The sequence below is a fragment of the Lycium barbarum genome, chromosome 3, assembly GCF_019175385.1.
Source record: "Lycium barbarum isolate Lr01 chromosome 3, ASM1917538v2, whole genome shotgun sequence".
NCBI classification, from domain to species: Eukaryota; Viridiplantae; Streptophyta; class Magnoliopsida; order Solanales; family Solanaceae; genus Lycium; species Lycium barbarum.
In genome coordinates this window covers 81,713,729-82,002,086 of record NC_083339.1, presented here as the reverse complement: position 1 = coordinate 82,002,086, position 288,358 = coordinate 81,713,729, and the positions used below count along the sequence as shown (strand labels likewise).

The window sequence follows — 288,358 nt, the reverse complement described above, 5'->3', positions numbered from 1 at the left end:
AATTCCTCCTTCTCCGTACTTTTATCTCAGTCATACTATTACTCCTTTTAACTGTGAACTCGTCATGACTTATCCCTGCTCATCAGTTCAGTCGATTCCTCAATATAACCTTCTGTTAAGATTTGCCACCTTTTCTAAACCATCCCTTAGTATCACAAGCCCTTCCAAATTGTCCTAGCATTTCATCAACAATATGTAGAACACATGATCCTAGACAGCCCACAAGTTTAAGTTTTCCTTCCACAAATTCTATCTCCAATTAGTTGATTACAAACTAATAAACTCAAAGAACACAAGAGCACTCCCACTCCAAGGTTACGTCACCATGAAGCGTCCTCCGAAACCACACAAGAAGAACTAGAATCCGTCAAGCACCGCGAGACTTCTATCGCTTAATTCACATAGTTTACCCTCAGAATTCCCTTTTTTTTTTGTCATGAACGAACTATTTAGTTTACAAAATACTTGCCGTATGCTTTGTACTCTTCCAATAAAGTGAAACTTAATTGTCTACGTTTTTACTCTTCAACATGAGCCTTTTTTAAGGTAAAATATGACTGGAAAGTATTCTAGTCCATTCAAATGAATTCCAAACTTTACTGCTCATATATGCTTCTTCGAAATAAAATTTCCCAAGTAAGAATGGTGCCTCTTACGGATCACACGGAGGGTATCTCGTAAAGCTTCAATCCAACATAATAAATTTACCCTATCGGTATCGACTTTCAAGACATATTATGAACCTATATCTCATTCTCTCTTTTCTATTTCTGGGAAAATTTGGGCAGAGTTCCCCCTGTACTTCTTACTATCCCAAAACCTGTATGCAGGAAATACCAACAATGCCTCATAGGGCCAACATATATACGTATATATCATATCATGTCATAGCCACAGAGGGCTCCCAATTTCAAGTAAAAAGTATAAAGGGGTCGAAACTTACCTCACATATCGCACCTCGAGACGTACCTGATCCTTTAACGATCCATCCTGTTATACCTTCCTATCTACCTCCCCTTTTATTCTTCAACTTTACATGTCAATCATATTTCAATAATCTTACCTTACCTGACATACCTCTTTCGCACCGTTACTTACCTGTGTACTTTGTAACTGCCAATATCATCAGTCGCTTTCTTCTATCAATGTCGTTCTTCAGCTGAAATCAAAGGTTAGTATAAGGAATTTCATTTCCTATGGCTGGGCTCTATCGCACGATCTTAGATATGAAAGAAAGGTAACATCCTAAATGTCATGCAGCTTCCTGTTTATAGATGTGGTGCACAACACACCGATAAACAAGACTCTACTAGACATGGTCTGTAGACACTCCGAGGACGAACTGCTCTGATACCACTTTTGTCACGACCCAACCCCGTGGGCCATGACTAGTGCCCGAGCTGGACACTCATATACGTACCTGTTAGATATAGTCAAACCGAATCTATGAAACAATATTGAAACTTGCATAAGAACTCCAAGGGTTCATAACGTCACCATATATATATACTCGGAGGACCTATCTCCTGAGGAGTCACAACTAATCAATACATATTATGATACGCAAGCCGACAAGGCTACCATTACATATCAATATCGTACGCAAGCCGACAAGGCTGCCACTACATATCAATATCTACAGCACATCGTATAGACACAGCTGAACAAACTTATACACTACCCACACATATGTCTACAAACCTCTAAGAGTATCGATAGCGAAATATGACGGGACAGGGCCCCGCCGTACCCCTTGATAAACATATACCTATACATCATAAGATCTGAACCAAGAGTCTAGACTCCGGAACAACGGAGCTCTCCAAGACAGCTGAGTAGAAGTCCTATGCTGAAGGGTCACCAAACCGACTATCTGTCCCTGCGGGCATGAAACGCAGCGCCCCGAAAAAGGGGGTCAGTACGGAATATGTACCGAGTATATAAAGCATGAAATACAATAAGAAGGATCATAACTGAAGTAGAGATTACCAGAAACAAGTATAATAATCAAGAAATCACTGTACCTGTGCCTTACGAAACAAAATCATGCATATCATTATCATATACCGTACCCAGCCCATTATGGGACTCAGTGCCATAATCATATCATCATATCATCGTATACATATACCGTACCCGACCCTCTAGTGAGGGACTCGGTGCCATAATCATATCATCGTATCATCACATCATCATATCATCATATCATCATAAAACGTACCCGGCCCTCTAGTGAGGGACTCGGTGAATAATGTAGTGAAACTGTGCACGATAACATACCCGGCCCGGGACTCGGTGAATGATACAATAACAGTAAGCACGAGTAGAATATCATGAGCAACCATATGCAACTACATCATCATCTGAGAGTCAATAGAATAAGTGGACTAACTAACACTCGAATGTCAAGACAATAGTCATGGTAAGTAATCTTTGAATGTCAATAAGAACTATATCAAATAGAGCCTCTGGAATCATGTGTCATGTATCAAGATAATGCGAAACAGCTATTAAAAGTCAAGGACAATAATCATTATATAGCCTTTAAGAATAGGAACTTTTACACATCAACAACTATCAAACGTATAGAGGACTCGAGGGAAACTCAACCACTTAAGAGTTCTAACATCAAGAAGTGAATAAGAATCATGGATCACACTCAAGACTTATGAATAGAATTACCCCAAAGTTCATATCAGTCATCACTTAAATCTAAGACATGCCAAAAGAAAGAAGGGACAACTTTACATACCTGTTAATATAAAAGTAACGCTATCGTTAGTAACTATACTTTCTAGTTCGTAAATCCGTAGCCCATCGCTTATCGGACTCATTCTTTAACTTGTACTTTCTCGATTAGGGTTTTCATTAGTTAAGGACTTAAAGGAAATCGGGCAGCATTTCCCCTATATATTTGCCTAACCTGAATTTCCAATTATCCTCCTGTTAACACAGAAATACTAACAATGACAACAATAGCAATATTCATATAGAATCCTTACAATTCAGCCCATAAACAATTCTAACAACCCAATAACCCTTTTTAATCCTTTTCATCCCACACTTTCGTATAACAACGATTTCATGCAATTTCTTACTTCCAATTTCATCCAATCCAATTTTAATCCTTCCATTACAACACCATTAATACAATTATACTACAAAACAAGAAAATCTTACCTAAATTTTCTCGGAGGAATTTTCTACACTTGACTGCTCCAATTCACAATTTCTTCTTCCTCAATTCAATAACCAATGTTTGTATCACCTCCTTGGACTTGAAAATCACCTTAGAGTTAAAACAATTTTTTTTATGTGAGGGCTGCCATGGCAGAAGTTAGACAGCCATGGCTAGGATTTTCTTTTAGTTCACAATTGTGTGAAATTTGCAAATGGAATGAATAGTCATTGTTAGTCATCAAGATGACGATATATCTATTGTCCATGCAAGGAACACGTGCCCCACTATAATGTCATCCATTAAATTTTATTTTGTCACCTTTTGTTTTGTACTCAAATTCGGTGGGGCCCACCTTGATGGTATAATTAATTAACTCCATTACTATTAATTAATAACTAATCCCCACTTAATAATCTAATCATATTTAATTAGTTCCTAATCTCCAATAATATTTCTACACTAAATAAAATTTTTGAACAATTCGTATACTAATTAAAATTGAAAATTAAAAGTTCCTATTTCATGTCTGAAAGTAATCCCGTCTTTAAATTGAGCCGATTTGCTTGCGAATAATTCGACGTATAAAAATACGGGATATAACATCTCTCTTCATGTCATCCCACCAATATATCAACTTGAGATCGTGATACATCTTTGTTGGACCTGGGTGAATAGAATACCGAGAATAATGGGCTTCTTTTAGAATTTTACGTCGCAATTCTGCAACATTCGGAACACATAGCCTGTGTTGGTATCTAAGAATTCCATCCATGGAAGCTTCAAATAGGGACTTCTCTTTTTCATGAGAGGTGTCTCTGTAATGGCACAAATGAGGATCTTCATACTGACGCTCTTTCACTTCCATATTCAGAGATGAAACTGTGGGGTCGTTAATATCAATCCCTGCACTACCCGAATCAATTACACGCACTCCAAGATTAGCTAGTTAGTGGAGCTCATGAATCAATTCTTTCTTTCCAGGAGGAACTTCACATAAGCTGCCCATTGATCGGCGGCTAAGCGCATCAGCTACTACATTTGCCTTTCCGGGGTGGTATAAAATGCTCACATCATAATCCTTCAATAACTCTAACCACCGCCTCTGCTGCATATTTAACTCCTTCTGCTTGAAAATGTATTAAAGACTCTTGTGATCTGTATAAATATCGACATGCACTCCGTACAAGTAATATCTCCACATCTTTAATGCATGAATGACTGCAGCCAATTCGAGATCATGAGTCGGATAGTTCTTTTCATGTTTCCGCAGCTGTCTCGAAGCATAAGCAATGACTCTACCATGATGCATTAGCACACATCCTAACCCAACGCCAGAAGCATCACAGTACACCACATAACCATCTGGCCTTTCTGGAAGTGTTAAGACTGGAGCTGAGGTTAATCTATCCTTCAACTCTTGGAAGCTGCGTTCACAAGCATCATTCCACTGAAATTTAACTAACTTCTGGGTTAGCCTCGTCAATGGGGCTGAAATAGAGGAAAATCCCTCTACGAACCTTCTATAGTAACCTGCCAATCCCAGAAAACTACGGACTACTGTAAGCGTCGTAGGCCTTGGCCAGGGTCTTCGCACCTTCGATTTTCTGAGTATCGACTCGAATGCCATCATCTGAAATAACATGCCCCAAAAATGTCACAGAATTCAACCAAAACTCGCACTTTTAAAATTTTGCATACAATTCTCGGGTTCGAAGAATCCCAAGAACAATACGTAAATGATCTGCATGTTTTGATTCTGTGCCAGAGTATACCAGAATATCATCAATGAATACTATCATGAATAAATCCAAGAGGGGCCTGATTACATTATTCATCAAATTCATAAACACTGCCGGAGCATTAGTAAACCCAAACGACATCACTTGGAACTCATAGTGACCATATCTCATTCTGAAAGTTGTTTTGGAAATATCTTCTTCTCTAACTCTCACTTGATGATAACCCGACCTCAAGTCTATTTTAGAAAATCACTTGGCACCCTGTAGTTGATCAAACAAATCATCAATCCTTGGGAGAGGATATTTGTTCTTTATCGTCACCTTGTTCAATTGCATATAATCGATGCACATTCGTAAGGAACCATCTTTCTTTCTGACGAACAAGACTGGTGCTCCCCACGGTGATGAACTGGGTCTAATAAACCCCTTCTCCAGCAAATCTTTCAACTGTGCCTTTAGCTCTTTCAATTCTACCGGAGCCATTCGATACGGAGGAATAGAAATAGGCTTGGTGTCCGGCAACACATCAATGGAGAAATCAATCTCTCTTTCTGGAGGAAGGCCTGGGAGTTCATCTGGAAATACATCCGGAAACTCATTCATTACCGGAACGGATTGGAAATATGGCGACTTTGCTTCGGTATCATGAACTCGGACTAAGTGATAAATATATCCCTTAGCTATCATCTTTCTTCCCTTAAGGTAGGAAATAAACCTACCTTTCGGAGATGCTGTATTACCCTTCCATTCAAGCACAGGCTCTTCCGGAAATTGAAATCGAACAACTTTCATTCGGCAATCAACACTAGCATAATACGAAGCCAACCAATCCATACCCATAATCACATCAAAATCTAACATTTCCAGCTCAATTAAATCGGCTTTGGTCTGGCGGTCACATATCACAATTACACAATTTTTATACACCTGTCTAGCTATCACGGGATCACCACCGGAGTAGATACCTCAAAAGGTTTTATTGGCTCAGGTTTCACCCCAATACGACCAGCAATATACGAAGTAATATAAGATAGAGTATAACCCGGATCTATCAATGCATACACATCATGGGAAAATATGGATAATGTACCTATAACCACATCCGGGGAGGACTCAAGATCCTGTCGTCCAGCTAAAGCATACACACGGGGCTGAGTGGCACCCGAAGTAGATGTTTCCCCTCTACCTCTACCTCGACCTGGTGACATCTGGGGAGTCTGCCCTATCGGGCGCACTGAAGATGAACCAGCCACTGATCCTGTGGGTTGAACCCCAACTCTACCACTCATCGACGGGCAATCTCGCATCATGTGCCCAACCTGGCCGCAAACATAGCAAGCATCTAAACCTTGGTGACACTTTCCGGAATGCAATGTACCGCACTGGCTGCATCGCGGTACTGGTGGTATCCTCTGACAATAATCTCCCCCAAACTGAGAATCTAAGGCCTTCGAACTCTGACCCTGTCTTGAACGAAAGGAGCGATCAAATCTCCTACCCGTAAATCGAGGAGGTGCACTAGTCACCGACTGACCTGAGTGCCTATAATGTGTCTGCCTTGATCCCCTTCTATAATCGCTTCCTGCCCCCATATATCTGGCCCTCTTGCTTTGCCTTCTATCGACATCACGATCACCCCTTTGCGGAGGTTGTTGTCCTTCTAAATTCTGGGCATGGGCTTGTATTCAGGAAATATCCATCCCATCTTGCAACGAAGCCGTTAAACAATCCTTGAATAAATGTGGCCCAAAGCCACTCACAAACCTGTGTACCCTATCTCCCATATCGGCCACCATAGTCTGGGCATATCTAGCCAATTAATTAAATTGAAGGATATACTCCCAGGCACTCATGTTTCCTTGCTTTAGATTTAAGAACCTATCCGCTCTAGCTCGGCTGTTATATCCCGTATTTTTGTACATTGTATTAGTCGTGAACTAATGGACATAAAATTCAAGGATGAGATTATTTTGGGATATGAGACAAGGACTTTCAATCCCCGATATTTAATAAGTGCACGACTTGTTAATTAATTGCAGTTAGTGTAGAAATATTGGTGGAGATTAGGGATTATTTAACCATGATTAGATTATTAAGTGGGGATTTTAATTAATTAAGTAGTGCACAAAGGGACCCCACTAGAACATGGCCAAATCTGATTGGTCCATGCCATAGTGGGGCACAAGACGACATTGGGGCAGCATATTATGTCTTAGTGGATGACTCACACCTCCACTACTTCATAAAAATCTGAATTAAGAGAGAGAGAGAGAGAGAGAGAGAGAGAGAGAGAGAGAGAGAGAGAGAGAGAGAGGCATTTCCTCTTCAACCACAAATCTGAAAATTAAGAGAGAGAATTCATTTTCATCTTCTCCACAAAGTGAACCAAAGAGAGAGAGAGGGCCACCGCCATACCCATGGCAGCAACCAAGTCACGGCCAGCCCTCACTTTTAACACCAAAAAATTTGCTAATCTCACCTTGGATAGAAGAAGGAAACGTGAATAACCATGGCTGCCAAGTTCACGTCCATGGCAGCCCTTAAACCAGTTCAAGTGTTGCAAGAAAAATTAAGTTGTTAAGGTGTTCTAGGCACTTAAAGGAGTAGCCAGGTTAGAGCTTAAGTTGAAGAAGATGAAGTGGTGCAAATGGTGCAAGTTATTGTAAGGTTGCCCTAATTTAATTGGAGGTGAGATTTCATTTTTTTGCCATGGAATGGGAGTTAATGATGTTGTAATGGAGAGATTAAGTTGTATTATGTGAAGTTGGAAGTAAGAATTATTTGATTAAAGTTGGCATTAAAAGTGGGTGGATTTGGAATTGTTTTAATTGGGTTGAGTTTGATTAGTGTTGTCATTATTATGGTATTGTAATGGTAGATAATTTGTTTATGTTGAAGGGCTGCAAACATGGATATAGACATGTATGAGGGTTGTTGTCTATGGTAATATTATATTCGTCTCCATGTGTTTGTGATTTTGTGGAATAAAGGTCGAAGATTGTATTTCAGTATTGTAGTTTTGAGGGACTGTTTTGGGTTTGCTATTGAAACGAAATTGAAGTAATTTCTTGTACATGGATGGTTTTTGTTATTAATATTATGGATTATGTGTTAAAGGAGAAAGGAAAGATTAAATCATGTTATAACTTGTTGTGATATTAGGGCAGTTTCCTTGCATATAATAGTCGATGTTGTTGTTGTTGTGGGCTGTTTTGATAAGTTTTTTTTTGTGGAAAATCTCATGTGATTATATGGCTATTTGTGGTTATCATTGTTATTGTTAAATTGTAGTTAAGGGGCTGTTTTGTAATAAATTTTGGGGCTTATTTGTAATAAATTTGTGGCTGTTTTGTGATAAATTTCGTGGCTGTTTGTTGTAAATTTCGTGGCTGTTTTACGGTGACATTTTGGGGGCTGTTTGGTAGGATTTTCATGGCGGCTCTTGTTGAGTCGAAATGCGGGGATTCTAGTTATGATTATGTACAATATATGTAATTGTTGTTGCTGGAGTATGGGCTGTTCATGATGGCTGGTCTAACATTGTTAAAGGGGCTAGATTAACATAAGGAATTAGTGTATTAATCACTTTTGTTGCTGTGGTTGATGTACTCCATGGATGTAAAGAGAAAGAATGATAGCAATGGTGTATATAGTGCATATGGGACTGATTTTGTTATGTCCTTGAGTTGTGTCTTGTTATTGATGTTATTGACCTTGTGTGTGAGTTGTGGATGTGTGCAAGTAGTGGAAGTGCTGCCCACTTGTTTTATATAAAAACAAGTTATCGTTTGAGATAGAATGCATACAAGTAACCACCAATTTGACGGACATGCTACCATTGTTATAGGTTGAAGTGCCAATCGGGATGAGTTTAATTTGTTGAGTTGGTACAGACGACAAGCGGTATGTAAAGCTATCCCTTATTTATTTTGGCATGTCTTAGATATAAGTGACATATGATATGAGCTTTGGGGTAGTTCTATTAATAAGTTTCGAGTGTGATTCATGATTCTTATTCACTTCTTGATGTTAGAATTCTTAAGGTATTGCCTCTCAAATCTTCTATACGTTGGATAGTAGTCGGTATGTACAAGCTCCTATTCTTAGAGACTCTACGATGACTAATGTCCTTGACTTCCATAAGCTATTTCATATTATCTTGATACATGTCTATGATTCCTGAGGCTCTATTTGATATAGTCCATAGTAACATTTAAAGGGTACTCAACATGACTATCGCCTTTGATACTCGAGTGTTAGTTATTCTACTTATTCTATTGAGTCTCAGATGATGATTTAGTTGCATATGACTACTCATGATATTCTACTCGTGCATACTGTTATTGTATTATTCACCGAGTCCCGGTCCGGGTATGTATTCGTGCATAGTCTCACTTTATTATTCACCGAGTCCCATAATGGGCCGGGTACGGTATATGTATATGATGATATGATTATGGCACCGAGTCCCATGATGGCCGGGTATGGTATACGTGTACACGACTTTATTCACCGAGTCCCATAATGGGGCGGGTACGGTATATGTATATGATGATATGATAATATGATGATATGATAATATGACTTTATTCACCGAGTCCCATAATGGGCCGGGTATGGTATAAGATAATGATATGCGTGATTTTATTTCGTAAGGCACAGGTGTAGTGATTTATTGATTATCATACTTGTCCCCTGGAATCTCTACTTCAATTATGATCTTCCTTATTGTATTTCATGCTTTATATACTCAGTACATAACTCGTACTGACCCCCTTTTCTTCGGGGGGCTGCGTTTCATGCCCGCAGGTGCAGATACTCGCTTTGGTGATCCTCCAGCTTAGGACTTCTACTTAGCTGTCTTGGAGTGCTTCATTGTTTCGGAGCCTTGACTTTTGGTACAGATCCTTTTGATGTATATATACGTTTATCCAGGGGTACGGCGGGGCCCTGTCCTGTCATATGTCACTGTTAATACTCTTAGAGGTCTGTAGACATATGTGTGGGTTGTATATAGATGTTGTTCGGCTGTGGTAGCATGACTTATATTTTGGGACGTTCCCATTCGTAGTGGCAGCCTTGTCGGCTTGCGTATGTATAGTTGGGACGTTCCCACACGTTATGATAGCCTTGTCAGCTTGTGTACTATGTTACCTTTCGATGGTTGTGCCTCCTTAGGAGACAGGTGGCCTTGATATACATATGTGACAGTTTCGAGACAACGTTTCATTTTTTATAAGTTCCGTATTATGTTTAGTTGCGGATTGATTATAGATAACAGGTGTGTACACGAGTGTCCAGTTCGGGCACTAGTCACGGCCTACGGGGTTGGGTCGTGACATCGGCGGACCTCGGGTGGCAAATAGTGGCAGATGAAAGCATCGACAAATTCTTGCCACACGGGAGGAGGCGCATTTTCTTTTCTTGATGCTAGCCAATTATTGTACCACAATACCGCCACATCTCGGAGTCTATATGATGCCAACTGCACAGATTCAATCTCGGAGGCATGAATAATCCTCAATGTTCTCAACGTCTCATCAATAAAACCTTGCGGGTCTTCATCCGGCTTTGACCCAAAACACTCCGGAGGATTCAAACTCATAAGATCACGGGCTCTGGTACTAGCTGTCCGATCACTTGAACTCACATTCTGCCACTGTGCCTGGGCGGCAACTAACTGTGTCAATAGATGGATAGCCTCGGTCACTTGTTGACCCGAAGCAACCGGTGGAAGAACTGGAGCTGAAGCTCCTCCTTGTTCTTCTACATTGGGCGGGTGGCGGAAGTATTAGATGGGGCCTCATTATGTGATTCGCCCTTTTTTACATTCATTGGCGGCTCTCTTTCTACCCGTTTTTTCATTGTAGTCTTGCCCTTCTGGGCGGCTGTAGCTTTTCCCTTTGGCGGCATTTCTAAAATCATAGCACAATATTAGGGAGGAGAAAATCTTATAATACAGCTCTATCGCACGATCTCTTTAAGATGAAAGATGGTCATTTTTCCTAAATGCCATGTAGCCTCCTGGTTATTAGTGTGGCGCGCAACACACCATAAACAAGACTCTACTAGACACGACTCATAGACACTTCCTAGGACTGAACTGCTCTGATACCACTTTTGTCACGAACCGACTAGGGGCCGTGACGGGTACCCGGGGCTAACCACCGAGCACCACTCATTCCCTTACTTATCATATTCATATCATAAGAAAGTCATTTTCTAATTTGCAAACATAATCACTTTACATATATATGTATATATACGTAAGCCCTTCGGCTATCAAAATAATATAAACATATACATTAGAAACATTGTGAGACCATACTACCCACAGCTACGAGCCTCTACTAGAGTGCTAGACATAGGGACGGGACAGGACCCCGTCGTGCCCAAAATATACATATATACACAAAAGAATGATCAAAGGCACCTCCGGAACAATGGAGTGCTCTCAAGTCAACTAACAGCTCCTACAAATCTGGATCAAGCTTACCTCCCTGCCTACCTGTGGGAAAGAACACAGCGTCCAAGGAATACGGACGTCAGTACGAACATTGTACTGAGTCTGAGAGACATAAATAATAATAATACGTCAATGAGAGAAAGGAAGCATCAAATGAGGGGCAACTGTAACTGACTGTCACTTATAAAAGGAAATAATGCATGCTGGCTTACTTCATAATCATCATCATATCATTTATGCATAAATGTATAGGCTTCCCGTCCATATAGGTACGGTGTGATAACCATTAGCCTGCGTCCAGGCCTCCCGCGTCCGGGGTACCATCTCATGCCGCCCACTAGTGGTGTCTGCCCATGCCATCTAGACATGGTGTATACGCTGCCCGCCTTAGCGGTGTCTGCCCGGCTATATAGGCGTGGTGTGATAGCATCAAGTACATATCATAGACTTATCATATTCTCATCATGCTATTACTATAATACATGACTGGAAACTTAAGACAATTATACTCTATCGGGGTGACATAAGGTCGTGAATCCCCGATTCCATTATGGAGCATTTATAAGCATTATGCCTCACCTTGAAGGAAATAGTATATAAGGTGAGTGTAAACAATAAATGACATCATTAACTTATAGGTACATCATTAACTTTATAGGAACATCATATCATGAACTCTAGAATCTTTAAGTTTAAGTTCATCATCATCATTATTAGGCTCATAATGTAACTCTTATCTCATATGGCTATTCATGAACATAGACTCTTAGCTTTCCGGGATGTAGAGTATTCATGGAAAAGAAGGAAAAATCATGCCATAGGATTCATGCCATAAAAAGAATGGACTAGCCTCACATACCTTTTTCGTGTAACTAATCTATCTCTTGCTTGTTCTTCTTCGATGCCCACATTTCTACCTTCAAGAAAATTCGCGTGAACTATAGCTAGTCGATTACTTAAATGTACTTACTAAAGGTAAAGAAAATTGGGCAGCACTTCCTTTGTTTATACAACTTTTCCCATATTTTATATCACCTCCCAAACATTCATAACAACATTCACAATATCGCAAACAACAATCATCATTCATCTACATTAACCACATTTCACAATTTCCCTCCAAATTCTCCATAATCATGGTCATAGTTCATTATTGCATTTTCTCACATATAATACGCATTCCATGTCCTAAATTTCATTCATAACACATTTACAATCACAACATATCGTTAATAATGACTCAATTCAAACCTTTACCCAACAATGGCTGGTCTAACATTGTTAAAGGGGCTGGATTAACATAAGGAATTAGTGTATTAATCACTTTTGTTGCTGGGGTTGATGTACTCCATGGATGTAAAGAGAAAGAATGATAGAAATGGTGTATATAGTGCATATGGGACTGATTTTGTTATGTCCTTGAGTTGTGTCTTGTTATTGATGTTATTGACCTTGTGTGTGAGTTGTGGATGTGTGCAAGTAGTGGAAGTGTTGCCCACTTGTTTTATATCAAAACGAGTTATCGTTTGAGATAGAATGCATACAAGTAACCACCAATTTGACGGACATGCTACCATTGTTATAGGTTGAAGTGCCAATCGGGACGTAAAGCTATCCCTTCTTTCTTTTGGCATGTCTTAGATATAAGTGACATATTATATGAGGTTTGGGGTAATTCTATTCATAAGTTTCGAGTGTGATTCATGATTCTTATTCACTTCTTGATGTTAGAACTCTTAAGGTATTGCCTCTCAAGTCTTCTATACGTTGGATAGTAGTCGGTATGTATAAGCTCCTATTCTTAGAGACTCTACGATGACTAATGTCCTTGACTTCCATAAGCTATTTCATATTATCTTGATACATGTCTATGATTCCTGAGGCTCTATTTGATATAGTCCATAGTGACATTTAAAGGGTACTCAACATTACTATCGCCTTTGATACTCGAGTGTTAGTTATTCTACTTATTCTATTGACTTTCAGATGATGATTTAGTTGCATATAACTACTCATGATATTCTACTTTTGCATACTGTTATTGTATTATTCACCAAGTCCCGGGCCGGGTATGTATTCATGCACAGTCTCACTGTATTATTCACCGAGTCCCATAATGGGTCGGGAACGGTATATGTATATGATAATATGATGATATAATTATGGCTCCGAGTCCCATGATGGGCCGGGTATGGTATACGTGTACACGACTTTATTCACCGAGTCCTATGATGATCCGGGTACGGTATATGTATATGAAGATATGATAATAAGATGATATGATGATATGATAATATGAATTTATTCACCGAGTCCCATAATGGGCCAGGTATGGTATATGATAATGATATGCGTGATTTTATTTCGTAAGGCACAGGTGCAGTGATTTATTGATTGTCTTACTTGTCCCCTGGAATCTCTACTTCAGTTATGATCTTCCTTTTTGTATTTCATGCTTTATATACTAAGTACATATCTCGTACTGACCCCCTTTTCTTCGGGGGCTACATTTCATGCCCGCAGGTGTAGATACTCGCTTTGGTGATCCTCCAGCTTAGGACTTCTACTCAGCTGTCTTGGAGTGCTCCATTGTTCCGGAGCCTAGACTTTTGGTACAAATACTTTTGATGTATATATACGTTTATCCAGGGGTACGGCGGGGCCCTGTCCCGTCATATGTCACATTTAATACTCTTAGAGGTCTGTCGACATATGTGTGGGTTGTATATAGATGTTGTTCGGCTGTGGTAGCATGAATTATATTTTGGGACGTTCCCATTCGTAGTGGCAGCCTTGTCGGCTTGCGTATGTATAGTTGGGACGTTCCCACACGTTATGACAGCCTTGTCGGCTTGTGTACTATGTTACCTTTCGATGGTTGTGACTCCTCAGGAGACAGGTGGCCTTGATATACATATGTGACAGTTTCGAGACAACATTTCGTTTTTATAAGTTCCATATTATATTTAGTTGCGGATTGATTATAGATAACAGGTGTGTACACGAGTGTCTAGTTCGGGCACTAGTCACGGCCTACGGGGTTGGGTCGTGACAAAAGTGGTATCAGAGCAGTTCATCCTCGGAGTGTCTACAGATCGTGTTTAGTAGAGTCTTGTTTATCGGTGTGTTGTGCACCACATCTATAAACAGGAAGCTACAGGACATTTAGGGTGTTACCTTTCTGTCATATCTAAGATCGTGCGATAGAGCGAAGCCATAGGAAATGAGATTCCTTATACTAACCCTTGATTTCAGCAGAAGAATGGCATCGACAGAAGAAAGCGACTGATGATATTGGAAGTTACTAAGTACACAGGTACGCAATGGTATGAAAGATGTATGTCGGGTAAGGTATTTGAAGTACGACTGAAATGTAAAGTTGAAGATTGAAAGGGAAAGTAAACAGGAAAGTGTAACAGGTGCAGTTTGAGTTTGACATACGAGGTAAGTTCATCATTTTCATACTGTTGTTAATATTGGGAGCCCTGTGTGGCTATGATATGATATGATATGATATATATATACATGTTGGCCCTGTGAGGCATTGTTGGTATTTCCTGCGTGCAGGTTTTGAGTTAGTAAGAAATACAGAGGATGAGATATAGGTTTGTAATATGTCTTGAAAAGTCGTGTCGATAGTAATGATAGGATCTGACTAAGTTGCGAGTACGGCTGACCTCGAGAAATAAGTTAACTGCTGAATTATAGCAATTAGGTGGTCGATATCGATATGAAAAAAAAAATTGAATTTGGAAAGGGCTTGTGATACTAAGAGATGATTTAGAAAAGGCTAGCAAATCTTGATAAAGTGTTATATTAAGGCACCGCCTGAATTGATAAGCAGGGATAAATTGTGACGAGTTTATAGTTAAAAGAAGTAATAGTATGATTAAGATATGAGTACAAAGGAAAAAGAATTGTGACGGATGTGAATGTATTGGTAAGACAGCTTGTGAGGTATTAAAGGATAAGATTGACCAGGAAGGGTAAAAGGTTAAGTATGCTTACCCCACAGGGTGTAATTAACCCATAATAAGAATCGTGAATATGGTTAAGAAGTGTTACACTATGGGATCGAATACAGACAGGATATAATGTAAATATAATGAAGATTGTTATGAAAATAAGTAAGACCTAGTGAGGAAGTGACTAAAAGATATGACGTGATCTATATGACTAAAGTATAAAAGCGAGCTATAAAACGAATAAGAAAGACTTATCAAGTTCTGTAGGGAAAGTTTAGAGTAATGGTTACATGATAACGAAAATGATAGCGAGTACAAGAAAAGGAGTAATTGAAAGAAGGAAATAAGAAGGAAGCGAGATAACAGTGTGGTAATAGGTCATGACATGTGTAGCCGAGGACACGAGTACTATAAGTGACGGAACTGTGAAAGACCAAGTTATAGAAAAATAAGCAACAATGTAGAATGAGTGCTAGGAAGTGACTGGGATGATAAGAACGAATAGGGATGAACAGAATACGTTTTGAGAATGAGAAAGGGATTATGCAGAAGTAGTGTTCTCCGAAGGATACAGAGATAGCATGAGATTTCTCGTGCACAGAATAAAAGATGGACATAGACTGAGAAATGGTAAGGGGATACTAAAGGAAGTACTCAAGGTAGACAAATTAATTGAGTACGAGTATAGAACGAAAGGGAAATATATAGCTATGAACTTAAAGATGTATTATGATGACAAAGTGATAAGATAAGACTGTTATTAAGAGGAACCCGATATGAATTTGAGTAAGTTAGAAGTCAGTACTGGGTACGCAACAAGGGCAAGATAGCATAAGGCATAAAGGAGTACTGCGTGTATGTGACTTCACCTCGAAAATAGTGGAATCCTTAAAGGACTAAGACGGTAGGCTTGAGGAGCAAATGACGTGTTGTAAATTTATTAAAAGAAACAGATGATACAGGTCAGGATAAAGATAGTGCTACAAGAGGACCTTGGACACTTATCGTCGGGATATAAGTGCCACCTAATTGAGATTGGAACGACTGCAAGTACTAATTAATTATTGATTGGAGTGAGTGGAATGTGGCCTTGGATGAGTTGTTACATTGGTCGCATTACTCGAGTACAAATTATCAGATGAGATTTTGTACTATTTGTAGAAAGGTTCTCGTCACTTCGTGATTTTGTTAAGGTTTCGTACGTGGATAATCAAAGTTATAAATTATAAAGAAAGACATGGATATGGTACAGTATTCCAAGAGAATTGGAAAAGGGATCAGATGAATTTGAGATTGGAAATAGGGACATAGAGCAAAATATAAACAGATAATGGTATAAATACACCCTTAAGGGGGGAAGCGAGTGAGAAAAGAAAGTGTAAAATGGAAACAATTGACACTGCAATATGTTTGATATGGATACTTAAACTTCAAGTGAGATCCCTTGCCGAAACAAGTTAATATGATCTGAAAGCCAACAATAAACGAATAGAAGTCAGGGTGATGTTTGAGACGGTGTTGAGAATCATTTGTAAAGGTCTTGAATTGTACGACATTAAAAGTGGGTGCTTATAAAAAGAAAGAATACGACAAAAGAATGGTAACGAGTAACTTAAGAGATATTATAAAGGATAGCAATGCTATACTAGATTAGAGGTTAAGATGTTGGGAATGGAATTGTTTGCTAATGATATTGTAACTTATAACTAGGAAAGGAGGGGGGACAGAAAATATCCTATAATAAGATATGAGAAAAATCAAAGGATGAATCAAGGGAAAGGAGTATGACAAGATAGGCTACGAGCGAGTTTTAGTATGGATGAGATATGTAAAGCAGAATGAACCAAGAGAAGGAAAGACTACGACTAAGGTTGGATATATTTTATACAAGTTGTACAAGAATATTGGTATGTTAAGAATGAGACCAAGTGAGTATTTGATAAGAAGAGTGAGGATTCAATAATAACAATGTGGATACAATATTTCGGGCGCATTAAGGAAGGATGTAAGGATGATTTAAGCCAAATTCCCAAGACAGAATCAATACTAAGGGCAAATAGGACATGGTCATGGCTGGGCCGAAGAATTATCCCGATACCGATTGTAAGATAAGAAGGGAGAAGGCAAGGTAAACCTGAAGACTACTGAGACAACGCTAAGAAGATATGTTACAGGCTTGTATTATTGACTTCAGAGGTAGCTGGTATGACCATTTTCCATTTATCGAGTTCATTTATAATAATAGCTACCATTCTAGTATCCACATGGCACCGTATGAGGCCTTATATGGGATGAAATGCAGGTCACCTATTGGTTGGTTCGATGTTGGTGAGACTAAATTAATAAGCCCAGACATGATTCAGCAAGCTGTTGGTAAGGTGAAGCTTATTCAGGAAAGGTTATTAGCAGCCTAGAGTCGACAGAAGTCATATGCAGATAATCGACGGCGACACTTACAATTTCAGATTGGTGATTGGGGGTTCTTGAAGGTGTCACCCATGAAGGGTGTAATGAGATTCGGCAAGAAAGGGAAGCCGAGCCTAAGATAAATGGGGCCTTCTCTGATTACTCGTAGGGTAGGCAAGGTTGCCTATGAGTTGGACCTACCATCTGATTTGGAAGCAATACATCTAGTCTTTCATGTGTCAATGCTTCGTAAATGTATTGGTGATCCTTCTAAAGTATTCCCCATAGACGATGTCCAGGTAACATAGGAGTTGTCTTATGAGGAGAGTCCTGTAGCTATACTTGATCGCCAAGTCAGAAATTTGTGTACTAAGGATGTGGTTTCCGTCCAAGTATTGTGGCGAAATAATGATAGAGAAGAGATGAACTGCGAAGCCGAAGATGAGATGAAGAATAAGTATCCTTACTTGTTCCCTACGCCTGCAAGTAAATTCAAATTCCTCACTTGATTATATTGATTGATAGATGAGGCTACATGTGATAGCAATAAGGGAGCCCCCCCCCCCCCCCCCGAAATTTTTGTAAGACCCTATGGGGTAGTTTAACATTCGAGGATGGATGTTCTAAAGGGGGGAAGGATGTTATATCCCGTATTTTTGTACATTGGATTAGTCCTAAACTAATGGACATAAAATTCAAGGATGGGATTATTTTGGGATATAAGACAAGGACTTTTAATCCCTGATTTTTAATAAGTGCATGACTTGTTAATTAATTGCAGTTAGTGTAGAAATATTGGTGGAGATTAGGGATTAATTAACCATGATTAGATTATTAAGTGGGGATTTTAATTAATTAAGTAGTGCACAAAAGGGACCCCACTACAACATGGCCAAATCTGATTGGTCCATGCCATAGTGGGGCACAAGACGACATTAGGGCATCATATTATGTCTTAGTGGATGACTCACACCTCCACTACTTTATAAATATCTGAATTAAGAGAGAGAGAGAGAGAGGCATTTCCTCTTCAACCACAAATTTGAAAATTAAGAGAGAGAATTCATTTTCATCTTCTCCACAAAGTGAACCAAAGAGAGAGAGAGGGCCACCGCCATAACCATGGCAGCAACCAAGTCACGGCCAGCCCTCACTTTTAACACCAAATAATTGCTAAATCTCACCTTGGATGGAAGAAGGAAACGTGAATAACCATGGCTGCCAAGTTCACGTCCATGGCAGCCCTTAAACCACTTCAAGTGTTGCCAGAAAAATTAATTTCTTAAGGTGTTCTAGGCACTTAAAGGAGCAGCAAGGTTAGAGCTTAAGTTGAAGAAGATGAAGTGGTGCAAATGGTGCAAGTTATTGTAAGGCTGCCCTAATTTAATTTGAGGTGAGATTTTATTTTTTTGCCATGGAATGGGAGTTAATGATGTTGTAATGGAGAGATTAAGTTTTATTATGTGAAGTTTGAAGTAAGAAAATTGTTTGATTAAAGTTGGCAGATTTGGAATTGTTTTAATTGGGTTGAGTTTGATTAGTGTTGTCATTATTATGGTATTGTAATTGTAGATAATTTTTTTATGTTGAAGGGCTGGAAACATGGATATAGAAATGTATGAGGGCTGTTGTCTATGGTAATATTATATTCGTCTCCATGTGTTTGTGATTTTGTGGAATAAAGATCCAAGATTGTATTTCGGTGTTGTAGTTTTGAGGGACTTTTTTGGGTTTTCTATTGAAACGAAATTGAAGTAATTTCTTGTACATGGATGGTTGTTGTTATTAATATTATGGATTATGTGTTAAAGGAGAAAGGAAAGATTAAATCATGTTAGAACTTGTTGTGACATTAGGGAAGTTTCCTTGCATATAATAGTCGATGTTGTTGTTGTTGTGGGCTGTTTTGATAAGGTTTTTGGTGGAAAATCTCATGTGATTATATGGCTATTTGAGGTTGTCATTGTTATGGTTAAATTGTAGTTAAGGGGCTGTTTTGTAACAAATTTCGCGGCTGTTTTGTAATAAATTTGCGGTTGTTTTGTGATAAACTTCGTGGCTGTTTTGGGGCTGTTTGTTGTAAATTTCGTGGCTGTTTTACGGTGACATTTTGGGGGCTGTTTGGTAGGATTTTCATGGATGCTCTTGTTGAGTCGAAATGCGGGGATTCTAGTTATGATTATGTACAATATGTAATTGTTGTTGCTAGAGTATGGGCTGTTCATGATGGCTGGTCTAACATTGTTAAAGGGGCTGGATTAACATAAGGAATTAGTGTATTAATCACTTTTGTTGCTGTGGTTGATGTACTCCATGGATGTAAAGAGAAAGAATGATAGCAATGGTGTATATAGTGCATATGGGACTGATTTTGTTATGTCCTTGAGTTGTGTCTTGTTATTGATGTTATTGACCTTGTGTGTGAGTTTTGGATGTGTGCAAGTAGTGGAAGTGCTGCCCACTTGTTTTATATAAAAACGAGTTATCGTTTGAGATAGATTGCATACTAGTAACCACCAATTTGACGGACATGCTACCATTGTTATAGGTTAAAGTGCCAATCGGGACGACTTTAATTTATTGAGTTGGTACAGACGACAAGCGGTATGTAAAGCTATCCCTTCTTTCTTTTGGAATGTCTTAGATATAAGTAACATATGATATGAGGTTTGGGGTAATTCTATTCATAAGTTTCGAGTGTGATTCATGATTCTTATTCACTTCTTGATGTTAGAACTCTTAAGGTATTGCCTCTCAAGTCTTCTATACGTTGGATAGTAGTCGGTATGTATAAGCTCCTATTCTTAGAGACTCTACGATGACTAATGTCCTTGACTTCCATAAGCTATTTCATATTATCTTGATACATGTCTATGATTCCTGAGGCTCTATTTGTGTCACGACCCAACCCCGTGGGCCGCGACTGGTGCCCTACTTAGGCACCCCAAACAAACTCACAACCAGATCGTCGTATTCAGACTCGTTCAAACTCAACATACGTTATCCAAACTGAAAATGAACAACAGACGCCAGACACAAACATTTATCGAACACTTATCTTAAGCGGTCGCCCGTTCAGGTTAGTCAAATAAAAATCAAATAGATGGCGGGATATACGTCGCCCAAATGCACACACACACATCAGAAAGGGGGCGGAATATACATCGCCCAAATGCACATACACACATACAAACTCAGAGGCCGTCTTGGCCACAGTAGCGTACGGGCCGCTTAAGAACGCAAAACAGGCTCACATACAAACACACCGGACCCACGACCCACAAATGTGACTACAGGCCTCTAGACAAAACAGAACAGATGAACATATGACGGGACAGGGCCCCGCCGTACCCACACACCCACAAATGTACCGAACACATACACAACAGAAGGTATGTACCAAAAGTAGGCTCCGGATCAAGGGGAGCTCTCCAACACAGCAGAATGAGTAGCCTAAACTGGAGGACCACCCAAACGAGCTTCTGTACCTGCGGGCATGAAACACAGCCCCCGAAGAAATGGGGGTCAGTACGGGAGAAGTACTGAGTATGTAAAGCAGAAGGTACAGAAATCACAACACAGCTGGAGTCAGAAAGAACAAACACAACGTCAACGTAACAAAGCAAACCTGTGCGGAAGGCAAACGTACAAATGCAAATCAAATCATGTATAGGGTTTAGGAACGTGGTCACCCCCGACGCTGGTGCCACAACACATCATAACTCCAGAAGTTTTCAAATCTCCGTACAGTCTCCAGACACATCATATCACACACACATCACATCATCAGAACATATCAAATGCCATATCACATCATAACTCCATGAACGGTAACCGGCCCTATGGCGAGGCCTCGGAAACCGTAACACATCATAACTCCCGAATATGTTATAGCGCGCACGATCACAAAGTCGGCCCGGGTACCGACGAACGAAATCATAGCAGACATCACGAACGGAGTAGTGCAGAAACCATATGCATATCAAAAATAATTTACCGAACTCAACATATAATTTACATATAGGTATATACCGACGCCAGAAGGCTCGGAGTAGGAATCAGATTGATCAAAATTTGTGTATAAAAGTTACGAAGTTCCAAACTACCAAATTTTTTTAGAAAAACGCTCCTAGGTCATTTTCCGAAAATTTCACATTACTCAAAGTGCAAAACGTTCACTAACGGCATAGGAAGTTTCAAACGCACCATTGAGTCATAAACAAACGATCGCTGATCATAGCGGACGCAAACGAACCAAACAAACCGAATAAGGGAAGCCTCAGGGCTTGCGGGCCCACCTCGGGTCAAATTGAGGCGGCGAACACGAATCACAGACTCTAGGCTCCCTAGAGCCATCTACGAAAGTTTCGGAGAGTTTCGGACACAACAGCAAAAGTTATGGAGGTTCGAACACTCTTCTAACCAAATACAACAAAAAGGGTTCAATTGCGCTGAATGAATAGTACTCCAACTTGAACCTAGATTTCCAAGAGCAGAGTTACCCCCGAGATTCCGATCTTAACCTAGTATGACTAGGACATGCCAAAAGAAGGATAGGTAGGCTTTACATACCTGGTTGGCGCCTTACGCTCGTCAAATCGCGATTTCCCGTTTCGTTCGAAAACTGCAAATGGTCACTTTTACCAGTTACTATTCATGAAAGTTAACATTTTTGACTTTGGGTTAAACTTGGCTACCGAAATTTCGGCAGCACTTCCCCTATAAATCTAACACCCCCGAGACTTAGCTCGGCTCAAAATACAACAACAACAACAACCCAAACATCATTACACAATACAAACCACAATCAAACCACACTAGCTTCAAAATTTCACCTTAATGCATAAGTTGGTAATCCTATATTCAAACTTCACAATTCCAACTCATATCCACATTATTGTATTCATTCATTCAAGATTATTCCACTACATAACAAACAAGTTCCAAACCATAAACAAAGTTTCCCAAAATCCATTACTTTCCCTATTTCATTCAAAACACCAAAAGTTACGGCGAACATTCTAACTTGCGTCGTTTCATCCCGAATTCATTAATATCAACTATAAGTCATATTTAAAGTCCTTAATATCATAAATATACTATGATATACACAAATATACCAAAGGTATACACTTTCCGATAACGTCCGAAGTCATTTTCTAACGCCAACTCAATTCTTTAATCAATCATTTACAACATAAAGATCACAACGACACAACTAACAAGCTTGAACGAAATCAATTCACATGTCCTTCCAACCCATATAGCTCACGGCCAAACACACCCTTTCTACACACACATGCCATGCACAAACACAACACCATTCCAAAATCATCATGCTAATCCAATCACTAACACATATATATCCATTTCATAACATAAAAACATAGATTTCTTACCTTGATCCTAATATTCCGATTCGCCGCAAACGTCGCCCTTTCGTCAAACTAATTGTACCACAACGAAGAGCACCTCGAACTCATCAATCATTCAAAAGAGACTAGGTGTGAGGATTAGAAACAAAAGCCAAGAATTTTTTTTTTCTTTCACTTCTCGGCCGAGAGCACCTAAGGGTGTTCTCCCAATTTTGTTTTGTGTTGTGAATGGTTTTCTTGATAATTTCCAAAGACCACCTAGTATATATCCATTAGAGGGAGTCATGTGCATAGCACATGACAAATTTAAAAATGGGTTTGGGCCTCCCTTGGGGCCGGCCACCCCCAAGGACTTGGGCCTAAATTCTAGTTCAACTTTCTTGGCCCAACTCATTAAAAGTCCCGTTTTGTAATTCCCGAAACTAATTTCCGAAATTCCAAATTTACCCTCGGCCTTCCCCGAGGTCTTGACTTTAATGATTCCCTAACCAACATAATCATAACAACTCGAATCAAAATATTTCCTCAACACACACAAGTCTTCTTTATTTCTCGATTTCCCGTTATACGAAAATACGGGACATAACAATTTGATATAGTCCATAGTGACATTTAAAGGGTACTCAACATGACTATCGCCTTTGATACTCGAGTGTTAGTTATTCTACTTATTCTATTGAGTCTCAGATGATGATTTAGTTGCATATGACTACTCATGATATTCTACTCGTGCATACTGTTATTGTATTATTCACCGAGTCCCGGGCCGGGTATGTATTCGTGCACTGTCTCACTTTATTAATCACCGAGTCCCATAATGGGCCGGGTACGGTATATGTATATGATGATATGATGATATGATTATGGCACCGAGTCCCATGATGGGCCGGGTATGGTATACGTGTACACGACTTTATTCACCGAGTCCCATAATGGGCCGGGTACGGTATATGTATATGATGATATGATAATATGATGATATGATGATATGATAATATGACTTTATTCACCGAGTCCCATAATGGGCCGGGTATGGTATATGATAATGATATGCGTGATTTTATTTCGTAAGGCACAGTTGCAGTGATTTATTGATTATCATACTTGTCCCCTGAAATCTCTACTTCAGTTATGATCTTTCTTATTGTATTTCATGCTTTATATACTCAGTATATATCTCGTACTGACCCCCTTATCTTCGGGGGGCTGCGTTTCATGCCCGCAGGTGCAGATACTCGCTTTGGTGATCCTCCAGCTTAGGACTTCTACTCAGCTGTCTTGGAGTGCTTCATTGTTCCGGAGCCTTGACTTTTGGTACAGATCCTTTTGATGTATATATACGTTTACCCAGGGGTACCGCGGGGCCCTATCCTGTCATATGTCACTGTTAATACTCTTAGAGGTCTGTAGACATATGTATGGGTTGTATATAGATGTTGTTCGGCTGTGGTAGCATGACTTGTATTTTGGGACGTTCCCATTCGTAGTGGCAACCTTGTCGGCTTGCGTATGTATAGTTGGGACGTTCCCACACGTTATGACAGCCTTGTCAGCTTGTGTACTGTGTTACCTTTCGATGGTTGTGCCTCCTCAGGAGACAGGGGGCCTTGATATACATATGTGACAGTTTCGAGACAACGTTTCATTTTTTATAAGTTCCATATTATGTTTAGTTTCGGATTGATTATATATAACAGGTGTGTACACGAGTGTCCAGTTCGGGCACTAGTCACGGCCTACGGGGTTGGGTCGTGACATCGGTGGACCTCGGGTGGAAAATAGTGGCGGATGAAAGCATCGACAAATTCTTGCAACACGAGAGGAGGCGCATTTGCTTTTCTTGATGCTAGCCAATTATTGTACCATAATACCGCCACATCTCGGAGTCTATAAGATGCCAACTGCACAGATTCAATCTCGGAGGCATGAATAATCCTCAATGTTCTCAACGTCTCATCAATAAAACCTTGCGGGTCTTCATCCGGCTTTGACCCAAAAAACTCCGGAGGATTCAAACTCATAAGATCACGGGCTCTGGTACTAGCTGCCCGATCACTAGAACTCACATTCTGCCACTGTGCCTGGGCAGCAACTAACTGTGTCAATAAATGGATAGCCTCGGTCACTTGTTGACCCGAAGCAACCGGTGGAGGAACTGGAGCTGAAGCTCCTCCTTGTTCTTCTACATTGGGCGGGTGGAGGAAGTATTAGATGGGGCCTCATTATGTGATTCACCCTCTTCTACATTCATTGGCGACTCTCTTTCTACCCGTTTTTTCTTGTAGTCTTGCCCTTCTAGGCGGCTGTAGCTTTTCCCTTTGGCGGCATTTCTGTCACGACCCGGCTAGGGGCCGCGACGGGTACCCGGGACTAACCACCGAGCACCGCTCGAACTATCATTTACCTAACCCATTTAACAATCATTCATCTATTTCCAGTTAACTTTAAAAAGAGGATTTGCTTTTCAGTACAAAAATATAACGCGTTAATACAAAAACATATTTCAATATACCTATACACATGCGTACTACCTACGTTGTGGAACCACACAACCCACATCGAGCATCTATGAGCCTCTATTGAGTGGCATACAAATATATACACAAAAGGAACAACCAATTAGCACCTCCGGAAGATAGAGTGCTATTCAGCTCGGCTAGTGACTCCTATCAGTCTGGACCACTTTCCCGTCTACCTGTGGGAATGAACACAACATCCAAAGAAAAGGATGTCAGTACGAGCATTGTACTGAGTATGTAAGTCATACATCAAGAAATAAAGTAAGAATAAGAAAGTAAAGTAAGTACAAGGGGATAATCGATAACTGCTTGCCTCTTAAGGCGGATCCATGCATGCATACTCATAAAGCATCATATAGTAAATTGCTGCGGAACGTGTAGCCAGATCCATATGTCATCATATGTTAGTGCCGAGGAACGTACGGCCCGATCCATAAATATAATAAGTTAGTGCCGAGGAACGTACGACCCGATCCATAACCCATATATCCCGCGTCCGGGCATCCCGCGTCCAGGATGAAATCATGATATGCCAGCTGACCAGGTGGCTATGCGTCTATAGCGCCTCACCTTTCCCCATTTCCCCTGAAAACATTTTCATATCACATATATACATACATAATATACATAGCATGCTTGAAAGCCCAAGGAAAAGTTGTAAGTACGTCGGAGTGACGTAAGGTCGAAAGCCTCCGATTATGTTATGGAGTAATCGGCGTCGCTTTGTCTCACCTTGAAGGAACAATTATTATAAGGCGAGACTATCAATGAAGAATAGCATTAAAAGAAAGCATAGAATAAAATCATGAACTTCATAAGGCATCCATTCATATACTTTGGAAGATTTAGAAATAAAGTCACCATCCATGAATAAATTGAGAAATCAGTAAATAGCTCGACGTTCTCATATAGTCCTTGAAATCGTAAACTTGAAACTTTTAAACATAAGACCGTTCTCATCATAGTCATCATAATGATATTCTCACTTTTGACATCATCGTTGTCATTGAAAAAAAATATCCTTCGTCGTTATCATAAGAACTCACATAATCACAACCTTTGGTTTTGGAAAATAGGAGTACTTGGAAAACATTTATGGAATATCAAGAAGGAAATCATGCTTCGGAATCTTAGACTTTTTAACCTTTGATAGCAAGGAAAAGATGGGAGCATTTATGAAATCGTAAGCTAGGGATCATGCCTTTGAAAGAAAGGGAATAGCCTCACATACCTTTGACGTTTACTATTCTTATCGCTTGCTCGTACTTCCTTTATTGCGCGTGCATATACCTTCAAGAGAATTCATGTCATCGTTAGCTAAGAAATTATAAGGACGGACTACTATTTCTAGGGAAAATTGGGCAGGACTACCTTTGTTTATACTGCGTTTCCCATATTCTATTTTAGCTCCCAAACATTCGCGACAATATCCACAATATAGAAATCAGCAATCATCATTTATGTACGTTTAGCAAAATCCACCAATTTCCTCCAATTTCTCCACATTTAGTGGTTTTAGCTAATCGTCACTTTTACTCATGCGTCGCACTTATTCCATGGTCAAAACGTCATTTATAATGGTCATAGCATATCAACTTCCATGATTCCATTCAACCATCACTCCACAGTGACACTATTCACTAAATAATGGTGCACTTCCTATGTCTTACTACAATTCAAGTGTCTTAGTCTTCTAATACTTTAAACCATATGCTAAAGTCATAAAACTCACCTTGGATGGTGGTGGAACAAGCTTAGAGTAGAATCCTTCCTTGTGCACCAAAACCCTCCTTTACCTCTTTTGTGATTTCTTGGAGAAGATGACTTCCAACTAGGTTGCATTCACTTGTTTCATAAGTTTAGTGTTGATGATCCTAGTTTCTTCCCTTGATTCCCTTGAATTTCTATGGATGAAGTATTGAGAGAGTTCTAGAGCTTTCTTGAGTTGTATAGATGAATAATGAAATAAAGTGAGGCTTTGGTCCCTTTTTAATAATCACATAACTTGATTTTTAATGAACAACCGTCGGGTGAACAGTGGTCGTAAACCACAATTTATGGACCGTATTGTGGTTTACGGTCCGTCCTCCATGATCGTTTTTAATCATCCCAGAAACAGAAAGGTTTGGCTGGAAATATGGCAGTTTACGACCGAGGTTTACGGTCCGTAAACCAGTTTACGGGCCGTCCTCCAAGTCATATTTGACCATTTCAACATTAACAGAAAGTTGAAGTTGGAAAGCTGGAGGACGATGGTGGTTTACGGGCCGTATACCATTTCACGACCACTGTGCTGAATAAAATTCCACAACTTTTTCATTTCCAAAAATTCACGAATCATCACCCCTTGCTTAGTAAAACACCCCTTGCTTAGTAAAACACCCCTCGCCCATATCCTTCGTTGGTCTATTCCTTGTACATGTACGGGGACTTTTCTGAGGTGTAACATTCTTCCCCCCTTTTGGAACATTCGTCCTCGAATGTTAAATCAGCGGGGATTCTAAGAAAATTTGCCGGAGTTTCCTTTGTAATTTGGACACTATCTTTCCATTACAACAACCCACAATATCTTCGCCTCACAGGGCCATATCACAATATTAACACATTTATGGCCACACACGACCAAAAACATAAAATTAAAACATACATACCATCATGAAATTTTCCTGGAAATTCGACTAGGTGCAGATACTTGGCTTCCGCATTCACTCTGGCTTCCCTAGTATTTCTTCCCGAGTATTTCTTTTGCCACCAAACTCTGATTTAAGCCATCTCCTTTTTCGAAGTCCTCGCACTTACCTATCTAATGTGGCAAAGGGTACTTTCTCATACATCAACTTTCTTGTCGTTTGAGCATCATTTTATTGACATGCTCCTAGTGGGAGTTCTAACATATTTATAAGCTACCTTGCTTGTTGCATATGATCTTATAGGATCTAATGCGTCGGAACCTAACTCCCCCTTTATTCCGTGATTCTGTCGCTCTCGTAGGTTGTCATATCCTCGGGCTTCTATGGTGAGTATGTAACCTGTACTTATACTATGCCCCAAGCAATTATTCCATTTGTCTCTCACAGCAATTCCAACTCGACATTTCAGTTTTGTTTACCATATACCCTTCTTCAACTCACCTCGGGCATCATGACTCTCTCACCCTTACTTTACCTCCTACTCCTCTCCTAAGTGTTCACTTGGTCTCATTGGCGACGCGTAAACATCTATGAATTACATACTCTTTTGCGCGATTCGCATTCGTATCCATCCATCCGTATACCTATATCCATGTCTGTCTTCGCATCCATAGTCATATTCATCGATATACCGTATCCATGGTCATATTCATCTAAGTGTCAATATCCTTCTCAATGACCTTTTCGCTAACGCCCTTACCTCGAGAACGGGGTAACTTTACAATAAGACCCATGTTAATATCATGAATTATTCTGTGTCTCAGGCCTGCATGCCTTCTTCTTGGGGCTACCATCACCCACTATATTCACAACATTCTCCGGGGTTATATTTTCATTTGGGCTAAAAGAGTATTCAATCCCGGAAGTCATTAAATCAATATAAGGACAGAGAAACGAGAGTTTCCTTTCTGCTGGAAGAGTAATAGTAACTAATCAGTACTCCCTAAACTGATTCCAACTCTTCTCAAACCATGTCACGCGATCGGAGTTTCGCAATTTTGTTTTCCTCGTTCTGCACCACTTGGGACCTTATGGGACACAACGTCTCACAGATCGGCCTTATACTTCGCTACAAATTCATTTGAGATTTATAATTTAGAGGGACGATAAGGTGGTATAATCTTAGAGAATTGTGGGTCCACCTCTGCCCGTCACCAGTGTTTTACTATATTTGCCGACTCACGGCTCTTCTTCTTCCCCCTTCTTCTCGCTTTTGCGTGTCCTTATTCTACCGCTTTTAGTCAATACACTCCCGTAGGGTTCATCATTTCAACCTTCACACTGGTGTCCTCTCTATTTGCTTCCCCCCTTTTAAGGGTTTTACTCGTACCTTTAAATCTCGAATCCACGTACTCCTGGCTACACTACACCTTACTAATTCCGTCCCCTACAGTCTATGGCTATAACAATTCATACGTGGAGTCGTGGAGTCTTAGCGTACTCGCCTTACAGTCTTATAACCAAGAAATGCACCCGATATAACACTCCGAGCAAAACGTACGTTACTTAGCTCATCCAGTAGTTATGTGTCTGTATCTGAATCTGCTCCGATTAACAACTTCCTGCCCCATAGGGATGCTTACATTAATAGTGGGTCTAGCTATCCATGCCACCCATCTAATGTCACTTGCCCTCTTCTTCGGCGCTCAAAATTTGCTTGTAATGCCATCTTCGTTTCCCTAGGGCGTAGGTCTCTCTTACGCCGCTAATGCGCCCCATGCCTCCTTATTCTCTTACTCTTGTTTGCGCTTGGAACTGATTTCATATCCGCATTGTACCACTATCATTGTTAGTTAAAACTCTACTTCATCGCTTCATCGTCGTACAGTAGACCCATAACTCATGATAATCTTTTCCTCTTCAACTCTGTACCTCATTCACTTCACTCGTTCTAACATGGTATGGGATATTTGTCGGAGATATGTGCTCCTTTAACTACCACGCCACTATTCTTTAGGCACTCGTACTTCGTACATTTCCTCTTTGCTATCTTATCTCCTCCCACTTAATAATCGATCCTTGAATCTTCGCATGAGGAACCATATTCTTAACTTAGTACCGCTTTGTTCTTTAGGATACACCACCTGTGTCAATCCGTCCCTTGCTGCCTAAAACTAATTCTATCCGTCCTGATCATCCCCCATCTCGCTCCTATCGCGTTGACCTTCCTCCTACTAATTATCCTACTTTCATTATTTATCTTTATCGTAGTCTCGGCCTTATACGCCCAACTAAAGATATCATCCATGCCCTTAGGCGTCTTCTCGCTATACTTTACATAACAATTCTTGTTACGGCTCATTGTACCCAGATCATAATCCACCCTATAGAGTGACACTTCTTGATCTCGTTTGCAAACCTGCTCGTAACATAGGGTAGCCTCATGAAGCAGGCATACTCAACCTGTTATCCTTTTTAGTCAGTTACATTACATTTACCATATGGATTACTTGCACACGTATTCGCATTAATCATAAAAGGGTGCTAGCAATATACCTAGAGTAATATCAGGGGAGGACTCAGGATCCCGTCGTTCAGCTAACGCCTGGGTATGATGCTGGGATCCGCTTGGACTAGGAGTTCTTCGATCTCTACCACTGCTTACTAGCCCCTGTGGCCCTGACCTTGGAGGGTGTGTCGATGATGAAGAGCCCGTTACCATTCCCGTAGTCCGAACCTCACTTTTACCACGTAGCGATGGACAATTTCGCTTTAAATGGCCTGGCCTAGCACAGGCATAACAAACATCCGAGCCCCGATGACACGGTCCCCAATGTAACCTGCGACACTGAATACATCGTGGTACTGGTGACCTCTTCTGACCGGAATCACTCTAAACCCGAGAACGAGAAACTCTAAGAGTATGTGATGACCTTGAATAAGCAGGTCCATCAAATCTGGGTCTGGGAAACTGTGGAGGTGCATCTCTAATCTCACGGTCAGACCCAAAGGAATTAACTCCCTTTCTCCAACTCCTGCCATCGTGACTCGCATTCTGCCGCTGAGTCTGAGCGGCTACCAATTGAGTCAGTAAAAGAATGGCCTATCTCATCTCTTGGCCCGCGGTATCTTACGAAGGAACGGAGGGTACTGGAGCTAAGATCGAGGCTTCCCTCTGATCCTTAAAAGTGGGCGAGGTATGGGAAAATTGAAGTGGGGCGTTATTCTAGGGTTCGCCCTCCTCCATATCCGTAGACGGCTCTGGATCAAGCCCTTCTGGGCCGTCGTAGCTTTTCCCTTCATCGGTTTTGCTAAAATGACAACACACCGTTAGGGGAGACATAGTCTTATAACACAGCTCTATCGCACGATCTATTAAGAAGAAAGATGGTCATGTTTCCTAAATGCCCGGTAGCCCCCTGTTTATAGATGTGGTGCACAACACACCGATAAACAAGACTCTACTAGACACGGCTCGTAGACACTTCCTAGGACGAACTGCTCTGATACCACTTCTGTCACGACCCGAAAAGGGGCCGCAACGGGTACCCGGGACTAACCACCGAGCACCGCTCGAACTATCATTTACCTAACCCATTTAAAAATCATTCATCTATTTTCGGTTAACTTTAAAAAGAGGATTTGCTTTTCATTACAAAAATATAACGCGTTAATACAAAAACATATTTCAATGTACCTATACACATGCGTACTACCTACGTTGTGGAACCACACAACCCACATCGAGCATCTATGAGCATCTATTGAGTGGCATACAAATATATACACAAACGGAACAACCAATTAGCACCTCCGGAAGATAGAGTGCTCTTCAACTCGGCTAGTGACTCCTATCAGTCTGGACCGCTTTCCAGTCTACCTGTGGGCATGAACACAACATCCAAAGAAAAGGATGTCAGTACGAGCATTGTACAGAGTATGTAAGACATACATCAAAAATAAAGTAAGAATAAGAAAGTAAAGTAAGTACAAGGGGATAATCGATAACTGCTTGCCTCTTAAGGCGAATCCATGCATGCATACTCATAAAGCATCATATAGTAAATTGTTGCGAAACGCGCAGCCCGATCCATATGTCATCATATGTTAGTGCCGAGGAACGTACGGCCCGATCCATAAATATAATAAGTTAGTGCCGAGGAACGTACGGCCCGATCCATAACCCATATATCCCGCGTCCAGGATGAAATCATGATATGCCAGCTGACCAGGTGGCTATGCGTCTATAGCGCCTCACCTTTCCCCATTTCCCCTGAAAACATTTTCATATCATATATATACATACATAATATACATAGCATGTTTGAGAGCCCAAGGAAAAGCTGTAAGTACGTCGGAGTTTCGTAAGGTCGAAAGCCTCCGATTATGTTATGGAGTAATCGTCATCGCTTTGTCGCACCTTGAAGGAACAATTATTATAAGGCGAGACTATCAATGAAGAATAGCATTAAAAGAAAGCATAGAATAAAATCATGAACTTCATAAGGCATCCATTCATATACTTTGGAAGATTTAGAAATAAAGTCACCATCCATGAATAAATTGAGAAATCAGTAAATAGCTCGACATTCTCATATAGTCCTTGAAATCGTAAACTTAAAACTTTTAAACATAAGACCGTTCTCATCATAGTCATCATAATGATATTCTCACTTTTGACATCATCGTTGTCATTGAAAAAAAAAATATCCTTCGTCGTTATCATAAGAACTCACATAATCACAACCTTTGGTTTTGGAAAATAGGAGTACTTGGAAAACATTTATGGAATATCAAGAAGGAAATCATGTTTCGGAATCTTAGACTTTTTAACCTTTGATAGCAAGGAAAAGATGGGAGCATTTATGAAATCGTAAGCTAGGGATCATGCCTTTGAAAGAAAGGGAATAGCCTCACATACCTTTGACGTTTACTATTCTTATCGCTTGCTCGTACTTCCTTTATTGCGCGTGCATATACCTTCAAGAGAATTCATGTCGTCGTTAGCTAAGAAATTATAAGGACTGACTACTATTTTTAGGGAAAATTGGGCAGCACTACCTTTGTTTATACTGCGTTTCCCATATTCTATTTTAGCTCCCAAACATTCGCGACAATATCCACAATATAGAAATCAGCAATCATCATTTATGTACGTTTAGCAAAATCCACCAATTTCCTCCAATTTCTCCACATTTAGTGGTTTTAGCTAATCGTCACTTTTACTCATGCGTCGCACTTATTCCATGGTCAAAACGTCATTTATAATGGTCATAGCATATCAACTTCCATGATTCCATTCAACCATCACTCCACAGTGACACTATTCACTAAATAATGGTACACTTCCTATGTCTTACTACAATTCAAGTGTCTTAGTCTTCTAATACTTTAAACCACATGCTAAAGTCATAAAACTCACCTTGGATGGTGGTGGAACAAGCTTAGAGTAGAATCCTTCCTTGTGCACCAAAACCCTCTTTTACCTCTTTTGTGATTTCTTGGAAAAGATGACTTCCAACTAGGTTTCATTCACTTGTTTCATAAGTTTAGTGTTGATGATCCTAGTTTCTTCCCTTGATTCCCTTGAATTTCTATGGATGAAGTATTGAGAGAGTTCTAGAGCTTTCTTGAGTTGTATAGATGAATAATGAAATAAAGTGAGGCTTTGGTCCCTTTTTAATAATCACATAACTTGATTTTTAATGAACAACCGTCGGGTGAACAGTGGTCGTAAACCACAATTTATGGACCGTATTGTGGTTTACGGTCCGTCCTCCATGATCGTTTTTAATCATCCCAGAAACAGAAAGGTTTGGCTGGAAATATGGCAGTTTACGACCGAGGTTTACGGTCCGTAAACTAGTTTACGGGTCGTCCTCCAAGTCGTATTTAACCATTTAAACATTAACAGAAAGTTGAAGTTGGAAAGCTGGAGGACGATGGTGGTTTACGGTCCGTAAATCACATTACGGGTCGTATACCACTTCACGACCACTGTGTTGAATAAAATTCCACAACTTTTTCATTTCCAAAAATTCACGAATCATCACCCCTTGCTTAGTAAAACACCCCTCGCCCATATCCTTCGTTGGTCTATTCCTTGTACATGTACGGGGACTTTTCCGAGGTGTAACAATTTCTGAAATCATAGCACACTATTCGGGAGGAGAAAATCTTATAATACAGCTCTATCGCACGATCTCTTTAAGATGAAAGATGGTCATTTTTCCTAAATGCCATGTAGCCTCCTATTTATTAGTGTGGCGCGCAACACACCATAAACAAGACTATACTAGACACGGCTCATAGACACTTCCTAGGACTGAACTGCTTTGATACCACTTTTGTCATGACTCGACTAGGGGCCGTGACGGGTACCCGAGGCTAACCACCGAGCACCACTCATTCCCTTACTTATCATATTCATATCATAAGAAAGTTATTTTCTAATTTGCAAACATAATCACTTTACATATATATGTATATATACGTAAGCCCTTCGGCTATCAAAATAATATAAACATATACATTAGAAACATTGTGAGACCATACTACCCACACCTACGAGCCTCTACTAGAGTGCTAGACATAGGGACGGGACAGGACCCCATCGTGTCCAAAATATACATATATACACAAAAGAATGATCAAAGGCACCTCCGGAACAATGGAGTGCTCTCAAGTCAGCTAACAGCTCCTACGAGTCTGGATCAAGCTCACCTCCCTGCCCACCTGTGGGCAAGAACACAGCGTCCAAGGAATACGGATGTCAGTACGAACATTGTACTGAGTATGAGAGACATAAATAATAATAATACGTCAATGAGAGAAAGGAAGCATCAAATGAGGGGCAACTGTAACTGACTGTCACTTATAAAAGGAAATAATGCATGCTGGCTTACTTCATAATCATCATCATATCATGTATGCATAAATGTATAGGCTGCCCGTCCATATAGGTACGGTGTTATAACCATTAGCCTGTGTCCAGGCCTCCCGCGTCCTGGGTACCATCTCATGCCGCCCACTAGTGATATCTGCCCATGCCATCTAGACATGGTGTATACGCTGCCCGCCTTAGCGGTGTCTGCCCGGCTATATATTCGTGGTGTGATAGCATCATGTACATATCATAGACTTATCATATTCTCATCATGCTATTACCATAATACATGACTGGAAACTTAAGACAATTATACTCTATCCGGGTGACATAAGGTCGTGAATCCCCGATTCCATTATGGAGCATTTATAAGCATTCTGCCTCACCTTGAAGGAAATAGTATATAAGGTGAGTGTATACAATAAACGACATCATTAACTTATAGGTACATCATTAACTTTATAGGAACATCATATCATGAACTCTAGAATGTTTAAGTTTAAGCTCATCATCATCATTATTAGGCTCATAATGTAACTCTTATCTCATATGGCTATTCATGAACATAGACTCTTACCTTTCTGGGATGTAGAGTATTCATGGAAAAGAAGGAAAAATCATGCCATAGGATTCTTGCCATAAAAATAAAGGACTAGCCTCACATACCTTTTTCGTGTAACTAATCTATCGCTTGGTTGTTCTTCTTCGATGCCCACATTTCTACCTTTAAGAGAATTCGCGTGAACTTTAGCTAATCGATTACTTAAACGTACTTACTAAAGCTAAAGAAAATTGGGCAGCACTTCCTTTGTTTATACTACTTTTCCCATATTCTATATCACCTCCCAAACATTCATAACAACATTCACAATATCACACACAACAATCATCATTAATCTACATTAACCACATTTCACCATTTCCCTCCAAATTCTCCATAATCATGGTCATAGTTCATTATTGCATTTTCTCACATATAGTACTCATTCCATGTCCTAAATTTCATTCATAACACATTTACAATCACAACATATCGTTAATCATGACTCAATTCAAACCTTTACCCAACAATGTCACTATTCCCACATTCATGACCCATTTCCTATATCTTTCTACAATCCAAGTGTTTTTAACCTTCAACACCTTAAAAAACAGGGAATGGTCATAAAAATCACCTTAGATGATGGATGATTAAGCCTTGAGTGGGAATTTTCTTCTTGCACAAAAACCTTAACTCACTTCCTTTGGGATTTCTTGGCTTGGATGAACTTTGATAGGTTTTCTACACTTGATTTTGTGGATTTGGTATAGTTGATCATGGTTTTCCCTTGGTTTATTGTGGATGGAGAGTGGAGAGAATTCTAGAGGTTTCTTGAAGTGAGGAGAGTGGAAATGAAATGAATTAATGAGAGAGAGAGGGGTCCTTATATCAACATAAAAAAATCAGTCCTGACCGAAACATTTGGACCAACATACGGTCCGTACATTTTATACGGGCCGTATGTTTGGTCCAGTGAGGACCCTTATTCTGGGCAAGACATACGGCCAGTATGTCTGGCTGTGTAATGCCCAGTTCTCCGAAACTCGTTCTCGTCGACTCGTTTGATCTCCAATCCTTATGGAACCTTCTTGACACTTGTTTAACACCTCAATACCAATATAAGGGACATTATCACTGTTCTCCAAGACATCGTTACACCATCATTAACTTGTCGCTCATAATCCTTACCCGACATGCAACATATCCCTTGCTTTCCTTGACAACCTTCTTCCCTTACGCCAATTGCCTTTGAATCTCGATTAGGATCATCAAATGATATTTCTTTCTTATCGCCACATCGTATACATCGTGCCCTTCTCTATCCTACTCACTGTACGTTAATGGGGAATTTTCCTAGGTGTAACATGAAATGACTTTAAAACCTTCTATACATTTTACCAAGGAAAATTCAATTCTTTTCATCTATAAATGAAGGGATTTTTGCCAAAGTATTTTATGATATGCCATGACAAGTTATACAAGTAATTAAGCTCTTTTAAAAAAATAATTACAATAATTACACATTAAAGTTCGAAGGTCAATCGTATTCTACTGATCCTTAATACTAGGGTGCTTAAAAACATCCCTAGGGGATAACCAGAACCATTACCTCAAACTCTGGTTTAAAAGAATTTATAAGTGTTTGAATAAACCCTTTAACTTGGTTTTCCTAATTTCCTTTAATAAATTTGGTGGCGACTCTAAAAATACAAAAATCCAATAGAGTCTACAACCCCGAAGTAGCTTTTATGCCTCGCCTAAAAAGTGAACCGTCACAGTAAGTTAAGTCGGCGTAAGCTCGGAGAGCGAGGTCATTTGTATGTTTGCAAATGTTAAGTCTAGTTAAGGTAAATGAGATTCATAAACGAATGAGACGTCAGACAAAGGTAGACGACCTACTAGCTTCACTTATGCGTTTCACCTACTTGCTTAGACGTCCTAAGTGCGAGCTGCTTGCTTACCCGTCCTACTTGTTAAGTAAGAACGACACACATGTTTAGAGGAAATCAACAACCTTTTTGTTTGAGTAAGTGTTAAGTAGGTGCATCACCAACTTAAAGTGTGTGGACCAAGTTAAAAAGGGAAAGAAAAATGATAGTGTTTGCATAAAGCCATGTGTGAAGTCTTGATGATTGAAAAAATGAAACGACAATAAAAAGAAACCAAGTCTTAATACATGTAAGAATTGACAAGGCAATTAGACAAAGCTAAACAGTTGGTTGAGATGAAGCAGAAGTTTCAGACAATGTAAAAGGCCTGAAAAAGCAAGCAACACAGGATCGTTAGAACATTTCCATAGAAATATTCCATTGTAATAAAGCTACATAAAACAACATACACATGAACCCAGACTGCAAGCATGTGTGCCAATACAAAGACAAGTGCAATAATCAGATCAGAGAGGGAATGAACCATCTACATACATGACCTATCTCAAAGACAAATGCAGAACAAAAGAGATGAAAATGACTCAGTCACAGAGTAGTTCATTGAAGAATAGAATAAGCCTAAAAACATATTTTATCACAAAGAGTCATCAGGATCAGTTGATGAATGAATCAGAAAAAAGGAGATCATGAGGTGAAATGGTGAAGATGACTCAGAAGTATTTTGTTCAAATAAAGAGAGTTGCAGACAAAACACATGAACCAGGTCTGCAAACATATTTCAACACAGAGTAAGAACATGGTTAGAGTCACAGAGGTAATACAAGGATGAAGACATAATTTTATTCTAGCAATGAATAATTCTAAACGAAGAGCATGATGCTATGAAATAGGTCTACCAACATGTTCCATCATCCACCCCAAAAGAAGGCTAAAGATGGAGTCACTGGATTGAACGAGAAGGGGATGATGAAATAGGTTCGTGAAAATGTTCCATCTCAGATAGTGCAGAGATTCAGAGGCAGACAAAGCATATGGATGAAACAGGTTCATGAACATGTTCCAGCGCGAGTCCTACGACGACTAGGATTTCTAGATTTATGGTAAAGACTTCGCGGTCAAGTTATAGGATTCCTTTCCATAATTAAACAAGGTTCTTTAGGCACCTACAAGGACAATTCAGTTGATTCAAAAGATAATAATCCCAATTCAACACAAACCCTAATATATCTCATTGCCTACTCGAAGAGGGTTTTGTGTTTGCTGACCTGCCGTGTACTCAATGCTATATATATCCAAGTTTTACCAAGAAGAAGGTTTTTGCACACACAAAAAGAGATTTTAGAATATTGAGTGATCAAAAAAGACATCAAGAATATTCAGAATCTAGGCGTGCATCCCTAGTACAAGAAGAAAGATTGAAGGATTTGTTCTACTTTATAATTTTTTCCAGTTCTTAAGCCTAGAATTTTGTATTAGGTTGGGCTATCGAGTTGTACTTTATTCGCTTTATTAGAAGCAGTGAATTAGGTACAAAAATGTTGTAAATTCAACTTCAAGTTGGGGATTGACTTGATGGTTCCTTACTAGTCTAGGGAGATTAGTGAGATAGGAATTAGAGGTTAGTTGCTAGGTCGCAGAGTCTGTAACTTTAATTTGCAGCAGTAGTGGAATTTGGGGTAAATGCTACAATAGTGTAGGCAGGGGTTTTTATAGCCCTTGTGAGCCAGGTGGTTTCCACGTAAAAATCATTGTGTTATTTACTTAACGACAATTTATATTCTATAAGACGCTAGCATAGAATAGTTAGAGTAATTTATTCCATCCTATAGTCGAAAATTGGATACTACATAGGATAGGAAGTAGGTCGTGCAACCCAACAGAAAGAGATAGGCAGTTTTGGGGCAACCCAAGCCCATTTATGTTACCCCTCGGAATATTTTCCGTTGATGCACAGTGAATAGACTAACGAAGTGCACGAAGTATACGATACTTCAATAAGTAAGAAACAATATTTAATGGTTCTAATTGAGATTTCAAAGACATTTGAGGTAAGAGAAGAAAGTTTGTCAAGAAAGGCGAGGTATACATTGTGTATCGGAAAGTATTCACAAAATACCAAGTCAATGATGGTTTGATGATGTCTTAGAAGAAGAGTTATAACGTCCCTTAGATTGCTAATGAGGTGTTAAACAAGTGTTAAGAAGGTTCCATAAGGATTGGAGATCAAACGAGTCGACGAGAACAAGTTTCGGAAAGCTGAGCATTTTATTGTCCAACATACGGACCGTATAAAATGTACTAGCCGTATATTAGGCCGTATAATCTGCTCAAAGTTGGAGCCTTCACTGGACCAAAGATACGGTCACACATACGGTCCATATAAATTATATGGACCGTATGTTTGTCCGTAAAACCAAAGCGGGACAAATTTTAAGTTAATTAAAGGGGACCCAAGTTCATTTAATCTCATTAAGCGTTCTTTTATCAAATTCATACTCAAATCATAGAAAAAGAATCATTTTTTTTAGAACATAAATACTTTTATATACATAAGCCTTTCGGCTAACAAAATAATATATATACATAATAGCATCCTTGTGAGACCATATAACCCACACTGCGTATCTACGAGCCTCTACTAGAGTGCTAGACATAGGGACGGGACAGGACCCCGTCGTGCCCAAAATATACAAATATACACAAAAGAATAATCAAGGCACCTCCGGAACAATGGAGTGCCCTCAAATCAGCTACTAGCCCCTACGAGTCTGGATCAACATCACCTCCCTGTCTACCTGTGGGCATGAACACAGCGTCCAAAGAAAACGGACGTCAGTACGAACATTGTACTGACTATGAGAGGCATAAGCAACGAAAATATGTCAATGAGATAAAGAAAGCATCAATAAGGAGCAACTGTATATAACTGTCTCTTATAAAAGAAATTACATATGCTGGCTTACTCATAATCATCATCATCATATCATATATGCATAAATGTATAAGTATAAATTGCCCGTCCATATAGGTACGGCGTGATAGTAATTAACCTGCGTCCAGGCCTGCCGCGTCCGGGGTATAAGCTGCCTACTATAGTGGTGTGTGTCTGCCCGTCCATATAGGCACGGTGTACTGTCATGAGCATATACTCATCATAATGCATGTATAATAACTCAAGGATAGCTATACTTTATCGGGGAGACCTAAGGTCGCGAACCCCCGATTCCATTATGGAACATTTTTAAGTATTCTACCTCACCTTGAAGAAATAGTATATAAGGTAAGTGGTTACTGTTACACCTCAGAAATTTCCCTATGAACGTACAACGAATAGACTAACAAAGAATACGAGTATATGATGTTCTAATAAGAAGGGGATGATGTTTGACGACCCTAAGTAAGATTTCAAAGGCAATTGCAATAAGAGATAGGTTATGCTCCACAACTACTACTTATGGGTCCTGAAAATGTGAAAACGTTGCAGATTCACACTTTGGCCCAGCCGATCGTAAAATGAAATACGGACCGTAAAGTGGTATACGACCCGTAAACTACCATGTCGTATTTCAATTTACAAAACTTCAAATTTCTGCCAAATGATCAAATGGTTAAATACGACTTGGAATACGTGATCGTAAATCACCATGACCTCTAACATACCTTTCTGGTTCTGTTATGCTTAAATACAACCACGAAATACGGCCCGTAAACTAGAATACGGACCGTAAACTGGGTTTACGACCACTGTGCACTTCAACTACCGTTCATTCCGGATTCGATTTTAAGTCATTAAAAGGAAACCCAAGCTCATTAAATTCATTTCATTTCCACGATGCTTCTCTCTAGAAACCTCTAGAATATTATCCACTCTTTGTCTACAAGAAAACAAAGGAAATCAAAGACCAATATCAACAATCCAAGTGAATCAAGTGTATGAAACTCATCAAGGTTCATCCAAGTTAAGAAATTTCAAGAGAAGCAAACTAGGGTTTTGGTGCAAGAAGAGTAGTGAGTAGTGCCCGAGCTGGACACCCATACACACCTACTTACCAAATAGACATATCCATAACTTATCCATATCCAACATATATTAGGTTATACAGATACTAAGAACAGACGTCGTCTTAAGCGGTCAACTGTAACATACATATCATACAGAAGCCACCAAGGCTGTCGTGGAACATATCATCTAAAACATATATATATATATATATATATATATATATATATATATATATATATATATATATATATATATATATACATACGTACAAGCCGTTAAGGCTATCACAGAAAATGGAACCGCTTAGACGCAAGCCACACAGACATATCTGAACCACAACGACCCATGACCCACATACATGTCTACAGGCCTCTAACAAAGACAACAGAATCATATGACGGGACAGGGCCCCGTCGTACCCCTGAACATATACATACATATAGACAGCAGAAGAGTCTGTACCAAAATGTAAGCTCCAGAACAAGGGAGCACTCCAAAGCAGCAGGATAGATGGCCTAAGCTGTCGGATCACTCACGTGAACGTCTGTACCTGCGGGCATGAAACGCAGCCCCCGAAGAAGAGGGGGTCAGTACGGAATATATACTGAGTATGTAAGGCATGAAATACAACTGGAAAGATCATCACTGAAATAGAGATTCCAAGAGTCAAGTATGATAATAAAGAAACCGTTGTACCTGTGCAGTACGAGACAGAATCAAACATTCTCATATCACATACCGTACCCGGCCCATTATGGGACTCGGTGAAAGAAATCATGTCATTATGTCATCATGAATACATGTATACATATACCGTACCCGGCCCTCTAGTGAGGGACTCGGTGAATAGAGTCATGCATGTCAACATCATATATCATATACATATATACCGTACCCGGCCCTCTAGTGAGGGACTCGGTGAATGAAATCATATCATCACATCAGTATGCCATCATATCATCATACATATACATATATACATACCCTACCCGGCCCTCTAGTGAGGGACTCGGTGAATCAGATTAGCATATGCCCTCCTGGCCACCGTAACATATCATCATCTCATCATGTCATCATATACATATACCGTACCCGGCCCTCTAATGAGGGACTCGGTGAACAATGCAGTGGAGTGCGCACGATAACATACCCGGCCCGGGACTCGGTGAAAGACATATTGAGGCGTGCACGAGCAGAGTAGTGAGAAACTATATGCATATAAATCAAGACTCGATAGATAAGTATACTTACTGATACCTGAAGGCTCAGAAACAAGTTTCGGATCAATCCGACTTAGTATACGAAAGTTATGGGCGTTTGAAGTAGAAAACCTTCTACAAGCGTTTCAGAAGCTATTTTTGGAAAATCAAAGCAACAATCATATCAAGTACCTTTCGGATATCGTTATGGATCAAATCGAATATAGCTTTTGGAGCCACATGTACATATCAAAATATATCAAAGATTCAATGGAATAATCGACGCGCTAGCATTTGAAGATCCAAAACTTTAGTCATATCAATTATCTTTCGAATGCCATTCGGAAACATATTAAATAGATCTTCGGACATCATAGATACGTATCAAAACCATATCAAACAACTTATGGAAGTCAAGAACGTTAGCCATCCTAGTGGCTCTAAGAATAGGAATTTCTTTGAAATCATACATATACGTCATTTGCTCGTTTCATAAGGATCATGCCAAAAGAAAGAAAGGGTAAGCCTTACATACCTTGCCCGCTTTCTACGGTAATCCGAACTTAAGTCTTTGGCTTCGCAAGATCTACAACAATATTCATACATACCAAACATTAGCCATAACACTTAAGAGTCCAATTCTAAGCCAACACTTTATTTAAAGAAATTTCGGCAGCATTTCCCCTGTAAATACACCATCCCTGAGAATCCAACTCGGCCAAATCATCAACAACAAATCCGAGAATTTAACTCGGCCAAATTATCAACGACAATACCAATAGTTATTCTAACAATATCCACAAGCCATTCAAAAAGCATACTAACGTTAACAACTTCTTTCTACAAACTTTGACGACTTTCCATTTACGTTTAATTCATAATTGCTTACATATTCAAGTTCTAATCCGCAACCATTCAAACAATATTCAATAATACTTCAAACAATCCATACAATATTCAAGAACACTTCAACAATCCGCTCTACATTCCAAACGGCCAAACCAACATACTACCCGAAACCTTCCAAACTCAACAAGAACAATAACAACACATTTCCTTCTTCCAAATTCATGAACTACACCAACAATTCACACTCTAACAACATTATTTGCCATAATTACAAGAAGACTATATTCAAATCACATTAGCTTTTAAACAACTTTCCAACACTTACAACTTCACTAGAATCATTAAACTTTCATTTTCCATCATAGATTTCATTACAACAACCAAAATACTTAAGAAAAATTGATTCATTCTCTTCCATACCATACAATAACCATACGGCCACAACACATATATCCATATTTTCATGAATTTCATCCATTTCTACATACTACAACATACACAACCATCCATAACATATAAAAGAAGATTAATTCTTACCTTTTCCTCTTAACTTCTCACTTGGTTATGATTATGAACTTGCAACAAACAGAGGTCTTCCTGCTCCAACAATTATACCATGTTAAAGAGGACCTTCAAATTAGTGGGAATACTAGAAGAAAATATTTTTTTTGGATCAAAATTGGAGGCTTCAATTTTCCTTGGTTATGGCCGAATAGGCCTTGTTGGTTTTTCTCCTCTCAAAGTTTTTTGAATCTTCTTATGTTGAAGATGAATTTGTCATCTTTTCTTTACATATATTAAACTCCCATATGGGCCTTGGCCCATTAAAGTGGACGGCCACATTTGGCCCTTGTGCCTCAAGCCCATTTTTTTTTTTTTGTGCTTTTGTAATTCATGAAAAATTATTCTCCAAATTTCAAATTTTCCCTTAGCCTTCCTTCGTATTTCTATGAGTCATCTTGCGAATTTCCCTTTTTACCCCTAGCCTTACTTAATATTTCCACATCAAAATTTTCTTAAGCAACTTGTGTGCTAAACAAAAATCAAAATATAACTTCGTCCTTAACTTCCTGCGATTATCTTGAATTATCCGAATGTACAAAATGCGGGATATAACATCCTCCCCCCCTTTAGAACATTCGTCCTCGAATGTTAAACTGGCCTCATGGCGTATTATAATATTTCGGGGAGGTCTCCTCTATAGTTGTCACATACGATCATTTAGCATATCCGTTTTAGAAGCTTAGATTGCCTGTGGCGTAAAAAACAATTAGGGATACTTCCTCTTCATTTTTTCTTTCGGCTTCCCAGATCGTCTCCTCTTTATTATTGTTTGGCCGCAATACTTTAATCGGAACCACGTCTTGGCATATAACTTTCTCACCTGACCATCCGTTATAGACATAGACTATTCCTTATATGGTAGCTTCTCTGTCACTTAGATATCATTTCTATGAAACACTTGGGAAGGGTCACCAACACATTTGCGAAGCATAGGCACGTGGAAGACTGGATGTACCGCTTCTAATTCGGTGATACCTCTAATTCATAGGTGACTTGCCGATACTACGGACAATTTGATAAAGTCTACTATATCTCAATTGAGCTTTCCCTTTTTAATTTTACATTCTAAGTATTTATCCAATCATGACTTTGTCGCTAACGAGCATAATGGTTATGTTCCTTTCCAAGGCCAGTTTATCAGTATCCAAAACGTATATACATGATATTTCTTTGCCATTGCTCATCCTTCGCAGCCCGACTATACTCATGACAACTTATGATTTGAGCTAAGTTAATTTCTTAATTCGCAACATCTTTGGGTTCTTGCTGCAATTTTCCTCGTTTCCTTTCCTCACATTCCTCGATGCCAATATACCTGTCTGTAACTTCCTTGGATTGGTAATCGTTCCATCAATCGTCATTCCTTGTTGGCTCTCCAGCGTGCACTCCTTATAATTATAATTGGGCATAGCTTCATATTAATTATTTTTAAAATTCCATAGTGTATACCCTCCTGTTCGGTATGACTAATGGTCCATGAATCATTCTCTAATACCCGGTAGCCTCTTTTATCTTCTATTCATATGAGCAGCGTGCTTCCTTTCTTCGAGAAGGTATTAACTACCAATCGTGGTTACTTCATTATAACAATTGTCATCCGAGGCGTCCTTTGGATTTGTTATCCTCTTCATTGTCCTTGTGGATTTAGCTTGTATACTTTTCTTACTCTCTTTATTACCCTTTTGGACACCTTTTACATATCTAGGTACTACGCAATTTCTACTCAGTACGGGGAATCAAAACCATGATCAAGGAATATCGAGGCTCGTGTCGGCATGAAGCATCCTCTCCACGTGTCTTCCATATTTTGTCCCTGTATTTACCTCATAGTACACTCGTTGTCAATTTATTTCTACGTCTCTTCGTAACCTTCACGATATGCCAACATACCCCGAACTCTGGCCCCGAGCTAATAAGTATCCTTTTCTGGGGCTTGAATTGTCATAGTTCATTTTAGGTCTAGTATGTTCTCCCCTCCTTTTTAAGAGGGTCTATATACGTCTATGCCCTTTAAATAACCATCGCTTTATGCGATCCTCTTACAATTGCAGTTCCTTCATCATGGAGTCTATCACATCTATCTCCTTGCTAACTATGTTCTCGTATTTAATCGGAATACTCATAAGGGTATCCATTTCTGACGCTTACTTCTCTTCTTCTCATTTTGACATACCTCTATCCTTTATGTCTAATAATGTCGTTAACTTTCTGATGTGTAACCGTTTCCAGTCATTTTCTTCCTAAATACTCCCCTTTTTCCTTCTATCAAGCCATCGGTATCTTTAATCCTTCTTAGGGCGTAACTTTCTTCTCTGGTTGTTTGCAGCATCGGCTCTAGAGTTCGCAAGATATTCTTTTATACGCGCGAATCGGTTCCATTCTTAAGTTACCCTCCAAAAAGACTTCTCTATGTTCAAAACAACTATACCAACATGGCTACGTAATTATCCTTTTGTAATTATATCCTTCCACAATAGAGGATTCGGTCAAACTGTCCTTTCCTTCATGCCCGTTCCTTATCTTTCATTCTATTTTCTCGACAATCGAATTTCTCAGTCCTCATATGAATCCTCATTCTATGTCATAGGTTTCCTTATCAATTACACCAAATCACTATCCTTGTCCTTCCCTTGGCAAGTAATCGATTTGCTATCACCAACTTATTAAAGTATTCTCCGTACTCTCATATGTTTGTCCTATTTTCACCGTTAACCTTCCTCAAGTTTGTTTCTCTTTTTTCCAATACTATCACATTCTAGTTCTTTTACAAACCTGTCCTTCAAATTCTACGCAAATAGTTTCATGCTTTGCCCGTCGGCTCTTTTGGAGGCTTTGCTCAATCATGTTTCTTACCTTTCACTTTTTCCGACATTTTGATCTCCTTACCTTCCATTCACTCACTCTCTTTCCTTTCCAAGTATCATTGTATTAGAATTTTTCCAATCTTACCTATAGTGAAATCAGTATCAGTTTATTTCAAAACATCTATACCATACCTTTCGCTTCGTCTCTTGAATTCCGTTCAGTTAATGTCTTCCATACATTGCAACACTGGTTGCTAGGGTCCACCTATCGATCGATATAGTCATAAATGGAATGTCATATGCATACATATACATTTCCCAAACGCTATTCAAACTTACTCTGATTCTAGAGCCGTATTGTTCATCCTTCCTCTTCACCAATTTAGTCTGCCTTAGCCTACGCGACCTCTTTAAGGTTTCTATCCACTCCGCATACTCGGATTTCCCTTAGGCTACCCTAATTTCCCATCTGTCTCTTATATCTACATTCATGGAAATTTTAGTACACTTCCCAGGGGGTCACCCATCCCAAAATTGCTCTGGCCCTAGCACGCTTAACCTCGAAACTTTAATGCATTTCGATGCGTTAATGCTGGTATAGTTATGTCCACTTCCCCGTACGACCTTTATCACGTAATCTAAGGCAAGTCGAGGTCTTAACAACTTCCAAAAGGTTCTCGTACAGGTCCCAGTCCGATCTAGAGACGATCCTTTTATTTTTCTAACCATACAATTACCGTTGTTGCCCCTTTGAATCCTCAATATTCACTTCCATCTATACATATGGTTACCTTTCATCCGAGGTTTCTAAATTCCCACTGGTGGCGGAGAAATCTCAGTTGCCATTACTTATAACCACTGGGTCATCGGCCCTTTTGATTTCCATTCGCCGTCATCAAATGATACTCTACAGAAGTAACGCATACATAGAAAATTCCAAAAAACTCATATACCGGTAGCCGATCGGTCTCGGGTCTGATCTGGGGAGCTGCCATGTGAAGTGTGCTCCTCATCATTGTCTGTCCGCCATCCGCTCGTCTGACTCCCGTCATTGCTCGCATCTGAATCGGAGGAGTATAGATAACCAGGCCATTCCAGGTTTACTGACGGCCAGGATAAGGGACTGGAGTAGTCCGTAACACTCACCGGGGAGGCCTGTCTAACGTAGTGCTCCACCACAGGAGCAACCGGCATGGCACCAGAAATCTCTTCCTCCGGTGTCCCAGAAGAATACTCTGATGGATCTGTATCATAACTATCCTCCTCCCTAGGGGTAAGAAACTCTGGAGGAATCGTCGCCGGATCCTCCGAGGGATCGGTATCGTAACTGCCCTCCGCGGGATCCTCTGCTCTAGGGGTCAGAAACTCTGGAGGAATTGTTGCTGGGTCCTCCGAAGGATCAGTCTCAATCGAATAACTGAGGCTCCACTTACTCGGTCCTGGAGATACCCTAGGGGCCTTTTTAGAACCCCCACTATCTGAAGTTGTCCTCTTCATCTTTCGTCAATCTACAATCACCTGCAGGAAGAGGATCAGAAGCAATTTCCAAAAATACTAACGCTATCGCTCTTTTTGGAGCCTCGCTGTAGACACGACAATTTGTCAGAAAGGAACCATCCTAACAATACAGCTCTATCGCACGATCTAAGATCAAAGGAAAGGTAACATCCTAAATGTCCTGTAGCCTCCTGTTTATAGATGAGGTGCACCACACACCGATAAACAAGACTCTACTAGACACGACCTGTAGACATTCCGAGGACAAACCGCTCTGATACCACTTTTGTCATGACCCAACCCCGTGGGCCGTGACTAGTGCCCGAGCTGGACACCCATACACACCTACTTACCAAATTGACATATCCATAACTTATCCATATCCAACATATATTAGGTTATATAGATACTAAGAACAGACGTCGTCTTAAGCGGTCACCTGTAAAATACATATCATACAGAAGCCACCAAGGCTGTCGTGGAACATATCATCTAAAACATATATATATATATATATATATATATATATATATATATATATATATATATATATATATATATATATATATATGTATACATACGTACAAGCCGTTAAGGCTATCATAGCAAATGGAAGCGCTTAGACGCAAGCCACACAGACATATCTGAACCACAATGACCCATGACCCACATACATGTCTATAGGCCTCTAACAAAGATAACAGAATCATATGACGGGACAGGGCCCCGCCGTACCCCTGAACATATATATACATATAGACAGTAGAAGAGTCTGTACCAAAATGTAGGCTCCAGAACAAGGGAGCACTCCAAAGAAGCATGATAGATGGCCTAAGCTGTCGGATCACTCATGTGAACGTCTGTACCTGCGGGTATGAAACGCAGCCCCCGAAGAAGAAAGGGTCAGTACGGAATATGTACTTAGTATGTAAGGCATAAAATACAACTGGAAATATCATCACTGAAATAGAGATTCCAGGAGTCAAGTATGATAATAAAGAAACCGCTGTACCTGTGCAGTACGAGACAGAATCAAACATTCTCATATCACATACCGTACCCGGCCCATTATGGGACTCGGTGAATGAAATCATGTCATTATGTCATCATGAATACATGTATACATATACCGTACCCAACCCCCTAGTGAGGGACTCGGTGAATAGAGTCATGCATATCAACATCATATATCATATACATATATACCATACCCGGCCCTCTAGTGAGGGACTCGGTGAATCAGATCACCATATCCCCTCCTTGCCACCGTAACATATCATAATCTCATCATGTCATCATATACATATACCGTACCCGGCCCTCTAATGAGACTCGGTGAACAATGCAGTGGAGTGCGCACAATAACATACCCGGCCCGGGACTCGGTGAAAGACATATTGAGGCGTGCACGAGCAGAGCAGTGAGAAACTATATGCATATAAATCAAGACTCGATAGATAAGTATACTTACCGATACCTGAATGCTCAGAAACAAGTTTCGGGTCAATCCGACTTACTATATGAAAGTTATGGGCGTTTGAAGTACAGAACCTTCTACAAGCGATTCAGAAGCTATTTTTGGAAAATCAAAGCAACAATCATATCAAGTACCTTTCGGATATCATTATGGATCAAATCGAATATAGCTTTTGGAGCCACATGTACATATCAAAATATATCAAAGATTCAATGGAATAATCGACGCGCTAGCATTTGAAGATCCAAAACTTTAGTCATATCAATTATCTTTCGAATGCCATTCGGAAACATATTAAATAGATCTTCGGACATCATAGATACGTATCAAAACCATATGAAACAGCTTATGGAAGTCAAGAACGTTAGCCATCCTAGTAGCTCTAAGAATAGGAATTTCTTTGAAATCATACATATACGTCATTTGCTCGTTTCATAAGGATCATGCCAAAAGAAAGAAAGGGTAAGTCTTACATACCTTGCCCGCTTTCTACGGTAATCCGAACTTAAGTCTTTGGCTTCGCAAGATCTACAACAATATTCATACATACCAAACAATAGCCATAACACTTAAGAGTCCAATTCTAAGCCAACACTTTATTTACAGAAATTTCGGCAGCATTTCCCTTGTAAATACACCATCTCCGAGAATTCAACTCGGCCAAATCATCAACAACAAATCCGAGAATTTAACTCAGCCAAATTATCAATGACAATACCAACAGTTATTCTAACAAATATCCACAAGCCATTCAAAAAGCATACTACCGTTAACAACTTCTTTCTACAAACTTTGACGACTTTCCATTTACGTTTAATTCATAATTGCTTACATATTCAAGTTCTAATCCGTAACCATTCAAACAATATTCAAGAATACTTCAAACAATCCATACAATATTCAAGAACACTTCAACAATCCGCTCTACATTCCAAACGGCCAAACTAACATACTACCCGAAACCTTCCAAACTCAACAGAACAATAACAACACATTTCCTTCTTCCAAATTCATGAACTACACCAACAATTCACACACTAACAACATTATTTGCCATAATTACAAGAAGACTATATTCAAATCACATTAGCTTTTAAACAACTTTGAAACACTTACAACTTCACTAGAATCATTAAACTTTCATTTTGCATCATAGATTTCATTACAACAACAATCAAAATACTTAAGAAAAATTGATTCATTCTCTTCCATACCATACAAAAACCATACGGCCACAACACATATATCCATATTTTCATGAATTTCATCCATTTCTACATGCTACAACATACACAACCATCCATAACATATAAAAGAAGATTAATTCTTACCTTTTTCCCTTAACTTCTCACTTGGCTATGATTATGAACTTGAAGGAGAACAAGTGAACGCTAGTCTAATTAAACGACAAAGGTATGTAAGGCTTATCCTGTCACACCCCGACTTCACTAGGGTGTGATGGGCACCCGACCTTACTTAGGGCCGAGCGAACCCTCAGACTCTTGGTGCACATAAAATCACGTCATAATTTATTTATTTTTTAAATAAAATAATAAAGTACATAGCAAAACTTTTCTTTCAGAAAAATTCTTTCTCGCGGTCCTCAGGCCGAACAAATTTGTGAACATACAAAATTCATTACATACACAGACCGACAACCAACACCCACAACACTGTCTACAAAGTCTCTAACCAGATTCCGAGAGCATAACATACAGACTCCGTCTCGGCAGCACTCCGGGAACAAATGGAGCTTGCCATCTGTGCTGGGATATCTTCCATCTGTCCTCACCTCAACTGGGAGTACCTGCGCGGCATGAAACGCAGCCCCCGAAGAACAGGGGGTCAGTACGGAAATGTACCGAGTATGTAAAGCGACCATGTAACAATATAATCAAAACCCGAGCCAGAAGTATAGAAGTACAACAGGTAGGATCGGACCCGAGTCCGAAACAAAAATACAGAGTGTGTGGGCAGGACCACGACATATATCATAAGCACGGGGTGTAGCCGTCTGAATCGTGATATGAAACAGAGGCACAGAGCTTAACTGACAGGATCATCGTGCGGATCGGGGCACAGAGTGCGACTGACATACCCGCAACCAAAGCTAGGGGTGCAGAACTATAGCCGACTGAATCATAGTCCGGCTCAGTCATACAGAAGCAACACCGACAGAATCATTCTCTGAATCAACTGTCTAGAAGTGTAACAGGCAGAGCCATGCATACAGAATCATAACTTACACAAGTACAGATAATATACATTTATATCAGGTTTCGGCTCTTTAATGAGGGGCGCAGTAGACAGTGCAACGGAGTGTGCACGAATAACCAGGATGCCACAATGTCACCTCTGACGTGCAAGTCACACACAAGAGGTTTCGGCTAACGAGTACGGCAATTAGAATGCCAAAATGCCTTACTTTCTTTTGGAAATCATTTTTTTGTTTCATGCATACAAAAGAATCAAACGCACACTTACCGCGGCCATAAGTCCAGCGGTCGCCATCACGCATACCGCGGCCAAGTACCCAGCGGTCATAATCCCACATACCGCGGCTAGGGGTCCAGCGGTCACAATCACACATACCGTGGTCAAGTATCCAGCGGTCACAATCATACATACCGTGGTCAAGTATCCAGCGGTCACTACCACAATTTCGACATACCGTGGTCAAGGGTCCAGCGGTCTATTTCGGGCATAATCACAAGTGCGGCAGACGCGGTCAAGGGTCCAGCAGTCAATGCCACACGTCCGGCATGACGCGGTCAAGGGTCCAGCAGTCAATGTCGGACACGCCGCGGTCGAGGGTCCCGCGGCCAATATCACATATGCGCATATTCACATAACCGGCCCGGGACTCGGTAAAATAGAAAATAACCATACAGGATACCAAATCACTACTTCCCAAACATAAATCACACGTGCCAGGATCATGCGTCACACAAGATTCAGGTATGCCAAAATCGTATATCAGAAAATACAGAAGATAAGTAGTTTATCCAAATTATCAGGTGTAAGATTTTCAAAATGGTTTAGATGTCAAAAATATTTTATAAGGCTCATAAAGGTGGTCATAGCACCTATCGTATAGTGAACAACATAATAACCAGGAGCCACCTCTGAGCTCCGGACAAAAGTGAGCTGGCTAAAGTCATTCCGAAGATATCAAGGTTTCTGTCTCCACAATCGTTTCAATAAACATTAAATCAAACTCAGAATAGTTAAAATAACTCCCGTTTAGTAGTCGGAACAATAACCATAAGTTCCCTTGACTTATCGTACAAGAATGAAACAAACAGGACCATAGAAGAGAAGTCGGGGATAGCGGGCCCACCTCGGGTCAAGTCGAGGTGGCAGACATGAATCACGCACATTATACTCTACGGAGTCACCCAGGAAAGTTTCAGAGCGATCGGATTACATTTGTGAAAGTTACGGATGCTTAACCATTTTTCTAACAAAATGCACCTTTTGTAGTTCAATTGCATTGAATGAATAGTACCAAAAAATCAATCTCAGATTTCTATGAGCAGAATTGCCCCCGAGGCTCAAATCTCAACCTAGTATGTCTAGGACATGCCAAAGAATGAAGGGGAAGGCTTTACATACCTTAGTTGCGCCTTACGCTCGTCCAGATTCGATTTCCGTTTCGCCCAAAATCTACAAATGGTCATGTTTACCAATTGTTAACCATAAGACTTTAAGACTTAAATCTTGAATCAACACTTTTCTACAGAAATTTGGGCAGCATTTCCCCTATACATATAGCATCCCCGAGAATTCAACTCGGCCAGAATAATCAACAACAACCCAAAAACAACACTAACAACAACAATAGCCACCATAATACACAATATAATGCAATTAGCCTTCTTTCCGACATAATGCAAAAACTTTTATTTCAACTTCAAATTTCCCAACAAATCTCAAGGATTTCACATTCGTCATTAATCAAGATCATCACAATATAGTTTGGAAGCACTTCATATCATTTGTACAAAATAATCACAAGATATACCAAATATACAAACTTTCCACCAAGCCATAATTCCTCCAACACTTCTATTCTTTAACAAACATTTTCATAACAAGTTTCTATCTTCCAACTTCATCAACAATGATCATAATTTGTACCTTAGCACTTTCATTTCCATATTTACATAAACTACAATAAAGTTGCATATTTCCCTACAACACCCTTACAACAAATTTTCAATATCAACTTGATTCATTAAACCCTTATTTACATCACAAACACCACAACAACACAACTAACAAACTAAACAAAACATAATCCACCATTCCGTATCCTCATGTCTCACGGCCACATACACTACACACACACACACACGGCTCCGCACACACACATCACAACTCCATAATTATCATCCAATTCCGATCATCATAACATGTATACTTATTCCATAACACAAAAGAATAGAAATCTTACCTTTTTCTTCAAACTTCCACTTGCCAACACAAGCACTTTCTTGCCTTAAAAATTATACCATGTTGAAGAGCATCCTTGAGTGAGTAATATTGCTAGAAAATCATGATTTTTGGATCATGATTCACGGACCTAAAAAAAATTTCTTTTTTCCTTTGAGGGGCCGAAACCCCTCCCTTTCTTTGCTCTTCCTCTTTTGTTCTTTCTCTCTAACTTTCTTGAAGGTTCAAAGGGATAAGTCCCCTAATATAATTGTCACATGGTTTTTTTTTTTTTCATTTACATGGGCTTGGACTATAATTTTTGCCCCTCATGGCCGTCCACCTTCATGGGTTGGGCCTTCTTTTCTTATTTTTTTTTTGAGCCCAATGACTTATAATTCTCGTTTTGTAATTCCCGAAACAAATTTCCAAAATTCCAATTTTTGCCCTTGGCCCTCCTCCGTGTTTCCACACCAATATTTCTCATGAACAACACACACATGTGTGAATTCAAATCAACATATAGCCTTATTCCTTTCAAATCAAAATTATTTCGAATTTTCCCGAACACGCGAAAGTACGGGATATAACATATCCCTTCCTTCAAAGGCATGAATCTTCCAAGTTTTTTCTCCATGATCCTTCTATATGATGGAGCTTATGAGTCCGTAAATATACTAAACTACATACGAGCATGATAGTGATGATGATTAGTTAAAGTATAGCGATTCGAGAGTTCATGATATTATTGCTCACACTCACCTTATGTATTATTTCCTTCAAGGCGAGGCAGGATACTCGTAAATGTTCATAATTAATCGGGGGTTCACGACCTTATGTAACCCCGATGTAGTTATGGTTGTCCTCAAAGTTTAATGTACTTTCCTAATGATAAATGTGAAATAATGCTAAGTCATGATATATCTATAAGATGATCAATGATGCTGGCTTATAATATGCCTATGTTATGTATGAAAATGCCAAGCTATGATAAGATTACGATATGTTCATGAGATGTGTAAAAATTATGGATTATGATTGACGATATGACGATATTATTTCACCGCGCCTAGATGGTCGGGCATGTCACCGCTAAGGCGGGCTGCATATGATTCAACCATGCCTCAATGGCCGGGCATGTCACCGCTAAGGCGGGAAGCTATGTTTTCACCGAGCCTAGAGGGCTGGGCATGATCACGACTAGTGGGCGGCATATGATAGTTACCCGGACGCGGGATAACAATGAGGATTGTGATGTGATGAGATATGTGATGTGATGACACATGTATTATGATTATGTAAAATATGATATATGTACGAAATGTATTTTCTTACGACACTCTTGCAGGTTATATCTTTCTCTTATGGCTCACGATCCTCCTATTATATTTATTTCATTCTTGTCTTACATACTCTGTACAATGTTCGTACTAACGTCCGTTTTCTTTGGACGCTGTGTTCATGCCCACAGGTAGACAGGGAGGCGAGCTTGAGCCAGACTCGTAGGAGCTATTAGCCTATTGAAAGCACTCCTTTGTTCCGGAGGTGCTTGATTATTCTTTTGTGTACATATGTATATGTGGGAACGACGTGGTCCTGTCCCGTGTACGTGTCTAGTACTCTAGTAGAGGCTCGTAGATACGCAGTGTGGGTTATGAGTAATAGAACGAGTGATGTTCGGTGGTTATCCCCGGGTACCCTTCGCGGCCCCTAGCTTGGTCGTGACAAAAGTGGTATCAGAGCGGTTCAGTCCTTGGAAGTGTCTATGAGCCGTGTCTAGTAGAGTCTTATTTATGGTGTGTTGTGCGCCACATCAATAAACAAGAGGCTACAGGGCATTTAGGAAAAATGACCATCTTTCTTTTTATGAGATCGTGCGATAGAGCCGTGTATAAGATTTTATCCTCCCTAATAGTGTGTTGTGATTTCAAAATGCCGCCAAAGGGAAAGGCTACAGCCGCCCAGAAAGGGAAGACTACAGTAAAGAGGTGGGTAGAAAGAGAGCCTCCGATGAATATTGAAGAGGGTGAGTCACATGATGAGGCCCCATCTAATACTTCTTTCACCCCGCCTAATATGGGAGAACAAGGAGGAGCTCCATCTCTAATTCCTCCCCCGGTTGCTTCGGGTCAACAAATGATCGAGGCCATACATCTATTGACGTAGTTGGTTGCCGCACAAGCACAGCGGCAGAATGCGGGCCCAAGTGATCGGTCAGCTAGTACTAGAGCCCGTGACTTCATGACTTTGAATCCTCCGAAGTTCTTCGGGTCAAAGCCGGATGAAGATCCGTAAGGTTTTATTGATAAGATGTTGAGAACACTGAAAACAATTATTCATGCCTCCGAGACTGAATCTGTGGAGTTGGCCTCATATAGACTTCGAGATGTGGCGGTATTGTGGTTTAATAATTGGATAGCTTCGAGACAAGAGAATACGCCCCCACCTGTATGGTAAAAATTTGTGGATGCTTTTATCCGTCACTATTTTCCACCCGAGGTCCGCCGAGCTAGAGCAGATAGATTTCTAAATTTAAAGCAAGGAAATATGAGTGCCCGGGAGTATAGCATGCAATTTAATTCCTTGTCGAGATATGCCCCGACTATGGTGGCCGACATGGGAGATCGTGTACATAGATTTGTTAGTGGCTTGGGGCCACATTTGTTCAAGGATTGTTTGACGGCCTCTTTGCAAGAAGGGATGGATACTTCCCGAATACAAGCCCATGCCCAGAACTTAGAGGGACAGCAACAGCCACAAAGGGGTGATCGGGACAGTGATAGAAGACAGAGCAAAAAGGATAGATCTATGGGAACTGGTAGTGATTATAGAAGGGGATCGAGGCAGACCTATTCCCGACATTCAGGTCAGCCAGTGACTAGTGCGCCTCCACGATTCGCGGATAGGGGATTTGATCTCTCTTTTCCTTCAGGACAGGATCAGAGTTCGAGAGCTTCGGGTTCTCAGTTTGGGGGTGATTACAGTCAGAGGAGACCACCAGTTCCACGATGTAGCCGGTGCCGGAAATTTCACTCAGGGCCATGTCGTTAGGACACGGATGCTTGTTATGTTTGTGGCAGACTCGGCATTTGATACGAGATTGTCCCTCGCGATATGGTAGAGGTGGGGTTCAGCCCACAGGTTCAGCAGCTGGTTCTTCCTCAGTGCGCCCGGTAGGGCAGACTCCCCAGATGTCAGCAGGCCGAGGTAGAGGCAGAGGGGCAACATCTATTTCAGGTGCCACTCAACCCCGTGTATATGCTTTAGCCGGACGGCAGGATCTTGAGTCCTCCCCGGATGTGGTTACAGGTACATTGTCTATATTTTCCCGTGATGTGTATGCGTTGATAGATCCGGGTTCTACATTCTCTTATATTACTCCATATGTTGCTGGTTGTATTGGGGTGAAGCCTGAGCCAATCAAACCTTTTGAGGTGTCTACTCCGGTTAGTGATCCCGTTATAGCTAAACAAGTGTATAAAAATTGTGTAATTGTGATATGTGATCGCCAGACCAAAGCTGATTTAATTGAACTAGAAATGTTAGATTTCGATGTAATTATGGGTATGGATTGGTTGGCATCATGTTATGCTAATGTCGATTGCCAAACGAAAGTGGTGCGATTTCAATTTTCGGGAGAGCCCGTGCTTGAATGGAAGGGTAATACAGCATCTCCAAAGGGTAGGTTTATTTCCTACCTTAAGGCAAGAAAGATGATAGCTAAAGGCTATATCTATCCTCTAGTTCGAGTTCATGACACCGAGGCAAAGTCACCAACTTTCAAATCCATTCCGATAGTGAATGAATTCCCAGATGTATTTCCTGAAGAGCTTCCAGGTCTTCCTCCAGAAAGATAAATTGATTTTGCTATTGACGTGTTGCCGGACACCAAGCCTATTTCTATTCCTCCGTATCGAATGGCTCCGACAGAATTGAAAGAGTTAAAGGCATAGTTGAAAGATTTGCTCGAAAAAGGGTTTATTAGACCCAGTTCATCATCGTGGGGAGCCCCGGTCTTGTTCGTGAGAAAGAAAGATGGGTCCCTGCGAATGTGCATCGATTATAGGCTATTGAACAAGGTGACGATAAAGAACAAATATCCTCTTCCGAGGATTGATGATTTATTTGACCAGTTACAAGGTGCCAAATGATTTTCAAAAATATACTTTAGATTGTGTAATCATCAAGTGCGGGTTAGAGAAGCGGATATTCCCAAAACAGCCTTCAGGACGAGATATGGCCACTATGAGTTCTGGGTGATGTCGTTTGGATTAACTAATGTTCCGGCCGTGTTTATGAATTTGATGAATAGTGTATTCAGGCCACTCTTGGATTTATTCGTGATAGTATTCATCGATGATATCTTGGTATACTCTCGCACAGAATCAGAACATGTATATCATTTGCAAATTGTTCTTGGCATCCTTCGAGCCCGAGAATTGTATGCAAAATTTTCAAAGTGCGAGTTTTGGCTGAATTCTGTAACATTTCTGGGCCATGTTATTTCAGATGATGGCATTCGAGTCGACACTCAGAAAATTGAGGCTGTGAAGACTTGGCCAAGGCCTACAACGCCTATAGAAGTCCGTTGTTTTCTGGGTTTGGCAGCTTATTATAGATGATTCGTAGAGGGCTTTTCATCTATTTCATCCCCATTGACGAAGCTAACCCATAAATCAGCTAAATTCCAATGGAATGATGCTTGTGAGCGCGACTTCCAAGAGTTGAGAGACAGATTGACCTCAGCTCCGATCTTAACACTTCTAGAAGGGTCAGATGGCTATGTGGTGTATTGTGACGCTTCCGGTGTTGGATTAGGATGTGTTTTAATGAAGCACGGTAGAGTTATTGCATATGCTTCAAGGAAGCTGCGGAAACGTGAAAAGAACTATCCAACTCATGACCTCGAATTGGCTGCGGTTATTCATGCACTGAAAATGTGGAGACATTACTTGTATGGTGTGCATGTTGATATCTATACAGATCACAAAAGTCATCAGTACATTTTCAAGCAGAAGGAGCTGAACCTGCGGCAGAGGCGGTGGTTAGAATTGTTGAAAGATTGTGATGTGAATATTTTGTACCACCCCGGAAAAGCAAATGTAGTAGCCGATGCGCTTAGCCGCCGATCAATGGGCAGTTTATACGAAGTTCCTCCGGAAAATAAAGAGATAGTTCATGAGCTCCATCAATTAGCTAATCTTGGAGTGCGTGTAATTGATTCGAGTAGTGCCGGGATTGGCATTAACGAACCTACAGTTTCATCTTTGAATATAGAAGTGAAAGAACGGCAATATGAAGATCCTAAACTGTGCCGTTACAGAGACATATCTCATGGGGAAGAGAAGTCTCCATTTGAAGTTTCTATGAATGGAATTCTTAGATACCGAGGTAGGCTATGTATGCCGAAGGTGGTAGAATTATGCCGACGAATTCTAGAGGAAACACATTGTTCCCGGTATTCTATTCACCCTTGTGCAACCAAGATGTATCATGACCTTAAACAAATATATTGGTGGGATGACATGAAAAGAGATATAGAAGAATTTGTAGTCCAATGTCCAAATTACCAACAAGTAAAGATTGAACATCAAAAGCCAGGAGGCTTATTGCAAGCAATGGAAATCCATACTTGGAAATGGGAAGTGATCAACATGGATTTTATTATGGGGTTACCTCATTCCCGTGGAAAGTATGATTCTATATGGGTGATCGTGGATAGATTGACGAAAGCAGCCCATTTTCTTCTAGTTAGAACCACGTACTCAGCCGAAGATTATGCGAGGTTATATCTCAAGGAAATTGTACGACTTCATGGTATTCCATTATCTATTATTACATATAGAGGGGTACAGTTTACAACCAAGTTCTGGAAGTCCTTCAAAGAAGGTCTAGGCACTCAAGTGAAGCTTAGCACGACATTTCATCCACAGACTGATGGACAAGCCGAGAGAACTATTCAAACTGTGGAAGATAAGCTACGAGCATGTATATTAGATTTTGGTGGTAGCTAGGATGATCACTTATCCCTTATTGAGTTTGCTTACAACAATAGCTATCATTCCAGTATTCAAATGGCCCCATATGAAGCTTTATATGGGAGGAAATGTAGATCCCCAGTCGGATGGTTCGAAATAGGAGAAACACAATTAGTAGGCCCTGAATTGATTCAACAAGCGGTGGAAAAAGTTAAGGTGATTCGAGATCGATTATTGACAGCCTAAAGTCTCCAAAAGTCTTATGCAGACAATCGCCAACGAGACTTGGAATTCCAGGTTGATGATTGGATATTTTTGAATGTATAGCCAATGAAAGGGGTGATGAGATTTGGTAAGAAAGGGAAGCTAAGTCCTAGATACATTGGACCCTATAGAATTATCCCAAGGTTGGTCAGGTGGCCTATGAATTGGACTTACCCTCGGAGCTTGAATCAGTCCATCCAGTTTTCCACGTGTCGATGCTCTGCAAGTGTGTTGGAGATCACACAAAGATTGTCCCGATAGATGATGTGCAAGTAACAGAAAAGCTAACCTATGAAGTAGTGCCTATAGCTATTCTAGACAGGCAAGTGCGAAGACTCCGAAATAAAGAGGTAGCTTGAGTTAAAGTCTTGCGGCGAAACAATAACCGGGAAGAAATGACTAGGGAGGCGGAAGAGCAGATGAAATCCACGTACCCGCATTTATTTCAAACCCCAGAAGAAATTCAAGATGAAACGCCGACGATATAAGGTATATATGCTTAGTTTTCATGCTTTTGGTCGTGTGTGGCCATAGATATGTTGCTATTGTGATGTAGCCCTGTGAGGCAATGATATTATGGGTTGATATGATAGGATTATAGTGCCATATTACAGGGGAAACTCTGGCGAAATTGTTCTAGAATCCCCGATGACTTAACATTCGAGGACGAATGTTCCAAAAGGGGGGAAGAATGTTACACCTCCGAAATTTCCCTGTGAATGTACAACGAATAGACTAACAAAGAATACGAGTATATGATGTTTTAATAAGAAGGGGACGACGTCTGACGACCCTGAGTAAGTTTTCAAAGGTAATTGCAATAAGAGATAGGTTATGCTCCGCAACGACTACTTATGGGTCCTGAAAATGTGAAAAAGTTGCAGATTTACACTTTGGCCCAGTCGATCGTAAAATGAAATACGGACCGTAAAGTGGTATACGGCCCGTAAACTACCACGTCGTATTTAAACATACAAAACTTCAACTTTCTGCCAAATGATCAAATGGTTAAATACGTCTTGGAATACGGACCGTAAATCGAAATACGGCCTGTAAACCGTGATCGTAAATCACCATGACCTCCAACATACCTTTCTGGTTCTGTTATGCTTAAATACGACCACGAAATATGGCCCGTAAACTATAATACGGACCGTAAACTGGTTTTACGACCACTATGCACTTCAACTACCGTTCATTCCGGATTAGATTTTAAGTCATTAAAAGGAGACCCAAGCTCATTAAATTCATTTCATTTCCACGATGCTTCTCTCCAGAAACCTCTAGAATATTCTCCACTCTTCGTCTACAAGAAAACAAAGGAAATCAAAGATCAATATCAAGAATCCAAGTGAATCAAGTGTATGAAACTCATCAAGGTTCATCCAAGTTAAGAAATTTCAAGAGAAGCAAACTAGGGTTTTGGTGCAAGAAGTGTAATACCACTCAAGGCTTGTTCCAACAACATCTAAGGTAATTTTTATGGCATTTACATGTTATTTAGGGTATGGAAGAGTTGAAACACTTAGATTATAGAAGGATGTAAGAAGTGGGTCGTGAAAGTGTGAATAGTAGCATTGTTGAGTAAGGGTTTGAATTGAGCAATGATCATTGATAATTTGTGATTATAAAAATGTTAAGACTGACATTTAGACCATGGAATACGTTTCCTATGTGAGAAAAATGCAACGATGAACCATTTCCATGATTTTGGAGAAATTGAACACAAATTGTGAAATACGGATGTTGTAAATGAATGATGAATGTTGTCTATCATATTGAGAATGTTGTTATGAACGTTTGAGAGTTGATATAGAATGTGGGGAAAGTAGTATAAAAAAAGGAAGTGCTGTCCAATCCAATTTTCTCTAGAAATAGTAGCGCATTCTTATAGTCGACTAACTAACGTTAACGCGAATTCCCTCTTGAAGGTAGAACGTGACATTGAAGGAAAACAAGTGAACGCTAGGCTAATTAAACGACAAAGGTATGTAAGGCTTATCCCTTCCTTCAAAGGCATGAATCTTCCAAGTTTTTTTCCATGATCCTCCTATATGATGGAGCTTATGAGTCCGTAAATATACTAAACTACATACGAGCATGATAGTGATGATGATGAGTTAAATTATAGCGATTCGAGAGTTCATGATAATATTGCTCACACTCACATTATGTATTATTTCCTTCAAGGTGTGGCAGGATACTCATAAATGTTCATAATATAATCGGGGGTTCACGACCTTATGTCACCCCGATGTAGTTATGGTTGTCCTCAAAGATTAATGTACTTTCTTAATAATAAATGTGAAATAATTCTAAGTCATGATATGTCTATAAGATGATCAATGATGCTAGCTTATAATATGCCTATGTTATGTATTAAAATGCCAAGCTATGATAAGATTACGATATGTTCATGGGATGTGTAAAAATGATGGATTATGATTGATGATATGACGATATGATTTCACCGCGCCTTGATGGCCGGGCATGTCACCGTTAAGGCAGACTGCATATGATTCCACCGTGCCTCAATGGCCAGGCATGTCACCGCTAAGGCGGGCTGCTATGTTTACACCGAGCCTATAGAGCCGGGGATGATCACCACTAGTGGGCGGCATATGATAGTTACCCGGACGCGGGATAACGATGAGGATTGTGATGTGACGAGATATGTGATGTGATGACACATGTACTATGACTATGTAAAATATGATATATGTACGAAATTTATTTTCTTACGACACTCTTGCAGGTTATATCTTTCTCTTATGGCTCACGATCCTCCTATTATATTTATTTCATTCTTGTCTTACATACTCTGTACAATGTTCATACTGACGTCCATTTTCTTTGGACGCTGTGTTCATGCCCACAGGTAGACAGGGAGGCGAGCTTGAGCCAGACTCGTAGGAGCTGTTAGTCGATTGAAAGCACTCCTTTGTTCCGGAGGTGCTTGATTATTCTTTTGTGTACATATGTATATGTGGGAACGACGGGGTCCTGTCCCGTCTACGTGTCTAGTACTCTAGTAGAGGCTCGTAGATACGCAGTGTGGGTTATGTGGTTTCACGAGGTTGCCATCATGTATATATATATATTATTTTGATAGCCTAATCGCTTATGTATATGAAAGGGTAATATGTTTGAAATGGAAGATGATTTCCTTAAAAAAATTTAGTATAAAATTGATAAAGAAACGGCGGATAAGTATAATGAGTAATACAACGAGTGGTGCTCGGTGGTTAGCCCCGGGTACCCGTCGCGGCCCCTAGCTGGGTCGTGACAATTACAATAAATGACACCATTAACGTCATAGGAACATCATATCATAAACTCTAGAATCGTTATACTAAACTCTTCATCATCACTATTGAACTCATAATGTATCTCTTATCTCATGTGGTTATTCATGAACACAGCTATTAGTTTTCCGGAATGTAGGAAATTCATGAAGAGGAAGGAAAAGTCATGCTATAGGATTCATGCCATAGAAAGAAAGGACTAGCCTCACATACCTTTTACATTTAACTATTCTATCTCTTTCTTGTTCTCCTTCAATACCCACGTTTCTACCTTCAAGAGAAATCGCATTAACATTAGTTAATCGGCTATAAGAACGTATTACTTTTTCTAGGGAAAATTGGGCAGCATTTCCTTTGTTTTTACAACTTTTCCCATATTCTATGTCAACTCCCCAACGTTCATAACAACATTCACAATATCGCAAACAACAATCATCATTCATCTACATTTCCCACAACTCACCATTTCCCTTCAATTTCTCCACAATTATGATTATAGCTCACTATCGCGTTTTCTAATATATAATTCTTATACCATGTTCTAAATGTCATTAATAAAATAGCTATACTCGTAACATACAAAGAATCATGATTCATATTAAGCTACAACTCAAAAATGTCACTATTCTCATACTTGTAACCCATTTTCTACTTCCTTCTATAATCCAGGTCTTTCAACCCCTCAATACTCTAAATAACATGAATTGATCATAAAACTTACCTTTGATAGTGTAGGAATGGGTTTTGGATAACAAAATTCCTGTTGAAGAAAACCCTAGCTTCAATATCCAAAGAATTCTTGTAGCTTATTAACCCTAGCAAGACCTCTAGCACATGGGTATCTTGATTCTTGCTTAATGTTAATTAATCTCTCTTGGATTTTGGCTTGGATTAGTCTATGGAGTGGAAGAGAAGGTTTTTAGAGAGCTTTTGGATCTGATTTGGTAAGATGAAATGTCCAAATGATGTGGACTAAATTATATAAAGGGAAACTTAAAATCCCGTCGGGCAATTCTACGCCAATTTTGACGGGCCGTCAAAATTCCTACGGGCCGTCAAAATGGCCCGTAGAACTGCCCAGTCAAATATGGGTCACTGTGACCATTTGACACTGGGCTGTGTCAATTTGACGGACCGCAGAATGTTCTGCGGGGCGCCAAAATTCCTGCGGGCCGTCAAAAGGGCCGCAGAAATTTTCTAGAAAGTCTGTCGTAGAATAGAAATACCTTTTAATCCCGCTATCCTGTGAGGGCCCACGACCTATGGTTGGAAATTTATTTCAATTATCTACAACTTTCATTTTTAGTGTTTTTCCAAATTCCAAAGTTATAATGGCGTTTTGGCCCTTCCGACTCAGATAATCCGAAAATGTTTCCTTAAATCGTCCTTTTGGATGGCTTATGCCCATATTTGGCTTATGGGTCCTTCTTAGGACTTGATCAACTTTCCATGTACTACTCATATATCTCTTCATATGTCCTTTATAAAATTCTGGCATGTGGGCCCCACTTAGCTTACAGCAACGAGGGCTTTTCTGTAAGTGACATATGAACCAATTCAACCCATATGGTCTCCAAATGTCATATGTATACCATTATTACACTCTTATAATATAACCTTTCTCCTTCATCCTCGCATAACTTTGCTCTTCCTCAGGCCCATACTAAGTAGGCTACGACCTTGGTAGCGCGAAACTTTCCAAGGTGTAACACTCTTCCCCCCTTTTGGAACATTCATCCTCGAATGTTAAACTATCCGGGAATTTTACAAAAAATTTGCCAGAGTTTCCCCTATAATATGGCACTACCATTGTTACACCTCAGAAATTTTTCCGTACTTGGGTGATGAGTAGAACAATGAAGGGCTTGAGTGTATGATGTTTTACTAAGTCGGGAATGGCTAATTATGAATTTTTGGACATAAGGAAGTGGCGGAGAATTTTCAGCTCAGTGGTCGTAAAGGGCACTATACGGCCTGTAAAGTGATTTACGGACCGTATAGTGCAATCGTCCTCCAGCGGTCCAAAAATTTCAAGTTTTGTCAAAGTGTTGAAATGGCTAAAAAACGACTTGGAGGACGGCCCGTAAACTGGTTTACGGACCATAAACCTCAGTCGTAAACTGCCATGTCCCTTAGCCAAACTTTCTGTTTTTGAAATGCTTAAAAACGATCGCGGAGGACGGACCGTAAACCACAATATGGTCCGTAAACTGTGGTTTACGACCACTGTTCATCCCGACAATTTTTCATTAAAGATCAGTTTTGTGATTATTAAAAGGAACTTAGGCTTCATTTCATTTCATTTTTCTTCCATATAACTCAAGAATGCTCTAGAACTCTCCAAATATTTCCTCCATAAGAATTCAAGAGAATCAAAGGGAACATCAAGATCAACACCACTAAATTCATGAAAACAAGTGTAAGAACACATCAAAGGATCATCTAAGTCAAGAAATCCTTAAAAAAGGTGGAACTAGGGTTTTGGCTAAGTGAAGTATTTCAACTCAAGGCCTGTTCAATCATCATTTAAGGTATGTTTCATGACTATACCACGTGATTCAAGGTATTGGAAGGCTTAGATACTTAAAATGTAGAAGAAGATAGGAATGGGTCATTATTGAGTGAATAGTGACATAAATGAATGATAGTGGAATTGAATCATGAATGTTGAAGTGTTGTGAGTACAAATACGATATAAATGATGTTTATAACGTCAAACAAGTAGTAAATGGACGAAAGCACTAAGGTGAGCTATAGGGAGAAATATGGGAAAATTGGAGGAAAATGGTGGATTTTGCTAATGGTGCATAAATGATGATTTTGATTGCGATATTGCGAATAGCAATGTGAATGTTGGGTGTATATATAGAACATGGGAAAAGTAGTATAAACGAAGGAAGTACTGCCCAAATTTTCCTAGAACTAGCGATCCGTTCTCGTAGTTAATTAACTAATGAAGTACGAATTCTCTCATGAAGGTGACGACGTGGTATCGAAGGAGAATAAGTGGACAACAACTTAGCTAAACGGCAAAGTATGTGAGGCTAGTCCTTTCTTTCCAATGGCATTATGCCAAAAAGTTAAATGCCAATATGAGATAAGTTATACGATATGATGATGCTAGGATGATGATGATGTTAGTCCTTGCCTACACTCACCTTATGTACTAGTCCTTTCGAGGTGAGGCAGAATGTCCGTAATTGCTCCATAAAGTAATCGGGGGGTCACGACCTTACGTCATCCCGATAAAGTAAAGTTGTTTTCAAACCTTACGCATGTGCTATGATAAGATAAGTATTTTACAATGAGTATGTTATTATGATTATTTTATGATAAGCATGGCATGAGCATTTCATACCGGGCCTAGTTGGCCGGGCAGACACCACTTCGGCGGGCGGCGATACGGATACACCACGACTTTCGGGCGTGGGCAGACACCACTAGTGGGCGGCATGAGATGGTAACCCGGACGCGGGAGGCCTGGACGCGGGCTTATATTATTGATTATCACACCGTTCCGACATGGGCGGGCAGCTTGCATATGATGCATACATGTTACGATTATAAGTATGAGTAAGACAACATGCATTATTCCAGTTATGATTATCGGTCAGATCCATATGCTTTATATTGATGCTATCATTATATTATTGATGCCTTTCTTCATTGTTCATGCCTCTCATACTCAGTACAATATTCGTACTGACGTCCCTTCTTTGGACGTTGTGTTCATGCCCACAGGTAGACAGGGAGGCGAGCTTGATCCAGATACTTAGGAGCTAACAGCTGTTGAGAGCACTCCATTGTTCGGAGGTGCTTATGATTTCTCTTTGGTATATATGTATATATATTTTGGGCACGACGGAGTCTTGTTCCGTCTATGTATTCATTATGACAGTAGAGGCTGGTAGATACGTAGTGTGGGTCAGGTGGTCTCAAAAGATGCTATTATTATGTGTATATTATTTTGATGGCCGAGAGGCATATGTATATAAAGTACTTATGTTTTGATACAAATTATGTTTCCTGTACTTTCATGCGTAAAATTGGCAAAAGATCATTAAACGAGTAAAATGAGTAGTAGAGTGAGCGGTGCTCGGTATCTAGCTCCGGGTACCCGTCGCGGCCCCTAGTTGGGTCGTGACAGAACTGGTATCAGAGCAGTTCGTCCTAGGAAGTGTCTACGAGCCGTGTCTAGTAGAGTCTTGTTTATGATGTGTTGCGCGCCACATCAATAAACAAGAGGCTACAGGGCATTTAGGAAAATGACCATCTTTATTTTTACTAGATCGTGCGATAGAGCCATGCATAGGATTTTGTCCTTCCCTAAAAGTGCGTTGTGATTTCAGAATGCCGCCGAAAGGAAAAGCTACAGCTCCCCAGAAAGACAAAGCTACGACGAAGAAGCGGGCAGAAAGGGAGCCTCCGGCGAATATAGAGGAAGGTGAATCACAGAATGAGGCCTCGCCTAATGTAGGAGAGAAGGGAGGAGCCTCAGTCCCAATTCCTCCACCAGTTGCTTCGGGTCAACAAGTGACCGAGGCCATACACCTACTGACACAATTGGTTGCCGCCCAGGCACAGCGGCCGAATGCGGGCCCGAGTGATCGTTCCGCCAGTACGAGAGCCCGTGATTTCTTGACTTTAAATCCTCAGAAATTTTTCGGGTCGAAGCCGGATGAGGACCCCCAAGGCTTTGTTGATGAGATGTTGAGGACGCTGAAACTTATGCATGCTTCTGAGACCGAATCGGTAGAGTTGGACTCTTATAGACTCCGCGATGTGGCGGTGCTATGGTACAAAAATTGGATGATATCAAGAGGAGAGAATGCACCACCTCTCATTTGGCAAGAATTTGTGGATGCCTTTATTCGTCATTACTTGCCACCTGAGGTCCGCCGAGGTAGAGCGGACAGGTTCTTGAATTTAAAGCAAGGAAGAATGAGTGCTCGAGAGTATAGTATGCAGTTCAATTCGTTGGCCAGATACGCTCCAACTATGGTGGCCGACATGGGAGATAGAGTCTACAGGTTTGTGAGTGGTTTAGGACCCCACTTGTTTAGAGATTGTTTGACGGCCTCTTTGCAAGATGGGATTGATATTTCCCAGATACAGGCTCACGCTCAAAATCTTGAGGAACGATAACAACAGCAAAGGAGTGAGCGTGACGTTGATAGGAAACAAGGTAAGAGGGCTAGATCGATGGGAGCGAGTAGCGAGTATAGAGGGGGGACCGAGGCAGACGCACTCTAGGCACTCAGGTCAGTCAGCGACCAGTGCGCCTCCCAAGTTCTCAGACAGGAGGTCCGATCGTTCTTTTCAGTCGGGACAAGGCCAGAGTTCGAGGGCCTCCGATTTGCAGTTCAAGGGAGATTTTAGCCAGAGGAGACCCCCAGTACCGCGGTGTAGCCAGTGCGGTAAATTACATTCTGGACAGTGTCGTCAGGGTACTGATTCTTGTTATTCCTGCGGGCAAGTTGGTCACATGATGAGGGATTGCCCTTCGGTGAGAGATAGAGCAGGGACTCAGCCCACAGGTTCAGCAGCGGGTTCTTCTTCAGTGCGACCGACAGCACAGACTTCTTAGACTACAACAGGTAGAGGCAGAGGCAGAAGAGGAGCATCTACTTCAGGAGATGTTCAGCCCCGCGTATATGCTTTGGCAGGGCGACAGGATCTTGAATCCTCCCCCGATGTTGTCACAGGTACCTTGACTATATTTTCCCGTGAGGTATATGCTTTGATTGATCCGGGTTCTACTTTCTCTTATGTTACCCCGTATGTTGCTAATTGTATCGGGGTGGAACCCGAGCTGATTAAACCTTTCGAGGTGTTCACCCCGGTTGGTGATCCCGTAATAGCGAGGCAAGTATATAAGAATTGTGTAGTCGTTATTTGTGATCGACAAACAAGGGCCGATTTGATTGAACTGGAAATGATAGACTTCGACGTAATAATGGGTATGGATTGGTTAGCGTCGTGTTACACAAATGTTGATTGCCGAACGAAAATGGTTCGATTCCAGTTTCCGGGAGAGCCCGTACTTGAATGGAAGGGTAATACAGCATCCCCTAAGGGTAGGTTTATTTCCTACCTCAAGGCGAGAAAGATGATAGCCAAGGGCTATATTTATCATCTAGTTCGGGTTCATGATACGGAGGCAAGGCCACCAGTTTTCCAATCTGTCCCGGAAGTAAATGAATTTCCAGATGTATTCCCGGATGAACTTCCAGGTCTTCCTCCAGAAAGGGAAATCGACTTTGCTATCGATGTATTACCAGACACCGAGCCTATTTCTATTCCCCCTTATCGAATGGCTCCGACAGAACTGAAAGAGCTAAAAGCACAACTAAAAGATTTACTTGAGAAGGGGTTTATAAGACCCAGTTCATCGCCATGGGGAGCGCCAGTCTTGTTCGTATAGAAGAAGGACGGATCTCTACGAATGTGTATCGACTACAGACAGTTGAACAAGGTAACAATAAAGAATAAATATCCTCTTCCCAGAATCGATGATTTTTTTGATCAGTTACCAGGCGCTAAGTGGTTTTCCAAGATAGATCTGAGATCGGGTTATCATCAGGTGAGAATTAGAGAAGCAGATATTCCTAAGACTGCCTTCAGGACCAGATATGGTCACTACGAGTTCCGAGTGATGTCGTTTGGATTGACAAATGCCCCAGCGGTGTTCATGAATTTAATGAATAATGTGTTCAGGCCATTTTTGGATCTCTTCGTGATAGTATTTATCGACGATATTCTGGTATATTCTCGCACAGAGTCAGAACATGCAGACCACCTAAGAATTGTTCTTAATGTTCTCCGAGCCCGAGAATTATATGCGAAGTTCTTAAAGTGCGAGTTTTGGCTAAATTCTGTGGCATTTCTAGGCCATGTTATTTCAGATGACGGCATCCGAGTCGACACTCAGAAAATAAAAGCTGTGAAGACTTGGCCAAGGCCTACGACGCCTACAGAAGTTCGTAGTTTTCTGGGTTTGGCAGGTTATTATCGAAGATTCGTAGAGGGCTTTTCATCTATTTCAACCCCATTAACGAAGCTAACCCAGAAGTCAGTGAAATTTCAGTGGAATGATGCTTGTGAGCGTAGTTTCCAAAAGCTAAAAGATAGATTGACCTCAGCTCCAGTGTTAACACTTCTAGAAGGGCCGGATGGTTATGTGACGCTTCCGGTGTGGGACTAGGATGTGTGGTGATGCAGCATGGCAAGGTTATTGCATATGATTCGAGACAGTGGCAGAAACATGAATAGAATTACCCGACTCATGATCTCGAATTGGCTACGGTTATTCATGCCTTAAAGATGTGGAGGCACTATCTGTACGGTGTGCACGTCGATATCTATACAGATCACAAGAGTCTTCAACATATTTTTAAGCAGAAGGAGTTGAACCTACGGTAGAGGCGGTGGTTGGAATTTCTGAAGGATTATGACGTGATTATTTTATACCACCCTGGGAAAGCGAATGTGGTAGCAGACGCGCTTAGCCGTCGATCAATGGGAAGTTTAAGTGAAGTCCCTTCAAAAAGAAAGAAATGGTTTGTGAGCTCTATCAACTAGAAAATCTTGGAGTACGTGTAATTGATTCAGGTAAAGCAGGAATTAGTGTTAATGATCCTGCAGTCTCGCCCTTGAACGCGGAGATAAAAGAACGCTAGTACGAAGATCCACAGATGTGTCATCACAGGGATGTATCCCGTGGGAAAGAGAAGTCTCCATTTGCAGTTTCCATAGATGGGGTTCTTAGATACCGAGACAGACTGTGTGTACCGGATGTTGCAAAATTACGCCACCGAATTTTGGAGGAAGCGCACTATTCTCGGTATTCCATCCATCCAGGTACGACCAAAATGTATCATGACCTTAAATTGCTATATTGGTGGGATGGCATGAAACGAGACATAGCAGATTTCATGGCGCAATGTACGAACTGCCAACAAGTGAAAGCAGAACATCAGAAGCCAGGGGGCTTATTGCAAGCAATGGAAATTCCTACCTGGAAATGGGAAAAGATTAATATGGATTTTATTGTGGGATTACCCCGTTCCCGAGGCAAATATGACTCTATATGGGTGATCATGGACAGGCTCACGAAAGCAGCTCATTTCCTCCCAGTCAGAACCACGTATTCGGCGGAAGATTATGCGAGGTTGTATTTGAAATAAATTGTGCGACTTCATGGAATTCCTGTAGCCATTATTACAGACAGAGGGGCCAAGTTTACAACTAAGTTTTGGAAATCTTTTCAAGAAGGGTTAGGTACTCAAGTCAAATTCAGCACGACATTTCACCCACAGACTGATGGGCAGGCCGAGCGTACCATTCAAACTTTAGAAGATATGTTACGAGCGTGTGTACTAGACTTCGGCGGTAGTTGGGATGATCATTTGCCATTAATTGAGTTTTCCTAAAACAACAGCTACCATTCCGGTATTCAAATGGCCCTATATGAAGCTTTGTATGGAAGAAAATGTAGATCCCCAATTGGATGATTTGAAACCGGAGAAGTACAATTGATAGGCCCCGACTTGATCCAACAAGCAGTTGAAAACGTTAAAGTGATTCGAGACCGACTGTTAACAGCCCAAAGTCGCCAAAATTCTTATGTGGACAACGAGATTTGGAATTTCGGGTAAATGATTGGGTATTTCTGAAAGTATCACCGATGAAAGGGGTGATGAGATTTGGCAAGAAAGGGAAGTTGAGTCCAAGATACATCGGACCTTATAAAATTGTCCATAAGGTGGGACAGGTAGCATATTGTTATGTCCCGTGTTTTCGTATAATTGGAAATCGAGAAATAATTACGACTTGTGTGTTATAAGGACATAATTTGATTTTTGAGAATATGACTATGTTGGTTATGGAATTATTAATGTCAAGACCCCGGGGAAGGCCGAGAATAAATTTGGAGTTTCGGAAATTAGTTTCGGGAATTACAAATCGGGATTTTAATGAATTGGGCCAAGAAGTTGAACAACAAAAATTGAGGCCCAAAGAGATGGGGTGGCCGGCCACAAGGCTTGGCCCAAGCCCCATTTTAAGTGGTCATGTGATTATCACATGACCCTTAATTGAGATATATATCCATTTGCCTTAGAACTTTCAAGAGGATTGAATCAAAACACAAAGAAAATAAGAAAGCACCTCAACAACACCTCTCGGCCGAAGCTAGAGAAAGAGAGAAAGAAAATTTTCTAGCCCTTGTGTTTGATCCAAAAATCTTGTTCTTCTCATATTTAAGAAGTACTCAAGACGCTCTCCGACGTGGTATAATTGGTTTGGCACAAGGATTCCGTTTGCGACAAGTCGGAAAGTTAGTAAAAGGTAAGAATCTTGCCCCTCTAATGTTATAGAATTGCTAGGAATGTGTTAAGGATTGGAAGTGGGCGAGAATCCCGTAATTTTAACGTAAATAGAAAGTCGTGGGTGTGTGTTTGTAGTGTGTTTGGCCGTGAGCCATACATAGGGAAATTTCTTTGAATTGATCTTGTTTAAGTTGGTAGAATGTGTTGTTGTGGCCTTTATATCGTAAATGGTTAATTGGTGAATGAAATTGGTGTTGAGAAAATGATTTTGAGTATTATCGGAAAGCGTATACCTTCGGTATTTTTATGTATATCAATGTATATCTTGGGTGTTATAGACTTTAGATATGAATCTATATCAATGTTGATGAATTCGGAATGAAGCGACGTGAGTTAGAATGTTCGTAGTGCGTTTTAGATGTTTTGAAGAATTTGGGAAAATAATGGATTTTTATGCAATTTCGTGTATGGCATGGTTTGTAATTAGAATGGGATTATATAAGTTTGAATGTGGGAATGCATACAATTATGTGGATGTAGAATTGGAGTTGTGAAGGTTTGAATGAAAAGTTGTCAACTTATGAAATCACGTAAAACTTTGAAACTAGAATGGTGTTATTGTTGTTTGTTTTGGTTGTTGATATGTGGGCTGTTGTAGTGGATAAAATAGGAGCCGAGCTATGCCTCGGGGATGTTAGATTTATAGGGGAAGTGCTGCCGAAATTTCGGTAGGCAATTATGAAGTTAAAGGCATTTATAAACCTAAGGATCTCATTTGGTAACTTTGACCATTTGCAGATTTTTGACGAAACGGGACGGAACTTTTGGAGGAGCTTACGACATCTGAGAGGTATGTAAAGCTTCCCAATACTTTATTAGGCATATCTTAGGGTGTTAGTTGAATATGTGACCTTCCGGAGCATTTCTGCTCCTCGAAACCCGATCCACAGAAAAGTTACTATTCATTCAATTCTATTGAAGCTTAAAGGCTCCAATTTGGCTAGAATGCCACTATTCGTCCGAAACCTATCGAAATGTGGTCGGGTAACCTAGGAATGATAATGTATGACCTTTGGCATATAAATGCTCGTAGAAACATGTTCGCCACCTCACTTCGACTCGAGGTGGGCCCGCTACCCCAAAATGCCCGATTTGCCCTTCGGGCCACCTTTGATAATAAATTTGTACATATTACTTCGGATCTTTGGAACATCCTCCTACGGGGTAGGTTTGGGCAATCCGATACGCTAACCTACGTTTTGAATTATATGGACCATTTTGGAAACGTCTTGCGAAATGAAACTTTATGTCGACTAAGTATTCGACTATTTTGTAATATGATGTCATTTATGAATTTACTTTGTTTTGAAACACTATTTTGAAAGACGATTTGCATTTGTTTGCTCACGACTCCGTTCGTGCCTTATTATGACTTCGTTCGCCGGTTCCCGGGCCGGTTTTGATTCGTGCGCCTTATGATAATTCGGCAGTATGCTGTGTTACGGTTCCCAAGGCTTCGCCATAGGGCCGGGTTCCGTTTGGAGTTATGCTGTGATATGGCTCGGGATGCGATACGCTCACCGATGATTATGATTATGTTCAGGGATGTACGGAGATTTGAAACCTTCTGGTGTTATGCTGTGTGTGGCGCCAGCGTCGGAGTGGCGACCACGTTCTTAAGCGTTTGCATGATTTTACTTGCATTATATATATATGTATATGATTTCGATACAGACTTTGACATCTGATTTGCTTTCGATTTTGATTCATATTTCTGTACTCCGTGCTTTACATACTCAGTACATATTCCGTACTGACCCCCTCTCTCCGGGGGCTGCGTTTTATGCCCGCAGGTGCAGATCTTGGTGATCCTCCGCAGTAGGCTCCACTTTTTGCTTCCTCGGAGTACTCTTATTCGATTCGGAGTCCACTTCTGGTATAGACATCTGTTGCTGTATATATTTTGTATATTTGGCTGTGCGGGTACGGCGGGGCCCTGTCCCGCCATATGATTCTGTCGGTCTGATAGAGGTCTGTGGACAGGGTTGTGGGTTATGGTCCTTAGGTATGGTTATGTGAACAGGTCGTTGTGTGATTCTCATATACTGAGGCGGCCAGTCCGCATGTTTTGATTAGGCGATTCTATACGCCGAGGCGGCCAGTCCGCGTTTGATATATGTATATATATATTGTCCTGTTAGCCCTGAGTGGCTTTTGTTGGTATTTTCTGCGTGCAGGATATACTGGGTAGTCCGTAAAACAGAGGAAACTCTGCCGAAATTTTTCCTGGAAATGGTCCAAGTCTGTTTATGTAGCCTTACTGGCTTTGGCTAATCGTTTGTATGTAACTGGAATATGTAACCAGGTCTGGGTGCCCAAGTAGGGCGCCAGTCGCGGCCCACGGGGCTGGGTCGTGACAAAAGTGGTATCAGAGCGGTTTGTCCTCGGAATGTCTACAGGCCGTGTCTCGTAGAGTCTTGTTTATCGATGTGTTGTGCACCACATCTATAAACGGGAAACTACAGGGCATTTAGGATGTTACTTTCTTTGTAATCTTAGATCGTGCGATAGAGCTGAGCTATTAGGATGATTTTGATCTGACTCGCCTTCGTGTTTGCAGTGATGCCTCCGAAGAAGGCAACGGCAGCCCAGAAGGGCAAGGCGAGGATTGGGGAGACTAGCCAGGCACAGCGAGCTACCCGGGCTCGTGTATATGATTTGCCTGAGGATGTGCCACAGTCTGAGGGGTCTGCTACACCCCCACTAGTACAGCCTGGAGCAGGACCTTCAGCAGCTCCAGAGGTCCGCGTACCCGCACCTGAGACTCCAGCTCCTCAGCCAGGGGCGGAGGATCGGACCCTGAGAGAGGCTGTGCAGTTGCTGACTACGCTGGTAGCAGGGCAGGCTCGCAGACGCGGGCGGAGGGATGATGATGATGGTGACAGGCGGGACAGCCTGCGAGTTCGGGAGTTCCTGCTATGTGGCCCTCCAGAGTTCTTCGGGTCTAAGCCCGACGAGGACCCCCACGACTTTATTCGGGGGATGCGACGCTCACTGGACTTGGTCAGGGCTTCAGAGACTGAGTCAGTTGAGCTGGCTTCGCACCGGCTTCGAGATGTGGCCACCCACTGGTATGAGACTTGGGAGCTGTCTAGGGGAGAGGGTGCCCCTCCAGCCACTTGGGATCAGTTTGTGACAGCATTCACCCGCCACTTTTTGCCACCAGAGTTGCGGCGGGCACGGGCTGATCGATTTTTACGTCTGCAGCAGAGGGGTCGGAGTGTTCGCGAGTATAGCCTTGAGTTTGATTCTCTGGCCCGATATGCACCGGCCGTGGTAGCAGATATGTCCGATCGGATGCACCGCTATGTCATGGGATTGGACCGGTATTTGGTAGACAGCTGTATGGCCGTATCACTGCAGGCAGACATGGATATTTCCCGGCTTCAGGCCTATGCGATGGGTATGGAGGACCGTCGCAGATCTGATCCTGCTGGCAGAGATAGAGACAGGAGGCCGCCCAAGAGGGCTAGATCCGCGGGTTATTCAGCAGATTCTCGAGGCGGGCAGCCTCAGCAGCAGCAGCAGTCTGACAGATATTTTCCTTCTTCCGGCCGGGGTACTCAGTCAGGCAGCCGGAGATTCGACAGTACGGGACCGTCTGGGGCCGGTCAGAGCTCCAGAGTGGCAGGTTCGCAGGTATCCAGGGGTCCCAGTCAGGCCAGACCACCTAGACCCCGTTGTCCACACTGCGGGAAGTCTCATCCCGGGGAGTGTTATCGAGCGACGGGAGCTTGTTTTACTTGTGGTGGTCAGGGCCACTTTATGAGAGACTGCCCATTGGCCAGTGGTTCGGGTAATGCGGCTCAGCAGACAGGGTCAGCCGCCGGTTCTTCCTCTGTTCCATCTGTTGCACGCCCTGGAGGGCGGGGTATTCCAGCACCGGCAGGGCGCGGTCGAGGCCGCGGTGGCGCTTCAGGTTCTAGCGGTCCCTCGAACCGCATATATGCTTTGGCCAGCCGCCAGGATCAGGAGGCTTCGCCAAACGTTGTCACAGGTACATTACTGGTTTTCTCCAGATCTGTATATGCTTTGATTGACCCTGGCTCTACTTTATCATATATTTCCCCGCTCGTTGCTAGTAAGATTGGGATCGTGTCTGAGCCTATAGAGCCTTTCGAGGTAGCTACGCCAGTTGGGGATTTTATTGTAGCGAGGCAGGTCTATAGGGATTGTTCTGTGACCATTTATGATCGTAGCACTAAGGCTGATTTGGTAGAGTTAGACATGCTCGAGTTTGACGTCATTATGGGTATGGACTGGTTGTCTTCCTGCTATGCTAATGTCGACTGCCAGAAAAAGGTAGTCCGTTTTCAGTTTCCAGGGGAACCAGTCATAGAGTGGTTCGGATCTACTGCATCGCCGAGGGGTAAGTTTATTTCATACCTCAAGGCTAAGAAGTTGATTCAGAAGGGTTATATCTATCATTTGGTTCGTGTGCATGATACCGCCGCGGAGGTACCTACCCTTCAGTCTGTCCCGGTCGTCAGTGAGTTTCCAGATGTTTTTCCTGACGAGCTTCCTGGCCTTCCTCCGGAGCGGGAGATTGATTTTTCTATTGAGTTGATGCCGGATACGCAGCCTATATCTATTCCTCCCTATAGGATGGCACCAGCTGAGTTGAAGGAGTTGAAGGAGCAGCTGAAAGATTTGCTGGATAAGGGTTTTATCAGGCCCAGCACATCACCCTGGGGAGCGCCGGTATTGTTTGTTAGAAAGAAGGATGGGTCGTTGCGGATGTGTATTGACTACCGGCAGCTGAATAGGGTGACTATTAAGAATAAATATCCCCTTCCCCGGATTGATGACTTGTTTGACCAGCTGCAGGGTGCTAGACACTTTTCAAAGATAGATCTGCGTTCTGGTTATCATCAGGTGCGAGTACGGGAGTCAGATATCCCGAAGACTGCCTTCAGGACTCGGTACGGGCATTATGAGTTCAGAGTTATGTCTTTCGGGCTGACTAATGCTCCAGCAGTATTTATGGATCTGATGAACCGGGTATTTCGGCCATTCCTGGACATGTTTGTTATTGTGTTTATTGATGATATCCTGATTTACTCGCGATCAGCCGAGGAGCATTCAGATCATTTGAGGACGGTACTTGGCATTCTCCGTCAGCAGAAGTTATATGCTAAATTTTCTAAATGCGAGTTCTGGTTGACTTCAGTGGCATTCTTGGGTCATATTGTCGGCGCAGACGGTATTCAGGTCGATACACAGAAGATTGAGGCTGTGCAGAATTGGCCCAGGCCTACTACTCCGACGGAGGTGCGCAGTTTTCTGGGATTGGCTGGGTATTATCGCAGGTTTGTGGAGGATTTCTCTTCTATTGCAGCACCACTGACGAGGCTCACCCAGAAGGCAGCAAAATTCCAGTGGTCAGATGCCTGCGAGCGCAGCTTTCAGATGCTGAAGGAGAGATTGATTACAGCGCCAGTTCTGGCTCTCCCAGAGGGGTCTGATGGGTATGTTGTATATTGTGACGCCTCTGGTATTGGGATAGGATGTGTATTGATGCAGCACGGTCGAGTTATAGCCTATGCTTCCCGGCAGCTCAGACCGCACGAGAAGAACTATCCCACTCATGATCTTGAGTTGGCCGCGGTGATTCATGCTTTGAAGATTTGGCGGCATTATTTATATGGGGTCCACGTTGATATCTATACGGACCATAAGAGTCTCCAGTATATTTTTAAGCAGAAGGAGCTAAATTTGCGGCAGCGGAGATGGCTTGAGCTACTAAAGGATTATGACGTTGATATTCTGTACCATCCAGGGAAAGCCAACGTGGTAGCTGATGCGCTTAGCCGCAAGTCCGTAGGCAGTCTGGTTGATGTTCCATCTGATAAGAGAGATCTTGTTCGTGATATTCATCAGTTGGCCAGCCTCGGAGTTCGTTTGATAGATTCTGGGGATTCTGGGATTTCTGTTCGCCCGATTGCTGAGTCATCTATTATTCAGGAGGTAAAGCAGCGCCAGATTGAGGATCCTACTTTGATTCAGTACAGGGATGTGGCCCTCAATAAAGCAACGACTCAGTTCGAAATCTCGCCTGAAGGGGTATTATTGTACGACGGCAGGCTCTGTGTACCGGATGTTGCGGGCTTACGGCGGCAGATTATGGGCGAGGCCCATAATGCACGGTATTCTGTTCATCCTGGTTCCACTAAAATGTATCGGGACCTCAGGTGTTTGTATTGGTGGGACGGCATGAAGAAAGATATTGCTGAGTTTGTTAGTCAGTGCCCGAACTGCCAGCAAGTTAAGATCGAGCATCAGAAGCCCGGTGGATTATTGCAGGAGATGGAAATTCCAGCCTGGAAATGGGAGATGATTAATATGGATTTTGTTGTTGGATTACCGCGCACTCCACGCAGGTACGACTCTATCTGGGTTGTTGTTGACAGGCTGACGAAATCAGCCCATTTCCTTCCGGTTCGGACTACTTATTCGGCTGAGGACTATGCCAGATTGTATATCAGAGAGATAGTCAGACTTCACGGAGTCCCGATATCTATTATTACTGACCGAGGTACCCAGTTTACAGCAAATTTCTGGAGGTCATTTCAGGAGGGGTTAGGGACTCAGGTGAGTCTCAGTACAGCTTTTCACCCTCAGTCCGACGGGCAGGCCGAGCGCACTATTCAGACGCTCGAAGATATGTTGCGGGCCTGCGTTATTGATTTCAGGGGCAGCTGGGATGATCATTTTCCGCTTATTGAGTTTGCCTATAATAACAGTTATCACTCCAGCATTCAGATGGCTCCGTACGAGGCCCTTTACGGCAGGAGATGCAGGTCTCCTATTGGCTGGTTTGACGTGGGCGAGACTAAGTTGATTGGGCCAGATGTGATCCAGGAGGCTGTAGATAAGGTAAAGCTTATTCGAGAACGATTATTGGCTGCTCAGAGTCGACAGAAAGCTTATGCAGACAGACGACGTCGACCGTTAGAGTTCCGGATTGGCGACTGGGTATTTCTGAAGGTGTCGCCCATGAAGGGGGTCATGAGATTCGGTAAAAAGGGTAAGTTGAGCCCCCGGTACATTGGACCGTACCAGATCGTGCGAAAGATAGGCGAGGTCGCCTATGAGCTAGACTTACCATCCGACTTGGAGGCCGTACACCCGGTGTTTCATGTGTCTATGTTGCGGAAATGTATTGGTGATCCTGCCAGGATATTCCCAGTAGATGACATTCAGGTGACGGAGCAGTTATCTTATGACGAGCAGCCTATATCTATTCTGGATCGGCAGGTGCGGAGACTACGCACTAAAGAAGTGCCCTCCGTCAAAGTTCTGTGGCGCAACAATAATCGGGAGGAGATGACTTGGGAGGCGGAGGACGAGATGAAGAAGAAATATCCCCACCTGTTTCCGACATCCACAGGTAATCTAATTTCTTTTTCAGTTTGTTGTGTTGATTGATAAAATGAACTATGTATGTCATTATTAAAAAGGGACACTCCTGCCTTGATCATAAGACCTTATAAGGTTAACTTAACATTCGGGGACGAATGTTCTTAAGGGGGGGAGAATGTTATGTCCCGTGTTTTCGTATAATTGGAAATCGAGAAATAATTACGACTTGTGTGTTATAAGGACATAATTTGATTTTTGAGAATATGACTATGTTGGTTATGGAATTATTAATGTCAAGACCCCGGGGAAGGCCGAGAATAAATTTGGAGTTTCGGAAATTAGTTTCGGGAATTACAAATCGGGATTTTAATGAATTGGGCCAAGAAGTTGAACAACAAAAATTGAGGCCCAAAGAGATGGGGTGGCCGGCCACAAGGCTTGGCCCAAGCCCCATTTTAAGTGGTCATGTGATTATCACATGACCCTTAATTGAGATATATATCCATTTGCCTTAGAACTTTCAAGAGGATTGAATCAAAACACAAAGAAAATAAGAAAGCACCTCAACAACACCTCTCGGCCGAAGCTAGAGAAAGAGAGAAAGAAAATTTTCTAGCCCTTGTGTTTGATCCAAAAATCTTGTTCTTCTCATATTTAAGAAGTACTCAAGACGCTCTCCGACGTGGTATAATTGGTTTGGCACAAGGATTCCGTTTGCGACAAGTCGGAAAGTTAGTAAAAGGTAAGAATCTTGCCCCTCTAATGTTATAGAATTGCTAGGAATGTGTTAAGGATTGGAAGTGGGCGAGAATCCCGTAATTTTAACGTAAATAGAAAGTCGTGGGTGTGTGTTTGTAGTGTGTTTGGCCGTGAGCCACACATAGGGAAATTTCTTTGAATTGATCTTGTTTAAGTTGGTAGAATGTGTTGTTGTGGCCTTTATATCGTAAATGGTTAATTGGTGAATGAAATTGGTGTTGAGAAAATGATTTTGAGTATTATCGGAAAGCGTATACCTTCGGTATTTTTATGTATATCAATGTATATCTTGGGTGTTATAGACTTTAGATATGAATCTATATCAATGTTGATGAATTCGGAATGAAGCGACGTGAGTTAGAATGTTCGTAGTGCGTTTTAGATGTTTTGAAGAATTTGGGAAAATAATGGATTTTTATGCAATTTCGTGTATGGCATGGTTTGTAATTAGAATGGGATTATATAAGTTTGAATGTGGGAATGCATACAATTATGTGGATGTAGAATTGGAGTTGTGAAGGTTTGAATGAAAAGTTGTCAACTTATGAAATCACGTAAAACTTTGAAACTAGAATGGTGTTATTGTTGTTTGTTTTGGTTGTTGATATGTGGGCTGTTGTAGTGGATAAAATAGGAGCCGAGCTATGCCTCGGGGATGTTAGATTTATAGGGGAAGTGCTGCCGAAATTTCGGTAGGCAATTATGAAGTTAAAGGCATTTATAAACCTAAGGATCTCATTTGGTAACTTTGACCATTTGCAGATTTTTGACGAAACGGGACGGAACTTTTGGAGGAGCTTACGACATCTGAGAGGTATGTAAAGCTTCCCAATACTTTATTAGGCATATCTTAGGGTGTTAGTTGAATATGTGACCTTCCGGAGCATTTCTGCTCCTCGAAACCCGATCCACAGAAAAGTTACTATTCATTCAATTCTATTGAAGCTTAAAGGCTCCAATTTGGCTAGAATGCCACTATTCGTCCGAAACCTATCGAAATGTGGTCGGGTAACCTAGGAATGATAATGTATGACCTTTGGCATATAAATGCTCGTAGAAACATGTTCGCCACCTCACTTCGACTCGAGGTGGGCCCGCTACCCCAAAATGCCCGATTTGCCCTTCGGGCCACCTTTGATAATAAATTTGTACATATTACTTCGGATCTTTGGAACATCCTCCTACGGGGTAGGTTTGGGCAATCCGATACGCTAACCTACGTTTTGAATTATATGGACCATTTTGGAAACGTCTTGCGAAATGAAACTTTATGTCGACTAAGTATTCGACTATTTTGTAATATGATGTCATTTATGAATTTACTTTGTTTTGAAACACTATTTTGAAAGACGATTTGCATTTGTTTGCTCACGACTCCGTTCGTGCCTTATTATGACTTCGTTCGCCGGTTCCCGGGCCGGTTTTGATTCGTGCGCCTTATGATAATTCGGCAGTATGCTGTGTTACGGTTCCCAAGGCTTCGCCATAGGGCCGGGTTCCGTTTGGAGTTATGCTGTGATATGGCTCGGGATGCGATACGCTCACCGATGATTATGATTATGTTCAGGGATGTACGGAGATTTGAAACCTTCTGGTGTTATGCTGTGTGTGGCGCCAGCGTCGGAGTGGCGACCACGTTCTTAAGCGTTTGCATGATTTTACTTGCATTATATATATATGTATATGATTTCGATACAGACTTTGACATCTGATTTGCTTTCGATTTTGATTCATATTTCTGTACTCCGTGCTTTACATACTCAGTACATATTCCGTACTGACCCCCTCTCTCCGGGGGCTGCGTTTTATGCCCGCAGGTGCAGATCTTGGTGATCCTCCGCAGTAGGCTCCACTTTTTGCTTCCTCGGAGTACTCTTATTCGATTCGGAGTCCACTTCTGGTATAGACATCTGTTGCTGTATATATTTTGTATATTTGGCTGTGCGGGTACGGCGGGGCCCTGTCCCGCCATATGATTCTGTCGGTCTGATAGAGGTCTGTGGACAGGGTTGTGGGTTATGGTCCTTAGGTATGGTTATGTGAACAGGTCGTTGTGTGATTCTCATATACTGAGGCGGCCAGTCCGCATGTTTTGATTAGGCGATTCTATACGCCGAGGCGGCCAGTCCGCGTTTGATATATGTATATATATATTGTCCTGTTAGCCCTGAGTGGCTTTTGTTGGTATTTTCTGCGTGCAGGATATACTGGGTAGTCCGTAAAACAGAGGAAACTCTGCCGAAATTTTTCCTGGAAATGGTCCAAGTCTGTTTATGTAGCCTTACTGGCTTTGGCTAATCGTTTGTATGTAACTGGAATATGTAACCAGGTCTGGGTGCCCAAGTAGGGCGCCAGTCGCGGCCCACGGGGCTGGGTCGTGACACATATGAATTGGACCTACCTTCGGAGCTTCAATCAGTCCATCTGGTGTTCCATGTTTCGATGCTCCGCAGGTGTATCGGGGATCCTACAAGAATAGTCCCGGTTGACGATGTGCAGGTGACAGAGAAGCTGACATATGAAGAAGTACCTATTACCATTTTAGATAGACAGGTGCGACGACTCCGAAATAAAGAAGTCGCTTCGGTCAAGGTTCGATGGTGAAACAACAACCGGGAAGAAATGACTTGGGAAGCGGAAGAAAAGATGAAAGCCAAATACCCGCATTTATTCCAACCCCCGGAAGGGATTCAAGATGAAACGTCAAAGATGTAAGGTATGTACACTTTAGTATTATGCTTTTAGTCGTGTGTGGCCATGGATGTGTTGATAGTGTTATAGCCCTGTAAGGCCATGATATTGTGGGTTGCTGTGACAAGTTGGTAGAGTCAAATTACAAAGGAGACTCTGGAAAATTTTTTCAAGAACTCCCGAGTGTCGAACATACGAGGACGAATATTCCAAAAGGGGGGGAAAATGTTACACCTCGGAAATTTTTCCGTACTTGGGTGATGAGTAGGACAATGGAGGGCTTGAGTGTATGATGTTTTACTAAGTCGGGAATGGATAATTATGAATTTTTGGAAATAAGGAAGTGGCGGAGAATTTTCAGCTCAGTGGTCGTAAAGGGCACTATACGGCCCGTAAAGTGATTTACGGAGTAGTGCAATCGTCCTCCAGCTGTCCAAAAATTTCAAGTTCTGTCAAACTGTTGAAATGGCTAAAAAATGACTTGGAGGACGACCCGTAAACTGGTTTACGGACCGTAAACCTTAGTCGTAAACTGCCATGTCCCTTAGCCAAACTTTCTGTTTTTGAAATGCTTAAAAATGATCGCGGAGGACGGACCGTAAACCACAATACGGTCCGTAAATTGTAGTTTACGACCACTGTTCATCCCGACAATTTTTCATTAAAGATCAGTTTTGTGATTATTAAAAGTAACTTAGGCTTCATTTCATTTCATTTTTATTCCATATAACTCAAGAATGCTCTAGAACTCTCCAAATATTTCCTCCATAAGAATTCAAGAGAATCAAAGGGAACATCAAGATCAACACCACTAAATTCATGAAAACAAGTGTAAGAACACATCAAAGGATCATCTAAGTAAAGAAATCCTTAAAAAGGGTGGAACTAGGGTTTTGGCTAAGTGAAGTATTTCAACACAAGGCCTGTTAAATCATCATTTAAGGTATGTTTCATGACTATACCACGTGATTCAAGGTATTGGAAGTCTTAGATACTTAAAATGTAGAAGAACACAGGAATGGGTCATTATTGAGTGAATAGTGACATAAATGAATGATAGTGGAATTGAATCATGAATGTTGAAGTGTTGTGAGTACAAATATGACATAAATGATGTTTATAATGTGAAACAATTAGTAAATGCACGAAAGCACTAAGGTGAGCTATAGGGAGAAATATGGGAAAATTGGAGGAAAATGGTGGATTTTGCTAATGGTGAATAAATGATGATTTTGATTGCGATATTGCGAATAGCATTGTGAATGTTGGGGGTAGATATAGAACATGGGAAAAGTAGTATAAACGAAGGAAGTACTGCCCAAATTTTCCTAGAACTAGCGATCCGTTCTCGTAGTTAATTAACTAATGAAGTACGAATTCTCTCATGAAGGTGACGACGTGGTATGGAAGGAGAATAAGTGGACAACAACTTAGCTAAACGGCAAGGTATGTGAGGCTAGTCCTTTCTTTCAAATGGCATGAATCTTATAGTCTGAATTACCATCTTTCCGTGAGCTCCTACATTCCAAAACGTTAAATGCCTATATGAGATAAGTTATACGATATGATGATGCTAGGATGATGATGATGTTAGTCCTTGCCTACACTCACCTTATGTACTATTCCTTTCAAGGTGAGGCAGAATGTCCGTAATTGCTCCATAGAGTAATCGGGGGGTGATGACCTTACGTCACCCCGATAGAGTAAAGTTGTTTTCAAACCTTACGCATGTGCTATGATAAGATAAGTATTTTACAATGAGTACATTATTATGATTATTTTATGATAAGCATGGCATGAGCATTTCATACCGGGCCTAGTTGGCCGGGCAGACACCACTTCGGCGGGCGGCGATACGGATACACCACGACCTTCGGGCGTGGGCAGACACCACTAGTGGGCGGCATGAGATGGTACCCCGGACGCGGGAGGCCTGGACGCGGGCTTATATTATTGATTATCACACTGTTCCGACATGGGCGGGCAGCTTGCATATGATGCATACATGTTACGATGATAAGTATGAGTAAGACAGCATGCATTATTCCAGTTATGATTATCGATCAGATCCATATGCTTTATATTGATGCTCTCATTATATTATTGATGCCTTTCTTCATTGTTCATGCCTCTCAATACTAAGTACAATATTCGTACTGATGTCCCTTCTTTGGACGCTGTGTTCATGCCCACGGGTAGACAAGGAGGCGAGCTTGATCAAGATACTTAGGAGCTGTCAGCTGTTGAGAGCACTCCATTGTTCGGAGGTGCTTATGATTTCTCTTTGGTATATATGTATATATATTTTGGGCACAACGGAGTCTTGTTCCGTCTATGTATTCATTATGACAGTAGAGGCTCGTAGATACGTAGTTTGGGTCAGGTGGTCTCAAAAGATGCTATTATTATGTGTATATTATTTTGATGGCCGAGAGGCATATGTAAATAAAGTACTTATTTTTTTATACAAATTATGTTTCCTGTACTTTCATGCGTAAAACTGGCAAAAGATCATTAAACGAGTAAAATGAGTAGTAGAGTGAGTGGTGCTCGGTATCTAGCTCCGGGTACCCGTCACGGCCCCTAGTTGGGTCGTGACAACCATCCTGTCAGAACAACCCATAATAATAATGCCTCACAGGGCCACAATATAATTGCAACAGAATTTGGCCACACACGACCAATATGCATAAACAAGAAAGTATACATACCTCAGAATCTTGGTGTTTCATCATGAACCTCTTCTTGGGGTTGAAATAAGTGCGGATATGTGGATTTCATTTTCTCTTCCGCTTCGCAACTCATTTCTTCCCGGTTGTTATTTCGCCACAACACTTTGACTGAAGTTACTTCCTTATTTCGAAGTCTTCGTACTTGCCTGTCTAAGATGGCAATAGGCACCTCTTCATAGGCTAGCTTTTCTGTCACTTGCACATCATCAATTGGAACAACCCTTGTAGGATTCCTAACACATTTACGGAGCATTGAGACGTGGAAAACTGGATGAACCGATTCAAGCTCTGAAGGCAAGTCCAATTCATAGGCCACATGACCCACCTTGCGAATAATTTTATAGGGTCCAATGTATCGAGGACTTAGCTTCCCTTTCTTGCCAAATCTCATCACCCCTTTCATTGGCGACACTTTCAAAAATACCCAATCATCCACCTGAAATTCCAAGTCTCGTCGGCAATTGTCCGCTTAAGACTTTTGGCGACTTTGGGCTGTGAATAATCGACCTCGGATCACCTTGAATTTTTCTACCGCTTGCTGAATCAATTCAGGGCCTATTAGCTGTACTCCTCCTATTTCAAACCGTCCAATCGGGGATCTACACTTTCTTACATATAATGCTTCATACGGTCTGAATAGTACGTTCAGCTTGCCCATCAGTTTGTGGATGGAATGTCGTGCTAAGCTTCACCTGGGTACCTAGAACTTCTTGAAAGGACTTCCAGAACTTAGTTGTAAATTGTGCTCCTCTATCTGTGATAATGGATAGTGGAATACCATGGAGTCGCACAATTTCTTTGAGATACAACCTTGCATAGTCTTCTGCTGAGTATTCTAAGAGTGGCCTAAATTCATCAAATTCATAAACACTGCCGGAGCATTAGTCAGCCCAAACGACATCACCCGGAATTCATAATGGCCATATCTTGTTCGGAAGGCTGTTTTGGGAATATCTGCTTCTCTAACTCTCACATGATGATAACCAGAGCTTAAGTCTATTTTAGAAAACCACTTGGCACCTTGTAGCTAATCAAACAAATCATCAATCCTTGGAAAAGGATATTTGTTCTTTATCGTCACCCTATTCAACTGCCTATAATCGATGCACATTCGTAGGGAACCATCTTTCTTCCTCACGAACAAGACTGGTTCTCCCCACGGTGATGAACTGGGTCTAATAAACCCCTTCTTAAGAAAATCTTTCAACTATGCCTTTAGCTCTTTCAATTCTGCCGGAGCCATTCGATATGGAGGAATAGAAATAGGCTTGGTGTCCGGCAACACATCAATAGCAAAGTCAATCTCTCTTTCTGGAGAAAGACCTGAAAGCTCATCGGGAAATACATCTGGAAATTCACTCACTACCGGAACAAATTGGAAAGTTGGCGACGTTGCTTCGGTGTCATGAACTCGGACTAAGTGATAAATATTGCCCTTAGCTATCATCTTCCTTGCCTTAAGGTAGGAAATAAACCTACCTTTTGGAGATGCTGTATTACCCTTCCATTCAAGTACGGGCTCTCCCGGAAAATGAAATCGAACAACTTTCATTCGTCAATCAACATTAGCATAACATGAAGCCAACCAGTCTATACCCATAATCACATTGAAATCTAACATTTCCAACTCAACTAAATCAGCTTTAATTTGGCAGTCACATATCACAATTAAATCTTTGTACACTTGTCTTGCTATCACGGGATCGCCAACCAGAGTAGATACCTCAAAAGGTTTAATTGGCTCGAGTTTCACCCCAATACGACCAGCAACATATGAAGTATTATAAGACAGGGACGAACCCGGATCTATCAATGCATACACATTACGAGAAAACACGGACAATGTACCTGTAACCACATCCGAGGAGGACTCAAGATCCTGTCGTCCGGCTAAAGCATAAATGCGGGGCTGAGTGGCACCTGAAGTAGATGCTCCCCCCAGCCTCTACCTCGACCTGCTGGAATATGAGAAGTCTGCCCTACCGGGCGCACTGAAGAAGAACCGGCTGCTGATCCTATGGGCTGAGTCCCAACTCTACCACTCATCGACAAGCAATCTCTCATCATATGCCCAAACTGGCCACAGGCATAGCAAGCATCTGATCCCTAGTGACACCGTCCGAAATGTAGTATACCGCACTAACTTCACTGTGGTGCTGGGGGTCTCCTCTAGCTATAATCTCCCCCAAACTGTGAACCTGAGGCCCTCGAACTCTGACCCTGTCCTGAGCGGAAGGAGCGATCAAATCTCCTACACATAAATCGAGGAGGCGCACTAGTCACCGACTGGCCCGAGTGTCTGGAATAAGTCTTCCTCGATCCCCCTCTATAATCACTGTCTGCCCCCATAGATCTGGCACTCTTGCTTTGCCTCCTATCAATATCACGATCACCCCTTTGTGATGGTTGTCGTCCCTCTAAGTTCTGGGCATAGGCTTGTATTCGGGAAATATCCATCCCTTCTTGCAACGAAGCCATCAAGCAATCCTTTAACAAATATGGCCCTAAGCCACTCACATAGCGATGCACTCTATCCCCCATGTCGGCCACCATAGTCGGGGCATATCTAGCCAAGGAATTAAATTGAAGGCTATATTCTCGAGCACTCATGTTTCCTTGCTTTAGATTCAAGAATCTATCCGCCCTAGCTCGGCGGAGCTCGGGTGGCAAATAGTGATGGATGGAAGCATCTACAAATTCTTTCCAAACGGGAGGAGGCACATTCTCTTTTCTCGATGCTATCCAGTTATTATACCACAATACCGCCACATCTCGGAGTCTATACGATGCCAACTCCACTGATTCAGTCTCAGAGTCATGGACAATCCTCAATGTTCTCAGCATCTCATCAATAAAACCTTACGGGTCTTCATCCGGCTTAGACCCGAAAAACTCCTGAGGATTCGGACCCATAAAATCACAAGCTCTGGTACTAGCTGACCGATCACTTGAACTCACATTCTGCCGCTGTGCCTGGGCGGCAACCAACTGTGTTAATAACTGGATGGCCTCCGTCACTTGTTGACCCGAAGTAACCAGTGGAGGAAATGGAGCTTCAGCTCCTCCTTGTTCTTCTACATTAGGCGGAGTGGAGGAGGTATTAGATAGGGCCTCATTATGTGACTCGCCCTTTTCTACATTCATCGGAGGCTCTCTTTCCACCCGCCTTTTTGTCGTAGTCTTGCCCTTCTAGGCAGCTGTAGCTTTTCCTTTTGGCAGCATTTCTGAAATCATAACACACTATTAAGAAGGGGAAAATCTTATACACGGCTCTATCGCACGATCTTATAAGAAGAAAGATGGTCATTTTTCCTAAATGCCCTGTAGCTTCTTGTTTATTAGCGTGGTGCGCAACACACCATAAACAAGACTCTACTAGACACGGCTCGTAGACACTTCCTAGGACTGAACTGCTCTGATACCACTTTTGTCACGACCCGACTAGGGGCCGCGACGGGTACCCGGGGCTAACCACCGAGCACCACTCGTTCTACTACTCATCATACTCATTAAGCGTTCTTTTATCAAATTCATACTCGAATCATAGAAAAAGAATCATTTTTTGTTTTTTTTAGAACATAAATACTTTTATATACATAAGCCTTTCGGCTATCAAAATAATATATATACATAATAGCATCCTTGTGAGACCATATAACCCACACTGCGTATCTACGAGTCTCTACTTGAGTGCTAGACATAGGGACGGGACAGGACTCCGTCATGCCCAAAATATACAAATATACACAAAAGAATAATCAAGGCACCTCCGGAACAATGAAGAGCTCTCAAATCAGCTACTAGCCCCTACGAGTCTGGATCAAGATCACCTCCCTGTCTACCTGTGGGCATGAACACAACGTCCAAAGAAAACGGACGTCAGTACGAACATTGTACTGAGTATGAGAGGCATATGCAATGAAAATATGTCAATGAGATAAAGGAAGCATCAATAAGGAGCAACTATATATAACTGTCACTTATAAAAGAAATTACATATGCTGGCTTACTCATAATCATCATCATCATATCATATATGCATAAATGTATAAGTCTAAACTGCCCGTCCATATAGGTACGGTGTGATAGTAATTAACCTGCGTCCAGGCCTCTCGCGTTCGGGGTATAAGCTGCCCACTATAGTGGTGTGTGTCTGCCCGTCCATATAGGCACGGTGTACTGTCATGAGCATATACTCATCATAATGCATATATAATAACTCAAGAATAGCTATACTTTATCGGGGTGACCTAAGGTCGCGAACCCCCGATTCCATTATGGAACATTTTTAAGTATTCTGCCTCACCTTGAAGGAAATAATATACAAGGTGGGTGGTTACAATAAATGACACCATTAACGTCATAATAACATCATATCATAAACTCTATAATCGTTATACTAAACTCTTCATCATCAATATTGAACTCATAATGTATCTCTTATCTCATGTGGTTATTCATGAACACGACTATTAGTTTTCCGGAATGTACGAAATTCATGAAGAGGAAGGAAAGGTCATGCTATAGGATTCATGCTATAGAAAGAAAGGACTAGCCTCACATACCTTTTACGTTTAACTATTCTATCGCTTGCTTGTTCTCCTTCAATACCACGTTTCTACCTTCAAGAGAATTCCCATTAACATTAGTTAATCGTCTATAAGAACGAGTTACTATTTCTAGGGAAAATTGGGTAGCATTTCCTTTGTTTTTACAACTTTTCCCATATTCTATGTCAACTCCCCAACGTTCATAACAACATTCACAATATCGCAAACAACAATCATCATTCATCTACATTTCCCACAACTCACCATTTCCCTTCAATTTCTCCACAATTAAGATTATAGCTCACTATCGCATTTTCTCATATATAATACTTATCCCATGTTCTAAATGTCATTAATAACATAGCTATACTCGTAACATACGAAGAATCATGATTCATATTATGCTACAACTCAAAAATGTCACTATTCTCATATTTGTAACCCATTTTATACTTCCTTCTGTAATCCAGGTCTTTCAACCCCTCAATACTCTAAATAACATGAATTGATCATAAAACTTACCTTTGATGCTGTAGGAATGGGTTTTGGATAGCAATGCTCCTCTTGAAGAACACCCTAGCTTCAATATCCAAAGAATTCTTGTAGCTTATTAACCCTAGCAAGACCTCTAGCACATGGGTATCTTGATTCTTGCTTAATGATAATTAATCTCTCTTGGATTTTGGCTTGGATTAGTCTATGGAGTGGAAGAGAGGGTTTTTAGAGAGCTTTTGGATCTGATTTGGTAAGATGAAATGTCCAAATGATGTGGACTAAATTATATAAAGGGAAACTTAAAATCCTGTCAGGCAATTCTACGCCAATTTTGACAGGCCGTCAAAATTCCTACAGGCCGTCAAAACGGCTCGTAGAACTACCTAGTCCAATATGGGTCACTGTGACCATTTGACGCTGGGCTGTGTCAATTTGACGGACCGCAGAATTTTCTGCGGGGCGTCAAAATTCCTGCGGGCCGTCAAAAGGCCGCGGAAATTTTCTGCTCAGACAGTCTGTCGTAGAATGGTCATAACTTTTGATCCGGATATCGTGTGAGGGCCCACAACCTTTGGTTGGAAGGCTCGTTAATTATCTACAACTTTCATTCTTAGTGTTTTTGCAAATTCCAAACTTATAATGGCGTTTGGGCCCCTCCGAGTCAGATAATCCGAAAATGGTTCCTTAAATCGTCCTTTTGGATGGCTTATGAACATATTTGGCTTATGGGTCCTTCTTAGGACTTGCTCAACTTTCCATGTACTACTCAAATATCTCTTCATATATCAATTATAAAACTCCGGCGTGTGGGCCCCACTTAGCTTACAATAACGAGGGCTTTTCGGTAAGTGACATATGAACCAATTCAACCCATATGGTCTCCAAATGTCATATGTATACCATTATTACTCTCTTATAATATAACCTTTCTCCTTAATCCTCGCATAACTTTGCTCTTCCTCAGGCCCATACTAAGCTGGCTACGACCTTGGTAGTGCGAAATTTTCCAAGGTGTAACAGAGACAAGGAGGCGACCCAGATTCGAAGGAGCTGACCAACAGATTTACGAAAGCACTCCATTATTCCGGAGGTGCTATTTGATTTATTATTTTATGTAGATATTTGGGCACGGCGGGGTCCTGTCCAGCGCTTATGTCTATTACTCTAGTAGAGGCTCGTAGTTACGAATGTGTAGGGGATATGGTCTCATGATTTCCCTCATTATATGTATATACTATTTTGATAGCCGAAGGGCTTATGTACATAAAGGCAGATAGGCTTTAAATTGAAAAAAAATGGCTTTCCTTATGATTAGATGTGTGAGGGCAATAAATGTATGTAGGATAAGTTTGATGAGTATTAGAATGAGTGGTACTCGGTAGTTAGCTCCGGGTACCCGTCATGGCCCCTCATCGGGTCGTGACAAAAGTGGTATCAGAGCAGTTCAGTCCTAGGAAGTGACTACGAGCCCTGTCTAGTAGAGTCTTGTTTATGGTGTGTTGCGTGCCACATCTATAAACAGGAAGCTATAAGGCATTTAGGAAAAATGACCCTTCTTCTTCTTATGAAATCGTCTGATAGAGCCATGTTATAAGATTATATCCTCCCTAATTGTGCATTATGATTTTAATGATGCCACCAAAGAAAAAAGCTACAGCTGCCCAGAAGGGCAAGACTAGGATAGAAAGACGGGTAGAAAGAGAGCCGCCAATGGATATCGAAGAGGGTGAATCACATAATGAGGCTCCATCTAATACCTCTCCCACTCTGCCTGTTCCAGAAGAGCAAGAGGGGGCTTCAGTTCCAGCTCCTATGCCTCCAGTCCCACCACCGGCTGCTTCGGGTCAACAAATGACCGATGCTATTCATCTATTGACATAGTTAGTTACCGCTCAGGCACAGCGGCAAGGTTCGGGTCCAAGTGACAGGGAAGTTTGTACTAGAGTCCGTGATTTTTATGAGTTTAAACCCTCCAGAGTTTTTTGGGTCAAAGCCGGATGAAGAGCCACAAGGCTTTATTGATGAGATGTTGAGAACGTTGAAAATTATTCATGCCTCCAAAACCGAATCTGTGGAGTTGGCATCTTATAGACTTCGGGATGTGGCGGTTCTTCAGTATAATAATTAGATATCTTCAAGAAAATAAAATGCACCTCGCCCAATTTGGCAAGAATTTGAAGATGCCTTCATCCGCCACTCATTGCCACCAGAGGTTCGTCGAGCTAGAGCGGATAAATTCTGAAATTTGAAGCAAGGAAATATGAGTGCCCGGGAGTATAGCCTTCACTTTAACCCATTGGCTAGATATGCTCCGACCATGGTGGCTGATATGGGAGATAGAGTGCATAGGTTCGTAAGAGGCCTAGGGCCACATTTGTTCAAATATTGCTTGACAGCATCATTACAGGAGGAGATGGATATTTCCCATATTCAGGCCCACACCCAGAATTTAGAAGAGTAGCAATATCCGCGAAGGGGTGAGCGCGATATATATAAAGGGTAGAGTAAGAGGGCCAGATCTATGGGTGCCGGTAGCGACTATAGAGGGGAATCGAGGCAGTCACATTCCAGATATTCAGGCCGGTCAGCGACTAGTGCAACTCCTCAGTTTGCAGGAAGGAGATTTGATCGCTCCATTCATTCAGGACAGGGTTAGAGTTCGAGAACCTCAGGTTCTCAGTTTCGGGGTGATTTTAGCCAGCGGATACCAACAGTGCCGTGATGTAGCCAATGCGGTAAGTTGCATTTTGATCAGTGTCGCCAAGGTTCAGATGCTTGTTATGCCTGTGGCCAGGTTGGGCATATGATGCGAGATTTCCCCTCAATGAGTGGTAGAGTTGGGGTTCAGCAGCTAGTTCTTCTTCTGTGCTCTCGATAGGGCAGACTCTCCAGATCCCAGCTGGTCGAGGTAGAGGCAGAGGGGTGTTACACCTCGAAAATTTCTCCGTAAATGTATAATGAATAGAACAACGAAGAGTACAAGTGTACAATGTTTTACTAAGAAAGGGATGACTACTTATGAGTTTTGAAAATGCGAAAGTTGCAGATTTGCACTTCGGCCCAGTTGGTCGTAAAATAGAATACGGCCCGTAAAGTGGTTTACGGACCGTAAACTGCTATCGTCTTTCAACATTCCAAAACTTCAACTTTCTGCCAAATATCTAAATGGTTAAATACGACTCAGAATACGGACCGTAAATCGAAATACGGCCCGTAAACTGTGACCATAAACCCCCATGACTCCAGCAAACCTTTCTGGTTCTGTTATGCTTAAATACGGTCGTGAAAGATGGACCGTAAAACAGAATACAGCCCGTAAACTGGGTTTACGACCACTGTCCACTTCGACTACTGTTCATAAAAATCAGATTTTAAGTTAAGTATAAGGGACCCTTTTTCATTCCATTCATTTCATTTTCACTCCACACTCCAAGAAACATCTAGAATACTCTCTAATATTCATCCACAAGAGAAGCAAAGAAAAATCAAGAGCAACAACACTAAAACCATGAAATCAAGAGTGTGAAACTCATCAAAGTTCATCTACTCCAAGAAGTTGCAAAGGAAGTGATGTAGGGTTTTTGGCATAGAAGAGTATTACTACTCAAGGATCATTCCAACCACATCTAAGGTAAGTTTTATGACTTTCTCATGATGATTGAAGTATTTATACGTTGAAACACTTGGATTATAGAAGAGTGTAGTAAATGGGTCATAAAATGTGAATAGTGCCATAGTTGAATAATAGTTGGATTGAATTATGAATGTTGATGAGTTGGGAGTATAAATATGTTATAAATGACGTGTATACCATAAAATAGGTGTGATGTATGAGAAAAATGTGATGATGAGCTAAAACCCATAAATGTGGAGAAATTGGAGAAAAGTGGTGGAATGTGGTAAATGTAGACAAATGACGTTGATACGATATTGTGAGTGTTGTTACGAATGTTTGGTAGTTCAAATGAAACATGGGAAAAGTAGTAGAAACAAAGGAAATGCTGCCCAATTTTCCCTAGAAAATAGTCATGCGTTCTTATAGTCGATTAACTGACGTTGATGCTAATTCTCTTGAAGGTAAAGACGCGTCTATTGAAGAGGAACGACCAAGCGGTAGAATAGCTAAAGGAAAAGGTATGTAAGCCTAGTCCTTTCTTTCCAAGGCATGAATCCTATGATATGATATTATTTCCCCTACATTTCCATGGCTTCCTTATATTCAGGAACCAAGAGCCTGTGTTCATGGATAGCCACGTGAGATAAGGATAAGAGACATGTTACGAGCACGATAACGGAGATGATAGCCTTAAGACTAAAGATTCTAGAGTTCATGGTATAATGTTTAAACAAAGCTAGAGACATTAACTACGATCTATTGGTAATGCTTGATGTATACACTCACCTTATATACTAATTCCTTCAAGGTGAGGCGGAATACCTATGAATGCTCCATAATATAATCGGGGGTTCTCGACCTTACGTCACGCCGACATTGTTATAGATTGTTCATAAGCCTCAATGCATGTCCTATGACCAATGTTTCGAGAAACTATGAGTCTATGTTCATAAAGGATTTCATGTGAGATAAAGGTAAGAGATACGCTATAGAAATGATAATGGAAATGATGAGCTTAAGCCTAAATATTATAAAGACTATCATGCGATACTTATACGAAATTCGTGCTACGAATACGATTCGATTTTCATAGATTGTTTTTAAATTTTAAATGTGTGCATTAATGAAAGGTTACGATAAGCTTATAAGATGTATGTCATGGCAATGATAATGATTAGATATATTGATCCTTGTATGATGCATGTGATATGGTCGAGCCACTACGTGCCCGAATATGTAAGATATGTGTGTGATATTGTCGAGCCACTACGTGACCGAATACGGATAATGTCGAGCCACCATGTGGCCGAATACGGATATTGTCGAGCCCTACGTGGCCGAATACGGATAATGTTTTATGTGTATGAGAAGCTACAGCACTACGATGATGAATTATATGACATGATGATGTATATGCTATGATGGTTCATGTACGACGATTATGTATTTATGATATATGTATGAAATATATTCATCTTTAAAGGTCGCGCAGGTTTTGGCTTCACCTCATGACTTATGATTTCTCTATTATGTTTGTTTCATTCATGCCTTACATACTCAGTACAATATTCGTACTGACGTCCGTTTTCTTTGGACGCTGTGTTCATGCCCACAGGTAGACAGGGAGACGGCGCAGACCTTTAGGAGCTATCAGCAGATTTGCAGAAGCACTCCATTATTCCGGAGGTGCTAATCGGGTTTATACTTTTGTGTGTATATATATATGTATAAGTATTTTGGGCACGACGGGGTCTTGTCCCGTCCATATGTCTAGTACTCTAATAGAGGCTCGTAGATACGTATGTGTGGGTTATATGGTCTCACAAGGTCACTACTATATATATGTAGATATGTGTACATTATCTTTTGATAGCCAAAGGGCTTATGTATATAAAAGTATTTATGTTCTTTAATGAAAAATGATTTTCTTATGATTATGAGATTATGAACGAAAAAGGAGGTTAATGAGTATGATGAGTAGTAGAACGAGCGGTGCTCGGTGGTCAGCCCCGGGTACCCGTCACGGCCCCTAGCTGGGTCGTGACAGAAGTGGTATCAGAGTAGTTCAGTCCTAGGAAGTGTCTACGAGCCGTGTCTAGTAGAGTCTTGTTTATGGTGTGTTGCGTGCCACATCAATAAACAAGGGGCTACAGGGCATTTAGGAAAAATGACCATCTTTCTTCTTATGAGATCGTGCGATAGAGCCGTGTATAGGATTTTATCCTCCCTAATAGTGTGTTGTGATTTCAGAATGCCGCCAAAGGAAAAGCTACAGCCGCCCAGAAGGGCAAGACTACGGCAAAGAGGCGGGTAGAAACAGAGCCTCCGATGTATGTAGAAGAGGGCGAGTCACATAATGAAGCCTTATCTAATAATTCCTCTACCCCCACCTAATGTGGAAGAACATGGAGGAGCTCTAGCTCCAATTCCTCCCCCGGTTGCTTCGGGTCAACAAGTGACCGAGGTTATCCGCTTGTTGACACAGCTAGTTGCCGCCCAGGCACAGCTACAGGGTTCGGATTCAAGTAACAGGTCCGTTAGTACTAGAGCCCGTGATTTTATGACTTTAAATCCTCCGGAGTTCTTTGGGTCAAAGCCGGACGAAGACCCGCAAGGCTTTATTAATGAAATGTTGAGGACATTGAAAATTATCCATGCCTCCGAGACTGAAACCGTGGAGTTAGCATCTTACAGACTCCGGGATGTGGCAGTCTTACGGTATAATAATTAGGTATTATCAATAGGAGAGAATGCACCTCCTCCGGTTTGGCAAGAATTTGTAGATGCCTTCGTCCACCACTACTTGCCACCCGAGGTCCGCCGAGCTAGAGCAGATAGGTTCTTAAATCTGAAACAAGGAAATATGAGTGCTCGGGAGTATAGCCTTCAATTCAATTCGTTGGCTAGATACGCCCCGGCTATGGTGGACGATATGGGAGATAGAGTGCATAGGTTTGTGAGTGGCCTAGAGCCACATTTGTTCAAAGATTGCTTAACGGCTTCATTGCAAGACGGGATGGTAATCTCCCGCATTCAAGCCCATGCTCAAAATCTAGAAGAGCAACGACATCCACAAAGGGGCGAGCGTGATATGGATCCGGGGCCAAGTAAGAGGGCCAGATCCATAGGTGCTGATAGCAACCATAGAAGGGGATCGAGGCAGACGTATTCTAGGCACTCAGGTCAGGCGGTGACTAGTATACCTCCACGAGTTGCAGATCCCGGACCGGATCAGAGTTTCATCGAGTCCGGCTCTCGATATAGGAGTGATTCAGGCGAGAGGAGATCATCTATACCACAATGTACCCAGTGCGGTAAGCTACATTGGGGACCATGCCGATTGGGCTTGGATGTTTGTTATGTTTGCGGCTGGTCGGGTCACATTATGAGAGAGTGCCCATTTTAAGGCGGTAGGCACGCGGTTCAGCCCACAGGATCAGCGGCTGGTTCTTCTTCGGTGAGCCCGGGAGAGCAGACTTCCCCGGTTCCGGCAGGGCGAGGTAGAGGCAGAGGGGGAGCAACTACTTCAGGAGCCACCCAGCCCCGTATATATGCTTTAGCTGAGCGACAGGATCCAGAGTCATTTCCCGATGCCGTCACAGGTATATCTGTACCTTTGATAATGTGTGAAAGGAGAAATAAATATTTATCATATTAACCAAGTATGAATTGAGAGGTTTTATGCTATGTAGCGACGGTAATCGGTAAAGTACGATATGGGGTATTAACAGTTTTTATATATATGTCCTTGAGGATAGTATTGATCCACCACTGGTAATCTATATGAAATACCTTTAGAAATACTACTGATAAGACTTAAAGGGGATTGTGAGGACGATGCTACACAATCTTTAAGGAAGTAGGGTGTGAAGGGTAGAACCTCCAAGATAGCAGTTGCTAAAGAATAGAGAAAATATAGGGTCAGTTAGAAAAAAAGTAAGAAAGTGACAAGCGCTACCGAGCAAGTTAGTTATTGATGAAAGATTCCTCATCGTGCAGACTATAATGTCAATATATATTTTATGAAGATGTGAGTGTGAGGAAAATATACGAGACATGAGTTATAGCACTTTAGAAGTTACCACTACAGGCTTATGGAGTTAGTAGTACGAGGCTGCATAATCAATAAAGGACATGAAAGATGTCCTAGAAGAATTTACTGTATGATGAAAAGGGAATGAGAAAGATGTAAGTTAACAACCAAGCTTGAAAAAGGTATGTACGTTTTATTTTCATGCTTTTGGGTCGTGTGTGGCCATAGATATGCTGCTATTATATTGTGGCCCTGTGAGGCAATTATATTATGGGTCGTTGTGACAGGGTGGTAGTACCATATTACAAGGGAAACTCTGGCGAATTTTTCATAGAATCCCCGCTGACTTAACATTCGAGGACGAATGTTCCAAAAGGGGTGAAGAATGTTACACCTTGGAAATTTCTCCGTGAACGTACAATGAATAGACCAACGAAGAGTATGAGTGTACGATGTTTTACTAAGAAGGGGATGACTACTTATGAGTTTTTTAAAATGCGAAAATTACAGATTTGCACTTCGGCCCAGTTGGTCGTAAAATAGAATACGGCCCGTAAAGTGGTTTACGGACCGTAAACTGCTATCGTATTTTAACATTCCAAAACTTCAACTTTCTGCCAAATGTCTAAATGGTTAAATACGACTCAGAATACGGACCGTAAATCGAAATACGGGCCCGTAAACAGTGACCGTAAACCCCCATGACTCCAGCAAACCTTTCTGGTTCTGTTATGCTTAAATACGGTCGTGAAAGACGGACCGTAAACCAGAATACGGCCCGTAAACTGGGTTTACGGCCATTGTGCACTTCGACTACTGTTCATAAAAATCACTTTTAAGTTAAGTATAAGGGACCCTTTTTCATTCCATTCATTTCATTTTCACTCCACACTCCAAGAGACATCTGCAATACTCTCTATTATTCATACACAAGAGAAGCAAAGGAAAATCAAGAGCAACAACACTAAAACCATGAATTCAAGAGTGTGAAACTCATCAAAGTTCATCTACACCAAGAAGTTGCAAAGGAAGTGAAGTAGGGTTTTTGGCATAGAAGATTATTACTACTCAAGGCTCATTCCTAACACATCTAAGGTAAGTTTTATGACTTTATCATGATGATTGAAGTATTTATACGTTGAAACACTTGGATTATAGAAGAGTGTAGTAAATGGGTCATAAAATGTGAATAGTGCCATAGTTGAATGATACTTGGATTGTATTATGAATGTTGATGAGTTGGGAGTCTAAATATGTTATAAATGACGTGTATACCATAAAATAGGTGTGATGTATGAGAAAAATGTGATGATGAGATAAAACCCATAAATTTGGAGAAATTGGAGAAAAATGGTGGAGTGTGGTAAATATAGATAACTGACGATTGTTGATACGATATTGTGAGTGTTGTTATGAATGTTTGGTAGTTGAAATGAAACATGGGAAAAGTAGTAGAAACAAAGGAAATGCTGCCCAATTTTCCCTAGAAAATAGTCATGCGTTCTTATAGTCGATTAACTGACGTTGATGCGAATTCTCTTGAAGGTAAAGACGCGAATATTGAAGAGGAATGACCAAGCAGTAGAATAGCTAAAGGAAAAGGTATGTAAGGCTAGTCCTTTCTTTCCAAGGCATGAATCCTATGATATGATATTATTTCCCCTACATTTCCATGGCTTTCTTATATTCAGGAACCAAGAGCCTGTGTTCATGGATAGCCACGTGAGATAAGGATAAGAGACATGTTACGAGCACGATAACGGAGATGATAAGCTTAAGACTAAAGATTCTAGATTTCATGGTATAATGTTTAAACAAAGCTAGAGACATTAACTACGATCTATTGGTAATGCTTGATGTATACACTCACCTTATATACTAATTCCTTCAAGGTGAGGCGGAATACCTATGAATGCTCCATAATATAATCGGGGGTTCTCGACCTTACGTCACTCCGACATTGTTATAGATTGTTCATAAGCCTCAATGCATGTCCTATGACCAATGTTTCGAGAAACTATGAGTCTATGTTCATAAAGGATTTCATGTGAGATAAAGGTAAGAGATACGCTATAGAAATGATAATGGAAATGATGAGCTTAAGCCCAAAGATTATAAAGACTATTATGCGATACTTATACGAAATTCGTGCTACGAATACGATGTAATTTTCATAGATTGTCTTTAAATTTTTAATGTGTGCATTAATGAAAGGTTACGATAAGCTTATAAGATGTATGTGATGGCAATGATAATGATGAGATATATTGATCATTGTATGATGCATTTGATATGGTCGAGCCACTACGTGGCCGAATATGGAAGATATGTATGTGATATTGTCGAGCCACTACGTGGCCGAATACGGATACTGTCGAGCCACCATGTGGCCGAATACGGATATTGTCGATCCCTACGTGGCCGAATACGGATAATGTTTTATGTGTATAAGAAGCTACGGCAGTACGATGGTGAATTATATGACATGATGATGCATACGCTATGATGGTTCATGTACGACGATTATGTATATGTGATGTATGTATGAAATGTATTCATCCTTAAAGGTCGCGCAGGTTTTGCCTTCACCTCATGACGTATGATTTATATATTATGTTTGTTTCATTCATGCCTTACATACTCAGTACATTATTCGTACTGACGTCCGTTTTCTTTGGACGCTAGGTTCATACCCACAGTTAGACAGGGAGTCGGCCCAGACCTTTAGGAGCTATCAGCAGATTTGCAGAAGCACTCCATTATTCCGGAGGTGCTAATCGGGTTTATACTTTTGTGTATATATATGTGTATAAGTATTTTGGGCACGACGGGGTCTTGTCCTGTCCATATGTCTAGTACTCTAGTAGAGGCTCGTAGATACGTATGTGTGGGTTATATGGTCTCACAAGGTCACTACTATATATATGTAGATATGTGTACATTATCTTTTGATAGCCAAAGGGCTTATGTATATAAAAGTATTTATGTTCTTTAATGAAAAATGATTTTCTTATGATTATGAGATTATGAACGAAAATGGAGGCTTAATGAGTATGATGAGTAGTAGAACGAGCGGTGCTCGGTGATCAGCCCCGGGTACCCGTCACGGCCCCTAGCTGGGTCGTGACAGAAGTGGTATCAGAGTTGTTCTATCACGACCCGACTAGGGGCCGTGACGAGTACCCGATACTTGTACCGAGCACCCCGTATCTATCATTGTACCCTTACTTCTCAGCGGGCCGTAGGAACTGTACTATACATTTTTCTTTCATTGCTGAGCTTTAACATTAGCCGCGTCATCATAAACATAGACTAGTAAGCGTTGCTGTCACATTATACAGAGACGCGAACAATTCAAAATACAAGACCTCTACCTGTACATATCTGTCTACGAGCCTATAAACATAAAAAACATATACATAGGAAGGGCCGAGTACTGTCGTGCCCGAATATATGTACACAAAATAGTACCACGGAAGTGAGGCTCCGGAACAACTGGAGCACTGTCAAGTACTGCTGGTAGGGCTTCTAGGAACCAAATCCGCCTGTCTGCTGACCTGCGCGGCATGAAACGCAGCGTCCACAAGAAGGGACGTCAGTACGAATAATGTACCGAGTATGTAAGGCATGAGTAATAGCATACGGAAAATATAAAACGGGAATAACGACATAAAAGAGTAGTAGCACAAGTCCTGAGGTAGAAACATAACCTGTATATAGATATATGCCCTTGGGCAGATGCTATGCATGCTTAGCTTTCCTTTAAAAATCTTTCCTTGTTCATATATATATGAAAATAGGACATATCATATTGCCGAGGCGACTGCAGCCGATCCATTTAACCATAAATATACACATCCCGCGTCCGGGCATCCCGCGTCCGGGACGATATCATGTCATATAATGCCAACTGATCAGGTGGATATGCGTATATAACGCTCTGCCTTTATCTCCATCTTCCCCGTATACATATGCATATATCATGTACGTATATCAGTGTCTATAGCGCTCTGGCTCTTTCATCATATACATATACGAGTATCATGTACATATATCAGCGTCTATAGCGCTCTGGATCTTTTATCATATACATATACATATACATGTGTCATGTACATATTTTATAAATATATATACACATATCTTACATACATTTACATATCTTATATACATATGTCACATAGGCACGCAGGAGAGCCCAAAGAAAAATCATGTAGCCATCGGAGTGACGTAAGGTCGGTGACCTCCGATTATATTATGGAACAATCATGGTCGCTTTGTCTCTCCTTGAAGGAACAAGTATTTAAGGCGAGACTACCAACGGAGAATAGCGTCAACAATAAACATAGATGGAATCATGGCATCATGGACATCAACTCATAGGCTTTGGATTCCTTAGGAAATAGTGTCATAGCTAGGAGGTGGAAATAAGGTTCAAGAACTAGTTTATTACTTTCATACTCGCATTGAATCCTTAGCTTAGAAATCTTAGCCGTAGAACCGTTCCGGTCGTACTTATCATAGGCATGTTCTCTTGTCTAACATCGTCGTTATCATTATCATCGTGAAAGTATCCTCGTTAGAGTAGTTATAGTACTTATCATTTAGTAACGGGATCGGGATCAAAGGCCCCCTTTGGATTCAACTTCAAGTAAGTCAAACAGAACTATAAGGAAAATCCGAGAGCAACGGGCCCACCTCGGCCCGAATGAGGTAGCGGATACGATTTGCATATGTTACATGTCATGGCGTTACTTGTGGGGGTTTTATGGTAGTCGAGTCCCATTTATACAAGTTCTAGGGGTTTAGGAGGTCTTTCCAACATTTCGCGCACTTTCTAGTTCAATTCTACTGAAGGGGAAAGGGGAAACTTTGGATGCGGATTCCGGGGAATAGAGTTGTCCCCGGGGCTCGTACCCAACTTATTACGTCTAAGACATGCCATAGAAAGAAGGGTGAAGCCTTACATACCTCTTTCCGCTCCTTTTGCTACTCCGAATTCACGTTGCAATTTCGTCAAAATCTGCAAATTGGTCATATTTACCAAAACTCTTATTAGGATACTTAGAGTTGAAATCTTAAGGTAATACTTGGCTACCGAAATTTCGGCAGCACTTCCTCTGTAAATATACCATCCTCGGCATTCAACATGGCAAGTTTTCAATCAACAACAACCCGGGAATTCAAACCCGGCCAAACTATTAACACAACTCAACAATCACACTAGCAATTCACATATTCCATTCAAGACACATGATCTCAATTTACCACTTTCTTCTAAACCTTCCGACTTCAATGAGTACAATAGCAACCTTACAATATATATTCCAACAACATCATACTAATACCATTACATGCTATCCATGCAAAAACATTATTTTTCAATATACACAATCTTCCAACTACCAATACTTCACCAAACTTATCAAGCCTTTATTTGCAATATGAAATCTACAACACAACAACTAAAATATTAATTACAACTCGCTCATTATTCTTTCACAACTCACCAACATACACGACTATACATCATGTATACACGGCCACATACACACTACACACTCACGGTTTCATCATGCACACACAACTACATTCTCTCCAAATTCATTAAACTTCCATTATCAATATAGTATTTACAACAACAACAACCAAACACTAAACAAAAAAAATTGAAATATGATTCCTACACATATATACACATGCACGGCCACATACCATATTCCTCTCTTTCATGAATTTCATCCATTTTAGCATACTACAACACATATAAACCATGTATAACACATAAAACAAGATTAAAATTCACCTTTCTTCTTCAACTTCTCACTTGACTACAACTTGACAACTTGTATGATTATGAATCTTTCTTGCTCCAACAACAACTCCACCTTGTTAAGCACCCTTTACTTGGTAGAAAATTATTTTTGAAAGAATGTTTGCAAATTTTTCTTGGGAATTCCTCTATGGCCGAATGGCCCTAGAACTTCTCCTCTTCTTTCTCTTGTTCTTCTTTTCTTGAAAATTATAGAGATTATTGTGATAAGGATGACTTAGTCATCTTATTTAATATCATAAATTATTTAGTCATGGGCCTAGCCCATGCCCTTTGGCCGGTTAGGCCTCAAATTTTCCAGAAAAAAACTTTCAAGCCCACTTTGTATTTTTGGCTAGTTCTTGTAATCTATGAAACAATTTTTCCAACTTCCAAATTTGCCCTTCGTCTTTCTCCATATTTTCACCTCTAGATTTTTCATAAGCACTCATGTGCCAAACAAAATAAAATATGGCCTTGCTTGTTGTCCTCCCGCGATTGCCTTGAATTATCCGATTGCACAAAATGCGGGATATAACAAGTTCAGTCCTAGGAAGTGTCTACGAGCCGTGTCTAGTAGAGTCTTGTTTATGGTGTGTTACGCGCCACATCAATAAACAATGGGCTACAGGGCATTTAGGAAAAATGACCATATTTCTTCTTATGAGATCGTGCGATAGAGCCGTCTATAGGATTTTATCCTCCCTAATAGTGTGTTGTGATTTCACAATGCCGCCAAAGGGAAAAGCTACAGCCGCCCAGAAGGGCAAGACTACGGCAAAGAGGCGGGTAGAAACAGAGCCTCCGATGTATGTAGAAGAGGGCGAGTCACACAATGAAGCCTTATCTAATTCTTCCTCTACCCCACCTAATGTGGAAGAACATGGAGAAGCTCCAGCTCCAATTCCTCCCCCGGTTGCTTCGGGTCAACAAGTGACTGAGGCTATCCACTTGTTGGCACAGCTAGTTGCCGCCCAGGCACAGCTACAGGGTTCGGGTTCAAGTAACAGGGCCGTTAGTACTAGAGCCCGCGATTTTATGACACTAAATCCTCCGGAGTTCTTTGGGTCAAAGCCGGACGAAGACCCGCAAGGCTTTATTGATAAGTTGTTGAGGACATTGAAAATTATCCATGCCTCCGAGACTAAATCCGTGGAGTTAGCATCTTACAGACTCCGGGACGTGGTAGTCTTATGGTATAATAATTAGGTATTATCAAGAGGAGTGAATTCACCTCCTCCGGTTTGGCAAGAATATGTAGATGCCTTCGTCCACCACTACTTTCCACCCGAGGTCCGCCGAGCTAGAGCGGATAGGTTCTTAAATCTGAAATAAGGAAATATGAGTGCTCGGGAGTATAGCCTTCAATTCAATTCGTTGGCTAGATATGCCCCGGCTATGGTGGCCAATATGGGAGATAGAGTGCATAGGTTTGTGAGTGGCCTAGGGCCACATTTGTTCAAAGATTTCTTAACGGCTTCATTGCAAGACGGGATTGATATCTCCCACATTCAAGCCCATGCTCAAAATCTAGAAGAGCAACGACATCCGCAAAAAGGCGAGCGTGATATGGATAAGGGGCCAAGTAAGAGGGCCAGCTCCATAGGTGTTGATAGCAACCATAGAAGGGGTTTGAGGCAGACGTATTCTCGGCACTCAGGTCAGTCGGTGACTAGTATACCTCCACGAGTTGCAGACCAGGGGCCCGACTTCTCTAGTCATCCCGGACCGGATCAGAGTTTCATCGAGTCCGGCTCTCGGTATAGGAGTGATTTAGGCTAGAGGAGATCATCTATACCACAATGTACCCAGTGCGGTAAGCTACATTTGGGGACCATGCCGATTGGGCTTGGATGTTTGTTATGTTTGCGGCTGGTCGGGTCACATTATGAGAGAGTGCCCATTTTAAGGCGGTAGGCACGTGGTTCAGCCCACAGGATCAGCGGCTGGTTCTTCTTCGGTGACCCCGGGAGGGGAGACTTCCCCGGTTCCGGCAGGGCGAGGTAGAGGCAGAGGGGGAGCAACTACTTCAGGAGCCACCTAGCCCCGTATATATGCTTTAGCTGAGCGACAGGATCCAAAGTCATTTCCCGATGCCGTCACAGGTATATCTGTACCTTTGATAATGTGTGAAAGGAGAAATAAATATTTATCATATTAACCAAGTATGAATTGAGAGGTTTTATGCTATGTAGCGACGGTAATCGGTAAAGTACGATATGGGTTATTAACAGTTTTTTATATATATGTCCTTGAGGATAGTATTGATCCACCACTGGTAATCGATATGAAATACCTTTAGAAATACTACCGATAAGACTTAAAGGGGATTGTGAGGACGATGCTACACAATCTTTAAGGAAGTAGGGTGTGAAGGGTAGAACCTCCAAGATAGCAGTTGCTAATGAATAGAGAAAAGATAGGGTCAGTTAGAAAAAAAGTAAGAAAGTGACAAGCGCTACCGAGCAAGTTAGTTATTGATGAAAGCTTCCTCATCGTGCAGACTATAATGTCAATATATATTTTATGAAGATGTGAGTGTGAGGAAAATATACGAGACATGAGTTATAGCACTTTAGAAGTTACCACTACAGGATTATGGAGTTAGTAGTACGAGGCTGCATAATCAATAAAGGACATGAAAGATGTCCTACAAGAATTTACTGTATGATGAAAAGGGAATGAGAACGTGTAAGTTAAGAACCAATCTTGAAAAAGTTATGTACGTTTTCGTTTCATGCTTTTGGGTCGTGTGTGGCCATAGATATGCTGCTATTATGTTGTGGCCCTGTGACGCAATTATATTATGGGTCGTTGTGACAGGGTGGTAGTACCATATTACAAGGGAAACTCTGGCGATTTTTCGTAGAATCCCCGCTGACTTAACATTCGAGGACGAATGTTCCAAAAGGGGTGAAGAATGTTACACCTTGGAAATTTCTCCGTGAACGTACAATGAATAGACCAACGAAGAGTATGAGTGTACGATGTTTTACTAAGAAGGGGATGAGTACTTATGAGTTTTGAAAATGCGAAAATTACAGATTTGCACTTCGGCCCAGTTGGTCGTAAAATAGAATACGGCCCGTAAAGTGGTGTACGGACCTTAAAATTCTATCGTCTTTTAACATTCCAAAACTTCAACTTTCTGCCAAATGTCTAAATAGTTAAATACGACTCACAATACGGATCGTAAATCGAAATACGACCCGTAAACTGTGACGGTAAACCTCCATGACTCTAGCAAACCGTTCTGGTTGTGTTATGCTTAAATACGATCGTGAAAGAAGGACCATAAACAAGAATACGGCCCGTAAAATGGGTTTACGGCCTGTCTGCACTTCGACTACTGTTCATAAAAATCAGATTTTAAGTTAAGTATAAGGGACCCTTTTTCATTCCATTCATTTCATTTTCACTCCACACTCCAAGAAACACTAAAATACTCTCTAATATTAATCCACAAGAGAAGAAAAGGAAAATCAAGTGCAACAACACTAAAACCATGAAATTAAGAGTGTGAAACTCATCAAAGTTCATCTACACCAAGAAGTTGCAAAGGAAGTGATGTAGGGTTTTTGGCATAGAAGAGTATTACTACTAAAGGCTAATTCCTACCACATCTAAGGTAAGTTTTATGACTTTCTCATGATGATTGAAGTATTTATACGTTGAAACACTTGGATTATCGAAGAGTGTAGTAAATGGGTCATAAAATATGAATAGTGCCATAGTTGAATGATAGTTGGATTAAATTATGAATGTTGATGAGTTGGGAGTATAAATATGTTATAAATGACGTGTAGACCATAAAATAGGTGTGATGTATGAGAAAAATGTGATGATGAGCTAAAACCCTAAATGTGGAGAAATTGGAGAAAAATGGTGGAAAGTGGTAAATGTAGATAAATGACGATTGTTGATACGATATTGTGAGTGTTGTTACGAATGTTTGGTAGTTGAAATGAAACATGTGAAAAGTAGTAGAAACAAAGGAAATGCTGCCCAATTTTCCCTAGAAAATAGTCATGCGTTCTTATAGTCGATTAACTGACGTTGGTGCGAATTCTCTTGAAGGTAAAGAAGCGAATATTGAAGAGGAACGACCAAGTGGTAGAATAGCTAAAGGAAAAGGTATGTAAGGCTAGTCCTTTCTTTCCAAGGCATGAATCCTATGATATGATATTATTTCCCATACATTTCCTTGGCTTCCTTATATTCCGGAACCAAGAGCCTATGTTCATGGATAGCCACGTGAGATAAGGATAAGAGACATGTTACGAGCACGATAACGGAGATGATAAGCTTAAGACTAAAGAGTCTAGAGTTCATGGTATAATGTTTAAACAAAGCTAAAGACATTAACTACGATATATTGGTAATGCTTGATGTATACACTCACCTTATATACTAATTCCTTCAAGGTGAGGCGGAATACCTATGAATGCACCATAATATAATCGGGGGTTCTCGACCTTACGTCACCCCGACATTGTTATAGATTGTTCATAAGCCTCAATGCATGTCCTATGACCAGTGTTTTGAGAAACTACGAGACTATGTTCATAAAGGATTACATGTGAGATAAAGGTAAGAGATACGCTATAGAAATGATAATGGAAATGATGAGCTTAAGCCTAAAGATTATAAAGACTATCATGCGATACTTATACGAAATTCGTGCTACGAATACAATGTGATTTTCATAGATTGTCTTTAAATTTTAAATGTGTGCATTAATGAAAGGTTACGATAAGCTTATAAGATGTATGTGATGGCCATGATAATGATGAGATATATTGATCCTTGTATGATGCATGTGATATGGTCGAGCCACTACGTGGCCGAATATGGAAGATATATATGTGATATTGTCGAGCCACAACGTGGCCGAATACGGATACTGTCGAGCCACCATGTGGCCGAATACGGATATTGTCGAGCCCTACGTGGCCGAATAAGGATAATGTTTTATGTGTATGAGAAGCTACGGCACTACGATGATGAATTATATGACATGATGATGCATACGCTATGATGTTTCATGTACGACGATTATGTATATGTGATATATGTATGAAATGTATTCATCCTTAAAGGTCGCGCAGGTTTTGCCTTCACCTCATTACTTATGATTTCTCTATTATGTTTGTTTCATTCATGCCTTACATACTCTGTACAATATTCATACTGACGTCCGTTTTCTTTGGACGTTGTGTTCATGCCCACAGGTAGACAGGGAGACGACGCAGACCTTTAGGAGCTATCAGCAGATTTGCAGAAGCACTCCATTATTCCGGAGGTGCTAATCGGGTTTATACTTTGTATATATATATATGTATAAGTATTTTGGGCACGACGGGGTCTTGTCCCGTCCATATGTCTAGTACTCTAGTAGAGGCTCGTAGATACGTATGTGTGGGTTATATGGTCTCACAAGGTCACTACTGTATATATGTAGACATGTGTACATTATCTTTTGATAGCCAAAGGGCTTATGTATATAAAAGTATTTATGTTCTTTAATGAAAAATGATTTTCTTATGATTATGAGATTATGAACGAAAAAGGAGGCTTAATGAGTATGATGAGTAGTAGAACGAGCGGTGCTCAGTGGTCAGCCCCGGGTACCCATCACGGCCCCTAGCTGGGTCGTGCAGTTCAGGTGGCACCCAGTCCCGTATCTATGCTTTAGCCGGACGCCATAATCTCGAGTCCTCCCGGATGTGGTTACAGGTATATTGACTATATTCACTCATGATGTTTATGCGTTGATTGATCCAGATTCTACGTTGTCCTATATTACTCCTTACATAGCTGGCCGTATTGGGGTGAAACCCGAGCCAATTAAACCTTTTGAGGTATCTACCTCGGTTGGTGATCCCGTGATAGCTAGACAAGGATATAAGAATTGTATAATTGTGGTATGTGATTGGTCAAACTAAAGTTGACCTAGTTGAGCTGGAGATGCTAGATTTTGATGTGATTATGGGTATGGATTAGTTGGCTTCTTGTTATGCCAATGTCGATTGCCGAATAAAATTAGTCCGATTTCAGTTTCCGGGAGAGCCCCTGCTTGAACGGAAAGGTAATACAGCGTCTCTTAGAGGTAGGTTTATTTCCTACCTTAAGGTGAAGAAGATGATAGCTAAAGGCTATATTTATCACCAAGCCCGAGTTCGTGACACCGAAGCAAAGCCGCCGACTTTTCAATCCGTCCAGTAGTGAATGAATTTCTAGATATATTTCCAGATGAACTTCTAGGCCTTTCTTCGGAAAGAGAGATTGATTTTGCAATTGATGTACTACCAGATACCAAGCCTATTTCTATTCCTCCTTACCGAATGGCTCCCGCCGAGTTGAAAGAGCTAAAGGCACAACTGAAGGATTTGCTTAAGAAGGGGTTTATTAGGCCTAGTTCATCACCGTGGGGAGCGCCTATCCTATTTGTGCGAAAGAAAGATGGTTCCCATCGGATGTGTATTGATTATAGGTAGCTGAATAAGGTGATGATAAAGAATAAATATCCGCTACCAAGACTCGATGATTTGTTTGACCAATTACAGGGTGCCAAGTGATTTTCCAAAATAGACCTGAGGTCAGGTTATCACCAAGTGAGAGTTAGAGAAGAAGATATTCCCAAAATAGCCTTCAGAGCAAGATATGACCATTATGAATTTCGGGTAATGTCATTTGGGTTGACTAATGCTCCGGCGGTGTTTATGAATTTGATGAATAATGTATTCAGGCCACTCTTAGATCTGTTTGTGATCGTGTTTATTGACGATATTCTGGTATATTCTCGGACAGAATCCGAGCATGCAGACCATTTACGCATTGTGCTTGTGATTCTTCGTACTCGTGAATTGTATGCAAAATTTTCAAAATGCGAGTTTTGGTTAAATTCTGTGACTTTTTTGGGACATGTTATTTCATCTGATGGAATTCGAGTTGATTCTCAGAAAATTGAGGCTGTGAAGACTTGGCCAAGGCCTACAACGCCCACGAAAGTCCGTATTTTTCGGGGATTGGCAGGTTACTATAGATGATTCGTGGAAGGGTTTTCCTCTATCCCAAACACAAACATAATCATAGGTGAGCGTATCGCATCACGAGCCATATCACAGCATAACTCCAAACGGAACCCGGCCCTATGGCGAAGCCTCGGGAACCGTAACACAGCATACGGCCGAATTTGTCATAAGGCGCACGAATCAAAACCGGCCCGGGAACCGGTGAACGAAGTCATAATAAGGCACGAGCGGAGTCGTGAGCAAACAAATGCAAATCATACTTCAAAATAGTCTTCAAAACATAATAGTTTCACAAATCGTTCCATAGTACAAAATAATCGAATACTTAGTCGATATAAGGTTTCATTTCACAAAACGTTTCCAAAATAGTACGTATAGTTCAAAACATAACTTGGCGCATCGTAATGTTCAGAACATACCCCGTAGGAGGAAGTTCCAAAAATCAGAAGTAGTATATCCAACTCTATTCACAAAGATAGCCCAATGAGAGAAATAGGGCGTTTCGGGGTAGCGGGCCCACCTCGAGTCAAAGTGAGGTGGCGAACATATTTTTACAAACATTTATATGCCAAAGGTCATACATAATCGTTTCTAGGTTACCCGACCACATTTTGATAGGTTTCGGACGAGTGGTGGCATTCTAGCCAAAATAGAGCCCTTAGGCTTCAATTGAATTGCATGAATAGTAACTTTTCTGTGGATCGGGTTTCGAGGAGCAGAAATGCTCCGGAAGTTCCAATATTCGCCTAGGATACTAGGTCATGCCAAATGAAGGAGTAGGGAACTTTACATACCTCACAAATGTCGTATGCTCTCCCAAAAGTCCAGTCCCGTTTCGCCTGAAATCTGCAAATGGCCAAAGTTACCAATTGAGATTTTTAGGCTAAAAATGCCATTAACTTCATTTTTGCATACCGAAATTTCGGCAGCATTTCCCCTATAAATCAAACATCCCCGAGACTTAGCTCGGCTCAAAATATATCAATAACAACAGCCCACACATCAACAAACAACACAAGCAATAATCAAACCACTCTAGGTTCAAAGTTCAACTTTATTACTTAAGTTGGCAACTTTCATTCAAACTTCCAAAACCCCAATTCTATATCTACATAATTGTATTCATTTCCTCATTCAAACTTATACAATCACATCCTAACTACAATCCAAGCCAAACACGAAATTTCCCCAAAATCCATTACTTTCCATAATTCTTCAAAACATCAACAATTCACGACGAACATTCTAACTCACGTCGTTTCATTCCGAATTCATTAACATCATTATAAATTCATATTTAAAGTCTCTAGCACCCTAAATATACAATGATATACATAATGATACCAAAGGTATACGCTTTCCGATAATATCCAAAATCATTTTCCCAACGCCAATTTAATTCATCAATCAATCATTTACGACACAAGAATCACAACAACACATTATGCCAACTAAACAAGATCAAATTCATATTCCTTCTTCCTCCTAGGGCACACGGCCACAACACCAAGTATACATACACCCACGGTTTCACACACACATTAAAACTACGAAATTCTCGTCTATTCTCAATCATTAACACATTCATACCAATTCTATAACATTAGAGGGGCAAAATTCTTACCTTTTCTTGAATTTCCGACTTGTCGCAAACGAGGTTCTTGTGCCAAACTAATTATACCCCGTTGAAGAGGGCCTTGAGTACTTCACAACTATGGGAAGAACAAGAATTTTTGCTAAACAACAAAGCTTGGAAAATCTTTCTTTCTCCTTTTCTCTCCTTCGGCCGAGAGCTCTCTTTTGAGTCAAAGTGGAAATGTGATTTTTTTCTTGATAAATTCTAAGTGTGAAGTGATATATATCCAATTGTATAAGTCATGTGCTCAACACATGACAATAAAAATGGGTTGGGCTTTGGCCTTTGGCCGGCCCCTTCAAGAATTCTTGGGCCTCATTTGTGTTATATTTTTCTTGGCCCAATTCATAAAACGACCCGTTTTGTAATTCCCGAAACTAATTTCCGAAATTCCAAATTTACCCTCGGCCTTCCCCGATGTCTTAATATTAAAGATTCCATAACCAACATAGTCATATTCACAAAAATCAAATCATATCCTTACAACACACAAGTCGTAATTATTTCTCGATTTTCAATCATACGAAAAACACGGGACATAACATTCTCCCCCCCTTAAGAACATTCGTCCCCGAATGTTAAATAAATCTTATGAAGACTCACAAACATAACGGGAAAACCATTTTTATAAATAGCACACATGGTCCATCCGTTCATTAAGGGCCCACACGCTATCTTCTGTAACGGACAAACGCTTTCCAGACATCATAGCTAATGTCATTCCTTATCACACTACTGAGTTCCCTACCACATTATCGTAATCCCACTTCATACTGGACAGTTCACAGCAACGAATTCAAAATCATACCAAACACTTTACATCACGGATTCAAAACTAGGACCGGACGCCTAGCAGCATATCGAACGAACTCGTAATCGGAGGCAGACATACTAGACTATGGCAGACGGCTCATAGTCAAAATCAGAGGTACAGAAGTATGTCAGACAAATATGAGGTCGGAGTCAGACGTACCAAGGCGTATCAGACGAATTCGTAATCAGAATCAAACACACTGAAATATGCTGTCACCCCAAACGAACTCACAACCAGATCATCGTATTCAGACTCATTCAGACTCAACATACGTTGGTCGAGCTGAAAATTAACAACAGAAGTCACACAAACACTTATCGAACACTTATCTTAAGCAGTCGCCCGTGCAGAACAGTCATATCAAAATCATAAAGGTGGCGGAATATACATCGCCCAAATGCACACACATGTACAAACTCATGGGCCATCTTGGCCATAGTAGCATACGGGCCGCTTAAGAAGGCGAAACAGATCCACATACGAACATACCGGAGATTTATCAGACAGATTCACAATCAGGGTCAGACGTACGGAATCAGATCGGACAGATTCGAAACCGGAATCAGCCGTACAGAACTATATCACACAGAATCGTGACCAAAGTCAGACAGGCAGAAATGTATCGGACAGAGTCGAAATCAGAATCAGACATACCGAGATGTATCAGACAAACGCGTGATCAAAATCAGACGTGCAGAGGCATATCAGACAGGTTCGCATCCAGAGTCAGACATACAGAGATGTGTCAGACGGATTCGCAATCAGAACTAATCATGCAGAGGTATTTCAACCAAAATCAAATTCAGAACCAGATGTAGCAAGGTGTATCAAATGGGAACACAATCGAAGCCAGAAGCATAGAGGCGTAATAGACAGAGCCTTATCAAAATCGGGAGTGCAAAAGTATAGCAGATAGAATCCGAATTAGGATCAAATCACTCTTATTAAGGCTCCAATGATTCATGAAAAATTTCCCTTTATTTGTAAACTTATTCGCCAAGCTGTCACACAAATTGTCTTGCGTCTCGCGTATCAACTCTTTCAAAGATCCCACTTATTCACACTGATTATCTTTCATCTTTCCTACCCTCCATACTCATTTCCTCTTTCAGACATCGTCGTCCCAAACTAAGTTATAATGCAATTGGGGATTTTCTATCCCTTGACAACATTCGGATCGTCGCCCCCGCTTCGCTTCACGTATTCGGTGTAGTAAAACCTTTCGTCTACCACAACCTTGGTTGCCGGGACTCGGCTCTTATCCCACATGGGCACCAAACGAAAATCATACACCCACACATATACACATACACATACACATACACACATATGGATATATTTACTCATACTTTACTGACGAACGTCTCTGACTGTTATTCAAATTCGCTCAATTTCCCAAGCGGTGTTGTACCTTTTCTTTTTCTTTTTTTTTTTTTTTTTTTTTTTTGCCCATTTAGTCCGCCTCGTTCTGCGCGACTCCTGCAAGGGCACTAATTACTCCACACATTCTCTTTTCCTTTAAATTACCCCATATTTTCATTTATCTCTAGCATATTTACACTTGTGCAAAAATCTTGCATCACTTCCCAGGGGGGTCACCCATCCCAGAATTGCTCTGGCTTGAGCACGCTTAACCCTGAAACTTTCACGCATTTTGACGCGTTAGGGCTAATATAATTTCGTCGATCGCCACTCACGACCTTTGTCACGTAATTTAAGACAATTCGGGGTCTTAACAACTTTTCAAAACGTCCCCGTAGCGGGTCCCACCCCGACCTACGAGAATTCTATTACTTTTTCTGACTTGGTGACTACCGTGGCGTTACTTGTAAATTCTCAACATAGACCTCCATGCATACATATGTACTTCCAGACAGTCCACAAGTCTAAATTCGTATTCTACAAATTTCGTCTCCAAATAGTCGAGAGAAACTGACAGAATGTTACTGTAAAATATCTTCCAACCATCAGCACAAAAAGACTAGAGTCCGACGAACTTCGCGAAATCATCAAATGCCTAATTCACATAATTACCCCCACGGTTATACATATCTATATACTTAAGCCGAGAGCGAACCGCTAAATCCTCAACTGCTTATCATACGGTTTGTATTCTTTCAGTTTGAGGAACCTTGCTCGTCGGACATTTTTACCCTTCACATGGGTTGTGCTAAAACAAAATGGGGTTAGAACACATTTCTGGTCCCTCCAAATAAATTACGAATCTACTACTCGTACATATTTACTTGAGATAAAATTTTCCCCGCTAAAGGTAATGTTCCTTACAAATAACACGGAGGGTACCTTTAAATCCACCATAATAGGTTTATCATAATGGTATCGACCTTCAAGACAGGTTAAAAATTTATATCCCATTTCCCTTTTCATATTTCTAGAAAAATTTGGGCAGAGGTTCCTCTATATTTTTTACTATCCCAAAACCTGTACACAGGAAATACCAACCGGGCCTCACAGGGCCACCACATATACGTACATACATATCACATCATATCACCTCATAGCCACACGGGCTAACAATTTCAAACAAAAATATAAATATGCCGAGGCTTACCTCACATGCCCAACTCGACTGCTCCAGCTACACTTTTCGTATTTATTTCTCTTTTCGCTGCTTGACTTTATGTCTTAATCGTACTTCAGAATACCTTACCCAGCATACGTCTTTCGTAACATTTCTTACCAGATCATTATATAGCTTCCAATATCAGCAGTCATTGTCTTACGTCGACACCACTCTCCAGCTGCAATCAAGGGTTAGAGAAAAAAGATGAATTCACTTCCTATAGCTGGCTCTATCGCACGATCTAAGATTCCAAAGAAGGTAACACCCTAAATGCCCTGTAGCTTCCTGTTTATAGATGTGGTGCACAACACATCGATAAACAAGACTCTACGAGACACGGCCTGTAGACATTCCGAGGACAAACTGCTCTGATACCACTTTTGTCACGACCCAGCCCCGTGGGCCGCGACTGGCACCCTACCTGGGTACCCAGACCAAATCGCATATTCGATACCAAATCCAAACTTATTTCAGAATTTTACAAAATCATAGCAAACATAGGTTATATCAAAATATGTCTTAAGCGGTCGCACAAATCAGAGTGTCATATCAAATACAAACTGAGCGGCGGAATGGCCATCGCCGGTCAAAGGCGCAAATATAAGCATAAGGGCCATTTAGGGCCATCATAACAAACAGACCGCTTTAAGACCAAAAACAAAATCGAACAAACATACATAGGACCCTCGCCCCACATATATGACTACAGGCCTCTACGAACTCAAAACAAAGACAGATGGCGAGACAGGGCCCCGCCGTACCCAAATAGTCAAATGTACAGAATGCACACACAACAGGGGGGTATGTACCAAAAGTTAGGCTCCAGATCAAGGGGAGCGCTTCAACACAGCAGAATGAGTAGCCTAAACCGGAGGATCTCCCAAACGAGCTTCTGTACCTGCGGGCATGAAACGCAGCCCCCCAAAGAGAGGGGGTCAGTACGAAATATGTACTGAGTATGTAAAGCACGGAGTACAGATATATGAACCAAACTGAAAGCAAATCAAAAGACAAAGTAAAGAACAAACCGGAGCGTCAAAATCCGTATCAAATCATATACATATACATAATGCAGGCGAAAATCATGCAAAGCTCAAGAACGTGGTTGCCACTCCGACACTGGCGCCACACACAGCATAACACCAGAAGGTTTCAAATCTCCGTACATCCCCGAACACAAACATAATCATAGGTGAGCGTATCGCATCACGAGCCATATCACAGCATAACTCCAAATGAAACCCGGCCCTATGGCGAAGCCTCGGGAACCGTAACACAGCATACGGCCGAATTTGTCATAAGGCGCACGAATCAAAACCGGCCCGGGAACCGGTGAACGAAGTCATAATAAGGCACGAGCGGAGTCGTGAGCAAACAAATGCAAATCATACTTCAAAATAGTCTTCAAAACATAATAGTTTCACAAATCGTTCCATAGTACAAAATAATCGAATACTTAGTCGATATAAGGTTTCATTTCACAAAACGTTTCCAAAATAGTACGTATAGTTCAAAACATAACTTGGCGCATCGTAATGTTCAGAACATACCCCGTAGGAGGAAGTTCCAAAAATCAGAAGTAGTATATCCAACTCTATTCACAAAGATAGCCCAATGAGAGAAATAGGGCGTTTCGGGGTAGCGGGCCCACCTCGAGTCAAAGTGAGGTGGCGAACATATTTTTACAAACATTTATATGCCAAAGGTCATACATAATCGTTTCTAGGTTACCCGACCACATTTTGATAGGTTTCGGACGAGTGGTGGCATTCTAGCCAAAATAGAGCCCTTAGGCTTCAATTGAATTGCATGAATAGTAACTTTTCTGTGGATCGGGTTTCGAGGAGCAGAAATGCTCCGGAAGTTCCAATATTCGCCTAGGATACTAGGGCATGCCAAATGAAGGAGTAGGGAACTTTACATACCTCACAGATGTCGTATGCTCTCCCAAAAGTCCAGTCCCGTTTCGCCTGAAATCTGCAAATGGCCAAAGTTACCAATTGAGATTTTTAGGCTAAAAATGCCATTAACTTCATTTTTGCATACCGAAATTTCGGCAGCATTTCCCCTATAAATCAAACATCCCCGAGACTTAGCTCGGCTCAAAATATATCAATAACAACAGCCCACACATCAACAAACAACACAAGCAATAATCAAACCACTCTAGGTTCAAAGTTCAACTTTATTACTTAAGTTGGCAACTTTCATTCAAACTTCCAAAACCCCAATTCTATATCTACATAATTGTATTCATTTCCTCATTCAAACTTATACAATCACATCCTAACTACAATCCAAGCCAAACACGAAATTTCCCCAAAATCCATTACTTTCCATAATTCTTCAAAACATCAACAATTCACGACGAACATTCTAACTCACGTCGTTTCATTCCGAATTCATTAACATCATTATAAATTCATATTTAAAGTCTCTAGCACCCTAAATATACAATGATATACATAATGATACCAAAGGTATACGCTTTCCGATAATATCCAAAATCATTTTCCCAACGCCAATTTAATTCATCAATCAATCATTTACGACACAAGAATCACAACAACACATTATGCCAACTAAACAAGATCAAATTCATATTCCTTCTTCCTCCTAGGGCACACGGCCACAACACCAAGTATACATACACCCACGGTTTCGCACACACATTAAAACTACGAAATTCTCGTCTATTCTCAATCATTAACACATTCATACCAATTCTATAACATTAGAGGGGCAAAATTCTTACCTTTTCTTGAATTTCCGACTTGTCGCAAACGAGGTTCTTGTGCCAAACTAATTATACCCCGTTGAAGAGGGCCTTGAGTACTTCACAACTATGGGAAGAACAAGAATTTTTGCTTAACAACAAAGCTTGGAAAATCTTTCTTTCTCCTTTTCTCTCCTTCGGCCGAGAGCTCTCTTTTGAGTCAAAGTGGAAATGTGATTTTTTCTTGATAAATTCTAAGTGTGAAGTGATATATATCCAATTGTATAAGTCATGTGCTCAACACATGACATTAAAAATGGGTTGGGCTTTGGCCTTTGGCCGGCCCCTTCAAGAATTCTTGGGCCTCATTTGTGTTATATTTTTCTTGGCCCAATTCATAAAACGACCCGTTTTGTAATTCCCGAAACTAATTTCCGAAATTCCAAATTTACCCTCGGCCTTCCCCGATGTCTTAATATTAAAGATTCCATAACCAACATAGTCATATTCACAAAAATCAAATCATATCCTTACAACACACAAGTCGTAATTATTTCTCGATTTTCAATCATACGAAAAACACGGGACATAACATTCTCCCCCCCCTTAAGAACATTCGTCCCCGAATGTTAAATAAATCTTATGAAGACTCACAAACATAACGGGAAAACCATTTTTATAAATAGCACACATGGTCCATCCGTTCATTGGTACAATAAATACAAAAGTCTAGATTACAAGAGGCGTAGGGAATAAATGGGGGTATCGCTTCTTCATCTCATCCTCCGCCTCCCAAGTCATCTCTTCCCGGTTATTATTGCGCCATAGAACTTTGACAGAAGGCACCTCCTTAGTGCGCAATCTCCTCACCTGACGATCCAGAATAGCCACCGGCTGCTCGTCATAAGACAACTGCTCCGTCACCTGAAGATCATCTACTGGGAATATCCTGGAAAGATTACCATTACCCTTCCGCCACATAGATACATGAAACACCGGGTGCACGGCCTCCAAATCGGATGGCAAGTGTAGCTCGTAGGCGACTGCGCCTATCCTCCGAACAATCTGGTATGGCCCGATGTACCGCGGGCTCAACTTACCCTTCTTGCCAAATCTCATAACGCCCTTCATGGGCGACACCTTCAGGAATACCCAGTCGCCAATCTAAAACTCCAACGGTCGACGTCGTCTATCAGCATAAGCTTTCAGTTGGCTCCGAGCAGCCAATAGTCGCTCCCGAATAAACTTCACCTTATCTACAGCTTCCTGGATCACATTTGGCCCAACCAACTTAGTCTCGCCGACGTCAAACCAACCAATAGGAGATCTACATCTCCTGCCATAAAGGGCCTCGTACGGGGCCATCTGAATGCTGGAGTGATAACTGCTATTGTAGGCAAACTCTATAAGCGGCACATGATCATCCCAACTGCCCCTGAAACCAATAACGCAGGCCCGTCAGTCTGAGGATGAAAAGCTGTACTGAGGCTCACCTGAGTCCCTAATCCCTCCTGAAATGACCTCCAGAAATTATCTGTAAACTGGGCACCTCGGTCAGTAATAATACAGGGACTCCGTGAAGTCTGACTATCCCTCTGATATATAATCTGGCATAATCCTCAGCCAAATAAAGAGTCCGGACCGGAAGGAAAATGGGCTGAGTTCGTCAGCCTGTCCGCAATAACCCAAATAGAGTCGTACCTGCGTAGAGTACGCGACAACCCAACAATGAAGTCCATATTAATCATCTCCCATTTCCAGGCTGGAATTTCCATCTCCTGTAGTGATCCACCGGGCTTCTGATGCTCGATCTTAACTTGTTGGCATTTTGGGCACTGACTAACAAACTCGGCAATATCTTTCTTCATGCCGTCCCACCAATACAAACAGCTGAGATCCCGATACATCTTAGTGGAACCAGGACGAACAGAATATCGTGCATGATGTGCCTCGCCCATAATCTACCGTCGTAAGCCCGCAATGCCCGGTACACAGAATCTGCCGTCGTATAATAATACTCCTTCAGGCGAGATTTCAAACTGGGCCTTTGTTTTATTAAGGGCCCACACGCTATCTTCTGTAACGGACAAACGCTTTCCAGACATCATAGCTAATGTCATTCCTTATCACACTACTGAGTTCCCTACCACATTATCGTAATCCCACTTCATACTGGACAGTTCACAGCAACGAATTCAAAATCATACCAAACACTTTACATCACGGATTCAAAACTAGGACCGGACGCCTAGCAGCATATCGAACGAACTCGTAATCGGAGGCAGACATACTAGACTATGGCAGACGGCTCATAGTCAAAATCAGAGGTACAGAAGTATGTCAGACAAATATGAGGTCGGAGTCAGACGTACCAAGGCGTATCAGACGAATTCGTAATCAGAATCAAACACACTGAAATATGCTGTCACCCCAAACGAACTCACAACCAGATCATCGTATTCAGACTCATTCAGACTCAACATACGTTGGTCGAGCTGAAAATTAACAACAGAAGTCACACAAACACTTATCGAACACTTATCTTAAGCAGTCGCCCGTGCAGAACAGTCATATCAAAATCATAAAGGTGGCGGAATATACATCGCCCAAATGCACACACATGTACAAACTCATGGGCCATCTTGGCCATAGTAGCATACGGGCCGCTTAAGAAGGCGAAACAGATCCACATACGAACATACCGGAGATTTATCAGACAGATTCACAATCAGGGTCAGACGTACGGAATCAGATCGGACAGATTCGAAACCGGAATCAGCCGTACAGAACTATATCACACAGAATCGTGACCAAAGTCAGACAGGCAGAAATGTATCGGACAGAGTCGAAATCAGAATCAGACATACCGAGATGTATCAGACAAACGCGTGATCAAAATCAGACGTGCAGAGGCATATCAGACAGGTTCGCATCCAGAGTCAGACATACAGAGATGTGTCAGACGGATTCGCAATCAGAACTAATCATGCAGAGGTATTTCAACCAAAATCAAATTCAGAACCAGATGTAGCAAGGTGTATCAAATGGGAACACAATCGAAGCCAGAAGCATAGAGGCGTAATAGACAGAGCCTTATCAAAATCGGGAGTGCAAAAGTATAGCAGATAGAATCCGAATTAGGATCAAATCACTCTTATTAAGGCTCCAATGATTCATGAAAAATTTCCCTTTATTTGTAAACTTATTCGCCAAGCTGTCACACAAATTGTCTTGCGTCTCGCGTATCAACTCTTTCAAAGATCCCACTTATTCACACTGATTATCTTTCATCTTTCCTACCCTCCATACTCATTTCCTCTTTCAGACATCGTCGTCCCAAACTAAGTTATAATGCAATTGGGGATTTTCTATCCCTTGACAACATTCGGATCGTCGCCCCCGCTTCGCTTCACGTATTCGGTGTAGTAAAACCTTTCGTCTACCACAACCTTGGTTGCCGGGACTCGGCTCTTATCCCACATGGGCACCAAACGAAAATCATACACCCACACATATACACATACACATACACATACACACATATGGATATATTTACTCATACTTTACTGACGAACGTCTCTGACTGTTATTCAAATTCGCTCAATTTCCCAAGCGGTGTTGTACCTTTTCTTTTTCTTTTTTTTTTTTTTTTTTTTTTTTGCCCATTTAGTCCGCCTCGTTCTGCGCGACTCCTGCAAGGGCACTAATTACTCCACACATTCTCTTTTCCTTTAAATTACCCCATATTTTCATTTATCTCTAGCATATTTACACTTGTGCAAAAATCTTGCATCACTTCCCAGGGGGGTCACCCATCCCAGAATTGCTCTGGCTTGAGCACGCTTAACCCTGAAACTTTCACGCATTTTGACGCGTTAGGGCTAATATAATTTCGTCGATCGCCACTCACGACCTTTGTCACGTAATTTAAGACAATTCGGGGTCTTAACAACTTTTCAAAACGTCCCCGTAGCGGGTCCCACCCCGACCTACGAGAATTCTATTACTTTTTCTGACTTGGTGACTACCGTGGCGTTACTTGTAAATTCTCAACATAGACCTCCATGCATACATATGTACTTCCAGACAGTCCACAAGTCTAAATTCGTATTCTACAAATTTCGTCTCCAAATAGTCGAGAGAAACTGACAGAATGTTACTGTAAAATATCTTCCAACCATCAGCACAAAAAGACTAGAGTCCGACGAACTTCGCGAAATCATCAAATGCCTAATTCACATAATTACCCCCACGGTTATACATATCTATATACTTAAGCCGAGAGCGAACCGCTAAATCCTCAACTGCTTATCATACGGTTTGTATTCTTTCAGTTTGAGGAACCTTGCTCGTCGGACATTTTTACCCTTCACATGGGTTGTGCTAAAACAAAATGGGGTTAGAACACATTTCTGGTCCCTCCAAATAAATTACGAATCTACTACTCGTACATATTTACTTGAGATAAAATTTTCCCCGCTAAAGGTAATGTTCCTTACAAATAACACGGAGGGTACCTTTAAATCCACCATAATAGGTTTATCATAATGGTATCGACCTTCAAGACAGGTTAAAAATTTATATCCCATTTCCCTTTTCATATTTCTAGAAAAATTTGGGCAGAGGTTCCTCTATATTTTTTACTATCCCAAAACCTGTACACAGGAAATACCAACCGGGCCTCACAGGGCCACCACATATACGTACATACATATCACATCATATCACCTCATAGCCACACGGGCTAACAATTTCAAACAAAAATATAAATATGCCGAGGCTTACCTCACATGCCCAACTCGACTGCTCCAGCTACACTTTTCGTATTTATTTCTCTTTTCGCTGCTTGACTTTATGTCTTAATCGTACTTCAGAATACCTTACCCAGCATACGTCTTTCGTAACATTTCTTACCAGATCATTATATAGCTTCCAATATCAGCAGTCATTGTCTTACGTCGACACCACTCTCCAGCTGCAATCAAGGGTTAGAGAAAAAAGGGGAATTCACTTCCTATAGCTGGCTCTATCGCACGATCTAAGATTCCAAAGAAGGTAACACCCTAAATGCCCTGTAGCTTCCTGTTTATAGATGTGGTGCACAACACATCGATAAACAAGACTCTACGAGACACGGCCTGTAGACATTCCGAGGACAAACTGCTCTGATACCACTTTTGTCACGACCCAGCCCCGTGGGCCGCGACTGGCACCCTACCTGGGTACCCAGACCAAATCGCATATTCGATACCAAATCCAAACTTATTTCAGAATTTTACAAAATCATAGCAAACATAGGTTATATCAAAATATGTCTTAAGCGGTCGCACAAATCAGAGTGTCATATCAAATACAAACTGAGCGGCGGAATGGCCATCGCCGGTCAAAGGCGCAAATATAAGCATAAGGGCCATTTAGGGCCATCATAACAAACAGACCGCTTTAAGACCAAAAACAAAATCGAACAAACATACATAGGACCCTCGCCCCACATATATGACTACAGGCCTCTACGAACTCAAAACAAAGACAGATGGCGAGACAGGGCCCCGCCGTACCCAAATAGTCAAATGTACAGAATGCACACACAACAGGGGGGTATGTACCAAAAGTTAGGCTCCAGATCAAGGGGAGCGCTTCAACACAGCAGAATGAGTAGCCTAAACCGGAGGATCTCCCAAACGAGCTTCTGTACCTGCGGGCATGAAACGCAGCCCCCCAAAGAGAGGGGGTCAGTACGAAATATGTACTGAGTATGTAAAGCACGGAGTACAGATATATGAACCAAACTGAAAGCAAATCAAAAGACAAAGTAAAGAACAAACCGGAGCGTCAAAATCCGTATCAAATCATATACATATACATAATGCAGGCGAAAATCATGCAAAGCTCAAGAACGTGGTTGCCACTCCGACACTGGCGCCACACACAGCATAACACCAGAAGGTTTCAAATCTCCGTACATCCCCGAACACAAACATAATCATAGGTGAGCGTATCGCATCACGAGCCATATCACAGCATAACTCCAAATGAAACCCGGCCCTATGGCGAAGCCTCGGGAACCGTAACACAGCATACGGCCGAATTTGTCATAAGGCGCACGAATCAAAACCGGCCCGGGAACCGGTGAACGAAGTCATAATAAGGCACGAGCGGAGTCGTGAGCAAACAAATGCAAATCATACTTCAAAATAGTCTTCAAAACATAATAGTTTCACAAATCGTTCCATAGTACAAAATAATCGAATACTTAGTCGATATAAGGTTTCATTTCACAAAACGTTTCCAAAATAGTACGTATAGTTCAAAACATAACTTGGCGCATCGTAATGTTCAGAACATACCCCGTAGGAGGAAGTTCCAAAAATCAGAAGTAGTATATCCAACTCTATTCACAAAGATAGCCCAATGAGAGAAATAGGGCGTTTCGGGGTAGCGGGCCCACCTCGAGTCAAAGTGAGGTGGCGAACATATTTTTACAAACATTTATATGCCAAAGGTCATACATAATCGTTTCTAGGTTACCCGACCACATTTTGATAGGTTTCGGACGAGTGGTGGCATTCTAGCCAAAATAGAGCCCTTAGGCTTCAATTGAATTGCATGAATAGTAACTTTTCTGTGGATCGGGTTTCGAGGAGCAGAAATGCTCCGGAAGTTCCAATATTCGCCTAGGATACTAGGGCATGCCAAATGAAGGAGTAGGGAACTTTACATACCTCACAGATGTCGTATGCTCTCCCAAAAGTCCAGTCCCGTTTCGCCTGAAATCTGCAAATGGCCAAAGTTACCAATTGAGATTTTTAGGCTAAAAATGCCATTAACTTCATTTTTGCATACCGAAATTTCGGCAGCATTTCCCCTATAAATCAAACATCCCCGAGACTTAGCTCGGCTCAAAATATATCAATAACAACAGCCCACACATCAACAAACAACACAAGCAATAATCAAACCACTCTAGGTTCAAAGTTCAACTTTATTACTTAAGTTGGCAACTTTCATTCAAACTTCCAAAACCCCAATTCTATATCTACATAATTGTATTCATTTCCTCATTCAAACTTATACAATCACATCCTAACTACAATCCAAGCCAAACACGAAATTTCCCCAAAATCCATTACTTTCCATAATTCTTCAAAACATCAACAATTCACGACGAACATTCTAACTCACGTCGTTTCATTCCGAATTCATTAACATCATTATAAATTCATATTTAAAGTCTCTAGCACCCTAAATATACAATGATATACATAATGATACCAAAGGTATACGCTTTCCGATAATATCCAAAATCATTTTCCCAACGCCAATTTAATTCATCAATCAATCATTTACGACACAAGAATCACAACAACACATTATGCCAACTAAACAAGATCAAATTCATATTCCTTCTTCCTCCTAGGGCACACGGCCACAACACCAAGTATACATACACCCACGGTTTCGCACACACATTAAAACTACGAAATTCTCGTCTATTCTCAATCATTAACACATTCATACCAATTCTATAACATTAGAGGGGCAAAATTCTTACCTTTTCTTGAATTTCCGACTTGTCGCAAACGAGGTTCTTGTGCCAAACTAATTATACCCCGTTGAAGAGGGCCTTGAGTACTTCACAACTATGGGAAGAACAAGAATTTTTGCTTAACAACAAAGCTTGGAAAATCTTTCTTTCTCCTTTTCTCTCCTTCGGCCGAGAGCTCTCTTTTGAGTCAAAGTGGAAATGTGATTTTTTTCTTGATAAATTCTAAGTGTGAAGTGATATATATCCAATTGTATAAGTCATGTGCTCAACACATGACATTAAAAATGGGTTGGGCTTTGGCCTTTGGCCGGCCCCTTCAAGAATTCTTGGGCCTCATTTGTGTTATATTTTTCTTGGCCCAATTCATAAAACGACCCGTTTTGTAATTCCCGAAACTAATTTCCGAAATTCCAAATTTACCCTCGGCCTTCCCCGATGTCTTAATATTAAAGATTCCATAACCAACATAGTCATATTCACAAAAATCAAATCATATCCTTACAACACACAAGTCGTAATTATTTCTCGATTTTCAATCATACGAAAAACACGGGACATAACATTCTCCCCCCCCTTAAGAACATTCGTCCCCGAATGTTAAATAAATCTTATGAAGACTCACAAACATAACGGGAAAACCATTTTTATAAATAGCACACATGGTCCATCCGTTCATTGGTACAATAAATACAAAAGTCTAGATTACAAGAGGCGTAGGGAATAAATGGGGGTATCGCTTCTTCATCTCATCCTCCGCCTCCCAAGTCATCTCTTCCCGGTTATTATTGCGCCATAGAACTTTGACAGAAGGCACCTCCTTAGTGCGCAATCTCCTCACCTGACGATCCAGAATAGCCACCGGCTGCTCGTCATAAGACAACTGCTCCGTCACCTGAAGATCATCTACTGGGAATATCCTGGAAAGATTACCATTACCCTTCCGCCACATAGATACATGAAACACCGGGTGCACGGCCTCCAAATCGGATGGCAAGTGTAGCTCGTAGGCGACTGCGCCTATCCTCCGAACAATCTGGTATGGCCCGATGTACCGCGGGCTCAACTTACCCTTCTTGCCAAATCTCATAACGCCCTTCATGGGCGACACCTTCAGGAATACCCAGTCGCCAATCTAAAACTCCAACGGTCGACGTCGTCTATCAGCATAAGCTTTCAGTTGGCTCCGAGCAGCCAATAGTCGCTCCCGAATAAACTTCACCTTATCTACAGCTTCCTGGATCACATTTGGCCCAACCAACTTAGTCTCGCCGACGTCAAACCAACCAATAGGAGATCTACATCTCCTGCCATAAAGGGCCTCGTACGGGGCCATCTGAATGCTGGAGTGATAACTGCTATTGTAGGCAAACTCTATAAGCGGCACATGATCATCCCAACTGCCCCTGAAACCAATAACGCAGGCCCGTCAGTCTGAGGATGAAAAGCTGTACTGAGGCTCACCTGAGTCCCTAATCCCTCCTGAAATGACCTCCAGAAATTATCTGTAAACTGGGCACCTCGGTCAGTAATAATACAGGGACTCCGTGAAGTCTGACTATCCCTCTGATATATAATCTGGCATAATCCTCAGCCAAATAAAGAGTCCGGACCGGAAGGAAAATGGGCTGAGTTCGTCAGCCTGTCCGCAATAACCCAAATAGAGTCGTACCTGCGTAGAGTACGCGACAACCCAACAATGAAGTCCATATTAATCATCTCCCATTTCCAGGCTGGAATTTCCATCTCCTGTAGTGATCCACCGGGCTTCTGATGCTCGATCTTAACTTGTTGGCATTTTGGGCACTGACTAACAAACTCGGCAATATCTTTCTTCATGCCGTCCCACCAATACAAACAGCTGAGATCCCGATACATCTTAGTGGAACCAGGACGAACAGAATATCGTGCATGATGTGCCTCGCCCATAATCTACCGTCGTAAGCCCGCAATGCCCGGTACACAGAATCTGCCGTCGTATAATAATACTCCTTCAGGCGAGATTTCAAACTGGGCCTTTGTTTTATTAAGGGCCCACACGCTATCTTCTGTAACGGACAAACGCTTTCCAGACATCATAGCTAATGTCATTCCTTATCACACTACTGAGTTCCCTACCACATTATCGTAATCCCACTTCATACTGGACAGTTCACAGCAACGAATTCAAAATCATACCAAACACTTTACATCACGGATTCAAAACTAGGACCGGACGCCTAGCAGCATATCGAACGAACTCGTAATCGGAGGCAGACATACTAGACTATGGCAGACGGCTCATAGTCAAAATCAGAGGTACAGAAGTATGTCAGACAAATATGAGGTCGGAGTCAGACGTACCAAGGCGTATCAGACGAATTCGTAATCAGAATCAAACACACTGAAATATGCTGTCACCCCAAACGAACTCACAACCAGATCATCGTATTCAGACTCATTCAGACTCAACATACGTTGGTCGAGCTGAAAATTAACAACAGAAGTCACACAAACACTTATCGAACACTTATCTTAAGCAGTCGCCCGTGCAGAACAGTCATATCAAAATCATAAAGGTGGCGGAATATACATCGCCCAAATGCACACACATGTACAAACTCATGGGCCATCTTGGCCATAGTAGCATACGGGCCGCTTAAGAAGGCGAAACAGATCCACATACGAACATACCGGAGATTTATCAGACAGATTCACAATCAGGGTCAGACGTACGGAATCAGATCGGACAGATTCGAAACCGGAATCAGCCGTACAGAACTATATCACACAGAATCGTGACCAAAGTCAGACAGGCAGAAATGTATCGGACAGAGTCGAAATCAGAATCAGACATACCGAGATGTATCAGACAAACGCGTGATCAAAATCAGACGTGCAGAGGCATATCAGACAGGTTCGCATCCAGAGTCAGACATACAGAGATGTGTCAGACGGATTCGCAATCAGAACTAATCATGCAGAGGTATTTCAACCAAAATCAAATTCAGAACCAGATGTAGCAAGGTGTATCAAATGGGAACACAATCGAAGCCAGAAGCATAGAGGCGTAATAGACAGAGCCTTATCAAAATCGGGAGTGCAAAAGTATAGCAGATAGAATCCGAATTAGGATCAAATCACTCTTATTAAGGCTCCAATGATTCATGAAAAATTTCCCTTTATTTGTAAACTTATTCGCCAAGCTGTCACACAAATTGTCTTGCGTCTCGCGTATCAACTCTTTCAAAGATCCCACTTATTCACACTGATTATCTTTCATCTTTCCTACCCTCCATACTCATTTCCTCTTTCAGACATCGTCGTCCCAAACTAAGTTATAATGCAATTGGGGATTTTCTATCCCTTGACAACATTCGGATCGTCGCCCCCGCTTCGCTTCACGTATTCGGTGTAGTAAAACCTTTCGTCTACCACAACCTTGGTTGCCGGGACTCGGCTCTTATCCCACATGGGCACCAAACGAAAATCATACACCCACACATATACACATACACATACACATACACACATATGGATATATTTACTCATACTTTACTGACGAACGTCTCTGACTGTTATTCAAATTCGCTCAATTTCCCAAGCGGTGTTGTACCTTTTCTTTTTCCTTTTTTTCTTTCTTTTTTTTTTTTTTTGCCCATTTAGTCCGCCTCGTTCTGCGCGACTCCTGCAAGGGCACTAATTACTCCACACATTCTCTTTTCCTTTAAATTACCCCATATTTTCATTTATCTCTAGCATATTTACACTTGTGCAAAAATCTTGCATCACTTCCCAGGGGGGTCACCCATCCCAGAATTGCTCTGGCTTGAGCACGCTTAACCCTGAAACTTTCACGCATTTTGACGCGTTAGGGCTAATATAATTTCGTCGATCGCCACTCACGACCTTTGTCACGTAATTTAAGACAATTCGGGGTCTTAACAACTTTTCAAAACGTCCCCGTAGCGGGTCCCACCCCGACCTACGAGAATTCTATTACTTTTTCTGACTTGGTGACTACCGTGGCGTTACTTGTAAATTCTCAACATATACCTCCATGCATACATATGTACTTCCAGACAGTCCACAAGTCTAAATTCGTATTCTACAAATTTCGTCTCCAAATAGTCGAGAGAAACTGACAGAATGTTACTGTAAAATATCTTCCAACCATCAGCACAAAAAGACTAGAGTCCGACGAACTTCGCGAAATCATCAAATGCCTAATTCACATAATTACCCCCACGGTTATACATATCTATATACTTAAGCCGAGAGCGAACCGCTAAATCCTCAACTGCTTATCATACGGTTTGTATTCTTTCAGTTTGAGGAACCTTGCTCGTCGGACATTTTTACCCTTCACATGGGTTGTGCTAAAACAAAATGGGGTTAGAACACATTTCTGGTCCCTCCAAATAAATTACGAATCTACTACTCGTACATATTTACTTGAGATAAAATTTTCCCCGCTAAAGGTAATGTTCCTTACAAATAACACGGAGGGTACCTTTAAATCCACCATAATAGGTTTATCATAATGGTATCGACCTTCAAGACAGGTTAAAAATTTATATCCCATTTCCCTTTTCATATTTCTAGAAAAATTTGGGCAGAGGTTCCTCTATATTTTTTACTATCCCAAAACCTGTACACAGGAAATACCAACCGGGCCTCACAGGGCCACCACATATACGTACATACATATCACATCATATCACCTCATAGCCACACGGGCTAACAATTTCAAACAAAAATATAAATATGCCGAGGCTTACCTCACATGCCCAACTCGACTGCTCCAGCTACACTTTTCGTATTTATTTCTCTTTTCGCTGCTTGACTTTATGTCTTAATCGTACTTCAGAATACCTTACCCAGCATACGTCTTTCGTAACATTTCTTACCAGATCATTATATAGCTTCCAATATCAGCAGTCATTGTCTTACGTCGACACCACTCTCCAGCTGCAATCAAGGGTTAGAGAAAAAAGGGGAATTCACTTCCTATAGCTGGCTCTATCGCACGATCTAAGATTCCAAAGAAGGTAACACCCTAAATGCCCTGTAGCTTCCTGTTTATAGATGTGGTGCACAACACATCGATAAACAAGACTCTACGAGACACGGCCTGTAGACATTCCGAGGACAAACTGCTCTGATACCACTTTTGTCACGACCCAGCCCCGTGGGCCGCGACTGGCACCCTACCTGGGTACCCAGACCAAATCGCATATTCGATACCAAATCCAAACTTATTTCAGAATTTTACAAAATCATAGCAAACATAGGTTATATCAAAATATGTCTTAAGCGGTCGCACAAATCAGAGTGTCATATCAAATACAAACTGAGCGGCGGAATGGCCATCGCCGGTCAAAGGCGCAAATATAAGCATAAGGGCCATTTAGGGCCATCATAACAAACAGACCGCTTTAAGACCAAAAACAAAATCGAACAAACATACATAGGACCCTCGCCCCACATATATGACTACAGGCCTCTACGAACTCAAAACAAAGACAGATGGCGAGACAGGGCCCCGCCGTACCCAAATAGTCAAATGTACAGAATGCACACACAACAGGGGGGTATGTACCAAAAGTTAGGCTCCAGATCAAGGGGAGCGCTTCAACACAGCAGAATGAGTAGCCTAAACCGGAGGATCTCCCAAACGAGCTTCTGTACCTGCGGGCATGAAACGCAGCCCCCCAAAGAGAGGGGGTCAGTACGAAATATGTACTGAGTATGTAAAGCACGGAGTACAGATATATGAACCAAACTGAAAGCAAATCAAAAGACAAAGTAGAGAACAAACCGGAGCGTCAAAATCCGTATCAAATCATATACATATACATAATGCAGGCGAAAATCATGCAAAGCTCAAGAACGTGGTCGCCACTCCGACACTGGCGCCACACACAGCATAACACCAGAAGGTTTCAAATCTCCGTACATCCCCAAACACAAACATAATCATAGGTGAGCGTATCGCATCACGAGCCATATCACAGCATAACTCCAAACGAAACCCGGCCCTATGGCGAAGCCTCGGGAACCGTAACACAGCATACGGCCGAATTTGTCATAAGGCGCACGAATCAAAACCGGCCCGGGAACCGGTGAACGAAGTCATAATAAGGCACGAGCGGAGTCGTGAGCAAACAAATGCAAATCATACTTCAAAATAGTCTTCAAAACATAATAGTTTCACAAATCGTTCCATAGTACAAAATAATCGAATACTTAGTCGATATAAGGTTTCATTTCACAAAACGTTTCCAAAATAGTACGTATAGTTCAAAACATAACTTGGCGCATCGTAATGTTCAGAACATACCCCGTAGGAGGAAGTTCCAAAAATCAGAAGTAGTATATCCAACTCTATTCACAAAGATAGCCCAATGAGAGAAATAGGGCGTTTCGGGGTAGCGGGCCCACCTCGAGTCAAAGTGAGGTGGCGAACATATTTTTACAAACATTTATATGCCAAATGTCATACATAATCGTTTCTAGGTTACCCGACCACATTTTGATAGGTTTCGGACGAGTGGTGGCATTCTAGCCAAAATAGAGCCCTTAGGCTTCAATTGAATTGCATGAATAGTAACTTTTCTGTGGATCGGGTTTCGAGGAGCAGAAATGCTCCGGAAGTTCCAATATTCGCCTAGGATACTAGGGCATGCCAAATGAAGGAGTAGGGAACTTTACATACCTCACAGATGTCGTATGCTCTCCCAAAAGTCCAGTCCCGTTTCGCCTGAAATCTGCAAATGGCCAAAGTTACCAATTGAGATTTTTAGGCTAAAAATGCCATTAACTTCATTTTTGCATACCGAAATTTCGGCAGCATTTCCCCTATAAATCAAACATCCCCGAGACTTAGCTCGGCTCAAAATATATCAATAACAACAGCCCACACATCAACAAACAACACAAGCAATAATCAAACCACTCTAGGTTCAAAGTTCAACTTTATTACTTAAGTTGGCAACTTTCATTCAAACTTCCAAAACCCCAATTCTATATCTACATAATTGTATTCATTTCCTCATTCAAACTTATACAATCACATCCTAACTACAATCCAAGCCAAACACGAAATTTCCCCAAAATCCATTACTTTCCATAATTCTTCAAAACATCAACAATTCACGACGAACATTCTAACTCACGTCGTTTCATTCCGAATTCATTAACATCATTATAAATTCATATTTAAAGTCTCTAGCACCCTAAATATACAATGATATACATAATGATACCAAAGGTATACGCTTTCCGATAATATCCAAAATCATTTTCCCAACGCCAATTTAATTCATCAATCAATCATTTACGACACAAGAATCACAACAACACATTATGCCAACTAAACAAGATCAAATTCATATTCCTTCTTCCTCCTAGGGCACACGGCCACAACACCAAGTATACATACACCCACGGTTTCGCACACACATTAAAACTACGAAATTCTCGTCTATTCTCAATCATTAACACATTCATACCAATTCTATAACATTAGAGGGGCAAAATTCTTACCTTTTCTTGAATTTCCGACTTGTCGCAAACGAGGTTCTTGTGCCAAACTAATTATACCCCGTTGAAGAGGGCCTTGAGTACTTCACAACTATGGGAAGAACAAGAATTTTTGCTTAACAACAAAGCTTGGAAAATCTTTCTTTCTCCTTTTCTCTCCTTCGGCCGAGAGCTCTCTTTTGAGTCAAAGTGGAAATGTGATTTTTTTCTTGATAAATTCTAAGTGTGAAGTGATATATATCCAATTGTATAAGTCATGTGCTCAACACATGACATTAAAAATGGGTTGGGCTTTGGCCTTTGGCCGGCCCCTTCAAGAATTCTTGGGCCTCATTTGTGTTATATTTTTCTTGGCCCAATTCATAAAACGACCCGTTTTGTAATTCCCGAAACTAATTTCCGAAATTCCAAATTTACCCTCGGCCTTCCCCGATGTCTTAATATTAAAGATTCCATAACCAACATAGTCATATTCACAAAAATCAAATCATATCCTTACAACACACAAGTCGTAATTATTTCTCGATTTTCAATCATACGAAAAACACGGGACATAACATTCTCCCCCCCCCTTAAGAACATTCGTCCCCGAATGTTAAATAAATCTTATGAAGACTCACAAACATAACGGGAAAACCATTTTTAAAAATAGCACACATGGTCCATCCGTTCATTGGTACAATAAATACAAAAGTCTAGATTACAAGAGGCGTAGGGAATAAATGGGGGTATCGCTTCTTCATCTCATCCTCCGCCTCCCAAGTCATCTCTTCCCGGTTATTATTGCGCCATAGAACTTTGACAGAAGGCACCTCCTTAGTGCGCAATCTCCTCACCTGACGATCCAGAATAGCCACCGGCTGCTCGTCATAAGACAACTGCTCCGTCACCTGAAGATCATCTACTGGGAATATCCTGGAAAGATTACCATTACCCTTCCGCCACATAGATACATGAAACACCGGGTGCACGGCCTCCAAATCGGATGGCAAGTGTAGCTCGTAGGCGACTGCGCCTATCCTCCGAACAATCTGGTATGGCCCGATGTACCGCGGGCTCAACTTACCCTTCTTGCCAAATCTCATAACGCCCTTCATGGGCGACACCTTCAGGAATACCCAGTCGCCAATCTAAAACTCCAACGGTCGACGTCGTCTATCAGCATAAGCTTTCAGTTGGCTCCGAGCAGCCAATAGTCGCTCCCGAATAAACTTCACCTTATCTACAGCTTCCTGGATCACATTTGGCCCAACCAACTTAGTCTCGCCGACGTCAAACCAACCAATAGGAGATCTACATCTCCTGCCATAAAGGGCCTCGTACGGGGCCATCTGAATGCTGGAGTGATAACTGCTATTGTAGGCAAACTCTATAAGCGGCACATGATCATCCCAACTGCCCCTGAAACCAATAACGCAGGCCCGTCAGTCTGAGGATGAAAAGCTGTACTGAGGCTCACCTGAGTCCCTAATCCCTCCTGAAATGACCTCCAGAAATTATCTGTAAACTGGGCACCTCGGTCAGTAATAATACAGGGACTCCGTGAAGTCTGACTATCCCTCTGATATATAATCTGGCATAATCCTCAGCCAAATAAAGAGTCCGGACCGGAAGGAAAATGGGCTGAGTTCGTCAGCCTGTCCGCAATAACCCAAATAGAGTCGTACCTGCGTAGAGTACGCGACAACCCAACAATGAAGTCCATATTAATCATCTCCCATTTCCAGGCTGGAATTTCCATCTCCTGTAGTGATCCACCGGGCTTCTGATGCTCGATCTTAACTTGTTGGCATTTTGGGCACTGACTAACAAACTCGGCAATATCTTTCTTCATGCCGTCCCACCAATACAAACAGCTGAGATCCCGATACATCTTAGTGGAACCAGGACGAACAGAATATCGTGCATGATGTGCCTCGCCCATAATCTACCGTCGTAAGCCCGCAATGCCCGGTACACAGAATCTGCCGTCGTATAATAATACTCCTTCAGGCGAGATTTCAAACTGGGCCTTTGTTTTATTAAGGGCCCACACGCTATCTTCTGTAACGGACAAACGCTTTCCAGACATCATAGCTAATGTCATTCCTTATCACACTACTGAGTTCCCTACCACATTATCGTAATCCCACTTCATACTGGACAGTTCACAGCAACGAATTCAAAATCATACCAAACACTTTACATCACGGATTCAAAACTAGGACCGGACGCCTAGCAGCATATCGAACGAACTCGTAATCGGAGGCAGACATACTAGACTATGGCAGACGGCTCATAGTCAAAATCAGAGGTACAGAAGTATGTCAGACAAATATGAGGTCGGAGTCAGACGTACCAAGGCGTATCAGACGAATTCGTAATCAGAATCAAACACACTGAAATATGCTGTCACCCCAAACGAACTCACAACCAGATCATCGTATTCAGACTCATTCAGACTCAACATACGTTGGTCGAGCTGAAAATTAACAACAGAAGTCACACAAACACTTATCGAACACTTATCTTAAGCAGTCGCCCGTGCAGAACAGTCATATCAAAATCATAAAGGTGGCGGAATATACATCGCCCAAATGCACACACATGTACAAACTCATGGGCCATCTTGGCCATAGTAGCATACGGGCCGCTTAAGAAGGCGAAACAGATCCACATACGAACATACCGGAGATTTATCAGACAGATTCACAATCAGGGTCAGACGTACGGAATCAGATCGGACAGATTCGAAACCGGAATCAGCCGTACAGAACTATATCACACAGAATCGTGACCAAAGTCAGACAGGCAGAAATGTATCGGACAGAGTCGAAATCAGAATCAGACATACCGAGATGTATCAGACAAACGCGTGATCAAAATCAGACGTGCAGAGGCATATCAGACAGGTTCGCATCCAGAGTCAGACATACAGAGATGTGTCAGACGGATTCGCAATCAGAACTAATCATGCAGAGGTATTTCAACCAAAATCAAATTCAGAACCAGATGTAGCAAGGTGTATCAAATGGGAACACAATCGAAGCCAGAAGCATAGAGGCGTAATAGACAGAGCCTTATCAAAATCGGGAGTGCAAAAGTATAGCAGATAGAATCCGAATTAGGATCAAATCACTCTTATTAAGGCTCCAATGATTCATGAAAAATTTCCCTTTATTTGTAAACTTATTCGCCAAGCTGTCACACAAATTGTCTTGCGTCTCGCGTATCAACTCTTTCAAAGATCCCACTTATTCACACTGATTATCTTTCATCTTTCCTACCCTCCATACTCATTTCCTCTTTCAGACATCGTCGTCCCAAACTAAGTTATAATGCAATTGGGGATTTTCTATCCCTTGACAACATTCGGATCGTCGCCCCCGCTTCGCTTCACGTATTCGGTGTAGTAAAACCTTTCGTCTACCACAACCTTGGTTGCCGGGACTCGGCTCTTATCCCACATGGGCACCAAACGAAAATCATACACCCACACATATACACATACACATACACATACACACATATGGATATATTTACTCATACTTTACTGACGAACGTCTCTGACTGTTATTCAAATTCGCTCAATTTCCCAAGCGGTGTTGTACCTTTTCTTTTTCTTTTTTTTTTTTTTTTTTTTTTTTTTGCCCATTTAGTCCGCCTCGTTCTGCGCGACTCCTGCAAGGGCACTAATTACTCCACACATTCTCTTTTCCTTTAAATTACCCCATATTTTCATTTATCTCTAGCATATTTACACTTGTGCAAAAATCTTGCATCACTTCCCAGGGGGGTCACCCATCCCAGAATTGCTCTGGCTTGAGCACGCTTAACCCTGAAACTTTCACGCATTTTGACGCGTTAGGGCTAATATAATTTCGTCGATCGCCACTCACGACCTTTGTCACGTAATTTAAGACAATTCGGGGTCTTAACAACTTTTCAAAACGTCCCCGTAGCGGGTCCCACCCCGACCTACGAGAATTCTATTACTTTTTCTGACTTGGTGACTACCGTGGCGTTACTTGTAAATTCTCAACATATACCTCCATGCATACATATGTACTTCCAGACAGTCCACAAGTCTAAATTCGTATTCTACAAATTTCGTCTCCAAATAGTCGAGAGAAACTGACAGAATGTTACTGTAAAATATCTTCCAACCATCAGCACAAAAAGACTAGAGTCCGACGAACTTCGCGAAATCATCAAATGCCTAATTCACATAATTACCCCCACGGTTATACATATCTATATACTTAAGCCGAGAGCGAACCGCTAAATCCTCAACTGCTTATCATACGGTTTGTATTCTTTCAGTTTGAGGAACCTTGCTCGTCGGACATTTTTACCCTTCACATGGGTTGTGCTAAAACAAAATGGGGTTAGAAAACATTTCAAGAATTCTTGGGCCTCATTTGTGTTATATTTTTCTTGGCCCAATTCATAAAACGACCCGTTTTGTAATTCCCGAAACTAATTTCCGAAATTCCAAATTTACCCTCGGCCTTCCCCGATGTCTTAATATTAAAGATTCCATAACCAACATAGTCATATTCACAAAAATCAAATCATATCCTTACAACACACAAGTCGTAATTATTTCTCGATTTTCAATCATACGAAAAACACGGGACATAACATTAGAAGTTGTAGGAACAAGCTTTAGTTGATAATACCCACTTTGAGCAAAACCCTAGTTTTTCTCCATTTCGATTACTTGACTTGGATGACCTTTGATGATGTTCTTACTCTTGATTCACTTTGTTTTATGTTGTTGATGACTTATGATTCTTGAAAACTTTGATAATAAATGTAGAGAGAGGTTTTAGAGAGAAGGTGTGTAATGTGGAAATGAAATAAAACAAGTGTTGGTCCCTTTATTTAATGAATTGCAAAATTTGTGCTGCGGTGAACAGTGGTCGTAAACTGAGTTTATGACCACGTATTCCATTTTACGGTTCATCCCTCGCGGTCGTCTTTAACCTTTTCAAAAACCAAAAACTTTGGCTGCTTGCATGGTGATTTACGACCATGGTTTACGGGTCGTAAATCACTTTACGGTCCGTAAACCAGGTCGTGTTTTACCATTTCCTCGACTGGCAGAAAGTTGAAGTCTTGCATGCCAATTTACGACTGCCAGTTTACGGACCGTATACCAATTTACGGTATGTATTTACACTTTACGACCACTGGGCAGATTTCAAATCTGCAATTTTTCATATTTCTTAGACTTCTCCTTCTAATCGTCCACATCCATTTGCATGTATTACTAGTTCATTTACTTGTGTTCCAACGGGAAATTTCCGAGGTGTAACATTCTTACCCCCTTAAGAACATTCTTCCTCGAATGTTAAAGTCTTCGGGGATTCTATAAAAAATTCGCCAGAGTTTCCCCTGTAATATGGCATTACCATCCTGCCACAACAACCTATAATATCGATGCCACACAGGCCTACAACACAATAGCATACAAAGTTTGGCCACACACAACCCAAAAGCATAAAAGGAAAGCATACATACCTTAGAATCTTGACGTCTCGTCTTGGACTTCTTCCAAGGGCTGAAATAAATGTGGGTATTTGGACCGCATACTCTCTTCTGCTTCCCACGTCATTTCCTCTCGTTTGCTATCTCTCCATAGAACCTTAACTGATGCTACTTCTTTGTTTCTAAGCCTCCGTACTTGCCTATCTAATATGGCAATGAGTATTTCATCATAAGTTAACTTTTCTGTCACTTGAACATCATTTACTGGGACGGTCCTCGTAGGATCTCCAACACATTTCCGAAGCATCGAGACATGAAAAACTGGATGGACTGACTCCAAAACTGGATGGACTGACTCCAAATCTGGAGGTAAATCTAACTCATAGGCCACCTTGCCTATTTTTCGTACAATTCCATATGGCCCAATATACCGGGGACTAAGCTTCCCCTTTTTGCCAAATCTCATTACGCCCTTCATTAGCGACACTTTCAAGAATACCCAATCTTTCACTTCGAACTCTAAGTCCCCTCGACGATTATCTGTATAGGACTTTTGACGACTTTGGGCTGCTAACAACCGATCTTGTATGAGCTTAAATTTCTCTATAGCTTGCTGGACCAAGTCTGGCCCTATTAACTTAGTTTCTCCAGTTTCGAACCACCCGATTGGGGATCTACACTTTCGCCCTTATAAAGCTTCATACGGTGCCATCTGAATACTGGAATGATAACTGTTGTTGTAAGCAAACTCAATGAGTGGCAAATGGTCATCCCAGTTTCCTCCAAAGTCTATCATACATGCTCGTAACATATCCTCAAGAGTATGAATAGTACGTTCAGCTTGTCCATCGGTCATTGGGTGAAAGGCCGTGCTAAGGCTAACTCGGGTGCCTAAACCCTCTTGGAAAGACTCCCAAAATTTAGTTGTGAACTGAGTCCCTCTATCGGAGATAATAGATACTGGAACACCATGAAGTCTCACTACCTCTTTAAGATAGAGCTTTGCATAGTCTTCTGCCACATAGGTCGTCCTGACCGGTAGGAAATGGGCTGACTTGGTGAGTCTATCCACAATAACCCATATAGAATCATATTTACGTCGAGAACGGGGTAACCCTGAAACGAAGTCCATGTTAATCACTTCCCACTTCCAAGTTGGGATTTCTATAGCTTGCAACAATCCACCCGGCTTTTGGTGCTCGATTTTCACTTGTTGACAATTAGGACACTAAGCTACGAATTCCGCTATATCTTTCTTCATCCCGTTCCACCAATATATAGACTTAAGATCATGATACATCTTCGTCGCTCCGGGGTGAACAGAATAACGGGAACTATGAGCTTCTCTCAAAATCTGGTGGCGTAAACTTGCCACATCGGGAACACATAATCTTCCTCTACACCGGAGAACTTCGTCTCCTGAAATGTCAAATGATGACTCCTCTTTCTGAGGGAGTGTATCTCTGTACTGCATTAGCATGGGATCCTCATATTGTCGCACTTTCACTTCTGCTACTAGCGACGAGACTGCTGTATTCTGGATAGTAGCTCCGCTGCTACCTGAGTCCACTACCCGGACTCCTAGGCTAGCTAACTACTGGAGCTCACGGGCCATTTCCCGCTTCTCTGGTCGTACATCACTTAGACTTCCCATCGATCTACGGCTAAGAGCATCAGCCACAACATTTGCCTTTCCGGGGTGATACAAAATCTCGACATCATAGTCTTTTAGCAACTCTAGCCATCGTCGTTGCCGCAAATTCAACTCTTTCTGCTTGAAGATGTATTGAAAACTCTTATGATCCGTATAAATATCCACGTGGACACCATATAAATAATGTTTCCATATCTTTAATGCATGAACCACCAAGGCCAATTCTAGATCATGGGTAGGATAATTCTGCTCATGTTTTCGTAATTGCCTTGAAGCATACGCAATCACTTTCCCATGGTGCATCAATACACAGCCTAACCCGACACCTGAAGCATCACAATAAACAACGTATCCTTCCAACCCCTCTGGAAGTGTCAAGACTGGTGCAGAAGTCAACCTATCTTTCAACTCTTGGAAACTACGTTCGCAAGCATCTGTCCATTGAAACTTTGCCGATTTCTGGGTCAACTTTGTGAGTGGTGCAGAAATAGAAGAAAAACCTTCAACGAACCTCCTATAATAACCTGCTAAGCCGAGAAAGCTACGAACCTCCGTAGGAGCTGTGGGCCTTGGCCAAGTCTTCACGGCCTCAATCTTTTGGCTATCCACTCGAATGCCATCGGCTGCAACGATATGCCCTAAAAATGCTACTGAGTTCAACCAAAACTCGCATTTGGAAAACTTTGCGAATAACTCTCGAGTTCGAAGAACTCCAAGGACAGTACGCAAACGATCCGCATGCTCCGCCTCGGATCTAGAATACACCAAGATGTCATCGATAAATACTATCACAAATAAATCCAGGAAGGGTCTGAACACATTATTCATCAAATCCATAAATACAGCTAGCGCATTAGTTAGCCCAAATGACATTACCCGGAATTCAAAATGACCATATCTTGTTCTAAAAGCTGTCTTAGGGATATCGTTTCCCCTAACTCTCACTTGATGATACCCGGACCTCAAATCAATCTTTGAAAACCATTTGGCACCTTGCAATTGATCAAGCAAGTCATCAATCCTCGGGAGGGGATATTTATTCTTAATCGTCACCTTATTCTATTGCCTATAATCAATGCACATTCTCAAAGAGCCATCTTTCTTTCTGACAAACAATACAGGCGCTCCCCACGGGGATGAACTAGGCCTAATAAAGCCTTTCTCAAGCAAGTCTTTCAATTGCTCTTTCAATTCCTTCAGTTAGGCGGGTGCCATTCTATAAGGAGGAATAGATATAGGTTTAGTGCCTGGCAACACATCAATAGCAAAGTCAATCTCCCGCTCAGGAGGAAGGCCTGAAAGCTCTTCCGGGAACACATCCGGAAATTAATTCACTACGGGAACTGACTGAAGAGTCGGCGACTCAGCTTCTACATCTTGAACTCGTACTAGATGATAAATTCACCCCTTTGTGATCATTTTCCTTGCCTTTAGATAGGAAATAAACCTACTTTTTGGTGATGCCGTATTTCCTTTCCATTCTAACACTGGTTCTCCCAGAAACATGAAACGAACCACCTTCATCCGGCAATCAACATTGGCATAACAAGAAGCCAACCAATCCATGCCCATAATGACATCAAAATCTACCATTTCTAGCTTATGCAAATCAATCATAGTACGACGATCACAAATCACAATCACACAATTTCTATATACTCGGCTAGCTATCACCGATTCACCCACGGGTGTAGACAACTCAAAAGGTTTGATAGACTCCGGCTCAATTATAAATCGACCCGCAATATATGGAGTAACATATGATAATGTGGAGCCCGGATCAATCAAAGCATATACATCATGAGAGAATACCGATAATATACCTTTGACCACGTCAGGAGAAGACTCAAGATCTTGGCGTCCCGCCAATGCATAAATACGGTGCTGAGGACCGCTAGAAGTGGGAGCTCTCCCTCTACCTCTACCATGGCCGACTGACGCATATGAACCTGGCCCCGTAGGGCGTACAGATGCTGATGATCCGGCTGCCGACCCTGATGGATGGGTCCTACCTCTACCCTGTACTGAGGGGCAATCACGCATGATATGGCTTGGTTGACCACATGAATAGCAACCATCCGATCCCAATCGACATCGACCCCAATGCAACTTCCCACACTGGGAACATCGTGGTACAGGTGGCCTTGACTGGCCTGAATCATCTCTGAACTGAGGTCCTGAATAACTGGGACTCCGCCCTGAACGAGCAGATCTATCAAGGCTGTGGCCTGGAAACCGTGGAGATGCACTGGTCATAGAATAGCCTGAATGTCTAGGGAACTGCTGCCTGTGTCCGCCTCTAAACTCACTTGTCGGACCCGAAGATCTAGCTCTCTTGCTATGTCCCCGATCTTGCTCACGCTCACTTCTCCGCTGTTGTAGGCTTTCTTCTAAGTTCTGAGAATGTGCCTGAATGCGTGCAATATCCATACCGTCCTGAAGGGACGCAGTCAAGCATTTATCCATCAAGTGTGGCCCTAGGCCCTTTACAAATCAGTGTACCCGGTCGCCCATATCCGCTACCATGGCCGAAGCATACCTAGCCAGGGAGTTAAAGCAGAGGCTATACTCTAGGGCACTCATACTACCTTGCCTCAAGTTCAAGAATTTATCGGCCCTAGCTCGCCGAACTTCCGGAGGCATATAATGACAGAGAAAGGCATCAACAAACTCTTGCCATACCGGGGGAGGTGCATTGTCCCCCCGTGAAGCCGTCCACACCGTATACCACTGGATCGAGACATCTCTCAATCTATATGGCGCTAACTCCACCGACTCGGTGTCAGAAGCATGTATCAATCGGAGTGTCCTCAACATACCGTTAATAAAGTCCTGAGGGTCCTCCTCCGGCTTTGACCCAAAGAATTCCGGAGGGTTCAAAGTAATGAAATCACGGGCCCTCGCACTAACAGCCCTATCACCACGCCCTGAACTTTGCCTCTGAGTCTGGGCCGCAACCAACTGAGTCAACAAATTAATGGCCGCTTTCACATCTTGGCCAGAAGTATCCGGTGGAGGAGCTGGAGGTGCTGGAGCTGGGGCTGAGGCTCCCTCACGCTCCCCAGTAATAGGCACTGTCTAGGAGGACTGAGATTGAGTCGCACTCTGGGACTCACTTTCCTCTACTACCGGTGGCGGTGCTCTTGTAGTCCGCTTTTCTGCCACCGTCTTGCCCTTTTGGGCTGCTGTAGCCTTTTTCTTCTTAGGCATCTCTGAAATGCACAACACACGATTAAGGAACAAGCATTTCTTACATCATAGCTCTATCGCACGATTCTTATGAAGAAAGAAGGTCATTTATTCCTAAAATGTCCGCAGCCTCTTGTTTATAATTGTGGCGCGCAACACACCCATTACCAAGACTCTACTAGACACGGCTCGTAGACACACCCTAGGACTGAACTGCTCTAATACCACTTTTGTCACGACCCGACTAGAGGGCCGCGACGAGCACCCGGTGCTAGCCCACCCGGGCACCCCTTAGCTTACATTTAGACTTGCATCTAGGTGAGCCACATCATTAAGCATACATTTCTAAGCATCGACCATGCTAGTCCCATTGGACGACAACATCTTCAATCATCATATGCATCTATGCCACAACAATGTACATGGGCCGACGAGGCCAACAAAATGATATACAAAATATAGGCCGACAAGACCAGACATATCTACCCATATACACGTGACTACGAGCCTCTAAGAAGAGTAAAATATATCACATGAGCGGGACAGGACCCCGTTATGCCCATAATTATATACACAAAAGAATAAGTACCCAAAAGCTATGGCTCCGAAGGAAATGGAGCCCCGCTATGTAATGTCTGAATAAGCAGCTATGGATCAAGTCTGTCTCCCTGTGCACCTGCGGGCATGCCGCAGCGTCCACAAACAAAAGGATGTTAGTACGAAGAATGTACTGAGTGTGTAAAGCATGATCAACATCAATATAGAAGCATCATAGACAATATATGAAGTGGCATAGGAGGGAAGACAATAATATCATCATCATGGCAGTTACCTGCCTTTCATAGGAACTTTCCAATTCTTATGTGTATTTCGTAATAGTGCTTGTATTCGTATTCCTGCCCCTATTCGCATTCATATACATAGTATTTTAACATTCATATTCATATTATATACATATCCATACACTTATATACATACATAGTGTACCCGACCATAAGGTTCGGTGTTTCATACATACTTGGCCAACCAAGGCTCAATGTTATATCTACCTGGCCCTACAAAGGCTTCAGGGTTATCCATACCATCTGTAGATGTGTGCGCGCGTTACGTAATCATATACATATATATAAATATACATCCACATACATATATTCTACCTGGCATTATAAGCTCGGGGTTCATTATAGCCCTGTATAGGCACACATACGTATAATAGCCCATAGGCACCTTTAGCATCATCATTATTATCGTCATCATTACTATCCTCTTCATTATCGTTACATCTAGATCATGGGCCTACTCGTCATACGAGGAGCGTAGTGCAATCGTAGTATGTATCAAGGATCGTGAGCTTACAAGCTCGGAAAATTTATCAATTAAAGGCAACATACGCGTATAGAGGATTTAGAGAATTGGCCAAAGAACCATGCCTTATGAAAGAAGGGTTAGCCTTATATACCTTTTCGTCGGAATATTCTACACTTGCACGTCCGCTTCCAATGTTAGCGTTTCTACCTTCATTAATATCATAACAATGGCCATTAGTCATTCACTTTATCCACATTATCTAGATTTCTCAATTTGTTTCTAATTCACCCATGTTCAAGGTCATAACACCCAACTTCGTCCATTCGCCTAAATTTTCTAGTTCATGATCTTAATGCCATTTATAACATGTTCATATCACAACACAACAACATTCATGATTCAATTCAAACTATTCCACAAAATGTCACTATTCATCATTCATAACCCATCTTACCATATTTTCTACAATCCACGTATTTTAATTCTCTAATACCTTAAATATCATGTAATAATCATGAATCTTACCTTAGAAGTTGTAGGAACAAGCTTTAGTTGATAATATCCCACTTTGAGCAAAACCCTTGTTTTTCTCTATTTCGATTTCTTGACTTGGATGACCTTTGATGATGTTCTTACTCTTGATTCAATTTGTTTTATGTTGTTGATGACTTATGATCCTTGAAAACTTAGATAATAAATGTAGAGAGAGGTTTTAGAGAGAAGGTGTGTAATGTGGAAATGAAATAAAACAAGTGTTGGTCCCTTTATTTAATGAATTGCAAAATTTGTGCTGCGGTGAACAGTGGTCGTAAACTGAGTTTACGACCATGTATTCCATTTTATAGTTCGTCCCTCGCGGTCGTCTTTAACCTTCTCAAAAACCAGAAACTTTGGCTGCTTGCATGGTGATTGTTCCATCCGACGTTTTTGCTTATTCGAAAATTCAAGATAAATTGACTTGTGATGAATAAGGCCACAATTGGACCTTACTTGGTATGAATGTGTAGGCTATGAATATGATGGTGTGGAATTATGAAAGGAGGCCAAGGGCAAAATTGGAATTTTGGAAATTTGCCTTATGGATTACAATATGTAGCCAACAATTTGGACTAAAACAAATGATGATAAAATGAGGCCCAATAAGGGAGCCCAACCGGCCATGTCATGAAAAATGGCCCAAGTCCATAAGTTAATTAAGTAATATTATATAATGATCCATATCCAAAGAACTTTCAAGAAAAACACAAAGCAAGAACAAAGAAAAAGAAAGAGGGGAGTTCGGGTAAGAGAGGAGAAAAGAAAGAAAAGAAAGAAAATTTTTGGAGCCTAATCCTTGGTTTAAAAATCAAATTCTTGTGGGAATATTACTAAGTACAAAGTCCTCTACAACTTGGTACAATTAGTTTGGCAAGAGGACAACTTTGTAGCAAGTGGACAACTTGAAGAAAAGGTAAGGATTTTACCATTTTCATGCCATGAAATATATGTATTTATGTTGTGGTGTGTGGAAATGAATGAAAAGTATGAAAATTTTGTGTGTTGGAAGTGCTTGTGTTTGGGCCGTTAGTATGCTTATATTACATGTCTTTGATGATTTGAATTCATGTTGTAATTTAGTTGTAGTATGGTGGAAATTGTATTAGAAATGAAAGTGGAATGAATTAATGGAAGTTGGAGAATATTGTATGTGGCCGTGTGGTATTGTATTGGTGGTGGAATATGAATTTACTCTTGTTAGTGTGTTAAGCGTGTTATGGTGAAGTGAATGGAAAGATAACAATCTTTATTGTCATGGAAAAGTGGTTATTAAGTTGTTGTAGGAAAATATGCAACTTTGTTATGGTTTGTGTAAAAATGGAAATGAAAGTATCAAGAGGCAAATTATGATTAATGTTGATGAATTTGGAAGATGGAAATGTGTAATGAACTTGTATGTTGAACGTTAAGAGAATTGGATAAGTAGTGGCTTTGATGGAAAGTTTGTATGTTTTGCATATCTTATATATATCTTGTGAAAATGGTATGATATACCTCCGACGTATGTTGTAACGACTTTGATGGGTGATGAATATCAAAATAACAAGTTTGGGTTGGAAACGTAAGATTGAAACGAAAGATGTTTCGCTATGCCGAAACGATGGCTAGTGACGCCATAGTGTGTGTTTTAATGTCTGTTGTTGTTTTGATGTTGTTTCTGGGTTGTTGTGTTAATGAACCGAGCCGAGCTAAGTCTCGGGGATGTCTTATATACAGAGGAAATGCTGCCGAAATTTCAGTAGGCAAGTATGTGTTAAGTTGGACTATTGAAGAGTCTGAAACTAACAAATGGTAAACTTGACCATTTCTAGATTTTGGACGAAATTGGAGTCGACGCCAAGCGAGCGTAAGGCGCTATCGAGGTATGTAAAGCCTTCCCCTTTATTCTTAGGCATTTTCCAGAAGTGATAGGCTCGGCCGCGAGCCTTAAGTACGACTCCGTTCCTCGGAATTCGAGATGGAAATCCGCTCCAATTCCTTCAGCACAATTGAAACCATTTTCTTATAAAATGCCTTCAAAGTGAACTTTTGCACGAAACCTTCCCAAACGGAGTCGGAACACTTCCAAATGATTATGGATGACCTCATAAGGTCTATTATCAGTAATTTACATATGTCGCCTCGAGTTTGTCCGAGGCGGGCCCATAAGGCCCGATGCCTTCTGTATAACCTTAATTACTTTGGTTCTGTCCGATTTTCTCAGAAAACATCTGGACTATTATTGTGATTATGAAATAACTATTTTTATGCAAATCTTACAAAATGATTTCTGGACAACTGAGAATCTGATCCAGATAATAATTTGTCGTGCCTTCCCAAGTAGGATAGAGGCGCGTATTATGAACACTATCCGAAAACTCTGATTTGACTCGCCATATGGCCTTCCTCAATTTGATTGGGTCTGTATAATGATCTGTATGTATGTGGTCTCTCATTAATCAGTTCGTGCATGTGCTATGATTCCTTTTACCGGATCCCGGGCCGGTTTATATCGTGCGGATGGGCCGTCGAGTCCCTTGTCGGGGGCCGGGTCCAGTGTATGAATTCCGAAGTATGATGTGTTCGGTTCCGGGGTACTGTGGTACATGTCGTTCCCGGTTACCGTGTATATGTTACGAAGTATGATGTGTCCGGTTTCCCGGCGTGTGATCTGTCCCCGGGATTACCGTGGTTATGATATGATGTGTTATGTGACGGAGATGTTTGAAGATATGAAATCTTCTGAAATATGACATGTTGTGGCGCCAAAGGCAGGAGTGGCGACCACGTTCTTGTGCCCTATTATGATTCTGTCTGTCTGATTGGATTATGATTCGGTCTGTTCATTCGGACTATGATCCTGTCCGATATCCTTCCGTCTGTCTGTCTGAACTACGACTCTGTCCGGTATATCCCTGTTTGTTCGTTGGATTTCGATTTCGTTTGCTATACTTCTGTGCTTCTGATTCAGACTATGATTGTGTTTGTTATATTTCCGCTTTACATACTCGGTACATTTTTCGTACTGACCCCCGGTTCTTCGGGGGCTGCGCTACATGCCTGCAGGTACAGACGCACCAGGTGATACACCGCCAGCGTAGGGTTCTGATTCTGCTGTTCTGAAGAGCTCCTTTGATCCGGAGCGTACACTTTTGGTATATATCTTCTGTTTTCCGTATATTTTGTATGCATGGAAATTCTGGGTACGGCGGGGCCTTGTCCCGTCATATGATTCTGTATGTCTGTAGAGGCCTGTAGATAGATATGCGGGTTACGGGTTTCATCTGTTTAGGTAAGTACGAACGATTTTGTGACTCCGTCTGTATGTTAGCCTCATCGGCTTGTCTGTAAATTTCTGTATGTTCAGGTATGTATCTGTTCGCGCGCGCCGCATCTGTATAGGCCTGATTCTGTACACATCTGTTTGGAAAAAAAAATCTGTATGGTATGAAATTCTGTTAAGTAGGTACGTATGGGTATCCAGTTAGGATACCAGTCGCGGCCCACGGGGTTGGGTCGTGACAGAAGTGGTATCAGAGCGGTTAGTCCTCGGTATGTCTACAGGCCGTGTCTAGTAGAGTCTTATTTATCGGTGTGTTGTGCACCACATCTATAAACAGGAGGCTACAGGACATCTAGGATGTTACCCTTCTTTGGATTCTTAGATCGTGCGATAAAGCTTTAGGATTAGGATGATTCTCCCCTACGAACTTCTGTATCTACAGTGAGGCTCCAAAAGAGCAGAAGTGTCAGTATTTGGGGAAAATGTTTCTGACCCTCTTCCTGCAGGTGATTGTAGGTTGATAAAGAATGAAGAGAAGTGCTTCTGATGAGGGGGATGGGGGTGCTAAGAAGGCCCCTAGGATATCACCAGGACCGAGTAGGCAGATCCCCAGCTACTCGATTGAGACAGACCCTTCGGAGGATCCAGAGACAATTCCTCCAGAGTTTCTGATCCCCAGAGCAGAGGATCCCAGGGAAGATAGTTATGATACCGACCCCTCGGAGGACCCAGCGACGATACCTCCAGAGTTTCTTACCCCCAGGGAGGAGGATAGCCCCGATGCTGAGCCATTAGAGCATTCCTCTGGGACGCCGGAGGAGGAGGTCCCCGAGGACATGCCAGCAGCTCCTGTAGTGGAGCATTATGTTAGACGGGCTTCTCCAGAGAGTGTTACGCCCTATTCCAGTCCTTTGTCCTGGCCATCAGTGAACCAGGAATTGCCGGGCTACCTATACTCCTCCGATTCAGATGCCGGTAATAGCGGGGGCCAGGCGAATGGGGGCCAGACAGATGATGATGATGAGGGACACAGTTCCCACGGCAGCTCCCCAAGTTAGACTCGAGATTGATCATTTATGAGTATGTAAGTTTTCTAGAATTTCCGATGTGTGTATGATATCTGAAAAATGTTATTCAATGATGACGACGGAATTTTAAAAAGGATTAGAGACCTAGTGATTAAAGGCAAGGGCGACTGAGATGTCCCCACCGTCAGTGTGAATCTAGAAATCTCAGCTGAAAGTAAACAGGAAAATGCCCCCGATGCCGTTTGAGTTGGGCACGTGTGGTAAGTGTCGACGTCGTTGTAATTCTTATTTGAAGTTATCAGCCCCGTGTGGCTGCGATACGACATGATATGATATATATGTATGTGTATATGTGTTAGCCCTGTGAGGCATGGTTGGTACTTCTGGTGTACAGGTTTTGGATAGTAAGAAAAACAGAGGAACCTCTGCCCAAATTTTTCCAGAGATATGTAGGTAAATATGTAGATTGAGTACAAAAAGGTTCCGCGATACTCGTCGGAATTTAGTTTTCTTCTGTCGGTGGCTGGAGAACACCTTACAGCGACATTTTATCAGATTCCACCGACCGTTTGGAGACGGAATTCGTGGGATGAAGACTTAAATTTGTGGTCTGTCTATAATCGTATGTATACGTGCATGAAAGTGAATGTCGAAGATTCAGAAGGGCAACGCGGAAATTGTACGACTTAGCCGGGGGTGGGACCCGCTACGAGGATTTTCCGAAAATTTGCTAAAACCCCGATCTACCCTAAAATTATGTGACAAAGGCCGTGTGGGGCAATCGACGAAATTATATCAGCCCTAACGCGTCAAAATGCGTGAAAGTTTCGGGGTTAAGCGTGCTCAAACCAGAGCAATTCTGGGATGGGTGACCCCCCTGGGAAGTAATGCAAAATTTTTCACAAGTGTAAGTATGATAGGTATAAATGGAAATTTGGGATAACCTAAAGGAAAAGAGAATGTGTGGAGCAACTAGTGCCCTTACAGAAGTCGCGCAGACTGATGCGGACTAAATGGGCGAAAATAAAAAGCGCAATACCGCTCGGAAATTGAGCAAATTCGAATAACCGTCAGAGACGCTCGCCAGGAAGATATTAGTAAATATATCTGTATGTGTGTGTGTATGATTTTCGTCTGGTGCCCATATGGATCAAGAGCCGAGTCCCGGCAACTAATGTTGTGATAGACAAAAGGTTTCACTAAACCGAATACATGAAGTAAAGCGGGGGCGACGATCCGAATGTTGTCAAGGGATAGAAAAAGCCCCGATTACGTTATAATTTAGTCTGGTATGACGATGTCTGAAAAAAGAAAAAGAGTATGGATAGTAGGAAAGATGAAAGATAAGAAGTGTGAATAAGCGGAATCTCTGAAAGAGTCGATAAGCGACACGCAAGACGATTTGTATGACAACTTGGCAAACAAGTTCACAAATAAGGGAAATTTTCATAAGTCACTGGAGCCTTAATAGGAGTGATCTGATTTTAATTCAGATTCTATTTGTTATACTTCTGCACCTTTGAGTCTGATAAGGCTCTGTCTATCACGCCTCTGTACTTCTGAATCCGATTACGTTTCTGTCTGATACACCTCTGTCCGATTGACTCTGGACATGAATCTGTCTGATATAACTATGTACGTCTGACTCTGATCTCGGATCTGTCTGATACCCTCCCATACATCTGACTTTGACTACGAATCCGTTCGTTATAGTTTAGTACGTTTGCCTCCGATTACGAATCAGTCCGATATGCTCCTGTGCGTCCGATCCCAGTTCTGAATCTGTTTGGTATGACGTGGAATCACGATAATATGGTAAGGAATCGAGGAGTGCAACAAGAAATAGTATTGACTATGATGTCTGGAAAGTATTCGTCTGTTACGATAATATAGTTTATGGTCCGATGATTATGTGGGGTATGAGAAAATATATTATGAAGGCATTTGAATCAGTGATGTGAAGAATTACTCCATCATATGGGTAAAGAATCCATATCGGAAAATCAACAAAGGACAAGTATAAAAAGAACCCCCGAAGAAGTATGACGCCCCATGAGGTCAATTTAACATTCGAGGACGAATGTTTTAAAGGGGGGGAGGATGTTACATCCGACGTTTTTGCTTATTCGAAAATTCAAGATAAATTGACTTGTGATGAATAAGGCCACAATTGGACCTTACTTGGTATGAATGTGTAGGCTATGAATATGATGGTGTGGAATTACGAAAGGAGGCCAAGGGCAAAATTGAAATTTTGGAAATTTGCCTTATGGATTACAATATGTAGCCAACAATTTGGACTAAAAAAAATGATGATAAAATGAGGCCCAATAAGGGAGCCCAACCGGCCATGTCATGAAAAATGGCCCAAGTCCATAAGTTAATTAAGTAATATTATATAATGATCCATATCCAAAGAACTTTCAAGAAAAACACAAAGCAAGAACAAAGAAAAAGAAAGAGGGGAGTTCGGGTAAGAGAGGAGAAAATAAAGAAAAGAAAGAAAAATTTTGGAGCCTAATCCTTGGTTTAAAAATCAAATTCTTGTGGGAATATTACTAAGTGCAAAGTCCTCTACAACTTGGTACAATTAGTTTGGCAAGAGGACAACTTTGTAGCAAGTGGACAACTTGAAGAAAAGGTAAGGATTTTACCATTTTCATGCCATGAAATATATGTATATATGTTGTGGTGTGTGGAAATGAATGAAAAGTATGAAAATATTTTTTGTTGGAAGTGCTTGTGTTTGGGCCGTGAGTATGCTTATATTACATGTCTTTGATGATTTGAATTCATATTGTAATTTAGTTGTAGTGTGGTGGAAATTGTATTAGAAATGAAAGTGGAATGAATTAATGGAAGTTGGAGAATATTGTATGTGGCCTTGTGGTATTGTATTGGTAGTTGAAATTGAATTTACTCTTGTTAGTGTGTTAAGCGTGTTATGGTGAAGTGAATGGAATGATAACAATCTTTATTGTCATGGAAAAGTGGTTATTAAGTTGTTGTAGGAAAATATGCAACTTTGTTATGGTTTGTGTAAAAATGGAAATGAAAGTATCAAGAGGCAAATTATGATTAATGTTGATGAATTTGGAAGATGGAAATGTGTAATGAACTTGTATGTTGAAGGTTAAGAGAATTGGATAAGTAGTGGCTTTGATGGAAAGTTTGTATGTTTTGCATATCTTATATATATCTTGTGAAAATGGTATGATATACCTCCGACGTATGTTGTAACGACTTTGATGGGTGATGAATATCAAAATAACAAGTTTGGGTTGGAAACGTAAGATTGAAACGAATGATGTTTCGCTATGCCGAAACGATGGCTAGTGACACCATAGTGTTTGTTTTAATGTTTGTTGTTGTTTTGATGTTGTTTCTGGGTTGTTGTGTTAATGAATCGAGCCGAGCTAAGTCTCGGGGATGTCTTATATACAGAGGAAATGCTGCCGAAATTTCGGTAGGCAAGTATGTATTAAGTTGGACTATTGAAGAGTCTGAAACTAACAAATGGTAAACTTGACCATTTCTAGATTTTGGACGAAATTGGAGTCGACGCCAAGCGAGCGTAAGGCGCTATCGAGGTATGTAAAGCCTTCCCCTTTATTCTTAGGCATGTTCCAGAAGTGATAGGCTTGGCCGCGAGCCTTAAGTACGACTCCGTTCCTCGGAATTCGAGATGGAAATCCGCTCCAATTCCTTCAGCACAATTGAAACCATTTTCTTATAAAATGCCTTCAAAGTGAACGTTTGCACGAAACCTTCCCAAACGGAGTCGGAACACTTCCAAATGATTATGGATGACCTCATAAGGTCTATTATCAGTAATTTACATATGTCGCCTCGAGTTTGTCCGAGGGGGGCCCACAAGGCCCGATGCCTTCTGTATAACCTTAATTACTTTGGTTCTGTCCGATTTTCTCAGAAAACATCTGGACTATTATTGTGATTATGAAATGACTATTTTTATGCAAATCTTACAAAATGATTTCTGGACATCTGAGAATCTGATCCAGATAATAATCTGTCGTGCCTTCCCAAGTAGGATAGAGGCGCGTATTATGAACACTATCCGAAAACTCTGATTTGACTCGCCATATGGCCTTCCTCAACTTGATTGGGTCTGTATAATGATCTATATGTATGTGTCTCTCATTAATCAGTTCGTGCATGTGCTATGATTCCTTTCACCGCATCCTGGGCCAGTTTATATCGTGCGGATGGGCCGTCGTGTCCCTTGTCGGGGGCCAGGTCCAATGTATGAATTCCGAAGTATGATGTGTTCGGTTCCGGGGTACTGTGGTACATGTCGTTCCCGGTTACCGTGTATATGTTACGAAGTATGATGTGTCCAGTTTCCCGACGTGTGATCTGTCCCCGGGATTACCGTGGTTATGATATGATGTGTTATGTGACGGAGATGTTTGAAGATATGAAATCTTCTGAAATATGACATGTTGTGGCGCCAAAGGCAGGAGTGGCGACCACGTTCTTGTGCCCTATTATGATTCTGTCTGTCTGATTGGATTATGATTCGGTCTGTTCGTTCGGACTACGATCCTGTCCGATATCCTTCCGTCTGTCTGTCTGAACTACGACTCTGTCCGGTATATCCCTGTTTGTTCGTTGGATTTCGATTTCGTTTGCTATACTTCTGTGCTTCTGATTCAGACTATGATTGTGTTTGTTATATTTCCGCTTTACATACTCGGTACATTTTTCGTACTGACCCCCGGTTCTTCGGGGGCTGCGCTACATGCCCGCAGGTACAGACGCACCAGGTGATACACCGCCAGTGTAGGGTTCTGATTCTGCTGTTCTGAAGAGCTCCTTTGATCCGGAGCGTACACTTTTGGTATATATCTTCTGTTTTCCGTATATTTTGTATGTATGGAAATTCTGGGTACGGCGGGGCCCTGTCCCGTCATATGATTCTGTATGTCTGTAGAGGCCTGTAGATAGATATGTGGGTTACGGGTTTCATCTGTTTAGGTAAGTACGAACGATTTTGTGACTCCGTCTGTATGTTAGCCTCATCGGCTTGTTTGTAAATTTCTGTATGTTCAGGTATGTATATGTTCGCGCGCGCCGCATCTGTATCGGCCTGATTCTATACACATCTGTTTGGAAAAAAAAATCTGTATGGTACGAAATTCTGTTAAGTAGGTACGTATGGGTATCCAGTTAGGATTCCAGTCGCGGCCCACGGGGTTGGGTCGTGACAGTGATTTACGACCATGGTTTACGGGTCGTAAATCACTTTACGGTCCGTAAACCAGGTCATATTTTACCATTTTCTCGCCTGGCAGAAAGTTGACGTCTTGCATGCCAATTTACGACTGCCATTTTACGGACCGTATACCAATTTACGGTCCGTATTTGCACTTTACGACCACTGGGCAGATTTCAAATTTTCAATTTTTCATATTTCTTAGACTTCTCCTTCTAATTGTCCACATCCATTTGCATGCATTACTAGTTCATTTACTTGCGTTCCAATGGGAAATTTTCGAGGTGTAACAGTGTTTCTGTGAAACTAAAGCGGGACAGATTTTAAGTTAATAAAAGGACACCCAAGTGAATTTAATCTCATTTCATTTTTCATTCCCCTTCTCTCAGAAACTCTCTAGAATATTCGCCACATATCTTCCACAAGAATCCAAGAGAAACTCATGATCAACTTCATCAAACCCAGAGAATCAAGTGCAAGAAACTCACTAAGATTCATCCAAGGCAAGAAATCTCTTTGGAAGTGGAACTAGGGTTTTCCTCAAGTGGAGTATTGCTATCCAAAACTCATTCCGACTCAATCAAAGGTAAGTTTTATGATCATTCCATGTTGTTTAAAGTATTGAGAGGTTGAAAGACTTGGATTATGGAAGGAAGTAGGAAATGGGTTATAAACATGAGAATAGTGACATTGTTGAGCAGTAGATTAATACGAATCACGATTCTTGATATGTTGTGATTATAATTATGTTATGAACGATGTTAAGAACATAGGAGAAACATTAGACGAGGATGAATGTAATGTTGTATTATGATCATGATTATGGATGACCTTGAGAGGGAGTTGTGGGAGTTGGATAATGATGAACTTGACAAAGGTTATTGATTAAGATATTATGAATGTTATCATTGATGATTGGGAGTTGATATATTATATGGATAAAGTTGTATAAACAAAGGAGATGTTGCCCAATTTTCTCTAGCTTTAGTTCAAGCGTGTTTGCGTTATCGATTATCTATTATTAGTATGAACTCTCTTGAAGGTAGAAATACGAATATTGGAGAGGAATGTTCAAGTGATATTGTAGCTAAACGAAAAGGTATGTGAAGCTAGTCCCTTCCTTTCTAAGGCATGAATCTTATGACATGGTTTTCCCTTATTCTCCATAACCTTCTTACATTCGGAAAATTATGAGTCTATGTTCATGAAGAGCCTCATATGAGATAAAGATAAGAGATATGTTATGAGTATGATAATGATGATGATGAGCTTAAGTCTATAGATCCTAAAGTTCATGATATGATGCTTCCACAAGCTAATGATCCTAATTATGATCAGTTGATGCCGTTCTTTGTGCTACACTCATCTTATATGCTAATTCCTTCAAGGTGAGATAGACTGCTTAAGAAACTCTATAATGGAATCGGGGGTTCACGATCTTATGTCACCCAGATAAAGTATAGTTATCTTTGAGTTCCTATGCATGCATTATGATGAGTACATGATGATAATATTGCATCGTTCTTATATGGTCGGGTAGACACCGCTAAGGCGGGCAGCGTATACACCATGTCTAGATGGCATGGGCAGACACCACTAGTGGGCGGCATGAGATGGTTACCCCGGATGCTGGAGGCCTGGACATGGGCTAATGATTATCACACCGCACATGTATGGTCGGGCAGCTTGTATATGTATATGCATACATGACGTGATGATGTTTATGAAGTAAGTTAGCATACATTATTTCCTTCTTAAGTGACAGTCAGTTACAGGTTGTTCTCCATTTGATGCCTCCTCATTTATTGATATGTCGTTATTGCTTATGCCTTACATACTCAGTACAATGTTCGCACTGACGTCCTTTTCTATGGACGTTGTGTTCTTGACCATAGGTAGACAGGGAGGCGACCCAGATTCATAGGAGCTGACTAGCAGATTTACGAGAGCACTCCATTATTCCGGAGGTGCTGTTTGATTTATTATTTTTTGTACATATTTGGGCATAGCGGGATCCTGTCCCGTCCTTATGTTTAGTACTCTATTAGAGGCTCGTAGATACGTATGTGTGGGTGATATGGTCTCATGATTTCCCTCATTGTATGTATATACTATTTTGATAGCCGAAAGGCTTATGTACATAAAGGCAGATAGGCTTGAAATTCAAAAAAAAAATAGGTTTCCTTATGATTAGATGTGTGAGGGCAATAAATGTATGCAGGATAAGTTCGATGAGTATTAGAATGTGTGGTACTCGGTAGTTAGATCCGGGTACCCGTCATGGCCCCTCGTCGGGTCGTGACAATTTAATGACACCATACATGTAGTACTCTCAATTTTAGTTAGAATACATTTAGAAACTCTCTCTCTCTAGCCCAAAACATCTTCTTTCTCTTAGGGTTCTTAGTGGCAAAGCTTCAAGTGTCATTCCTCTCTAATGGTGTGAAAGAGTTTGATGTGATTTCCTCTTTTTAATTCTCATAGTTCTTGGGTTGCTCTTTTTTTTCATTTGGTTATTGGATTAGATCTTTCTTCATGATGAAGTAAGGTAGAAAAAGGACTGATTCTTGAGGTCTAAGGTAAGATCTTCCTTTTTCTCTATGTAAAAGTTAGTATTTAGTTTTGGATGGTTTAGATGTTACAAGTTAATAATAAAGAGTTGTTGCTGAATTGTTGGGTGTTATGTGGTAGGTTAAGGGGTTGTTCTTGATATGATATAGATGCTAAAGGTATTAATATGTAGTATATGAGTTAGCTTAATATTCTGGAGCTACTTAGTTGCTACAAGTTGGAAGTTGTTGGTTGAATAATGTATTAAGTTATTAATGATGTTGTACAATATGTGGGGACTGATTTTATGATATTGTGCGATTTTCTTGTTACGATTTAGATACTGGAGATGTTAGCATATTGTATATGAGCTGGTTTGATGTTATAACGAGTACTTATTTGCTACAGGTCTTGAGTCGATATTGGAGTCATTTCGTTGAGTTGTTGATTGTGATGTATGGCATATTGGGACTGGTCTTGTCTTGTTAACATGTGTGAAATGTTGATGTATTTATATTCATATGTTTTTTATGGTATTACATGGTTTAGAAGGGAGATAAGCTTGGATAATCACCATAGAATTGCTTGTAGAACGAGCTTGTCGCTCATTAGTTAGCTGGTATGATTTTCTCATTGTTGCATGATGTGTTGGAACTGATTTTATGATATGCAGATGCTGGAGATGTTAAAGTACTTTTGGCCATGTGTTATTGATGGTCTTGTGAGGATTAGAAAGGAGTTAGGTGAAGATAGATGCTGTAGAATCATTTATATATCAGATTGCCATTATCGGCTAGTTGTTATATCTTCCCCTTGTTGATAGAAGCCTTGTTTTCCTTATTGTAGACTAAATTGGGAAGAAGGTCAATTCCATCATCTTGATTCCATCATCTCCATTGAAGGATTGGCTTAAAAGGTACGTGAGGCTATTTCTTGACTCGCCACTATGGCACGATGTGTGTTATTTGTTTCCTATGTTGACTATGAAGTTCAAAGCTTATAAGTGTAGTGAATGCATGATATAAGTCTCATGAATCCCTTAAGAAAGGTTATATGGCCAAAATCAGTAGTTATTCAAAGATTTTACTCATAGAGTTGAGTTCCAAGCTGCTATGATGAGATTAGAGTTTCCTTAAGCATGATGATGTTGATAGTTTACAGAGTATGATTTGAAGGATTTATAGAACGTGGTTTATGATAAGTGGTACCGAGGCTGAAGCGTATGATGACTTCAATAAAATTAATTGAGAAGCTACATACCCTTTAGATAAAGTAACGTATGTTGAGATCTTACGGGTATTATTATGGATTATAGAATGTCAGTTAAGGTAAATGATATCATATGATAAATGTCCAAGAACCTGTTAAAAAGGGTAAAGTGTAATATAAGGTAAAATAGATTAATGGAAACTACGTGGTCCCTATGAGTCATAGAGCGCCCCTTAGGACGAGTTATGCTAATATAGAGATGCATGAGCCTTTATAAAAGTGTAGCAGTCCATGGGATTAGAATGTAAGTAAAGGTGAACCATGAATGGCTAAAGCTTACACGTGTTGCGATTTTATGTTGTAAGTTCCATAAGTTTCATAAGAGATATATCATGTGTTTATAATCAGTTGTCACTCAAGTTGATTAGAGGGGTTGTAGAATGTTGTCTAAGATGAACAATATTTAAGATGAATTTCGGTGATGATTGTTAAAAGATAGTGAGAAGTTATTAACCCTTAGATAAGGTAAAGTATGTTGTTAGGTATGAGTTGTATTCATGGGCCAGCAGAGTGTTAGCTAAGAAGAACGCCCTCTTATGGCTAGTGTTCATGTGATGGTTAAGAGGTTATAGAGTGTAGCTAAGATGAATCATGATTGATCATACTCAGGTTACCGTTGTTGGGTCGTAAAGCATCCCTTAATACGAGTTATGTCAATATGGTTAAGTATGAGTTCTATGAAAGTACAGTGATCCTAAGTGGCTAAAGCATTGATTTGAGATACCAAATATGAATCCAAGAGGTGTAAATATGTTTGTTCCTATATTATCCCCCGACATGATTTAGAGTCGTATGTTCCTTCTTCAATATGAACTTCACAGAGTAGCGAATGGCAGTTTCCTACTTGTATATAGTTGTTTCCCTTCATATGATCTCATGACCATGGTATCAATTGTTCATGTGGTTGTATAGAGCGCTTCGACTCTAGTAAGAATGATAGTTCCATAATCTTTGTAATCGATATGTTCTATATGCGTAGTAGAGGAACCAGTCCCTCAAACAAGTGTCCTTACATGAAGCATAAAAGAGTAAGAGTGTAGATGCACATTGTATTCCTCGACATGGAGTCGAGTCATATCTCATCCCCTTTATAAGTTCCCCAGAGTAAAGAAGAGTAGCCAACGACTTGCGTGCAACTGTTTCCTTCATTTGATCTCATGTCTATTGTATCACCCTTCTTGCAGTTATAGAGGACGTTATTGGCCTAGCAAGAAAGTCATGTTCCTTTTCCCAAGTGATCTATATGTTCTAAATGTATCGAGTGAACCAGAGCTACAAAGTATACGACCTCATAAGAATCATGTAAAGTGCTTCCATAAGCTAATGATCAGAGATCCCCAGAGTTCTTACTGTATATTTGCATATGTATGTTATATAAGAAGTCATTTGTATTTGCATCATGTTTATTGCATGTTTAGAGATTAAATGCCCTATGGATAGACTATGATACGCATAGGTGCACAATTGTTAAGAGATTTTATGCCCTATGGATGGACTATAATACGTATATGCATACAGTTATGGTTGACTATGGATTGTCTAACTATGAAATGCAGAGTCCAGCCTAAATACAGTAGGTCCTATGGACGGTCTATGAAATGCATAGGTACCACCTCAGAGCACTTCATATGCATATTGTTGCACTGATATTGTATGTTGCATTCCATTTGGCCTAGTATGGGATACATGTACTACATCAAGTAAAAAATAATCTAATGTAAAATGATCCCAAGTCTGGTAGTGAGTAATCCCAGAACAGTGCTCCACATAGCAACCCAAAGATATCATCAGAAAGATTCTAAGAAAGTTCAGAAAGACAAAAGTACAGTAAGACTTGATATGAGTTCCAGTAAGATGTTTTAGAGCCTTCAGTTCTATTTGGTTGACTATTTTTCAGTTATCTCTTCTATGAGCTTCTATTTATTGTATATGTTTCATGGCTACCTTATGTACTCGGTACAATCTTCCTGTACTAACGTCCTTTGGCCAGGGGCACGGCGTTTTTCATGTTTCACATTGTAGGTTTAGATATACAAAGATAGCAGGAATTCTCACTATATAGTACTGATGTTCAGTGAGATGGTGTACACTTGACCCATTCTCGAGCTTGGTTAGCTCCTTTTTGACCCGAGGGACCATTGACATAGTTCTTGAGGTGTTTAGATTTGGTTCGGGTGACTTTTTGTGATGTTTGAGCTTAAAGTGAAAAAGAGTTGACTAAAAGTTGACTTTTGGGTAAACGGGCCTTTTTTGAAAATTCATCAATCCCAAGAGGTCTGGATAGTTGTTTAAAATTTGCGTGTATATCTAGTTAGGTTCCCAATTCACTAGGATGCATTTTGGGACTTGGGTTGGGAAATTGGAATTAAGGTATCGGAGGTTGACTCAATCAGCGAGACCTCCGTTGGGAATTCCAAGGCCACGATCACGTTCGTAACGTGTTTTTATGTGTGTCTATGTATGTGGTATGTGAGCAGATGGCTTCGGGAAGTAGTTGAAAAACTGGATTGATGTGTGAAACTTGGTGTAGTTTCTGGTATCTTGTGCCCGCTTTGGCGGCACCAGCATGGCGGTATCGGTACCGCTGGAGCGTTCCTGGATTTTTGGCTGTAGTGCGCAAGGCACCTCTGGGGCGGCGCCACTGAAGCGGTAATCGGGCAGTGACTGGGGTATTTAAATGATATAAAACCCTAAGTCTTTTCATTCATTGTTATTCCGAAAGTGGTTCCTATTGGGAGCATTTCTAGAGGATTATTGGTGAAGATTCTTGGTGGTTACCTCTCCTAACCTTCTTTCTATTTCATTGTTCCTAATCATCATAAGGATTCCTCTTTTCTTGGTAGCCCTTAGGAATGGAAGATTAAAAGTGGGTTTTGATGGATTTTATATCTAAGATTATTAATGGTGAGATTAATGGAGTTTATGCTAGATTAGGATTAACCTAAGGCTGCTAATCATATATCTTCCATTATTAGTGTTGAATTCTTGAATCAAAGAGTTAGGGTTTATACCTAAAATTGAGGGTTTTGCTTGAATTTCAAAATTAGGTGAATCCATGAGTTAAATTAGCAATTAATGGTTGGGTTTTGATCACCTAGTACTTAATTTGATATTTTACTCCCGAATTTAACTCTTTTTCCTTGTGGGCCCCGTTTTCTCAAATTCTAAGGTTGATTTTGACTTAAATTGAATGATAGTGATATTAGTAACGATCTCCATGATTTCGAATATGCCTAGACTTCTTTGATATTGAGGCTTAGCGGAAGGGGAAAGTGAAGGAGTGATTATTGGTGTTTGCTGTTCGGCCATCCAGGTAGGTTATGGCTTACCCTTGGTGAGACTTCGTGTAGCGAAGCATATATTTAGATTATATTATCAGAGAAAGCATGTAAACCTTCGGGTATGAAGTTGGGTTGGATATTGTATTAGGTTGGGCCCTGTTGTGTGATTGGGGCTAGCCACCCCGTTGTTTTGTGATTGAGTTGTCCTATTGTTGTAGGTTTGATGCCGCATAGTGATAGTGGATATTAGAGACTATTAAGATATCTTGTTCATGATATTTTGGTGCCCCACTTGTTGGCATTTGATTTCGGGGATAGTGTTTTTATATGACTTGTGTAGTCTTTTATGATATTGTTGGCGTACCCATGTTTGGTACTTGTGATATTGATTTGATTATTCATGCTGACTCATACATTGCACACATTCACATTTCTCATGATATATTGTTGATACTTGATGAAACACTATGATGAGTTGAGCTCAGTCTGCATGAGAGTTATATGAGTAGTCCGATATCTGATGGTTGTTCCAGAATCGTGGATTGTGTGCGAGTGATGTAAGTAGTCCGATGTTTAATGGTTGTCCCGAAATCGTGGACTGTGTGATGTGTGAGTTCGATGAATGTCCTGGAATCGCAGATGAGATGAGTTTGATATTGTGAGGTGTCCTTGTGCGGCATGTTGATAGTTGATATGAGATATTGTTGTTGTCATCTTCATGCCTACATATGAGTTTCTTTCATACTTGCATTTTCATACATGAAATCATACTTGCACTTCCATACATGAAATCATACTTGCACATTCAATTACCTTTTATGCATATATATAAGGCACATTTGACCGGGGGTGACGATGTGGCCTATGTTGTGGCAATTCATGTATATATATAAGGCACATTTGACAGGGGGTGATGATGTGGCCTATGCTATGGCGGTTCGTGTGTATATAAGGTACATTTGACAGGGCGTGACGATATACCCTATGTCTGATAGCATATATGTAAGTAAGGCACATTTGACAGGGGGTGACAATGTGGCTGATATTGTGATTGTGCTCGTGATCCGAGGAGGCATTCCGAAGCGAGTGATATGTGGACACCATGGGTTCCCCATGGGTTGTGCTACCAGGACGCCGATACTTCCGTCCGGAGTACATGTGTACACTGCAGTGCATTGTATTGGCATTCTTACATCATTTTATTGCATTGCATTGCATCTTGGCCTATATTGTGATAATCCGGTGTTGTACTTGTATTGATTGATTTCGGATTGGATATATATCAAGACTTGGCATACTTGGATTTAGATGCTTCAACCTAGGTGATGACGGATACTTGTTTCTGATTGTGTTTGACTTATACTTGTTGATTTATCTTCCTATCCTGCTTTATTATCTGAATTATGTTAGTTATACTTAGTCGGCCGATGATACCTACCAGTACTGTTGTTTTGTCCTGACTTGCACTTGCTTCATTCCTTTATGAATGCAGAGTATCAGGTTGGGTCTGCTTCCATATCTCGTGGCTGATTGTCACCATCAGTATTGCACCGATTTTCCAGGGTGAGCACGTGACGTTCACTGCCTTGAAGATTCCTCTTATTATGTCTTACTTTTCCATTCTGAGACATAGACAGATTTATGTATTATTATATTCCAGACTTGTATATTTTCATTAGATGCTCTTGTATGGCTTAGACTAGACCCTGGGGTATTTTACTTATTTCCACACTATTTCTATTATAATAGCATAAGACTTACGTGATTATTCTTTTCCACTTAAATTGATTTATTTATTTATGTCTTTACTTTCGTTGGGTTGAAGGTTTGCTTACTGAGGTGGGAAAGGTAAGTGATTGCACGACTTAGCCAAATTAGGTCTTGACACTCTTTCTGGAGCTGTGTCAGGTCTAGTATTTGTATGTGTAGGGATTACGAGTAGGTCGGGGCCCTGTACCGACACTTGTATCAGTTGTTCAATAAAAGGTATTCGTGAAGGCTTCATAGACAATACATGTGGGTTCATTTTTATGCTGTTGCATATCATGGACCATGGGCCACAACTACGTACATAAATTGTTTGTATTACCCAGTTGTCTCGTATGTTATGTCATATCATTTGTATAAGTTCATAATAGTTACATATAGAGCCCAGTCCATCATATTCAGGTTTGGGGCATGACATAGGGCTTCTATCTATGTGCGCGAACGTCATTGTTCTTCCCCACGCCATGTTAATTCATGAAAATACTATTTCTCCTAATAGTTAGAGAATTATTTCTCAGTTCATCAGAGATAAATCAGTTATACATATATTATTATGCCCAATCATGATTCAGTTTCTTGTATTCATGAATATCATTATGATTTTCAGGAATGTGTCCGTAATCCATGAATTCTTGTGTTTATTTTCCATGAGTTCTCAGATACAAGTCATGAACCCATATTGTTCTATTCTATAGATTTACATGTTCCCATGTTTCATGGAAGTTATATATATATATATATATATATATATATATATATATATACACACAAAAATCATGTTAAACTATATACAAACCATGCTTATGAAAATCATGGCCTATTAAGCCAACCAAGTTCATGCTATGTGTTTTTAGGAGTAGCATAGATTTACTTAGAAGGTTCAAACACCTGAAACTACATATGCCAACTTAGGGTGAGGATGTCTCTTCCCAGTTAGGACGATGCCTTCATATTTATTGATTGGTTCCATTCATGCCATGTTCATGTCTCATATTCCGGCAAGCTATGGGATTGCTTCGCTGGCCAAGTCTGAGACCAGACTCCACGTACTCACGTGGTGATTTCAGTTTGTCAATTACACTAACTCTCCCACATAAAAATACTTTACTCATGTTACATCATTATTATGCCAGATCATGATCATGTCCTGATTTCAGTTACAACTTCAGTTACAGTTTACAGTTACAGTTTTAGTTTAGTATTACTTCATGTATCTATGTTATTGATTTGGGTTGCCTATTCCCCGAGCACCACACTTACTATTCTTTCATTCAGTGGCTTTACATACAAGTACAATTCCAGTGTACTTACGTCTTTATTGCCCGGGGCCTATATTTCACGATGCAGGTACTGATTTTCAAGATGACGGATCTGCTCGTTAGGATATCATCGTATCAGCCAGTTGGTGAGGCCCACTAATTTCGGGCATTATCTTTACTTTCCAGTAATCATGTCAGGTATGTTGGGAGTGCATCGATTTGTGAGTGGCTTAGGGCCATATTTGATGGATAAGTGCTTGACTGCGTCCCTTCAGGACAATATAGATATTTCTAGCATTTAAGCCCATGCACAGAGTTTGGAGGAAAGCAACCAACTGCAAAGAGGTGAGTGTGAGCTTGACAGAGGTTATCACAAGAGGGATAGATCTTCAGGTCCGATTTGTGAATTTAAAGGAGGGAAAAGGCAGGAGTTTTCTAGGCATTCAGGCCATTCCGTGACTAGTGCGTCTCCACAGTTTACGAGCCGGGTTTTTGATAGATCTACTCACTCCGGTCAGGCAAGGCCACCCATGCCACGATGTTCCCAGTGCGGGAAGTCACATTGGGGCCAGTGTCGATTAGGCTCAGATGTTTGTTATGCATGCGGCCGGCCAGGCCATATCATGCGTGACTGCCCCTCGATCGGTGGTAGGGGTAGGATCCAGTCTTCAGGGTCAGCAGCTGGGTCTTCATCATCTATATGCCCTCCGGGGTAAGGCTTTCAGACACCAGTTATTTGCGGTAGAGGTAAAGGAGGAGCTCTCAGTTCTAGTGGTCCCCAGCATCGTATTTATGGTTTGTCTAGATGGCAGGATCTTGAGTCCTCCCCTTATGTTGTTTCAGGTATATTATCGGCATTTTCTCTTCATGTATATGCATTGATAGATCCGGGCTCCATATTGTCATATGTTACTCCGTACATTGCGGGTCGATTTGGGGTTAAACCGGAGTTAATCAAACCTTTCGAGGAATCGACAACCGTTGGTGAACCAATAATAGCTAGCTGAGTATATAAAAATTGTGTAGTTGTGATTTGTGATCATCGTACTATGGTTGATTTACATGAGTTGAAAATGGTGGACTTTAATGTTAGTATGGGCATGGATTGATTGGCTTCTTGCTATGCCAATGTTGATTGTAGAATGAAAATGGTTCGCTTCCAGTTTTCGGGAGAACCAGTTTTAGAACAGAAAGGAGATACAACATCCCCGAGAGGTAGGTTTATTTCCTATCTCAAGGTGAGGAAAATGATTGCTAAAGGTTGTATTTATCATCTAGTCCAGGTTCATGATATAGAAGCCGAATCGCCAACTCTTCAGTCTGTCCCCATGGTGAATAGGTTTTCGAATGTATTCCCGGATGAGCTTCCAGACCTTCCCCCAGAGCGGGAGATTGATTTGCTATTGATGTGCTACCGGATACCAAGCACATATCTATTCCTACTTATAGAATGGCTCCCGCAGAGTTGAAAAAGTTGAAGGAGCAATTGAAGGACTTGCTTGAAAAAGGCTTTATTAGGCCTAGTTCTTCCCCGTGGGGAGCACCTGTGTTATTTGTGAGGAAGAAAGATGGCTCCTTGCGAATTTGCATCGACTACAGGCAACTGAATAAGGTGACGATCAAGAATAAATATCTGCTCCCAATGATCGATGACTTATTTGATCAATTGCAAGGTGGCAAATGGTTTTCAAAGATAGACTTGAGATCCGAGTATTATCAGGTGAGAGTTAGGAAGGAAGATATTCCTAGGACAGCCTTCAGAACCAGATATGGCCATTTCGAGTTTCAGGTAATGTCGTTCGTGCTAACTAATGCACCGACAGTGTTCATGGACTTGATGAACAATGTGTTCAGGCCTTTCCTATATTTATTTGTGATTGTGTTCATTGACGATATCCTGGTATATTCTCGGTCTGAGGCAGAACATGTGGATCATCTACGCACCATTCTTAGAGTTCTTCAGACTCGAGCGTTATTTGCAAAATTTTCAAAATGCGAGTTTTGGTTGAATTCGGTGACCTTTTTGGGGAATGTTATTTCAACCGATGGTATTCGGGTGGAGACCCAGAAGATTGAGGCCATGATGACTTGGCCAAGGCCTACAACACCTTCGGAGGTTCGTAATTTTCTGAGCTTAGCAGGTTACTACAGAAGATTTGTAGAAGATTTTTCTTCTATTTCGGCGACACTAACGAGGCTAACTAAGAATCAACTAAATTTCAATGGACGGATTCTTGTGAACGCAGCTTTTAGGAGTTAAAGAATAGATTAACTTCTGCCCCAGTTCTGATACTTCCAGAAGGATCGGAAGGCTATGTTGTCTATTGTGATGCTTCAGGCGTTGGTTAGGATATGTGTTGATGCAGCATGGTAAGGTGACTGCTTATGCTTCAAGGCAACTACGGAAACATGATAAAAACTACCAAACCCATGATCTTGACTTAGGTGCGGTGATTCATGCATTGAAGATGTGGAGACATTATTTGTATGGTGTCCATGTTGATATTTACATGGATCACAAGAGCCATCAGTATATCTTCAAGCAAAAAGAATTGAATTTATGGCAAACGCGATGGTTAGAGCTGTCGAAAGATTGTGATGTTAACATCCTATATCATCCCAAGAAGGCGAACGTTGTAGCTGATCCTCTTAGCCGTAGATCTATGGGATGTTTATGTGATATCCAACCAAAGAAAACAAAGTTAGCTTGTGAACTCCAGCAATTAACTAGCCTAGGATTTTGGGTAGTGGACTCAGGCAACGCGGAAGCTACCATTTAGAATTCAGTTGTCTCATCACTAGTAGTTGAGGTGAAAGAGCACCAGTATGAGGATCCCATGCTAGTTCATTACAGAAATACACTTCCTCAGAAGAAGAAATCATCCTTTGAAATTTCTAGAGATGGAGTTCTCTGATGTTGATGCAGGTTGTGTGTTCCTGATGTTGCAGGATTACGCCATCAACTATTAAAAGAAGCGCATTGTTCCTGTTATTCCGTTCACCCCGGAGCAACAAAAATGTATCATGACCTTAAATCCATTTATTGGTGGAATGGGATGAAGAGAGACATTGCGAATTTCGTGGCCCAATGTCCTAATTGTCCGCAAGTGGAAATTGAGCATCAAAAGCCCAGTGGATTGTTGCAAGCTTTGGAAATTCCAACTTGGAAATGAGAAGTGATTAATATGGACTTCATTGCAGGCTTGCCTCGTTCTAGGCATAAATATGATTCTATATGGGTAATTGTGGATAGACTTACGAAGTCAACTCATTTTGTACCCGTCAGGACTACATAAGTAGCCAAAGATTATACAAGGCTTTGTGTCAAATAGATAGTGCGACTCCATGGTGTTCCAGTATCTATTATTTTCGATAGAGGGACACATTTTATCGTAAATTTCTGGAAGTCTTTTCAAGAAGGTTTGGGGACTCAGGTAAGTCTTAGTACAACATTTCATCAACAGACAGATTGGCAAGGTGAGAGTACCATCCAGACTCTAGAAGACATGCTACGGGCATGAGTATTGGATTTTGGAGGTAGTTGGGATGATCACTTACCGCTTATTGAATTTACTTATAACAATAGTTATCAGTAGGGGAGATTAAATTGATAGGGCTGGACTTGGTCCAACAAGCTATAGAGAAAGTCAAGCTCATACAGGATCGGTTATTAACAACTAAGAGTCCTCAAAAATCCTATGTAGATAATCGTCGAAAGGACTTAGAGTTTCAAGTGAAAGATTAGGTATTCTTGAAGGTGTCGCCAATGAAGGGGGTCATGAGATTTGGCAAAAAGGGCAAGCTTAGTCCTCGGTATATTGGACCTATGAGATTGTACGTAAAGTAGGCCAAGTGGCTTATGAATTAGATCTACTTTCGGATTTGGAGTCAGTCCATCCGGTTTTCCATGTACCGATGCTTTGTAAGTGCATTGGAGATTCTTCTAGAATTGTACCGGTAGATGATGTCCAAGTCACTGAGCAATTATCCTACGAAGAAGTTCCCAATGCCATTCTAGATAGGCAAGTACGGAGACTCAGAACCAAACTTATGGAGAAATAATAACAGAGAGGAAATGACCTGGGAAGCAGAAGAAGACATGAAGTTCAGGTACCTGCATTTATTTTCACCTTCAGAAGAGACTCATAAAGAGACGCTGTTGCCCCCAGGTATGCAGTGCTTTCTTCGATGTTTTCTTGGTCGTGTGTGGCCATGGTTGTTGATGTTGTTGTTGTAGCCCTGTGAGGCGATATATTTTGGGTTGCTATGACAAGATGGTAGTGCCATATTACAGGGGAAACTTCGACGAAATTTTTATAGAATCCCCAAGAGTCTATTGTTAGATCTCGGAAATTCCGGATTTGTTGTCCTCTGAATAAACTAAGGTGAGTTTAAGATGAACACGAGCTTCTTATGAGATTAAGGAGCGTATCTAATAGTTTTAAGAGCATGCCATAAGATTTTGAAGTTATATGAATCAATGGAACTAAGTTTGTTGAAGGAAGTGAATGTAAGCCGTGTTTGGAAAGGTTTTCGCGATAGTTGATTCGATATATATTTAGCAATGTCTTGAGGGGCTGCTATAGGGCCTCTTAGATGATTAATGAACTGTTACATAAGTACCGAGAAGGTTCCACAAGGATTGGAAGTCAAACGAATCAACGAGGATGAGTTTCGGGAATTTCTAGTTTGTACGGCCATTTGTACGGACCGTATAAATTATACGGCCCATATAAATGGTCTGTAGAATGCTTCCAGAGAAGGGTGACCTTCTGGTAGAATTATACGGTCCAATTGTATAGACTGTATAACTTATTCGGCCCGTACAATTGGTCATATAATCGGGTCAGGTCAGATTTTTCTTTTTATATGCATGGACGACCCTTGCCCCTTTTTCATTTCCCACACTTCCTCCAAACTCTCCAAAGCTCTAAAACCCTTCTCTAAGCAGATTACACCCAAACCCAAGAGAAAACAAATAGCAAATAGCAAATAGCAAGAACTAAGGTGTTCATGTGTCGGAAAGCTCACTAGAGCTAGTAGACTTCAAGAATAACTTGGGTATCAAAATTAGGGTTTCCATATAAGTTGATAGCTTGCTCAAAGCTCATTCTTATGAGATAAAAGGTTAGTTCTCATGCTTATTTCATGTTATCAAGAAGGCTTAGTTGTTGAACAACTTGGGTAGATGGAGAAAGTAGAAGATGAGGTCTAAATAAAGTTTTCATGATACTTTTGAGTAGTAAGCTAACTTGAGTCATGATTCTTAGTATGATATGGATATGTTCTTGTTAGAAAAGGTAATAATGATGATGAGGAAGCGTTGTATGAAAACGTGCTAAGGGTTGATGTGAAGTTGTTAGTATAAGTTGAATATGAGAATGAATTTTGAAGACTTAATGGAATGTGATTACGTGACTATGATATTGTGGATATTATTATGGTTGTTTAGGAGTTGTTTTGTAATATGGTGGAAGTCGATGAAATAGAGAAAATGCAGCCCAATTTTTGTTAACTCATGAATTGTTCTAGTTTGAATTTAAGAGTATCTTTAAGGCTTAATCTTGGTATGAATCCCCTTTAAATGTAGATCTCTCAAGCTTTGGAGAGGAACGTTAAGTAGTTACGAGGACAAAAAGGTATGTAAGGCTAACCCTTCTTTCTTAAGGCATGATCCCATCGTTGTATACTCTCATGTGAATTCCATATTGTCTTCCAAGATGACTCCGTTCTTAGAATCACTAAGGTTCATGATTTTTGAAAATCTCATGATACCATTCGTCTCGTCCTAAAATAGTTGATCCTCTAAGGAAGGATATAATGAAGTAATGATGACGATGATGATGTTGAGGACACGTATGTGTGTGTGTATATATATATATATGCATCAAGGTATGACTATTAAGAACACCGAGCTTATATGGCTGGGTATGATATCTATCGTGCGCTAAGAACATCGAGCTTATATGGCCAGGTATGATATCTATCGCGTGCACACCACTACAGTTGGGTACGGATAACACTGAGCCTTGATAGGGCCCGGTATGTATAACACCGAGTCTTGTCATGGCCGGGTATGTGAGACACCGAACCTCTATGGTCATGTATGGTACTATTATATAAGTAAACATTAGAAATTGAAGGTTCCTAATAGAAAAAGGGTAAGAAACATGATGATTGTCGCTAGAGGTACAAAAGGCTCTAAAAAGGCTCTATCATTCCATGACTCCTTTATCTTGTGATATTCTTATGCTTCTACTATGATGTTGATTATGCTTTACATACTCAATACATTATTCGTATTGTCGTCTTTTTGTTTTTGGACGCTGCGGCATGCCCCCAGGTGGACAGGGAGATAGACTTGATCCTTAGGCTGCTTATCTAGAGATTGCTTGGAGGAGCTCCGTTTGACCCGGAGCTGCAGCTTAGGTACTATTCCTTGGTGTATATATAGGCATGGCGGGGCCCTGTCCCGTCTTTATGATCATGTTGCATACTCTTCTTAGAGGCTCGTAGACAATCTTGTATAGTAGATGTCTTTTTCCTTGTCGGCTCATATTTTGGCATACTATTTTGGTTAGCATCGTCGGCTTGTGTATATGTGTATGGGCATAGTTGTTGACGTTGATATATATATAAAAGTGTTTTAGTCATTGGAAATGGTGTTATTGGGGCATAGAATTCTTAATAGGCCATGTGGCTCACCGAGAGATGAACGTGAATGTACTATGAGAGATGCCCAGTGGATTAGCTCCGGGTGCCTGTCATGGCCCTCCGGTTGGGTCGTGACAAAAGTGGTATCGGAGCAGTTCCGTCCTAGGGTGTGTCTACGAGCCGTGTCGAGTAGAGTCCTGGTTATGGATGTGTTGCACGCCACACTTATAAACAGGAGGCTACGGGCATTTTTAGGAATGAATGACCTTCTTTCTTCATAAGATCGTGCGATAGAGCCATGATATTGGGATTTCTTTTCCTTTAACCGTATGTTACGTGTTTCAGAAATGCCTGTGAAGAGAAAAGCTACAGCAGCCCAAAAGGGCAAGACAGTGGCAGAAAAGCGGGCCGAAAGAGTACCGCCAACAGTTATGGAGGAAGGTGAGTCCCAAAATGCAGTTCAATCTCAGTCCTCTCACTCGTTGCCTATTTCTGAGGAGCATAAGGGAGCCTCAGCGCCAGCTCCAGCTCCTCCACCAGAGGTTTCGGGTCAAGAGGTAAAAGAGGGTATTCAATTGTTGACTCAATTGGTTGCCCCTCAGTCCCAGTGACAAGGTATGGGTCATGGTAATAGGGTGGTTAGTGCAAGAGATCGTGATTTTATTAGCTTGAACCCTCCAGAGTTCGTCGAGTCAAAGCCGGATGAGGACCCTCAAAACTTTATTGATGGAATGTTGAGGACACTTATTAATGCATGCTTCTGACGTTGAATCGGTGGAGTTAGCATCGTATAGGTTGCAGGATGTTGCGGTTCATTAGTATACGATATGGTTGTCTTCAAGGGGAGTTAATGCACCTCCCCTGGGATGGCAAGAATTTATTGATGCTTTCCTTCGACATTACTTGCCCCCTGAGGTTCGGCGGGCTAGAGCCGATAAGTTCTTGAATCTTAAGCAAGGAATCATGAGTGCCTTGGAGCATAGTCTCCACTTCAACTCTTTGGCTAGGTATGCTCCGTCCATGGTGGATATGGGGGATCGAATGCACCGATTTGCGAGTAGCTTAGGGCCACATTTGATAGATAAGTGCTTGACTGCGTCCCTTCAAGACAATATGGATATTGCCCGCATTTAAGCCCATGCCCAGAATTTGGAGGAAAGCCAACAAGCTCAAAGAGGTGAGTGTGAGCTTGACAGAGGTTATCACAAGAGGGCTAGATCTTCGAGTCCGATTGGTGAGTTTAGAGGAGGGCAAAGATATCAGTTTTCTAGGCATTCAGGCTATTCCATGACTAGTGCACCTTCACGGTTTACGGGCCAGAGATTTAATAGGTCTACTCACTCCGGGCCGAGTAAGAATTTTAGAGCTTCAGTTTCACATTACAGAGGTGACTCGGGCCCGGTACATCCACACATGCCACGATGTTCTCAATGAGGGAAGTCACATTGTGGTCAGTGTCGATTAGGCTCAGATGCCTGCTATGCATGCGGCCGGCTAGGCCATATCATGCGTGACTGCCCATCAATTGGTGGTAGGGGTAGGATCCAGCTTTTGAGCTCGACAGCCAGGTCTTCATCATCTATACACCCTTTGGGGCAAGGTTTTTAGACACCATTTAGTCACGGTAGAGGTAGAGGAGGATCTCCTAGTTCTAGTGGTCCCCAGCACCATATTTATGCTTTGGCTGGATGGTAGGATCTTGAGTCCTCCCTTGATGTTGTTACAGGTATATTATTGGTGTTTTCTCTTGATGTATATGCATTGATAGATCTGGCCTCCACATTGTCATATGTTATTCCATATATTACGGGTCGATTTGGGGTCAAACCGGAGTCAATCAAACCTTTCGAGCTATCGACACCCGTTGGTGCACCGGTAATAGCTAACCGAATATATAAAAATTATGTAGTTGTGATTTGTGATCATCGTACTATGGCTGATTTGCATGAGTTGCAAATGGTGGACTTTGATGTTGTTATGGGCATGGATTGGTTAGCTTCTTGCTACGTCAATGTTGATTGTAGAACGAAGATGGTTCACTTTCAGTTTCCAGGAGAACCAGTTTTATAATGGAAAGGGAATATCGCGTCTCCGAGAGGTAGGTTTATTTGATATCTCAAAGCAAGGAAAATGATTGCTAAAGGTTGCATTTACCATTTAGTCTGGGTTCAAAATATAAAAGTCGAATCGCCCACTCTTCAATCTGTCCCCGTGGTGAATGAGTTTCCGAATGTATTCCCAGATGAGCTTCCAGGACTTCCTCTTGAGCGAGAGATTGATTTTGCTATTGATGTGCTACGGGATGCTAAACTCATATCTATTCCTCCCTATAGAATGGCTCCCGCAGAGTTGAGAGAGTTGAAGGAGAAATTGAAGCACCCGTGTTGTTTGTGAGGAAGAAAGATGGCTCCTTGCGAATGTGCATTGACTATCGGTAATTGAATAATGTGACGATCAAGAATAAGTATCCGCTTCCAAGGATTGATGACTTATTTGACCAACTACAAGGCGCGAAATGGTTTTCAAAAATAGATTTGAGATCTAAGTATCATCAAGTGAGAGTTAGGGAGAAAGATATCCCTAAGACGGCCTTCAGAACAAGATATGACCATTTTGAGTTCCGGGTAATGTCATTTGGACTAACTAATGCGCCGGCAGTATTCATGTATTTGATGACCAATGTGTTCGGGCCTTTCCTAGATTTATTTATGATTGTGTGTTCATCGACGACATCCTGGTATATTCTAGGTCGGAGGCGGAACATGCGGATCATTTACGTACTGTCCTTAAGATTCTCCAAACTCAAGAGCTATTTGCAAAATTTTCAAAGTGTGAGTTTTGGTTGAACTCAGTGACTTTTTTGGGGCATATTATTTCAGCCGATGCCATTTGGGTAGATACCCAAAAGATTGAGGCCGTGAAGAGTTGTCCAAGGCCTAGAACACCCACAGAGGTTCGTAGTTTTCTGGGCTTAGCAGGTTACTACAGAAGATTTGTAGAGGGATTTTCTTCTATTTCTACATCATTGACAAAGCTAACCCAAAAATAAGCAAAATTTCAATAGACGGATTCTTGTGAACGTAGCTTTCAAGAGTAAAAGGATAGATTAACTTCTGCCCCAGTCCTGTCACTTCCAGAGGGACCGGAAGGCTATGTCGTCTATTGCGATGCTTCAGCCATTAGGTTAGGATGTGTCTTGATGCAGCATGGTAAGGTGATTGCTTATGCTTCAAGGCAGTTGCAAAAAAATAAGAAAAACTATCCAACCCATGATCTTGAATTAGCTGCGGTGATTCATGCATTGAAGATGTGGAGAAATTATTTGTATGGTGGCTATGTGGATGTCTATATGGATCACAAGAGCCTTCAGTATATTTTCAAGCAGAGAGAATTGAATTTACAACAACGACGATGTTTGGAGTTATTGAAAGATTACGATGTTAATATCCTATACCATCCCAGGAAGGCGAACGTTGTGGCTGATTCTCTTAGCCGTAGATCTATGGGAAGTTTATGCGGTGTTCAGCTAGAGAAAAGAGAGTTAGCTCGTGCGCTCCAGCAACTAGCTAGCCTAGGAATTCGGGTAGTGGACTCAGGCAATGTGGGAGCTACCATTCATAATTTAGTGGTCTCGTCACTAGTGATTGAAGTGAAAGAGCGCCAGTACGAGGATCCCATGCTAGTTCATTAGAGATACACTCCCTCAAAAGAAGAAGTAACCTTTTGAGATTACTGGAGATGGAGTTCTCCGATGTCGAGGCAGGTTGCGTTCTGCATGTAGCAGGATTACACCATCAAATATTGAGAGAAGCCCATTGTTCCCATTATTCTGTCCACCCCAGAGCAATGAAAATGTATCATAATCTTAAATCCATATATTAGTGGAATGGAATGAAGAAAGACATATCGGAGTTCGTGGCTCAATGTCCTAACTGTCAGCAAGTGAAAATTGAGCACCAAAATCCCAGTGGATTGTTCCAAGCTATGGAAATTCTGACTTGGAAATGGAAAGTGATAAATACGGATTTCATCGTAGGTTAGCCTCATTCTAACCACAAATATGATTCTATATGGGTAGTTGTGAATAGACTTACAAAATCTGCTCATTTCCTACCGGTCAGAACTACATATGTAGCGGAAGATTATGCAATGCTTTATGTCAGAGAAATAGTACGACTCCATGGTGTTCCAGTATCTATTATTTCCGATAGAGGGACACAGTTTACGGCTAATTTTTGGAAATCATTTCAGGAAGGTTTGGGGACTCAGGTGAGTCTCAGCACAACATTTCATCCACAGACTAATGGGCAAGTTGAGCGCGCCATTCAGACTCTAGAGCATATGTTATGGGCATCTGTGTTGAATTTTGGAGGTAGTTGGGATGACCACTTACCGCTTATTGAATTTGCTTATAACAATAATTATCATTCTAGCATCCAAATGGCCCCGTATGAGGCTTTATATGGGCGAAAGTACAGATCGCTAATTGGGTGGTTCGAAGTAGGGGAGAAAAGTTGATAGGACCATACTTGGTCCAGCAAGCCATAGAAAAGGTTAAGCTCATACAGGATTGGCTATTAACAGCTCAGAGTCGCCAGAAATCTTATGCAGATAATCGTCGACGAGATTTAGAGTTTGAAGTGAAAGACTGGGTATTCTTAAAGGTATCGCCAATGAAGGGCGTTATGTGATTTTGCAAAAAGTGCAAGCTTAGTCCTCGGTATATTGGTCCTTATGAGATTGTACACAAGGTAGGCCAGGTGGCTTACGAATTAGATCTACCTCCTAATTTGGAGTCAGTTCACTAGTTTTCCATGTATCGATGCTTCTTAGGTGCATTGGAGATCCTTCCGAAATTGTATCAGTGGATGATGTCCAAGTCACCAAACAATTGTCTTATGAAGAAGTTCCCATTGTCATTCTAGATAGGCAAGCACGGAGGCTCAGGACTAAAGATGTAGCTTCAGTTAAAGTTCTATGGAGAAATACTAATAGAGAGGAAATGACCTGGGAAGCAGAAGAAGATATGAAGTTCAGGTACCCGCATTTATTTCCACCTCCAAAAGTGACTCAGGTAGAGACGCCATTGTTCTCAGGTATGTAGTGCTTTCCTCGATGCTTTCCTGATCATGTGTGGCCATGGTTATTGATGTTGTTGTTATAGCCCTATGAGTCGATGTATATTGGGTTACTGTCACAGGATGGTAGTGCCATATTGCAGGAGAAACTCTGGCGAAATTTTTATAGAATCCCCAAGAACCTAACATTCAGGGACGAATGTTCCTAAGAGGGGAAGAATGTTACATCTCGGAAATTCCGGGTTTGTTGTCCTGTGAATAGACTAAGGTGAGATTAAGACGAACACGAGGTTCTTATGAGATTAAGGAGGGTATCTAATAGTTTTAAGATCATGCCATAAGATTTTGAAGTTATATGAATCGATGGAACTAAGTTTGTTGAAGGAAGTGAATGTAAGCCTTGTTTGGAAAGGTTTTCGCGATAGTTGATTCGATATATATTTATCGATGTCTTGAGGGTATGCCATAGGGCCTCTTAGATTATTAATGAAGTGTTAAATAAGTACCAAAAAGGTTCCACAAGGATTGGAAGTCGAACGAATCGACGAGGATGAGTTTTTGGAATTTCCAGTTTGTACGGCCATTTGTACGCACCGTATAAATTATACGGCCCACATAAATGGTCCGTAGAATGCTTCCAGAGAAGGGTGACTTTCTGGTATAATTATACGGTTCAATTTTACGTACCTTATAAATTATACGGCCCGTATAATTAGCCGTATAATCGGGTCGGGTCAGATTTTTCTTTTTATATGCATGGACGACCCTTGCCCCTTTTTTAGTTCCCACACTTCCTCCAAACTCTCCAAAGCTCTAAAACCCTTCTCCAAGCATATTACACCCAAACCCAAGACAAAACAAAGATCAAATAGCAAGAATTAAGGTGTTCATGTGTCAAAAGTCTTACTAGGGTTAGTAGACTTCAAGAATAACTTGTCTATCGAAATTAGGGTTTCCATATAAGTTGATAGCATGCTCCAAAGCTCATTCTTATGAGATAAAAGGTTAGTTTTCATGCTTATTTGATGTTATCAAGAATGCTTAGTTGTTGAACAACTTGGGTAGATGGAGAAAGTAGAAGATGAGGTCTAAATATTATTTTCATAATGTTTTTGAGTAGTAAGCTAACTTGATTCATGATTCTTAGTATGATATGGATATGTTCTTGTATAAAGGTAATAATGATGATGAGGAAGCGTTGTATGAGAACGTGCTAAGGGTTGATGTGAAGTTGTTAGTATAAGTTGAACATGAGAATGAATTTTGAAGACTTAATGGAATGTGATTACGTGACTATGATATTATGCATATTATTATGGTTGTTTGGGAGCTGTTTTGTAATATGGTGGAAGTCGATGAAATAGGGGAAATGCATCCTAATTTTTGTTAACTCATGAATTGTTCTAGTGTGAATTTAAGAGTATCTTTAAGGCTTAATCTTGGTATGAATCCCTTTTAAATGTAGATCTCTCAAGCATTGGAGAGGAACGTTAAGTAGTTAAGAGGACAAAAAGGTATGTAAGGCTAACCCTTATTTCTTAAGGCATGATCCCATCATTGTATACTCTCATGTGAATTCCATATTGTCTTCCAAGATGACTCCGTTCTTAGAATCACTAAAGTTCATGATTCTTGAAAATCTCATGATACCATTGGTCTCATCCTAAAATAGTTGATCCTCTAAGGAAGGATATAATGAAGTAATGATGACGATGATGAGGTTGAGGATACGTATGAACTTATATATATGCATCAAGGTATGACTATTAAGAACACCGAGCTTATATGGCGGGGTATGATATCTATCACGCGCATACCACTACAGTTGGGTACGGATAACACTGAGCCTTGGTAGGGCCAGGCATGTATAACACCGAGTCTTGTCATGGCCGGGTATGTGAGACGCCGAACCTCTATGGTTAGGTATGGTACTATTATATAAGTAAACATTAGAAATGGAAGGTTCCTAACAGAAAAAAGGTAAGAAAAATGATGATTGTCGCTAGAGGTACAAACGGCTCTATCATTCCATGACTCCTCTATCTTGTGATATTTCTTATGCTTCTACTATGATGTTAATTATGCTTTACATACTCGGTACATTATTCGTACTGACGTCTTTTTGTTTGTGGACGCTGCGGCATGCCCGCAGGTCGACAGGGAGATAGACTTGATCCTTAGGCTGCTTATCTAGTAATTGTTTAGAGGACCTCCATTTGACCTGGAGCTGCGGGTTGGGTACTATTACTTTGTGTATATATAGGCATGGCGGGGCCCTGTCCCGTCTTTATGATGATGTTCCATACTCTTCTTAGAGGCTCGTAAACAGTCTTGTATAGTAGATGTCTTTTGCCTTGTCGGCTCATATTTTGGCATATTATTTTTGTTAGTCTCGTCAGCTTGTGTATATGTATATGGGCATAGTTGTTGACGTTAATATATATATATATATATATATATATATATATATATATATATATATAAAGTGTATTAGTCGATGGACATGGTGTTATTGGAGCATAGGATTGTTAATAGGCCATGTGGCTCACCGAGAGATGAACGTGAATGTACCATGAGAGATGCCCGGTGGGTTAGCTCTGAGTGCCCGTCATGGCCCTCCGGTTCGGTCGTGACATCTATCATTCGAGGAGGAATGTTCCTAAGAGGGAGAGAATGTTACACCTCGTAGTTTCGTCCGTTGAGATTCGTTATGTGTTAGTTGTCCTAATCATGAAAACTAGAGTTATCTTCCAGGATATATGACATTATATGTTCCTATATTATGGTCATGGGGGGTTTAAGCTCATTAAATAACCTATGGAAGGATTTGAGGACAAGCGAATTAAGGAAATTATGTTTATCGGAACTTTGGGAAAAATTGGCAAAATTTTGGATAGGATTTTGGTCCAACTTGAGAGAGGCATATCTCCTAGAATATTAGGAGTTTTGGTGTGTTTATTTTGTCCAAATTGAAGTTCATTGAGTCTAGTTTCCAACGCAACAACCCGTTTGTCAATGTGACTTCAGAGTAAAACGTTATGAGCGTTTTAAGACAGACTGCTCAGGTAGAACATTTTGACGGATCAGTTTGACGGGCCGTTAAATGGTATTTTCCTAGCATAAAACAGTCACAGTGATCCATGTTTGGCTGGGCAGTTTGACGGAGCATTTTGACGGACCATAGGAATTTTGACGGTCCGTCAAAGTGGGTGCAGGATTGCCCGACGGGATTTTAAGTTACGCTTTATATATTTCATTTCATATCATTTGGACTCATTATTTCCCCAAAACAGATCCTTGAGCTCTCCAAAACCCTCTCTCTAGGTCTACAAACTAATCCAAGCCAAAATCCAAGAAAATCTAAAAGAAGTAAGAGGTTCAAGTGCTAGGAAGCTTGCTAGGGTTTGTGGAACTCAAGATTTCTTATGGTGTTGATGCTGGAGACTTCACTTTAGTGGAGTAAGTTGATCCAAGACTTGTTATTAAGTGATTAAGGTAAGATTTCACATCTTTTACATATTGTTAAGGTTGTTTGATTCTTATGCCATGTGGGTAAAGGAAGAAAAGTGGAAATAGAGTTCAAGTATGAACTTGGAGATATTATGAGCTATAGGTTAACTTGAATTGTAATTCTTGGCATGTTAGGAGTATAATCTTGTTGTGGATGTTATAGATGATGTTGAGGAAATATTGTATGTGAGCATATCTGGTGTTGTGTTGTAGCCATCGTTATGAATGATCATGAAAAGGATTTTTGGGATTGGATGATGCTTAACTTGAATGAAATCTCTTGATTGTGGTATTGTTGATAATGTCATTGTTGATTGGGAGTTGTTTTGGAATTCGGTAGAAGTAGATGAAATAGGGGAATGCTGCCCAATTTTTACTAGCTTACGAATTATACTCGTTTGAACTTAAGGGTATCGTTGAAGCCTAACCTTCGTATGAACCCTCTTAGATGTAGATTTCTCGGGCTTTGGAGGTGAATGTTAAGTAGTAATCTGCCTCCTCGAGACCCACACAGCATGCCAACGGGCCATAGAAACACCTCCGGTGCAATATTCCCTCTACCATGCAATACTAGGTTGTTGTTGCCCTTAAAGCCCTAGACACCTTTGGGTCCTCAGATAGCTTTCCATGTTTGAGGTAGTCTATGAAATAATTTCTCCAATTCTAAACCAAGCTCATTGAATTTACTTCATCATAACCCGCAGGGTCTAATCCTAAAAGAAGTATCTACACCACTGACCAGGTAATTGATCCTTCCGTTTTGCATGGCGAACCCAAATTGGCAAGAGCATCTGCTTATATGTTCTCTTCCCTGGGAATGTGAACCATCGTCCACTCCTGGAACCCGGAGAGAAACTTCAGGACCTTTTCGAGGTACTGCAGCATGCGTTCCTCCTTTGGCTCAAATATATCGGGAGTTGATTTACCACCAACAAGGAATCACACTTTACCTCGATTATTTCAGAGTCCAACCTTCGGGCTAGATCAAGACCTGCAATCACAGCCTCATACTCGGCTTCATTATTAGTTAAAGGTACACTTTGTATTGGTAGCCTCAAAATTTCATCGGGGGGAGTATGCAAGATTATTCCCAGACTTGTTCCCTTAACGTTGGATGCCCCATTGGTGTAGAGCATCCAAAGCACGAGGATAGTCCTTAACAAAGGCGAATCTAGGATTTTTGAAACATGGGTTCACCACTAAAAAAAGAAAGAATTTTTTTATTAATTGGGACATGATCCCTAAACCTCTAGTTAAATAACTCAACCGTAAATCAAGTGCATCATTTAGATTTTTGTAGCATGGGTTCCAGCAGATAGTATTATATTAATTTTAGAAAATTTATATATAAAATACCTAGTTTTACGGAGAGCATGTGTTCACGTGCCCCAATTTCAGCACCTAAAATTTCCCCTAGTCCTCGAGACCATGCAACTTGTTTTTCTGCTTGCGAAGCCACCTCCAGACTGAAATCAGTGACGAAGTCGGATAGGACTTGTGGCTTAATAGCGGTCTAGAGTTTATATTCTATATCGAATTTACTTTGCTCTACTTCCTATTTAGCAAATTGTCCCGAAACTTCGGGCTTGTGAAGTACATTCCGCAAAGGAAATGTATTCACTACGAAAATGGGGTGAATGGGAAGTAAGGCCTAAGCTTTCGCGATGCCATCACTAGAGAAAAGGCCAATATTTCCAGGAAAGGGTACTGAGTTTCACCCCCGGACATGATTCAACTTACATAGTAAACTGGAAATTGCGTACCTTTTTCTTCACATATTAAAACAACACTTACCACCATCTCTGAGACGGATAGGTATACCAAGAGTTTTTCTCTGTCTTTTGGTTTAAACATGAGCACAGGACTGATAGGTATGCTCTCAAATCATGCAGCACCTGCTGACACTCCGACTTCCACTCAAAGGTTTTTTTCTTCTTGAGCGGTGAGAAGAACTTATGGCACTTCTTGGATGACCAGGATATGAACCTGTGGAGGGACACTATCCGACCGGTCAACATTTGTACCGCCTTCACATTGTCCAACTTGTACGATATGTCCTCGATTGCTTTGATCTTGTCCAACTTTAACACGATTCCTCTCTGAGAGACAAGGAATCCCAAGAACTTTCCAGAGTCGACTCTAAAAGCACACTTTTTCGGGTTAAGTTTCATGTTAAACTTCCTCAAAATATCAAACATTTCCCGAAAATAACTCAAGTGGTCTCCTACACGAAGACTCTTGACAAGCATATCAACTATATAAACATTCATTATTGTCCCAATTTGTTGTTCAAACATTTTATTTATCAGCCTCTGATACGTGGCTCCGATATTTTTAAGCCCAAAGGGTATCACATTGTAACAATAAGTTCCAAAGTCCATGATGAAAGATGTTTTATCTTGGTCATATAGATGCATTCTGATTTGGTTGTACTCGGAATACGTATCGAGAAAGCTCATAACCCCATGCCTAACTATAGCATCAATCATTTGATCTATGCTCGAAAGCTGGAAAGAGCTTTTGGGCACGCCTTATTAAGATCTTTGAAATAAATGCACATTCTAAATTTATTCCCCTTTTTGGTACTGCGAATATGTTTGCTAGCCAATCCGGGTATTTAACTTCCCGGATGGATCTTATGTTAAGAAACCTTGATACCTCCTGTTAAACCTGTTACACCTCGGAACTTTCCCCGTGAACATACAATGAATAGACTAGCGAAGAAGACAGGTATACGATGTTTTAATCAGAAGAGAATGACGTTTGACGACCTTGAGTAATTGCAATAAGGGATAGCTTATGCTCCATAACGACTACTTATGGGACTTGAACATGTGAAAAGTTGAAGGTTTGCACTTTGGCCCAGTCGGTCGTAAAATGAAATACGGACCGTAAAGTAGTATACGGGCCGTAAACCACCATGTCGTATTCCAACTTACAAAACTTCAACTTTCTGTCAAATGTGCAAATGGTTAAATACGACTTGGAATATGGACCGTAAAATTGAAATACGGCTCGTAAACTGCGACCGTAAATCACCATGATCCTCAGCATACCTTTCTGGTTTTGATATGCTTAAATACGACCGCGATATATGGCCCGTAAACTGGAATACGGACCGTAAACTGGGTTTACGACCACTGTGCACTTCAACTACTGTTCATTCCAGATCAGATTTTAAGTCATTAAAAGGAGACCCAAGCTCATTAAATTCATTTCATCTTCACGACATTTCTCTCTAGAAACCTCTAGAATACTCTCCACTCTTCATTACAAGAAAAATCAAAGGAAATCCATGATTAATAACACCAAATCAATGAAACAAAGTGTATGAAACCTAGCTAAAGTTCATCTCTCTCAAGAAAACCCAAAGGAAGTGAAGTAGGGTTTTGGTGCTAGAGGAGTAATTCCACTCAAGACTTGTTCAACCATCATCTAAGGTAAGTTTCATGACTAAACCATGTTGTTTAAGGTATTGGAAGGTTAAGATACTTGAATTGTAGAAGGACATAGGAAATGGGTCATTAATGGATGAATAGTGTCATGGTTGGATGGTAGTTGGATTAAATTATGAATGTTGGTGTGTTGTGATTATGAATACGTTATAAATGACATTTAGACCATGAAATAAGTATTATATATGAGGAAAATCGATGGTAAGCTATCACCATAAAGGTGGGGAAAATGAAGAGAAATGGTGGATTATGGACATTGTATATAAATGATGATTGTTGACTGCTACATTGTGAATGTTGTTGTGAGTGTTGGGAGCTGATATAGAATATGGGGAAAGTAGTATAAACAAAGGAAGTTCTGCCCAATTTTCCCTAACTTCAGAAAGCCTGTTCTTACAATTGCTTAGCTAATGATGATATAAATTCTCTTGAAGGTAGAACGTGTGCATTAAAGGAGAACACGCAAGCGATAGCTTAGTTAAACGTCAAAGGTATGTAAGGCTTATCCCTTCCTTCAAAGGCATGAATCTTTCAAGATTTCCATGATCCTCCTATATGATGGAACTTACGAGTCCTTAAATATACCAAATTACATACGAGTATGATAATGTTGATAATAAGTTGAAGTATAGAGATTCGATGGTTCATGATATGATGATCTCATTACGCTGATGATGCCATTATTGTTAACACTCACCTTATGCACTATTTCCTTCAAGGTGAGGCACAATACTCATAAACGCTCATAATATAATCGGGGGTTTACGACCTTACGTCACCCCGACATAGCCATGGTTGTCTTCAAAGTCTAATGTACGCTCCTAATGCTAAATATGAAATGATGTAACATCATAGCATGCTTATAAGATGATCAATGATGTTAGCTTATAATATGCCTATGTTATGTATGATTATGTCAAGTTATGATAAAATTGTGATACGTTCATAAGATGTACAATAGTGATGGGTAATGATTGATTTTGTGATGATGAGATTCCACCGTGCCTAGATGGCCGGGCATGTCACCGCTAAGGCGGGCTGCGATGTTACACTGAGCCTAAAGGGCCGGGCATGATCACCACTAGTGGGCGGCATATGATGGTTACCCGGACGCGGGATAACGATGAGATATGTGACGTGACGAGATATGTAATATGACGAGATATATGATGTGATGACATATGTACCATGATTATGTAAAGTATGATATATGTACAAAATGTATTTTCTTATGACACTCTGGCAGGTTATATCTTTCTCTTATGGATCATGATCCTCCTATTATATTTATTTCATTCTGGTTTTACATACTCAGTACAATATTCGTACTGACGCCCGTTTTCTTTGGACGCTGTGTTCATGCCCACAGGTAGACAGGGAGGCGAGCTTGAGCCAGACGCGTAGGAGCTGTTAGCCGATTGAAAGAACTCCTTTGTTCCGGAGGTGCTTGGTTATTCTTTTGTGTATATTTGTATATGTTGGGCTCGATGGGGTCCTGTCCCGTCTATGCGTTTTGTACTTCAGTAGAGGCTCGTAGATACACAGTGTGGGTTATGTGGTCTGACAGGGTCAATATTGTATAATTATATATATATATATATATATATATATATTATTTTGATAGCCTAAAGGGCTTATGTATATGAAACTATTTATGTTAACAAGTGAAACATGACTTTTCTCATGATTCGAGTATAAAAATCGATAAAAGAGTAGTTAATAAGCATGATGAGCAGTAGAACGAGCGGTGCTCGGTGGTTAGCCCCGGGTATCCGACGCGGCCCCTAGTTGGGTCGTGACAAAAGTGGTATCAGAGCAGTTCAGTCCTAGGAAGTGTCTAACAGTCGTGCCTAGTAGAGTCTTGTTCATGGTGTGTTGCGCGCCACATCAATAAACAAGAGGCTACAGGGCATTTAGGAAAAATGACCATCTTTATTCTCATGAGATCGTGCGATAGAGCCATGTATAGGATTTTATCCTCCCTAATAGTGTGTTATGATTTCAAAATGCCGCCAAAGGGAAAGGCTACAGCCGCCCAGAAGGGCAAGACTACGGCAAAGATGCGGGTAGAAAGAGAGCCTCCGATGAATATAGAAGAAGGCGCATCACATAATGAGGCCTTGTCCAATACTTCTTCTACCCCGCCTAATGTGGAAGAGCAAGGAGGAGCCCCAGCTCCAATTTCTCCACCGGTTGCTTCGGATCAACAAATGACCGAGGCCGTACGTCTATTGACACAGTTGGTTGCCGCTCAGGCACAACGACAAAATGTGGGTTCAAGTGATCGGGCAGCAAGCACCAAAGCCCGTGATTTTATGAGTCTAAATCCTCCAGAATTCTTCGGGTCAAAGCCGGATGAAGACCCGCAAAGTTTCATAGATGAGATGTTGAGGACATTGAAGATTGTCCATGCCTCCGAAACTGAATCCGTGGAGTTGGAATCTTATATACTCCGGGATGTGGCAGTTTTATGGTACAACAACTGGGTATTATCAAGAGGAGAGAATGCGCCTCCTTCGGTTTGGCAAGAATTCTTGGATGCATTTATTCGTCATTATTTGCCACCCTAGGTCCGCCGAGCTAGAGCGGATAGATTTCTAAATTTGAGGCAAGAAAATATGAGTGCCCGCGAGTATAGCATGCAATTTAATTCCTTGGCTAGATATGCGCCGACTATGGTGGCCGACATGGGAGATCGTGTACATAGGTTTGTGAGTGGCTTGGGGCCACATTTGTTCAAGGACTATTTGATAGCCTCTTTGCAACAAGGGATGGATATCTCCCGAATACAAACCCATGCCCAGAACTTAGAAGGACGACAACAACCACAAAGGGGTGATCACAACAGTGATAGAAGACAAAGCAAAAGGGCTAGATCTATGGGCACAGGCAGTGATTATAGAGGGGGATCGAGGCAGACCTATTCCCAACATTCAGCTCAGTCAGTGACTAGTGCGCCTCCACGATTCGCGGATAGGGGATTTGATCTCTCTTTTCCTTCAGGACAGGGTCAGAGTTCGAGAGCTTCGGGTTCTCAGTTTGGGGGTGATTACAGTCAGAGGAGACCACCAGTTCCATGATGTAGCCGGTGCCAGAAATTGCACTCAGGGCCATGTCGTCAGGACACAGATGCTTGTTATGTTTGGGGACAGACTAGACATTTAATGCGAGATTGTCCCTCGTGGTATGGTAGAGGTGGGGTTCAGCCCACTGGTTCAGCAGCTGGTTCTTCCTCAGCGCGCCCGGCAGGGCAGATTTCCCAGATGTCAGCAGGCCGAGGTAGAGGTAGAGGGGCAACATCTACTTCAGGTGCCACTCAGCCCCGTGTATATGCTTGAGCCGGACGGCAGGATCTTGAGTCCTCTCCGAATGTGTTACAGGTACAATGTCTATATTTTCCCGTGATGTGTATGCATTGTGTTAGGCCCCGTGTTTTCGTACAATTGGAAATCGAGAAATAATTATGACTCGGGTGTTAGAAGGATATAAATTAATTTGTGAGAATATGACTATGTTGGTTGTGAAATCTTTAATGCTAAGACCTCGGGGAAGGCCGAGGATAAATTTGGAATTTCGGAAATTAGTTTCGGGAATTACAAAACGGGACTTTTCTCGAATTGGGCCAAGAAAATGCAATGCAAAATCAAGGCCCAAGATCCAATGGGGGCCGGCCATAGTGTGGCCCAAATCCATTTTAAAAGGGGCATGTGCTATGCACATGACCCCTAAGTGGATATATATGAGGAACACTTAACATTATCCAAGAGAAAATCAAAAAAATTCAAGAACACAAGAAAAGAAGGGGTTCGGCCGTGAATAGTGTAGAAGAGAAAAAGAAATTCCCAAGTTTGTTTAGTGATCCAAAAATCTTGGTTTCTACATAATTAAGAAATACTCAAGACGCTCTCCGACGTGGTATAATTGGTTTGGCACAAGGATTCCATTTGCGACAAGTCGGAAAGTTAGTAAAAGGTAAGAATCTTGCCCCTCTAATGTTATAGAATTGCTATGAATGTGTTAAGGATTGGAAGTAGACGAGAATCCCGTAATTTTAACGTAAATAGAAAGTCGTGGGTGTGTGTTTGTAGTGGGTTTGGCCGAGAGCCATAGAAGGAAAAATTGGTGTGAATTGATCTTGGTTAAGTTGGTCTAATGTGCTGTTGTGATTGGTTAATTTGAGCCGAGTTACGCCTCGGGGATGTTAGACTTATAGGGGAAATGCTGCCGAAATTTCGGTAGGCAAATATGGAGTTAAAGGCATTTTTGAGCCTAAGGATCTCATTTGGTAACTTTGACCATTTGCAGATTTTTGACGAAACGGGACGGGACTTTTGGAAGAGCTTACGATGTCTGTGAGGTATGTAAAGCTTCCCAATTCTTTATTTGGCATATCTTAGTGTGTTAGTTGAATATGAGACCTTCCGGAGCATCTCTGCTCCTCGAAACCCGATCCACAGGAAAGTTACTATTCATTCAATTCGATTGAAGCCTAAAGGCTCCCTTTTGGCTAGAATGTCATTATTCGTCCGAAACCTATCGAAATGTGGTCGGGTAACCTAGAAATGATTATGTATGACCCTTGGCATATAACTGCTCATAAAAATATGTTCGCCACCTCACTTCGACTCGAGGTGGGTCCGCTACCCCCAAAATGCCCGAATTGCCCTTCGGGCCATCTTTGAGAACAGAGTTGAACGTACCCCTTCTGATCTTTGGAACATCCTTCCACGGGGTATGTTTGGACTATTCGATGCACTAATCCATGTCTTGAACTATATAGACCATTTTGGAATCGTTTTGCAAAATGAAACCTTATGTCGACTAAGTATTCGACTATTTTGTAATAGGATATGATTTATGAGTTTACTTTGTTTTGAAACACTATTTTGAAATACGATTTGCATTTGTTTGCTCACGACTCCGCTCGTGCCTTATTATGACTTCGTTCACCGGTTCCCGGGCCGGTTTTGATTCGTGCGCTGTATGATAAATTCGGCTGTATGCTGTGTTACGGTTCCCGAGGCTTCGCCATAGGGCCCGGTTCCGTTTGGAGTTATGCTGTGATATGGCTCGGGATGCGATACACTCACCGATGATTATGATTATGTTCGGGTATGTACGGAGATTTGAAACCTTCTGGTGTTATGCTGTGTGTGGCGTCAGCGTTGGAGTGGCGACCACGTTCCTAAGCGTTTGCATGATTTCATTTGCATAGTATATACGTATATGATTTCGATACAGATTTTGACATACCAGTTTGTACCCCACTTTGACATTTGATTTGCTTTCGGTTTTGATCTATAATTCTGTACTCCGTGCTTTACATACTCAGTACATATTTCGTACTGACCCCCTTTCTTCGGGGGCTGCATTTTATGCCCGCAGGTGCAGATATCGGTGATCCTCCGCAGTAGGCTTCACTTCTTGCTATTCCGGAGTACTCTTATCCGATCCGGAGTCCACTTTTGGTACAGACTCTTTTGTTTTGTATATATTTGGTATGTCTGACTATTTGGGTACGGCGGGGCCCTGTCTCGCCACATGTCTTTGTTTTGAGTTCGTAGAGGCCTGTAGTCATATATGTGGGGCGAGGGTCCTATGTGTTTATTGTCTGATTTTGCTTTCGGGTCTTAAAGCGGTCTGTTTGATATGATGGCCCCAAATGGCCCTTTTGTATATATTTGTATTTTGACCGGCGATGTCTATTCCGCCGCTTTGTTTGAGTTTGATTTGATATGACCGCTTAAGACATATTTTCGATATAAATTATGTTTGATTTAACTTCTTGAAAATTCTGAAATAAGTTTGGATTCGGAAATGATGATGCGATTTGGTCTGGGCACCCAGGTAGGGTGCCAGTCGCGGCCCACGGGGCTGGGTCGTGACAAAAGTGGTATCAGAGCGGTTTGTCCTCGGAATGTCTACAGGCCGTGTCTCGTAGAGTCTTGTTTATCGATGTGTTGTGCACCACATCTATAAACGGGAAGCTACAGGGCATTTAGGATGTTACTTTCTTTGTAATCTTAGATCGTGCGATAGAGCTGTGCTAATAGGATGATTTTGATCTAACTCGCCTTCGTGTTTGCAGTGATGCCTCCGAAGAAGGCAACGGCAGCCCAGAAGGGCAAGGCGAGGATTGGGGAGACTAGCCAGGCACAGCGAGCTACCCGGGCTCGTGTATATGATTTGCCTGAGGATGTGCCACAGTCTGAGGGGTCTGCTACACCCCCACTAGTACAGCCTGGAGCAGGACCTTCAGCAGCTCCAGAGGTCCGTGTACCCGCACCTGAGACTCCAGCTCCTCAGCCAGGGGCGGAGGATAGGACCTTGAGGGAGGCTGTACAGTTGCTGACTACGTTGGTAGCAGGGCAGGCTCGCAGACGCAGGCGTAGGGATGATGATGATGATGACAGGCGGGATAGCCTGCGAGATCGGGAGTTTCTGCTATGTGGCCCTCCAGAGTTCTTCGGGTCTAAGCCCGATGAGGACCCCCATGACTTTATTCGGGGGATGCGACGCTCGCTGGATTTGGTCAGGGCTTCTGAGACCGAGTCAGTTGAGCTGGCTTCACACAGGCTTCGAGATGTGGCTACCCACTGGAATGAGACTTGGGAGCTGTCTAGGGGAGTGGGAGCCCCTCCAGCCACTTGGGATCAGTTTGTGACAGCATTCACCTGCCACTTTTTGCCACCAGAGTTACGGCGGGCACGGGCTGACCGATTTTTACGTCTGCAGCAGAGGGGTCGGAGTGTCCGCGAGTATAGCCTTGAGTTTGATTCTCTGGCCCGGTATGCACCGGCCGTGGTAGCAGATATGTCCGATCGGATGCACCGCTATGTTATGGGATTAGACCGGTATTTGGTAGACAGCTGTATGGCCGTGTCACTGCAGGCAGACATGGATATTTCCCGGCTTCAGGCCTAAGCGATGGGGATGGAGGACCGTCACAGATCTGATCCTGCTGGCAGAGATAGAGACAGGAGGCCGCCCAAGAGGGCTAGATCCGCGGGTTATTCAGGGGATTCTCGAGGCGGACAGCCTCAGCAGCAGCAGCAGTCTAACAGATATTTTCCTTCTTCCGGCCGGGGTACTCAGTCAGGCAGCCGGAGATTCGACAGTACGGGACCGTCTGGGGCCGGTCAGAGCTCCAGAGTGGCAGGTTCGCAGGTATCCAGGGGTCCCAGTCAGGCCAGACCACCTAGACCCCGTTGTCCACACTGCGGGAAGTCACATCCCGGGGAGTGTTACCGAGCGACGGGAGCTTGTTTTTCTTGTGGCGGTCAGGGCCACTTTATGAGAGATTGTCCATTGGCTAGCGGTTCTGGTAGTGCTGCTCAGCAGACAGGGTCAGCCGCCGATTCTTCTTCTGCTCCATCAGTTGCACGCCCTGGAGGGCGAGGTATTTCAGCACCGGCAGGACGCGGTCGAGGCCGCGGTGGCACTTCAGGTTCTAGCGGTCCCTCGAACCGCATATATGCTTTGGCCAGCCGCCAGGATCAGGAGGCTTCGCCAAACGTCTTCACAGGTACATTGCTGGTTTTCTCCAGATCTGTATATGCATTGATTGATCCTGGTTCTACTTTATCGTATATTTCCCCGCTCGTTGCTAGTAAGATTGGGATAGTGTCTGAGCCTATAGAACCGTTTGAGGTAGCTACGCCAGTTGGGGATTTTATTGTAGCGAGACAGATTTATAAGGATTGTTCTGTGACCATTTATGATCGTAGCACTAAGGCTGACTTGATAGAGTTAGACATGCTGGAGTTTGACGTCATTATGGGCATGGACTGGTTGGCTTCCTGTTATGCTAATGTCGACTGCCAGAAAAAGGTAGTCCGTTTTCAGTTTCCAGGAGAACCAGTCATAGAGTGGTTCGGATCTACAGCATCGCCGAGGGGTAAGTTTATTTCATACCTCAAGGCTAAGAAGATGATCCAGAAGGGTTATATCTATCATTTGGTTCGTGTGCACGATACTGCCGCGGAGGTACCTACCCTTCAGTCTGTTCCGGTCGTCAGCGAGTTTCCAGATGTTTTTCCTGACGAGCTTCCTGGCCTTCCGCCTGAGCGGGAGATTGATTTTTCTATTGAGTTGATGCCAGATACGCAGCCTATATCTATTCCTCCGTACAGGATGGCACCAGCCGAGTTGAAGGAGTTGAAGGAGCAGCTGAAAGATTTGCTGGATAAGGGCTTTATTAGACCCAGCACCTCACCCTGGGGAGCGCCGGTGCTGTTTGTCAGAAAGAAAGACGGGTCATTGCGGATGTGTATCGACTACCGGCAGCTGAATAAGGTGACTGTTAAGAATAAATATCCCCTCCCCCGGATTGATGACTTGTTTGACCAGCTGCAGGGTGCTAGACACTTTTCAAAGGTAGATCTGCGTTCTGGTTATCATCAGGTGCGAGTACGGGAGTCAGATATCCCGAAGACTGCCTTCAGGACTCGGTACGGGCATTATGAGTTCAGGGTTATGTCTTTCGGGCTGACTAATGCTCCAGCAGTATTTATGGATCTGATGAACCGGGTATTTCGGCCTTTCCTGGATATGTTTGTTATTGTGTTTATTGATGATATCCTGATTTACTCGCGATCAGTCGAGGAGCATTCAGATCATTTGAGGACGGTACTTGGCATCCTCCGTCAGCAGAAGTTATATGCTAAATTCTCTAAGTGTGAGTTCTGGTTGACTTCTGTGGCATTCTTGGGCCATATTATCGGCGCAGATGGTATTCGGGTTGACACGCAGAAGATTGAGGCTGTGCAGAATTGGCCCAGGCCTACTACACCGACAGAGGTGCGTAGTTTTCTTGGATTGGCTGGGTATTACCGTAGGTTCGTGGAGGATTTCTCTTCTATTTCAGCACCACTGACGAGGCTTACCCAGAAAGCAGCAAAATTCTAGTGGACAGATGCTTGCGAGCGCAGCTTTCAGATGCTGAAGGAGAGATTGATTACAGCACCAGTTTTGGCTCTTCCAGAGGGATCTGACGGGTATGTTGTCTATTGTGACGCCTATGGTATTGGGATAGGATGTGTATTGATGCAGCACGGTCGAGTCATAGCCTATGCTTCCCGGCAGCTTAGACCGCACGAGAAGAACTATCCCACTCATGATCTTGAGTTGGCCGCGGTGATTCATGCTTTGAAGATTTGGCGGCATTATTTATATGGGGTCCATGTTGATATCTATACGGACCATAAGAGTCTCCAGTATATTTTCAGACAGAAGGAACTAAATTTGCGGCAGCGGAGATGGCTTGAGTTACTAAAGGACTACGACGTTGATATTCTGTATCATCCGGGGAAAGCCAATGTGGTAGCTGACGCGCTTAGCCGCAAGTCCGTGGGCAGTCTGGCTGATGTTCCATCTGATAAGAGAGATTTGGTTCGTGATATTCATCAGCTGGCCAGCCTCGGAGTTCGCTTGGTGGATTCTGGAGATTCTGGGATTTTTGTTCGTCCAGTTGCTGAGTCATCTATTATTCAGGAGGTAAAGCAGCGCCAGTTTGAGGATCCTCTTTTGATTCAGTACAGAGAAGTGGCCCTTAATAAAGCAAAGACTCAGTTTGAGATCTCGCCTGACGGAGTATTATTATATGACGGCAGATTCTGTGTACCGGACGTTGCGGGCTTACGGCGGCAGATTATGGGCGAGGCCCATAATGCACGGTATTCTGTTCATCCTGGTTCCACTAAAATGTATCGGGACCTCAGGTGTTTGTATTGGTGGGACGGCATGAAGAAAGATATTGCTGAGTTTGTTAGTCAGTGCCCGAACTGCCAGCAAGTTAAGATCGAGCATCAGAAGCCCGGTGGATTATTGCAGGAGATGGAAATTCCAGCCTGGAAATGGGAGATGATTAATATGGATTTTGTTGTTGGATTACCGCGCACTCCACGCAGGTACGACTCTATCTGGGTTGTTGTTGACAGGCTGACGAAATCAACCCATTTCCTTCCGGTTCGGACTACTTATTCGGCTGAGGACTATGCCAGATTGTATATCAGAGAGATAGTCAGACTTCACGGAGTCCCGATATCTATTATTACTGACCGAGGTACCCAGTTTACAGCAAATTTCTGGAGGTCATTTCAGAAGGGATTAGGGACTCAGGTGAGTCTCAGTACAGCTTTTCACCCTCAGTCCGACAGGCAGGCCGAGCGCACTATTCAGACGCTCGAAGATATGTTGCGGGCCTGCGTTATTGATTTCAGGGGCAGCTGGGATGATCATTTGCCGCTTATTGAGTTTGCCTATAATAACAGTTATCACTCCAACATTCAGATGGCTCCGTACGAGGCCCTTTATGGAAGGAGATGCAGGTCTCCTATTGGCTGGTTTGACGTGGGCGAGACTAAGTTGATTGGCCCAGACGTGATCCAGGAGGCTGTAGATAAGGTAAAGCTTATTCGAGAACGATTATTGGCTGCTCAGAGTCGACAGAAAGCTTATGCAGATAGACGCCGTCGACCGTTAGAGTTCCGGATTGGCGACTGGGTATTCCTGAAGGTGTCGCCCATGAAGGGTGTCATGAGATTCGGTAAAAAGGGTAAGTTGAGCCCCCGGTACATTGGACCGTATCAGATCGTGCGAAAGATAGGCGAGGTCGCCTACGAGCTAGACTTGCCATCCGATTTGGAGTCCGTGCACCCGGTGTTTCATGTGTCTATGCTGCGGAAATGTATTGGTGACCCTTCCAGGATATTCCCAGTAGATGATCTCCAGGTGACGGAGCAGTTATCTTATGACGAGCAGCCGGTATCTATTCTGGATCGTCAGGTGAGGAGATTGCGCACTAAGGAAGTGCCTTCGGTTAAGGTTCTATGGCGAAATAACAACCGGGAAGAGATGACTTGGGAGGCGGAGGATGAGATGAAGAAGAGATTCCCCCATTTATTCCCTACGCCTCCTGTAATCTAGACTTTTGTATTTGTTGTACCAATGAACGGACGGACCATGTGTATTATTTATATAAAAATGGTTTTCCCGTTATGCTTGTGAGCCTTCATAAGATTTGTTTAACATTCGGGGACGAATGTTCTTAAGGGGGGGAGAATGTTAGGCCCCGTGTTTTCGTACAATTGGAAATCGAGAAATAATTATGACTCGGGTGTTAGAAGGATATAAATTAATTTGTGAGAATATGACTATGTTGGTTGTGAAATCTTTAATGCTAAGACCTCGGGGAAGGCCGAGGATAAATTTGGAATTTCGGAAATTAGTTTCGGGAATTACAAAACGGGACTTTTCTCGAATTGGGCCAAGAAAATGCAATGCAAAATCAAGGCCCAAGATCAAATGGGGGCCGGCCATAGTGTGGCCCAAATCCATTTTAAAAGGGGCATGTGCTATGCACATGACCCCTAAGTGGATATATATGAGGAACACTTAGCATTATCCAAGAGAAAATCAAAAAAATTCAAGAACACAAGAAAAGAAGGGGTTCGGCCGTGAATAGTGTAGAAGAGAAAAAGAAATTCCCAAGTTTGTTTAGTGATCCAAAAATCTTGGTTTCTACATAATTAAGAAATACTCAAGACGCTCTCCGACGTGGTATAATTGGTTTGGCACAAGGATTCCGTTTGCGACAAGTCGGAAAGTTAGTAAAAGGTAAGAATCTTGCCCCTCTAATGTTATAGAATTGCTATGAATGTGTTAAGGATTGGAAGTAGACGAGAATCCCGTAATTTTAACGTAAATAGAAAGTCGTGGGTGTGTGTTTGTAGTGGGTTTGGCCGAGAGCCATAGAAGGAAAAATTGGTGTGAATTGATCTTGGTTAAGTTGGTCTAATGTGCTGTTGTGATTGGTTAATTTGAGCCGAGTTACGCCTCGGGGATGTTAGATTTATAGGGGAAATGCTGCCGAAATTTCGGTAGGCAAATATGGAGTTAAAGGCATTTTTGAGCCTAAGGATCTCATTTGGTAACTTTGACCATTTGCAGATTTTTGACGAAACGGGACGGGACTTTTGGAAGAGCTTACGACGTCTGTGAGGTATGTAAAGCTTCCCAATTCTTTATTTGGCATATCTTAGTGTGTTAGTTGAATATGAGACCTTCCGGAGCATCTCTGCTCCTCGAAACCCGATCCACAGGAAAGTTACTATTCATTCAATTCGATTGAAGCCTAAAGGCTCCCTTTTGGCTAGAATGTCATTATTCGTCCGAAATCTATCGAAATGTGGTCGGGTAACCTAGAAATGATTATGTATGACCCTTGGCATATAACTGCTCATAAAAATATGTTCGCCACCTCACTTCGACTCGAGGTGGGTCCGCTACCCCCAAAATGCCCGAATTGCCCTTCGGGCCATCTTTGAGAACAGAGTTGAACGTACCCCTTCTGATCTTTGGAACATCCTTCCACGGGGTATGTTTGGACTATTCGATGCACTAATCCATGTCTTGAACTATATAGACCATTTTGGAATCGTTTTGCAAAATGAAACCTTATGTCGACTAAGTATTCGACTATTTTGTACGGTTCCCGAGGCTTCGCCATAGGGCCCGGTTCCGTTTGGAGTTATGCTGTGATATGGCTCGGGATGCGATACGCTCACCGATGATTATGATTATGTTCGGGGATGTACGGAGATTTTAAACCTTCTGGTGTTATGCTGTGTGTGGCGTCAGCGTTGGAGTGGCGACCACGTTCCTAAGCGTTTGCATGATTTCATTTGCATAGTATATACGTATATGATTTCGATACAGATTTTGACATTCCAGTTTGTACCCCACTTTGACATTTGATTTGCTTTCGGTTTTGATCTATAATTCTGTACTCCGTGCTTTACATACTCAGTACATATTTCGTACTGACCCCCTTTCTTCGGGGGCTGCATTTTATGCCCGCAGGTGCAGATATCGGTGATCCTCCGCAGTAGGCTTCACTTCTTGCTATTCCGGAGTACTCTTATCCGATCCGGAGTCCACTTTTGGTACAGACTCTTTTGTTTTGTATATATTTGGTATGTCTGACTATTTGGGTACGGCGGGGCCCTGTCTCGCCACATGTCTTTGTTTTGAGTTCGTAGAGGCCTGTAGTCATATATGTGGGGCGAGGGTCCTATGTGTTTATTGTCTGATTTTGCTTTCGGGTCTTAAAGCGGTCTGTTTGATATGATGGCCCCAAATGGCCCTTTTGTATATATTTGTATTTTGACCGGCGATGTCTATTCCGCCGCTTTGTTTGAGTTTGATTTGATATGACCGCTTAAGACATATTTTCGATATAAATTATGTTTGATTTAACTTCTTGAAAATTCTGAAATAAGTTTGGATTCGGAAATGATGATGCGATTTGGTCTGGGCACCCAGGTAGGGTGCCAGTCGCGGCCCACGGGGCTGGGTCGTGACACATTGATAGATCCGGGTTCTACATTTTCTTATATTACTCCATATGTTGTTGGTTGTATTGGGGTGAAACTTGAGCTAATCAAACCTTTCGAGGTATCTACTCCGGTTGGTGATCCCGTTATAGCAAGACAAGTGTACAAAAATTGTGTAGTTGTGATATGTGATCGCCAGACCACGGCTGATTTGATTGAGTTGGAAATGTTAGATTTCGATGTAATTATGGGCATGTATTGGTTGGCGTCGTGCTATGATAATGTTGATTGCCGATTAAAAGTGGTTCGATTCCAATTTCCGGGAGAGCCCATGCTGGAATGGAAGGGTAATGCAGCATCTCCAAAGGGTAGGTTTATTTCCTACCTTAAGGCAAGGAAGATGATAGCCAAGGGTTATATTTATCATTTAGTTCGGGTTCATGATACCGAGTCAAAGCCGCCAACTTTCCAATCAGTTCCGGTAGTGAATGAATTCCCAGATGTATTTCCAGACGAACTTCCAGGTCTTCCTCCAGAAAGAGAGATTGACTTCGCCATTGATGTGTTGCCGGACACCAAGCCTATTTATATTCCTCCTTATCCGATGGCTCCGGCATAGTTGAAAGAGTTAAAGGCGCAGTTGAAAGATTTACTTGAAAAGGGGTTTATTAGACCCAGTTCATCACCGTGGGGAGCACCGGTCTTGTTTGTGAGGAAGAAGGACGGATCTCTACGAATGTGTATCGACTACAGGCAATTGAACAAAGTGACGATAAAGAACAAATATCCTCTTCCAAGGATTGATGACTTATTCGATCAATTGCAAGGTGCCAAATGGTTTTCAAAAATAGATTTGAGGTCGGGTTATCATCAAGTGAGAGTTAGAGAAGCGGATATTCCCAAAACGGCCTTCAGAACGAGATATGGCCACTATGAATTCCGAGTGATGTCGTTTGGGTTGACTAATGCTCCGGCCGTGTTTATGAACTTGATGAACAATATATTCAGGCCTCTCTTGGACTTATTTGTGATAGTATTTATTGATGATATTCTGGTGTATTCTCGCACGGAATCAGAACATGCAAATCATTTGCGAATTGTTCTTGGCATTCTTCGAGCCCGAGAATTGTATGCAAAATTTTCAAAGTGCGAGTTCTGGCTATATTTTGTGACATTTCTGGGCCATGTTATTTCAAATGATGGCATTCGAGTTGACACTCAGAAGATTGAAGTTGTGAAGACTTGGCCAAGGCCTACGACGCCTACAGAAGTTTGTAGTTTTCTGGGTTTGGCAGGCTATTATAGAAGATTCGTAGAGGGCTTATCATCTATTTCATCCCCATTGACGAAGCTAACCCAGAAGTCAGCCAAATTTCAGTGGAATGATGCTTGTGAGCGCAGTTTCCAAGAGTTGAAAGGCAGAGTGACCTCAACTCCAGTTTTATCACTTCCAGAAGGGTCAGATGGATATGTGGTGTATTGTGACGCTTCCGGTGTCGGATTAGGATGCGTATTGATGCAGCACGGTAAAGTTATTGCATATGCTTCGAGACAATTACAGAAACATGAAAAGAATTATCCAACTCATGATCTCGAATTGGCTGCGGTTATTCATGCCTTAAAAATATGGAGGCATTATTTGTATGGTGTGCATGTTGATATCTATACGGATCACAAAAGTCTTCAATACATTTTCAAGCAAAATGAGTTGAACCTACGGCAGAGGCGGTGGTTAGAATTGTTAAAAGATTATGATATGAATATTTTGTACCACCCTGGAAAAGCGAATGTAGTAGCCGATGCGCTTAGCCGCCGATCGATGGGCAGTTTATGTGAAGTCCCTCCGGAAAAGAAAGAGATGGTTCATGAACTCCACCAATTAGCTAATCTGGGAGTACGTGTAATTGATTCAGGTAATGCAGGGATTAGCATCAATGACCTCACAACTTCATCCTTGAACATGGAATTGAAGGAGCACTAGTTTGAGGATCCTAAACTGTGTTATTACAGAGACATATCTCATGGAAAAGATAAATCTCCTTTTGAAGTTTCTATAGATGGAATTCTTAGGTACCGAGGCAGATTATGTGTGCTGAATGTGGCAGAATTACGCCAACGAATTCTAGAAGAAGCACATTGTTCTCGGTATTCTATTCACCCAGGTGCAACCAAAATGTGTCATGATCTCAAGGTGATGTATTGGTGGGATGGCATGAAGAGAGATATAGCGTAATTTGTAGCACAGTGTCCAAATTTCCAGCAGGTAAAGATTGAACACCAAAAGCCAGGAGGCTTATTGCAAGCAATGGAAATCCCTACTTGGAAATGGGAAACAATTAACATGGATTTTATTATGGGGTTACGTTGTTCCCGCGGCAGGTATGATTCTATATGGGTGATCATGAATAGATTGACTGTCACGACCCAACCCCGTGGGCCGCGACTGGTACCCTAACTGGGTACCCATACGTACCTACCTAACAGAGTTGGCGAACCAGACAGAGAATTCATAATAGGTGTTCACAGATTCAAGCCCACACAAATACGGCGCGCACGAAATATATACATACATAAGCACACTGAAACTTACACATAAGCCGATGAGGCTAACATAACGGACAGAGTCACCAAATTGTACGTACCTACCCGAATCGTAGCAACCCGTAACCCACATACATATCTACAGGCCTCTAACAGACATACAGAATCATATGACGGGACAGGGCCCCGCCGTACCCAGAATTACCATACGTACAGAATATACAGATGTCAGAAGATATATACCAAAAGTACACGCTCCGGATCAAAGGAGCTCTCCAAACTAGCAGAATCTGTGCCCTAGACTGGCGGCGTATCACCGAGTGCGTCTGTACCTGCGGGCATGTAACGCAGCCCCCGAAGAACCGGGGGTCAGTACGAAAAATGTACCGAGTATGTAAAGCGAAAATGTAACAACATAATCATAGTCTGAATCAGAAGCACAGAAGTATAGCGAACGGAATCATAATCCAACGGACAGACAGAGGTATACCGGACAGAGTCGTAATTCAAACAGACAGACGGAAGAATACCGGACAGAATCATAATCCGAACGGACAGACAGAAATGTACCGGACATAATCATAACCCAAACGGACAGAAAGAATCATAGTCCAGACGGACGGACAGAATCGTAATTCATACGGACAGACAGAAGTATGATCCAAACGGACGGACAGAATCATGCATGCAGAGTCATACAGAGTCATATGCTTATACAGATACAGATAACATATACATACATACATACAGATCCCGGCCCTCTCATGAGGGGCGCGGTAACAGAACCCGGCCCTCTTAGTACGAGACGCGGTGGACAGACAGAATCAGATCATATGCCATCCTGGCCGCCATCCCCATACACAAATCATAATATCATACAGATATAAATAGATCTCGGCCCGCACACCGAGGGACGCGGTGAACAATGCAGAGGAATATGCACGATAACAGAACCTGGCCCGGGCGCAGTGAAGGAAGCGTTGAGGCATCCACGAACAGATTAATGAGAAACCACATACATACAGATCATCATACAGACTCAATGGAACTGAAATAGGCCAAATGGCAGGTCGAATCAAAGTATCCGGACAGTATTTATAATACGCGCCTATATATTACTTGGGAAGGCACGACAGATTATTACCAGAATAAGACTTTCAGATGTCAAAATCATTTTGTAAGATTTATAGAAAAATATCGTCATATCATGATTAGAATGTTAATCCAGATGTTGTCTGAGAAAGTCGGACAGAAACAAGGTAGTTGAAGTTATACAGAAAGTATCGGGCCTTGTGGGCCCACCTCGGACCAACCCGAGGAGGCGTACGTAAATTACAGATAGTAGACCTTATGAGGTCGTCCATAATCATTTGGAAGTGTTTCGACTCCGTTTAGGAAAGTTTCATACTTAAAGCTCACTTTGAAGACAAGTTATAAGGAAATGGATTCAATCTTACTGAAGGAATTGGGGCGGATTTCAATCTCGAATTTCCGAGGAACGGAGTCGTATTTAAGGCTCGCGGCCGAGCCTATTATGTTCAGAACATGCCTAAGAACGAAGGGGTAGGCTTTACATACCTCAATTGCGCCTTCTGCTCGCTTAGCTTCACTTTCAATTTTGTCCAGAATCTACAAATGGTCAAGTTTGCCAATTGTCAATTCAAGCCTTTAGGATTCCATACTTAATCACATAATTGCCTACCGAAATTTCGGCAGCATTTCCCCTATACATATAACACCCCCGAGACTTAGCTCAGCTTAATATATCAACACAGCAACCCAACAATCCATCAACAACATTAACAACAACACAAGTACTACAAAATATACAATATGGCATAACTAGCCATCTTTCCGACATAACACAATACCTTTCATTCCGACCTTACATTTCCAAATCAATCTTACCATTTTCATATTCATCACTTAACAAGGTCATTACAACATACTTCGGAGGCATATCATACCATTTTCACAAAATATTCATAAGGTATACACAATATACAAGTTTCCTACCAAAGGCATAATTCACCCACAACTTCCAATCTTTTAGCAAACATGTTCATGACTTATTTCTATCTTCCAACTTCATCAATGGCAATCATAATTTACCTCTTACTACTTTCTTTTCCGTATTTACATAAGTTACAATAACTTGCATGTTTTCCTACAACAACTTAACAACCATCCTTCCATAACAACAAGAACCATTATTCTTCCGTTCATTTCACAATAACACAATTAACATACTAACGGAATTAAATTCACATTCCATCGTCAACATAGCATCACACGGCCATAACCTACTTTTTTTTTCCAACTTCCACTAATTCATTCAACTTTCACTTCCAATACAATTTCTACCATAACCACAACTATATTTCAACATGAATTCAAGTCACCATAGACATGCAACATATACATATCCACGGCCAATATACCTACACCTCTAACACATAAAATTTTCATGCTTTTCATTCATTTCCACACACTACATCATACATACACCTTCGATAACATAACAAAAGCATAAAATCCTTACCTTTTCCAAGACTTTCCACTTGGGGGTTAAGGTTGCTTCCTTGCCAAGATAATTATATCACTTTGTAGAGGATCTTGCACTTAGTAATAATCCCACAAGAAATGGATTATTGAACCAAGGATTTAGCTCCAAGAATTTTTTTCCTTTTCTTTCCTTTCTTTCTCTCTTGGCCGAAATGCTCTCTTTCTTTTTCTCTTATTTGTTCTTGCTTTCTCTTGAAGATTCTATGGATATAGATGACCATATATAATATCACATGGAAATTAATTAATTTCCATGGACTTGGGCCATAAGTGGCCGGTTGGGCCTCCCTTTGTTGGGCCTTATTCTCTTTTTTTTTTTAGTCCAATTGGTGGCTAAATGTTGTAATTCATGAAGCAAGCTTCCAAAATTTCAATTTTGCCCTTGGCCTCCTTTCGTAATTCCACACCAACGTATTCATAACCGACACATTCATACCAAGTAAGGTCCAAATATGGCCTTATTCCTTACAAGTCAAGTTATCTCAAATTTTTTGAATAAGCAAAAATGCCGGATGTAACATTGACGAAAGCAGCCCATTTTCTCCCAGTTAGAACCACATACTCAGCCGAAGACTATGCGAGGTTATATCTCAAAGAAATTGTGCGACTTCATGGTATTCCATTAGCTATTATTACAGATAGAGGACCACAGTTTATAGCTAAGTTCTGGAAGTCTTTTCAAGAAGGTCTAGGCACTCAAGTAAAACTTAGCACGGCATTTCATCCGCAGACCGATGAACAAGCCGAGCATACTATTCAAACCTTGGAAGATATGCTACGAGCATGTGTGCTGGATTTCGGTGGTAGTTGTGATGACCATTTGCCGCTAATCGAATTCGCATACAACAATAGCTATCATTCTAATATTCAAATGGCTCCTTATGAAGCTTTACATGGAAGGAAGTGTAGATCTCCAATCGGATGGTTTGAAACAGGAGAAGCACAATTAATAGGCCCCGAATTGATTCAACAAGCGGTAGAAAAAGTTATGGTGATCCGAGATCGATTGCTAACAGCCCAAAGTCGCCAAAAGTCTTATGTAGACAATCGCCGACGAGACTTGGAATTTCAAGTTAGTGATTGGGTATTTTAGAAAGTATCGCCAATGAAAGGGGTGATGAGATTTGGAAAGAAAGGGAAGCTAAGTCCTAGATACATTGGACCCTATAAAATTATCCGCAAGGTGAGTCATGTAGCCTATGAACTGGTTTTGCCTTTGGAGCTTGAATCAGTCCATCTAGTCTTCCATGTTTCGATGCTCTGCAAGTGTATTGGAGATCCCACAAAGATTGTCCCGATAGATGATGTGCAAGTGACAGATAAAGCTAACCTATCAAGAAGAGCCTATTGCTATTCTAGACAGGCAAGTACGAAGACTTCGAAATAAAGAGGTAGCTTCAATTAAAGTCTTATGGCGAAACAATAACCGAGAAGAAGTGACTTGGGAAGCGGAAGAGTGTATGAAGTCCAAGTACCCGTATATATTTCAAACCCCAGAAGAAATTCAAGATGAAACGTCAACGATATAAGGTATGTATATATGCTTACTTTTCATGCTTTTGGTCGTGTGTGGCCATAGATATGTTGCTATTGTGATGTAGCCCTGTGAGGCAATGATATTATGGGGTGAGATGACAGGATGGTAGTGCCATATTACAGGAGAACCTCTGGCGAAATTTATCTAGAATCTCCGATGACTTAACATTCGAGGACGAATGTTCCAAAAAGGGTGAAGAATGTTACACCTCGAAACTTTCCTCGTGAACATACAATGAATAGACTAGCAAAGAAGATGGGTATGTGATGTTTTAATCAGAAGGGAATGACGTTTGATGACCTTGAGTAATTGCAATAAGGGATAACTTATGCTCCATAACGACTACTTATGGGACTTGAACATGTGAAAAGTTGCAGGTTTGCACTTTGGCTCAGTCGGTCGTAAAATGAAATACGGACCGTAAAGTAGTATACGACCCGTAAACCACCATGTCGTATTCCAACTTACAAAACTTCAACTTTTTGTCAAATGTTCAAATGGTTAAATACGACTTGGAATACGGACCGTAAATTGAAATACGGCCCGTAAACTGCGACCGTAAATCACCATGATCCTCAGCATACCTTTCTGGTTTTGATATGCTTAAATACGACCGTGATATACGGCCCGTAAACAGGAATACGGACCGTAAACTGGGTTTACGACCACTGTGCACTTCAACTACTGTTCATTCCGGATAAGATTTTAAGTCATTAAAAGGAGACCCAAGCTCATTAAATTCATTTCATCTTCACGACATTTCTCTCTAGAAACCTCTAGAATACTCTCCACTCTTCATTACAAGAAAAATCAAAGGAAATACACGATTAATAACACCAAATCCATGAAACAAAGTGTATGAAACCCAGCTAAAGTTCATCTCTCTCAAGAAAACCCAAAGGAAGTGAAGTAGGGTTTTGATGCTAGAGGAGTAATTCCACTCAAGACTTGTTCAACCATCATCTAAGGTAAGTTTCATGACTAAACCATGTTGTTTAAGGTATTGGAATGTTAAGATACTTGAATTGTAGAAGGACATAGGAAATGGGTCATTAATGGATGAATAGTGTCATGGTTGGATGGTAGTTGGATTAAATCATGAATGTTGGTGTGTTGTGATTATGAATACGTTATAAATGACATTTAGACCATGAAATAAGTATTATATATGAGGAAAAGCGATGGTAAGCTATCACCATAAAGGTGGGGAAACTGAAGAGAAATGGTGGATTATGGTCATTGTATATAAATGATGATTGTTGATTGCTACATTGTGAATGTGGTTGTGAGTGTTGGGAGCTGATATATAATATGGGGAAAGTAGTATAAACAAAGGAAGTGCTGCCCAATTTTCCCTAGCTTCAGAAAGCCCGTTCTTACAATTGCTTAGCTAATGATGATATAAATTCTCTTGAAGGTAGAATGTGTGCATTAAAGGAGAACACGCAAGCGATAGCTTAGTTAAACGTCAAAGGTATGTAAGGCTTATCCCTTCCTTCAAAGGCATGAATCTTTCAAGATTTCCATGATCCTCCTATATGATGGAACTTACGAGTCCTTAAATATACCAAATTACATACGAGTATGATAATGATGATAATAAGTTGAAGTATAGAGATTCGATGGTTCATAATATGATGATCTCATAACGCTGATGATGTCATTATTGTTAAAACTCACCTTATGCACTATTTCCTTCAAGGTGAGGCAAAATACTCATAAACGCTCATAATATAATCGGGAAAATTGGGCAGCACTTCCTTTGTTTATACTACTTTCCCCATATTACATCACCCCGACATAGCCATGGTTGTCTTCAAAGTCTAATGTACGCTCCTAATGCTAAATGTGAAATGATGTAACATTATAGCATGGTTATAAGATGATCAATGATGTTAGCTTATAATATGCCTATGTTATGTATGATTATGTCAAGCTATGATAAAATTGTGATACGTTCATAAGATGTACAATAGTGATGGGTAATGATTGATTTTGTGATGATGAGATTCCACCGTGCCTAGATAGCCGAGCATGTCACCGCTAAGGCGGGCTGCATATGGTTCCACCGTGCCTAGATGGCCGGGCATGTAACCGCTAAGGCGGGCTGCGATGTTACACCGAGCCTAGAGGGCCGGGCATGATCACCACTAGTGGGCGGCATATGATGGTTACCCGGACGCGGGATAACGATGAGATATGTGATGTGACGAGATATCTAATGTGACGAGATATGTGATGTGATGACATATGTACCATGATTATGTAAAGTATGATATATGTACAAAATGTATTTGCTTATGAGACTCTGGCAGGTTATATCTTTCTCTTATGGCTCATGATCCTCCTATTATATTTATTTCATTCTGGTCTTACATACTCAGTAAAATATTCGTACTGACGTCCATTTTCTTTGGACACTGTGTTCATGCCCACAGGTAGACAGGGAGGCGAGCTTGAGCTTGAGCTAGACGTGTAGGAGCTGTTAGCCGATTGAAAACACTCCTTTGTTCCGGATGTGCTTGGTAAATGAAACTATTTATTTTGATAGCCTAAAGGGCTTATGTATATGAAACTATTTATGTTTACAAGTGAAACGTGACTTTTCTCATGATTCGAGTATAAAAATCGATAAAAGAGTAGTTAATAAGCATGATGAGCAGTAGAACGAGCGGTGCTCGGTGGTTAGCCCCGAGTACCCGTCGCGGCCCCTAGCTGGGTCGTGACAAAACCTATTGCGGACCTCAGCTATAAGCCATTGTTTCTATCGTACGAGATGGAAACTGAGGTCCAGGCATAGCTTGTATGTAGCAATCTCAAGAGGTATACCTATCATATCTTTATGGGACCAGCAAACAATCACTGTTAGCTTTAAAATAATGAAGAATAACATTCTCTCTGGGAACTCTGGATACAAAGCGATCTTTTCAAGTTCCTCAGCCGTTGATTTTGTGGCGGCCGAATCATCAGGCACCTAAAATTATCTCGGGACCTGGTACCTATCCGAAAGCTCATCCTCTGTCCCATTTGCTCCGCCTCATCTGGAAGAATCTATTGGATTGCAAAAGGGACGGACTCCGGCTCCTATGATTGCTATTTGTTAGCTGGGGCCGCTTCCTCGCCTCTTGGCTCTTCAATGGCAAATATGTCTTTTCAATGGAAAACATGTCGTTCGCCACTGATTGGTCTCCTCGTACTTGACTCCCTCTAGAGTAGGAAACTTCACTAACGAGTGCAAAATTGAGGGAACCTGTTACACCTCGCAGTTCGGACATTGAGTTCCGTAGGTGTTAACTGCTTAATTGTGAATACCGAAGTGATATGTGCCTATTTTATGGTTGTAAGGGTTTAAGATCATGTATGAGAAGTACCGAAAGGATTGGCGGGCAAGTGAATCAAGGAAATTAAGTTGGTCGGACTTTGGAGAAAATATAAGGAGCAATTTTGGTCCAACTTGGGGGACGAATATCTCTTAGCATATGAAGTGTTTTAAGGTGAAACAAAAGCCCAAAATGAATTTCGACGAGTCTAGTTTCCGACGCAACAAACCGCACATCGATTGGACTTCGGAGTAGAGAATTATGGACGTTACAAGTTCAGCTGACAGAGCAGAAAGGCGTGCTACAGTACTGCTACAGTACCGATTGCTACAGTACTGCTACAGTAAATTGCTACAGTGACCCGACCCGAATTTGACCCCTATATAAAGGGTAATAACCCCCTTTTTCCATCAGATTTTGCTAGAAAATTCCCAAAATTGAAGAGAGAGAGTGAGGAAAACAAAAAGTGAGCAATTTTCAAGTAGCGGAGTAGTAGTTTAGGTCCGGGTAACGCATGGTTGTGATTCTCGTGTTGTTTTGCAGTGGATTTTAGCATGGATACTGAGGATATTGCGGTCTTAACAAGAAAGAAGGTATGAATCTTTCTCTTTTGGTATTATTTAAGACTTATTTACGGAGATAAAGTCGTTACATAATTGTGTAGTAAGTTGGTTCGTTATGGAAGTTGGAAAACAGTGTGTGGGATGTTTTATGGTACATACCGGTGTTGATAATATTGTTGTTGATGTTGGTATTGTTATTGCTGTTGTTGGCTGCTGAATTGAGATTTTGGGCTAGGCATATAAATAGAGGAGATGCGGCCGAAATTTCAGCAGATTCTAGAAAGATTTATTTGGAGGCTTAGGATAAGTATATAACAACGAGCCTAACAATATAATGAATGGTTTTATATGTAGATTTCAAGACAGGAGGTAGGTTGGAAAGTCGAGATGCAAGCTTCCAAGTATGTTAAGGCTATCCTTTCCTTCTTTTTGGCATGATCTACGACAAGTGCGAAGCGTAATGATATCCATAATGAATCCATTCCTAGATGTAGGATATCCTAAGTTCTTTGACCTCTTAAGCCCGAAGGGGCATTCTTAAGTTGTGCGATTTCATAATGTTGTCTAAATCCCGAAGGGGACATTCATAAGGTCTTTCTCTTACCTATGCATTTTACATTTAATTTTTGAGTCTCGAAGGAGACAACTGGAAAGGGGAAGAAGTTCCCATTTTTGAGAAAAAAGGGAAGAAGTTCCCATTTTTAAGAAAAGGGAAGAAGTTCCCGTTTTGAAATAAAAGTTGCTCCGAAGGGAGTCTTTTGATGGTTTTCAAAGATTCTCATGCATTTGCATATTTACATACATGCACGACATCATTTCATGGGGAAGGGAAAAGGGCTAAGGTGTTATATACGCAAACCACCTGATCAGCTGGTATACGATGATAATGATGCCCGAAGGTGCTACCCGAAGGTTCCATTATGCTATTATGCCCGAAGGGGCTGCGAGCAGGGTGAAGGTATGCATTATATATATATATATATATATATATATAAACATTCTCATGCTGCATCAAAAGTTCATATGCACGTACATGTTTATCAGAGTTGGTTACAGGTACATGTTGAGTCTGTTACTCTTTTTTCATCCGAGTCGAGATATATTGTTTCAATTATGCCTTACATACTCGGTACATTGTTCATGCTGACGTCCGTTTGCCTGGGGGCGTTGCGTTTCATGCCATGCAGGTGTATACAGATGAGTAGAAGACATTGGCTATAGGATGTTCCCAGGCTATCAGCTGGATTGGTGAGCTCCATCTCAGTTCGGAGTGTTACCGAGTCAAAGTACTTATGTTATGGTATTGTGTATATGTTAGAGAATTTGCAGACAGTGTCCTGTGGATAGTGCGTCGAGGAGTCGACAGTGGTATAAAGCGACCACATAGGTCGATGTGTTTTCAAGCTTTATTTTTAAGGATTATATTGTGACTAAAGGTTTTCTTGAATTAACGATAAGGGAGAAGTCCCTGATTTGACAAAAGAGTTTTATTAAAAAGTTTTTTTTACCTGACGGAAGCGTCATTTCGTAGATTAAAGGTTCACAAAAAGTCGTGACTCATGGATGGAATGGTAGTATGGCACTCAGCCGAGTAGGGTCTTGGGTGTCAGTCGCGGCCCTCCGGTTTGGGTCGTGACAGAACTGCCTTCATAGCATGGAGCCACGGTCTCCCAAATATTGCATCTCTCAAATATTGCATTATTCCGCATATCGCCATTTATCACATAAAACTTGGTCTCTTATATCACTCTTCCTGCCCCTACATGTAACTTTATAGTTTCACTTGCTATGTTAAATCCAGCGAGCACCCTTGAAGCCATTATAAGATTTCCCAGCATTTCTATTTCTTCCACCACTTTCCATCGAATGATATTGGTCGAGCTGCCCAGATCAACTAACACACACATCACTTGGAAATAGTCGATAGATACAGTGATTACCAGGGCGTCATTATGCGGTAAGGTGACGCCGATTGCATCCTCATCAGTGAAAGTGATAGTGTCTTCGTTAGGGAGTTCTTAAAACCTTTTCTCCCGGGTAAAAAATATCTTTGTCTTTTCGCCGACGTGAAGGAGGTTCCAGTATTCATTGATCCCACCCAAATTGTTATATCCCGTGTTTTTGCGCATTTGGAAAATTTGGAATAATCTTGACTTGTAGGAAATAAGGCTATGTTTCTATTTTATTTAACATATGTGTGATATTCATGAAAATTATCGATGCGAAAGTACGGAGGGAGGCCAAGGGAAAAATTGGAATTTTGGAAATTTGTTTCGTGAATTATACTAAGATTCATAATAAGTTTGGGCTTTAAAAAAAATAAAAGAGAAATGGAGGCCCAAAATGATAGAGGTGGCCGGCCATGCTAGCCCAAGTCCATGGGAATTAATCCATGTGACTAATTAATTAAAAAGGGATCATTATATATGTATCATTATCCATTAGAATATTCAAGACTCATAGAAAACAAAACAAAAATTGAAGAACACCCCAAAAAGGGGCCTTCGGCCGAACCCTTCATCAAAAAAAAAAAAAAAATCCAAGTCCTTAGACTTTGATCCAAAAATCACTCCCTTCTTGAATCCTTGATAAGTTTAAGGCCCTCTACAACGTGGTATAATTAGTTTAACAAGAGGACTACGTTTGTGGCAAGTAGAAATTTGGAGAAAAAGGTAACAATTCTATTGTTTTATGTTATGGAAGAAGTGTGTATGTTATGGTGATTAGAATTGCATGAAAATTATGGAATTGAGGTGTGTGGGTGCATGGCGTGTGTGTGTGTGTCAAGTGTGTGTGGCCGTGAGCCATAATGGTATGGGGATGGTGAATTATATTTTATTTAGTTTGTTAGTTGTGTCGTTGTGACATTTACGACGTAAATAAAGGTTTAACGAGTTGAGTTGGCATTGAAATTTGTTGGAGGTAGTTATGGGAAATTATATGATTTTAGTATAAATTTTATATGATTATGAAAGTGAGATTCTAAATGTGAATTATGGTTGTGCTAGTGAACTTGGAAGAAAACAATGCGATTTGGTAGTTTCGTTGCATTTATAGAAGTTTCGAATGGAATATGGAATTGGCGGAATGGCTTGAATCCTTGAATATTGTTTGAAATACTATTGAAGTATGTTTGAGTAATCTTGAGTTAGTTAATGAATATGGAAAATGTTGATATTAGTTGGATAGTGTGAAGTTGGAATGGAAGTGTTACTTTATGTACAAAGGAAGAAAAATTTGTGTTAGAATGCGTTTTGTTGTGATTTTGATGATTGTTGTTATTGTTGTGGTTGTTGTTGTGGATATTATGGCCGAGCAAATTCTCGGGGATGTTGAATTTATAGGGGAGATGCTGCCGAAATTTCGGTAGACAAGTATAGATTTAAACTTGAATTCTTAAAAGCTTGAAATTCATATTTGGTAATTGTGACCAAATGTAGATTCTGGAGCAAACGGGACTTGAGTTTGGGCAACCGTAAAGAGAGCTCAAGGTATGTAAAGCTATCCCTTTTCTTTCTTTTGGCATGTCCTAGATATACTAGGTTGAGATTTGAGCCTCGGAGGTTATTCTGTTCATAGAAATTCGAGTCTGAGTTTGGGTACTATTCATTCAATATAATTGAACTACAAACCTTATGTCTTGTTGGAAGACTGTTCAAACATCCATAACTTGTGCAGACGTGATAGAATCGCTTTGAAACCTTCGTAGATGACACTATAGAGTCTAACGTTGTAATTATGTCTGCCATCTCGACTTGACCCGAGGTGAGCCCACTAGTCCCAAGACTTCCTTCGTTTGTCCTATTTGAGCTATTTTTGGTATGATATAAAAAGAGGACTTTTGTCTATGAATTTAAGGCTCTGTTGACTTGCTCCATAAGTACTTGAAAGCTCCTTAATGTGAATGATACTAAATTTCCAGAAAAAGGCTGATGAGGTATTTTTTTGAAAGTTTTATAAATTTAAAGGCTCATATCTTTTGTATACTAATTCCGACAGACTCGATACTTACTTTAAGCTTTCTGATCTCAATATATATATATGTATATGTATTTATTAGTCGAGTCTTGGAAGTTAATTGTGTATATGCATATGGTTTCCGCACTACTCTGCTCGTGCCTATTACTATGATATCGTTCGCCGGTTCCCGGGCCGGTTTTGTAATCCTGCGTACTATGTTATATTCGACAGTATGATGTGTTACGGTTCCCGAGACCTCGCCATAGGGCCAGGTTCCGTTTATGGAGTTATGCTGTGATATGGCTTATGATATGCTGTGATGATATGATATGTTGTGATGATCTGTTATGTTCGGGGTTGTTCGGAGATTTGAAACCTTCTGGAGTATGCTGTGTTGTGGCACCAGCGTCGGAGTGGTGACCACGTTCCTGAGCCTTATGCATGATTTTCATTTGCATTATATATACATATATTTTCAGCACGGACTTTGATGTACTGACTCGTTATTTACTCCCTGTATTCTTCTATGTCAGCTATGGTTTGGATTTCTACACTCTATGCTTTATATACTCAGTACATCTTTCGTACTGACCCCCTTTCTTCGGGGGATGCGTTTCATGCCCGCAGGTACAGAGGTTCGTGATCCGCCACTGTAGGCCACACTTTCTGCTACTACAGAGTGCTCCTTTTGATTCGGAGCCCATATTTTGGTACATATCTCTGTCATGTATATATTTCTGTATATTTGACTATTTGGGGTACGGCGGGGCCCTGTCCCGTCATATGTTTCCGTTTTGGTTTGTAGAGGCCTGTAGTCATATATGTGGGTCGAGGGTCCTATGTGTGTTCGCTTTGTTTACGATTTGTGTCTTAATGCAGTCCTGCCTGTTATGGCGGCCATGGTGGCCCACATGTTTGTATATGTGTATATGTTCGGCGATGTGTATTCCGCCGCCCCTTTTTGGCTTTGATAAGATATCTTTGCACGCGCGACCGCTTAAGATAATATTTGATTTCAAATCTGTTTAAAATGATTAAAATGAAATCTGAGTTAAATTAGAATATGACAAGTTAGCATGTAAGTCTGTTTGGGGTGTCCAAATAGGGCACCAGTCGCGGCCCACGGAGCTGGGTCATGACAAAAGTGGTATCAGAGCGGTTTGTCCTCGGAATGTCTACAGGCCGTGTCTCGTAGAGTCTTGTTTATCGGTGTGTCGTGCACCACATCTATAAACAGGAGGCTACAGGACATTTAGGGTGTTACCTTTCTTTGAATCTTAGATCGTGCGATAGAGCTGTGCTATTAGGATGACTCTTTTCTGACCGGTTGTTGTGTTTTTTAGTGATGCCTCCAAAGAAGGCAACGGCTGCCCAGAAGGGCAAGGCGGTGGTGGGAGAGACTAGTCAGATGCCGAGAGTTACACGGGCGCGTGCTCAGATTATGCCCGGTGTTGTACTTCAGTCAGAGGGTTCAGCCACACCACCACCGGAGGAGCCTGGAGCAGGCCCATCATTAGCTCCAGAGGCTCCAGCGCCCGAGCCTCTAGCTCCTCAGCCAGGGGCGGAGGATAGGACGTTGAGAGAGGCGGTAAAGTTACTGACGACTTTGGTAGCGGGACAGGCTCGCAGACGCGGGCTGAGAGGTGATGATGATGACAGGCGTGATAGCCTGAGGGTCCGTGATTTTCTGACATGTAGTCCCCCAGAGTTTTTCGGGTCATAACCCGAGGAGGATCCACACGATTTCATTCGGCAGATGCGGCGCTCATTGGGACTGGTCAGGGCTTCAGAGACCGAGTCCGTTGAGTTAGCCTCGCACAGATTACGAGACGTTGCGGCTAATTGGTATGAGTCCTGGGAGCTGTCCAGAGGTGAGGGTGCTCCCCCAGCTACATGGGATGAGTTTGTAGCCGCATTTCTCCGCCACTTTTTGCCCCCGGAGTTACGGAGGGCGAGGGTTGATAGATTTTTGCAGTTGCGGCAGAGGGGTTGGAGTGTTCGTGACTATAATTTGGAGTTTAATTCCTTGGCTCGTTATGCACCTACTATAGTAGCGGATATGGCTGACCGGATGCACCAGTATGTGATAGGGTTGGACCGCTACCTGGTTGACAGCTGTATGGCGATGGCATCGCAGACTGATATGGACATCGCCCGGTTACAAGCCTACGCGCAGGGTATGGAGGACCGACACAGAGAGGACCGGTCGGGCAGAGATCGTGACAGGAGGCCGCCCAAGCGGGCTAGATCAGCAGGGTATTCTGGAGATTTTCGAGGTGCCTCAGTCACAGCAGTCATGCAGACATCCTCCTCCGTCAGGCCGGGGTACGCAGTCCTCCGGTAGATGATTAGATAGTGCAGGACTGTCTGGGGCCGGCCAGAGTTCCAGAGCACCAGGTCCGCAGATGACCAGAGGTTCCAGCCAGTCCAGACCACCCAGGCCCCGTTTTTCTTATTATGGGAGATCGCACCCAGGGGAGTGCTACCGAGCCACAGGAGCTTGTTTTTCTTGCGGCCGTCAGGGCCATATTATGCGGGATTGTCCGTTGGCGAGTTGCTCTGGTAGTACGGCTCAGCCGACGGGATCAGCCGCTGGTTCATCCTCTACTCCCTCAGCTATGCGCCCTGCAGGGTGAGGTATGCCGGCACCGGCGGGCCGCGTTCGAGGCCGTGGCAGTGTTTCAGATTCTAGCGGTCCTTCAAACCACATATATGCATTGGCTAGCCGCCAGGACCAGGAGGCGTCGCCAAATGTTGTCACAGGTACATTACTGGTTTTCTCCCGATCTGTATATGCATTGATTGATCCTGGCTCTACTTTATCGTATATCTCCCGGCTCGTTGCTAGTAAAATTGGAATAACACCCGAACCTATAGAACCATTTGAAGTGGCTACACCGGTTGGGGACTTTATTATAGCGAGGCAGGTATATAAAGATTGTTCTGTTATCATATATGATTGTTGCACTAAACCTGATTTGGTAGAGTTAGATATGCTGGAATTTGATGTCATTATGGGTATGGACTGGTTAGCTTCCTGTTATGCTAATGTTGACTGCCAGAAAAAGGTAGTCCGTTTCCATTTTCCAGGAGAACCAGTTATAGAGTGGTCCGGGAGTACGGCATCGCCGAGGGGTAAGTTTATTTCGTACCTCAAGGCTAAGAAGATGATTCAGAAAGGTTATATCTATCATTTGGTCCATGTGCACGATACTAAGGCCGAGGCACCTACTTTTCAGTCAGTTCCGGTTGTTAATGAATTCTCAGATGTATTCCCAGATGAGCTTCCAGGCCTCCCGCCTGAGCGGGAGATAGACTTCACTATAGATTTGTTGCCAGATACGCAACCCATATCTATTCCTCCGTACAGAATGGCACCTGCAGAATTGAAGGAATGAAAGGAGCAGCTGAAAGATCTATTGGATAAAGGCTTCATCAGACCCAGTACATCGCCCTGGGGAGCGCCGGTATTATTTGTCAGAAAGAAAGATGGGTCACTGCTAATGTGTATTGATTACCGACAGCTGAATAAGGTGACTATAAAGAATAAATATCCCCTCCCCCGGATTGACGATTTATTTGATCAATTGCAGGGTGCTAAATATTTCTCGAAGATAGATTTACGCTCGGGCTATCATCAGGTGCGAGTACGAGAGGCAGATATTCTGAAGACTGCTTTCAGGACCCGGTACAGGCATTATGAATTCAGAGTGATGTCTTTTGGGCTGACTAATGCTCCAGCGGTATTCATGGATTTAATGAATCGGGTATTTCGACCATTCCTTGATATGTTTGTGATTGTGTTTATTGATGATATCTTGGTTTATTCACGATCAGCAGAGGAGCATTCAGATCATTTGAGGACAGTACTTGGCACACTTCGGCAACAGAAATTATATGCTAAATTTTCCAAATGTGAATTCTGGTTAACCTCTGTGGCTTTATTGGGGCATATTGTCGGAGCTGATGGTATTCGGGTCTATACGCAGAAGATTGAATTTGTACAAAATTGGCCTAGGCCTACTACGCCGACAGAGGTACGCAGTTTTCTGGGTTTAGCCGGGTATTATAGAATATTTGTGGAAAAATTTGCTTCTATTGCGGCACCATTAACGAAGCTCACTCAGAAAGCAGCAAAATTTTAGTGGACTGATGCCTGTGAGCGCGGTTTCCAGACGCTGAAGGAAAAATTAATTACAGCTCCAGTTTTAACTCTTCCAGAAGGGTCAGACGGGTATGTTGTTTATTGTGATGCTTCTGGTATTGGGATAGGTTGTGTGTTAATGCAGCACGGTCGAGTCATAGCCTATGTTTCCCGGCAGCTCAGACCGCATGAAAGGAATTATCCCACTCATGATCTGGAATTGGCCGCGGTGATTCATGCTTTGAAGATATGGCGGCATTATTTATATAGGGTCCACGTTGATATTTATACGGACCATAAGAGCCTCCAGTATATTTTTAAACAGAAGGAGCTGAATTTGCGGCAGAGAAGATGGCTTGAACTATTGAAAGATTATGACGTTGATATTTTGTATCACCCTGGGAAAGCTAATGTGGTGGCCGATGCACTGAGCCGCAAGTCCATGGGTAGTCTGACTGATGTGCAGCCTGATAAGAAAGAATTAGTTCGTGAGATTCGTCAATTAGCTAGCCTTGGAGTTCGTTTGGCAGAGTCCGGAGATGCTGGGGTTTCTGTTCGAGGGGTTGCTGAGTCATCCATTATAGAAGAGGTAAAGCAGCGCCAGTTCGAAGATCCTGTTTTGACACAGTACATAAATGTGGCCCTTAATAAAGAAAAGACTTCATTCGAAATTTCGCCTGAAGGGGTATTATTATATGGAGGCAGATTATGTGTACCTGACATTGCAGGGTTGCGGCGGCAAATTATGGTGAAGCGCATAATGCTCGGTATTCTGTTCATCCTAGTTCCACAAAGATATATCATGATCTCAAATGTTTATACTGGTGGGACGGTATGAAGAGAGATGTCGCAGAGTTCGTTGGCCAGTGCCCAAATTGTCAGCAAGTCAAGATCGAACATCAGAAGCCCGGTGGGTTATTACAGGAAATGGAAATTCCAGCTTGGAAATGGGAAATGATTAACATGGATTTTATTGTGGGTTTGCCGCGCACTCCACGCAGGTATTATTCTATTTGGGTTATTGTTGACAGATTAACGAAATCATCCCATTTTCTTCCGGTTAGGACCACTTATTCGGCTGAGGATTATGCCAGATTGTATCTTAAAGAAATAGTAAGACTTCACGGGGTTCCTGTATCTATTATTACTGACAGAGGTGCCCAGTTCACAGCGAATTTCTGGAGATCATTCCAGGAAGGATTGGGGACTCCGGTGAGTCTTAGTACAGCATTTCATCCTCAGTCCGACGGACAGGCCGAGCGCACTATTCAGACATTGGAAGATATGTTGCGGGCCTGTACTATTGATTTCAGAGGTAGCTGGGACGATCATTTGCCGCTTGTTGAATTTGCTTATAATAATATTTATCATTCCAGCATACAGATGGCGCCGTACGAAGCCCTATATGGTAGAAAATGCAGATCTCCGATCGGTTGGTTCGACGTGGGTGAAACTAAATTAATTGGTCCAGATGTGATTCAGCAAGCAGTTGACAAAGTGAAACTGATTCGAGAGCGATTATTAGCGGCCCAGAGTCGACAGAAATCTTATGCTGATAAACGACGTCGACCATTAGAGTTCCAGATTGGCGACTGGGTATTTCTAAAGGTATCGCCTATGAAGGGTGTCATGAGATTCGGTAAAAAGGGTAAGCTTAGCCCGCGGTACATCGGGCCATATCAAATTATTCGAAAGATAGGCAAGGTCGCCTATGAGCTAGACTTACCATCCGATTTAGAGGTAGTGCACCCGGTATTCCATGTATCCATGCTCCGAAAATGTATTGGTGATCCTGACAGAATATTTCCAGTAAATGATAATCAGGTAACGGAGGACTTATCTTACGAAGAGCAACCTGTAGCTATTCTGGATCGTCAAGTGAGGAGACTGCGCACCAAAGAAGTGCCTTCTGTTAAGGTCATCTGGCGAAATAATAACAGAGAAGAAATGACCTGGGAAGCAGAGGACGAAATGAAGAAGAAATATCCTCACCTGTTCCCCGTGTCTCCAGGTAAAAAAAAAAAATTCGGTGATTGATTACATTAATCAGTAAATACTTTATGTGTGCCACCCATATAAAGGACCTCCCCTAAAACGTTTGAAAAATCTATAAGGCAAATTTAACATTCGAGGACGAATGTTCTAAAGGGGGGAGAATGTTATATCCCGTGTTTTTGCGCATTTGGAAAATTTGGAATAATCTTGACTTGTAGGAAATAAGGCTATGTTTCTATTTTATTTAACATATGTGTGATATTCATGGAAATTATCGATGCGAAAGTACGGAGGGAGGCCAAGGGCAAAATTGGAATTTTGGAAAAAAAATTCGTGAATTATACTAAGATTCATAATAAGTTTGGGCTTTAAAAAAAATAAAAGAGAAATGGAGGCCCAAAATGATAGAGGTGGCCGGCCATGCTAGCCCAAGTCCATGGGAATTAATCCATGTGACTAATTAATTAAAAAGGGATCATTATATATGTATCATTATCCATTAGAATATTCAAGACTCATAGAAAACAAAACAAAAATTGAAGAACACCCCAAAAAGGGGCCTTCGGCCGAACCCTTCATCAAAAAAAAAAAAATCCAAGTCCTTAGACTTTGATCCAAAAATCACTCCCTTCTTGAATCCTTGATAAGTTTAAGGCCCTCTACAACGTGGTATAATTAGTTTAACAAGAGGACTACGTTTGTGGCAAGTAGAAATTTGGAGAAAAAGGTAACAATTCTATTGTTTTATGTTATGGAAGAAGTGTGTATGTTATGGTGATTAGAATTGCATGAAAATTATGGAATTGAGGTGTGTGGGTGCATGGCGTGTGTGTGTGTGTCAAGTGTGTGTGGCCGTGAGCCATAATGGTATGGGGATGGTGAATTATATTTTATTTAGTTTGTTAGTTGTGTCGTTGTGACATTTACGACGTAAATAAAGGTTTAACGAGTTGAGTTGGCATTGAAATTTGTTGGAGGTAGTTATGGGAAATTATATGATTTTAGTATAAATTTTATATGATTATGAAAGTGAGATTCTAAATGTGAATTATGGTTGTGCTAGTGAACTTGGAAGAAAACAATGCGATTTGGTAGTTTCGTTGCATTTATAGAAGTTTCGAATGGAATATGGAATTGGCGGAATGGCTTGAATCCTTGAATATTGTTTGAAATACTATTGAAGTATGTTTGAGTAATCTTGAGTTAGTTAATGAATATGGAAAATGTTGATATTAGTTGGATAGTGTGAAGTTGGAATGGAAGTGTTACTTTATGTACAAAGGAAGAAAAATTTATGTTAGAATGCGTTTTGTTGTGATTTTGATGATTGTTGTTATTGTTGTGGTTGTTGTTGTTGATATTATGGCCGAGAAAATTCTCGGGGATGTTGAATTTATAGGGGAGATGCTGCCGAAATTTCGGTAGACAAGTATAGATTTAAACTTGAATTCTTAAAAGCTTGAAATTCATATTTGGTAATTGTGACCAAATGTAGATTCTGGAGCAAACGGGACTTGAGTTTGGGCAACCGTAAGGAGAGCTAAAGGTATGTAAAGCTATCCCTTTTCTTTCTTTTGGCATGTCCTAGATATACTAGGTTGAGATTTGAGCCTCGGAGGTTATTCTGTTCATAGAAATTCGAGTCTGAGTTTGGGTACTATTCATTCAATATAATTAAACTACAAACCTTATGTCTTGTTGGAAGACTGTTCAAACAACCATAACTTGTGCAGACGTGATAGAATCGCTTTGAAACCTTCGTGGATGACACTATAGAGTCTAACGTTGTAATTATGTCCGCCACCTTGACTTGACCCGAGGTGGGCCCACTAATCCCGAGACTTCCTTCGTTTGTCCTATTTGAACCCAGAAATCAGTAAAGTTTCAATGGACAGACGCTTGTGAACGTAGCTTCCAAGAGTTAAAATGTAGATTGACTTCTGCCCCAGTCTTGACACTTCCAGAGGGATTAGAAGGATATGTTTTATATTGCGATGCTTCAAGCGTTAGGCTAGGTTGTGTACTGATGCAACATGGTAAGGTGATTGCGTATGATTCAAGGCAATTGCGGAAACATGAGAAGAATTATCCAACCCATGATCTAGAATTGGTTGCAGTGGTTCATGCATTAAAGATATGGAGACATTATTTATATGGTGTCCACGTGGATATTTATACAGATCATAAGAGTCTTCAGTATATCTTCAAGCAGAAAGAGTTGAATTTGCGGCAACGACGATTGTTGGAACTGCTAAAGGATTATGATGTTGATATCTTGTATCACCCCGGAAAAGCGAATGTTATGGCTGATGCTCTTAGCCGTAGATCTATGGGAAGTTTGTGTGATGTTCGACCAGAGGAAAGAGAAATGGCACGTGAGCTCTAGCAGTTAGCTAGCCTAGGAGTTCGAGTAGTGGACTCAGGTAGAAGGGGAACTACTATTTAGAATTCAGCAGTCTCTTCGCTAGTAGCGGAAGTGAAAGAGCGACAATACGAACATTCCATGCTAATGCATTACAGAGATACCTTCCCTCAGAAAGGGGATTCATCATTTCATATTTCAGAAGACGGAGTTCTTCGATGCCGAGGCAGATTATGCATTCTTGATGTGGTAGGTTTACGCCACCAAATATTGAGAGAATCTCATTGTTCCCGTTATTCTGTTCACCCCGGTGCGACGAAAATGTATCATGATCTTAAGTCTATATACTGGTGGAATGGGATGAAGAAGGATATGGCAGAATTTGTAGCTTAATGTCCCAACTGTCAACAAGTAAAAATCGAGCACCAAAAGCCGGGCGGATTGTTGCAAGCTATAGAAATCCCAACTTGGAAGTGGGAAGTGATTAACATGGACTTCATTACAAGCTTACCCCGCTCTCGACGTAAGTATGATTCCATATGGGTGATTGTAGATAGACTCACAAAGTCAGCTCATTTCTTGCCAGTCAGAACGGCGTATGTGGCAGAAGATTATGCAAAGCTTTATGTTAAGTAGATAGTGCGACTTCATGGTGATCCAGTAGCTATTATCTCAGACAGAGGAACCCAGTTTACGACCAATTTTTTGAAGTCCTTCCAAGAGGGTTTAGGGACCCAAGTGAGCCTTAGCACGGTATTTCACCCGCAGACTGATGGACAAGCTAAGCGTACCATTCAGACTCTTGAAGATATGTTGCGGGCATGTATCATAGATTTTGGAGGAAATTGGGATGATCACTTGCCACTCATTGAATTTTCTTATAACAATAGTTATCATTCTAGCATTCAAATGGCACCGTATGAAGCGTTATATGGGCGAAAGTGTAGATCCCCAATTGGGTGGTTTGAAACATGAGAGGCTAAATTGATAAGGCCAGACTTGGTCCAGCAAGCCATAGAGAAAGTGAAGCTCATACGAGATCGGTTGTTAGCGGCCCAAAGTCGTCAAAAGTCCTATGCGGATAATCGTCGAAGGGACTTGGAGTTTCAAGTTAAAAATTGGGTATTCCTGAAAGTGTCGCCAATGAAGGGCATTATGAGATTTGTCAAAAAGGGGAAGCTTAGTCCCCGGTACATCGGACCTTATGAAATTGTGCGCAAGGTAGGTAAAGTGGCTTACGAATTAGATCTACCTCCTGATTTGGAGTCAGTTCATCCACTTTTACATGTCTCGATGCTTCGTAAATGTGTTGGAGATCCCACTAGGATCGTCCCAATAAATGATGTTCAAGTGACAGAAAGGTTAACTTATGAAGAAATACCCATTGCCATACTAGATAGGCAAGTACGGAGGCTTAGAAACAAAGAAGTGGCCTCAATTAAAGTTTTGTGGAGAAATAATAATCGAGAAGAGATGACATGAGAAGCGGAAGAAATTATGAGATCGAAGTACCTATACTTGTTTCAGCCCCCGGAAGAGGGCCAAGATGAGACATCAAGATCATAAGGTATGTATGTTTTCCTTTTATGCATTTGGATCGTGTGTGGCCAAATTCCATTGCTATTATGTTGTGGCCCTGTGAGGCATTGTTATTGTGGGTTGTTGTGACAGGATGGTAGTGCCATATTATAGGGGAAACTCTGGAGAAATTTTCGAAGAATCCCCGAGTGCTTAACATTCGAGGATGAATGTTCTTAAGGGGGGAAGAATGTTACACCTCGGAAAATTTCCTGTTGATGCACAGTGAATGGGCTAACGAAGAGCATGAAGTGTATGGTATTTCAATAAGTAAATAATGACATTTGATGACCCTAAGTAAGATTTCAAAGACATCCGATGTTAGACAAGAAAGTTGCCAAGAGAAGGCAAGGCACACGATAGGTATCGGACGAGAATTTTGAGTAACAAGTTGATGACGGCTTAATGATGGTTTGGGGAAGAGTTATAACATCCCTTATATTGTTAATGAAGTGTTGGACAAGTGTTAAGAAGATACAACAAGGATTGGAGATCAAACGAAGTAGCGAGAACAAGTTCAGTGCACTGATGGGTTATACGGCTCATTATACGGACCGTATAATGGACCGCAGAACCATCACAGTGAAGATCACTCACTGGTGGGATTATACGGTCAGTTATACGGACCGTATAAATTTATACGGACCATATAATGGACCGTATAATGGTCACAGAGACGAGTGGATGAAAGGTCCATTTCATGGTCCCTTATATGGACCGTATAAATTTATACGGCCCGTATGATGGACCGTATAATGGTCCCGACAGATCAGATTTTGGGTTATTAAAAAGGGGACCAAGTTCATTATTTCATTTCCACATTCCACCCCTTCTCTCTAAAACATCTCTCTACATTCATTTCACACAAATTCAAGAGATATTAGTGATTTTCTACATCAAGCTAAGTGAATCAAGTGTAAAGAACCTATTAAAGTTCATCCAAAGTAAGAAATCCAAGTGAGGTGAAACTAGGGTTTTTCTCAAGTGAAGTGTTTGCAGCCAAGGTTCATTCCTACACCATCTAAGGTAAGTTTTATGACATTGCCTTGTTGTTTAAGATATTTGAAAGTTGAAACACTTGGATTATATGAAGAAATAGGAAATGGGTCATGAATGTGGGAATAGTGTCACTTTTGAGTAAATGTTTGGGTTGAGTTATGATTCTTGATACACTATGATTATAATCATGTTATAAATGACATTGAGAACGTGGAATAGACGTTGTATATGAATGAACGAAATTGTGTGATATGACCATGAATATGGATAAATTGAGGTGAAATGAGGAGTAAGGATGATGTAGGTGAATAAAGGCTATTGTGATGATATTGTGAATATTATTGATGTTTGGGAGTTGATATACGCTATGGAGGAATGTCGTATAAGTAAAGGAGACGCTGTCCGATTTTCTCTAGTTTTAGTCATGTATGCTAGCTATCGACTTCTAATGTTAGTATGCACTTTAATGAAGGTAAAAACGTGAGCATTGAAGAAGCACGTGCAAGTGATAGAATAGTTGAACGGAAAGGTATGTAATGCTAACCCTTCTTTCATAAGGCATGGTTCTTTGGCCACTCATCTAAATCCTCTATAAGATTATGATATCCTTCAAATGATTCTATCTTTCGAGCTATTGAGCTCATGATCCTCGATATGTATTACGATGGTACTAAGTTCCTCATATGACGAGTACTCCTATAAGGATAGATGTAATGAGCAACGATGATAGTGATAACGATAATGGTAACAATGATAATAGCGATAACGCTAACGATGACAATAATGATAGTGATGATAATAATAAGATGCTTATGAGATATTATGTATGTGTATCTATGTATGATTATTATGGAACCCCGAGCTTATGAGGCCGGGTAGGATATGTATCTATTTACGTAACGCGCGCACATCTCTGCAGATGGTACGGATAACCCTGATGCCTTGGTAGGGCCAGGTAGATGTAACCCTGAAGCCTTGGTAGGGCCAGGTATGTGTACCCTTGAGCCTTGGTTAGCCAAGTATGTATGAAACACCGAACCTTCGTGGTCGGGCATGCTATGTAAATGTTATGTATATGATATAGTTATGTATATGATATAGATATGAGTATGAATAAGAACATGATACGGATATGAATATGAATAAGACTATGTATCTGAATACGATTATGGACAGATATGAGTACGGATACGGATATGGATGTATGTACACGAATACGCGTTAGAAATGGAAAGTCCCTATGACAAGCAAGTAAGTGCTTATGACATTGATACTGCTACCTCCCCTCCTATGCTATTTCTCATATTTCTTATTATGCTTCTATATTGATGTTGATCATGCTTTACATACTCAGTACATTCTTCGTACTGACGTCATTTTGTTTGTGGACGCTGTGTCATGCCCGCAGGTGCCCAGGGAGACAGACTTGATCCATAGCTACATTCTCAGAGACTACGTAGCAGAGCTCCATTTCCTTCGGAGCTATAGCTTTTGGGTACTTATTCTTTTGTGTACATAATTATGGGCATAACGGGGTCCTGTCCCGCCTACATGATATGTTATACTCTCCGTAGAGGCTCGTAGACATATGTTTGTGGTTAGATGTGTTTGGCCTTGTCGGCCTATATTTTGGATTTCATTTTGTTAGCCTCGTCGGCTTATGTACATTGATATGGGCATAGATGTCAATGATGATATAAAGGTATTGTTGTCCAATGGGACTAGTGTGATTGGTGAATAGAAATATACGTTTCATTATGTGGCTCACCTAAATGTAAGTGTAAAGGTACGCCAAAGGGTGCCCGGGTGGACTAGCACGGGGCGCTCGTCGCGGCCCTTAGTCGGGTCGTGGCACGATGGTAGGGTCAATAACGCCTTTGGTTGGACTTAACGTTGACTTGAGGCTCGTTGTTTTGTAGCTTCCTTTCCCTGTGCTCAAAGAAAAGTTTTTAGAGTAAAAGTGATTGACTTGTGTTGACCTCACCGAGCGTGTCATGATAGACTGAAGGAAACGGGAATATAATACCAGGGATAAGTATTGAGTGAGTCGAAGGCTAAATAACCGATATAGGACGTCACGTAAGTCACGTTCCATTTTTTTTATTTCTATAAAAGGATGAATCGTTCATTCGAAAGAAGCCACTTACGTTCTTATTTTGGATTCTCATAAGGGAAGGAGTTGTTCGTTTGATTGGGCAACTCTAATGAATGAAGATATCAGAATTGTCGAACTGTTTTGAACCAGTCACCCCGGCTTCTAGTCCTAGGGCACTTAGTTCAAGATGTTTGCGCTTGAAAATTTGAATAGGTTGACTGATTCAAAGACATACCCCAGATCTACTTGGAGAGTCCTTATTTTGAAACAGTGGAAGAATGACGTTTTTGAAGACTGGATCAAAGACATACCCTGATTAATTATCGGGTTTGTGGTTTGAAACAGTGGGGAGACCGCACCCTTATATAGGATTGCCTACGTATCTTGCTGGAACAAGAATCAGGTCTGACGTAGTTCGGAATTCCAAACTGACATATTTGGCTTGTCTATCTGAATAAGCGCATGCTTGTCATTTTTGGATGTCGGACATTTTAGCGTAGCGCATGGGTGGTCTAAAAAGGGTCGTAATCTTGAATTTTTTAAGGAGTTGTGATTTGGATTTTGTAATATCATGATAGTATAGCGCATGGGTGACCTAAAAAAAGTTGTGATTTGAATTTTTGTGAGATCACGATAGCATAGCACATGGATGGGATAAAACGGATCACGACTTAAGTTTCGTTACTGAAACCTCTCGGTGGATCCCACGAGTCAATCACAAGAGAAGAAAAACTCAAGAGGTAAACGTGTTAGTTCGTTAATCATAATAAGACATGTAACATCTGTTTTATTTGAAACATATTGTCCAAACTTCGGCTCACATAGAGACTTTTGGAGATGACCCGGATGGATAGGATTTTGCCCATTCGACTGATTTTTGTGCGATTTTGGTAATCTTTGCATGTGACAGTGATCTTTGAGGATGACACGGTCAACGAGTATTGGATGATGACTCGACCATTTTGGACTTGAAGTGTTTAGACTTTGAAAGGACAAAGTATGACCTTAACGATCTTTTAGGTATAAGAATGATTTTTTAGGAATGAAGTAGTTGTCGGCGGCAATTTGCGACAGCTAGGCTATTTGTCTTAAAACTTTTGAGGTTACGAGGACTGAGGGGTGTGGCTCTTAGAAATATTGAGTGTAAAAAATGTGCTTTTGGAAATGACGTGGTTCACGTGGATTGGATGATGATCGAATGACATTTTAGAACTCCTAAACTAAAAAGTAAAAACCTAAACCCAAGGGCAAGGGCAAACAGTTCATATAACGGCATGTACATCCTTCAATTTTTCACATAGTTGGATCCGATTCAGGTAGGTCTGAGATACCCAAACCGGTCTATGGTCAACATGCGCTATATCAGTGACGATTTGGTTCCACTCTACACTAGTTATTCTAGAGTGATTTTTCAAGCAAATGACACAGGTTACCCAAGCGGACAAGCTGGGGGTGGGCTCTCTAAGGCTGTGGGATGACCGCATGCCCACTCGACTTTAGAGACCTCCAAGAATATAGAAAAGGGTTTTTTAGTGAAGGAATGACTGCAGCTCATCCCGCGTCATCACCTTTGAAAAAATGTAAAATAAATGCCAGGAGTGGCGGAGTATGTGTCACACCCTAATCTCCCTGGGGTGTTATGGGCACCCGACCCTTACTTAGGGCCGAGCGAACCCTCTGACCCTTAGTACACACATAATATTTTTGGACTTTTAAATCAAATAAGGATGAAATACATAGTACAGCTTTCAGAAACATTCTTTTTATCATTCTCAAATCAACAAAATCTGTAATCATATGGAATCTGTAACATAATATATAAAGACACATCTGCTGGTGAAGCCGCTTACAAGACTGACATTCTATACCCACGACTCTGTCTGCAAAGTCTCTAACATCAATCAGAAATCATAACATATATACTCAGTCTCGGCATCACTCCGGAAGGAAATGGAGCTCGCCAATCCCGCTAGAACACCTTGTAGCAAAGTCTTCTACTCATCTGGGTGTACCTGCGCGGCATGAAACGCAGCCCCCAAAGAAAGGGGGTCAGTACAGAAAATGTACTGAGCATGTAAGGCAAGAATCACAGTAAAAGAATCATAACTGATATAAGGGGTGCATAAACATATACAATGTCCAGAATACCAAAACTCTTGCCTTTAAAGCGTTGATCATGCATATCATTATCACATAGCGTACCCGGCCCGTTATGGGACTCGGTGGATAAAATCATGTCATCATACTTTCATATCATCATGCAAGCATATGCATATACATATATATATATATACCGTACTCGGCCCTCTAGTGAGGGACTAGGTGAATGAAGTCATGTCGTATTCGGCCCATTAAGGGACTCGGTGGATAAAATCATGCATGTGAACATTATATATCATATACATACCGTACCCGGCCCTCTAGTGAGGGACTCGGTGAATCAAATCATCATATGCCCTCCTGGCCGTCATAACACATCATCATCTCATCATCTCATCATATACATATACCGTACCCGGCCCTCTAATGAGGGACTCGATGAACAATGCAGTGGAGTGCGCACGATAACATACCCGGCCCGGGACTCGGTGAAAGACATATTGAGGCGTGCACGAGCAGAGTAGTGAGAAACTATATACATATAAATCAAGACTCGATAGACAGGTGCGCAAATCGACACTTGAGGATCATAAACACGTTTCGAGTCAATCCGAGTTAGTATGAAAAAGTTATTGACGTTTTAGTACAGAACCTTCTACGAACGCTTCAGAAGCCATTTTTGGAAAATCAAAGCAACAATCATGTTAGGTACCTTTCGAATATCGTTATGGATCAAATCAAATAGAGCTTTTGGAACCATATGTACGTATCAAAATATATCAAAGACTCAATGGAATAATCAAACGTACTATCATTTGAAAATCAAGACATTAGTCATATCAATTATCTCTCGAATGCTATTCGGAAACATATCACATAGATCTTCGGACATCATAGATACGCATCAAAACCATATGAAATAGCTTATGGAAGTCAAGAATATTAGTCATCCTAGTGGCTCTAAGATTAGGAATTTCTTTGAAATCATACATATACGACATCTGCTCGTTTCATAAGGATCATGCCAAAAGAAAGAAAGGGTAAGCCTTACATACCTATCCCACTTCCTATTAGTTACGCTTAATTGTCCAAGCTCGCTATCGCTAATCTACATTCAAGAAGATTTACAATCATTAAACACATCATCACACACTTGTCTTAGTCTTTCAAACAAATTCACTTATAATCTGCCGAAATTTCGGCAGCATCTCCCCTATAAATACACCATCCCCGAGAATCTAACTCGGCCAAATCATCAACAACAAACCCGAGAATGCAACTCGGCCAATTTATCAGCAATAATCCGAGAATTCCACTCGGCCACATTATCAACAATAATCCGAAATCTTCCAAACTTAATAAGGACATTAATAACACATTGCTTTCTTCCAAATTCATGAGCTACACCAACAATCTACACATTAACAACTTCATCAATCAATTCAAAATACATTCCAACGTTTTTAACTTCTTTTACATAATTCGACAACATTTTACTTATTTTCAATTCAATCACAACAACCAACTTACAATCTTCCAAACTCAATAAAATCAACACATTTCTCACCTCCAAATTCATGCATTATATCTACAACCACACGTTGACAACATTATCTTCACAACACAAGAAACCATGCTAGTGTCATATTAATTTCTTCAATAATCCCATAATGATCACAACTTCATTTCAAGTTATCAAACCTTCATTTTCATCATGAAATCCACAACTATAACAATCAAAATACTAAATAAAATCAATCCATCTCATCTTACCAATACAACCTTCATTCGGCCATAACCAAGACACACCCTTTTCATGAATTCCATCCATTTCTACATACCACAACATGCATAAATCATCCATAACACATGTAAAAGAAGATTGAATACATACCTTTCTCACTCCACTTCTTAACTTGGCTAGGGTTGTAAACTTGCACAAATGAATGGTTTGATTGCTCCAACAACCACTCCATGTTAATTAGGGCCTTCAAGTTAGTTGGAATACTAGAAGAAAATAATTTTTCTTGATCAATTTCTATGGCCTCAATTTCTTGTCACCATGGCCGAATGGTCTCTCTCTCTTTTCCTTTCTTTTTCTTCTTCTCCAAGCTTCTTCAAACTTCTTAGGTAATGAAGATGATAAATATGATGAATAAATCATCTTTTACCTAATTATATAATTTATCCATGTGGGCCAAGGCCCACACCTACACTACACGGTCACTTGGCCCCTTCAAGAACTTTCAAGACTTCTTGTGAAATTCCCATTATGCCCTTAGCCTTTCACAATATTACCATGAGCCATCTTGTGAATTACCCTTTTTACCCTTAGCCTTTCTTAATATTTCCATACTAATAAACAACTTGTAAACTAAAATAACTTTGGAAAATAGTCTTGCCCTTAACTTACCACGACTACCTTGAGATATCCGAATGTACAAAATACGGGATATAACAATATGCATGCATGAATGACAATTATTTTGCAGGAAATTAAACACATAAAAACAGTTTATATCACTTATACAATTTATATCATATAAAGCAAATAAATTATTGGAACCCTTATGGTTATGTCACGACCCAACTCCGTGGGCCGCGACCAGTGCCCTAGCTGGGCACCTATACGTACCCGATACCCAATTTAGCATATTATCAAAATAATGTAATATAATAGCAACATTAGTGGATGCTACAGAATTTAGCAGAAAAGCAGACTTGGCACACAGAAGCCGATAAGGCTGTCATAAAACCAAAACATCCCAAACATATGTACAGAACCCACACAGATGTATCCACAGACCTCTACAGAACATATCATAATCATAAGACGGGACAGGGCCCCGTCATACCCTGAACAAAGTACATATCCAGATAGCAGTGACAGACTGTACCAAAAGATGGGCTCTGTAGAAGAGAGCGCCCCAAATAGCAGAAATAGGATCCTAAACGTGTGGATCAGCGAACCTGTCGTCAGTACCTGCGCGGCATGAAAACGCAGCCCCCGAAGAAAGGGGGTCAGTACGAAATATGTACTGAATATGTAAAGCGGAATCACAAAAGTCAAATCATAATGGTTACAGAATATGAGTACAGAATCCAGAGTGTCAAATGCATATTTCCAAAACAGACAGAATGCGTACAGAAACATATGTCATATCATATCATATCCGTTCCCTGACACGGGACTCGGCAGACAGAATGTGGCCACCCTCCCGACGCTGGTGCCACTATACAGAGGAATCAGAAAAAGGGGCGTGGCCCCGTATCATATAATGTCATATCAAAATGGCCATACAGATCAGATCAGAATAGGCGGACATGGCACATCATACTCCACAGACCCATGTACGCGTATACCTGCCCCCTCACATCGGGACGCGGCGAACAATGCAGAGAATTACGCTTGACAACATATCCTGGCCCGGGCTCAGTGTGGGAAACATTGGGACATCCACGAATGGAGTAGTGAGAGACTAATGCAATTTAAAAATATAATAAATGTTTTCAAAGACTCGATGAAGCGTATCAAAGACAAACAAATCCAATGGGGTCGGACGGAATCATAATAAATGTATTTCGGATATCATAATAAATTACAGAAGTATAACTTTCCCGAAGTCATTCCGAGTGTCAAAATAATTTATAATATTTAACAGAATATTTAAAATAATATTCGTTAAGCGATTAGTAGGGTAATTAAAACATTTCTTTCAAAAATCGCTTAAAAAGGAAGCTTTAACACATTAGGGGCAAAACCGTAAATAGCGGGCCCGCCTTGGGACAAACAAGGCGGCGGGCTCAAATTGTGCCCTCTAAGCATATAGTATCACCTAAAAAGGTTATACAAACACTCTATGATTTTCTGAATAATTTAGAGCAAAATTGCATAATTTCAGAAAAAGCGTATCAAAATGGTTCAATTCTACTGAAGGAAAAACTGAAATTTTGTCTTGCGGATTCCGAGGGCCAAGAGGTCCTTCGAGGCCCGGATCCGACCCTAACACACTAGGGGCATGCCAAGGGAAGAATTGGGGTTGCTTTACATACCTTTCGCGCTCCTTAAGCCTTTCCAAACTCACTTCCCGTTTCGTCGAAAAACTGCAATTGGTCAAGTTTACCAATTGTGAATTATTAATGCCATTATTTCAACTTTAAGCCTATTTGGCTACCGAAATTTCGGCAACACTTCCCCTATACATATGACACCCCGAGAATTCAACTCGGCTATAAATCATCAACAACAACCCAAACGACAATAACAATATCAACAATGAACATTAAAAACACAAATATCCTTCAACTAGTCATTTTTCTCACAAGTTGACATAATCTTCAATTCAACCCAACTTTCAACTAAGATCAATAATTTCATATTCAACAACCATCATGATCATCACCATATAGTTCTAGAAACATTTCATATCGTTTTCCTTAAGATATACACTCGATATACATGATATACAATCTTCCGCCAAAATCATAACTTATGCAAAACATCAAATCTTTGGCATACAACTTCATAACAAGTTTCCAACTTCCAAATTCATCAACCATAATCATAATTCACATCTTAACAACTTCATTTCCATAATATCACAAAATTATTCTAAAGTGACATAATCATCTACATTCCAACTTCAACCAAAATTCATTCAACTTTCATTCCCAATATAATTTCCATCATAACCACAACTAGAATGCAACATAAAATTCAACTCATATATGTATACAACATATATACACCCATGGCTACATATATATATACATACCCACTTTGCAAACTTCCTTATTTCCATAATTTCTACTCATTTCCACATACCACAACATAAACAAACCTTCATAACATAAGAAAAATGAATTGATTCTTACCTTTTTCTACAAACTTCTTCACTTGAACAAGTTGTCAACTTGAAGAAATAAGTGCTCCTTCTTCCAAAACAATTACACCAAGTTGTAGAGGACACTTAATTTAGTAGGAATTCAACAAGAAAATAATTTTAGAGGCAAGATTTTGAGGGGTGATTTTTCTATGGCCAAACCCGAAATGCCCTCTTTTTGTTCTTGTTTTTCTCTTGTTTTTCCTCCTATTCTTTCTCTTGAAAGTTCTATGGAATTTGGATGATTAAGTGGTCTTTTATTCATTGACCACATGACTTAATTCCATGGGCTTGGATCCTTTTTATGGACCATGGCCGAATGGCTCCTCACTTGGGCCTGAATTTTTTTTCATTTTTTTGGGCCAACTCGGTTGGTCCCGAGTTGGGCCTAGCCCACTGACCTTTCGACCTTAAAACGTTCATATCTCCTTGTACCGACGTCACCTGGGAACCCACGACCTATGGATGGAAAGCTAATTCAATTATCTACAACTTCTATTTCAAGGTATTTTCGAAATTCCAAACTTACAATACAGTTTTTGCCCCCCAAAGTCAGGTCACCCGAAAACGTTTTCTTAAAAATATTCGTTTGGAGGGTTTCCACTTTGATTTGGTCCAAAGGTACTTCATGAGTTGTGTTTAACTTTACATATGTGATTCATATGACTTTTCAGATGTTCCAAAAAAAATCTCGGTATGTGGGCCCCACCCCAGCAGATGCTCCGAGGTTCAAAAATACGGGATATAACATCCTCCCCCCCTTTAGAACATTCGTCCTCGAATGTTAAATTAATCTCATAGGGTTTGAAAATACTTTGGGGGAGTTCATGTTTACAGACATCACATATGACACACGATTGATATTGGAATAAATTAAAGCAGGGATTTAAGGTTACCTGTGGGTATAGAGAACAAATGAGGATATTTCTTCTTCATTTCCTCTTCGGCCTCCCATGTCATTTCCTCCCTATTATCGTTCCGCCACAGTACCTTAACAGAGGCTACATCTTTATTCCGAAGCCTCCTTACCTGACGATCCAAAATAGATACGGGCTGCTCCTCGTACGATAGTTGCTCCGTCACCTGAATATCATCAGCAGGAAATATTCTGGAAGGGTCACCGACGCATTTACGAAGCATAGAGACGTGTAATACCGGATGTACCGCTTCCAAATCAGATGGCAAATCTAGCTCATAGGCGACATTTCCAGCTTTCCGAACAATCTGATAAGGCCCAATATAACGCGGACTGAGCTTACCCTTTCTGCCGAACCGCATCACGCCTTTCATAGGCGATACCTTCAGAAATACCCAATCGCCTACCTGAAACTCCAACGGTCGACGCCGTTTATCCGCGTATGATTTCTGTCGACTCTGGGCTGCCAACAGTCGCTCTCGAATAAGTTTCACCTTGTCCACGGCCTGCTGGACCATATCTGGGCCAATCAACTCTGTCTCGCCAATATCTAACCAGCCGATCGGCGATCTGCACTTCCTGCCATATAAAGCCTCGTACGGAGCCATCTGGATGCTGGAATGGTAACTGTTATTATATGCAAACTCAATCAACGGCAGGTGATCATCCCAGCTGCCTCTGAAATCAATAACGCAGGCCCGCAACATATCCCCCAGCGTCTGTATAGTGCGCTCGGCCTGCCCGTCGCTCTGAGGATGAAATGCGGTGCTCAGACTCACCTGAGTCCCTAGTCCCTCCTGAAAAGATCTCCAGAAATGCGCCGTAAACTGGGCGCCTCTGTCAGAAATAATAGATATAGGAACTCCGTGAAGCTTCACAATCTCTCTAATATAGAGCCTGGCATAATCCTCGGCGGAATAAGTAGTCCTGACGGGAAGAAAATGGGCTGATTTCGTCAGCCTATCAACAACGACCCAGATGGAATCATACTTCCGTGGAGTGCGAGGCAAACCTGTAATGAAGTCCATATTAATAACCTCCCACTTCCAAGTCGGGATTTCCATCTCCTGCAACAGTCCACCCGGCTTCTGATGCTCAATCTTGACCTGCTGACAATTAGGGCACTGGGCGACGAACTCTGCAATATCCCGCTTCATGCCGTCCCACCAGTATAAGCATCGGAGATCATGGTACATCTTCGTAGACCCAGGATGGACCGAATAGCGAGCATAATGTGCCTCGCTCATAACCTGCTGCCGAAGGCCTGCAATATCAGGTACACACAACCTGCCTCTGTATAACAAAGTACCGTCCGGTGAAAACTCGAACGGAGTCCTCTCCTTATCATAGGTTGTGTCCCTATACTGAGCTAAGACAGGATCTTCGTGTTGACGCCGCTTAATATCGTCCCTGAGGGATGACTCAGAAACCCCTCGAACAGAAATCCGTGTATCTCCAGAATCGGCCAGACGAACCCCGAGACTAGCCAACTGCTGAATATCACGGGCTATCTCTCTCCTGTCTGGCTGTAAATCGGCCAAACTGCCCATAGACTTCCGACTGAGCGCATCGGCAACAACATTAGCCTTACCCGGATGATACAGAATATCCACGTCATAATCTTTCAGAAGCTCCAGCCACCTCCGCTGTCGCAAATTAAGCTCTCTCTGCCTGAAAATATACTGGAGACTCTTATGATCAGTATAGATATCCACATGAACGCCATATAAATAGTGTCTCCATATCTTCAGAGCATGAATTACCGCTGCGAGCTCCAGATCGTGGGTAGGATAATTCTTCTCATGCTGCTTGAGCTGCCGGGAAGCATACGCTATAACTCTGCCATGCTGCATCAATACACAGCCCAACCCCATGCCAGAAGCGTCACAATAAATAACATACCCGTCCGGTCCCTCTGGAAGAGTCAAAACTAGGGCTGTAGTCAGCTTCTCCTTCAGCAACTGGAAGCTCCGTTCACAAGCGTCAGACCACAGGAACTTAGCTCCATTCTGAGTCAGCCTTGTCAAAGGCGCTGAAATCGAAGCAAACTTCTCCACAAATCTCCTGTAATAGCCTGCTAACCCCAGGAAACTGCGTACCTCTGTGGGCGTCGTAGGTCTGGGCCAATTCTTCACGGCCTCAATCTTCTGTGTGTCCACCCAGACACCATCAGCTGCAATAACATGCCCCAAGAAAGCCACTGAAGACAGCCAGAATTCACACTTAGAAAATTTCGCATATAATTTCTGATGCCGGAGTACCCCTAATACCGATCTCAGATGATCTGCGTGCTCCGCCTCAGACCGGGAATAAACCAGGATATCATCAATGAATACAATTACAAACATATCCAAGAATGGCCTGAATACCCGGTTCATCAAATCCATGAATACTGCGGGGGCATTAGTAAGCCCAAAAGACATAACCCTGAACTCGTAATGCCCATATCGGGTCCGGAAAGCTGTCTTAGGGATATCGGCCTCTCGTACTCGCACCTGGTGGTAACCGGATCGAAGATCTATCTTCGAAAAACACTTAGCGCCCTGCAGCTGATCAAACAAATCATCAATCCTGGGGAGGGGGTATTTATTCTTTATAGTTACCTTATTCAGCTGCCGATAATCAATACACATACGCAGTGACCCGTCCTTCTTACGCACAAATAATACTGGGGCTCCCCAAGGCGAAGTACTGGGGCTCCCCAAGGCGAAGTACTGGGTCTGATGAAGCCCTTATCCAACAAATCTTTCAGCTGCTCCTTCAACTCCTTTAATTCTGCAGGCGCCATTCTATACGGAGGAATAGAGATAGGCTGAGTGTCTGGGAGTAAATCAATAGAGAAATCTATGTCCCGCTCTGGAGGAAGACCTGGAAGCTCGTCGGGGAAAACATCTGGAAACTCATTAATCACGGGGACTGACTGAAGTGTCGGCGTCTCGGCGTCCAAGTCTTGCACCCGAACCAGATGAAAGATATAACCCTTTCTGATCATTTTCTTTGCCTTAAGGTATGAAATAAACTTACCTTTCGGCGATGCTGTATTACCAGCCCAATTTATAACTGGCTCCCCGGGAAACTGGAAGCGAACTACCTTATTTTGGCAGTCAACATTAGCGTAACAGGAAGCTAGCCAATCCATACCCATAATAACATCAAATTCAGTCATATCTAACTCTACCAGATCTGCCTTAGTGTCACGGTCACAAACGATCACAGAACAGTCTTTATAAACCTGTTTCGCTACAACAAAATCCCCTATCGGCGTGGCTACCTCAAATGGCTCTATAGGTTCAGACATAATACCAATTTTACCGGCAACAAGGGGTGAAATATATGATAAAATCGAACCTGGATCAATTAATGCATACACAGACCGAGAGAAGACCAATAAAGTACCTGTAACGACATTAGGAGATGCCTCCTGATCCTGGCGGCTGGCCAAAGCATAAATGCGGTTCGAAGGACCGCTAATACCAGAAGCTCCACCACGGCCTCTGCCGCGACCTGCTGGTGCTGGAAAACCCTGCCCCGTAGGGCGCATAGCCACTGACGACGATGAAGACCCAGCGGCTGATCCGGTAGGCTGCGCTGCACCACCCGAACTACCCTTATACGGGCAATCTCTCACAGAATGGCCCTGACGACCACAAGAAAAGCATGCACCGGTGGCTCTGTAGCACTCTCCCGTATGGTATCTGCCGCAAAAAGAACACTGAACCCTGGGTGGCCTCATCTGACCAGAACCCCTATCTGTCCGCGAACCTGAAGCCCTGGAGCTCTGGCCTGCTCCTGAATACCCTGGGCTATCGAACCTGCGACCTATAGGCTGGGGAGGCGCGCTCTGCGCTGGCTGAGATGAAAATCTGCTAGGCTGCTGCGGCTGTTGGGGCTGTCTGCCCCGAAAATCTCCAGATGACCTGGCCCTCTTGGGCTGTCTCCGATCCTGGCCCCTGCCAGGCTGGTGTCCTCCTCTGCCCCGATCCTCCATACCTTGGGCATGGGCCTGGATACGGGCAATGTCCATACCGGGCTGAGCAGCCAACACTAAGCAGCTATCAACAAAATACCGATCCAGCCCCATAATATATCTGTGCATCCGGTCCGCCATAGTAGCCACCACAGTAGGTGCATATCGGGCCAAGGAATCAAACTCCAAACTGTAGTCCCGGATACTTCGGCCCTTCTGCCTCAATAATAAGAATCTATCAGATCTGGCTCGTCGCAACTCTGGGGGCAGAAAATGTCCAAGAAATGCCTGAGAAAAATCGCCCCAAGCTGCTGGAGGAGCGTCGTCCCCCCTGGATAGCCCCCATGACTCGTACCATTTTGCCGCCACATCATATAACCGGTACGAAGCTAACGCGACTGACTCTGTCTCGGAAGCATTAATCAAATCTAGAGTGCGTCGCATCTTCCTGATAAACTCCTCAGGATCCTCCTCGGGCTTTGTCCCGAAGAACTCTGGAGGGTTACAAGTCAAAAACTCACGGGCTCTCGAACTATCACGCCTGACTGCCCGGTCACCTCCCAGTCCATGCCCCTGAACCTGCCCTGCCACAAGTCTAGTCAGCAACTGGACTGCCTCCCTCATAGACTGATCCTCAGTGCCTGGCCGTGGAGCTGGAGGCTCAGGTACTGGAACTGCGGGAGCTGGCAGTGGAGCCGTCCCCCGATCTGCAGCTACGGACGGCTGCCCCAATCTCCTCCACGAGTGGCGGTGTAGAAGAACCCTCTGTCTGGGGAAAAGTCTCCGGAGCAATATATACCTGGGCCCTGGTAGTCCTCTGGACCCGGCTAGTCTCTCCTACGACAACTGACCTGGCCTTTTGGGCCGCTGTCGCCTTTTTTTGGAGGCATATCTGCAAATATAGCCACTCGTTAGGAAGGGGTCATCCTGATAACACAGCTCTATCGCACGATCTAAGACAGAAAGAAGGGTAGTATCCTAAATGCCCTGTAGCCTCCTGTTTATAGGCGTGGTGCACAACACACCGATAAACAAGACTCTACTAGACACGGTCTGTGGACATTCCAAGGACGAACTGCTTTGATACCACTTTTGTCACGACCCAACCCCGTGGGCCGCGACCAGTGCCCTAACTGGGCACCTATACGTACCCGATACCCAATTTAGCATATTATCAAAATAATGTAATATAATAGCAACATTAGTGGATGCTACAGAATTTAGCAGAAAAGCAGACTTGGCACACAGAAGCCGATAAGGCTGTCATAAAACCAAAACATCCCAAACATATGTACAGAACCCACACAGATGTATCCATAGACCTCTACAGAACATATCATAATCATAAGACGGGACAGGGCCCCGTCATACCCTGAACAAAGTACATATTCAGATAGCAGTGACAGACTGTACCAAAAGATGGGCTCTGTAGAAGAGAGCGCCCCAAATAGCAGAAATAGGATCCTAAACGTGTGGATCAGCGAACCTGTCGTCAGTACCTGCGCGGCATGAAAACGCAGCCCCGAAGAAAGGGGGTCAGTACGAAATATGTACTGAATATGTAAAGCGGAATCACAGAAGTCAAATCATAATGGTTACAGAATATGAGTACAGAATCCAGAGTGTCAAATGCATATTTCCAAAACAGACAGAATGCGTACAGAAACATATGTCATATCATATCATATCCGGTCCCTGACACGGGACTCGGCAGACAGAATGTGGCCACCCTCCCGACGCTGGTGCCACTATACAGAGGAATCAGAAAAAGGGGCGTGGCCCCGTATCATATAATGTCATATCAAAATGGCCATACAGATCAGATCAGAATAGGCGGACATGGCACATCATACTCCACAGACCCATGTACGCGTATACCTGCCCCCTCACATCGGGACGCGGCGAACAATGCAGAGAATTACGCTTGACAACATATCCTGGCCCGGGCTCAGTGTGGGAAACATTGGGACATCCACGAATGGAGTAGTGAGAGACTAATGCAATTTAAAAATATAATAAATGTTTTCAAAGACTCGATGAAGCGTATCAAAGACAAACAAATCCAATGGGGTCGGACGGAATCATAATAAATGTATTTCGGATATCATAATAAATTACAGAAGTATAACTTTCCCGAAGTCATTCCGAGTGTCAAAATAATTTATAATATTTAACAGAATATTTAAAATAATATTCGTTAAGCGATTAGTAGGGTAATTAAAACATTTCTTTCAAAAATCGCTTAAAAAGGAAGCTTTAACACATTAGGGGCAAAACCGTAAATAGCGGGCCCGCCTTGGGACAAACAAGGCGGCGGGCTCAAATTGTGCCCTCTAAGCATATAGTATCACCTAAAAAGGTTATACAAACACTCTATGATTTTCTGAATAATTTAGAGCAAAATTGCATAATTTCAGAAAAAGCGTATCAAAATGGTTCAATTCTACTGAAGGAAAAACTGAAATTTTGTCTTGCGGATTCCGAGGGCCAAGAGGTCCTTCGAGGCCCGGATCCGACCCTAACACACTAGGGGCATGCCAAGGGAAGAATTGGGGTTGCTTTACATACCTTTCGCGCTCCTTAAGCCTTTCCAAACTCACTTCCCGTTTCGTCGAAAAACTGCAATTGGTCAAGTTTACCAATTGTGAATTATTAATGCCATTATTTCAACTTTAAGCCTATTTGGCTACCGAAATTTCGGCAACACTTCCCCTATACATATGACACCCCGAGAATTCAACTCGGCTATAAATCATCAACAACAACCCAAACGACAATAACAATATCAACAATGAACATTAAAAACACAAATATCCTTCAACTAGTCATTTTTCTCACAAGTTGACATAATCTTCAATTCAACCCAACTTTCAACTAAGATCAATAATTTCATATTCAACAACCATCATGATCATCACCATATAGTTCTAGAAACATTTCATATCGTTTTCCTTAAGATATACACTCGATATACATGATATACAATCTTCCGCCAAAATCATAACTTATGCAAAACATCAAATCTTTGGCATACAACTTCATAACAAGTTTCCAACTTCCAAATTCATCAACCATAATCATAATTCACATCTTAACAACTTCATTTCCATAATATCACAAAATTATTCTAAAGTGACATAATCATCTACATTCCAACTTCAACCAAAATTCATTCAACTTTCATTCCCAATATAATTTCCATCATAACCACAACTAGAATGCAACATAAAATTCAACTCATATATGTATACAACATATATACACCCATGGCTACATATATATATACATACCCACTTTGCAAACTTCCTTATTTCCATAATTTCTACTCATTTCCACATACCACAACATAAACAAACCTTCATAACATAAGAAAAATGAATTGATTCTTACCTTTTTCTACAAACTTCTTCACTTGAACAAGTTGTCAACTTGAAGAAATAAGTGCTCCTTCTTCCAAAACAATTACACCAAGTTGTAGAGGACACTTAATTTAGTAGGAATTCAACAAGAAAATAATTTTAGAGGCAAGATTTTGAGGGGTGATTTTTCTATGGCCAAACCCGAAATGCCCTCTTTTTGTTCTTGTTTTTCTCTTGTTTTTCCTCCTATTCTTTCTCTTGAAAGTTCTATGGAATTTGGATGATTAAGTGGTCTTTTATTCATTGACCACATGACTTAATTCCATGGGCTTGGATCCTTTTTATGGACCATGGCCGAATGGCTCCTCACTTGGGCCTGAATTTTTTTTCATTTTTTTGGGCCAACTCGGTTGGTCCCGAGTTGGGCCTAGCCCACTGACCTTTCGACCTTAAAACGTTCATATCTCCTTGTACCGACGTCACCTGGGAACCCACGACCTATGGATGGAAAGCTAATTCAATTATCTACAACTTCTATTTCAAGGTATTTTCGAAATTCCAAACTTACAATACAGTTTTTGCCCCCCAAAGTCAGGTCACCCGAAAACGTTTTCTTAAAAATATTCGTTTGGAGGGTTTCCACTTTGATTTGGTCCAAAGGTACTTCATGAGTTGTGTTTAACTTTACATATGTGATTCATATGACTTTTCAGATGTTCCAAAAAAAATCTCGGTATGTGGGCCCCACCCCAGCAGATGCTCCGAGGTTCAAAAATACGGGATATAACAGGTTAGAACCTTAAATTGTCCCCAGCAGAGTCGCCATCTGTAGCGGGTCGATATTTTTTCCGATTCGCATTATCACTTGCCTCATTTAAAAAGGAAAGTGTCCCGGGGAAGTACGGCTGTCAATCGTACCGGAAAAAAGGAAAAATATACCTCTACGTAATGGTAATCTAAATGGATAATGTTTTAGAGTCGCCACCTAATTTTTAGGAAATTAGGAAAACCAATTTGAAAAGGGTTCATTTAAAATGATTAAATTTTAAAAGAATCCTAATCTAACCAAAGTATGGGTAAGGGTTCTGGTGATCTCCTGGGGAAGGTGTTAGGCACCCCGGTATTAAGGATCCGTAAAATACGGTTGACCTACGGGTTTTAATAGTATGTCGTTGTAGATATAAATTGCTTGTGATAAAAACAGTTTTTGTTTCATATTTCCGCAAATAGAAATTAGTCATTCATGCCAAAAACACTCCTTTTCAAAAAACGAAAATTGGTAGAGTTTTGCCCAAAACTGGGTTTTTTTTTTATTTCAGACTAGAACACCTAGGTTAAAACCCGAAGGCGTTAACCCAAGTAGAACACTACGTAAGCCCACCCGAGTTTAGAAAGGGTTTTTTTTAGAAAAAATGTTTTTAAGTATAGAAAATAGTTTTTGAAAATAGTTTTTATAGGCATACTAATATACACCGTAGGTTAGCCATATTTTTAGAACTTTTATCCAATTCTTGCTCTTAATCTTTACAAAAAGTCTCAAAGTTAACTCATTAGCCTTTTTAATAGTCAAAATAGTTCACCCAAAATGATAATCCAAGTTTACAAAACGTCTTTTCCAACTCAAGTTTCAAATCAATCATAGTAGTCCTAAAGTTTGCCTATAAGTTCAAAATAATATCAAAGGTATCCAAAATCCTCAAAATCATTCGCAATCCTAAATTTGCCTAAACGGTTTTTAAAAAAAAAAAATTGAAAATCAATTTTAGCAACTCTTAGGCGTGATAATCTCATTCAGGGTTCCAATTTATATACAAGCATACATATATATAATCAAGTAAATAATATAAAGATGGGGAATTGGGCCGACCGAGCCCAATAGAAAAATGCATAAATAAATATTTCCGCTCCAAATTATGCTCAAATGCCTTAGTCCTTCGACTCGATCTAGAAATGTTAGTGGGCCTCGAAAGATCCACCAACAAATTGGGGAGGTCACAAAAGATAGGTGTACAAAACATTAGTAATAGGCCGAGGTCAATTATTTAATTTACAAAGCCAATAAAATGAATTACAACACTTTTAAACCAAGCCCATAATTATCACTTAAAATGAAATAAGGGATGGAATCTCTTTTTCTTATTTTTATCGATTTAACTAACCTAAAATCACTTAACATTGTCTAAATCAAACCTCTAATTTATTTTCATTTTTTCAAATAGTAATAAATCCATAGGATACTCACTTAATCATGTAAACAAAGCTAGGATAGCACCTAATCCTTTCAACTACACAAGCATCATAAACAATAGATAATCATAACTTAAAATGAAATAAAGGATATCAATTTAACTAACCATACTTAACATTGTCTAAATCAAACTTCTAATTTATTTTCATTTTTTCAAATGGTATCAAATTCACATAAAATCCACTTAATCATCAAACAAGACTAAGCTAGCAAATAATTATTTTTAGCCAACACAAGTATCATAATAAATATATAATCACAACTAGAAATGAAATAAAGGATAGAATGAGAGGTTACCTTTTGATGGGGCAACCAAAAAAATGAGGATTGGTTCAATCTACTTCAAGCACCAAACACTTCACAAATCTTTAAACCCCTTTTTCTTTTAATTTTTTTTCTCTTTTTCTATATGTATATCTTATCTTTTTGTATCTTTTGTTGCTAAGCTGTGAATATATAAATCAAACTTTAGCTTTGAGGAAGCCAAATTTGAACTCTTTTTTTTTCGTTTTTCTCTTTTTTCTTTTTTTTTCTCTCTCTTTTTCCCAAAAATAGAAGAAGAAGATTCCGTTTTTTGTTTTTTTCCTCTCAAAAACGTCCTCCCCCCAAAAAAAAAAAATGATCTCCGTAAAAAAATGTTATCTCCTAAAAAAAATGTAACCTTTTCTTAATGTCCATCGCTTCTATTTGTAGGCAAGCCAATTTAGAATTCCATGGACAAACATAGGCCATGTGGCCATGGCTTTTCCCCCCAAAATCTTTATTCAAATTTTCAAAAATCATCCAACTAAGCAATTAGAATTCTATGGACAAAAATAGGCTATTTGGCCGTACTTTTCCCCCCAAAATCGTTATTCAAATTTTCAAAATCATCCAATTAAGCATTTAGAATTCTATGGACAAAATAGGCTACTTGGCCATACTTTTCCCCCAAAATCCTTATTCAAATTTTCAAAATATCCAACTAAGCATTTAGAATTTTATGGACAAAAATAGGCCACTTGGCCGTACTTTTCCCCGCAAAAAGACCTTATCCAAATAGTACCAACAAAGATACAAATGGATAAAATCACCTTCTTATTTTTTATAAAGATATAGCATAGTTTTTACATAGTTTTAGGTTAATTAGTCTAATATGCCCCTCGTAAAATAATATTTTGACAAAATAAAAATTATAATACGTTGTTTTAAAATACGAGCTTCAGAACGAGCCCAATATTGATATACTTCCCAGCAATATTTAAAAATGTGAAAAAATGCGGTCAAAATGAGCCGTAATTCATACTTCATTTTTAATTAACAATTTTCCCGAGTTAGATGGAGCGGGATTTGTATCATCTTTTTAAATCACGTTTGTGAAAGTAAATAACTCGTAATTTCTTGTAATTGTTAATTTTTATGAAAATAATAATTAAACGTCATTTTTTGCAATTTTCTCGGGATTTTAAATTTTTTATTTTTTAAAGGCATCCTTACTTCGTCTTGGACTTGAGAAATTTGAAAATTAAAATACGCGTTTTATTAGGTGAAAATTAGGTGTCAACAACCTATAGGTTACGGGTTTTCCACAGCCACTAATGCTTTCATTAGGGTACTATCTACATCGTACCTCTTGGGGTGTCCTTCCCCGGACCCTGCTAACATAGGATGCTGTGTGCACAAGATTACCATTTTTATGTTATTCTGTAATCAATCTTGATTGGTGGTTGAGTAACAACTTATTTGGATCGTTGCTACCTGCCTACTGTATTGTATCGTATTGTTATTTTAAGAAAATATGTGTTTTAATTCTTATTTAAAATTTATGTATTGTATTCTTATTTAAGAGCTACCGGACCTCACGAGATTCCTGGGGAATTTTGGAAGAATGCAGGCAAGGTAGGCTTGGAGTGGCTGACCGGGTTGTTTAATGTCATTTTCAAGACAACGAAGATGCCAGAAGAATGGAGGTAGAGTACAATGATTCTCGTGTACAAGAACAAAGGAGACATTCAAAGCTGCAACAACTATAGAGGTATCAAGCTGCTAAGTCACACTATGAATGTGTGGGAAAGGGTGGTGGAAATGAGGGTGAGGAGAGGTGTGTCTATTTCAGAGAACCAGTTTGGATTCATGCCGGGGCGCTCGACTACAGAAGCCATTCATATTGTAAGGATATTGGTGGAGCAGTATAGGGAGCGGAAGAGGGACTTGCACATGGTATTCATTGACCTAGAAAAGGCCTACGACAAAGTGTCAAGAGAGGTCCTATGGAGATTCTTGGAGGCCAAAGGTGTACCTGTGGTGTACATTAGAGCGATAAAAGACATGTATGATGGAGCTAAGACCAGGGTAAGGACGGTAGGAGGAGACTCGGAGCACTTCCCTGTTATAATGGGTTGCATCAGGGATCAGCTCTTAGCCCGTTTCTATTCGCCTTGGTGATGGATGAATTGACGCGACAAATACAAGGTGAGGTTCCTTGGTGTATGTTGTTCGCGGATGACATAGAACTGATTGACGAGACTCGCAACGGAGTTAACGATAAGCTAGAGGGCTGGAGACAGACGTTGGAGTCTAAAGGATTTAAATTGAGTACGACCAAGACAGAATACTTGGAGTGCAGGTTCAGTGGCCTACCGCGTGAGGCTGACGAGGAAGTGAGGCTTGGTACCCAGGCCATTCAAAAGAAAGGAAGTTTCAAGTATCTTGGGTCTATTATACAGGGAGATGGGGATATCGATGACGATGTTTCACATCGTATTGGTGCAAGGTGGATGAAATGAAGGCTCGCCTCCGGAGTGCTGTGTGATAAGAAAGTGCCACCAAAACTTAAAGGCAAGTTCTACAGAGTGGTGGTTAGACCGACTTTATTGTACGGGGCGGAGTGTTGGCCAGTTAAGAAATTTCACGTTCAGAAGATGAAAGTCGCGGAAATGCGAATGTTGCGGTGGATATGTGGGCACACTAGGAGGGATAGAATTAGGAATGAAGATATCCGAGACAAGGTGGGAGTGGCATCGGTGGAGGACAAGATGCGGGAAGTGAGGCTGAGATGGTTTGGGCATGTGAAGAGGAGAGACACAGATGCCCCAGTGCGGAGGTGTGAGAGGTTGGCTATGGACGGTTTCAGGAGAGGCAAAAGGAGGCCGAAGAAGTATTGGGGAGATGTGATTAGACAGGATATGGCACAGTTTCAGCTCACCGAGGACATGACCTTAGATAGGAGGTTATGGAGGACTCAGATTAGGATAGAAGGATAGGCGGCTAATCCTTTCACCATGGTTGTAGTAGTTTTGCTCATTTGTTTATTGCCATTTGATTTCTGCATTTGATTGCTGCTTATATTTGTTGAGCCGTTATACTTTGGTTATCTTATTTATCTATAGTAGTTAATGCTCCTTTCTTTCCGGACTGTTCTACCATGACTTTCTCGCTTTTGTTATTCCTTGCTTTCATATTATTTTCGATATGCTTGGTCCTATCTGACCTTTTGTCTTGTTTTCCTCTCTTGAGCCGAGGGTCTTTCGGAAATAGTCGCCCTACCTTTCAAGGTGGGGGTTAGGTCTGCGTACACTCTACCCTCCCCAGACCCCACATGGTGGGATTATACTGGGTTTGTTGTTGTTGTATTGTCTTGTTAAATCTGTGGTCATATATCGATGTAAAATGTCATTTTATATAATGACCTGTGATTGTGACGTTAGCTTTTCCTGTTTTCTCATCATGCTCTTAATTATTATTTGATAATCTCAATTATCACGTACCCTAACTCTTTTTATAACAAAAACTGCAAGAACGTCAAAGTAAAAACATGAAGCTAAAAACATGAAGCTAGATGCATGAGGGAGAAGTGGAAGAGTAGCTTCACTTACGGTTGGCGATGAAATGAGAGCTGAGAAAAAGAGAATGATATCAGTAGTTGATTAGGTTTTAAAGGGTAGGACACGAAGAGAATTGTATCAAAAGTAAGGATATAAAAAGTAATGAAACATGAATAATAGGCACAAAGTTCAATTTTAATGCTTGTATTCGTCTTTGAACTCTCATTTTTTTTCCTACTATATACGGCAAAAAATAATAGGCCTTTATGCATCTTCTACTTACATTCATTGTTGATCAAACAGACAGTTCATTTTCTATGAATATTTTTTAGAACTTTGAAGCAAATATCAATTAAACTAATTAGAAATTAATTTGATCCAATATTTTTTTCTATCTACTTTTTCCATGTCAATTCATGTGGCGGTGTTTGATTGAGCATGAAACTTAAGAAAAAAAAATTAAAATTTATGGTGTAAAAAAATCATAAATATATGTGTCCAAGAACCATCTTATTAATGAAAAAATGAAAAATTAAATTAAAATCATGTTATTCTTTTTCGGAATAAATTAAAAGAAAAATATGACATATAAATGGACAAAGAGAGTAATATTTGTTGATCCAACTGCCGGCGGCTACCAAAAGGAAGCAAAAACAAAGGAGAAAATAAGAAGAATAAAAAAAAACGCAATATGATATTTTTGCTATGCACGGCACAATTCACAATTTTTTTTTGTTCACTTCTATTTTTAAATTCGATATTTGGGTACTTGTTGGATTTTATTTCTCCAAGTTAAAGAGGAATATTCGTTACTTTTATAGACTCTATGTATTGTTCTCTTTTGCCTCACTCATGATAAAAATGGATCCCTAATGCAGAATTTATACCACGTTGGCATCTTTCTATATTTCTTCAATCTTTTTCCGACATTGTGAGTCTTGTCTTATTTCTTTCATTCTTGGCCTCTTCTTATCTTCCCTTTCCTTTTTCATGCTAGTGACACTCTTTTGAGAATAAGATGTCTTTATTCTAATTAATTAGTCTTTATTTTTTCCCATTTCCGTCACATAAATGACACCATGAATCACGTTGTGCTTTTCCTTTTTGAGTGAGCAATAATATGAGTACAACCCACAATCATGATAGTTAAAAATTATCAATAATCACACTCGTAAAAAAAACAGTAGTAATACAAAGCTGCACGTATTTGAAAAGTAGTAATTAAAAAACTGCACATTCTGAAAAATTGGTGAACAAATTTTTAATTAGAATTGAATTTACACATCGACCTAATTACTGATAGAGTCAAAATTCCAATGTCGCATCTTAATTTGGAGCATATTCTCTGGAATCCATGATCATGGTTAGCACTTAGCACGTTCTTTTTCTTCTAGCTTCTGGTTTATCTTATAAATTTAGGTCAATTCTTTTTTTCACCTTTTATGAATGATATGGTATACAGTGAAACTTATCTCTAACAGTATCGTTGATTTTGAAAGTTTTTGTTGCTTTTCTGTATTCGAAAAAATATTCTAGAAACAAAAACTAAGTAAAATCAGAAATGGAGAAGAAGATGAAATAATGATGAAGAAATCCGGTCCCACTGAATTCATAGTGTATCCTTAAGGAACTTAAGTCCCCCAAGTACTCGAGGTTATGGATTATTTCCTCCGGGAATAGAACAGATTACCATTATTGGTGTAGCGGTATCTCAAACGTCAGTGTGCAGCGAACACAAAGAATCGGTCGAATCACACTTAGACTTTTACTCTTTTGTGCAGAAAGAAAAGAGGTTGTCGAATTTTTCGTAAAAAAATCTGAGGAAAGACCAATAATTATAACCTACAAAGTAAAGAAGTGAAGAGGTTTGAAACCTTTTCCATAAAAGGTGAAATGGTTCGTTTCCCATTCACACATTCATAAAACCCCAACATATTTTAGCTGCTATAACAACATTTAACATTTAAATAACATTTGACTTTTATGTCAAATCTTAAGCTTAATTATACTTTATATAAAGAAAGAAAATATTTTAATGATGAAAATATATAAATAGTGTATTAAAGTAATGAAAATACTATATATTCATATAATATTGTGTCATAAACAGTGTATTAAAATATCAAAATTATTTGGTCAAAATCTCTAGATCTTTATTGGTAATCTTATAAATTCTATTTCTATAATGATGATTAATTATTATATTATAAAAAAAAATGTTATAGAAAGGTAATTTCACAAAAAAGAGTTATGGTTATAAAGATGGTATTGCTGTTATATATAAAAGAAAAAAATGCTATAAAAAAAATAAAAAATCACATCCGAAAAAAAACTTAGTTATTATAGTGAGATGTTGCTATGTAACCATGTTATCGAAAGGTATGTATATTTGAATTTGAGATTTTCCATAGAAGGGAAAAGACGAGAAAAAAAAAAAAAAAAAAAAAAAAACAGGCTACTATTACACACGGAATAAAATCTCAAAGTCAAATTTATACTTTCAAAGCAAAGCACCTATTACCTAATGCTTGCAAATTAAACTCTACGTCAACGTAATACAAAATTTGTACACCATCGCTATCAACCTATATTTCACCCCTTACAAAGTATTATTTCAAGAATACCCATCAAAATTCCAAAGACACTCCTCAAAATCAATACCAATCTCAAGATTATCATTGCTTGTAGTAGTACAAGAAGAGTATACCCCAGACGATATAACATCTGGCGATAACGCTGCCGCCACGTTTCCACCGGAGGCTTCAAATGTTGCTGGCAGAAAATAATCAGAGGTTGATGATTGATTTTGATCTTCAATTTTAGGATAGAATCTGAAAACGTCCTCTTTGGTTTCCTGTTTTATTGAGGGAAATGTAGTAGGGACATTATTATTATTGTAACAATTAGGATGGTAATTGTTTTGATCAAAACTAAGTATAATGGAATTGGAATCTCCATCCATTGGCGAACCCAAAATTATTTGAGAATGTCTAGGAAAAACTTTGCACGTGTGATGTCCATAGTATGTTGTTCGGTATAGTGGTGGATTATCTTGGATTTTCTGCACTTGTTTGCTTGCTTGACATTTTTTATCATATTTGTGGGTGCACCTAAAGTAGTGCCTGCATACATATTCATTAATTTATAAGTATATCAAACATTAATAAAACAAATAGGAGGCTTATAGTATAATTATTCTCTATCACATCTACTCTGCAATTAAAACAAATTCTTGATTGAAAAAAAAATGGATATATTGTGAAGTCAAACCTTGGATAAGTGGCATGGAGGATCTGTTTTTGTCCATATTTTCTCCAAGCATGACCATCATCCACCAAATCTGAGGATTCTTTTATGTTTGATTCTGAAGTTTTCCTGCATTTGATATTTTCCAAATCATTTATGAGAAAATTGTATCTAAAATAACACAACTGAATTAGTGACGTATACTAGGATAGACGTATATTTATTAGAGATGTAAAGTTTGAACACATTTTCATAAATAAACAGCTTCTGTAATGGTACTTTACACGCATTCTCTTCATAGTGAGATCTATGATTATTGCAATTTAATACAATTAACTATATGAAAAATCTTAATCAATCTTATCACCAAGCCTTGATAGGGACCAGCCCTTTTTGTATTTCTAGCATTTGGTGTAAGGATAACATAGTCAATAAGCATCAAGAATCCAACCAAACTTCACAATAATTAACTAAAAGAGAACCAATCAACCAATAAGAACAGGAAATAACTTGTCACCATTCACGTCAAAAGACTAATAGCATGATTGACCAAGTTTCTAAATCAGCTTATTTTAAAAAGTATTTTTTTAAAAAATACTTTTCAAAAAATACTTTTAGTGAAAAATAATTTGTGTTTGACCAATTAATTAAAAAAATACTTTTGAGCAACAATTAGTATTTGGCCAAGCTTTTAAAAAATGCTTCTATTTATATTTTTTTCAAAGGTACTTTTTAAAAAAATGCTTTTGGGCAAATGCTGTTTTTTTAACTTCTGAAAAACTACTTCTGCTACTCCCCAGAATACTTATTTTTTTTCAAAAGCTTGACTAAACACTTCACTTTTTTTCAAATAAGTACTTTTGGGGAAAAAATAAACTTGACCAAACAGGCTATAAAATACCCTTAGGGAAAAGTTTGATATTCAACTATTGCTAAGACTAGTAATTAGATTAAAAGAGGAAGTAATCACCTTCTCTTGTAGCATCCTCTTCGATCTTTCAATGTTGAAGTATTCTTGCAACTTCCACTAGAATAATCTTCCGGTGACTTCACCTCAACATCGGAAAAAGGCGTATCGACGACTCTAACATCATCGGAGTTTATCATGGAGAGAGTTTCGGAAAATGAATCCATAATTTTCCCAACTAAATCCTCAGCCATATTAATGGTTGCAACTTCACCACCACCAAGAGGTTTTTTAATAATCTCTTTTAGTCGTCGCGTAAATTCACGACCACGGATTAACCCTTCGATTGCCCTTTTCAGATCAGTCGATGAGTTTTCCGGAAAGGGAGATTCCATATGTATGTATATATTGCGTACAATATTTGTTGTTAGTTAGCAACTAGTGAGCAAGAAGTCAAGAAACATGAGGGCATATATATATATATATATATGGAAGAAAAAAATGTTAAAGTGGTGAATTCTGAGTAAACTATTGGAAGCTTACAAGGAAAATTCGCCTTAGCTTGTGGAAAAAAAACGACCCCCACGCGCATTAGTGGAATCTTTTGCTTTTCACTCAAGTGATTAAGATAATTATGGGTCAGGTTCATGAACCATCATTATATTGGACCACTTTGGACGTAGCATGAAATTTGTTTTCTTTGTCAAATAATTTCTCAACATATTTTAGAGTCACAACTACTATTATTATTATTATTATTATTATTAAAAGTGAGAAAATAACTTCCCGTATTATACACATAAGTTGTCTTCCTTTACAAACAGCAAAATTCTTACTCAATATTACTCTCTCCGTCTCAAAATACTTGTCGTGTTTTTCATTTACGTACCCCTTAAGAAAATGTTAATTAGTAGGGGTGTTTGACTATTTTATTCTTATTTATGTCTTCAGATATAATCTCTCTTTATTGAATGTTTACTCTATTTATGTTTCATAATAGAGGTGTTTGTAATCTTCAACAACAATTACTACTAAGGCTAAATTGAAAAAAAAAATTAAGTGTTTGAAGACTTCAAGAACAATTACTGCTAAGGGTAAAATGAAAAAATAAATTATCTTGAACTGCTAAAATGACAAGTATTTTGAAACAACTATTTTTAGTAAGGACGACAAGTGTTTTGAGAAGAAGCGAATAATAGTATATAATATTATATATTTGAATCAACACTTAATTATTGTTTCAAATTCTTATACTTAAAATGTCATTAAAAACTATCATTGCAAATCATCTTTAACTTTTTACATCACTATATGTTAGGAGTAGTATTTAGTTTTACAGTGTGATCAGAGAGTTGAGAGTGAAATAGCTTTTTAAACGAATTTTCTTTCCAATAAAGTTGTACCGAACACTTCCGTAAGAATAATGATTGCATTGGTTTGGCACGCGCTATACATGGAACGTCAATAAAGTTTTAGGCGTTAAGTGATGACGTGCTTCATATGTTGTCACCCTAGTATCGTCATCGATGTGCCACCTGGCAAGACTTAAATATTAATTGCTGTTTAAGGATAGTTAATTGCAAGTGGTCTGTTTATTTAAATCATAAATGCAAGTTGTAGTGTTTCGTTTCCTTATCACTTGGGGATCACAGATAGACAAAACTTGTCATTGAAATGACCAAAATGACCATTTTGTCTCAACCAAATTTGGACTTTCAGAGATGGTAGAAAATTAATTATGGAAACTTTGATGGGCATTTCGGATACTAAATAAGACAAGGCATTGATTGTTGAATATGTACACATGATCATCATCAATCTCTATAACCAGAAACAGTTTTTAATGTTTATAAACAACTAGCGTAGAAATGGATTACATCCTCTAAAACCGGAACTATCACATAGAAGTTAAATTGCTAAACAAACATTTTTTTGATAGCTTCAACAAGTAAAATAGAGTAGGTGGTTTTACATAGTGTTTACCTCCAAAAGTGGATAACAATTAAATTTATAAGTGGTTAATAGGATATGTGGTTAAGATGGTTTTGTTATATCCCATATTTTATACGTTCGGATATTTCAAGGTAATCGTGGTAAGTTAAGGGGATGACTATCTTCCAAAATTATTTCAATGAACAAGTTAGTTATGAATATTATTTATGAGCATTAGTATTATGGAAATATTGAGAAGAGGCTAAGGGTAAAAAGGAAAATTCACAAAATGACCCATGGTAATATTGTGGAAGACTAGGGGCAAAACGGTAATTTCACAAGGTGTTCCAGAAAATTCTTGAAGAATGCCATGTTGGCCGTGTGGTTATCCATGTTTTATTAAATGGGGGGATAAGTGTAAATTACAAAGATATATGGACCAAAGTTTACAAAAAGACAAGTGGTTATCTTGTTTTAATTTAAGGAAATTTCAAGAAAAAGGAAGAAATTTCTAGAGAAAGGGAGGAGAAGACATGTGGTCAATTAGTAATATATATATATATATATATATATATATATATATATATATATATATATATATATATATATATATAACAGAAAGAAATTATAGAAATAAATTAGAATGCTTCACTTGTGGAAGTGTAGAACACTTAGCAAATACATGTCCAAAAAGAATAAATAATAAGACAAGAAATTCCCAGCTAATTGAAGATTTTCAAGAAACATTAATAAATGTAGACGAGTATAGCAGCACATGACCCGCAAAGATGGAATTCAGTGATAGATCTTTGGAAAGGAATAGTAGTAGCAGACTATATAAAAACATATAGCGAAACAGACGCAGAAACAATGTATAAATATTTAGAAACATTTTTAGGAGAATCAGCCAAAGCTTTATGGGAAGCTTATAAAGAAAATTTTCCAATGGAATTTCAACACCTAGTATCCATGGGAGCAAACCCATATAATTTTACTAATAAAATACATACTTTGATTACAGGGGAAGATCCAAATAGTGGATTATTAGTACTACAAAGAAATGCAGTAATAAAATTAGAACAACTAAGCATAAGTAGTTGGTTTCATATTAAGAAATTTTTAAACGATTATTTTTACTACTGTACTATTAGTGGAAATGCATTTGATCAAGAATTAGGTAAAAAGTTATTTAATAAACTACCAGGAGCCTTAGGAAGAGAAATAGAAGATAGATGGAATAAGAGAGACGGAGTAATGCAGAATCCTAATTTAACGTGGTCCATAGGACATAGGATACAACATATAATGGATATACTACAAGAAAAATGTACTCATATACAAATACAAAAACAGTTAAAAGAAAATGAAATGAACTTTTGTAAAAGCGTAGTTTACACGACACAAAGTTATGATAAAGACAATTATAAAAAGAAAAAGCATAAAAAATACCGAACGCAGTATAATAGAAATTATCCTCAATATAATAGAAAGAAATATTATCTTAGAAAATCATCAGCTAGAAAACCTTATTTAGACAGAAATAGGCATGTAAGAAAGTACCGAACAGAAAGAAATTATAGAAATAAATTAGAATGCTTCACTTGTGGAAGTGTAGAACACTTAGCAAATACATGTCCAAAAAAAATAAATAATAAGACAAGAAATTCCCAGCTAATTGAAGATTTTCAAGAAACATTAATAAATGTAGACGAGTATATGTCAGATACAGAAAGCATATATTCTATAGTAAGTGTAGACACTGAAGAAAAAATCAAAACAGACTCATCAGACTCAGAAGCAGACGAATTAATTAATGAAATAGGATTAGAAAATCTAGACTTAGAAGCCATGGATAATTTAGCAAATATAGCCGAAGACTGTAACCATGAGTTTGAACGAAATAAAGGATTGGATAGTAATGCATGTTTCTTTTGTAAATGGTATCCTAGTAGAGACAAAAGAGTTAAATGTAAAAATTGTTACATAGAAGGATGTACAATGTGTATAGAAAAAGAATTTAAAACAAAAATAAATAAAGAAACAACTCATAAGAAAATTGAAGACCCTACTATTAGTCTAAGAATAATAACATTAGAAACAAGAATAAATGAATTAGAAACCAGATTATGTAACCTAGAAAGAGGAAAACAAAGAGAAGTAGATAGTGAAGACGAAGAAATAAGATTATCAAATATACAACCAATAATGAAACCATTAACAATAATACCAGAAGAATCTCAAGCAGAATTAATGAGCATAGAAGACCATGAAGCATTAGTATGTAATGAAGATAAAAAATTAGGAACAATAAAAATACTTGCAAGAATTAAAATAGATGATTATGAGATAGAAACGTTAGCATTAGTAGATTCAGGGTGCACAAAGTGCATAATAAATAAAAGAATAGTTCCACCTAATTTAATAAAAATTCTAGAAAAACCAGTTGCGGCCATGCAAATGGATGGAACCCATAATATATATAGACATTATGTTCATAAAGCCTACATTAGCTTTATAAATACATGTTCAGAGTTTTACAAACCAAGTTATAAAATGGATAAGATATGGGTAAGAGACCTTAATATAAATGTAGACTTTGTCATAGGATTAGACTTCATGTTACATAATAATGGTAGCTGTATGATTACAAGAGATGGAGTAATTTTCTTAAAAAATATTACTCATACACCAGTACAAGTTCTTAAGACTGAAACAAGGATTCGTCATAAAAAGATCCCTACCACAGACCTGCAAAAGAAAAAAGATAGTTGTTGTAAAGAATGTGAAGAAAAGAATACATGTTGTAAAGAAAAACAAGAAATAAAAAATTTAACTTTAGAAGAAAAAGAAATTCTAGAAGAAGAGGAGTTGCTAGAAAAAGATTATACTTTAATAGATATAGAGACAGAGTTATATAATTTTAAAACAGGAATAGAAAAAATAGGAATAATAAAAAATCAAAAGGACCTAGATAATATAATAAAAATTCTAGATGAAATAGAAATTATTGGAGAAAAACCATTAAGACACTGGAAAAATAACAGAATTGTATGTAAATTAGATATAATAAATCCAGACTATATAATTAAAACAGCATCTATTGAAGCAACAAATCAAGATGTAGAAGATTTTAAAGTACAAATAAAAGAATTATTGGACTTAGGAGTAATACGGAGATCTACTTCTAAACATAGATCAGCAGCATTTATGGTAAGAAATCATAGTGAAATAGTAAGAGGAAAAGCAAGAATGGTAATAAATTATAAAAGACTTAATGATAACACTAGAACAGATGGATATAAGTTACCAGACAAAACAGAACTAATAAATAGAATACAAGGAAAGAAAATATTTAGCAAATTTGATTGTAAATCAGGATATTGGCAGGTACGAATGCATGAAGATAGTATAGAATGGACTGCATTCACCTGTCCTGAAGGACATTTCGAATGGTTAGTAATGCCATTTGGATTAAAGACAGCTCCACCAATTTTTCAAAGAAAAATGGATAGTATATTTGGAGAATATAAAAGGTTTGTATTAGTATATGTAGATGATATATTAGTATTTAGTAAAGATATTAAAGAACATTTAGGACACCTACAAACGGTATTTAGATTATTTGTAGAAAATGGGATAATAATTAGTAAAAAGAAAATGGAATTATGTAAAAATTATATAAACTTTTTAGGAGTAGTACTAGGAGAAGGTAAGATAAAATTACAACCTCATATAGCCAAAAAAGCTTTAGAAATGCCAGACAAGTTAGACAATGTTAAAGAATTACAAAATTTTTTAGGAATAGTCAATTATGCTAGAAATTTTATAAAAGATTTAGGAAAAATAGCAGGACCATTATATTCAAAGACTGGATCAAATGGTCAAAAACACTTTAATACTGAAGACATTAAATTAGTACAAAAAATAAAAGAAAAAATAAAAAACATTCCAGATTTAAATATGCCACTAGAAACAGACTATTTAATTATAGAAACAGACGGTAGTTTTGAAGGATGGGGAGCAGTATTAAAAGCAAAACCTAGTAAGTATAGTAATAAAAATGAAGAAAAGATATGTGCTTATCAAAGTGGTAAGTATAAAGAAAAAGGAAATATGAGTAGTATAGATGCAGAAATCTTAGCCGTAATATATGGATTAAATAGTTTCAGACTATATATTTTAAATAAACCAGAAATACTAGTTAGAACAGACTGTGAAGCTATAGTTAAATTCTATCAAAAGATAAATGATAAAAATAGTAGTAGAAGACGATGGCTAAATTTTTTAGATACCATTTCAATTTATAATTTAAAATTTGAACATATAAAAGGAAAAGATAATAATTTAGCAGATCAATTAAGTAGATTAAATATTACTGCTAACTAAATTTTTTATTTGGACAGCATGAGACCTTCCAGTTCTCAGACAGCAGACAAGGGGAAAGGCATAGCCTCAACCCAAGACACATACAGACAGACAGTATTAGGTAACCTTCATTTTAGACCTACATCTTTATTAGAAAGAAATGCTATGGAAGAAAGAATACAATTCGGAGCCAATAATTTAGTAGTCTATCAGCCATCAAATTGGACTTTTAAAGTATTACCAGAATATGTAATAGATAGACAACAAAGATGCTTAGTGGATAATTTATGGATTTCGCGTAATAAAAAAGACGGAGCTAAACATTTTGTAGCCACTATAAATGCACTTTGTCAATATTTTACAGACCGAAATTTAGACAAAAAATTTAAATTTTATGTTGTAGTTCACGGTAAAACTAATGGTATTTTTCAGACTTGGATAGAAGTTGTAGACTCTATTAAAGACATAAGAAAACCTCTTTTTAAGGGATTTAATAATTTTACTGAAGCATTAGATTATGCTAGAGGGACATTGGGTCCAAATTATTATATTTCTCCAGCTCTCAGACAAAACCCAGACAAAATCCCCCAGTACAATGTACAAAAAGACACAGACAAAATAATCTTTTGCGACCATTGTTCTACCATGACTGATGTAGTCAAAAGACTAAACCAGCAAAAAGAGACATTGGTTCAAGAAAAAATGCAACTCTTGGATCAGGTGAAGACATTAGAACAAAGACTACAAGCATTAAAATTCGAATTGATGCAGTCTCAGAGTTCTCCATCTCAGAAAAAAATGGATGAGACGGGTGTGCATTCCCCAATGAATGCAATTAGACCCACTGTATCGGGTAAAGCTACAGCTAGTCCGGTTCAAACGGTAGCCGGTAAAGACTTATCAAATCCGTTAATGGCTGTCACTTTGCCAAAAAGTGAAGACGAGGGATGTTCATCTCTCCAAACCAGACGGAGACTACCAAAGACACTTACGCAAGGAGCGGCTTCTACAAGGAAAAGCACACTTGCAAAAAAGAAGAAAAATGAAAAAATAGAAAATATAGTAAAAGAGACACTAGAAAGATTTTTTCAGACAAAAGAAAAAGATAAATATATAGTCAAAGATCCTAGTCCAGAATTATCTCCAAGACAAGAGATGTCACCAGTCCATTCAGATTTTGAAGGAGAAGATATTAATTTTCAAGACTCGCAAGATCCAAATGATGTAGATTCAGGCATGAGTTTTGACTCAATTGCCCTACACAATTTAGACACTTAGATCAGTTTAAAAAAAAAAAAAAAAAAAAAAGAGAGATTTGAAAAGACATGGTTCAGAAAAAGATGAAAGAAAAAGACAAAGGTGAAGTAGAGAAAAAGTCATGAAAGAAAAAGACAAAGTGAAGTAGAAAGAAAGTCATGACTTGGAAGATTTAGTTCGGTGGATCATGAGGACAAAGACATAGAAAGGAGAAACAAGGACATTAAAAAAAAATGACAAAAGCATCAATAATTAAAGACAAAGGTATGGAAAAGAGAGAGACAAGGACATTAGTCATCTTTTAGAAAAATGAGATGAGACAAGCTCAATAATAGAGGTAGAAGACTTTTGACTTTGGACTTTGTAATTTTTCAAGACACGTTGGAGCAATAATGTTGACAGTTCAGAAAAAAGAAGACCAGATTTTATTAAAGTAGCTGTAATAAAGTAGTAGTTTTATCTAGAAATGGGACAGCTCAGCAAACGGACAAAATTATAAAGTATCTTTTGAAAAGTTTCATGTGACGATGGGGCCCTAAGAGTACCCGGCTGAACTCAAAAGATTCTTCACAATTTTGAAGTCCGCATTTGAAGTCCGTCAGACTCCTATAAATAGCAGTGTTTTGCAGAGAAGGAGGGCATCAGAAAATTAACATCGATCAAGAAGCAAGACACAATCACCAAAAAAGCCTTCAACAAATTCTCTCACCAACCACTCCATATTCCTCTTCCCTTTCACAAAATGCCCCAACTCCTTTTCCCAATAAAATCCTTTGTAATATAACTTCCCTGTAAAATAGTTTTAATCTTTCCAGTAATTTTCTTTTAGTGTGAAGTAGTTTTTCGGGTTCCCCGAAAGGGAAACCTCTCTCCATCTTCAGACATGTAAGTTTTATCTACGTTTTCTGTACTAATCTCCCTACTATGTAAATTATTTTATGTTCAATATTATGTTGAATTAAAATATTATGTTGATAATATTTGAGTAATTACTTACCTGTTGTTATGAATCTATTACTCTTAGTATATGGTTATTCTCTTAATTTTTTAATAAACTCGATGGATTAACCTGTAAATTCCTAGGTGTTTGAAAGGCCGTTTTAATGTCCAAATGATTAAAGGACGATGTTGGCCATGGTAACCGGGGTGTGGTTAAAGAAGACGGATATTAAGAACCAAGATTAAGAGAAAGAGATGAACAGTGTAATAAAGATTCATAACTAAAACAGATTTTTCTAAAAAAAAAAAAAAAAAAAAAAAAAAAAAACGAAAATTATAAAAATTGGGAGAATAGGCAGAAAATAAGAAAAACACCTACATGATAAGAAGATTCAAGGAGTGAGGAAGTACCGAGTAGGATTGTTTAACATATAAGCTAAAAACCACAATACCATATTTCTATCTTTCTTTCTACAAAAATTAAAACTTATATATTTAGGACTTATATATCTATTGAAACAAAAAATATAACCCCCTATCCCATTTTGGTATCAAAGCGAGAAGATTTTTGGACCTAAATCTGTATTTTAAACCCATATTTAGACAAAAATATAAACTAGTTTTTACTTTTTTTTTTTTTTTTTTGGGTAATGAAAGATAATTATTTAGCTGTAAAACAAGAGTTAGAAAAACTATATCCAGAATATATTAAATTAAGCAGTACCAAAGAAAATCAGTTAAGACTACAAGAGTTAATAGGTATAATATCAGGATTAGAATATAAATTACTACGATATATAAAATCTAGAAAAACCTCAAAAAACCAAAAACGATTTAGACCATATTAATTGCATGAGAACACTACCTTTTGTTAGACAAATACAAATTAATCATTGGTATTTATATAGAGATATAAAAAAAAAGACGAGAATATCTACAAGTAGAAAAAGCCTTAAGTGCATATTTAGAGATAATAAATTCAGAAACATTATCATCACTAATACAAAATAGACTTTTACAAAGTCAGATTAACGAAGAAACAATCTCTGCTATAACTTGGGAATTACACGGTATAAGAGAAGATATAGAAAGACTTACAACTAGTATAGAACATCAGAAACAAGTTTGTAAAATAAAAATCCCGTTAGGATAATAAATAAAGCTAGAGAGATAGATATCTTAAAAAATCTAGAATACTTAGACTTAAAAATATACCCAGAAAAGAAGTATAGAGCATTAACAGACCATAGTATTATAAAGTGTAATTTTAGTAACGGAGATCATATATTACATAGTGAAGATAAACAATTAAATACATTAGTAGATTTAGTCATAAATTTCAGTGAAAAAGTACAAGAAAATAATAAAGATATTACTAGAATATTAGAAGTAGTAGCTACATCTCAGACTAAGCAAAAGAAAACCTTTGAAAAAATAGAACAAAACCTAGATTACTTAAAAACACAAGAATTAGAATTAGAAAAGAAAGTTCAGACTTTAGTTAATAAATTTAATCTAGAAAAATTACCTACAAAAACGGAAATAGAAAAGTTAGTTAAAGTTATTATAGAAAAACCAAAAGAAATAGAACTAAAAACAACCCACATAGTCTCTAAAATAACACAACAAATAGAAATTTTAACTAGTGACATTAGAGAATTAAAAAAGACAGTAGCAGAACTAAAAGAAATCACTCTTTCATGAGTAGATCAACATTAGCTCAAGAAGAAGCCGCGAAATTAATAGAAAAATCTATACCTTTACCAGCAGACTATAAAGATTATATACCTAGCGCTAAATCGGACCAAATAATAATACAACAAAATACTACTACAATTTCATTAATATTAGAAATAATAAAGAAAATAGAAAAAATAGTACCAAGGTTAGAATTATTAGACGAACGCATTTCGTGGTTAACTGAACAACAAAGAGAAAAAAATAAAGAGACGTTTAAAAATAAAGAAGTTGACGAATTAATAGACCAATTAAAAAAGGTAGAAATAACACCTCAAAAAGATAAAGTTAAAGTACTTAGAAAACCACAAAAATGGACCTTCTTTCAACTAGACAAAGAAACGAAGGAGGATCAGAAAGACAAGAAAGACAAAGAGTAAATTTTTCAGATAATAGAATAAGTAATAATTTCTTATCAAGAATTTTAAATAGAAGAACCCCAGAAGAAAATAATCAGCAGTTAAGTGAGGTAATAGACGTAGATAGAGATATACAAATTTTTCAACAAAACCAATTGAAACTGTTAAATCCAAAAACTCTATATAATATAAGACAGTTTTCAAGTACAGCTCAATTATATAGACATTATAGAGAACAACAAATATCAGCCATAGGAAATAAAATTACTACCATAAATTTAATAGACCCAGTAGCTGTGAGACAAATAAAAAATACTAGAAGAAGTTTAATGCATATGGGATTAATAGTAGTAGGATTAAAAGGACTAACTAGAAAGAACTTAGGAACTAAAGTTTTAATAGTAATTTATGACGATAGATGGTCAGACATGAAAAAATCAATAATAGGACTAACGGAAGTAGACATGACAAATAATGGAGGAATATTTTATATTAGCCCAGATTTTATAATGAATTTAGCAGAATTTGGAAAGCACATAAAAATAGGAATACAGACCAAGGGATATGAAGAGATGTGTGACGGTAATAATTTATTAATATGCGTAGGATTTCTAGGAAAAATGACTAATAATAGTAATACAAAATTTAAAATTAAGGTAGAAGATGTAGTAGAAATAATGGGAAATAAAGGAATAAGACTAATAAAGCCTATAAAAATAAATCCTGAAGAATATGCAGGGATGGAATGGAATCTAGAGGATTTTAATACGAAAAAGATTTTACAGCCAGAATCCCACCTAATGTACACTAATTCTAAGGGAGAGACATCTGTACGTTTTACTAATTATAATTATATGCCACAAAAAGACATAGAAGAAGAAAGTACTCTAGACGAAAATGAAATTACAGACACAACTTTTATGAATATAGAATTAATACAAGACGAGTTTGCGGTAGACGAAGCTATAGAAAAAGCAAAAAGACTTCAAAAAGAAAACAAAAATATGCTTTTTAAATGTAAAGGATGTAAGTTAGGAGAATTAACAATAGAAGAAACCATAAGTCACTTTAAATTATGTGAAGCCCGAACTGATAATTGGGGATATAGAATAGAACAGATAAACCAAAGAAAATCAGACGATTTTGATAAAATATTAGAAGACATGCAAAACAGTGATGACGAACTAGAAATAGACTCTATAATAAGCCAAAAAGAATTAATGGAATCTAGTGCATCTAGTTCTAGTCCATTTCAAAGAACAACAGGAGAACAATATACTATAGATACTAGCACAGGAAATGTACCTAGAAGAAGAGTTTTTAGAACAGGAGGAGAACCTTTAAATAATGTTAAACCATCAGGAAAAAGAATGCCTATAGAAGAACCCATTATTCTTCAAGAAGGAGGTAATAAAGGTAAAATATTAAATATAGCAGCACATGACCCGCAAAGATGGAATTCAGTGATAGATCTTTGGAAAGGAATAGTAGTAGCAGACTATATAAAAACATATAGCGAAACAGACGCAGAAACAATGTATAAATATTTAGAAACATTTTTAGGAGAATCAGCCAAAGCTTTATGGGAAGCTTATAAAGAAAATTTTCCAATGGAATTTCAACACCTAGTATCCATGGGAGCAAACCCATATAATTTTACTAATAAAATACATACTTTGATTACAGGGGAAGATCCAAATAGTGGATTATTAGTACTACAAAGAAATGCAGTAATAAAATTAGAACAACTAAGCATAAGTAGTTGGTTTCATATTAAGAAATTTTTAAACGATTATTTTTACTACTGTACTATTAGTGGAAATGCATTTGATCAAGAATTAGGTAAAAAGTTATTTAATAAACTACCAGGAGCCTTAGGAAGAGAAATAGAAGATAGATGGAATAAGAGAGACGGAGTAATGCAGAATCCTAATTTAACGTGGTCCATAGGACATAGGATACAACATATAATGGATATACTACAAGAAAAATGTACTCATATACAAATACAAAAACAGTTAAAAGAAAATGAAATGAACTTTTGTAAAAGCGTAGTTTACACGACACAAAGTTATGATAAAGACAATTATAAAAAGAAAAAGCATAAAAAATACCGAACGCAGTATAATAGAAATTATCCTCAATATAATAGAAAGAAATATTATCTTAGAAAATCATCAGCTAGAAAACCTTATTTAGACAGAAATAGGCATGTAAGAAAGTACCGAACAGAAAGAAATTATAGAAATAAATTAGAATGCTTCACTTGTGGAAGTGTAGAACACTTAGCAAATACATGTCCAAAAAGAATAAATAATAAGACAAGAAATTCCCAGCTAATTGAAGATTTTCAAGAAACATTAATAAATGTAGACGAGTATATGTCAGATACAGAAAGCATATATTCTATAGTAAGTGTAGACACTGAAGAAAAAATCAAAACAGACTCATCAGACTCAGAAGCAGACGAATTAATTAATGAAATAGGATTAGAAAATCTAGACTTAGAAGCCATGGATAATTTAGCAAATATAGCCGAAGACTGTAACCATGAGTTTGAACGAAATAAAGGATTGGATAGTAATGCATGTTTCTTTTGTAAATGGTATCCTAGTAGAGACAAAAGAGTTAAATGTAAAAATTGTTACATAGAAGGATGTACAATGTGTATAGAAAAAGAATTTAAAACAAAAATAAATAAAGAAACAACTCATAAGAAAATTGAAGACCCTACTATTAGTCTAAGAATAATAACATTAGAAACAAGAATAAATGAATTAGAAACCAGATTATGTAACCTAGAAAGAGAAAAACAAAGAGAAGTAGATAGTGAAGACGAAGAAATAAGATTATCAAATATACAACCAATAATGAAACCATTAACAATAATACCAGAAGAATCTCAAGCAGAATTAATGAGCATAGAAGACCATGAAGCATTAGTATGTAATGAAGATAAAAAATTAGGAACAATAAAAATACTTGCAAGAATTAAAATAGATGATTATGAGATAGAAACGTTAGCATTAGTAGATTCAGGGTGCACAAAGTGCATAATAAATAAAAGAATAGTTCCACCTAATTTAATAAAAATTCTAGAAAAACCAGTTGCGGCCATGCAAATGGATGGAACCCATAATATATATAGACATTATGTTCATAAAGCCTACATTAGCTTTATAAATACATGTTCAGAGTTTTACAAACCAAGTTATAAAATGGATAAGATATGGGTAAGAGACCTTAATATAAATGTAGACTTTGTCATAGGATTAGACTTCATGTTACATAATAATGGTAGCTGTATGATTACAAGAGATGGAGTAATTTTCTTAAAAAATATTACTCATACACCAGTACAAGTTCTTAAGACTGAAACAAGGATTCGTCATAAAAAGATCCCTACCACAGACCTGCAAAAGAAAAAAGATAGTTGTTGTAAAGAATGTGAAGAAAAGAATACATGTTGTAAAGAAAAACAAGAAATAAAAAATTTAACTTTAGAAGAAAAAGAAATTCTAGAAGAAGAGGAGTTGCTAGAAAAAGATTATACTTTAATAGATATAGAGACAGAGTTATATAATTTTAAAACAGGAATAGAAAAAATAGGAATAATAAAAAATCAAAAGGACCTAGATAATATAATAAAAATTCTAGATGAAATAGAAATTATTGGAGAAAAACCATTAAGACACTGGAAAAATAACAGAATTGTATGTAAATTAGATATAATAAATCCAGACTATATAATTAAAACAGCATCTATTGAAGCAACAAATCAAGATGTAGAAGATTTTAAAGTACAAATAAAAGAATTATTGGACTTAGGAGTAATACGGAGATCTACTTCTAAACATAGATCAGCAGCATTTATGGTAAGAAATCATAGTGAAATAGTAAGAGGAAAAGCAAGAATGGTAATAAATTATAAAAGACTTAATGATAACACTAGAACAGATGGATATAAGTTACCAGACAAAACAGAACTAATAAATAGAATACAAGGAAAGAAAATATTTAGCAAATTTGATTGTAAATCAGGATATTGGCAGGTACGAATGCATGAAGATAGTATAGAATGGACTGCATTCACCTGTCCTGAAGGACATTTCGAATGGTTAGTAATGCCATTTGGATTAAAGACAGCTCCACCAATTTTTCAAAGAAAAATGGATAGTATATTTGGAGAATATAAAAGGTTTGTATTAGTATATGTAGATGATATATTAGTATTTAGTAAAGATATTAAAGAACATTTAGGACACCTACAAACGGTATTTAGATTATTTGTAGAAAATGGGATAATAATTAGTAAAAAGAAAATGGAATTATGTAAAAATTATATAAACTTTTTAGGAGTAGTACTAGGAGAAGGTAAGATAAAATTACAACCTCATATAGCCAAAAAAGCTTTAGAAATGCCAGACAAGTTAGACAATGTTAAAGAATTACAAAATTTTTTAGGAATAGTCAATTATGCTAGAAATTTTATAAAAGATTTAGGAAAAATAGCAGGACCATTATATTCAAAGACTGGATCAAATGGTCAAAAACACTTTAATACTGAAGACATTAAATTAGTACAAAAAATAAAAGAAAAAATAAAAAACATTCCAGATTTAAATATGCCACTAGAAACAGACTATTTAATTATAGAAACAGACGGTAGTTTTGAAGGATGGGGAGCAGTATTAAAAGCAAAACCTAGTAAGTATAGTAATAAAAATGAAGAAAAGATATGTGCTTATCAAAGTGGTAAGTATAAAGAAAAAGGAAATATGAGTAGTATAGATGCAGAAATCTTAGCCGTAATATATGGATTAAATAGTTTCAGACTATATATTTTAAATAAACCAGAAATACTAGTTAGAACAGACTGTGAAGCTATAGTTAAATTCTATCAAAAGATAAATGATAAAAATAGTAGTAGAAGACGATGGCTAAATTTTTTAGATACCATTTCAATTTATAATTTAAAATTTGAACATATAAAAGGAAAAGATAATAATTTAGCAGATCAATTAAGTAGATTAAATATTACTGCTAACTAAATTTTTTATTTGGACAGCATGAGACCTTCCAGTTCTCAGACAGCAGACAAGGGGAAAGGCATAGCCTCAACCCAAGACACATACAGACAGACAGTATTAGGTAACCTTCATTTTAGACCTACATCTTTATTAGAAAGAAATGCTATGGAAGAAAGAATACAATTCGGAGCCAATAATTTAGTAGTCTATCAGCCATCAAATTGGACTTTTAAAGTATTACCAGAATATGTAATAGATAGACAACAAAGATGCTTAGTGGATAATTTATGGATTTCGCGTAATAAAAAAGACGGAGCTAAACATTTTGTAGCCACTATAAATGCACTTTGTCAATATTTTACAGACCGAAATTTAGACAAAAAATTTAAATTTTATGTTGTAGTTCACGGTAAAACTAATGGTATTTTTCAGACTTGGATAGAAGTTGTAGACTCTATTAAAGACATAAGAAAACCTCTTTTTAAGGGATTTAATAATTTTACTGAAGCATTAGATTATGCTAGAGGGACATTGGGTCCAAATTATTATATTTCTCCAGCTCTCAGACAAAACCCAGACAAAATCCCCCAGTACAATGTACAAAAAGACACAGACAAAATAATCTTTTGCGACCATTGTTCTACCATGACTGATGTAGTCAAAAGACTAAACCAGCAAAAAGAGACATTGGTTCAAGAAAAAATGCAACTCTTGGATCAGGTGAAGACATTAGAACAAAGACTACAAGCATTAAAATTCGAATTGATGCAGTCTCAGAGTTCTCCATCTCAGAAAAAAATGGATGAGACGGGTGTGCATTCCCCAATGAATGCAATTAGACCCACTGTATCGGGTAAAGCTACAGCTAGTCCGGTTCAAACGGTAGCCGGTAAAGACTTATCAAATCCGTTAATGGCTGTCACTTTGCCAAAAAGTGAAGACGAGGGATGTTCATCTCTCCAAACCAGACGGAGACTACCAAAGACACTTACGCAAGGAGCGGCTTCTACAAGGAAAAGCACACTTGCAAAAAAGAAGAAAAATGAAAAAATAGAAAATATAGTAAAAGAGACACTAGAAAGATTTTTTCAGACAAAAGAAAAAGATAAATATATAGTCAAAGATCCTAGTCCAGAATTATCTCCAAGACAAGAGATGTCACCAGTCCATTCAGATTTTGAAGGAGAAGATATTAATTTTCAAGACTCGCAAGATCCAAATGATGTAGATTCAGGCATGAGTTTTGACTCAATTGCCCTACACAATTTAGACACTTAGATCAGTTTAAAAAAAAAAAAAAAAAAAAAAGAGAGATTTGAAAAGACATGGTTCAGAAAAAGATGAAAGAAAAAGACAAAGGTGAAGTAGAGAAAAAGTCATGAAAGAAAAAGACAAAGTGAAGTAGAAAGAAAGTCATGACTTGGAAGATTTAGTTCGGTGGATCATGAGGACAAAGACATAGAAAGGAGAAACAAGGACATTAAAAAAAAATGACAAAAGCATCAATAATTAAAGACAAAGGTATGGAAAAGAGAGAGACAAGGACATTAGTCATCTTTTAGAAAAATGAGATGAGACAAGCTCAATAATAGAGGTAGAAGACTTTTGACTTTGGACTTTGTAATTTTTCAAGACACGTTGGAGCAATAATGTTGACAGTTCAGAAAAAAGAAGACCAGATTTTATTAAAGTAGCTGTAATAAAGTAGTAGTTTTATCTAGAAATGGGACAGCTCAGCAAACGGACAAAATTATAAAGTATCTTTTGAAAAGTTTCATGTGACGATGGGGCCCTAAGAGTACCCGGCTGAACTCAAAAGATTCTTCACAATTTTGAAGTCCGCATTTGAAGTCCGTCAGACTCCTATAAATAGCAGTGTTTTGCAGAGAAGGAGGGCATCAGAAAATTAACATCGATCAAGAAGCAAGACACAATCACCAAAAAAGCCTTCAACAAATTCTCTCACCAACCACTCCATATTCCTCTTCCCTTTCACAAAATGCCCCAACTCCTTTTCCCAATAAAATCCTTTGTAATATAACTTCCCTGTAAAATAGTTTTAATCTTTCCAGTAATTTTCTTTTAGTGTGAAGTAGTTTTTCGGGTTCCCCGAAAGGGAAACCTCTCTCCATCTTCAGACATGTAAGTTTTATCTACGTTTTCTGTACTAATCTCCCTACTATGTAAATTATTTTATGTTCAATATTATGTTGAATTAAAATATTATGTTGATAATATTTGAGTAATTACTTACCTGTTGTTATGAATCTATTACTCTTAGTATATGGTTATTCTCTTAATTTTTTAATAAACTCGATGGATTAACCTGTAAATTCCTAGGTGTTTGAAAGGCCGTTTTAATGTCCAAATGATTAAAGGACGATGTTGGCCATGGTAACCGGGGTGTGGTTAAAGAAGACGGATATTAAGAACCAAGATTAAGAGAAAGAGATGAACAGTGTAATAAAGATTCATAACTAAAACAGATTTTTCTAAAAAAAAAAAAAAAAAAAAAAAAAAAAAAAAAAAAAAAGATTTTTTCAGACAAAAGAAAAAGATAAATATATAGTCAAAGATCCTAGTCCAGAATTATCTCCAAGACAAGAGATGTCACCAGTCCATTCAGATTTTGAAGGAGAAGATATTAATTTTCAAGACTCGCAAGATCCAAATGATGTAGATTCAGGCATGAGTTTTGACTCAATTGCCCTACACAATTTAGACACTTAGATCAGTTTAAAAAAAAAAAAAAAAAAAAAGAGAGATTTGAAAAGACATGGTTCAGAAAAAGATGAAAGAAAAAGACAAAGGTGAAGTAGAGAAAAAGTCATGAAAGAAAAAGACAAAGTGAAGTAGAAAGAAAGTCATGACTTGGAAGATTTAGTTCGGTGGATCATGAGGACAAAGACATAGAAAGGAGAAACAAGGACATTAAAAAAAAATGACAAAAGCATCAATAATTAAAGACAAAGGTATGGAAAAGAGAGAGACAAGGACATTAGTCATCTTTTAGAAAAATGAGATGAGACAAGCTCAATAATAGAGGTAGAAGACTTTTGACTTTGGACTTTGTAATTTTTCAAGACACGTTGGAGCAATAATGTTGACAGTTCAGAAAAAAGAAGACCAGATTTTATTAAAGTAGCTGTAATAAAGTAGTAGTTTTATCTAGAAATGGGACAGCTCAGCAAACGGACAAAATTATAAAGTATCTTTTGAAAAGTTTCATGTGACGATGGGGCCCTAAGAGTACCCGGCTGAACTCAAAAGATTCTTCACAATTTTGAAGTCCGCATTTGAAGTCCGTCAGACTCCTATAAATAGCAGTGTTTTGCAGAGAAGGAGGGCATCAGAAAATTAACATCGATCAAGAAGCAAGACACAATCACCAAAAAAGCCTTCAACAAATTCTCTCACCAACCACTCCATATTCCTCTTCCCTTTCACAAAATGCCCCAACTCCTTTTCCCAATAAAATCCTTTGTAATATAACTTCCCTGTAAAATAGTTTTAATCTTTCCAGTAATTTTCTTTTAGTGTGAAGTAGTTTTTCAAAATGGGATAGGGGGTTATATTTTTTGTTTCAATAGATATATAAGTCCTAAATATATAAGTTTTAATTTTTGTAGAAAGAAAGATAGAAATATGGTATTGTGGTTTTTAGCTTATATGTTAAACAATCCTACTCGGTACTTCCTCACTCCTTGAATCTTCTTATCATGTAGGTGTTTTTCTTATTTTCTGCCTATTCTCCCAATTTTTATAATTTTCGTTTTTTTTTTTTTTTTTTTTTTTTTTTTTTTTTTTTTTTTTTTTTTTTTTTTTTAGAAAAATCTGTTTTAGTTATGAATCTTTATTACACTGTTCATCTCTTTCTCTTAATCTTGGTTCTTAATATCCGTCTTCTTTAACCACACCCCGGTTACCATGGCCAACATCGTCCTTTAATCATTTGGACATTAAAACGGCCTTTCAAACACCTAGGAATTTACAGGTTAATCCATCGAGTTTATTAAAAAATTAAGAGAATAACCATATACTAAGAGTAATAGATTCATAACAACAGGTAAGTAATTACTCAAATATTATCAACATAATATTTTAATTCAACATAATATTGAACATAAAATAATTTACATAGTAGGGAGATTAGTACAGAAAACGTAGATAAAACTTACATGTCTGAAGATGGAGAGAGGTTTCCCTTTCGGGGAACCCGAAAAACTACTTCACACTAAAAGAAAATTACTGGAAAGATTAAAACTATTTTACAGGGAAGTTATATTACAAAGGATTTTATTGGGAAAAGGAGTTGGGGCATTTTGTGAAAGGGAAGAGGAATATGGAGTGGTTGGTGAGAGAATTTGTTGAAGGCTTTTTTGGTGATTGTGTCTTGCTTCTTGATCGATGTTAATTTTCTGATGCCCTCCTTCTCTGCAAAACACTGCTATTTATAGGAGTCTGACGGACTTCAAATGCGGACTTCAAAATTGTGAAGAATCTTTTGAGTTCAGCCGGGTACTCTTAGGGCCCCATCGTCACATGAAACTTTTCAAAAGATACTTTATAATTTTGTCCGTTTGCTGAGCTGTCCCATTTCTAGATAAAACTACTACTTTATTACAGCTACTTTAATAAAATCTGGTCTTCTTTTTTCTGAACTGTCAACATTATTGCTCCAACGTGTCTTGAAAAATTACAAAGTCCAAAGTCAAAAGTCTTCTACCTCTATTATTGAGCTTGTCTCATCTCATTTTTCTAAAAGATGACTAATGTCCTTGTCTCTCTCTTTTCCATACCTTTGTCTTTAATTATTGATGCTTTTGTCATTTTTTTTTAATGTCCTTGTTTCTCCTTTCTATGTCTTTGTCCTCATGATCCACCGAACTAAATCTTCCAAGTCATGACTTTCTTTCTACTTCACTTTGTCTTTTTCTTTCATGACTTTTTCTCTACTTCACCTTTGTCTTTTTCTTTCATCTTTTTCTGAACCATGTCTTTTCAAATCTCTCTTTTTTTTTTTTTTTTTTTTTTAAACTGATCTAAGTGTCTAAATTGTGTAGGGCAATTGAGTCAAAACTCATGCCTGAATCTACATCATTTGGATCTTGCGAGTCTTGAAAATTAATATCTTCTCCTTCAAAATCTGAATGGACTGGTGACATCTCTTGTCTTGGAGATAATTCTGGACTAGGATCTTTGACTATATATTTATCTTTTTCTTTTGTCTGAAAAAATCTTTCTAGTGTCTCTTTTACTATATTTTCTATTTTTTCATTTTTCTTCTTTTTTGCAAGTGTGCTTTTCCTTGTAGAAGCCGCTCCTTGCGTAAGTGTCTTTGGTAGTCTCCGTCTGGTTTGGAGAGATGAACATCCCTCGTCTTCACTTTTTGGCAAAGTGACAGCCATTAACGGATTTGATAAGTCTTTACCGGCTACCGTTTGAACCGGACTAGCTGTATCTTTACCCGATACAGTGGGTCTAATTGCATTCATTGGGGAATGCACACCCGTCTCATCCATTTTTTTTCTGAGATGGAGAACTCTGAGACTGCATCAATTCGAATTTTAATGCTTGTAGTCTTTGTTCTAATGTCTTCACCTGATCCAAGAGTTGCATTTTTTCTTGAACCAATGTCTCTTTTTGCTGGTTTAGTCTTTTGACTACATCAGTCATGGTAGAACAATGGTCGCAAAAGATTATTTTGTCTGTGTCTTTTTGTACATTGTACTGGGGAATTTTGTCTGGGTTTTGTCTGAGAGCTGGAGAAATATAATAATTTGGACCCAATGTCCCTCTAGCATAATCTAATGCTTCAGTAAAATTATTAAATCCCTTAAAAAGAGGTTTTCTTATGTCTTTAATAGAGTCTACAACTTCTATCCAAGTCTGAAAAATACCATTAGTTTTACCGTGAACTACAACATAAAATTTAAATTTTTTGTCTAAATTTCGGTCTGTAAAATATTGACAAAGTGCATTTATAGTGGCTACAAAATGTTTAGCTCCGTCTTTTTTATTACGCGAAATCCATAAATTATCCACTAAGCATCTTTGTTGTCTATCTATTACATATTCTGGTAATACTTTAAAAGTCCAATTTGATGGCTGATAGACTACTAAATTATTGGCTCCGAATTGTATTCTTTCTTCCATAGCATTTCTTTCTAATAAAGATGTAGGTCTAAAATGAAGGTTACCTAATACTGTCTGTCTGTATGTGTCTTGGGTTGAGGCTATGCCTTTCCCCTTGTCTGCTGTCTGAGAACTGGAAGGTCTCATGCTGTCCAAATAAAAAATTTAGTTAGCAGTAATATTTAATCTACTTAATTGATCTGCTAAATTATTATCTTTTCCTTTTATATGTTCAAATTTTAAATTATAAATTGAAATGGTATCTAAAAAATTTAGCCATCGTCTTCTACTACTATTTTTATCATTTATCTTTTGATAGAATTTAACTATAGCTTCACAGTCTGTTCTAACTAGTATTTCTGGTTTATTTAAAATATATAGTCTGAAACTATTTAATCCATATATTACGGCTAAGATTTCTGCATCTATACTACTCATATTTCCTTTTTCTTTATACTTACCACTTTGATAAGCACATATCTTTTCTTCATTTTTATTACTATACTTACTAGGTTTTGCTTTTAATACTGCTCCCCATCCTTCAAAACTACCGTCTGTTTCTATAATTAAATAGTCTGTTTCTAGTGGCATATTTAAATCTGGAATGTTTTTTATTTTTTCTTTTATTTTTTGTACTAATTTAATGTCTTCAGTATTAAAGTGTTTTTGACCATTTGATCCAGTCTTTGAATATAATGGTCCTGCTATTTTTCCTAAATCTTTTATAAAATTTCTAGCATAATTGACTATTCCTAAAAATTTTTGTAATTCTTTAACATTGTCTAACTTGTCTGGCATTTCTAAAGCTTTTTTGGCTATATGAGGTTGTAATTTTATCTTACCTTCTCCTAGTACTACTCCTAAAAAGTTTATATAATTTTTACATAATTCCATTTTCTTTTTACTAATTATTATCCCATTTTCTACAAATAATCTAAATACCGTTTGTAGGTGTCCTAAATGTTCTTTAATATCTTTACTAAATACTAATATATCATCTACATATACTAATACAAACCTTTTATATTCTCCAAATATACTATCCATTTTTCTTTGAAAAATTGGTGGAGCTGTCTTTAATCCAAATGGCATTACTAACCATTCGAAATGTCCTTCAGGACAGGTGAATGCAGTCCATTCTATACTATCTTCATGCATTCGTACCTGCCAATATCCTGATTTACAATCAAATTTGCTAAATATTTTCTTTCCTTGTATTCTATTTATTAGTTCTGTTTTGTCTGGTAACTTATATCCATCTGTTCTAGTGTTATCATTAAGTCTTTTATAATTTATTACCATTCTTGCTTTTCCTCTTACTATTTCACTATGATTTCTTACCATAAATGCTGCTGATCTATGTTTAGAAGTAGATCTCCGTATTACTCCTAAGTCCAATAATTCTTTTATTTGTACTTTAAAATCTTCTACATCTTGATTTGTTGCTTCAATAGATGCTGTTTTAATTATATAGTCTGGATTTATTATATCTAATTTACATACAATTCTGTTATTTTTCCAGTGTCTTAATGGTTTTTCTCCAATAATTTCTATTTCATCTAGAATTTTTATTATATTATCTAGGTCCTTTTGATTTTTTATTATTCCTATTTTTTCTATTCCTGTTTTAAAATTATATAACTCTGTCTCTATATCTATTAAAGTATAATCTTTTTCTAGCAACTCCTCTTCTTCTAGAATTTCTTTTTCTTCTAAAGTTAAATTTTTTATTTCTTGTTTTTCTTTACAACATGTATTCTTTTCTTCACATTCTTTACAACAACTATCTTTTTTCTTTTGCAGGTCTGTGGTAGGGATCTTTTTATGACGAATCCTTGTTTCAGTCTTAAGAACTTGTACTGGTGTATGAGTAATATTTTTTAAGAAAATTACTCCATCTCTTGTAATCATACAGCTACCATTATTATGTAACATGAAGTCTAATCCTATGACAAAGTCTACATTTATATTAAGGTCTCTTACCCATATCTTATCCATTTTATAACTTGGTTTGTAAAACTCTGAACATGTATTTATAAAGCTAATGTAGGCTTTATGAACATAATGTCTATATATATTATGGGTTCCATCCATTTGCATGGCCGCAACTGGTTTTTCTAGAATTTTTATTAAATTAGGTGGAACTATTCTTTTATTTATTATGCACTTTGTGCACCCTGAATCTACTAATGCTAACGTTTCTATCTCATAATCATCTATTTTAATTCTTGCAAGTATTTTTATTGTTCCTAATTTTTTATCTTCATTACATACTAATGCTTCATGGTCTTCTATGCTCATTAATTCTGCTTGAGATTCTTCTGGTATTATTGTTAATGGTTTCATTATTGGTTGTATATTTGATAATCTTATTTCTTCGTCTTCACTATCTACTTCTCTTTGTTTTCCTCTTTCTAGGTTACATAATCTGGTTTCTAATTCATTTATTCTTGTTTCTAATGTTATTATTCTTAGACTAATAGTAGGGTCTTCAATTTTCTTATGAGTTGTTTCTTTATTTATTTTTGTTTTAAATTCTTTTTCTATACACATTGTACATCCTTCTATGTAACAATTTTTACATTTAACTCTTTTGTCTCTACTAGGATACCATTTACAAAAGAAACATGCATTACTATCCAATCCTTTATTTCGTTCAAACTCATGGTTACAGTCTTCGGCTATATTTGCTAAATTATCCATGGCTTCTAAGTCTAGATTTTCTAATCCTATTTCATTAATTAATTCGTCTGCTTCTGAGTCTGATGAGTCTGTTTTGATTTTTTCTTCAGTGTCTACACTTACTATAGAATATATGCTTTCTGTATCTGACATATACTCGTCTACATTTATTAATGTTTCTTGAAAATCTTCAATTAGCTGGGAATTTCTTGTCTTATTATTTATTCTTTTTGGACATGTATTTGCTAAGTGTTCTACACTTCCACAAGTGAAGCATTCTAATTTATTTCTATAATTTCTTTCTGTTCGGTACTTTCTTACATGCCTATTTCTGTCTAAATAAGGTTTTCTAGCTGATGATTTTCTAAGATAATATTTCTTTCTATTATATTGAGGATAATTTCTATTATACTGCGTTCGGTATTTTTTATGCTTTTTCTTTTTATAATTGTCTTTATCATAACTTTGTGTCGTGTAAACTACGCTTTTACAAAAGTTCATTTCATTTTCTTTTAACTGTTTTTGTATTTGTATATGAGTACATTTTTCTTGTAGTATATCCATTATATGTTGTATCCTATGTCCTATGGACCACGTTAAATTAGGATTCTGCATTACTCCGTCTCTCTTATTCCATCTATCTTCTATTTCTCTTCCTAAGGCTCCTGGTAGTTTATTAAATAACTTTTTACCTAATTCTTGATCAAATGCATTTCCACTAATAGTACAGTAGTAAAAATAATCGTTTAAAAATTTCTTAATATGAAACCAACTACTTATGCTTAGTTGTTCTAATTTTATTACTGCATTTCTTTGTAGTACTAATAATCCACTATTTGGATCTTCCCCTGTAATCAAAGTATGTATTTTATTAGTAAAATTATATGGGTTTGCTCCCATGGATACTAGGTGTTGAAATTCCATTGGAAAATTTTCTTTATAAGCTTCCCATAAAGCTTTGGCTGATTCTCCTAAAAATGTTTCTAAATATTTATACATTGTTTCTGCGTCTGTTTCGCTATATGTTTTTATATAGTCTGCTACTACTATTCCTTTCCAAAGATCTATCACTGAATTCCATCTTTGCGGGTCATGTGCTGCTATATTTAATATTTTACCTTTATTACCTCCTTCTTGAAGAATAATGGGTTCTTCTATAGGCATTCTTTTTCCTGATGGTTTAACATTATTTAAAGGTTCTCCTCCTGTTCTAAAAACTCTTCTTCTAGGTACATTTCCTGTGCTAGTATCTATAGTATATTGTTCTCCTGTTGTTCTTTGAAATGGACTAGAACTAGATGCACTAGATTCCATTAATTCTTTTTGGCTTATTATAGAGTCTATTTCTAGTTCGTCATCACTGTTTTGCATGTCTTCTAATATTTTATCAAAATCGTCTGATTTTCTTTGGTTTATCTGTTCTATTCTATATCCCCAATTATCAGTTCGGGCTTCACATAATTTAAAGTGACTTATGGTTTCTTCTATTGTTAATTCTCCTAACTTACATCCTTTACATTTAAAAAGCATATTTTTGTTTTCTTTTTGAAGTCTTTTTGCTTTTTCTATAGCTTCGTCTACCGCAAACTCGTCTTGTATTAATTCTATATTCATAAAAGTTGTGTCTGTAATTTCATTTTCGTCTAGAGTACTTTCTTCTTCTATGTCTTTTTGTGGCATATAATTATAATTAGTAAAACGTACAGATGTCTCTCCCTTAGAATTAGTGTACATTAGGTGGGATTCTGGCTGTAAAATCTTTTTCGTATTAAAATCCTCTAGATTCCATTCCATCCCTGCATATTCTTCAGGATTTATTTTTATAGGCTTTATTAGTCTTATTCCTTTATTTCCCATTATTTCTACTACATCTTCTACCTTAATTTTAAATTTTGTATTACTATTATTAGTCATTTTTCCTAGAAATCCTACGCATATTAATAAATTATTACCGTCACACATCTCTTCATATCCCTTGGTCTGTATTCCTATTTTTATGTGCTTTCCAAATTCTGCTAAATTCATTATAAAATCTGGGCTAATATAAAATATTCCTCCATTATTTGTCATGTCTACTTCCGTTAGTCCTATTATTGATTTTTTCATGTCTGACCATCTATCGTCATAAATTACTATTAAAACTTTAGTTCCTAAGTTCTTTCTAGTTAGTCCTTTTAATCCTACTACTATTAATCCCATATGCATTAAACTTCTTCTAGTATTTTTTATTTGTCTCACAGCTACTGGGTCTATTAAATTTATGGTAGTAATTTTATTTCCTATGGCTGATATTTGTTGTTCTCTATAATGTCTATATAATTGAGCTGTACTTGAAAACTGTCTTATATTATATAGAGTTTTTGGATTTAACAGTTTCAATTGGTTTTGTTGAAAAATTTGTATATCTCTATCTACGTCTATTACCTCACTTAACTGCTGATTATTTTCTTCTGGGGTTCTTCTATTTAAAATTCTTGATAAGAAATTATTACTTATTCTATTATCTGAAAAATTTACTCTTTGTCTTTCTTGTCTTTCTGATCCTCCTTCGTTTCTTTGTCTAGTTGAAAGAAGGTCCATTTTTGTGGTTTTCTAAGTACTTTAACTTTATCTTTTTGAGGTGTTATTTCTACCTTTTTTAATTGGTCTATTAATTCGTCAACTTCTTTATTTTTAAACGTCTCTTTATTTTTTTCTCTTTGTTGTTCAGTTAACCACGAAATGCGTTCGTCTAATAATTCTAACCTTGGTACTATTTTTTCTATTTTCTTTATTATTTCTAATATTAATGAAATTGTAGTAGTATTTTGTTGTATTATTATTTGGTCCGATTTAGCGCTAGGTATATAATCTTTATAGTCTGCTGGTAAAGGTATAGATTTTTCTATTAATTTCGCGGCTTCTTCTTGAGCTAATGTTGATCTACTCATGAAAGAGTGATTTCTTTTAGTTCTGCTACTGTCTTTTTTAATTCTCTAATGTCACTAGTTAAAATTTCTATTTGTTGTGTTATTTTAGAGACTATGTGGGTTGTTTTTAGTTCTATTTCTTTTGGTTTTTCTATAATAACTTTAACTAACTTTTCTATTTCCGTTTTTGTAGGTAATTTTTCTAGATTAAATTTATTAACTAAAGTCTGAACTTTCTTTTCTAATTCTAATTCTTGTGTTTTTAAGTAATCTAGGTTTTGTTCTATTTTTTCAAAGGTTTTCTTTTGCTTAGTCTGAGATGTAGCTACTACTTCTAATATTCTAGTAATATCTTTATTATTTTCTTGTACTTTTTCACTGAAATTTATGACTAAATCTACTAATGTATTTAATTGTTTATCTTCACTATGTAATATATGATCTCCGTTACTAAAATTACACTTTATAATACTATGGTCTGTTAATGCTCTATACTTCTTTTCTGGGTATATTTTTAAGTCTAAGTATTCTAGATTTTTTAAGATATCTATCTCTCTAGCTTTATTTATTATCCTAACGGGATTTTTATTTTACAAACTTGTTTCTGATGTTCTATACTAGTTGTAAGTCTTTCTATATCTTCTCTTATACCGTGTAATTCCCAAGTTATAGCAGAGATTGTTTCTTCGTTAATCTGACTTTGTAAAAGTCTATTTTGTATTAGTGATGATAATGTTTCTGAATTTATTATCTCTAAATATGCACTTAAGGCTTTTTCTACTTGTAGATATTCTCGTCTTTTTTTTATATCTCTATATAAATACCAATGATTAATTTGTATTTGTCTAACAAAAGGTAGTGTTCTCATGCAATTAATATGGTCTAAATCGTTTTTGGTTTTTTGAGGTTTTTCTAGATTTTATATATCGTAGTAATTTATATTCTAATCCTGATATTATACCTATTAACTCTTGTAGTCTTAACTGATTTTCTTTGGTACTGCTTAATTTAATATATTCTGGATATAGTTTTTCTAACTCTTGTTTTACAGCTAAATAATTATCTTTCATTACCCAAAAAAAAAAAAAAAAAAAAAAACTAGTTTATATTTTTGTCTAAATATGGGTTTAAAATACAGTTTTAGGTCCAAAAATCTTCTCGCTTTGATACCAAAATGGGATAGGGGGTTATATTATATATATATATATATATATATATATATATATATATATATATATATATATATATATATATATATATATGGGAGATGGCTAATTCATTTGAATTCAAGAAAGATCAAAAAAAAAAAAAAAAGAGGAGAGGCAGGGGCCATTCGGCCATGGCCTCCAAGAATGAGGTCATAAAAAATTGACCAAGAAAAATTAATTTCTTCTAGCCTTTCTACTAAATGGAAGGTCCTCTACAACATGGAGCAGTTGTTGGAGTAAGAAAAGCATTGGTTGTGCAAATTTATAACCCTAGCCAAGTGGAGACTTGAAGGGAGAAAGGTAAGAATTCATCCTTTTCTTATATGTTATGGATGGTTATGCATGTTGTAGTGTGTAAAAGTTGATGAAATCCATGGAAATATAGAAATATGTTGTGGCCGTGAGTATGGTAGTGTGGCCGTGTAATGTGTAGTGTGTGCATAGCCGTGTATGTGTGTTGTATTGTGAAAGGATAGTGAGCAAATTTTATCTTGTATGTTGCTTGTTGTTGTAATGCATAGAAAAGGATGAAAAATTCATGGAAATATGTATGTAGTGTTGTGGCCGAGAATGGTGATGTTTTGGTAAGCTATGATGAATCAATTTCATGTGATATTCTAGTTGATGTCGTTGTGGATTTCATGATGTAAAATGAGAATTTAATGGTTAGAAGTGAAGTTGTGATTGCTTGTGGATTATGGAAAAAGTTAGTGCGACATTGGTGTGGTTTCTTATATGTGATAATGTGTAGGATATAAATATAATGCATGAACTTGGAAGTGAGACATTTGTTTGGAAGGTTGTAAGTTGGGTTGTGGTGATTAAATTTGAAAGAAGGAATTAAGTTGTTATTGTTTTTGTTAAATTTGAAAGGTGTTGGATGAAGTAGTATGTTGATTGGATCGTTTTGAATATTATATGAATTGAATTGAATTGAATAGAATCGAATGTTGAAGTGTTGCAAGAATAATTGTTGGTATTGTTGTTGATAGTTTGGCCGGGTTGAATTCCCGGATTGTTGTTGATTAAAATTTAGCCGAGTTAGAATCTCGGGGATGGTGTATTTACAGGGGAGGTGCTGCCGAAATTTCGACAGACCATAAGTGAATGTACTTGAAAGGCTAAGACAAGTATATGTCGATGAATCTAACGATAGTGTCAATCTTCTTGCATGTAGACTAACAAGTTGGATGAATAAGTGTAGCTAGTAAGGCGCGGCACAGGTATGTTAAGGCTCGTCCCTTTCTTTCAAGGCATGATCCCGATGTTATGATTTCGTAATTGTTTCCATATCTTACTTGTTTTTCAAAAGTTAGATGGTTATGATTCCAAGGCATAATTCTCTTTTCCGATAACCCGTCAATGTTTCTAAAAATGTTCGAATTTCTCCAAAACAAAGGTTGTGGTATTGTAAGCTTTTATGACAAGAACAATGGATATGTTTTACGGCGATATTGATGATATTAAGGATGAGAATATTTTTAAAAAGACCATGACAAGAATGATTTTCCAAAAAAATGGCTTCTGAAATGATCGTAGAAAGTTCTGTACTTTAAACGCTCATAACTTTCTTATACTAAATCGGATTGACCCGAGACTTGTTTTTGAATCTTCAGAGTCGGTTTACGTATGCTGTTATTCATTGCTCGTCTCATCTTATAAAAATTGTTCTTTCAAGGTGAGACGCGACGATCCTGATTATTCCATAATGTAATCGAAGGTTACCGACCTTACGTCACTCCGATGGATACATGACTTTCTTGGGCTCTCATGCATGCTGTATAGATGATATATGTTTATATGTATATGTATATGTATATGCATATGGGGAAGTACGGGGAAGGTCAGAGCGTTATATACGCGTAGCCACCTGATCAGTTGGAGTATGATATCGTCCCGGACGCGGGGCATTTGTGGTTAAATGGATCGGCTGCCGACGCCTCGGCAATATGATAAGAACTATTTTCTATATTATATGATATATGTATATGTATATGGGGAAGATGGGAAGAAGGGTCAGAGCGTTATATACGCGTATCCACCTGATCAGCTGGTATTATATGACATGATATCATCCCAGACGCGGGATGCTCGGCCGTGGCACATATGTGGTTAAATGGATCGGAGCCGACGCCTCGGCAATATGATATGTTCTATTTTCTATATATATGAAAAAGAAATGTTTTCAAAGAAAGTAAAGTATGATATGTATATGGATCGGCCTGCACGTTCCGCAGCATTAAGCATGCATGGCATCCGCCCTCAGAGGCACTCACATGTATAGGTTACTCTCTTATCCTATGATATGTTCTATATTTCCATACAGTTAATATTCATATGTTTCATCTCTTACTATGTTATGATTTATGCCTTACATACTCAGTACATTGCTCGTACTGACCCCTCTTCTTCGGGGGCTGCGTTTCATGCCGCGCAGGTACACCCAGACGAGCAGAAGCTAGTATAGAAGAGGTTCCAGCGAAGTTGGTAGACCCCATTTGTTCCTGGGAGTGCTACCGAGTCAGAGCTTGTATGCTAGGATTTCTGGATTGATGTTAGAGACTTTGCAGACAGAGTCGTGGGTATCGGGAGTCAGTCTGTCAGCGGCTCCATCAGCCGATGTGTCAGTTTGTATTATGATATAAGTTTTACACAGTTACAAATTTTATTTAATTGAAAGCAACAAAAAGAATATTTCAGTAAACTTTATTATGTATACTTGATTTAGAGGTTCAAAAGATTATGTATGTAATAGGAGTCGGAGGGTTCGCTCGGCCCTAAGTAAGGGTCGGGTGCCCATCACACCCTACTAAAGCCAGGGTGTGACAGGTTTATAGTATAAAACAGTAGCAAGTAAATAGAAATATATTGATAATAATAGCAAAGGAAACTTAGAAAGATAAGTTAGCAAGCTCTGCAAACTGGTCCGGTCTGGAAGGTGTTCCCTTTAACCAAGCCAAAAGACTTAAGAAAATTTTTCTACCACTTTACTGATTACAATATGTAGAATAATGAAAATCTAACCTAAAAAAGGAAGGGGTAGTCCTCTATTTATAGTTAACAACAAATGGACCCTAGTACTATGCAAGAAAAAGCCTTTCTAGAAAAACCCTAAAATGGATAAATGTTATACCCCGCATTTTTAGAGCATGAGCGTGACACGCGCTTCCTCAAAATTGACAATCATGTTGTTGCCACATAATTTAAACTCACGTTGATAATGTTGTATTCCGTACTTTTGTACGTCGGATTATTCATAAGCTGAGGTGGGGCCCACGCGTCGAATTTTTTTTTTAGGACACATGACAAGTTATATGAAGCACATATGTGAAGTTGAACACAACTCAAGAAGGACCCTTGAGCCGAATCAAACTGGAAGTCCTCCAAACAAATAGTTTTAAGTAACGTTTTCGGGTGATCTGAATTCGAGGGGCATAAACGGTATAATAAGTTTGGCATTTGGAAAAATACCAAGAAATAGAAGTTGTAGATAATTGAATTAGCTTTCCAACCATAGTCGTGCGTCCATAGGTGACGTCGGAATAAGGAGATATGGACGTTTTAAGGCAGAAAGGTCAGTGGGCTAGGCCCAATCCGAGCCCAACCGGGTTAGGCCCATTACCCATGTCTTTATAAGTGCAAATTTCGGCCTTCCTCCTCATTTTAAGACTAGGAACGCCCAGAAAATTCTGGGGAGAGAGAGAAAAAGAGTCTTGGAGAAGAAAAACCAATTTTGATCGAAATCTGAGCCCCGAATCCCAAAACCCATGAAGGGAAAAGTGTTGTACGTTGCATTGTCTTCAATTTGAGCTAAAAATCAACCAAGGAGAAGAGTGATAACGTGGTGGCTGCATGCTTAAGGTATGAAAAAGGTTCCTCTTCATTGTTAACGAGTTTATTTAGAGTTTCGACGGATTAGCACGGAGAGAATAGCCTGATAAATTCGTTTGTTGGTGTTGTGAATTATGGAATGAAACTTGAAGAAAATTTTAGATGGTAATAAATGTATTTAACTTGTAAAATGTGGAGGATGTTGTTATTAATGTCATTGGTATTAATTTCAGCTTCTTTACGGAAATAAAATTATTAAATAGTTATATCGCAAATTTGGTTGGTTGAGAAATTTAGAAAACAGTGCGCGGGCTGTTTTATGGCATACGTCGGTATTGGAAATGATGTTAATACTATTGATATTGTTGTTGATGTTGTTGGTTGTTGAATTGGAATTTCGGGCTAGGCATATAAACAGGGGAAATGCTGCCCGAATTTCGGCAGAATTTAAAGGGGTTTTAATTAAAGTTTCGAGACGAACGTACGACGATGATCCTAATGATATTATGAATGATTCCATATGTAGAGTACGAGGCTATGAATAATTCTTACGCGAGTTGCAAGACAGGAAGTAAGTTGAAAGTCGAGAATCATCTTCCAGGTATGTAAGGCTTACCTTTTCCTTCTTTTGGCATGATCCTTGTGAAACAAATAGACAAAGTATATGTATGATTTCAAAGAAACTCCTATTCTTAGAGCCACTAGGATGGCTAATGTTCTTGACTTCCGAAAACTGTTTTGTTATGTCTTGATACATGTGTGTGGTTCCAAAAGTTCTATTTTGATTTGATCCATAGCGATATTCGAATGGTACTTGAAATGACTATTGCTTTGATTTTCCAAAGATAGCTTCTGAAACGTTCGTAGAGGTTTCTGTACTAAAATGTTCATAACTTTCTTATACTAACCCGGATTGACCCGAAACGTGTTTGTGATCTTTCAAGTGTCGTTTGTGTACTCATCCATCGAGTCTTAAAAATTGATTTATGTGCATATAGTTTCTCACTACTCTGCTCGTGCATGCCTCAATGCATCTTTCACTGAGTCTCGGGCCAGGATATGTTATCGTGCGTATTCCACTGCATTGTTCACCGAGTCCCTCATTAGAGGGCCGGGTACGGTATATGTATATGATGATATGATTATGGTACCGAGTCCCATGATGGGCCGGGTACGGTATATGTATGTGATGACATGATTATGGCACCGAGTCCCAAGATGGGCCGGGTACGGTATGACTTCATTCACCGAGTCCCTCACTAGAGGGCCGGGTACGGTATATATGTATTTATATATATGCATGCATGATGATATGATAATGTGATGACATGATTTTATCCACCGAGTCCCATAACGGGCCGGGTACGGTATATGATAATGATATGCATAATTTATGTTTTAAAGGCAAGAGTTCTGGTATTCTGAACATTGTACTTGTTTCTGTACTCCTTATATCAGTTATGATCCTCTTTACTGTATATCATACCTTACATGCTTAGTACATATTCCGTACTGACCCCCTTTCTCCGGGGGCTGCGTTTCATGCCGCGCAGGTACACCCAGATGAGTAGAAGCCATTATAGAAGATGTTCCAGCGGAATTGGCAAGCTCCATTTGCTCCTAGAGTGTTGCCGAGTCAGAGTATTTATGCTATGGTATCTTGGTCGATGTTAGAGACTTTGCAGACAGTCGTGGGTATAGAATGTCAGTCTTGTAAGCGGCTCCACCAGCCGATGTGTTATTATGTATTATGTTACAGATTCTTTATGATTACAGATTTACTTGCCTTGAGAACGATGAAAAAATGATTCTGCAAGCCCTTATTATGTATTTTATTCTTATTTGATTTAAAGAGTCCAAAGCGGTTATGTGTGTAGTAAGAGTCAGCGGGTTCGCTCGGCCCTAGGTAAGGGTCGGGTGCCCATCACACCCTAGTAAGATTAGGGTGTGACAATAAAGATGCGTCCGTACGGTCTGACACCCATACTGTTGTCAGCGCAAATGGCGGAACAGTAAGATGACGCGTGGCCTGCTTCATAACTGATTCTCCGAACCTATATTAAACGTGTTCCCTTTAGGCTCAGCTTTTTCGGGCTCGTTAGAATACTCTCGGTTTTGACGCAGAGTTGAATGTACTCACGACCCCTCGATTTTTGTTTAAGTCTGTTGTTACGACCCTACTCTCCCTTGATCTCATTTTGGACGGCTTTAAACTTTACCCCGGTTCTTACCGGATACACGTTGCATCATTTTTTACCGTATACAGATAGTCCCCACACTATCCAGATCAAAGTTTTACCGAAGTAACGGGAAGTGGAACAATTACCTCAGTAACTTCTCTAGTAAGATTTTACTTTTTCTTTGAAAACAAGCGGGAAACAAAATGTCCTTTCATGTCACGTCCCTCTGACTTCGGACACATGTCACCTTTTAGTTGGTCAGCTTCGGTAACCGCTTCAGGGTCACGTCTCTTCATGTCACGTCTCTTTAAGTCCGGACACGTGTCTTCTCTTGGTTGGATGGCTTCGGTAACCGTCATGGAATTTTGTCTACATAAGGGAGTTATTGTGATCACTTTTCTTTACTTTTCACTTTTTACTTCCTTCTTTCATCCTTCGTCTCTTGATCATCACTCATTTTGCTCTGTTCCCGGTTTTCTTTGCTCCGAAATACCATATTTTAAAAAAGTTGTAAGAAAATTCATCCGGGGTCCCAAAACCTTCTTCATGTTTTGGAAAAATCTTCTTAAATCTTTCCTAACTCCATTTGTTCATCTCCAAACCTTCATATATTCATACTTTTAGCCTTTAAATCTTCATACCTTCAACTAAATCTCAATATCTTCATCCCAGATCCTCATATCTTGATCATTCAAACTAAAAAATGGCAACGGAAACCGACTCTACTTCCTAGAATGTTCCATCGGTTTCTTCTCCGACTACTGAGCCTGTTCCCAATCCCGGGGATAAAACACAAGCTACTCCCTTCGAACCGACGGCCAAAGACATAATACCCTCGAAGCCCAATTTTAACCACGAATTCGCCGTTGAAAAAGTCGTACAGACTCGATCGAGGTTACGATGTGAGACGTTATCCCTCGTCGATCAAAGAGGAGCATCTTCCCTGAGTATGGGCCGAATGTGGCTGGGACAACTGCCTTATAGAAATTTTTGCTCCCGATGATGACGAATCAATCACCGATTTCAAAGAAGGGTTTCTATATGTTTATACGTACCCTTTCTCTCTCAAGCTCAACCCTCCAATAGACCCGGTCATTCTTGAAATGTGCCGGACGTATAAAGTATGCCTCGCTCGGATAGGCCCGGATATTTAGAGGATCGTGGCCTTCCTTCATCTTTTGGCTAATAATGCTAAAATCAATTTTACCTTGGCTCATTTTATCCGATTATATTGCCAGAAGATCTTTCGCGGAGGCATTATAAAAGTCTCCAAACGAGGCAAAAATCCCATTCTTTCCAGCGTCGACGAGAATAAGGATCGGGGCTGGCACGAGCGTTTTGTCTGGGTTAGGACTAAGTGTGACGACCCAAACCGATGGGCCATGACCTGTGCCCGAGTTGGACACTCGTATACGTGCCTGTTAGATATAATCAGACTGATACAAAGGACAATGTGAAAATCAGTAAAAGCATGTTGTAGACTCATAATGCCATATATCAAAATGAACCTGTCTCCTGAGGAGTCACAGTTAACCAAACATAACAAAACATGCAAGCCGATAAGGCTGCCACTACACACGGAAATATCCAAAACGAACTATA

General features: G+C 40.0%; 1 protein-coding gene across 1 annotated transcript; it reads right to left on the bottom strand.

Annotated features, from left to right (window-relative positions):
• Nucleotides 1–250,512: 250,512 nt before the first annotated feature.
• LOC132631604 (WRKY DNA-binding transcription factor 70-like) lies at nt 250,513–252,651 on the bottom strand. Its single transcript, XM_060347227.1, has 3 exons — nt 252,256–252,651; nt 251,310–251,414; nt 250,513–251,161 (listed from the first exon to the last, which is right to left on the bottom strand). The coding sequence occupies exons 1-3, from the start codon at nt 252,585–252,587 to the stop codon at nt 250,654–250,656; spliced, it is 945 nt and encodes a 314-aa protein (XP_060203210.1). The 5' UTR covers nt 252,588–252,651; the 3' UTR covers nt 250,513–250,653.
• Nucleotides 252,652–288,358: the final 35,707 nt, after the last annotated feature.

Bases quoted from the DNA above. Each gene is read 5' to 3' on its own strand.
- LOC132631604 (XM_060347227.1), bottom strand. From the start codon at position 252,587: ATGGAATCTCCCTTTCCGGAAAACTCATCGACTGATCTGAAAAGGGCA. The intron at 251,415-252,255 runs GTGATTACTTCC...TATCAAATGCAG, and splicing joins AGAGGATGCTACAAGAGAAG to GAAAACTTCAGAATCAAACA. The intron at 251,162-251,309 runs GTTTGACTTCAC...ATATGTATGCAG, and splicing joins CTCCATGCCACTTATCCAAG to GCACTACTTTAGGTGCACCC.